Source organism: Nycticebus coucang, chromosome 21 (genome assembly GCF_027406575.1).
Source record: "Nycticebus coucang isolate mNycCou1 chromosome 21, mNycCou1.pri, whole genome shotgun sequence".
NCBI classification, from domain to species: Eukaryota; Metazoa; Chordata; class Mammalia; order Primates; family Lorisidae; genus Nycticebus; species Nycticebus coucang.
Window position 1 is genome coordinate 50498213 of NC_069800.1, and position 241019 is coordinate 50739231.

A 241019-nucleotide genomic window follows, 5' to 3' on the forward strand; every position below is an offset into this window, starting at 1 on the left:
TCATATTAGCCCAAAAGATTCCCTTTAGTATTTCTGATAGGACGGTTCTGTTAGCAACAAATTCTCTCAGCACTTGTTTTTATAAGAAGTTCTTACTTTTTCTCTATTTTTGAATTATATTTTTGCTAGATATAGAATTTTTTGTTGACATTTTTTCTTTCAATGTTTTGAATATGTCGTCCAATTGACTTTGGCATCCATATTTTCTGATTAGAAGTCATTGTTAATCTCATTGAGGATCCTTTGGGTGTAATGAATAACTTCTCTCTTAATGCTCTCAAGAATCTCTCTTTACCATGAATATATACAAACAAAAAATAAATAGGAAAAAAATTGAAAACAAAATTCTGTCTTTGTCTTTTGACCACTTAATTATGTTGGGCCATGGATATTTGAGTTTATCCTACTTGAAGTTTATTGAGTTTCTTGGATATATAGACTAACATTTTTTATCAAATTTTGAAAGTTTTTACTCATTACTGAGTATTTCTTCAAATATTCTTTCAATTCTCCTTTTTCTCTCCTCTCCTTCTGAGGCTTTCATTGTATATATGTTGGTACACTTGATGGTGTCTCACAAGTCCCTGAGTCTCTGTTAATTTTTTTAAATTCTTTTTCTTTCATCAGACTGGATGCTCTCAATTGACCTATTTCAAAGTTTGCTTTATCTTTTTTCATTTGGTGGCTCAAATTTGTTCTTAAAACTCACTAGTGACATTTTTATTTCAATTACTGTACTTCTCAATTCTTGAATTTCTAGTGGGTTCCTTTGTATAATATCTCTTTATCAATAGTTTCTATTAATATTTGATGAGGCATCATTTTTATACTTTCCTTTAGTTCTCCAGATGTGATTTCTTTTGGTTTTTAAAATACATCCAAAAGAGTTGATTTAAAGGTTTTTTTATAGTAAGTCCAATGTCTCTGCTTCCTCAAGGACAGTTTCTTTTCTTTCTTTTTTCTTTCTTTTCCCAGGAAACATGCTCTGCTAAAAGGGACAGTTTCTACTGACTTTTTTCTTATGTATGGACTGTATTTTCTTGTTTCTTTGCAAGGTTTAAAATTTTTTTAGTTGAAAACTGGGCATTTTAAGTAACATGACAACTCTGGAACAGATTCATCCTTCCTAGAGTTTGCTGTTTGTTGTTACTTTTATTATTATTTGTTTAGTGACTTGCTTGGACTAATTCTGTAAAGCCTGTAATTTTTGTTGTGTGTAGCCACTGAAGTCTCTACACAGGTTAGCTTAGTGATCTTTTTCATTCTTTCTTTTTTTTTTAGAGACAGTCTCACTTTGTCACCCTCGGTAGAGTGCTGTGGCATAGCGCACAGCAAACTCCAGCTCTTGGGCTTAGGCGATTCTCTTGCCTCAGCCTTCCGAGTAGCTGGGACTACAGGTGCCCGCCACAATGCCCAGCTGTTTTTTGGTTGCAGTTTGGCCGGGGCCAGGTTCGAACCTGCCCCCCTCAGTATATGGGGCCGGGGCCCTACTCACTGAGCCACAGGCTCTGCCCAGAAATTTCTTTAAATGCCCCAAAGCTGTAAGTCTCCCAGTCTTTGCCAAGGGGCTCTGTATGCACGTTGGGTGATGCCTTTAAAATGCAGCTGAACAGTTTATAACTCTGGCTTAGCCTTCACTTTCTGCTTGCAAAGAGTATCAAGGTCAGCCAGAGGTGATGCTTGGGGCCTTCTTGTATCTTTCCTGATCATGCACATAGCCCTACGTGTGTGGTCTTCTTTTCAAAACCCTCTGTGGAATTTCATTCTCCAGGTTTTCTTTTTAAGTTTTTTTGGTTAGCTTATTGTTTGGCCAAATTGTTGTCTTCCCCACTCAGGCAGCTACAAGGTTAAATAATTCTGCTTATTGTTTTTGACAAAAGCCCCCAAAGGGAAAAAAGAAGACTGCTCACAATGGACGAACTCTGAGTCTGGTCTAATAAAGGCAAGCCTTGCAAGTAAATGTTTCCAGGGGGCTTCCAGACTGGTCAAATAATGATAATTCTCTGAGAATGAAACTTTGAAAGACCTGCAACCCTATTCAGATTTCTCCAGTAGCTGCTATGCTATTGGTTATCCCTGTAATTACAGCCTATTAGTTTTCAAGGTTACTGTGGGCTGGAGAGCAGGGATGGAACAAGGGCAAGTCAAAATGCCACAGAGCTCACTGTTTTTTTTTTTTTTTTTTTATCAGGATTCAGTATTTTTCTTCAATAAATACCCCTACACCAGATTGCTGTAAGCTTTGGTTAATTTCTAGTGCCATGAAGTAGAAATAACAATCTTTGCCAGTGTTCTCAGTGCTTTTACAGAGAAGAGGATTCTAGGAGGTTCTAACCTTACCATTTATTGATAATGTCACTTAGGACAAACATAAGCATTTTCTTTTTTTGTGACTTCTCATGGTTTTTACGCTACTGGTAATACTCTCCACCCAAAGACCACCATGCATATACTAAATAATTAACAAAGTTGGGTTCATTGACTCCTTGCAACTAGAGAGACCACACACTCAGGAACTATGAGGTACCTCATGGGAGGTGTTATAAAGGACCTATTATAGGTTTGAGACATGTGTCAAGTGATTTTGAGGAGGTTTCAAGGAAGCAAGGCTTTTTTTCTGAATTAGAAGCTTTCTGGAAGTGGAGGCAATTCTGTGATGGGATACTTTAATAAATATTATTAGAAAGTGGGAGGAATGAAAGGAGATTAAGGATGTAATCGGTAAAGAAGTAGCAGCCACCATCATTAGCTAAGATATGGGGTGTAGTAGGCTAAATAATGGCTGCAAAGATATCAGATCCTAATCCCTAGAACCCATGAATGTGGTCATATGTGGAAAAGTAGTCTTTGCAGGCGTGATTAAAATTAAGGATCTTGAGATTGGGGAGATTGTCTGGGTGGGCCCGAAATATAATTACAAGTGTCCTTAGAAGATAGAGACAGAAGGAAACTTATATACACACTTTCTCTGTCTGTCTGTCTCTGTGTTTCAGGAGAAGGCAATATGAAGATAGAGCCAAGAAAGATTTGAAAATGCTGGCATTAAAGACTGTAGTGCATGATGCTGGTGGCCCCCAGAAACTGGAGGAGACAGAAAATGTATTTTTCCTAGGGTCTCTGGAGGTGGTGCTGCCCTGCAGGCACCTTGATTACGGCCCAGTGCTAATGATTTCAGACTCTGGTCTCCAGAACTGTGAGAAAATAAATTCCTGTTGTTTTAAGTCAAGAAGCTTTTAGTCATTTGGTATAGCAGCCCTAGATAACTAATACAGGGGATGTTGGCTAATATTTGTGTTTGGACAATGCTCTTATTTTGCATAAGTTCATGGGTCATGAATTAAATTGTGTCCCCCTCCTGCGCCATTTGTATGTTGAGTCCTAACTCAGAGTACTTTAGAATGTGACCTTATCTGGAAATGGAGTTGTTGCAGATATAATTAGCTGAGATGAGGTTGTAGAGTGGGCTCCAATATGACTGGTGTCCTTATAAAACAGGGGACATTTGGATATAGAGATATTAACATAGGGAGAACACCATGCAGTGACTGAATTTGTGCTGCCACAAGCCAAGGAAATATAAGAAACGAGGCAAAAGGCCTCAGATCCTTTCCTAGCTCTTCCAGAGAAAGCATGGACCTGCAAACAGGTAGTAGTACCTGATTTCACACTCTATCCTCCAGAACTGTGAGATAGCAATTTAAACTTAAGCCACTCACTTTGCAGTACTTTGTTACAGCATTCCTAACAAACTAATGCAGCTCACCTGTAGTTACAGAGAGGTCTAGCTTTTGTCTTGTTCAAACATGGTCTCGTAGTGCCTTGTCTGAGGTTGGTGAAATTGTTTATGTTCAACAGGAAAACACCAGGCCAGGCCGTGTGTGCCAGGCAAGCTCTCCAATGTCAGAGGCTGCTTTTCACTTTCTCACTAGAAGTCTTTCCTCGTATGATAAATGCTCATCTTATATTGTGTTTTAACTAGTTCAATTCTTTTTTCAGACAGTTAAATGTTCAATTCAGCTGGGATTTCTTTTGGAGTAGGGGGTTGGGTGAGAAGTATATAACCTCAGGTAGAGGTTATGAGAGTAGAAGTGAGTAAGGGGATTTAGGGGCTAAAGTGGTTGAGGTCTGCATGGACTTGAATTATTGACCTGACAGGTTGCCATGGTCTGAATTCCCAAGTCCCCTCATATTTTATATGTTGAAATCTTTACCCTAAGGTGATGATCTTAGGAGATGGGGGCCTTTGGAAGGTGATTAGGTCATGAGGCTCCACCCTAATGGATGGAATCAGTGCCCTGATAAAATTGCCTGAGAGAATTTTGGGAGGCTGAGGCAAGAGAATCACTTAAGCCCAAGAGTTTGAGGTTGCTGTGAGCTATGACGTCAGGGCAACAAAGTGAGACTCTGTCTCACTTCTTCTACCATGTGAAGATAGAGCAAGAAGCTACCATTTATGAAGTAAGAAGTGAGCCCTTGCCAGATAGCAGGTCTTCCTAAGCCTTGATCTTGGACTTCCCAGACTCCGGAAGTGTAAGAAATATATATATATTTTAGAGACAGAGTCTTACTTTGTTGCCCTCAATAGAGTGCTGTGGCATCCCAGCTCACAGCAACCTCCATCTCTTGGGCTTAGGTGATTCTCTTGCCTCAGCCTCCCAAATAACTGGGACTACAGGTGCCTGCCACAACACCTGGCTGTTTTTTTTGTTGCATTTTGGCTGGGACTAGGTTTGAACCCTCCACCCTCGGTACACGGGCCGGGGCCCTACTCACTGAGTCACAGGCACTGCCCAAGAAATAAATTTTTGTTACAAACCAGCCAACTTATGGTATTTTATTACAGGAGCCCAAATGGACTAAGGCACAGGTGTAAGACTGGCTTAGACCAATCATTTTAATTTCCTTTAAGATGATTTTTACATAGAAATAATCTCAGAACAACCATTCAAAACATTTAGGGAGTAATTCCTTTTTGTTCCTCTCTCCTCTCTTCCTTTTTGTTTTTGATGGAAGGAAAAGGGTCAGCCCTCCTTAAGTAATAACACGTCCTGGCTGTGAGTGGCTTCACTACTCACAGTTGATGTATCAGGAGACAGCCCTCCCAGAGCCCCACATACAATGGGCGTCTTCTCAGTCTATTTGGGTAAGTGCAGCCTGGGATCAATTATGGATGAGGCTCTATGGCAGATGAGTAAGTGGGCTGTTGTCTACTTTGAAAAATTAATGGGTTCTGATTAATATAGGAGCATACTCTCTCTCTTGCTCAGCCCAGGCAGGCTCAGATCTCTGTAGAAGTTCAGGGTGGGGCTGCAACTCCTGTGTCTCTGCAGGGTCAGGTTTGATTCTTAGGATTATGCTTTGGAATTTTCTGCCACTTTGACAGACGAGGAAGCTGAGGTTCATCAAGGTTAAACAGTTTGCCCAAACAGGGAGAAAGAAAGAGAATAGTTCCTATTATTTTTTAAAATCTAAAAGGTGTTTTAATATGGAAAATTAAAAAAGGTTATGCAAGTTAAGAGAGGGATATAATGTAGCCAATTTCAGACTTTTTGGTTTCTCTCAGGAATGTTTTACACTATCAAAAAATTATTGAGGATCTCAAGCAGCTCTTGTTGAGGTGGGGTGCATTTACTGGTATTTAGCATACTAGACCATTAAAGAGATTTATTTATTGACTCATTTAATACATAACAATAATCCCATTACACGTCAATTTAAATAACTCTTGTCTTTGACTATGTTTCTACTATAAGCTTTCAGATGATGGTTCTACATCATCTATTGGGTTTTATTTTATTTTTATTGTAGTAAAATATACATAACATAAAGTTTACAATTTTAAGTGTGCAATTCAGTAGATTGAAGTATATTCACACTGGTGTGCAACCATCGCTACTACCCATTTCCAGGACCTTTTCATCACCACATACTAAAACTCCGTGTCCAGTAACAAATCCCCTTGCTCCTCCATCCCCAGCCCCTTACAACTACCATTCTTCATGCTGCCTTTAAATTCTTCACTACTCTGGACATCTCATGTAAGTAGAATCATATAATATTTGCCCTTTTGCAATTGGTTTATTTCACTTATCACTTTTTCTTCAAGACTTATTCGCATGTTGTAACGTGTGTCAGAATTTCCTTCGTTTTTGAGGCTGAGTAATAATCCATTGCCTGTGTATACCACTGGAGTGTCGTCCATTGACAGATATTTAGGTTGTTTCCACCTTAGGATCTTGTGAATGCTACTATAGACGTCAGTGTACAAACACGTGTTTGAGACCCTGGTTTCAACTCCTTTGTGTACACACCCAGAAATAGAATTGCTATGTCATATGGTAATTCTATGTTTAATTTCTTTTTTTTTTTTTTTTTTTTGTAGAGACAGAGTTTCACTTTATTGCCCTTGGTAGAGTGCCGTGGCGTCACACAGCTCACAGCAACCTCCAACTCCTGGGCTTAGGCGATTCTCCTGCCTCAGCCTCCCGAGTAGCTGGGACTACAGGCGCCTGCCACAACGACCGGCTATTTTTTGGTTGCAGTTTGGCCGGGGCTGGGTTTGAACCCGCCACCCTCGGTATATGGGGCCGGCGCCCTGTCACTGAGCCACAGGCGCCGCCCTATGTTTAATTTCTTGAGGAACCACCATCCTGTTTTCCACAATGGCTGCACCATTCCCACCCACAGATACAAGGCCTCCGATTTCTTCACATCCTTGCCAATGCTTGTTTTCGGTAACAACCATTCGAGTGGATGTTAAATACATTTTTAATAAAAAATAAACACTATTTCCCAAGCAAGAAGAAGTTAGTGAGAAAAGAAGGGCTGTTTTACATTTCACCAATTTCTAATGTCTGGCTTACTAGGCAACTGGATTCTCAGATCTGCTTCTTCATTTAATCTGTTAGGATATCACATGCCACGCGGCTTCTGGAAAACTCCACAATATCCCCCGGAGAGAAGGGAAGGGAGAAAGGCAAACGATAACTTAGTATTATTAGGCAAATACTTTTTATTTATTTATTTATTTGAGACAGAGCCTCAAGGTGTCACCCTGGGTAAAGTGCCGTGGCATCACAGCTCACAGCAACCTCCAACTCCTGGCTTAAGCAATTCTTTTGCCTCAGCCTCCCAAGTAGCTGGGACTACAGGTGCCTGCTACAATGTCCGGCTATTTTTTGGTTGTAGTTGTCATTGTTGTTTGCAGGCCCGGACTGGATTTGAGCCTGCCAGCTCTGGTGTATGTGGCTGGCACTTTCGCCACCTGAGCTACAGGTGCTGAGCCAGATCTTGGTTTTAATTATCAACTCAGGGTCAATCTTTTTCATCACCTCTCCCTCCGGCATCTCCCGTCTCCATTACTTTGAAGAAAAACTCTAAGCATCTGTTATCACCAGCACGGCATTGGGTGCTTTCCTGCATTCTCTTAATTGTCATAACAAATCTGTGTTATTAGCAGGTTTGTTGGCTTGAGGAAAGCAGGCCTTGGGGATGTTGGGAGATTTTCCCAAGTTCACGCTGCTGGGAGCTGAGAGCACACAGGATAGAGCCCCGGTCAGCTCTACACCATATAATCTTCTAAATCGTACTGCAGACTATGAGAGCTGTTGGGGCCACTGTCTATCTATCTTTTTCCCATTAGGACTTTGGGAAAGGCTCTTGTTTCCCTCTTTGCTTTTGTCTCGCACGTGTGGGTGCCCTTTCAGTAGATCTCTGAGTAGCCGTCTGGGCCAGGCCCCATGCAGGAGGCTGGACAGATAGCTTAATTAGATGCATGAGCTGAGAAAGCATTTCTACTCCCTATTTTAGTGCCTAGCCCTGGGAGCGGAGGAGAACAGCTGAAGGACCCAGGCTGCTGGGGTTTGGGGTATGCTGCTCTGAAATGAGCTGAAGACACCACTACTCACTCTAGAATCGTGAAGCCCAAAGAAGATGGGGCTCCAAGGCTTCCCCCAACCATCTCTGAAACACCCTGTTTCTGTCATCTGGTTGTGCTCCTCCAGTGACAGGGAGCTCATTGCCTCCCTCAGCTCTTATTGCTAGGAAGCTCTGCTCACACTGAGTAACCATCCAGGCACAATCCGTATTTATGCTGCAGTGAGTAGACAAGGAGTTGAGATTCCTGGGCGTGAGACTGGGGTGGCTGCGGTTAAGCCCATCTCCTTTGAAGGCTTCAATTTCTTCCCTATTTAGAGAGCTTACTACTGGTTCCTTTTACCTTTAACATTCTAATTTCTTTTCTAATTTGACTGCCTTTTATCAAGGGCTTGGAGAAGCTGAGTCCCCTTCAAGTATGGTCCTTGCCATCTGTCCTGGCGGACTGTTTTCAGCTGCCCATTCAGCCAGCTACACCTGGACATATCCCCTGTCTGCCCCAGCCTTCTCCCTGGAGCCTGACCCCAGCATAGGCCCTGAAGCCATTGTGGACCCACAGGCCCTGCTCTGGCCCCGGGCCTCCATAGCCGCTTCACCCCCCTTCTGTGAGCCCCCCACCTCTGGGTGGAATATAAGCTGTCCTTGGACTTTCCAAAGGCTTAGAGATTGAACAATCCAGAAAACTTTCCGTGCCTTTGCCCTTGATCTCAATTAACTTGCAGATAGTGAGATGTGACAGAATGAAAAAGGAGAAATGAAGCAGAAAAACACCCTGACCAGGTAACGGAGAGAGCTGGAGCTCAGGCTACCTCCTTGGTTGGGAAAGAGTGTGGAGGTAGCTAATCTGGCCTGGCCTGAGTATAATTCCTGGCTGGCAGGCTGGACCGCCCATATCCATAGCAACCGTTGTTATTGGTAACTGAAAAAGCATCTCTTAGAACAGCGACTGGAAGTGAGGATGGTTTTCTCTTCTAGTTGGGAGCATGAGGAGCCAGCCTCTTTGTTGATTGATCCTGAGTCCTGGGACCTTTGCCCCTGTTTTGGGATCTTCACTTGATATTGGGCGAGCTGAACCACCCAGCAATTCCACCTCTGGGGTGGGACAGACTGACTTAGTGTCTATCTCCCAGCTTCCTCTGACTGGCTGAGAAACATGCTCAGTTAGCAAAATCCAGAACTTGAACCCTGATCTGTCTGATTCTGAAACCCGTGCTTGTGACCACAGGTCCTATTCCTCTGAGATCACGTGGAGACCTTATCAGCTCTCCCTTGTGATGCTGTTGTCTGCCTAATTACTTAGGGTGACAGGTAGCATGTCAACATGATTTGGGGTCCACAAAAAGCTATTCTAGAAGCTGTCTTACTTGACCGTCCTGCAGTAGGGCTCAGGATGTGTAGCCCTAGAACTATCAGGGAAGCAGAGGCTCAGAGAGGTGAAGCAAGGCCTCAGAGATTTGCTCAGCCGGGTCGTTGCATCAAATGTGCTGTCCCCTCCGCATTCTCTGTGTCCTGGTGGCTGGTGTGCAGCAGAGCAGATGTGCCTGAAGGACAGAAATTCAGTCCACCTTTGTGGAGGACCTTTGGCCATTGGATTAAGTCAGTCTCTCTCTCAATACTCTTTCTTACAAAACATTTTGGGCCTATTTCCACTGGTTGATTTTCCTGGATGAAACTTTAGAATCATTTTATCAGAACTCAGAACTCATGCTGCTGAGATTTTGAGTGCAGTTGTGCAGAGCTTACATTTAATGAAGGTCCTGCCAGTTGCTAGGGCAGCTTATTAAGCAGCCATAGATAACCAGCCCACAATTCAAATCTTGCAGATGGCCTTCAGCTGTCTTCAACTCAGACTGACCCTCCACATGTCCTCTCATCTCAGAGCCATTGTACCTGCTCTCCCCTCCACCTAGAATGTTCTTCCCTCCTTCTCCCACCCCTTCGGTGAGTTGCTACCACAGACGCACCTTTCAATTTTGACTCAAACATCACTTCCTCTGGGAACCTCTTCTGAGCTCCCAGGCCAGATCAGGCCCCATCATGGGCTTCCATCGCTTGCCAAACTTTTCATGAACGTGACCCCAGTGACCTTGGAGTCACTCATCTTGATTCTGCCCCTCTGGACTGTGAGCTCTTTGAGGGCAGTGTCCACAGCTGGTTCCTCAGCTCCTGGCAGGTGCCTGGCCCACAGTCAATGTTAGATGAATAAGACACTGGAAAGGCACTTGTTCTTGTTTGGTGAGCATATCTGGGAGACAGGTGAGATTTGCTATTGGTTCCAAATTGCACAGGCCTCTCCTGATTCAGCTCTCCTTTCTGTGACCAGGGAACAGACAGATAGGAAAGGTCCTGGCCTCTGTAGGTTTCAGGTATGGTGATATCCAGGTGTGAGAAGAATCTTGTTGGGGAAGGAAGGGGGATTGTGCCTTTAAAGCCCCCCATGCTGTCCCAGGGCAGGGTAGGGGTCAGTGTGACCAGGCAGGGTGAATACTCCGTGCACTGGCCCTGCACATGAGCCTCTGTACATGACCATTTATTAAAAAAATCAGTCATGGTACACGGAGGAAAATGATGTATGTTTCTGACTTGATGGGGAACTTGGATAGGGTTCATTCACCCTCTCTGGAATCTATTTTTTATACAGATGTTGGAAAGCGCCCAACAAAATCCGCTCCAGCTCTATGGATCGGTATGCAGAGCTAGCCTGGAGACCAAGGCAAGGCAGTTTACAAATGGCTCCACGATCCAGAGAAAGTCAGCACGGACGGTTGCAATTTGTAATTTAAAAAAAATTAACAAATTACATCCTCAGTGCGTTTAACTTCTAATCCCTTTGAAATGAATCTTTGAGTATCTAATTGACATATTTTAAAAGACATATTGGCTAGTTAGACATCAATTGACATCCTTATTAAATATCAATTAACACATTCCCTAACTTGATATTTAATTAGCTTACTGTAGCTATTCTTTTAAAAGTCAATTAAATGCTTGGAATATTCTTACAAGCTGACTCCACGGATAGCAATTATGTATGAATTCCTGTCATAAGTCGTTTTTAGGGGATTGCAGTGCAAGCTGATTCTGAATATACATATCAGTTCTTTCAATAAGAATTTTTAAATCAATCCTTAGATATCTAATGAACCGTCTCTTCACTGCCAATTGTGAATAAAAGGCACGTTCAGCTCTTGAACTGTGGCTTATTATACTTTCACATGACTGTAAAAACTCTAGGTCTAACAGTTCAGGCCCCTGCCTTCAGGTAGAGTGGTGCTTCAGGAGCCTTTTCACCTGTTCCTTATGCATCTCCTTAGGGAAGAAGACCCACCAAGAGGCCAGAGTTGAGCAGCCCATGGAACTGGAAAGCCTTGAGTTGAAACCCCTCTCTGCCACGTATCAGCCATCTAACTTAATATGTGGATAGATGGATGGATGGAGAGATGAATTGATGGGTAGATAGAAGAATGACGAATGGATGGGTCAATGGGTTAATGGATGGGTAAGTGAATAGATGGATGGATGGATGGACAGAGGGGTGGACAACTTCCAGCTCCCAGGCTTTCAGATGCAAGCTTCTCTCTGTGCTCAGGGCACCCTCATATGCAGTTTCTCTGCAGAGAGCTGAGCTATGTGTGTGTTTCAGCTCCAGTTCCTGTGAATAAGAATTATGATTTCTCCTTGGGGAGTCACTGTGGTGAACTGATTAGCAGCTAATTACAAGAGGACATTTTTATGTTTTTGACCCTGGGATTAACCACATGAACTTTGATGAGGAGCAAAATCAAGGACTGGGAAAATTCATTAAATATAGTTTAATATGACCTTTCAGCATGGAAGCAGCTAATAAAACTGGATATTTTTCATGTGCAAATATCTGAAGGGTCCTCTGTGGATGTCCCACGGTCATAACCAGATCTCTTTGGAGCGTGGCCCAAAGACCTCTGAAGACAGCTTCATGAGTTTTGTTGAAATGTAGATCCTGGGGCCCACCCCAGACCCATTATATGAGAACCTCATTAGTGGAGCACAGGATAGGACATTTTAAAATTACTCTTGTCAGGGCCTGGGCACCTGGGGAGTCATCGAGTATAGACCCAAACAGATGATGCAACTGGGGCCAGAGAGAGGCAGTGACCTGCTCAAGGTCACACAGTAAATCCTTACTCTAGCACAGACTAGAACTTTCTCTTTCTTCTGATAGACCAAGAGCCTTTTCTTGATGGTAGGTGAGAGAAAATGGAATTTAGGGTTAAAATAATCACAGTGCTCCTAATCTTTAACTTATATTTAACAGTCCCAGTTTTCTACGACTAATGTCCATTAAATAATTAATGTTGCTGAAAATAGTCTGGGCTCCCTCATGCCTTTTTATTTCTGGAACATCAAACCCTTTCAGATCATAATTAATTAAGACTCTTGATGTCCCCAAGAGGTAGCCAGACACCCGCAGAAGTTTGGTAATTGGTTCTGAATACCTGGAGACATAGTCCGCATTCCACAATTTCCCTGATTTGAGGAGGGGACGGGACAGGAAAGAGACGAACGTGGCTCCCGAGGGCTGCCACCCACCAGGCAGGGTGCAAGCTTCTTTTTCTATGTTCTCATATCCTTGTGGGGTGGGTGAAATTATCCCCATTTTACAAAACGAGTCACGGGAGGGTCAGACCCCTGGAGGGCTCTTCCCATGGTGGCATTCCAAGAGGTGGCAATTAGTTACAGATTTAATTATGTTCCCACAAATTGAGGTCAGGGTAGTGATTTGTTCCACACTTTTTAAGAAAATACACTTTGCTTGTGGCTTGTCCTTGGCCAGAGTAGTTGAGGTGAGTGAAGTGCCCCTGGAGGACAATGAGGAGGGTCTGGGATTTGACCAAGGCCATGCTGCAGAGGACTTCCTCAAGCCAATAGTTAACTGTGATTTTGTTTTGTGCTTTTTTTTTCTTTTGAGCAGAGTGTCACCCAGGCTAGAGTGCCGTGCCATTAGCTTAGCTCAGGGAAACCTCAAACTCTTGGGCTCAAGCGATTCTCCTACCTCCGCCTCTCAAGTAGCTGAGACTATAGGTGCCCACCACAATTCCCAGATAATTTTTCTATTTTTAGTAGAGATGGGGTCTTGCTTTGCTGAGGCAGGTCTTGAACTTCTGAGCTCAAGGGATCCTCCTGTCTCGGCCCTCCAGAGTGCTAGGATTACACGGGTAGGTCACTGCATCTGGCCTGTATTTTGCTATTTATAAATAACGCATCAAGACCTTCATGGGAGTGCCACACACAACTGCCCCTAGCTGTTCATTCAGTCATTCAGCAAATACTTCTTGAGCATCTACTGTGTGCCAGGCACTGTCTTAGGTACCAGGAAAGCAGCAGGAACCTTGGGGATGATGCAGACCCTAAGTTAGCAAGCGAATCGATTAATTACCCACCAAGACCTGTGCAATGGAAGTCCAGGGTATTGGGGGTGCCCCTATCCCCTGGGGAGGGGGCTGAGGTGTTAGGCTGAGAGCTGGGGGTGGGACAGAGGTGGCTTTATGATGGGGAACAAATGCGCTGAGGCTCAGAGTTGAGGAAAAGCTTGGTAGGTTTGTGGAAATAAAAGACTCATATTTCTGTTTGAGTGTGGGGGAGGATAAGGGTATGCAGAGTGTGGGGCGAGGTGGTCCCAGCCAGGTCAGCATGGGTAGGAGTTTAAAGGGCGCTTTGGCCCTGTGTCAGGAAATGGGGGACTGTGGCGGGGTGGGAGTGAGGAGTGGCACAGACTGAGTTGAGGGCAGACTGCAGGTAGGGCAGATGGCTGCAGGGAGCCAGGTGAAAAGTGCTGGCTGCTTGGTCTGGGCAGAGAGGGATGAAGTTTGGAGCCAAGGTCAGACCCAGATGACTCTAGTGCTGGTGAGCACACCTGGCCAGGCTGACTTCTGGGTCTGAGAGACTCCCAGGCAGGGACTCTTCTCCCATTTGATAGATGGGAACACTGAGGCCTGCGGGGTGAAGCAACTTGCCCGAGTTCTCTCCAGGATTTACAGCTCCACACAAGCCTCTGCCACCCTGTGGCCTGGCTGAACACAGAGACCTTGTTATTTAGGAAGTAGATGTGTCTAGCTCAGGAGAGACCCCAGCCCTGCAGATGCTGAGTGCTGACACGGCCTTCGTTTGCAGTGAACTCCTCTCCTGGGCTGGAGAGGGAGGGCTTAGAGAGGCACAGGATGGAGACAAGCTCTGGAGCTGGCCACAGCCCAGAAGGAGAGGAGAAGAGAGGCCCGGGCCCAGTTATAGAACCACACTCAGCAGGTGCTGCAGACCGACAAGATGGGGGATGGTATGGGGGATGGTGGTGGTGGTGTCAGAGAGGCTCTTCTGGAGGAGGTGAGGGAACCATAGGACCAAGGACTTGGCCAGCAGGGAGTGAGAGTGGTGGGTGGGGGTGGGCAGGCTGTGAGTGGGAGAGCTCCTCTGGGTGAGGGGCTGGGGTACAGTGTGTTTTAGGATTAAGGATAAAGTCCCATCCAGTCTGAGAGGCAGGAGACCTTCTCCGAGTGACCAGATACACAAAATGGCCAATGGCATTCCCTCTGTAGAGTCCTTTCTCCCAAGGGACCCTCAAGGGGAGCCCATGTATGGTAAGAACGAGCACTACCCATTCATGGTAAAAATAATCTTCCCGATCCCCTTAGAAGATCTGTAATTTATTTCATTTCTTTCTTTCATAGGGGGTATATGTTAAAAAGTAGTTAATTATTTAGATCAGCATACTGCTAAAGATCGTATTACAAAGTTCATGTTTAATGCAGAAAAAGACATTTTTAAAAAATCCTGCCCCTTGAAAAAGAGATACACACAATTCATTTATTTTGAATAAATTATGCAATAAATGGCACAGTTTGTTGACAAATACATCTTTGAATGACGTATCATGTTTGACTTGGGGGAACAAAGGCATATGAAATTTTAGATTAACGTTTAATCTTCCCAGTCTTCCAAAAACTGCTTTCATAGCCTGATGTTGGGGAGTTTTGTCTTTGTGCCTAAAATAAAAGCCCTCGGTTTATGGGTGGATTTTAAGCTTTTGTTTCAAATTGACTATAAATAGGACAAAAGACTTGGGGCGGGGGTTGGCAAGACCTCCTCCAGGAGCACGTTATGGTGTGAATAGCCTTTCCTCCCCTCCAGTAAGTGAAAAGTCCAATTGGTTGTTCTCATTTCTGTATTTCCTCTCTGTATAACTGGCTTCGAGGAGCTGGAAGCAGATAGATGTGCTTTGTAAGGACTCTGAGCAGACGGCGCCGGTGCAAGGGGCCAGGAGGGGCCTACAGTGAACTGCCGTGATTTCAGGGACGCTCATTAACTTGTGTTTCAACATCGTCCTCGGGCTTCCTGTTCTTAACCAGTATTCTGTTGTGGATATAAATGAAGCAGCGTATGACTAAGAATATGCACAACCTGGACTCTCAAACAGCCAATATTCTACAATTGAAGATGCTTGGACAATTAAGTTCGCAAACTCATCCTAGAAAAAGTGCTTCGTCCCTCCCTGGCAAATGTCACCATGGTCACCTTCAAAGCACTCCCCTTGGGAAGCTAAGCACGGATGCTAGAGCTCGTCCACTCTTCAAGGCACTTTTCCTAGGATGAGTTCATGAACTTAATGGTTAGATCTGTAGGATGACAGCTCTGATGGCTATTCCAGAAAAAGGGTTCCAAAATTGCTTGGAAGGGCGGACTAGGCGCTGTGGGTGGTGGGTAGCTTCCCAAGGGGAGTACTTCAAGGGGAGCAAAGTGGCACGCAGCAAGAAGGATGGAGCACTTTTCCTGGGATGAGTTTGCGAACGTCATTGTCCAACCTCTTATAACTGTGCCTGGAATATAGCAAGTGGCTGATAAAGTCAGCAATGTCATGGTGCTGCCCTGTGCTGTGAGAGAGAAGCCTGCGATTCTGGGTATGCTTGAGATCTGGGTCACAAAGTGAGGGCTCTGAGCCAGGGAATGCAACCTGTGTGACCCCGGGGAAACTGCTTACTCTTTCTGTGCTTCAGTGACAAGGACACAGTGAAGGTCCCCACCTCCCAGGTGTGTGGTGAGGTTTAATGGAATGAATAACTTGCAGAGCGCTTAGTGTGTTTCTGGCACGTGGTAACTGCTCAAGAATGCTGCCTGTTGGTTCAATCATCATTATTTCATCATCATCATCATCATCATTGTTACCTCATGATTCATCAAGGGAGGCTTCCCAGAGGAAATGACTTAGAGCTGGGTTATGAAAGGTGAGTCAGCAGTAGCCAGGCGACAGTGAAGGGACAGGCATTTCAGGATGGAGGAACAGCATGGACAAAAGCCCTAGGGTGTGATACATCATGGCACATTTGGGAAGCTGAATGAGGCTGGAGGGGCTGGGGCAGCGTGATCCAGGAGGGGTGGGGCAAAGATGAGATGAGGCTGGAGTCATGGGCTGAGGCCAAGGAGATAGGTCTGGGGGCTGTTTAATACTTTATTTTATTTAACTTAAGATTTCTAAAGTATTATGAGTTCAACAGGTAATCAAATGAAAAACTTGTTAATAAAATATTTTATGCCCTTTGGACTAAGTCTTAAAACTCTGGTGTGTATTTTATTTATACTTACAAGACTAGCCACATGTTAAGTGCTTAGTCACCACATGTTGCCAATGACAACCATCTTGGGCGGCACAACTGGGGATTAGATGCTCAGAACCCTCATTCAATAGGTGGGGAAACTGAGGTCCACAGTGGGGCAGTGACTGGACTGTCTCTGGGGAATGCAGCCTGCTGGCTTTATCCCACCTCACCCGTTGTGTAAGGTGGCCTAGGCCCCCATCTTTCCCCAGATGTGACTTCCTGGGAGAGGTGCTTCCTTCCCACACACAGATCAGGCTTGGGGTGCCCTATAAAGCCTCTTGTTTAACCTACTGGCTGTGATTCCCTCATGGAACACATGAGCCGGAAGCATCAGGTTCCCGCAGGGAGGAAATGTCTGGGGTCCTCCCCTTTCTCTTACAGCCCTCACACTGGGTGGTTGGAATGGGACGGCATGGAAGCCAGACAAGGCTGAGTCGAGGGTTACACAGTGACTCTGGCCCCTGGTGGGCCCTGTCCCGGGGAATTCATTCTGCCTGCCCGGGTTCTGCTCTTGGCTGCTGAGGCCAGAGTTCACTCACAGCAGGCAGCTGACCTACATCCCACATCCATTCCCAGCTGAGAAAGCTTCTCTGCCAATCAGCTGCAGTGTCTTCATGGCTAAATAAGAAGTAATGAGTCTGCTAGAAAAATGGGTCAGAGGCCCATTAACTCAGGCTCAAATGTGGCTGGAAGCTGCTGTAACTAAGGAAGGGGTGCCAGGGTGAGGCAGAGCTGGTGCTGGACCCTTTGAGAAAGGGGGTCAAAAGACTTACCTGCACAACCTGAGGGGTCTGGGACTTGCAGGTGAACTGCAGTCCTGGGGCCAGGGCCCTGGGGCCCTCCACCTGCCTTCGGAAAGAGGATGGGAGCATCTGCCACCTACCTGGTGCTTTGAGTATTATCTTATTTAATTCTCTCAGCAATCTGGTATGGAATACAGTACAGTGATTGTCCCCGTTTTACAGATGAGGAAACTGAGGTGCAGCCAGGGAACCCACCCAAGGTCTCACAGTCAGTAATGGGAGGAGCTGAGATTCAAACCCAGGTACGCCTGTCTCTGGGGGAGGGCTGGAAGGGTGCGCTTTCTGCTTTCGTCTGTCATTTAGGCTAGAATCCTTTGCATAGCCAGATGTCTCTCTCTGAGCTCTTGTTCTAGGGAGCCAGCTGCCCTGGGAGGTCCCCCTTGTGGGTCCTGAGTTGTTTCAAACCTAAGCTCCCCTGACCTGTGCTTGCTCTGTCCCCTCCTTGGTGATGGGGAGCTCCCTGCCTGGAATTAGACTCTCAGAGTCATCCTGATCTCCTGCTGCTCCCTCAACCCCCACTCAGTGAATCATTCAACAAACATTTATTGAGTGCCTACTGTGTGCCGGGCCCTGTTCTAGGCTGAAAAACAAAAGCCAATAGGGCGGCGCCTGTGGCTCAAGGAGTAGGGTGCCGGTCCCATATGCCGGAGGTGGTGGGTTCAAACCCAGCCCCGGCCCAAAAAAAAAAAAAAGCCAATGAACAAAATCAACAAACATTTCCACATTCTATCTTAGGATGGCAGTGTAGCAGAAGCAAGAGAGAGCAAGTGACATATGTCACAAGATAACTGTCTTGGGGGAATAGAGTGGGGTGAGAGGAATCTGGATGGCGTGGCATTGAGATTTTAATGGGGTTGAATAGGTTTTATTGGGAAGATGACACTTGAGCAAGGATTTTAAGGGATCTGGGGACCAGTCATGGGGATATTAGTGGGAAGAGTTTTCCAAGGAAGGGGAACAGCCAGTGCAAAGGCCCTGAGGAAGAAATGGGCCTAGCAGGTTCCAAGAATAGCCAAGTGTGTGAGTGGAGAGTGGGAAGGAGAGAAAAGAGACATGGGCAGATGAGGCCAGAGGGAAAATAGAGGCTTTCTCTCTGGGGGAAATGGTGTCATCTGGTCTACCTTCCAAAAGGCTCACTGCTTCTCAAGGAAGCTGTTGCCAAATCTGGGTGAAAGCGGGCAGCTGGGACCAGGAGTGAGGGGCATGGAGCTGAGAGAAGATATGAGTGTGTAGTGATGGCCATGCCAATGAGCCTTCCTGATGGGGTGGACAGGGGGTGTGAGAGGGCAGGAGGAGTTGGGTGACTTCCAGGTTCTTGTCCTGAGCAACTGAGTGGTTGTTGGCCTGAGTCACCACACACGGAGTGAGTGTGGCTGCAGGTGGAGTGGGTTTGGGGAAGTTCAGGAAGAACCCCTGTGGGGTTGAATATCCTCCTAGATGTTGAGTGGAGATGCGGAGCCAGGGTGGGGTTTCCGGGCTTTGTGCTGGGGACAGAGGTCTGGGCTGGAGTCACTGGCATGTAGATGGATATAAAGTCATGGCTTGGCTGGTCCCCAGGGCTGAGCCTCAGGTCTCTGAGAAGGAGTAGTGGTGGTTGGAGGAGAACCAGGAGAGCTGTGCTGTTACAGACCAGATGAGACAAGGACTGGGTCCAGCCAGTGGACTGCAAAATGTGGAGGCCATCAAGCATCACACTGGGGTGGGAGGTGCTGGCTGGCGTGATTCTCAGGTCTGGGCAATCTACCCTGTCACCTCTGTGGCAGGCTGAATAAAAGCCTCCAAGGTGTCGGGTCCTAATTGTTGGAACCCCTAAACATTATCTTATGTGGAAAAATGATCTTTGCAGATGTGCTTAAGGATTTTGAGACAGAGGCCAGGATTGGTGGCTCATGCCTATAATCCTAGCACTTTGGGAGGCCGAGGAGGGTGGATTGTTTGCGCTCAGGAGTTCAAGACAAGGGCTCCTATTGTTCCAGATACTTGGGAGGCTGAGGCAAGAGGTCACTTGAGCCCAAGAATTTGAGGTTGCTGTGAGGTGTGATGATGCCATGGCACTCAATGCAGGGTGACTGAGTGAGACTCTGTCTCAAAAAAGAATTTTGAGATGAGAAAATTATCTAGGAATTTATGGGCCCTCAGTACAATCATAGCTGACCTTGTACGAGAGAGGCAGAGTGAAAGTTGACATAGAGAGGTGGCAGGGTGACCAGGGAGCTGGACATTGTAATAATCCTGCTACAGCCTCGTCACCAGGCCCTGCCACCAGCCACCCATCCGAAGTCTGATGGGGTAACTAACTTCCCCCAGCTCCCTCGGTGGCATGGAGCACAGGCTGTCCCTGACAGGGCCCCAACTTCTTCACACCCATTTCTCACCCCTGGCCCCAACATTTTGCTCCAGCTGCATTAATCTCCAGGCAGTTGTCAATTGTAATGTAGTCTCTCAAGTTTCCAAGCCTTTGCATTCGCCGTTCCCTCTGCCTGGAACACCCTTCCCTGCCCTAGCTACCCTAGCACGGCTTGTTTCCTGTTCAACTTCAGAGCTTTGCCCCAAACCTTCCCTGCTGACCAATTTAAAGGCGCAACTCGCTCTTCACCCCACGTTTCTGATTGCTCTCCTCATCCCTGTTTTTCTCCGTGGAATGTGTCACTACCTAAGTACTTAACATATTTGTTCACTGTCCCCAGTTAGAATTAAATCTCACAGGGACAGGGAATTTGGTCTGTTCTGTGTGCCGTGGTATCGCTACCAGCTGTGCATGTGCCTGGTGCATAATAAGAGCTCCATAAACACACGTGCTTGAACAAGCCTGGGCGACTTAGAGGGGAGGCCAATGACCCAGGAGGAAAAGCAGGCACACAGGATGAGGCCAAGAGAATTGTTTCTTAACAATGTATAATGTCCTGGATGGCCCATTGTAAAAAAGAGTTAAATTTAGTTTAGTTTTTATTTATTTATTTATTTATTTTTTGAGACAGAGTCTTAAGCTATTGCCCTGGGTAGAGTGCTGTGGCATCATAGCTCATAGCAACCTCCAACTCTTGGGCTCAAGCAATCCTCTTGCCTCGGTTTTTCTATTTCTTTCTTTTTTTTCTTTTGGAGACAGAGTCTCACTATGTCGCCTTTGGTTGAGTGCTGTGGTGTCACAGCTCACAGCAACCTCTAACACTTGAGCTTAAGCGACTCTCTTGCCTCAGCCTCCCAAGTAGCTGGGACTATAGGCGCCCACAACAATGCCCAGTTATTTTTTGGTTGTAGTTGTCATTGTTGTTTAGCAGGCCCAGGCTGGATTCGAACCCACCACCCCAAGTGTATGTGGCAGTCACCCTGAATCACTGAGCTACGGGCACTAAGCCAGTTTTTCTTTTTCTTAGTAGATACTGGGCCTCACACTTGCTCAGGCTGTTCTCGAACAGGTGAGCTCAACCAATCCACCTGCCTTGGATTACAGGCTGCTAGGATTACAGGTGTGAGCCACTGCGTCTGGACAGTTTAGTTTTTAATGATAATGTATTTTCACTATATATATCTTCTAAGAATCACTGGCAAAGGCTATCTGTGAACCACCATATTCATTCAATAAAATATACCATTCTGCTTGTTTCACCAAGCACTAACATTGTTCAAGGACTCTTTACAGGTGCCAAGTCCTGAGCTCAGTGCTGTATGCTGTGATTTGGCACCCCCATTTCCCCGGAGGGGAGGCAGGCCCAGAGTGCATGCCCTCTCCCTTCCCCATCCTATTGCCAGGAAGCAACTATTAATAGAATGACAGTCTCAATGTGTGTCATGGTATACCCATCTAAGTAGACAGGTGACTATGCCATTTGAAAACTAACATTTCCTCGCCTCTTTGCCTGCTTGCCCTGGCAATGGAGGCCCCTTTGCTGTCTATAGTGAATGCATCCTGCTTTTAAGCTTTCTTACCCTGTAAACCTTTCTTTCTCTTCCTCAATAAACTTTGTTTCATGCTTGCCTTAAAAAAAAGTAATATTCCAGTAATCCTATTATTCTGCGATATCCCTCCCACCCCCAGGAATCCCACCTTTTCATGCCACTATTAAAGATGTGTGTTATTTCCCCATCACTTGAGGAAAATGCAAAGAGATATGAGAAATGAGATACCATCTCCTCCTGCCCTGAGGTAACTATAGAGACCAGCGCATTGTGCACCTTGGCTGACTCGTCTGATCTCAGTTCCACGGTGCCTCTGTATAAACATAGAGACACACGCACAGGGGGAGAGACACATGCCCTGTCACAGGGCAGCAGCTGCTTTCCCCAGACCAGCTCTCCTACCCGAGAGCTCCACCCAATGCTCTGCAGAAGTCTAAGAGCAGGTTCACAGTCAACATGGAGGTTGTGGTGGGGAAAAGGGACCCTTTCCACCCCAGAAGGACGGGGAGAGCTAATAGTTCTCCCTGGCGACACACACATGCTTCTTTATTTTTAGCCGCCGTGGCACTTGAACACTGGCCTGCGTCTTGCTCTCATCACTCATCAGCCGATCTTGGAGCACTTTCCATGTGGAAATGTACAATGCTGCCCCGTAATGAGTGGGTACTCAGTAGAATTCACAGGATGGCGGGGCCACAATTTATCCATTTCCTTTCCTTGGCATGGGCCCTTAGCTGATTCTAATCTCCTTTCCCCTTCAAGGCTGCAGCCAGTATCCTTTTATAAATATCTCAACACACCCAGCTTTCAGCCAAGTAGGTAGAGGGCTAGGAGTGGGATTCTGGGTCAAAGGGCATTTAATATTCTAGTAGGGTCTGTGGCCAAATTATTTGTTACTAGGATTGTAGCAAGTCACCCTCTCCCTCCCTGTGGGTGAATACATCCAGATGAATGTGGCTGCCAGTCCAGGGCAGGGACGCGGGTCAGTGGGGAGGCACAAGGGAGCTTGAGAGGGATGGGGGGAAAGTTCTGCTCTGCAGAAAAGATGCTGGGGCTGGGATGTGCTGAAGAGAGCACAGCAGGGTGGACACCACTCTTCCCACACCCACGTGGATTTCTTCCTCTTCTCCCAGGGCCTCATTACACGCTGGACAGAAGGGAACATCCGGGGAGAGGCCAGTGAACCTCCTTCAATTTTGTGCCTTGTCTCACACCGGGTAAAATCATACTCATTTTACAGACGAGGGAACTAAGGCTCAGGACAGTGAAGTGATCATCTGAGACCCCACGGCAGCTCTATAAGGATTTGCAGTTAGAACCCCTCCTTGAGGACTCCTCTGGCACATAAGGGAGGCAGCCTGGCCAGTGAGCAGAAGGGACCCAGGGTGAGGGGTGAATCTGTGGGTGCCACTAACTCAGCTCTGGGATCCCGGCTCCTGCCTCACAGGCCACAACTCTGACCCCTGGAAAATGGGTAGAGGGACTTAGATGAGGAGTTACAAAAGCAAATGCCTACAGGGAACCCAGGGACAACATGTTGATCTGCCATGGCTGGCAGGGCCTGTGGCGTGGTGTGAATGGCAGGGCATGCCAGGGCCTGGGCCCTAGAAAGAGGATGCCCTGGTTGGAGGAGCATCCTCTACTCATGCCAGGGGCTAGATCCCAGGAGGGGAGGCAGGCCAGGGTAGCCAATATCTGTTAGGAGAAGGTGAAGCAGTGTCTACCCTGTTTCCCCCAAAAATAAGACAGTGTCTTATTTTAAGGTGTGCTTCCAAAGATGCGCTAAATCTTATTTTCAGGGGATGCCTTATCTTTCCTGTAAGTAGGTCTTATTTTCGGAGGATGTCTTATTTTCGGGAAAACAGGGTAGTTATAAAAGGTTGGCTATTAGTAGGGTTTGGGAGAGACACCTGTGTGGCCTCCTGGGCCACTCCACCCTTTGCAATCCTCAAGATCAATGATTCTGAACCTTTCTGAGCCATGAACCTCTTCTCTGAGCAAATCTTTTAAATGCATAACATAAATATATTAGATTATAAAGTATTCCAATTATACTGAAACACAGTTATCAGAATTATTTTTTAAACCCACACTTTTGATATAGTAATAAATGTACTTCTTTATTAATGCACTAAATAACAAGAGCGAGAGACATGTCTAATTAGAACCATAATTTTGAAGCAATGATGAGTGCAAAGGATTTTTTGAGGCAGTGTCAAGGAATGCAATGTGATAGGAAAATATCTGTAATTTCTCTTGGTGACAAAGTCAAGGACACTGCTAATGCGACTGTGGTTTATTGTCAAATTCACAAGGGAAAGAAACGCTAAATTTCAGTTAGATGTTAGTGAAGAGACAGATGGAATTTTTTCCCCATCCATATCCAAGTCTACCAACCCCCTCCATGAAGATCCCTGTCATTGATGGGATTAGGGGTGAGCAGGGAAGGGCTTGGACCCCAGGGCTTTTCAGCATGCTGAGGTGCTTGCGGCCAGTGTCCCCTCCACAGCTGGAATGAGGGGGAGGAGGAGGAAGCTGTTCCCCTGTGCAGGCCTCAGCAGCAGCCCCCAAACCTGAGAACTGAGAAGGGGCCCACTCCCTGCTCTCTGCAACCCTGGTGAGTCACAAAACGTCCTTTTTCAGGAAGACCAAATATAAACAGTTGGGGATTATCTTGAGAACAAGATGTTTGTTTGCTTTTTAAAATTGCAGACATGGCAAGCCGCTGAGGCCTTTGATGGCAATTAATAATCACTTAGGGCCATCTCTCCTGGGGCAGAGCCACATCTCAGCATGACAGACAAAGACCAATCTTGTTTTGTGTTGGGGTTAAGTTGTGCTATTTATTTCTTCTGAATCCTAGATCTTTTTATTGCCTTTATCACCCCAGATTGTACAAGCAATACAAGCTCCTTGTAAAAATTTCAAATACTACAGAAAGTGACATTTCCCTGTTTTAACTCATTCTCAGAGACAACCACTAATAATGGATTAGAAAATAGCGCACTGTGCCCCATGTCCCTGTCACTATAGCCACACACATCACCATTCCTTCGATTCTTTTTTTCCAAATGGCATTCTATGAAAATTATTCTCCAACTTGTACTTTTCACCTAAAATGTCATAAATATTATTTGCTTCTATGTCTGTCTCTTCAATTAGAATTTGAATTTCAAAAGGGAAAATACTGCACTTAATTAATCTGTATAAATCTAGCACACCTTCCCCAATAATTTATACATAATAGGAATCAATAAATATTTGCTGAGCTAATGATCATGTTAATGAATACATGAATTCATTTTTCAAAAATAGATTACGAACACCTTTATACATCTATTGAGTGACATTATGTCAGGGGAGCTGAGAAGTTGTAGGGATATGATTAATTTTTCAATCACCACTAATGGGTACTTGGGTTGTTTTCAATTTTTTCAAACTTATACCCATTTTGCACCAAGCATCTTTATAACATATATATCTTCGTCTACTTCTTTATGTATTTTTTAGACTTGAAGAAAGGCTTATTTGATAAATATCACCATGTTGCCATTTATATAGACTGAAAGAATCTCTTCTTCTGTTCCCTCATGAACATTATTTTATTTATTGTTTGTTTAGCCGATTTGACTGCACTTTACTCAACAAAAATAAAACCCATTTAAACACACCCAAGATGCTTCTACAGTTCTTTCTATTAACATTTCTAATACACTTTTTGTTCTTTTGAATATTTTAAAAGATGATATGCAGTATTTCGAAATAGTGTTACGCTTACAGAAAAGTTGCTAGAATAGGACAGAAGACTATCATATAATTCTCACCCAGATCTCCAAATTCTTAACATTTTATCGCATTCTTATGCGTGCACGCTCTCTTTTTCTTTTTTCAATATATTTATTTACTTATATACTCACTTGCTTTGCTTATTTGCTTGATATGAACTGTCTCTCAATTCTGCTTGCTGGCTTCTCTGCTCACCACCCTCACATCCTCTTGTCACCCTGCCTGGTGGCTGCTGTGCCTGCGAGCCCACGCCCGGTGCAGCCCCCTCACCCAGCTTCCTCTCCAGGAGGCTGCAGGCTCTCACTTTGACACTATCCGTCCCCCAGCTCCAGCTCTGTATCACCACTCACTAGCACCTCCATGTACCTACCCTCCTCAGTAGTTTCAATTCCTCGATTTTGCCAATCTTACAATTTTAAAAAGTTCAATCTTGTCATTTGAATTCTTTCCCATCTCTGCCTTCCAAAGTGCTGGGATTACAGGTGTGAGCCACCTGTCTGGCTAATTTGCGTTTTTAAATCATTGGTGAGGCTGAGTATCTTTTCATATTATTTCCTATTTGAATGGCTTGTTCATTTATTTTGTCCATTATTCTATCACGTTCAACTATTTTCTTCCTGATATGAAATAATTCTTTGTACAGTAGAAACCTTGGTCTTGGCTAACATTTGTCTTTTGATTTTGTGTGTAGTATTTATTGCCATTTAAAAATTTTACATGGTAAAATAAAACATCTTCTTTAAGGTTTCATATTCCCCAATTGTTATAGTAATATGTTTTTCCTAGCATTTCAATCATTCAAAAAATCTTTAAATTACTGCTAGCTCTGGAATATATTTTGGTATTAGGAGGAAGTTTGGGAATTTCCCCTTTCCCCCAAATGGCTAGTTAATTACATCAGTATCTTTTATTGTATGATCCTTAATGATTTGACTAATTTGAGCTGCTACCTTTATTATAAATTAAACTTCCATATACATTTGGGTCTAATTTGGATTCTCCATTCTGTTTCACTCATTTGTCTATCTCTTTAGGCAACACACTACTTCATTTATTATTGTAGTTTTACAATACAGTTTAATACCCGAGAAGAACAATCCCCCTTCATTGTTCTTTTACAATGATTTTTACAGCTCTATCCATTTATTTTTCTTGGAAAAATTTAGAATTATTTTGTTAAGATCTTCCAAAAATATTTGGAGGATTTTATTTGGATTGCATCACGTTTTAGATTATTTCAGGGATACTTTATGCTTTCTGATGTTAGAGCTGTATGGAAGAAGGTATCTCACGAATGACGCCGTCTTTTCTAATACATTGTGTCCCTAAAAGCAGTATTGTACATTTCTATGCTTTATATGCTCTGGACATTTCCTACTATGTTCTTTCCTAAGACTTTTCTGACTTTTGCTGCTATTGGGAAGTGAGTCTTTTATTTCATCGTATTTTCTAACTAGCTATTTCTCATTTCTGAGAAAGTGCACTGGGAAAAAAGGGTCTGGGTGATTAACTTATGGGCTTTGTAATAAGACCACCTGGGTTTCATCCTGGCTCTCACATTCAGAGCTATTTGATTATAAGCAGGTGATTTCACCTCTCAGCGCTTTAGTTTCCTCATTTTTATTTATTTATTTTATTATTCTTTTGGTAGAGACAGAGCCTCACTTTATGGCCCTTGGTAGAGTGCCGTGGCATCACAGCTCACAGTAACCTCCAGTTCCTAGGCTTAGGTGATTCTCTTGCCTCAGCCTCCCGAGTAGCTGGGACTACAGGTGCCCGCCACAACACCCGGCTATTTTTTTGTTGCAGTTTGGCCAGGGCCAGGTTTGAACCCGCCACCCTCGGTATATGGGGCCAGCGCCCTACTCACTGCCCAGTTTCCTCATTTTTAACATAAGAATAAAAGTAGTACCTATTTCATGGAAACGACCCTGCTACATATAAGTCCTTAACAAATATTAGCTATTATTTAAAATTGTTGTAATGAACCATTTTCCAACCTATTGTATTATATGCGGTTTCCTACATTATTACATTATTATTTCTGTATTATTGTATTATATTAAATTATTATATTATTTCTCATAGTATATCAGTTGATCCTCTTAGGTTTTCTGGGAAAGTAATTATACATGCATATATAATAGTTAAATAATGTGCTGCTTCCTTTCTAAAAGGCACATCTCTTTGGGGTGGCACCTGTGGCTCAAAGGAGTAGGGCCCCAGCCCCATATACCAGAGGTGGCTGGTTCAAACCCAGCCCCAGCCAAAAAAAAAAAAAAAAAAAAGTTACGTCTCTTTGATTTTCTTACCTACTTGTGGGTAGGTAAGAAAATCCTGATCCTATCTCTGCTCTATCAGAAATACTCCTATGGCTGAACTTTTGAGTAAGATGTTGGTTGTTGAAGACATAAGTAAATCTCCATCCAGCAGCTAACTATGGAGAGCTAAACGTCTATTTAATAATGTTATAAAACTATGGTTAACCTTCTCGTTAGAAATGAAGGTTTCATTTTCTCAAATGCCTTTTGTGGGACATCTAAGAAGATGACCTTGTCATTCTTTTAGTTTGATCTATTGATACGGTGACCCACATTTATAAATTTCCTTATATTACAGCATCCTTGTACTCTTGGTACAAACCCCTGTCTGGACCTCTCATGATAGTTATGTAACACACTGTTATAATGTTTGGGGAGCAGTTTTCTTTTTTTCCTATTGATTTCAGCTTTTAGTGCTACTTTTATACCTCTGTATTTAAAAATTCAAATAATTCTTCTTTCTAAATGCTCTGGAATGCTATCTTTTTATCTTAATTATATTTAAAAATTGCCACACCATAAAATTGACTTTATTTGTAAAATGTAGAGTTCTATGAATTTTTTTTTTGGACACAAGGTCTCTCTCTGTTGCCTGGGCTAGAGTGCAGCAGTATCATCATATCTCAGTGCAATCTCAAGCTCCCGGACTCAAGCAGGTCTCCTGCCTCTGTCTCCTGAGTAGCTGGGACTATAGGCTTGCACCACCACACCCAGCTAATTTTTTCTGTTTAGAAGTGGGATCTTGCTATGTTGCTCAGTCTGATCTTGAACTCCTGGCCTCAAGCAGCCTCCTGCCTTGGCCTCCCAACTGATGAGATTGCAGGCAAGAGCCACCACACCCAACCAGTTCTATGAATTATTGATATATGCATAGATTCATGTAACCACACCATACTCAGGATATAGAATGATTCTGTCATTATATGATGCTCTCTTGTGGTTGCTAACCAACAGGAAAGGCAGAGGGAAAGAGGGGGGGAAGGAGAGGTGGAGGAGGAAGGGAGAGATAGGGAGAGAGGGAGAAGGAGGGAGAGGAAGAGGAGAGAGAGGATGATGAGATAATGATCAGGACAAACTTGTGGGACATAGAATCAAACATTCCTCAGGGGTTCCCAGAGTTGCTTTTCTGGGGAACCTAGGAGAAGGACAGGCTATGGTTAGTGGGGTGGGAGGCTAAGAGTCATAGTAATTTGGATCTTTTTTAAAATTTGAGACAGAGTCTCACTCTGTTGTCCTGGGTAGAGTGCTGTGGTGGCATAGCTCACAGCAACCTCAAACTCCTGGGTTCAAGAGATCCTCCTGCCTCAGCCTCCCAAGTAGCTGGTTCTACTTGGGCCTGGGCTAAATCCACAGGAACCACAGGCACCTGCCACAACGCCCGGCTAGTTTTTCTATTTTTAGTGGGACAGAGTCTCACTCTTACTCAAGCAGATCTCAAACTCCTGAGCTCTGGCGATCCCCTGGCCTCAGCTTCCCAAAGTTCTAAGATAAGAAGCATGAGCCACTGTGCCCAGCCAGTAATTTGGATCTTAAAATTACTTCATGGCCACAGAGTGTTAAGGACTGAGAACTTATCAGTTATCATTTATTTTAAATGTAACCTTTTAGGCTTATGAATTTTCTTCTGAATACAGCTTTGGCTATTGAAGTTCATTTTTAAATTTGAGCCGAGTATTGTTGAGGAAGGAAATGTCTCAATTTCTATTTTTTTGGTTTACTAGTAATTTATGTTTTTATGCCTCAAGATCAGTATTTGTGAACTGTGATATATTTACGTTGAGAATTTTATAGTTTCCTCTGTTCTGTGGCCTAGAACATGGCAAATATTCCATTGGTATGCGAAAAAAGGAGATTAATATATCATACCCACATATTTGATTGGTATTATTAATTATATTATTTGAGTCATTTCTACTCTTAATTATCTCACCTGCCAAAAACTGAGGGAAGGGAGTCAAACCTTCCTAGTCTTTTGTTTCTACTGATTCCACCGTGTATTCATCAGGAGTTTTAGCTTCATCTATTTCAATGTTACATTATCTGGAACAGAAAGTGTCATGACAATTATCCTCATCGTGTTGTATAGGTTTTATCATATAGGTGATGCTTTGCCTCATCTAATAATTCTTAGTTTCAGTTCAACCTTGTCTGATACTCATATTGTGGATCCTGAGTTTTTGACCTTGGTTTTGTCCAATCGGTCTTTGAAAATCATTTTCTTTTCAATTTTTCCCTGTCATTTTCCTTCCCCCTCATATCCTCCTGCCCCTCCATCAACTGATAAGTTACTGATACGGTTTATCTTTCTAAAAGAGATATGCTGGGGTGGTGCCTGGGGCTCAAAGGAATAAGGTGCCGGCCCCATATGCCGGAGGTGGCAAGTTCAAACCCAGCTTCCCCAAAAACTGCAAAAAAAAAAAAAAAAAAGAGAGAGAGAGATGCTTAACGCCTCCTTTTTGTTTTGTCAATTCAAGACACAAAACAGTGTAAAATAGTATGTATAAGGCTGTGCCATAAATGATGACAAAATCTGTAGATTCATAATTCTTCATTATTTCTATTTTGTGGAGATCTGCGATTTTTATCACAGTTCATTTTAGGTATTCCATTTTGATTTATTTTTACTTAATATAGATTTTCTTTGAGGATTTATAATTTTGACTTAAAAATAAGTTTTACAGTTATAGGGGCTTCATGTTATGTTTAACAATCCAAGTTTTACTGCTAGACCTATCCCTCCATAACTTTCCTATTCCTGACTTCTTTATTTTAAATTGTCTTTTGGTTATCTGTGTTTTAGTATTAAAACCCTTTGTTTTTGAGACAGAGTTTCATTATGTCGCCCTCGGTAGAGTGCTGTGGCATCAGAGCTCACAGCAACCTCAAACTCTTGGGCTTAAGCAATTCTCTTGCTTCAGCCTCCCAAGGAGCTGGGACTACAGGCGCCTGCCACAACTCCCTGCTATTTTCTTGTTGCAGTTGTCATTATTGTTTAGCTGGCCTAGGCCAGGCTCAAACCCGCCAGCCTCAGTACATGTGGCTGGCACCACTGTGCTACGGACACAGAGCCACAAAAAACTTTTTTTAAAAAAAGAAATGTTGGGCGGCGCCTGTGGCTCAGTCGGTAAGGCGCCGGCCCCATATACCGAGGGTGACGGGTTCAAACCCAGCCCCGGCCAAACTGCAACCAAAAAATAGCTGGGTGTTGTGGCGGGCGCCTGTAGTCCCAGCTACTCAGGAGGCTGAGGCAAGAGAATCGCTTAAGCCCAGGAGTTGGAGGTTGCTGTGAGCTGTGTGACACCACGGCACTCTACCGAGGGCCATAAAGTGAGACTCTGTCTCTACAAAAAAAAAAAAAGAAATGTTAATGGATCCCATGGTCCCTGAATTTAGGTATTTTTACCCCCCACACACAAAAGGAACTATGGGAGATGATGGACATATTAGTTTGCTTGACTGTAAAAATCATTTCTTTGGCTATATGTAAAGCAAACATTCATGTTGCATATCTTAACTGTATACAATAAATTTTTTAAAAAGAAAGAAAGTAAGAAGGCTAAGGTGGGAGGATCGCCTGAGCTCAGGAGTTAGAGACCAGCCTGAGCAAGAGTGAGACCCCATCTCTAAAAATAACCCGGCCTTGTGTCAGGCGCCTGTAGTCCCAGCTACTTGGGAGGCTGAGGCAAGAGGATTACTAGAGCCCAAGAGTTTGAGGTTGCTGTGAGCTGTGATGCTGTGGCACGCTACCCAGGGTGATAGAGTAAGACTCTATCTCAAAAAAAAAGAAAGAAAGAAAATGAAAGGAAGGAAGAAAGGAAGAAGGAAAGAAGGAAAGAGAGAGAGAGAGAAAGGGAGAAAGGGAAAGGAAGTGAACGGAAGGGAAGGGAAAACAAAGAAAACAAAAGCTAAAAAAAAAAATTAGAAAAAATAAAATGCCCCACAAAACCTTATTGGATATAAGGTTCTTAAGCCATACTTTTATTCCTTCAAAATTTTGCAGATGGTACTTTGGTCTTCCAACATCAGACATTAATATGGAAAAATCCATGAGGACAATGTGAGCTTCTTCCTTTAACTGGCTAGATGCCTCGATAACTCTTAAATGCCTCAGCTGAACATCTTCCTCACACTATCTCTAGATTTGCATCTTTCTGTGATGTTTTTTGAAAGCCATATACTCTTCCAATCTTTATGTTTAGTATTTTTCCTTTATTATATGATGGATCATTTGATGATATATTTGTGTTCTATTCTCTCCTTTAAGGAAGCCACTCATCTGTGTTTACGTCCGTGGTCTGTTGTCCACAAAAAATCATCTTCTCTAAACTATTTCTAGCTCTTTGACTTTTTCCTTTGCATTTTGTGTGATTTTTCTATAGCCTGTCTTTCGTTCTCCTGGTGTATTTTTATGCTGTTAGTTTTATCCTTGGTGCTTCTTATTTATTTAATAGGGACCTAATGGTATTGTTCTGGCTCATAATTTCTTTTTTTTTTATTAAATCATAGCTGTGTACATTGATATGATCATGGGGCATCATACACTAGCTTCATAGGCCATTTGACACATTTTCATCCCACTGGTTAACATAGCCTTCCTGGCATTTTCTTAGTTATTGTGCTAAGACATTTACATTCCACATTTACTAAGTTTCACATATACCCTTGTAAGATGAACTGCAGGTGTAATCCCACCAATCACCCTCCCTCTGCCCACCCCCCACCTCCCCACCCCCACTCATAATTTCTTACCTTGGCTCTGCAAATCTTCTGATCCTGTTAAATTATCACCTTTGGCTTCTTTGAGACTAGGATGCATTTGTGATCTAATCTTTTATTTTTTTCTGTTTCCTGGGCCTTGTCTTCTTCCAAATTGGAATCTTTATCTTTAATAAGATCTTTCTCTTCCTTTTCATTACTGTTTTTTTTTTTTAATTTCCATATCTTTGATGTTATTTGTTGTTGCTCATTTTTTTTTTTTTTGGCCAGGGCTGGGTTTGAACTCGCCACCTCCAGCATGTGGGGCTGGCACCTACCCCTTTGAGCCACAGGCGCCGCCCCTGTCGTTGCTCTTGCTATTCCAGCTTATCTGTGAACCAGGAGGTCTTGCAGGCATGGAATACCTGATGTATATAGAACACTGGCATCTCCCTGACTTCTCCTTTGTTTACCCGGCTCTTCTCTGTAACCCTTCTGATCTTCACTTTAAAGTCTGCTCTCCTGACGTTACCCGAAGTAAAGGGGAGAAGGTGCTGAGGCCCTGGGTAATGGTAATAAGAGAAACTTTTATGACTTTCTCTATATATTATGGGCTTTTTTTTTTTTTTTGAGACAGTCTGTTCTGTTGCCCAGGCTGTTGGCATCATCCTAGCTCATGGCAACGTCAAACTCCTGTGGTCAAGGGATCCTCCTGCCTCAGCCTCCCGGGTAGCTGGCACTACAGGCATCCGCCACAGTTCCCAGTTAATTTTTTTTTCTATGTTTAGTAGAGATGGGGTCTCACTGTTGCTCAGGCTGGTTTTGAACCCCTGAGCTACAGGAATCCTCCTATCTCAGCATCCCAGAGCGCTAGGATGACAGGCGTGAGCTACTGCACCCACCTTATGGTATAGGCTTACCACCCTGCAGGGGAGTCACTCTGCCCAGTTGGAGCACGTCCAATCAGATGGTTTCAGGTAGTCCACAGCTCCAGAAATGTACCATCTTTTGAGGACACATCTTTGCTATAAGAATAATCAAGTTCAGGCCATCAGTGCAGCCAAGCTCTTGTGTCTTCTTGTGATATTGAATTCTAGAGTTTCCGTCTCTTCTGTGTGCTCACAGAGAGGAAGAGAGGCCAAGTGGGTTATTCTGTCATCGTCTCTCCTCTGGGCTCCCTCTCCCACAGGAGTCTGTAAAGGCTTTATTTGTGTTGTTCTGGTGTTTATCTCCTTGAAAGGCTTTGCTTTCCTCTCAGCTAGAGGCAGGTATCATGGGTTTGTCTGGGTTTGGCCAACTTGCTACTTTCGGGGGTAAGGGAGGGTCTTCTAGGTCAATGATTCTCATCTAGGGGCAATTTTTCCCCCCCACTCCCAGGGGACATTTGACAAAGTCTGGAGGCATCTAGTTGGCCTAACTTGTGAGGGGCTGCTGCTGGCATCTACAAGTAGAGGCCAGAGATGCTGGTAAATGCCCCACATTGCACAGGACAGGCCCTGACAACAGAGAATTATTTGGTCCAAAGTCTCAGTAGTGCAAGGTGGAGGAACTGCTCTCGACCGACACTCTCCTGGGCCTTCCTCTGGGGCTATGCATCCTCTCCATCTCTGTCACACCAAAAGGGGTAATTTCATGAGGTTCTTCCGAAGTTCATTCAACATTTCACCATCGCAGAGGGGACCTACATAGCAGTTCTCAGAGTTGCCTTCCAATTTGATCTAAACTTTTCTTTTATAGGAAGATACTTTTTGAAATTTGACCCGTGTCATTGGGTCTTAGTCACTAGGACTCATGTCATGGTCTTAGTCTGTCTGTGCTGGGTAATTTTCTCTGAGAAGTTCAAGGTCAAGATGTGAGTATTCAGTGTCTGGAGAGGGCCTGCTTGCTGCATTCTCCCATGGCAGAAGGGACCAAAAAAAATGCAACAGAGACAAAAGCTGTGAAGAGAGAGAAGGGGAAAAAAAAAAAAAAGCCTACTTAATTCCTTCCAGCCCTTATAAAGGTGCTAATCCCACTGATGACAGAGCCCTCATGACCTAATCCACTCCTGAAGACCTCACCTCTTAATACCATTGCCTTGGGGGTTAAGTTCCAACATAAGAATTCTGGAGGGACATGTACATTCAAACCCCTGCAGGACCCACCCCTTGCCTTCAAACTGCTATTCTTGGTTCTTTTAAATTTATTTTTATTTATCGTTATCATCCTATTCAAGTGGGGAGAGGGACATTTAGTAAGCCTACATTTACTTTACCGTCTTTCCTTGGATGTTTCAGATGATTTTAAAGAAAACCTCACAAAATAATTTAGTCATGCAATTTCGTATTTCGAAAGTGGCTGTGATTACTATTGGGAGCACATTTCAAAAATCTCTTTCCTGTGCATTACCTCATTTAATCCTCTGGCAGCCTATTGAAATAGGGATTATTCTGCCCACTTTACAGTGGCTTTCTCTCACCCAGGGCTGGTGAGTTGGTGTGGATTAGATCTGTCCGACTCTAAATTTTGTGTCTTTTCTACTACACTACACTCTTTTTCAACCAATGAAATAATAACCTCCTTGCTGTATGTGGGCGGGTGTGTTTGTCAGAGAAATTGGATTTTACACAACATTGTTCACCATATCGATTCTACCTAAGGGCACATTTAATTGAACTTAATTGGTACAACTACTCAGCATTTTTAAATTTTACTATTATTTTTTTCTATCTCACTCTTAAGCAACTGCAAAAACTCACTATCATTGAATGCAGGTGTTTTTTGTTTTTTTTTTTTATTAGAGACAGAGTCTCACTATGTCGTCCTGGGTAGTAGAGTGCTGTGGCATCACAGCTCACAGCAACCTCCAGCTCTTGGGCTTAGGTGATTCTCTTGTCTCAGCCTCCCAAGTAGCTGGGACTACAGACACCCACCACAACGGCCAGCTATTTTTTGTTGTTGTTGCAGTTTGGCCAGGGCCGGGTTAGAACCCGCCACCCTTGGTCTATGGGGCCAGTCCCCTACTCACTGAACCACAGGTGCTGCCCTAAATGCAGGTGTTATTATAAGTGCAATTATTTATGGATGTAGTTTTCTTCTCTGTTGAAAATGGGAGAAATTTAACAAAAGCATTGGTTCACCCCATGGACTGGAAGTTTTTAGCCTTTTTTCTGCTATTCCATGGGACTACTTCATTCAGATTACGCAGAGGAGAGATCACTGTGAGACTGTGATCCTTATCTCAGCTGTGTGACCACAGCCAGCTACTTAACATCTCTGGGCTTCGCCCCTCTCCACTGGGATGGAACTACAGGATCATAGTCTCTTCTTGCCTTTAAGTTTTTAAATTTCATTAAATCCGATCTGAGAATTGGCCACCAACCAAGCTCCAGCCTGGGCTTTGCAATATTTCTGTGTGGCCCTGGGCAAGTTCCTTCCTTTCTTTGGGCCTCAGTTTACCCATCTGTAAAACAACCTTGTTAGGTAAGCTCTGTGGTTTTCAGGGAAGGGGAAAAGGAAAGACTAAGCATCTGGTTTGTATGGTTGAAACCTGGGTAAGGTCACGCTTGCCAGAAGTGTTCTACTGTTAACAAAAAACTTGTCCTGAGATATTTCTTCCCATACAGACTCTTCCTGAGGGAGGCTTACCCAGGCGAACATTATTAGAAACTAACACTCCCTTAAGTTTGATATTTGAGCATCAGTTTGATATTGAATAGAAATCAATATGAAGTTAAGTTAGATGTCTTGCCTTATTTAATGTAAGGCACTGAACATTGATGTTTTATTGAGGTTAGGATCATCATTTAAAATATCAACATGACCCAGGCATGGTCTTGAGTACATGAGCAGGTGGGAATTACCACTGGCCCCTTCAAGAACTATCCCCATGTGAGTGGCCCTTTTAGTTTTTCTATGATTTCCTCTCTTCCCATGGCTATCACGCTGTCTGATGTCTTTAATCCTTTTGCATCAAGAGATCATCCTAGACGCCGAGAAGAATATCTGATCTAATCACAACGAGCCTCATTTTTAGGGGGATCTTAACTTGCTAGCCTACCTGTCCCTCTCCTCAAGTCTAGAACTAGAAACCAGGTCGCCCTGGCCCTCCTTTGTGGGTTGTTCTTATAGTACGTCAAATCTCTCACCTTCCCCACCGGCAGCCCCTTCCCTGGGGAGGCTCCTCCTCTCTCTGTACACAATACCCAGGGCAGAAACCTGGGCCTCTTCTGGATACTTCTGTGTTCCTCAGCTTCAACATCCAATCAGTCACCCCAGCTAGTCCTGATTCTGTCACCAAAACAGCTTGATAACTTTAAGCACATTCCCCTAATCTCTCTAGGCCTCAGTTTCCTCAGGAAGGAAGAAAAACGGAGGGCCAGAAAGATAAAGAGAAGGAAACAGGTGCCGAGCTCCTCTCGGCTGTGGGCACAGTGTAAGGGACATGACATCGAACAGATGGGGACAAATAGAACCCACCCTTCTGAACTTGTTTGCTCATCTCTAGAATGAGGAGGATAATCCGTGTGTTGAGGATGGAATGAGACTGTGGGCCTGGCACGTAGTGAGTGTTTGATACATTTCGGCCAGCCTGCCCGGCCTCCCTTCCTTCCTAGGCTTGGGAGAGCCTGGCTGTATTTTTCCATCCAGGCAACTGCTCTCCCCCACAAGCGTGCGCATTGTTTGGGAGTTTAGGCTGTGAGATGTGGCTGTGAGCTGCAAACACATCAGCTCCTCCGGTCTCCGTCACTGGCCTACAAATGTCACGTTCATCCAAATAGCAATTTCAGGACTTCTTTTCTGATTTGTTGGTGCTTCAAAAAAATTAAATGGAGAGAACATTGAGGTGCCAAGGAACACGATGAACTCTTTGCTGAAGCAGAATCAGCTCTTCCTCCACCCTCCAAAGCTCTAAAATTAGACCTGGCAAACCCAGAGTTCAGCCTACTCTGACCCCTGAAGTGAAGGGTGTCCCCTTTGCCAAGAGGTCCCGGGCAGCCTAGTTTGAGGGCAGACCCTCAAGACTGACCCAGTGTCTGGGGTACCCCTCCCACCTTCCATCCCGTCTGGAACTAGGTGCCACAGGAGAGGCTGCCTGCTGACCAGTCAACATCTCACCCTCTTTTAGAATTGACTTTATTGGGCTATAATTTGCATATCATAAAATACACCCAGTTCTAGTGTCCAATAAGCTTTGATAGAAGCTCATGTTCATACTCCAACAAGCAACCACCACTGTAATCAAGACAGAGGACATTCCCATCATCCCAGTGATTGCAAGAGGGACTTGACCTAACAAATGCAATCAGTGTAACCTGGCTTATTGTACCCTCAATGAATCCCCAACAATAAAAAAAAAAAGGGTGGAAAAAAATAAATAAAATTCAGAAATACGACAACAATCCAGAAAAGAACAAAGATCAATGTTACACGATAAACGCTTACCAATCTACCACCCAGGGTTAGCAAATGTGATGGTTTTACATATTTGTTTTGGTTTGTCCTTATTTCTTATTCTAGTCCCTCTATCCCTCTGCTTCCCCTTCTCGGACAAAGAAATAAAATAAAATTCTTTCAAAGAAACAAAACATTACAGGTACAGTTGGAGCCTCCTTCATCCCAAGTCTCAAAGCTAAGCAGGGCACTACTCACTTTTACTGCGTGGTGTGATCACAAAACATACGGCGCTGTGAGCAGGTACGTAGCATTTGTCCTTTTCAACACTTAGGTTTTCTCAACATACACTTCTAAGATGTTTTCATCTTGTTACAGGCAGATCTAGTCTGTTTGCCTTAACTTCAAATGTAAGACCATTTTAAAATTTGCTTATCCAATCTCCTACCAATAGGCATTTAGGTTATTTCTTTTTTTTTTTTTCTTTTTTTGGGGAGGGAGGACAGAGTATCCTGGCATCATAGGTCACAGCAACCTCAAGCTGTTGGACTTGAGCAATCCTCTTGCCTCTGCCTCCTGAGTAGCTGGGAATAGCAGGCGTGTGCCATGAAGGCTGGCCAGTTTTTCTATTTTTGGTAAAGATGGGGTCTCATTCTTGTTCAGGCTAGTCTCGAACTCCTGAGCTCAAGCAATCCACCCAGAGTGCTAGAATTACAGGCGTGAACCCCTGTGCCCAGTCTGTTCCCCTTTTTCTTCCTAATAATATCAGCAGTACAGTGAATATCCTGAGCCCATGTGTGAGAATTACTGTAGGATATTTACTTGGGTGATAAAGCCACGGGCACACACATCTCTAACTTCACTAGATACCTCCAAATTGCTCTCGAAGGTGACAGGATCCTGTCTCCCCAACTCCTCTGTAGCATTTGGTGCTGTTAGATTTTTTTTTTTTTTCCAATCCAATGTTTATGAAATAGTCTGTCAGCTGCTTTAATTTGCATTTCCCTGGTCACCAGTGAAGCTGAGCATATTTTTTAAATATTTATTGGGCTTTAGAATTACTTCTGTGAATGCCTGTTGATATTTTGGTCTCTTTTTCTATCTTTTTGGTTTAATTAGATTACAGAAATTCTTTCTATATTACAGATATTCAACCCTTGTCAGTTATATGTGTTGGAAATATTTTCTCCCAGCCAATACAGCCTTTCTTTTAATTTTGGCTTTGGCACTTTTTGGTCACAGAAATTTTAAGTTTTAATGCAGTCAAATTTTCTTCTGTGGTTAATGTTTTGTGTATGTTGTTTAAGACAGTCTTCTCTACTCCAACAATATTTTCCAAATTTTCTTCTTAAAGAGATAATGGTCATTCTTCCTATTTTATGGATAAAGAAATTGAGGATCAGAGACATAAAGTGCTTTGCCCAGAGCCTGCAGGTGTTAGGTGCAGATCCAGGCCTGGCCTGCTGCGTACTGCCTTTAAATCCTGGGCTGTTCCCTTTACTTGGAGCGCAAACACTAAGAGCTGGATGTGGGATTCAGATAGCCAGTCTGGGGTCCTCTTTCCTCTTGACCTGGTGTGGGTGGACACTGGGAGGGGAATGTCCCCTCTCTGTGGCCTATCTTGATGGTCCTGTGGTGAGGGAGGCTCATGTCTCTTCCTCTGCCTGAGGCTGCCAGTGAATACTGAGATCCAGAAGATCCCCCTGGAAGAGATTTGAGATCACATGTTACAGATGGAGCAACTGAGGCCACAGTTTGGGGAACACTTGAGTCTGGTTTATCCCACCTGCCAAGGGGCACAGTTAAAGGGCTGTCCATCTCTCTTAGAAGCACCTGCTCTGCCCATGTTAGGGTCTCACCTTCCGAGTCTGGCCATGAATGAGGACCAGTACACTCTGCCTGCGAGGAGCCTTCACATCCACTCCTGGGCGTGGTGCTCACAGCACCTTTCAGGCTGGGGACTGTCACCATCATTTTACAGGGGAGGAAATAGAAATTCAGAGAGTGTAATTCATTTGGTTGGGCCATAAACAGAGGTGGGAAACACTGACTCTTGTGACTCCAAAGCTCCTCCTGTGTGACTGGGCTTGGTTCTGCCTTGGAGGTGACAGCGGAAGCAGCCCCTTCTCTAGGTCACCTGCAATTGTGAGAGCACCTGTCTCCCCAACCCCGGCCAGGTCACCTCTGCCCTGGGCCTGTCCCCAGTGCCCCAGAGACCCAAACCTTGACTCGAGACCCTGTCTGATAGCAAGGAAGTTTGTGCAGCTCCCAGCCCCTGCTTCAGACTGACGGGCAGGGAATGTTCTACATTCGTCCATTCATTCCTCCGCTCTCTCACTCAATCTGAGTGGGCAGCGCGCATGTGCCAGATGTTACAGAGCCGGGGTGACATGCAGTCTGGTATGAGCGTTGTGTGATCCTAGACTAGTTACTGAACTCTCAGGGCCTCGTTTTTCTTATCTAGAAGATGAGAACAGTGAACACTTAACTCCTGGAACTGCTGTGAAAGTTGGCTGAGAGAAGCAAGGGCTGTGGTTGCAATCTTATGGCCAGGTTACCTGTGGGATCTCTCATGTCGCCAGGGCCACCCATCTGCTGCTCTGGGCCTGCCTTACCAGACACAGAGGGGTGGTAAGAACGCAGGCTCTGAAGCCAGAGTGACTGGATTCAAATCCTACCATCTCCCTGCGTGATCTTTGGCAATATACTCAGCCCCAGAGGGAAGGGAGCTGATCTATACACCAAATGAGGCTGTTTTCTTCTTGATACTTACTCCTGGTTGGGGAGTCATCAGGGACCCAGGCTCTTCAATGGGCTGCAGGGGACAGTTGGGACTGGCTGGCCCAGCTGGTCTATCCTTCAGTGTTGCCCTGATTTCTGATTGCCACCATCTGCATGTCTCTGCCTGGGGCCTTTCTCTAGGGGCCAGCTCCTGGGTGGGACCCTGCCAGCATCTGCCTTGGTGGAGAGTAGATGAACTCGCAGCTAGTCAGGACTGCTGAGCAGTGTGAAAGGCCTTTCAGGGCTAACAGTGGTCTGCTTAAGTGAGCCAGAGAGAGTGGCCAGGGCCCCCTGGCTCACTGATGACAGGAACCCAAGGGCCCCTGGAGAAAAATGGTCTTTTCTGAAATCACAAGGCACTCTAAGCACAATCAGGATGGCAGCTTGCATTCCTCTTGCCTTGCACAGAGGAAAAAACCATTTTAAAGCAGTTTTTATTATACAAAAGTAAAACATGATTATTGAAGATAATCCAGAAAATACAGACAGAAAGAAAATTTAAAATTGCAAAGAAGACTGCAACCCAGAGGCAACCACTGTCAAACCGGTATATATCTTTCTAGGCTATTTCCAAGGCTTATGTGTATCCATATAGTGTTTTCAGCAAAATGGCACGATACCTAACAGAATATACTGTCCTACACAACATAACACCCTTTGTCTGTGCTACATTATAATCATGTGCCTCTTTCCACATCATCAAATGTTCTTCTGTATAAATGCCAGGTGTTCCATGCTATTTCATTGTTAAATATTTACATTGTTTGCATTTTTTCATTATTATGAACACCACTACAATTAATTTCCTGGAAATTCACTCTGAACATGACCATGATTATTTCCAAAGAACAAATTCCTAGGAATGGAATTGCTCACTCAAAGGGTAAGCACTTTTTAAGGCATTTGAGAATCTGCCAATTTGATAAACTTGGCTAACTTTGGAAACTGCCTATTTACCCAGCTGCTGAGTTCAAATTCTTGAGTCATTTTACATGTAGCAATTTTGCATTTTGTGGTGGGATTTCTGTAGGGTCCTTGGAAATGGATTTGCTGAATACAAAGGGCATGCTCTTTTGCCATTTTTGTCAACACCACCTAATTATCTTCTAAAAGTACTTACTCCAAGGTCTGGCGCAGTGGCTCAGATTACAGGATTACACGCCTGTAATCCTAGCACTGTGGGAGATAGAGGCACGCAGATTGCCTGAGCTCACCAGTTCGAGACCAGCCTGAGCCAGAGCAAGACCTCGTCTCTAAAAATAGCCAGGTGTTGTGGTGGGCGCCTATAGTCCCAGCTACTTGGGAGAAGAGGCAAGAGAATCACTTGATCCCAAGTGATTTGAGATTGCTGTGAGCTTTGATGCTACGGCTCTACTAAGGGTGACAAAGTGAGACTCCATCTCAAAAAAAAAAGTATTAACTCTATTTGAATGCCTTTACCTAAAAACACCTTATTTTTCTTTCCTTTTTTGTGTTAAATACTTCAGGAAACTTAAATAGTTGGGGTTTTTTCATGTAGGTCATGCACATTTAATGTTTATTCTTTTGCTTTCTTTTGCTGGCATGAATGAAATTCTAAAAATCTATTATGTGTTCTAGTTGGTCATTGTTGGAAATCTAAGAAAAGTATTGATTTTAACATATTTATGTAACGACCATCTGCCTTACTGAATCTACTATTATTTCTAACAGGCTTTTAATTTATTTTCTTGGGATTTTTTTCCTAGGTAGAAAATTATAAAGTGTTCAACCATTGATCATTTTGCTTCTTTTCCTAATACAGCATTTATATCTCTTATTTTACGACTTTGGTAACACTCCCAGAAGAGAGTATAAAGGCAGTGGGTCAGCCGATCTCGTCTTTTCTCTGCTTTAAAGGGAATGTTCATGAGCGTTTACCCTTCGAGCATGATACTAACAGTCACTTGCGATGCACGCGTAAACCATTTTTGTTAGGTTATGAAAATATCCTATTCATGTTTTGTGAAACATTACTATCAAGAATAGATGTTGCTTTTGAAGATTATTTTTTAGGCATTTATGGAGATTGCTTTTTTATATTAGCAGCCTATGAAATTTTAAATAATCTTTGTCTCACAATTTTTTCTTTTAATGCACTGTGGAGTTTATTTGCTGATATTTTATTTAACATTTTGCATCTGTGTTCCTGCTTGGGTCTGTTGTCTTCCATTGTGTGTTTTGTCCGTTCTCTTTGTATATTGAAATACGTATCATTTGTAAAACGGAACTGAAAACTTTCTTTTGTTATTCATTGGACCTATTTCAATGGCAACAGACTTCTATGATGTTGAGTTTTTTTTTGGGTGGGGGACAGAGTTTCACTTTGTCACCCTCGGTAGAGGGCTGTGACATCATAGCTCACAGCAACCTCAAACTTCTGGACTCAAGCGATCCTTCTGCCTCAGCCTCCCAAGTAGTTGGGGCTACAGACACTCCCCACAATGCCTGGCTTTTTAGTAGAGACGAGGTCCTCAGTCTTGATCAGCTGGTCTTAAATTCCTGAGCTCAAGCAATCCACCAGCCTTGGCCTCCCAGAGTGCTGGGATTACAGGTATGAGCCACCATGTCCAGCCCTGAGGTTGAGTGTTTAACAGAAGCCTATTTTATCGCTTGTTAATGTTGTGATTCTGTTTCTTCTTGGTCCTACTTCCTGGATCATCTTGGTTAGTCCTCTTCTTGAATTACTTCATTTTACGTAAGTGTTTTGTGGGCATCATGGAGCAGTATTTTATATTTTAACTCGAGTTCAGTTTTAAAAAAATGTGTGCTTATCCCATTTATTGTCATAACAACTTCCGTTGTTTGAAGATTTTGTTAGGTTGTTTTGGGTTTGGTTGTTGTGATTCCGTGCAGTATTATTTGCTTTTCCTCCTTTGCTGTACAGCTTATACTTTGTCAAGTCATTTAATGACTGTATAGATTCCGCTTTTAGAGCTATTAGTAATCGAATAACTTGATTAATCCGAGGTTCCCCAAATCATTTGAGAAGGCCTTGTTCTTTGTCTCTCTCTGTACGAGGAGGGAAAGTGCACATTTTTAATTCCTCTCATTCTCTCCCCTGTCAGGCTCAATTCCAAACCTGCTGCATCAGGTTTGTGCATCCTGAATTTTGTTCCCAGTGTGTTGTAATGGAATGATTAGTAACGTTTGTATCAGGTGTCTTTCTTTGACAAGGAATTTGATATTTTCATTCTGTGTATAACTGCGTCCTGTATTTCTCATGGTTATTTAGTCTTCATGCCATATCTAGAATTTGGGCGGGTTTGGCTCTCACTCCCGTCCTTCTGCAACACAATTTTCATGTTCAGAAATATTTACTTATTCAACCAGTTCCTGAGAAAGTGTTTAAGTGATCTGCTCCTCAAGTTCTCTGATGTTTAATAACACCTTGTCTGTTTCCTGAACCGGTGATTGACACTTCAACTGGGCTTAGGACAGGGGGGCTTGGCATTTGGGACCATGTTCTTCTTATTCCTTTAAAACCTGCTTTATCTTCTGGCAGTGAACTGGTGGCAGAGAAGTCAGAGCCCTTCCCTCCCAGCGTGTGTATTTATAGACATTTTTATTTATACCAAAAATGAAATAATTTCATAACTTGCCTGGGTATGTCTTCTTTGATTTTTTTCTTCTTCTTGGTGGGCTCTTTTCTATTGGGAAAGATCTCTTTTCCGTGTTTTGAATGTGGTCTCTGTCTACTTTGTTCTGGTCTTTTCTCTAGGAACGCCCATTATCCTGAATTTCTGTTATCTTTTCTCTCTGTTTTTCTTTTGCCTCTGTATTCTGCATCATTTTTCCTCAAGGACCCTTCACCTGGCTGATCTGGGTTTCTTCACGGATGAATCACTTCTTCGTTGCTTCTTACCCCATTTTTTTATTGTTTGGGGTTCATGAGAGTATAAAGAATTGGGTTACACTGATTGCATTTGTTAGGTAAAGTCTCTCCAAGAGGCGTGCCATACACCGTGACCCCCATTCCCTCCGTCTCCTCTCCCTGCTCCCTCGTTCCCCTGCCCCCCTCTCCCTGCTCCCTTGTTCCCTTGAATTGATTTGAGTCTTTCTCTTAGGAGGGTATGTATTAGATGTCTACCGGCTTTTCTTACCCCATCTTAAAAACATTGCCATCTCATTGTTTGTTTCCTTAACGTTTTTTTCTTAGGACCATCCATTCTTTTGTTAACTCAATCTGTTGATATGGAACTCGTTTTCCATACTTTGTTCTTTGAAATCCTTGTTCTATTCCCTATTCCAGTGAGAGTAGGAAGAAGATGTGCCCCAAATTTTCATCTGTTTTATGGGTTCAATTTTCAGAAACAAATTCATCTTTCTCTGCTTCCTTGTGCCTCTTCTTCTCATTTATTATAAAGTTTTTCCTTAGGTTTTTCCTTTTCACCTTTGCACAGATTCCTTTTAGGATTTGAATTTCTCTCGCCTGGATAGATTTCCCTCAATGACTCCCCTCACTTCACATTCCTTCTCCCCTTATGTATGTAGGTAGCTTCAGCACTCTGTAAGTGTATGTACATTTGGATGCATTTAGAAAAAGGTTTAGAAGGACCCCAAATCAACTGAAAAATGCTAGTTACTTCAAGGTAGGATGGGAGAGAGAGAGAGAAAGACTATTAACTTTCTATTTACATCCTCTTTTTAAAAAACTGTGCAAACATTATGAATGTTTATATATAAAATGTATAAGTGACTGAATTACCATATTAAAAATACTTCATCTTGCTAATATCCAATGGAATGCAAGCGAAAACAACGCTGAGATCTCTCTCACACACCAAATTGGGAAAAGAATTACAATTTTATGATGTTCAATCTGGTAAAGATGTTGGGAAAAACACACTATTTCAAGAAAAAGAAATTAAAGGGGAGCTTGAAGACTAGATGATGTAACTTAAAATACCATTTTAGGCGTTTAAAACTCAGACTGAAACAAAGTGGGTTAATTTAGTCATTGAGTATTTTGGTTTCACTCGTGAAATATTTCACATGCTTGTAAGCAAATTGACGAACAAATTCAAGAGCCGACTTTCATTTGTATTGGGATTACCTTCAGTTTTTTTGTACTGTTATGTTTTGCCTAAAATGCTGATTTCTCCACTGCCTTATCAAGATTTGGACCTGACCAAATACATCAATATTATATAATGAATATGTGGACCTTACAGCCCACGTTGATAGCTCTCGCCCTTGAGCTCTACCCTGGGGAAACCATAAAATGAGAGGAAACATGGATTTGAAGAACTAACAAAGAACTACTGCAAATCGCTGGGAGTCTTCAGCTACTCAGACCTGGAGTGGGCACACTCGTGTGGGGACAGGGGCAGGGCAACCAGAGGCAACAGGGCAGACAGATTAGGGCAGCTATTCTCAATGCTGGTGCTCATTAAATGTCATTTGAGAAAGCTTTTCAAACTATTCATACTAGGTAGCAATGCAGTATAGGAGAATGTCCCTGGTCTTAGGCGGTTCACACTGAAATAGTAGATATCTACCACTTTTTCAAATGCTTCAGCCAAACCAACACACCTCTCAATACATACACACAGTGCAAATATGGCTGAATCCAGATGAAGAATATGGTGATGTTTATTGTCCTATTTTTTCCCCAAAAATATTATAGGTTTAATTTTTTGTTTTGAAAATACCATGTTGAGAAAATGCTGGCCTCCTGGCTTCATCCCAGGTATTGTGATTTTTTTGGTCTGTGATGGGTTGGCCTTTTAAAAATGCTCCACATGTGATTCCAGCACAGAGCCAGCAAGAGCAAGCACAGGTTTACCAGACAGCTTTTTAAAAGTTCTGCTCTTGAGGCTCCTTCCGCAATGCCTTGAAATTGGAAGCAACAGTTCAAACCTCCAGGGTCAGTGGAGTAAACACAGGACAGCTGGGTGCTCTGCAGAGTGAGGAATTAACACAAAATCAAACCCCAGCCAAAGGAACTGCCCCTGGTGGCAAAGAACAGTGACTGACTGTTGCTCTGTGGTGTTTAAAGTTCTCTACCTAGGGTCTCTTCCCCCTACTTACATGACACTGATCTGAAGGGACGTGAGCGAGAGAGGCTGGCCCTTGGCATCTCACTCATACATTTTGCTGTATTCTAGCATATCTGATTTTATCTCAGGAACACTAAGTCATAGGCCGAGATGCCTGGATACCTGAGAAGTACCTGTGACAAAGGAAAGGCAATAAACTTAGTGCATCCCACCTGAAGCAGAATTACTGCGAGAAATAGATTCTGCATTTAAAATAAACATAATAAAAATACTCAAGGAAATAAGAGAGTTTAAGCATGTGGGGAAAAGTAAGAAATCATCGAAAAGAACCAAGTGGAAATACCTAGTGTGAAAAGCGTAATAGTTGAAGTCAAGAATACAGGAGATGGGATTAATAGCGGGATGGAAACAGCTGGAGAACAAATGAATGAAATGGAGGATTAGGCTGAGGCAGCAGTCAATGAAGAAGAGGGAGAAAATATATAGAGGGCTGTCTGGAAAGTGTTCAGCTGTGTAGGTCTCTATTTTTCATATTACATGGCTGGGTACGTCTCAGATAGCCCTGGAATAGTTTAAATGTTTTAGGACAGTGGTTCTCAACCTTCCTAATGCCGTGACCCTTTAATACAGTTCCTATGGGTCATGACCCACAGGTTGAGAACCACTGGTTTAGAATATAGAGGATAGAATTAGAAGTATTAATATTAAAAATAATAAGAACTCGAGGAGAAAAAATGGAGAGGAAGAAATATTTAAACAGTGAAGATTCAACGTTTTAAAATTGAAGACAAGAATCCTTGGCTTGAAAAGGCTTATAGAACACCAAAGAAAAGAGATAAGGAAAAACCTATACCTACATTAGAGTGAGGCATACAACCATCAAAGGCAAGTTCTACAGAAATCATTTTACCGCAAAGATGCATCCACCTTTGCATCAGAAAGCAGCTCAATTCATAATTGCCGAGTCATGGAAACAACCCCAATACCCATCATCCCTCGAATGGATTAACAAACTAGCATATGTATTACATGGAGTACTATTCAGCCATAAGATAAGTTGAAGACTTTACATGTTTTATGTTTACCTGGAGAGAGTTGAAACACATTCTTCTTCGTAAAGTATCTCAAGAACGGAAAAAAAAAAAATCCAATGTACTCAGTACTAATGTAAAACCAATATATAAACAATTGCACATCCACACAAATGATAAAAACACAAATATAATCTAGCAAGGGACATGGAAAAGGAGGGAGGGGGTCAGGAGGGGGAGGGTGATTGGAGGGAGGAGGGAGGCAATTGGTGGAATCTCACCTAATGAGCACAATGTCAGGGTGTTCAGCACACTCCCTGGGTGAAGGGTTCAACTACACCTTGAATTTACTTTGGAAGTGAGAACGATGTAACCTAAAAATTTGTATCCTCATATTAATTTCAAACCAGAAAAAAAATTAAGCAGAGAAAAAAAGACATGTTCTAAATGCTTTTTGGAGTGGAAGCAGTGTTAACAATCACACCGACATCAAGTGGATACTACAAGTAATATGGAAAACAAGGGACGCGAGATTTAAATATTGTCACGTTCAGGAAATACATAAGGATAAATAAACTTGAGTATAGGTCTTAAATTAAGGGCAGCCAACATAATACGCCGAGCAAAATATATAATTTTTGAAGCAGGAAAAGGAAATTCTCCCTATCTAAAAGAAAATAGGGAAGAAGAAAAAAAAAAAAAGAAATTCTTTATAAATTGTAAAATACGTTCTAATATAACAATAATTACAGTAAATAAAAATAAATTAACCCACTAATTAAAAGACAGACCTCTCAGATTAGAATTTTAAAGAAAGAGGCAGTATTATGGGCAGTTGTTTATTTATTTTTTGAGATGGGGTCTTTCTCTGTCACATAGGCTGGAGTGCAGTGACCTGATCATAGTTCATGCAGCCACTAACTCCTGGGCTCAAGCAATCCTCCCTCCTTAGCCTCCCAGGTAGCAGAGACTACAGGCATGTACCATTACATCTGGCTAATTTTATTTTTTATTGTAGAGACAGGGTCTCACTATGTTGTTCGGGCTGGTCTCAAACTCCTGAACTCAAGTGATTCTCTCAGCCTCCCAAAGTAGTGGGATAAACCACTGTGCCTGACCACGCTTTTTAAAATAAGAAATAAGGCTGGGTGCCTGTAATCCTAGCACTTTGGGAGGTTGAAGTGGTGGATCCCTTGAGCTCAGGAGTTCAAGACCAGCCTAAGCAAGAGTGAGACCCTGACTTTACTAAAAATAGAAAAGCTAGCCTGGCGTTGTGGCAGACACCTGTAGTCCCAGCTACTCAGGAGGCTGAGGCAGCAAGATTGCTCAAGCCCAAGAGACTGAAGTTGCTGTGAGTTATGATGCCATGGCATTCTACCAAAGACAGGGTGAGACTCTATAATAGATAGATAGATAGATAGATAGATAGATAGATAGATAGATAGATAGATAGATAGATAAAATAAGAAATAAGCAATACAACAAAGGCCAAGAACACTGGAAAACCAAAGACTAGCTTCCAAGCAAATATCTAATATCTAGGCTGGCGATTTTAACGTGTGACAAAATAACATTCAATGTAAACATATTAGAATGAAGAAAGGAAGAGATTGGATACTACTAAAAGGAAACGGAGAACAGAAAAATATAACCAATATAAACACATATACCCCTAAAAATATGCGCTAAAAATAGATCAGGAACGAGAGGTGGAATCACAGGGCGATGTTGAGAACTCCTCACTTCCAGTTGGACCTTTTATCAGATTTCTCTCAGGAATGGACAGATTAGGTCATCTAAAAATAATCAGATACACTTTTTAAAAATCTTCTCTTTGCTCCCAGTGTTCTGAAATTTCACAATAACGTGCTTCAGCACGGCTCTATTTTTGTCCATCTTACTGGGGACGCGTAGCCCTATTCAATCTGGCAATTCACGTTCTCCTCTTTTAGGGAACATTTTTTTTATTATTGTTTTGTTGCTGACATCCTCCCCTGTGTTTTTCTGTTCTCTCTGGAACCACTTTTATTTGGATGGCATCTTTTGCCTGGTTTCTCTAGTTTTCTTATCTTTTCCCCATTTTCTATAACTTTGTCTTTCTGATCTACTTTCTGGGAGATTTCCTTATCTATATATCTTCCAAGCCTCCTGCTGACTTTTACAATTTTCTCCTACCAAATATTTTTAACTTTAAGAGCACTTTTTTTGGTTTCAGAATGTTGCTTTTCTTAAAATAGAATTTTGTTCCTATTTCGTGTTTATAATACTTTATCCCTTTGAACAAATGCATCCTTCTTAAGAAGAAATTTTCTTCCTCTTAAATCGTATCTGTTTCTCCAGATACCCCCATATTTGTTTTTATTGCTGCTGTAAAAGATTAACACAATACATGTATATTATCGTCCAGTTCTGTAGGTTGGAAGCTCCACGTGGGTTTCACTGAACTGAGATCACAGGGCTGGAAGGAGCGTGTTTCTTTCTGGGGGTTCCAGGGACAATCGGCCTCCTTGCCTTTTCCAACTTTTAGAGAGCACCCACAACTCCTCATCTCACAGTTCCTTCCTTTCCTCCATGTTCAAGGCCACCAGCATCACATCTTCCTGACACTTCTTGTCACATCTCCCTCTGACCATGGCAAAGAAAATCTCTCAGCTTTTAAGGACTCCCATGATTAGATTAGGCTGCCTAGATAATCCATGATAATCTCTTCAACTCAACATCAGCTCATTAGCAATTTTAATCACATTCACAACCTTAAACCAGCCAAACAGCCTCGTAAAATAACATATTTCATGGTTTTGGGATTTCAGGTATGTACATTGGGGGGCCATTATCCTACCTATCATATTCCCTCTTTTTTGGTTTTGTTCCCTGATTATGCCTTCAGAGGATTTTCTCAGCTATTGGGTAATCTTTAGTGATCTGCACGTATGTAAGATCACATGGGGGACGAAAACATTTACTGGATGTTCCAATATTGTCAGAAGAGCTTATTGACCGTGTACTGTGGTGATTTGACTGGCCGTTTCCTTGGGCAACCCCCAGGTCAGTATCTGAGGGCCTTTCCTGTTGGGTTGGTCAATACCCCAGGGAAGAATTTAACAGTCTCCTGGCCAAAGGAAGAAGCCCTGGCTCCAGAGTTGTGCGGTCTGAATGGGGAAGAGGTGCAGGGATCCAAGGTCCAAGATGTGTATGTTTATACTTGATTCTCTCCTCTGTCAGCTGCGCCTGGTGTTCCTAAGGCAGAGACTAGAGATTCAACTGTCTGCCTGGGTGTGAAGATTCAGGGGGAAATGGGGCAGGTGTGTCCAAATGGCTCTTAAACAGACTTCAATCAATTCTTTAATTTTCACTTTTTAAAATTTAAGTTAATTAATTAATTAATTAATTTTGAGATATAGTCACACTTTGTCACCCTAAGTAGAGTGCCATGGTGTCATAGCTCACAGCACCCTCAAACTCTTGGGGTCAAGCGATCCTCTTGCCTCAGCCTTCCGAGTAGCTGGGCCTATGGGTGCCTGCCACAGCACCTGCCACAACACCTGGTATTTTTAGAGACAGAGTCTTGCTCTTGCTCAGGTTGGTCTCAAACTCCTGAGCTCAGACCATACACCCTCCTCTGCCTCCCAGAGTGCTAGGATTAGAGGGGTGAACTCCCACGCCCGGCCTCAATCCTTGAATTTTAAGTCAAATCCTCACCTCTACTTCCAGAGATACTGGCTAACAATTGCTGAGTATTTAGGGGTTCTTTAGTGTAGACTAGATTGGTTGTTGAATTTACCCTCTGTTGGCTTAGAGCTCAACTTTCTTAGTCCTCAGCTAAGTTTCACTGATCCATCTGCTTTCCAGCTTCCCAAATTTTGTTGTTGTTGTTTTTCCTATTGATCCTTGTCCACCCATGTCTTACTGGTTGTTGTTAAATCCCTTTATTGTTGCTTTAATGGAGTTTCTAAGGAGAGCAGAGCTCAAAGTTTGGGTTCAGTATATCATTTTTAGCTGGAAGGTGATACATTTTTCTATATTTGTGGAACCCACTGTGCAACATGGAAGTGCCCTGTCCTGCTGTGAATGCCCCATTATAGCTCATATTTCTCTCCTTTTTGGGAGCTGTCCAGCTGAAGAAAAAGCTCAGAACCATAGGCTTCCTGTAGCTGAAGACCGCTAGCATTCCACCCCAACCCCAACAGGCATCTGTTGATGATGTTGGTTTACAGCTGTGACGATAGCGCCCAAACAATTTCCCCCAGTCTCTCTGTGCCTTTGCCTTTTTAACATCTATGTGTACCCACATGCACGTGCAGATGCATGCATGCACACGTGCACATACACACTTACCTGCTTCTTTGGAGTGTACTCTCACCAGGATTAGGAATCTGAACTAGAGGGATCTGAAGGGGAGGGGTTTGGTTTTCTTATTTAGCCCTCTTATATGGCTCCGAATGCTGTCTTTGTAGAGAAATGGGTCTCTGATATTTTTGTGGCCCTTCCATGTTTTTCTCCTTGTGCATCCAGATTGGAGATAGTGTCATAACCTTGTACAGTGGAAGCTCCACAGCTGACCATCATTGGCATCTCCTTAAGTGGACCTAATTTCATAGATGGACATGCAGCTATATGCATCAGTTCAGTTGACCTAGTTCCTTATGTTGACCAACTCCATAGGTTGACTAGTCTGTTACAGACCCTTGGGTGGTCAGCTTACAGAGGTTCTACCATATTTAGTTTCATAGCCATAGGAATATCCAATAGCATATATGTTTAAATACAGGGCAACTCAGAACATAAAGCATCCTTGTTCCTTTGCCTGTTGAGAATACCCTCCAGAATGCTGGCCAATTTAAATATAAATAACTAACCTTCAGGGCCAAACTGAAACAGCTATTTATTTATTTATTTATTTTTATTTTTTTGAGACAGAATCTCACTATTTCGCCCTTGATAGAGTGCTATGGCATCACAGCTCACAGAAACCTCAAACTTTTGGGCTTAAGCAATTCTCTTGCCTCAACCTCCCAAGTAGCTGGGACTACAGGTGCCCGCCACAATGCCCAGCTGTTTTTTTGTTGTGGTTATCATTGTTCTTTAGCAGGCCCTGGCTGGTTCCAACTGGCCAGCCCCAGTGTATGTGGCCAGCACCCTAACCACTGAGCTACGGGCACCGAGCCTGAAACCGATATTTATTTATAAATTTTATTAGAAGAGTTTCCTTATACATAGATCTAATTTTAAATTATATATTACCATTACCAAAACTAATTTAATTTGCTGCTTATTTCTACTTCTGTTGAAAGAAACAATTTTATTCAAATTCTTCACTAGCATCTTGGGCATCAGAGTCTTTGTCCAGTATGGACTTTTTTTTTTTTTTTCAATTGTCCAGGACAGTTTTCCCCAGCATGTTGTCTTCATTTCCATTTGAGGCATGGAGATACATTAATGTTTGTGTCTGTATTTTTGTTGTCACAGAAATGTTTATCCCAAGCCACAATAACCCATTATGTCAGGACAGGTTTTGGTTGTTTAATTTGTTCTGGTAGTGAATGTGCATGATTTCTAGACAACCATTTCCTGGATTGATTTTTAAAGTGAGTTTTAAAAGGCTTGTTTACAAAGACATCTGACACTTGCAATTGTGAGGTGATACCCTTAGCAATAATTATTAAATCTGTGTTAAATTTCTTTGCCTGCCTTATTTACCGATTCTGTCAGGTGACATCTCTAATTATCACAAACCAGCATTGATTGAGGTCAATTCAGGCCGATAATGCTTCCCCAAACAAGAATTTTGTTCAAAATAAAGAAATGGAGAGAGAATTTCCATAACATGAGAGATTTTTAAAGGATTCAAATTTAGGATAATTCTTTTCTGGGAGTTAATTTTTAGAGAGGTATATTTGGAGTAAATTTCACACTAAATTGGTTTTATTGCTCATTGCTGATCCCTTTCATCATCATATTCTCATATTTAATCTCGTAGCTACCAGGCTTTGAGTACCATTGGTCTTAAACATCATTTATGCACTGAAGACTCTCAGCTTTGTATCTTCAACTTTGATGCGTTCCTTGATCTTCAACACCCACCTAAATTGACGTTTAATAGCCATCTCACAATTAAAATGTTCAACACAGAATACAGAAGTCTTGAATGATTTCCTCCCCCCTTTAGAACCTGATCCCCTTTCAGTCTTCACTACCTCAATTAATGACTCTATTATCCATCTTGATGTTCAGGTTGAAACCTCCAAGAGTCGTCATGAGTGGCTTGGCACTATTCTTGAAGGAGTTAGTAAGTTCTACTCTAGGAAGACTGGATTAGTTCTCCTGGGAATGGATTAGTTCCCTAAGAGGGGGGTGCCCCTTGGTTTTGTCTCTTTGCATGTGTTCATTTATTCTTTGACCTCTGCCACACTGTGGTGTAACATGGAAGCCCTTACCCGAAGTGAAGGCTGTGCCCTTGAACTTCCCAGCCTGCAGAACCATGAGCTAAACTAGCAGTTCTCAACCTATGGCTCAAGACCCACAGGAACTGTATTAGGAAGGTTGAGAACCACTGAGCTAAATAGACCTCTTTTCTGTATAAATTCCCAGTCTCTTGTAATTCTGTACAGCAACACTAAACAGACTAAGACAGTTTAGTATTATATAAGACTGTTGAGATAAACAGTCTAGTGTTAGACTATCTAACTAGACTGTTTATCTCCCTTTTAGATATCTGCAGGACCCTCTCCTTCATTTCAGTTAGGTCTCTGCTGAGGTGTCATCTACTGACCAGCACCACATTCCACCCACCCCAACACATGCCAGTCACTCTGTGGCCCTTCCTAGTACTTATCATTCCATCGCTGTATATTTACTAGAATTTAAAAATGTATTGTTTACATTATACATGTTTGTTTTCTGTATTCCCAACAGAACACAGGCTTCATTAAGGCCAGAACTTTGTTTTGTTCACACTTTATTCTCAGTGCCTAGCACCAAGCCTGTGTCCAATAAATATTTGTTAAATAAATAAATAAATTTCTTTTTTGGAAACACCAATTTTCCATATGGTAGATGACATATTCCATACTCCATTTTCTGCCTCCTCTCTCCTAATTTTCATCCTTTTTCATTTACCACTGCATTTCTGACATCTTCTTAACATTGATGATTAATGTGCTCTTATTTTGCTATAGTATTCTATTCTTTCTGGTATAGTGTAAAATTCCACTATAGCATTATCTGTTTCTTGTGTTATTATTTTCACATGGTGCCAACAATCTCAGCCAGGCTTCTGTTCATCTCTGTCTACTGCATTATTATTTCTTCTCTCATCTTACATTTCATAGGTTCTACATTTTCTTCTTGAATTTTTTTGAGAACTTAAACTTCTCTTTAACAATTTTTTTTAAATGTTTGTTTTGTTTTTCTTCCTGGAAGAGCATATAAGGTGTGTTCCATCATCCACATAGATCCCAAAAGCAAAGAATGGGAGACTTACTGTTCTGAGGCATTTAAGGAAATCTCTTTCTAATCATCAGTGGCTAAGCTAACCCAGCAGAGACTTCAGTGGTAAGATGTAGCAAAGAATACAAACTATAAATAGTAGAAACTCTGTAAGTTGAACACCCAAGGGACTGTAAAAAACTGGTCAACAGGGCGGTGCCTGTGGCTCAAGGGGGTGGGGTGCTGGCCCCCCATGCCAGAGGTGGTGGTTTCAAGCCCAGCCCCGGCCAAAAACTACAAAAAACAAACAAACAAACAAAAAAACTGGTCAACATACGGAGGTGATCAGCACAAGAAACTAGGTCTATTGTGTTGAAATGCACATGTGGTACATGTCCAGTCTATGAAAATTAAGTCAACTTAAGGAGCTGGTCAGTGTAGGGAGGTGGTCAACTATAGAGTTTCTACTGTAATTCAAAAAAGATACTAAGCAGAAAGCGCATCACCACCACCAAATAACAAATTAACAAACTCTGGAGAGGGCAAGATTCTGATTTCCAGTGTTGGTCACATTATATTACTTAACTGGTCAAATTCTCCATCAAAAAATATAAGATATGCAAAGAAACCAGAAGTATGGCCCATAAATAGGGCAAAAAGGGAGAAAAAAATAATCAGTGGAAATTACCTCAAGGAAGCCCAGATGTTGGACTTATTAGGCAAAGACTTTAAAAAAGTTATTTAAAATATGCCCAAAGAACTAAGGAAATCACATCTAAAGAGCTAAAGGAAAGTATGAGAATGTTGTCTCATTAAATATGAAGTATCAAAGAGTCAAGGACTCTATCCTATTCACAGTGGTGCCAAAGAAGATGAAATATTTGGGAAGTTATCTAACAAAGGACGTGAAAGATCTCTATAAAGAGAACTATGAAACTCTAAGAAAAGAAATAGCTGAAAATATTAACAAATGGAAAAACATACCATGCTCATGGCTGGGAAGAATCAACTTTGTTAAAATGTCCATACTACCCAAGCAATATATAATTTCAATGCAATCCCTATTAAAGCTCCACTGTCATACTTTAAAGATCTTGAAAAAACAATACTTCGTTTTATATGGAATCAGAAAAAACCTCAAATAGCCAAGACATTACTCAGAAATAAAAACAAAGCAGGAGGAATTATGCTACCAGACCTGAGACTATACTACAAATCGATAGTGATCAAAACAGCATGGTATTGGCACAAAAACAGAGAAGTAGATGTCTGGAACAGAATAGAGAACCAAGAGATGAATCCAGCTACTTACCGTTATTTAATCTTTGACAAGCCAATTAAAAACATTCAGTGGGGAAAAGATTCCCTATTTAACAAATGGTGCTGGGTGAACTGGCTGGCAACCTGCAGAAGACTGAAAGTGGACCCACACCTTTCAGCATTAACTAAGATAGACTCTCACTGGATTAAAGATTTAAACTTAAGACATGAAACTATAAAAATACTAGAAGAGAGTGCAGGGAAAACCCTTGAAGAAATTGGTCTGGGCGAGTATTTTATGAGGAGGACCCCCGGGCAATTGAAGCAGCTTCAAAAATACACTATTGGGACTTGATCAAACTAAAAAGCTTCTGCACAGCTAAGAACACAGTAAGTAAAGCAAGCAAACAGCCCTCAGAATGGGAGAAGATATTTGCAGGTTATGTCTCCAACAAAGGTCTAATATCCAGAATCCACAGAGAACTCAAATGCATTAGCAAGAATAGAACAAGGAATCCCATCGCAGGCTGGGCAAGAGATTTGAAGAGAAACTTCTCTGAAGAAGACAGGCGCGCGGCCTTCAGACATATGAAAAAATGCTCAACATCTTTAATCATCAGAGAAATGCAAATCAAAACTACTTTGAGATATCATCTAACTCCAGTGAGACTAGCCTATATCACAGAATCCCAAGACCAGAGATGTTGGCATGGATGTGGAGAAAAGGGAAGACTTTTGCACTGCTGGTGGGAATGCAAATTAATACATTCCTTTTGGAAAGAGATATGGAGAACACTTAGAGATCTAAAAATGGATCTGCCATTCAATCCTGTAATCCCTCTGCTGGGCATATACCCAGAAGACCAAAATTCACATCATAACAAAGATATTTGTACCAGAATGTTTATTGCAGCCCAATTCATAATTGCTAAGTCATGGAAAAAGCCCAAGTGCCCATCAATCCACGAATGGATTAATAAATTGTGGTATATGTACACCATGGAATATTATGCAGCCTTAAATAAAGATGGAGACTTTACCTCTTTCATGTTTACATGGATGGAGCTGGAACATAGTCTTCTTAGTAAAGTATCTCAAGAATGGAAGAAAAAGTATCCAATGTACTCAGCCCTACTATGAAACTAATTTAGGGTTTTCACATGAAAGCTATAACCCAGTTACAACCTAAGAATAGGGGGAAGGGGGAAAGGGAGGGGAGGGAGGGGGGAGGTGGGTAGAAGGAAGGGGATTGGTGGGATTACACCAGCGGTGCATCTTACAAGGGTATATGTGAAACTTGGTAAATGTGGAATGTAAGTGTCTTGGCACAGTAACTGAGAGAATGCCAGGAAGGCTATGTTAACCAGTGTGATGAAAGTGTGTCAAACGGTTGTGAAGCTAGTGAATGATGCCCCATGATCATATCAATGTACACAGCTATGATTTAATAAAAAAAAAACTTCATGTAAAAAAATAAAATAAAATAAAATAAATATGAAGTATCAATGAAAGGAGAGAAGTTATAAAAAAAGAAATTCTGGAATTGGAAATTCAATAACTGAAATAAAACATTCACTTAGAGGAGCTCAGTGAAAGGTTTAACTGGCAGAAGAAGAAAGAATCAGGTGCCAGTAGCTTGGTGAGTAGGGCGCCGGCCACATACATTAAAGGTGGTGGGTTTGAGCCCAGCCTGGGGCTGTTAAATAACAATGACAACTGCAACCCCAAAATAGCTGGGCACTGTGGTGGGCACCCATGGTCCCAGCTACTCAGGAGGCTGAGGCAAGAGAATCGCTTAAGCCCAATAGTTTGAGGTTGCTGTGAGCTGTGATGTCACAGCACTCTAATGAGGGCGGCATAGTGAGACTCTGTCTCAAAAAAGAAAAAAAAAGAAGAAGAAAGAATCAGCAAACTTGATGATAGGTCAAATGATATTAACTGAAGAACAGAAAGAAAAAAGAATGATGAAAAATGAACAGAGCCTCAGAAACTTATCAAGCATACTAAGATATGTATATTGAGAGTTCTATAAGAGACGAGAGAGAAAGGGGCAGAAAGAATATTTTGGGGAAAAAACTATAGCCAAAACTTGCCAAATTTGTTGAAAAACATTCATGTACATATCCAGGAAATTCAACTAACTCCAAGGAGGATAAACTTAAAAAGATAACACCATGGGTGACACCTGTGGCTCAGTGAGTAGGGTACCAGCCCCATATACCGAGGGTGGCAGGTCCAATCCTGGCCCTGGCCAAACTGCAACATCAGGAGTTGTAGTGGGTGCCTATAGTCCCAGCTACTCGGTAGGCTGAGGCAGGAGAATAGGCTGAGCCCAAGAGCTGGAGATTGCTGTGGCTATGATGCCACAGCACTCTACAGAGGGTGACAGGGTGAAATTCTGTCTCTAAAAAAAAAAAAAGATTCCACCATGACACATCATAATTAAATTATTGAAAGGCAAAGACAAAGAAAGCATCTTCAAAGCAGCAAGAGAAAAATAACATATAGGGGATCCTTAATTAGATTAACAGCTGAAATTTTTGTCATAAACTATTAAGGCCAAAAAGGCAGTGGCATTTTCAGAGCTCTGAAAGACAAAGACTGCCAACCAAGAATTCTATATCTAGCAAAACTATCCTTTAAAAATGAAAGATACATTAAAACATTCCCAGAAAAACAAAAACAGAAACAATTTTCCACTAAAAGACTTGCTGTACATAAAATATTAAAGATGTTAAGTCCTTCGGATGGAAATGTCAGGACACTAGACAATAATTCAAATCTACACAAAGAGATTAAGAGCACCAGTAAATGTAACTGTGTAGGAAAATACAAAAGCCAAGGTAAATTCATTTTTTCCTTTGTAACTCTTTTTTCTCTAATTTTTTTTAAATAAATGCAAACTTTATTTCTTTATTATACCCTTATATATTCATTTTATTACTTATATTATTTATATTTTCTACATTTACAATCTGTTTAGCAACTATCATTCTCCCTAGTTCTTTAGGTTTCTGGATTCTACTGAAAATTTGTATTTCATAATTTAATTTAATTTATTTTTTTATTAAACCATAGCTGTGTACATTAATGCAATTATGGGGTACAATGTGCCGGTTTTATATACACTTTGAAATACTTTCATGAAACTGGCTAACATAGCCTTCACTGCATTTTCTTAGTTATTGTGTTAAGACATTTATATTCGACACTTAGTAGATTGAACATGTACCCTTGTAAAATGCACCATAGGTGTGGTCCCACCAATTACCCTCCCTCCCCCTAACCCCCCCTTCATCTTGGGCTGGAGTAGGGTTATAGCTTTCATATGGAAATGTGGGGGCTTATAAATTGGTTTCATAATAGGGCTGAGTACATTGGATACTTCATAATTTAATTTTAAGGAACAACTGCATGAAGCAAAAATGATAAATCTATGTTGATGGTTGTACAATGTGTAAAGATTTGTATGACAGACATAGCACAGAGGTGGGGAAGGGAATGGAGCTATACAGGAAAAAAGTCTTTGCATACAATTAAAAATAAGATGATATTAATCCAAACAAGATTATTATAAATTAAGATGCTGGCCAGGTGTGGTGGCTCATTCCTGTAATCCTAGCACTCTTAGAGGTTGAGATAGGAGGATTGCTTGAGTTCAGGAGTTTGAGATCAGCCTCAGTGAAAGCAAGACCCCATCGTTATTAAAAATAGAAAAATTATCCAGGCATCATTGTGTGCATGCATAGTCCCAGCTACTTGGGAGGCTGAGGCAGAGGGATTGCTAGAGTCCAGGGATTGCTCCAACCTCAGGAGTTTGAGGTTGCAATGATGATACCACTGCTCCTGGGTAGAGACCCAGGTGACAGAGCAAGACTCTGTCACCAAAAAAAAAAAAAAAAAAAGCTATTATAATTCCCAGGGCAACCACTAAGGAAATAGATAAAACACATACAATTAAATACATGACAAAGGAGTATTAGAAAATGTTTATTTAGCACAAAAGAAATAAATAATGGAGGAATAGAAGAACCAAGAAAATGATATATGTAAAAAACAAACAGCAAGGTAGGTGTAGTGCCTATAATACCAGCTACGTAGGAGGCTGAGGTGAGGAGGATTGCTTGAACATAGGAGTTGGAGGCTAACATGGGCAACATAATGAGACTCCATCTCTAAAACAAACAGCAGAATGATAGACATAAGTTTTACTTTATCAGCGATGAAATTGCTATAAATGATCAAAACTAAAACCTTTTACATTTCAATAGACATTATTAAGAAAGAGAAGGCAACCCATAGGATGGGAGAAATCAAATATCTGATAAGGGATTTGTGTCTAGAATATATAAAGAGTTCCCACAACTCAACAATAACAAGACAAATAACCCAATTTTAAAGTTATACAAAGGACTTGAAGGTACACTTTTCAAAAGTAGATAAACAAATGGCAATAATCACATAAAAAGATGTTCAACATCATTATCCATCAGGGAAATACGAATTAAAACAACAACAAGCTAAAACTTCAAACCCAGTGAGATGGTTGTAAAAAAAATGAGGGACAATTATAAAGATTGGTGAGGATGTGGAGAAATCAAAACCCTCCTACACTGCTGGTAAAAATGTAAAGTGGCAAAGCTTCTTTGAAAATCTGGAAGTTCCTCTTAAGGTTAAACATAGAATTACCTGAAGTATATACCCCTTCAAGGTATATACCCTTAAAACTTGAAAACCTATGTTCAGAGAAAAATTTGTACACAAATGTTTATAGCAGCTTTATTCACAGTAGCTCAAAAGCAGAAAACAGTCAATGTCTGATGAACGGATAAACACACTATGGTATATCCATAAAATGAACTATAATTCAGCTTTAAAAAGGGATGAACTGGTGATACCACTAAAACTTAGATGAACATGGGAAACATCATGCTAAATGAAAGAAGCCAGACACAAAAATCCACATACTGTATGTTTCCATTTATATGAAATTTCTAGAATAGGCAAATCCATAGAGACTGAAAGATTAGTGGTTGGCAGGGATTTGGGGAAGGGGGGGAATTTGGAGTGGTCCTTCATGGTTAGCTACAGGGTTTCTTTTTAGTCTTATGAAAATGTTCTGGCCAGGTGCAGTGGCTCATGCCTGTAATCCTAGCACTCTGGGAGTCTGAGGCGGGTGGACTGCCTGAGCTCAGGAGTTCAAGGCCAGCCTGAGCAAGAGCGAGACCCGCCTCTAAAAATACCAGGTGTTGTGTCGGGCACCTGTAGTCCCAGCTACTTGGGAGGCTGAGGCAAGAGAATCGCGTGAGCCCAAGAGTCTGAGGTTGCTGTGAGCTGTGATGCCACAGCACTCTATCAAGGGCAACATAGTGAGACGCTTGTCTCAAAAAAAAAAAAAAGGAAATTTTTTTCTGGAATTCGATAGTGACAATGGTTGAACCACTCTGTGAATGTATGAAAAACCCCTGAACTAAACAATTTAAAAGGATTAATATTATGGTATGTGAATTATATTTCAATTTTTTTTTTTTTTTTTTTGTAGAGACAGTTTCACTTTATTGCCCTCCGTAGAGTGCCGTGGCGTCACACAGCTCACAGCAACCTCCAACTCCTGGGCTTAGGCGATTCTCCTGCCTCAGCCTCCTGAGTAGCTGGGACTACAGGCGCCCGCCACAACGCCCGGCTATTTTTTTGTTGCAGTTTGTTCTGGGCTGGGTTTGAACCCGCCACCCTTGGTATATGGGGCCGGCGCCCTGCTCACTGAGCCACAGGCGTCGCCCTATATTTCAATTTTTAAAAGTGAGATGGAGGCATGATTAGAACTCTATGGCACAAGACACCTCCTGCCATGTCCTTATCTCCCACACAGCCTCCTCCCATCCCTCTGAGCCGCCTTGGTCCCAGTACTTATCAGGGCTCTTCAGAGAAACTGAATCGATAGGATAACAATGCTGCTGTTGATATCAGCATCAATATCTGTATTGATATGGATATATACAGAATTATGGGCACAGAGGGAGACCAACCTGGACCCTACCTCCCCCTTTGGAGATTCTACACCTTATCCTCCCGGTTATTAGCTGGGATTCCATGGCAAGTATAACACGTGGGCAGGGAAATAGTCACTGCACTTCGTCTTCCTGGTGAACTAGCTTGGAGTTTGATCAGTGTTTCGGGATGTATTGATTAACCCACAAGGCTCAGGCAATACCTTCAGTGCACAGAAGGCCTTGGCTCAGGGAGCACAGGTACTTAGGAAACTTAAAGACGCTTGGTGGGGCTTCCACTAGCTGCCTAGGGAGAACTAAGTTTGGACCTCTGTCAATCTCAATGACTAATTCAGTTTCATTTCCACTCCACTCCCTCCAAATGCAAGTTTCTGGAATTGGGGCCTGAGACTCTGCATGTTTTTCAAGTGTCCAGGTGATTCTAATGTGACCCAGACTAGAGGATCTCTGGGCTGAGTCTTTCATGATGCGCTGAGTTTATAGTTTTACTTCGTCAGACCCCTGAGCAGAGCCATTTGGGGAAGAGTTAGGACCCAAACTAGCCAGTGAGCTTGGTTCCTTATGCTAATGGCCACTAACGTCTCATAATTACACGGAGGACACAAGTGTCCAGTAATTAGCGTCTGCCGTTCTGTTCCTGGGGATCAATTGTTCTGTAACAATGGCCTGCTCAGCTCCCTCCTGACCACATTCCAATCTCCTGAGAGAAGAGCACTGGAGTTCTCAGGACGTTAACCCTCTCCTCTCTCCTGCAGGGATTCCAGGGACAAGCGCTGAGGTGGGCGTGGCTCATGCTCTGAGGATGCCGGAGGGAGGCTGGAGAAGGAAAGGTGGAGTGACTGGGTATTTGGGGCAGTGAGCACTTTGCATCTCAGCCTGTGGTTCTCACTCAGACCCAGTGAAGCATAACTTATGGGGCTGAGGCACAGGGATCCTCCTGGGGATTCTGATTGTACAAGGATTTGGGACGCACTGACCAAATCCTCACCTCTTTTGGGCTGAAGAGTTGGCTGAAAGGGCAGAGGTACTTATTCCTGACTTGTAGCTGTCATGTCAGGACGTCACAATAGTCTTCTCGGTGGGATCATGAGGGACCCAGCAGCAAGAGGCAGTGAGGTGTGGAGCCAAGAACACACGCTTGGCCCTAAAACCTGAGTCAAATCCTGGCTGCCAGTCACCCGCTATGATATTTCAGGAAAGCTGTTTCCTCTCGGACCTGCAGACTCCTCATCTACAAAATGGGGATAAGAACACTCATCTCTATCATGCGGACACTTAGATTGTTTCCATTCTTTTTCCTCCTTTTACAATATTCTTGGCATTATGGATTTACAATTTACATCCAAGATTCTGACCACTGGGGGGGCTGAAGAGTATTCATGAAAACACCTGCGGGAGCTTTTTGTTGTTGTTGTTGGAGACAGATTGTCACTTTCTAGCCCTGGTGGAGTCCCATAGCATCGTAGTCCCCAGCAAACTCCTGGGCTCAAGCAATCCTCTTGCCTCAGCCTCCCAAGTAGCTGGGACTACAGGTGCTTGCTATGATGCCCGGCTATTTTTAGAGACGGGGTCTCACTCTTGCTCAGGCTGGTCTCCAACTTCTTAGCCCAAGCAATCCACCCACCCCGGCCTCCCAGAGTGCTGGGATTACAGGCATGAGCCACTATGCCCCAGCCACCTTTGGGGAGATTTTACAAAATAAAGACCCATGTCTGTTGAGCTGAGGGCATGACTCAAGAACTGGGTATTTGGAGAAAGTTCTTCAGATCTTCCCAATGTAGACTATTAGTTCAAACCCATCTGTGAAAGTCCTGGAAGGACTTTGACATAATTTTTAAAATGTGTGATTTTTCAGAGTCATTGACTTACTTTGTTTTTTACATTTTTATAGAGATGGGGTCTCACTACGTTGCCCAGGCTGGTCTCAAACACCTGGGACGCAAGTGATCCTCCTGCCTTAGCCTCCCAAAGTGCTGGGATTACAGTTGTGAGTGATCATACCCGGCCAGAGGCTTTGGCTTAAATTGTGCACGCCCGTATGTTGGAACAAGTTTGTCAGCAGGGAGTGAGCTTAGACAAGCACCCAGCATAAGACCTGTCCGTTTCTTTTCTAAGGTTCCCAAAGGGCTAAACACTTTGCCTGCATTATCTTATTTAATCCTAAATTTGTTGCTGGTCTGGGCTACCCCCCGACCTCCAGACCACATATCTAGCTGCCTGCCTGACTTTGTATTTGGATGGGAATAGATGTCTCTAAAGTTGCTTGTCCCAATTGCGCTTCTGCTCTCTACCTAAACCTGCTCCATCCTCAATCTGAATGGCAATTACTTTATGGCCATTCAATTCTTATAGTTCCTTAGGTATTTGGAAGATATTCTTAACTTTTCCCTTTCCCTCATACCCAACATCCTATTCACAGGCAAATTCCGTTGACTCTACTTTTGTGAAATACACATATCCAGAATCTAGCAAGTTCTTGCCACGCTCATGACTACCCCTTGATCCTGAGCCACATCATCTCCCTGTTGAATTATTGCCATTGCATGGAGGTGCTGCCTCCGCCTTCACTGTGGCCTGCAACACTCAACTGTCACCTCAGCAAAGGTCCTTCCCTGAATACTCCACCTCAAATGAAACCCCCTTACCTTGTTCCAGTTCCTTATTTTATCTTGATACCTACTACTAGTTCTTATAATTTTGCTTGTTTAGATGTCTGTCTTTTCCAAGAATGTAAACTCAGGTAGGGAATGGAGTCTTGTCTATTTTATCGGTGCTGGGTCCCCAATGTTTAAAACAGCGCCAAGGATATGCCAGGCACTCACTGCACCCACATCACACCACGCACAGCATCGAAAGAATGAGTAAACAAATCCTCACAACCTCTAGGTATTTTCTTTTTCATTTCACAGACAAGGGAGTGGAGGCTTAGAAGATATTTTCCCCAAAGTCACAACTCTAATAAAGAAAAAGCTGAGTCTTGAACCTAAAACTCACCTACAGCAGAGATCATTTTCTACATGGGGCCATTTTTTTCCCCACTCCATTATAATTTCCTTCCAAACATTTTTTTTTTTCTTTTTGCATTTACATTTCAAATGGAGACTGTAACACTCACAGATTCACAGGGAGGCTCCACTGTAAGACAAGGGGCTTTCTTCTCGTCTTCAAAATCTGTCTGGGCTGAGCCATGCTAACCCTGCAGGGATCCTGGCTGCTGTGGTCAGTACTGGATGATAAGGAATCAAATCTTCCATGGCTTTTTTTTTTTCTTTTTTCTCAGTGGCCCCACTTGTGAGGAATCCCAAGGAGAAGAATACCACATCCATGGGAAGCCTCATTTGCATAAAGATATTTATCACTGGATTATTTATTCGGCAGAATCTTTGAGAACTTCAAGCCTCAACTCTGGGGCCCAAAGCTGAGAGAAGGAACCAGAAAAAGTCACCTAGAAAGAGCTACTTGGAAGGTGAGAAGAAACCAAAAAAGCATGGTGTCCCAGAAGTCAAGTTAAAAAGTCCCTCAAAGAGGATTCCTAGAAATAAGATCAGGGGGTCTTTTATAAAGAAAGCAATTGATACCCACTGAAGGTTACAAAATAGGACTTTAAAAGGACACATCTTGGATAGGAAGGTTTCGTATGGTAAGGAGGGCCACTTTCCTTAGTCTTTAACTCAGTGTAATCCCCATAAAAACACCCCACTCAAATTGATGGAAACTTAACAAGATTATTATAAATCTGGAATAATCAGGATAAAAGAATAGAATTGAATTTCCTGAAAAAGAAGTATAATGAATGGAACTCGCCCTACCCATTTCCCAAAACATATTGTAAAGGCAAAGGAATGAAAACCAGGCCACAGGGGTGTGGGGTGATGAAATAAGGGCCACAGAGTGTAGACATGGGATGGAGAATCCGAGCCTCTCCGCCTGGGCAGCATGTAATGAAGCTGGCATTTCACACATGGGGAGGAAATGATGAATTATTCATTAAATTATATTTAAATTGGCTAGCCATTTGGATAAAAAAAATTAAACTAGAAACTGTCCTCCCATCTTACTCCAAAACTCCCTATAGACAGAAAAAAGAAAACAAACAAACACCAACCCCCACCCCCCGCAATCCATAACAGCACAAAGAAGAATAGAACACAGAACATGCTGGTATATTAGTCGTCTTTAGAAAAGTGAAAAGGAAAAGATTGACAGATTTAATTGCACAAAAAATAAAAAACCTTCCACAGAGCAAAAGAAATTGTAAAGTTAAAAGATAAACACCACTGTGGAAGAAAAAATTTTTATAAGGATGAGAGAAAAGGTTAATAGCATTAATATTAATTTCAGGCTTGGCATAAAATTGGGGACTAAGTAAATACTTTGACAAGGAGAGGATGGGCCTGAGGCAGCTGAACTCCCTTCCTGTAGGTGTCAGGCCAGCCCTGGGGAGGCTCCTAAGCACCAGGAGCTGAGAGGTGCTGCACCTGGACCCTTGTGTTCCCCACCCCACCCCTGCACCAGGTATGGCTGATGGGGCCAGCAGCAGTCATGGGAGATCCCTGCCTTAAAGGGCCAGGCTAGTCCTCTGAGCTGGAGGTGAGAGCTGGGTAGGTCCTGGGGAGAGGTCAGGGGGTGGATGAGGTAGGTGCCAGGTCAGAGGTTGGGATGGGGGGGGCATCTGAAAGTTGTGAGCAGAAGCCGGGGAGGCAAGAACCTGGGGTGGGAGCTGCAGGTAGCTAGAATAGGGTGGGGGGCAGCACAGAGGTGGGCCTCTCCCTCCAGGCTCCAGAGCTGTGACCTCATGCTTCCCAATCCTCCATCTTGCTATGAGCTCCCTTAGCTCCAGGGTAGGTGGCCTCACGTCCTTGCTTGCAGGAAACAGCCCTGATGCCTGAAAGCCCATCCTAACATTAACTATCTAATTGGTTCATTCATTCAACAGATGATTTGTGGGTAATGCTGTGCTAGGCACTGGGAAGGCTGGGAATACTCACCATCCCTGTGCGTTGTGTTTTAAGGTAATGTGAGAAAACTTGGGTTTAAAATGGAAAACCACAGAGGACAGGTTTCTCTGACAACCTCACTGCACTGCCTTTCAGGAAGGTCAGAGACACCCAGAGTGTGGGTTTCCTCCTGAATTCACTGAGGCTGCTGTGGGCCAGGCAACCACGGTGCAAGGGGCTGTGGAGACAGGGCTGACTATCTCTGTATGTTTATTGATTTAAAATGAGGCCGAAAGGCCGGGTCACACAGTGTCCAAGATGAAACAACCTTTGGACCCAGGCAGCACATTTCAAAGCTGCTGAGATCTGTTGCCTTTTTGGTGCTGGGCCAAAAAAAAAAAAAAAAGGCAGGGTGTGTGGTATAGAGGGAGGGACCTATTTGCCTGGGCCCAACTTCTGGACAAAGGGAAATGTAACAAACACAGAGCAGAGTTGATAGTGTTTAAAAATAGGTTAACAGATCTTATACTTTGTAACAGAGCTGCTGAGCAGTAAGGGCAGGATTCTGACTCAGCAGGGCGGCCAAGCTGGGCCACCCTGAGACTGGAGAGTAAAGGGTCCCTCCCCAAGTTGTCACTGAAAAAAATCGCCCAGCCTGATGGCCACAGGCCACTCTCTTAGCCCTTGAGACAGAAGTGTGATGTGACATGCTGTGTGCCATGTTACTGGAATAGCAGAAAAATCTCTGTGGTGTTCTGAGGAATCAATTTAGATTTAGGGATTACATGAAGCAGGGATTAGGAGACAGAGGCCCTAGGTTCCAGTCCTGATTTCACCTGAGTGGCCTCACCCACCTTGCACTGCTGTGCGCTCTCTCTGAACCCGTCTGCTCATCTGCAAAACAGAAATAACAAGGCAAAGGAGCTCATCTCCACAACTGAGGATCAAAGGGAGCAATTGGGGTTCGGTGCCTGTAGCACAGTGGTTATGGCGCTGGCCACATACACCGGGGCTGACGGGTTCGAACCTGGCCTGGGCCTACTAAACAACAATGAAAACAACAACAACAACATGGATGGAGCTGGAACACATTCTTCTTAGTAAAGTATCTCAAGAATGGAAGAAAAAGTATCCAATGTACTCAGCCCTACTATGAAACTAATTTATGGCTTTCATATGAAAGCTATAACCCAGTTATAACCTAAGAATATGGGGAAGGGGGAGAGGGAAGGGAGAGAGAGGAGAGGATGGGCGGAGGGAGGGTGATTGGTGGGACCACACCTGCAGTGCATCTTACAAGGGTACATGTGAAACTTAGTAAATGTAGAATATAAATGTCTTAACACAATAACTAAGAAAATGCTAGGAAGGCTATGTTAACCAGTGTGATGAAAATATGTCAAATGGTCTAGGAAACCAGTGTATGGTGCCCCATGATTGCATTAATGTACACAGCTATGATTTAATAATAATAAAAAAAACCAACAACAACAAAATAGCTGGGTGTTATGGTAGGTGCCTATAGTCCCAGCTACTTGGGAGTCTGAGGCAAGAGAATCACTGAAGCCCAAGAGTTTGAGGTTGCTGTGGGCTGTGATGCCATAGCAGTCTACCCAGGGTGACAAAATGAGATTATGACTCAAAAAAAAAAAAACAACAATAGGTGGGGAGCAATTGGGGTGAGGCAGTCACCCATGGCTTGTATCCCCTCTCCTGGCATAAAGTTCATCTTCATGTTTCAGTTAGAATCTCAACACCAAGCACTGAATTCAGAGTCAAATGGTAGCCGCTCATGCCCTGGGCCACTGCCACAAATCTGTGCCTTTCCTCAGCCTCCTGTCATCTCCTATGTCAGTGCACCAAAAGCATCCAGGTTGCCCCTGCCATGGGGTAAAATTGCTTTCTAGGCTGGGACAACTTTTCCAGCCTTCCTTGCATCTAGGACTAGCCATGTGACTAATTCTCATCAAGTGAAGGGGAGCAGAAAGGATGTGTTCCTTCTGGGCTGGGCTTTATATGAACAGCTGAGCCCTGGGGGATGGTGGAGCCCATGAAAAAGGAAGCCTGGATCCTTGAATCACCACATGGAGAAAAGTGTCAGCTAACAGAGGATGACAACCTGGAGGAACAACTAGTTTGGACTTTTCCGTGAGCAAGAAACAGACCTTTGTTTTCACGATAAGCCACTAAGACTGGGGTTTGTTTGTTACAGTAGCTAATGTCACCCTAACAGAGTCACTGTTCGCAGACTCACCTCCCTGGCACAGGCGCCTCTGTTTCCTTCCCTTTCAAACCTCTCAGACATTCAGAGGGGACATCCATACAGAACCACACAAACACTGGCTCTTGGGGACAGAGGTCACTACAGAGCTGAGGGCAGCCAGGACCTCTTCCAGGCCATGGCAGGCTGCTTGCTAAAATTTGAAGAGCCCCTCTGCTCACCTACTGCTGGTAGAGTTCCATTTTAATAACCAAGTTTAGGAGATTCAATTAAGATTGGGAGCCTTATCCCTCTTCCAGGGAGGCCTCACAATTGGTGTTTTTCTTTGCAAAAGCTGGAGTGGGGCCCTTTGCAGGGGTTTTTGTACAGCAAGCAGCACAGAGAGAAAATGGGGGGGGGGAGGGTGGAAACAACTTTGGTTTAAAGATGCCAATAATAGGAGATTTCTTTCCTGGTGTCTCTGTGGAAGGCTGTCAATAGGACAGGCATAATCGGGCTGGCGGCTGGCCTGCTTGGAGAGGGGGACGTGTGCTCTTTTGTTAGGATGGGCTGAATGGGATGTCCCTGCACCCAGACCTGGCCTCCTGGCTAACAAAGGGCCCCTTTGTCACCCTGGGCAAAGTGTGCTGCTGAGGTTGCCACAGCAACTCAGGGACACAGACTTAACGTGCAAGTGACATTTCAGACACAGGCCTTCAAAAATTCAGATTTCTTTATGTAGAGTGGTTTCCTTCTCTGGATATTTTAAAGGAACCATATATCAAACAAAAGAAAAAATAAATAGCCAAGGGTAAATGCATAGCCAGGCCACCTACTAGATCATTGCAATTCAGGATGCTGCTTGTTCCTTTCTTGATGAAAAAGTTGGGTGAAAAGCCTTGTTGAGGGCATCGCTGGGGGCTCTGGGTCAGATGGATGAGGTTTTTCTCATCCAGAAGGCCATCAAATATCTTTAAAGAAAGTTTGGAGAGAGGAAACATCTGGAATTCCAGGAACTGGACACAGGGCACTTTTTCCTTGTCCTGTCTCTATAAGTCTCCAAACCCTAGTGGCTGATCCACTGCACACCAGGCCAAGAGCTGGTTCTTGTCGACAAGGTGTATGGTAGCATGGGGACCCGTGTAAATGTCATCTCCAAATCCTTGTACACAGCCTTTTGTTGAGGTCCAGGCAGACCCATTAAGGAAGTAACAACATTGTGTGGGCAGAAGAGGTGAGCGGAGGACAGTGAAACCTGGATTTGTTGCCAACCCAACTTTGGCACTTTTCTGGAGGAAAGAAGGAAGGAGAAGAAAGGAAGGAAAACAGAGAGGAAGGACTATTTCTGCATTCTTTCAAAGTGGGAAAGCATGACAAATGGCTGGGATCAGGCTTAAATATGTTTACACAATTGCCAGCATAACATTAGTACACGATATTTCTCCTCAAGACTATTATGACAGTCTAATAAACAATGTTGGAAGAATATTACACTGAACACCAGGATACCCACCATCTGGATTCCATCATTGACGTTTTACTCTCTTCTCTCTCGGCTCTATCACATATCCATCTAGCCTGTTCCCTGTCCATTCATCAAGCCATCTTCTTTTGGGGACACATTTCAAATTGCCAACATCCATTCACGCTCCCTAAAATACATCAGTGTGTATATCATCCATGAGAGTAGAACATTTGTTAACCTTTTTTTAAACGAGAAATTTATAGACAATGAGGTGCACAAATCTTAAATGTACCTTTGCTGAGTTTTGACAAATTTGTCGGCTCACATAAACCCAAACCTTTTAATTATAGAATGTTAGGGTCACCCCAGAAAGCTTCCTCATGCCCTTCTCAATCCATTTCCTCCACTTAAGATCGTAGCAAAATACTTTTTCCATGTTGCTCCCTCATCTTCTGTTCATTCAATTCATTGTTTAATCACCAGGGATTTTACTGTCCCAGGCACAGGGAGTGTGACCCCATAGCGATGGCAAGTAAGTTGTCTGGAGCGCCAGTTTGTGTGGGTCTGAATACCGGGTCTAGGACAGATTACCTAAACTCTCTGAGCTTCACTTTCCTGAGCAATAAGCTGGGCATGGTGACATTAGCAACAACCTTATAGGTTTTTGGGGAGGGGACCTTACACAAGAAGATGCATCCCAAACACTTAGACATAATAAGTGCTCAATTAGCATATTGTTTGAAGGAAGGTCACCACTGAAGACTTTGTAACCCTCTTTCTTTCTCATGGTCATGAACTAAACTATAGTCTCTGTCCACTTGGGGGTCATTAAAAGCCCCATTTCTCTGAATATTTTTGGACAGGAAATTTGGACTTTTGTAGAATAATTATCCAAAAGCCAGAGGTCACTTTGGAAGGGAGTGACCAGGGAGCGGTACATCTTTCAGTGGGAGAGTGGTGGAAGGGCTGTACCAAATGTCTTCTTCAAGGTGGAAGGTACGGCCAACTTTATTCTTCTTTTCTTAGACCTGCATATCCTTGAGGGCACTGCAGGTATAGAGAACATAGAGCCGGGCGGTGCCTGTGGCTCAGTAGGTAAGGCGCCGGCCCCATATACCGAGGGTGACGGGTTCAAACCCAGCCCCGGCCAAAACTGCAACCAAAAAATAGCCGGGCGTTGTGGCGGGTGCCTGTAGTCCCAGCTACTTGGGAGGCTGAGGCAAGAGAATCGTTTAAGCCCAGGAGTTGGAGGTTGCTGTGAGCTGTGTGAGGCCACGGCACTCTACCGAGGGCCATAAAGTGAGACTCTGTCTCTACAAAAAAAAAAAAAAAAAAGAGAACATAGAGCCAAGAGGAGCCTGGGACCAAAGAGGAAAAGAGGAGTGTTGCTATCCTTAGCAGGGTAAACACCAGTAGTGTTTTTCTAGTGGAAATAAAAGAGCCCTAAGATTACATATTCCTGAGTACAGGAAGCCCACCCTGCTCAGAGCTGAAGCAACTGAAGCTAGGCCCAAGGGAAGGACCAAGACACAGTCATCTCCTTCACATGCCTAACTCCTACTCATCCTACAACGCCCACCTCAGCATCACCTTCCTTAGGAAGCACTTCTTCCTGTTCCCATTTCACTTTGTTCTCCCCTTTGTTATGCTTATCACGCTGTATTTATTTGACTATTTACCTGTTGGTGTCTCTCCAATCAAGCCGTGAGTAAAAATCATATCTCAATTATAGTTGAATCTCCAGTCTTGGCATGTACTCAAAAATATTTTTCATATATTAAATTAACCAACGTTTGCCAAACACTTTCTAAGTGCCAGACACTTTGCACATATTATCTTTGTAAAAATGTTAATCCTCTTACCCAGTGACTATAGAAAATTTGGAGAGAAGAAGATAAAGAAAATAGAAATATAGAATAAAAAACATAGTTTGATGACACATGACTGATGATTGATTAAGAAAATAAGAAAAAAAGCCTAGATAAGAGACACAGTAGAGTTTTAAAAATCCTAAGATCACACTAAAAACACATTTACACAAATACATTTGAAAAGTTAGGAGAGATAAACAACTTCATAGAAAAGTATAACTTACCAACATTTACTGAAGAAGAATATGATCTAATGACCCAATTATAATTTAAGAAGTTTAATAAGTTATCAAAATTCTCCCCCACCCATTAGGCAAAACCAAAAAACCAATATTATATATACATATACACACACACACACACACACACACACACACATATATATATATATAGATAGATTTTTTTTTTTTTTTTTTTTACAGTTTTTGGCCAGGGCTGGGTTTGAACCTGACACCTCCCAAGTGAAATAACTGAAATGGAATTTAGCATTTTATTAAAAATAAAATATGATCAAATAGAAGTCCCCACAATTATCCTAGGAATTCAAGTGTGTCAACACAAATAATATTTACTAATAGAATTAGAAGATAAAACCCAGATGACTATTTCAATAGATGCCAAAAAATGATAATAATAATAATAATACAAACTGTAACTAATTCATGCCAGAAAAAAATCTCTCAGCAGGCTAGGAATAGAAATAAACATTGTTAATTGATAAGCAAGTATAACCAAAAACTTAGAATCTAAGTAACTTACTTAACGGTTAATGGTGAAATATAGACTATGTTACATTTGAGGTAAGCAACACAACACTTCGTCTGATATCTCCCCTTCTACTTAACACTGATTCTAGGGGTGCTGGACAATGCAATAAGAAAAGGAAAGATAGAAGTGGAAAGATGATTGGAAAGGAAGAGCAGAGAACTTGATCATGTACACAGAAAACTGAAGAGAATCTACAGAAAAACATTAGAACAAATAAGAGAGTTTTAAAAGCTTCCTGGACAGAAAATTAACATTCAAAAAATTTAATAGTATTCCTACACAATGATAGATACATAAATTGAAAGATCTTTTTATCAAAAATCAATTCTCCCCAAGTTAATGGAATAATTAAATGTAGTTTCAAGTAGAACATGAACAGGGTTTTCTTTTTATCTTAACCTGCCCCTTAGATGAAAGAGCTCAGAGATGCGATGAGTGTGGATTTAGTTGCAAAACCTAGGTACCACATGCACTTGGCCTCTTTGGGCCTCAGTTTCCTCATTTGTAAAGTGGAGATAATAGAGCCTGTGTCATGGGATTGTTGCTGTTCAGGGTTTGTAGAGGTGGTAGATGTGCAGGACTCTGCACGGTGAATGGCACACAAGTGGCGCTCGGCTATTCTTGGCTGTTAGCCGTGCTCCCTTCTATTTCTGTCTTGATGGCCACAGACAGTGATGTTTTTTCTTTTCTTAATTCTTTTTTTGAATGGCGTTCACTTCCTTTAACTTTTCTGATTTCTCTCCCTATGTAACACACTAGTAATGTACAGGTACAGGTATGGCAGACATGGATAAAAAGACCTTAAGAATTCTCAGGGAATGTGTTCCAGAGACCTCACCCACCACAAGCTCTTTGCATTATAGGGCAATCGGCACTGTGTATGATCATTTAACCTGACTTAAAGTGCGTTGTCGTAGAAGGAGTATGGCTGTCGGGTATGAATACCTGCCTATAAAACTGAAGTTCCGGGACTTCACCTCTTTAAACCCCAGTTTCCTTGTCTGTAAAAAGTGCTTTGATGACCACGCCCACCTTGAAGGCTGGTGAGAAGCCCTGCACCTTCCAAACCTGCACAGGTGTATATTTACAGCAGGTTTTCTATGACCCTTAGTCCCTCCCAAGGAATCTCCATGCTCCCTTCTTCCTTCCCACCCACCCTCGCTTCCCCTTGTCATGACACTCCATGGACTGGGATGTCTCCCAGGTGGGCCTTGGCACCATCCCTCTAGAAAGTGGAGAGAGGGGTCATGGTCCAGGGGTGAAACAGGAGGAAGAAGCCCCTCTTTTTGGGACTTTGGAACCATCGAGGGGGCTTTAGAACCATCGAACAGGTGAGATCTTCTAATAGCAGTGACTCACAATTTAATGGTGCTTTGGAGTTTTAGAAGTATTTTGCTAGTCATTTCCTCACTGCTTCTTCCAACGAGTCAGTGGAGTAGGCTTTATCAGCTGACGTTGCCGAAGTGGCACTAAGCTTCAGAAAAATGCAGTGACTTGGCTAAGGTCAAACAGGGAATAAGCAGGGTTCAGAACCGGAACTCAGAGCCTTTGACATCTTGTCAGATCCTCTCCTTATGTGCAGGGGCCTGAGTGAATCACCTTGCGCCCCAGTCTCTGCCACACACACACATTGGTCCATTGGATTTTTTTGCCTGGCAGACATTTTGAGTGGAAGTTGTGGGCTGCCTTGGCTAGTTTGCAGAAATAATGAACAGGTTGGAGTGATAATGGCCAGAATGTACAATGGTTAGAGCCCCAGCCATGTCAACTACTGCCCCAGACAATAGCTCTCCACCTCCACTAAGTTCCTGAAGTTGGGTGGTGTGCCTCTGGCATGCATCTCTTTGTGTGAGGGCTTTCTCTGGTCCCCACAGCCCCATTCCGCCTGCCAGGCTGAACTACCTGGAAATCGATGGCCCTGGGAAAGGCTTCAATTAAGACTGTTAAGAGCGGGTGGGTCCGACTCTTATTCCAAGTGGGTGATTCCAATTCCTCACCCTCCAAATGGTATAATTCAGAGGTATGTTTTCTGCACTGTTTGCAGAACTCCCCAGTGGAGTTAGGCTCGAGTTGCCCGCAGTGGTGATTTGTTAGATTTCTTTCTTTCTTTTTTCTTTCCTTTTCTTTCTTTCTTTTTATTATTATTATTATTATTTTTGATTTGTTAGATTTCTTGCCTGTCTTCCTCTTCCTGTCTCACTTCTCCACTCTTCTGGCTGGGTGGCCTGGGGTTGCCCTCTGGTAAACCACTTGCACTAGAAGCCAGGGCTCAGGATTGGCTTTTGGAGGACTTCAGTGAAGAGTGGTGAGCTTTTCCCTGTCAATCTCCATTGTGTGCACCTCAGGCCAGGCCAGCTTATCATATCCTCCCACACACAAACCCACACTGACTACTGCAGAGAAAGAGACAGAAGCCACAGGTGCTGAGTTGTGATTCCTCTGACTGGCAAACGTGGCCTGGGTGAGTGCTAGAAGCTGCACGGCTTAGAAGCTACTTCATCTTCCTGAGTGAGTGTGTGTGCGTGTATATTAAGTCCTCCTCCCCTGGGGGTGGGCATGAAGCATCCACACCATTCTAGCCCCTGTGCTAATCATTGGGGACCAAGATGAGTGAGCCATTGTACCTACACTGGATAAATACAGAGGGTGAATGTGTTATTACACGTTCCTAAAGTCAACACTAATAGTTCTGTGTGTAGACAGTTGTCAGAGCAGCAAATTGGAGCACCAACTTGGAGCCTTGGAGAAGGCTTCACCAAAGAAGTGTTCCTTGATTTGGGTCTTACAAAGTAAACTGGGATGTGTTAGGATTTTCATGGCTGAATGATAGGAGGATATGGTTAGATATGCCAGGTCCTTATAGCTCCCTCCTAGAAGTGACATGCTCCACTTCCAACTTCCATTCATGTCCCATTAACTAAACAATTCATATGGTCACATCTAACTTCATGTGGGAGGGAAAGTACAATTCTATCACATGCCCAAAAGGAAAAAGAGGAAAATTGACAATCATACCTAAGGTCTCCTCTGGGTTTTGCATAATTTGTCCCTCTGCCACGGAGGTATTTTAGAGGTTGGTCATTTGATTTAAAAGCGAAGACGCCCCCCAGATAAAGGAGCCATAGGAGCAGTAGGATTCATTTTCCTCTGGGATCCCTTGGGTAAGTGGACACATCTGGTATTAACCAAGCCTTTTCTTTTCTGTGGTCTGATGCTTTGACATTTGAGGTCTTGCAGACCCTAGAGGAACTGCCCCTTTTAGGGTTAGCTAACTCCTAGAAATAGTAAACAACTCACCTGTCAGTCTGTGAAAGTGCTTTTCAAATGCAAACCAATCCAGAGCTACTCTCCACCTGACCTGATCAAGTCAGGGCCAGGTACAATTAGAGGTGGTGCCCAGGCCCAGAGCAACTGAAATTATTCATACTAGCCAATCTGATCCTTGCAAACTACAGTAAAGATCTTGCCCACAGTCCTTCCCTCCCCCTCTGCCTTCTGAGTTTCCCCAGGTGGCCCCCCATGTCCCCTCCCTTTGGGACCTGTGAATACTAAACTATCTTCTCAATGGCAGTTATCACCTGATCTGTTTGGCCTTAGCATGCCTAATAATAATAAAACATAGTAAACCCCATCTGTATTCTGATATCTCAGCTGTTTATGATATCAGAAGCTGAGAGCTGGAATACTGGGTCCCCAAACTGGACCAGCTGGTCTAGTATCTGAGACCTGAGACTCCCCTCTCAGAGATCCCCACCCCCCCAAAGGGGAAGAAAGGAGGGCTCAAGCCCCACTGCCATCTGGAGGAAAACAAATGAAGCTGTGGTGCTTCTTTGGGGGAACTGAGCCATTGACTTCATGTCTATTCACCTGCCAATATGAAAAGGCAAGATCAGGCTTTGGGGCCTGCACAGTGTCTAGGCTGGACTTTGTTAATGGAATTCCCAGATATTTCCTTGGTGCTAGCTTGCTCTTTAGGGCAGAAAGTGCATGTAGGTGACTGGGAGGGTAGGTGGTTGCTGCTGCAGGCAGGCTCCAGAGAAGACACATAGCTGCCTGTGGCTGACCATTGCACATGGGTCTCCAAACTCTGGTGGACATTGCTCTATGCCTCTGGCCAGAGTTAGTGAGATGAGGCTGGAGAAATACGGGCGGTGGAAAGTGCTCCGGGTGGGATTTCTGTGCTATGTGTAGTCCTAGATCTGCAATTAACACATGGCTGACCAGTCATGAGTTAGCCAGTAAATGGATAGTTTCTGCATAAAATTGCCAGTCAACAATGTGTTAAGATGTTAGAGGTGCTAAGTGACTTTTTATTATAAGCAACTGAGAGATGAGGAGAGAAGAAAGAATAAAATGGGGTGAATTTGGACAACTGAGAATTAAGACCTGGAGAAAAGAATCGGAGAACAGCTACGGTAATGTTGAGCATTCATCCCTGGGCCTCACTCTTCTCATTTATAAAAGGGCCACAACGATCTAATCCAGACAGTTTTGGTGAAGATTGATTCCCCCAACTAGCAACAGAGGTATCTAGAAAAAACAAAACACAATGATACAAACAAAAATAAAACTACAGCAAGCATTATAATTAATGGTGAAATATTGACAGCTTTTCTTCTGAGATGAGAAATGAGATAAGGGTATCCGCTGTTAATCTTTCAAAAATTGTACTAGTAATACTAGGCAGTGCAACAAAGCAAGAAAAAAAATAAAATGTATAAAGATTGAAAAGGAAAAACTAAAACTCTCATTTTTACCGATGACATAGAAAATGTCATTTTTTCTTTTTTTTTTGCAGTTTTTGGCTGGGGCCAGGTTTGAACCTGCCATCTCCGGTATATGGGGATGGCGCCCTACTCTTTTCAGCCACAGTACTGCCCCCGAAAATGTCATTTTTAAAAAAGAAAAAACACTGAAGAATTTACAGATAAATTGTTAGAAGTAGGGCAGTGCCTATGGCTCAGTGAGTAGGGCGCTGGTCCCATATGCCAAGGGTGGCGAGTTCAAACCCAGCCCCGGCCAAACTGCAACAAAAAAAAAAGAAAAAAAAAAAGAGTTCTTTAAGAAAAAAGTAAAAAAAAAAAATAAATTGTTAGAAGTAATAAGTTATTTTGGCACTATTGTGGGATATAAGGACATGATATAAAAACCAATTTTCAATATGTTTCAGATCTATATTCCTAAGTAACAAATCATCCCCAAACTTTGTGGCTTAACATAATAATCTACTTATTACCATTCATGGTTGCTGTGCATTTTGGATTCATAAAGGACTCAGCTAGATGTTTTAGGATTTTTCATGTGGGTGCAGTCAGGCTGCATACGAACTAGAACAGCAGAGGCTGGCCCAGATGAGGGCTGGTTAGGTATCTTCTGCTCTTTACCGAGTCTCAGGGTCTTCATGTATGGGTTCCTTCTTCAAAGCATGGTAGCCTAAGATTTCTTATAGGGTGGCTTAGGGCTCCAAAGACTAGATCTCAAGAGAGGGGAAGCTGTATTAACTTTTATAATAGCTAGCCTCTAAAGTCATGGAGATTCACTTCCACTACATTCTATTTGTTAAAAGAACATTCACGGGCGGTGCCTGTGGCTCAGTCGGTAAGGCGCCGGCCCCATATACCGAGGGTGGCGGGTTCAAAACCCGGCCCCAGCTGAACTGCAAACCAAAAAATAGCCGGGCGTTGTGGCGGGCGCCTGTAGTCCCAGCTACTCGGGAGGCTGAGGCAAGAGAATCCCTTAAGCCCAGGAGTTGGAGGTTGCTGTGAGCTGTGTGATGCCATGGCACTCTACTGAGAGCCATAAAGTGAGACTCTGTCTCTACAAAAAAAAAGAATTTGTGGACCTGTAAAACCACCATATTGTACTGACAACAAACAAAATAAACCATTTATAATAACAACAAAAACATCAAATATCCTGGGCTAAGTCTAATGAAAGATGTGAAAGATCTCTACATGAAAAATTACACAATATTGGTGAGAGAACTTTTTAAAAACCCCTAAATACATGGAGGAACATACTATGTTCATGGATAAGAAGATTTAATACTAAAAAGTCAATTTTATTCAAATTGATCTAAAGACTCAAACTGATATAAATTGAAATCATAGCAACATTGAGAGAGAGTGTGAGTTTTGTGTGTGTAAACAGACAAGCTGATTCTAAAATTTCTATGGAAGTGCAAGGGTCAAGAACAGCCAAGGCAGTCTTAAAGAACAAGGCAAGTAGACTTATTTTCTGAGACATTAAGACTTATTATAAAGCTACAGCAATTCGATAGTGTGATATTGGCACAGGGAGAGAAAAATAGGCTAAAGGAACAGAATAGAGAATTTAGAAACAGTCCCATGTATATATGGACTAATAGATTTATGACAAAGTTAGCACTGCCCAGAAGTGGAGGTGTGCATTGGGGGTGATCTTTAAGTAGTTCTGAGTCAGTTGGATAACCTTAGGGAAAAAAGGAGAGGGGACAGTGTAAAATTCCTTCTTGAGAGGTGTGGCATTGTATTTCTAGAAACAAGGCTGAAATTTATTTACAAGTTCTTTCCTTTCTGAGCTGTAATTTCCCTCTGTTGTTCCCAGACCTTCAGTGAAAGCTTATTTCCCGCACCTATCTTGTGCGAGTGGGTCTGTCCGTGCATTGTTCAGAACTCCAGCCAGGACCAGCAAAGCCCTGAGCAACAGTTCGGAGCTAAGTTCCGAGCTGGGTCCTGAATGGGCACTAAGATCAAGCTCTTTTCTCTGAATAGCATCCTATGCCCTGCTGACACGCAAGACTTTTGCCTCCTAGCCTTTCCCAGGCTGGCATCCCTGGCGTGGCCTAACCAGAGGGAGGTGGGTGGAGCGGTCAGTGGGAGGTGAAGTCAGTGGAAACTGCTAGAGCAGACAATTCTCGTACGAAAAAGGGCGGAGCAACCAGCAAGTAATATGAAGAATTAGAGGACTTTTTTTGGAGGGGGGAGTTTCATGGTCACCATTCACCCTTCTGACACACCGTCGGAGCCATCCCATTGCCTTCCAGTTCTCACTTCGGGACAGCGTGAGCGCGGGCAGACCCTTTCCAGAGTTTCAGGCTCTGGGCGATTCCTATGGCTCCCAAGGCTAAAAAGGGGCGGGGCCCTTCTGCCTTCTCAGCGTAGTTTCACTCCTGGATCCTTGGAGGACAGTGGAACCCACCTGCCTGGAGCTCTGTCACTGTAGCGGAAAGTCTTCGTCTCAGTTTCCCCAGGTGTGAAGTGAGAGTTCAAGCGCAGGGATCCCTGGGGCACTCTCAAGGGGACTAGATCAGAGACCAGGCGGCAGGGTATCCTGAGATCATCCCTGGACGCGAGCCGCGACCCCCGAGTAAGGCAGAGCCCATCTCCGAAAGAGTTCCTGACACCACCTTCCTCCTGTCCTCCCCACACCGCGTAGGGGCTCAGTGCCACCCCAGTATTTAGGGCAAGGAGTATCCCACTTTCGCGGGGGGATGTCTAACGGGCTTCTTCCTCCCCTCACCCTTGGTGGCGAAAGGCGGGACGGGAAAGGACCGCCTGGACAGGTGCGCAACCCTCGCGGAGCTTCAGGGGCGGGGACACGGGGACGGTCCGTCCCGGAGGAGGGATCTCCCGGCCCCGGCCTGGGCCCCCAGCCCTCGGCGGCGCCGGAGGCCGGAACAATAGCGCGCGCGGGCGGGGCGGGGCGCTGTGCCGGGCACCGCCCCCGGCCCGCCCCCCGCGCTCGCACACCGGCTCTCACACTGGCTCCCACCCGCCGCCCGCCCAGGCACTGCCCGCGGGAGCCGCCGCCGCCGCCGCCGCCGCCGCGCCCGCCATGGACGTCCGCCTGTACCCCTCGGCGCCTGCGGTGGGTGCGCGGCCCGGGGCCGAGCCGGCCAGCCTGGCTCACCTAGACTATTACCATTGCGGCAAGGTAGGCGGGGGAAAGGTTGGGGGGGCAAGGCGGGCGGGGCCTGCCCGCGCCCTCGGACCTCCTGCCCGGGCCCGAGCATCCCGGGCTGGAGCGCGGGGCAGGAGTTACCTGGCGTCTCAGAAAGCGAGCGGGCACTTGCAGGGCTCACGGGGGACACGCACACATCAGTCCCGCCGACGGGCACATGTCAACCATACGGGTACCCTGGTGGTTCCACTCACGCCCTGAGTTGTCCTGAACACAGGCAGAAGTCATCCCGACAGTCACCCACACGACCTCACCGTGACACACTCATCCACGCCCTCCTGAAAGCCTCACATTCATTCATAAGCTGACACACGGTGACCCACGGTCACACACAGACAGCCGTGCACTACTTACAGTCCAGTCCCACACATCACCCTGACACGCACTCACCCACGTACACTGTCACAGAGCCACATACAAGTCATCCATACACTATGATAACACACACACCATTACATGACCCCATCCGCTGTCACACCCAGTCACAACTGGGGATAGGCACACAAAGGGTCTCTCGACAGTCACACGCGCGCACTCACAATGACTGACATGGGCGCACACTGTCTAACACAGCCTCCCCTTGACGGTGAACCTCAGACACAGATTGCTCTGATGGTCACATAGTCCCACGCGGTCACACTCGGGGACAGCCACACCTCGGTCATCCACACTCGCGCGTCGGGGTTTTAACTTCTTGGCGCTGCAGCGCACTAATTGGGCTGTTTACTAATTGGCTGTCACTGCCCAGCGGGGCCTCGGATTCCAAGTTGGCAGCGGCCAATCGAGGCCTGCCTCCTTCCGGGAACGGTGAGCGGCCGTCCCTCCAAGCTGGGGTTGCAGTGCGGAGCACTCTTTCCCCCACATTTTCCCGAGATCGCCACCCAACCAGAAAGGTCCCCGCGCACTGCGCCCGGCGCATCCTCCCCGATGGAGGCTCGCGTGCCCGGAACCCTGGACCCGAGGTGTTCGAGCTCCGGTCCCCGCCTGGGCCCAGTGGGACTGTGAGGTGCTGCTGTGCAGTCTGCGTCCTCCTCCCTCGCCAGGGTGGGAGCTTTCAAACTTAGTTCAGAGGCCACACGGTCTGTGCGTCCGCCGACCGGTGCGCTGGTCCGGGGCCGGCTGGAACCGAGCGCGGTTTTTCGTCACTCGGAGCCCGGATTGAACCGCTCGCGTGGGTTTCCTCGCGGCCCCGGCGCAGACGCACGGGCTCCGTGGCTAAGTGTGGTGAGTGCGCGTCCGGTGGTTGGATTCGCGGCCCTCCCAGGGTCTCTCTCGCGCACTCCGTAGGATTTTCGCCCAGCCGGTTGTCGTGGGGATGTTGCAGGATGGGGGCGTCCCAGCGCGGATCTCGGAGCCTCCAGGGCTGGGCCCTGCGGACTGCGCCCTCAGGCCCTGGGGGAGAGGTTCTGGCAAAGCCCTCCGCAGTTTGCCTGTGGCGGGGAGAATAGGGCCACCAGGTTTTGGGGCTATAAGGGGTGGTGGTGGGTGAGGAGTGAGATGTGACCAAGGGTGGGGGTGGTTACCTTTTATCGAGTGACCCACAAAGTTACAAGCCAGAGAGGGGGATGGTAGCCTCGGGAGAAGGCCGATTCTCCAAGCTGCTTTTAGTCTGATGGAGGGAAAATAGATTAAAAGTAGCAAGTGAAGTTTTCAGGGAGGAGAAGGTCGGGTGTGGGGGCAGCTGGTCTGTCTTCTGCCCTTGGCTTTGTTATTTTTTTAAATATGAAGTTGACAAGGTAGATTTCAGCCTCTGGCCTGGGGACGTGGATGGAGATTGGAGATTTGTACCTAAAAGTCTAGGGTGGGGATTAGCCTGCGATGTGCTCTTTGGGGATGGTGTTTCTGTAAGTGAGCCTTCCCAAATAGGGCGGTTTCGGGGGCAGGGACTCAGACCCGGCCTTTGCTTTTTTCTGATGCTCTATAAACCTCTGACTCAGCACCAGAACCCGTTTGAACCTTGGTGGGGAGGGTCAGACAGGGAGGGAAGGAGAAGCCAGGATTGTGGCTTCTTCTGTGATCTGGGATGCCTGGCCCGTCATGAGTCCAGATGGGACACCTGGATAGGTGAAAGGAAAATCTGACCTTGCACTTGGATGTGAAAGCTGCTACTCAGTCCTTCAGGCTAAGGCAGGGTGAGGCAGGAGCGGTCACTTGGGTCACTTGGCCCCTTGGCTCACTTAGCTGCTAGAAGTCTTTTGGTACCAGATCCCAAGTGGGTGTGGCCTTCCGTGGGGGGTGGGGCCCTGTTGTGACCAGGAACTCCCCTTTTCTGGCCCATGAAGCTGATGGTGAAGAGCTGGGGAAGGAAATGCCCAGGCTCCACCTTACAACTGGTGGCTAGCAAAGCTGGAGGATAAACTGAGGCCTGTGGTGCAGCAGTGACCTCACTTAGGGCTTGTAGTCTGGGCTGCAGACTTGGCTCACACATTGGAGGTGCTGTCCCTGGAGGCTTGTCCCACAGGGATCAGGCCTTAGAAACACAAGGCAAGAATTTGCTCAAGTGATGCTGTACCACTACAGGGCAGTTGACCTGGAAAGGCCCTTGGCGACTGTCCCCTTGGTGACTATCCCCTTGGTGACTGTCCCCTTAGTGATCCTTTACAAAGAGATTCCCAGCCTTTTTAAACTCAAGTCATGAACAGTGATTGTTCTTTTGGTATCTTTTGTTTGAAAAAAATACCAGTGACAAAAAGCTGCTGTAGTTTCATTTTTGCTTTGAATTAGGCATATATTTTATTAGTCACAAAAATATTCGCATGCATTAGAAAAATAACTTATCAGGCAGCACCCGTAGCTCAGTGGTTAGGGCGCTGGCCACATACCCTGAGGGTGGCTGGTTCAAACCCAGCCAGGGACAGCTAAACAACAATGACAACTGCAACAAAAAAATAGCCAAGCATTGTGGTGGGTGCCTGTAGTCCTACCTACTTGGGAGGCTAAGGCAAGAGAATCGCTTGAGCCCAAGAGTTTGAGGTTGCTGTGAGCTGTGATGCCACGCCGCTCTACCGAGGGCAACATGGTGAGACTCTGTCTCAAAAAAAAAAAAAAAAAAAGGGTGGTGCCTGTGGCTCAAAGGGGTAGGGCACCAGCCCCATATGCCAGAGGTGACAGGTTCAAACCCAGCTCTGGCCAAAAACCGCAAAAAAAAAAAAAAAAAAAGAAAAATAGCTTGTCAGATACAAAGCAGGCACATTACTTTTCTAATGTAATGAAACTGCTTTTTTGAGCGTCTGGGCTGGTGGCTGATCAGTATCAGTGGCCCCATGCTGGGAACCATGCCTCCTTTTCTTCCTTGTGTCACAGAAGGGGAGTCAGGGAGGAGTGTACTCATGGGTGATGTAGCCATTAAAATCAAAGCTGAGCCCTGAGCCCAGGTTTCTTGACCCCTGGATGGATAGTCATTTGGTCTCCCAACAAGTCCCCATATGGGTCAGGGGTTAGGACCCTGTGAATCCTTCCTGAGGTAGCTATGAACTCCTTTCACTCAGGTGTTGGCACTTTCCCTGGAGCCTGCTGGGATCTCCCTCCCCATCTGTGCCAGACCAATGTAAACTGGCCATTGGAACTGGGTAGACCCAGTTTTCAATCTCCATTTGTGGCTTTGTGACTTGGGGCAAACGATTTTTAGATTTTGTTTTTTTACTGAGATAGGATTTACATACAGTAAAATACAGATTATAAATGTACGGTTTCATGAGTTTTTTTTTTTTTTTTTTTGAGACAGAGCCTCAAACTATTGCCTTGGGTGGAGTGCTGTGGCATCACAGCTCACAGCAATCTCAAACTCCTGGTCTTAAGCGATTCTCTTGCTATAGCCTCCCGAGTAGCTGGGACTACGGGCACTTGCCACAATGCCCGGCTATTTTTTTTTTTTTTTTGCTTGTAGTTGTCATTGTTTGGCAGGCCGGGCCGGATTCGAACTTGCCAGCTCTGGTATATGTGGCTGGCACCTAAGCCGCTTGAGCTACAGGCACCACCCCAGTTTCAAGAGTTATGACGAATATAAAGACCTTTTTAACCACCATCCTGGTTCACATGAAGAATGTTCATCTGAATATGCCCCTTCTGGTCAGCACTCCTAGTCCCGACCTCCAGAGGCAACTGTTTATCTGATTTCTATTACCAACACTTTGCGTTTTTAAACATACGAACTATATTTAACGTCTAGAACTTCATATGCAGCATAAACATTTGTGTGTCTGGCTTCTTTTTGCTCAATGTAACATCTTCAGGATTCATCCTGTTCTGTGTGTCTCTAGTCTGTTCCATTTTATTGTCGAGTAACGTGTGTATTACATTGTATGACTATAGCACAATTGGTTTATCCGTTCACCTGTTAATGGACATTTGGGTTTGTTTCCAGGTCGAGACTGTTATAAATAAAGCTGTTGTGCACATTCTTGTACAGGTCTTTTGGGGAATGTGGCAAATTATTTACTATCTCTGAGGTTTGGTGTCCTCTTGAGGACAAGATTGCCAACCTCTGAGTTTCAGGAGGACTAAGTGAAATGACGTAGACTAGGACAGTTCTTGGCACATACCATTCGATTACAACATTATTAACCACCTGGGACCTATTCTGGTGAGAGGCTTAGCATCTCTTTTCCAAGCATCCTTTATCTCTGGTCTAAACATCTTTCAAGGCCAACTTGGGTACCACCTTCACCATGCAGTGCTCCATGGCCAGAAAACTTCTTTTTTCCATCGGGCTCCCCTAAGACTGGTACCACATAGGATGTGGCATGTTCTGGTATCCATTATTCAATCGACAAACATTTATCAATCAATCTTTGTTCTAGGCACTGCGCTAGGCAACCAGTACTGTTGTAGTGAACTAAAGTGACTCAAATTGCTGCCCTTTGGAGCTTTATATCAGCATGGGAAGTTGTAAATATTATATATGTGGGAAATATATGGTACGATATTGATGGCAATACAACTTTGGAGAAAAATGGAACAGGGAAGATGTTTTGAGGGTGCCAAGGCCTGGGGGTGATCTGCAATGTTAAATAGGGGGGTTGGGGAAGACCTCATGGTCTAGACCAGTGTTTCTCTAATCCATGTACATGGTAAGAATCATTTGGCAAGATTTTTCAAGCAGATACCTGCACTCCACCTCCAGAGATTCTGATTCAGTTGCTTTGGGCTTGTCCTTGAGAATGTTCATATCTGATGAGCCCCCAGATGATGTTACTGCTGGCTCAAGGAACACTTTGGGTAGCAGTGGTTGGTTGTTTGTGTACAGGTTTTTATGGGCTCCTGGCAGGCAGGAACCATGCCCAGCACCTGGCACAGTGTCTGAAGCATAAGTGCTTAGTAAATGAATGATTCAACTTTGCACCCACATAGCTCTGGGCACAGCCTTGTGTAAGGATGGGGATCTAGACAAGCTTGATTAAAGAGTGATTGGAATCACTTTCTGAACAAAAATCCGTGAAGTGGGATTGAAATATAGACTTGATCTGGACTTGACAAATATGGGGTCTGCTCAGCATCCCTGGTAGGTGAGAGTCCCCACAGCTCTTTCTTCTGCAGGGGCACAGGTGGCTATAGGCGGGTCCTATGGAAGGGACCTGGGCCAGGTTAGCTGAGGGCTGAGATGGCCGGTCCCGGGGAGTGCCAGAAGGATGCATCTCTGTTAGGAAGTTCTTCTTTACTTTCCATCCAAGCTCCATTCCTGGAGCTCTTCTCCAGGACTCCAGGACTTGGGCATGTCCAGAGCAGCAGCCTAGGCCTGACCATGCTGACCCCAGTCTCCTGGGTGACCTTGAGCATGTCAGGGCCCTTCTCTGGGCCTCTGTTCCTCTCTGTGCAAAGGGAAAGCAAATCAGTGACCATCAACCTAGTGGGATGATGTGGTGTGGAAATGTAATGAAATAAAGTCTAGGGACGTCTTTTGTAACTGTGGAGTGTGGTACCCTGGAAGAGGTGAGGAGATGGGCCAGCACGTGCTTCAGAGGGCGGGAACCACTGTGTTTCTTTACTTTTGTATTCCCAGAGCTGTCCTGGCACACGGGCGCTCAACAAATATTTGCTGAATGAACGAATGAATTTGGGGCTGGCCAGGTGCAACTTGTGGCTTGACTGAGCGACCATTTGGCTCTTATAATCTGAAGACTTTGTGGTGAGCACATGGAGTCCAGGGCAGGCAGGGGCCCAGCATCCTTCAGCTGCCCTGCCATTAGTAGAAAAGCTTCACTGTGTAGGCCCAGAGGACAGAGGTCCTTAGTCCAAGAATCCCCCTGCTGTGTGGCCACCTGCCCTGTACAGTTCTTTTTTTTTTTTTTTTTTTTTTCCCTGTACAGTTCTGTAGGGGAAGCTGTTTTGCTTCTCTGATTTCCAAGAGCTGGTCTCAGTATTTAAAGGGAGTGTGGATTCTGGAACCCAGAGACCTAGGTTTGACAGCCTTCACCATCATCATCATGCAGCCAAGTTATTTAACCTCCTTGTGCTCAGTCTCATCATCCCCAAAGTGAGTACATTAACACCTCCCTGGTGGATTTGCTTTGAGAGTTGGAGATTATACATACAGCACTTGGCCCCAGCAGGAAATGCTTTTATTTCCATTCAGAAAGAACAGCCCAACTGAAAGTTAAACTATGAGAGGAACTTATTTTTTTACACCAGCTACTGGAGGACTGACCATATATGGCAGCCACCTGGCTAGTTCTTGTGATGGGACAGGTCTGACTTTCCTAACATCAGACACATTTGTGTCTGGGTCTCTAGACCTGATTTGCTTGGGCCTGTGGTTGGAAGAAGTCTGTTGTTAGACTGTTGAGGATTGTAAGAGCTGCTCATCCCCTCCACCCCATGTCTTTCTGTTACCTTCTTGAATCGGCACAGGAGAGAAAGTAGATTTTGCAGGCAGAGAAAACTGGCTCACATTGCAGCTGCCCCCTTCACAGGCTTGGGCTGGTGACCTCGTGCACATCTCTCGACTGCGGCAGGTCTCAGTCTTCTTGTTTGCACAAGACGACAGAAATACCTTCCTCATGCGGTTGCTGTGGAGTTCAGATTAAAGTAACAGATATGGAAGTTCTCTCCAATCTAGAACACTGTTTCCCAGCCTTGGCACTACTGACATTTTGGGCTGAATAATTCTTTGCTGCGGGGGTTGCCCCAGGTTTTGTAGAGTGTTTAGTAGTATCCTTGGCCTCTGTCCACTAGCTGCCAACAGTGTCCCTGGCCCCTGTTGTGACAACCACAGATGCCTCCAGACTTCACCTGTGGTTGGGAACCACTGATGTGGGAAGTGTGTTCCAGGCAAACTAGAAGATGTTGGTGAAAAAAGTGGCTGAGCTGCAGGGTTTGTGCTTGGCTTGTGCTTCCTGGCTGGTGTTTGAGCCCTGTGTCTCTCTCCAGTGAATCATGTACCCACAGTGTTGACAGTCGCCTTATTTACATGGAGTCAAACCTATAGGGTGATTTTTCAGCATAGTTTGGGAGCGACAGTAAACACATATGGTAAGTAATTATTAACCTAATGATTCGTGGTAAATGGCAATTTTTGTATCTTGGTGAAAAGATGTTTTATGGCACAGGATAATAAATTTTGATCAATTACCCTGACGTTTAAAACTTCCTACTGTACAATTGCTATTTCTGGTGCCTGCTAAAATGAGCAAGGAGACTGTGGTTTTTCAATGCTTAGTGGTCTGTTTACTGCTGGGTTTCTGAGATGCCAGCAGTTATTTATCAAGGGCCTACTGTGTGCTAGGTCCTGGGGATTCAGCCCTGTCTTGAAGGTTCAGAGACTCAACAGGAGAGTTTTATTTATCAAATGTATGGCTATGTGGATGTGAACTTTATTGGCTCAAAATGCAGAATGATAATTAAATATAAAATTGTCTGGGGCAGCGACAGTCCCAGGGCGATGGGGAGGTTTCATGAGGCAGTCTTACAGGAATGCCATGCTGGCTACTTGGCGTGTAAACTGGTGGCATGTTCCAGGCGGAGGGCAGCAATTACAAAGGTGGTCGGGGGCACTGTCAGCCTAAGGAGGAGGGACCTGCCTATGTGTGGTGTACAAGCATGGAACGCCTCAGACCATCACAGTGTGGGGAAGTCTAATGGCTTGCGATTGATTTTCCCCGTAGCCAGGGGCACTCTGCTTCTCAAACTTTAGCCTCACAGAAAAATCTGGAAGGCAGCTAAAACCAAGACTTCTGGGGTCCACTCCCAAAAGTTATGATTCAGTGGGTCTGGGGAGGGGCCGGAAATGGGCACTGCTAATGTGTCGATGGTGCTGATGTTGCTGGCCTGGGAACCTCACTCAGGGAACCACTGGTCTAGACCAAGACCTGGGGATGGGTTGCTGGCCTGGGGCATCAGCCCTGACTGGGGCACAGCTGGTGTGCATCACCTCCTGATGGGCCACGGGCTGAGTCCCCTGCCCTGTGGGGAACGGCTTACACTGGGTTCCCTGGAAATAGACTCTGCGATGGAGATTTGCCCTTGGAAGATTTATTTGTGGAGCATTCTTGGCAAGGGTAGGGGGTGCCCCTGCAGAGGAGCACAGGAGGCTTAAGCAGGGGAGAAGCTGTTCTGACAAAAGTCACCCTACAGGGAGCTCTGCAGCTGTCCCAGACTGAGACAAGGGGAGGGCTCAAACCTTTGATGCCTTCGCAGCCAGTCATGAGTGCCCTGCCATGGAGAGCAGTTCCCTTGGGACAGAGCTGGGAGCTCCTGTGGCTGGGGGTGGGGTGCATGTGTGTGAGTGTATAGAGGAGAAGTGGGGGGCATCACCGTGTCCACGTCAGGGAGATGCATCTTGGGGAGAAAACTCAATTTCCTCTTGGTTCCCATGGAATCAAGGGATGATCATCGGCATGACTTTGAGTGACTTCGAGTCACTTGCTGAAGATTCCTCTATGTCTCATAACATGAGACAGATGAGCCATCTGCCCTGCGGGGGGAAGGCGGGATAGTGGCTTCTTAGGTCCAAGGGAAAACAAAGGATCATAAAGTTTTCATGGGCCCAAAGAGATGCTCTTCCACGTTCCAGGATACAAATGAGCCCAAGTTTTTCACTGAGTGTTTATCACATCTCAGGCTCATTTGCTCCCATCATCTCCTTCAGTCTTTGTAAGAACTACGCCAGCTATGTGTGTTCCCACTTTTTAGGTGAAGAAAACTGAGATCCAGATCAATCCAGTGACCAAAGTGGCCAAGAGCTTGGTAGTGGGAGAACCCCACCAGGTGGAACCCCCTCCTCCGGCTGCAGGGATGGAAGACTGCCTGAGCTGGCCCCCTTTTGGGGGGGAGGTGCATTGGTTCCCAGTTGAGCCTCCTGTCTTAGTTTTCAACTTCAGGCATCATTTGGCAACAGAATGTCTTCACATTACAGCTAATTAAAACGTGCTTATCTCAAAGTTAGGCCTAATTTACAGGAATGATTTAGAAACTTGCTGGGAACAAATCCGACTCTGTGGTATAACCCAGGGTCAATCTCATGCATAAATTTTATTGTTTCATTTGTGCTGTATTTTGACTTGAACCGAACTTTATACTGAGGAAGATGGACCCTGGGCCTTTTGTTGCTCATTTATTTTGCAAATATTTACCAAGTGTTTATTGGGTGCTACTTACATTATTTAGAGGTCTCCTGTCCCGGCCCCATGCTTTCTCTGTTCTCTGTCTCCACCTGAGATGTAAGTTAGTTTTTGTGCAAAATCTGATGGTGGATTTAAATGTGAATTTGGGTTAAATGGAAACGCCTGGGTTTGTATCCTGGCACTAATAAGCTGTGTGACTTTGGACCTGTCACTTAGCCTCTCTGAGCCCCAGTTTCCTCATGTGACTACTTTTGCATCTCAGGTGAGGTCTCTGGGAGATCAAATAAGTCATCTTCTCCCTCGTTCCTGCTGCCAGGCACTGCTCACATCATCTGGCCCCTGGTGGAGCAGCAGTGTGTGTACTACTGGAGGTTTTGATGGTTTTTATAGGTTATAGGAACTTTTCAGTTCAGGCTAGGTGCAGAGCTTACTCCCATTGAGATGGTCTCTTTTCTCTCATGTATCGGTTTCCTTCTTTCTCATGGCAGCTTCCACGGGGAGTCTTTAAGGATCAATTAAACATTCACACTCACAAGCCTAATGCAGGCAACACTTGGCAACAGTCTCCTCAAAGGATTTGGGACTCAGCCTGCCCTAGTCTGCCAGCAAGGCACATGATCTGTGCCTCTTCTGCAGCCATCTCTGCAGCAATACGCGGAGGTGGCCAGGAGCTGTTCTCTTTGCTGCTGCTCCCTCCCAGGTTTAAGTTCAAGTGCAGAGGAATGACCCCTCCGTGGGTGAATTTAGAAGCCTAGCAGCCTTATTCCTCGCAACAGCTGCATTTCTCCTAACACTTCCATAGGCTTAGCCTCGGAGGCCCTCACAAGGGACAGGTCAGTGACAATCAGATATTTATAATTTGTATGTAGTTCCTTTTAGTCCAGATGCGACTTACCAATCAGGGGTCATTTTTACCATGAGTAGAGTTGCCTAGTAACATATCATACGATAGTTAACATCTTGGCTCCCTCAGGTTTCCAAGGGACATATGCTGACAATTAACAAGGTGAAATTCTCTTGCAACAAGGAAATGGGTTTGATTAACCCTTTACCCACAGTCATCATCCTATTCCACCCCATCCCCACCCTGGTGCTTTTTGGCCTCTCTTTTGGAAAGATAAATGATGTCCTCAGTATGTTTTGTAACATGTTCCATGCTGTGTATATTTCACGACAGATTTATAGAAGACACACACACACATACACACTGTGGCCCAAAGCTACGCTTTGTAGTCATACTGGCCTGGGATCAAATCCTGGCTTTGCCATTTATTAGGAGTTAATTCACTTATTCATTCCTTCTTCATTCATTCATTCAGCCACCCAAAGATCACTCATACTTGCTGTATGCAAGTCTTTGTGGTAGGTGCTAAGCACGAACAGGTGATTAAGACATGACCTTTGATCGGGTGGTGGGGAGGTGGGAGATACAGTCTTATTTAAGAGACAGACAAAAGTAAATAATTTCAAATGCGTGCGGTAAGCTATAGTAGAAGTAGCACAGGAGACTGGGCCCATCAGGCCAGCCTGGGGATAGTCAGGGAAGGCTTCTCAGAGGCGAGGACACCTGCCTGTGTTTGAAGGGGAGTAGGACTTGACCAAGTGAGGAATGTAGGGAAAAGCATTCAGGCAGAAGGAACAGCAACTGCAAAGACATAGACGTCAGGACATGAGGCAGGAGAAGGGAGCCAGGGGTATGTAGAAAGTTATTTCTTATCTTTGACCTCAGTTTCCTCATCTGCAAAATGGGATCAGCAGGGCTTCCTTGTCTGTGAAATTAATTGAGGTAATAATGCATGTTTAAACACTTGATACAGTTAGCTTTAATTCCTATTCCAAATCTATCTACAGATGCCTAAGAATCAGGCTTTGATTTTAAATGAGACAAGGATTAAAAACATCCAGACCGGCCTGGCTGCTCACTGTGTGATGTGGGTTTCCTCCAGCTGCGCTTCTGCTGGTCGCGTTACTGCTCTTGGGGAGGGAGCACTAGATATTTTCCCGCTGTCCTAGATTGTGTCCTCCGGTATCGTTGAAGCACCTAATTGTGTCTTCGTAATGGCTCGACATTAGCAATAAGCTCTGACCCTGTTGAGGGGCTCCCTGGGCCAGATTTCTGCCGACAGCCTGGCTTCTGTCGGATGCTCTGGCACCATCTTGCTTTTCTGAAAGGCGGCCCCTCCCATATCCCAGCCAGGGAAGCTTAGCTGTCAGTGGCAGTTTGGAGACATTTACTATCCAGTGATGGAAAGTCGCCTACCAGGATGAGCCGGAGAGCCGAGATCTTTGCTGTGTGTAAATCGGATCCCTTCTCTTCTCCATGCAGAGCTGCTCAGTGGCCCTGCGTGGTTGCTTGGTGAATTCTTACAAACCTAAATCATATCTTCTCAGATCTCAGCTTAAAATCTCCCAATGTCTTCCCCTAGCTTGTAGAAAATATAGGACTCCTCCCTGGCTCCCGAGTCCTCACCCGATCTAGCCCCTGTCGGTGATCAGCATCCCTCCCAGAACTGGTGTCCCAGGTACCAGGCTTTGTGCTGAGAACTCAGTGGGGAGCAAAGTCACCACCCCTGCAGCGACCCTATCCCTGTAGTGACCCCATCCCTGCAGTGACCCCCATCCCAGCCACCCTCCCCTTCTTGCTGTTTCCCAGACCTGCCATGCTTTTCTCTTGTCCGAGGAGCTTTGCACATACTGTTCCCTTGGCCTGGAATGTTCTCTCCATCTTTCTTCACATGCTGGATCCTGCTTTGCCCTCTGGCCTCAGCTTCATGTCCACCTTCTCACACCCTGACCTGCTGATCATTTTTCTCTGTCGTAGCCTCTGTCAGGCTCTTCTTCACAGTACGATGTAGTTCTCAAATTACCTGACTTGACTCCTCCCTCTTCAGGACAGCAAACTTGAAAATCCTCTGAGATCATGTTTGTGCTGTTCGACACTGGGTCCCTAGCACCTAGCATGGTGGCCGCTCTGTCACAGACGCCCAGGAAAAAGTTGTTGAAAAGAATGAACAAAGGAAGGCGGTGGATTTTATTTCCTACAGATGGCCCAGTAACATGTCCCAGGGTGTCTTTCCAAGAATAATCCACGCACCCTCTCTGGGCCTCGCCTGTCTGGTTTGTACATTGTTGCCAGGAGGATTAAGCACATAAATAGGAGGGATAAAATGTCTGGGGCCTGCCAGTGTTAATAATGAGAATTCTCAAATTCTCACTGTAGCAACATACCAGGCTCATTTCCAGCTGAGCCCAAGGAAGAAAGTTGAAATGAGAGTCAAGAGGGTTCATGTTTGAAATCCTCATCCTCATGATTTTTAATCAATGCCTGACTCCCCGGGGGCACAGGCTGGTGCATCAACCCCTGTTTTGTACACTTCCCATCTCCCTGTGGGGAGTGACCTTGCCTTTGCTGGGAGGGAGGTGTCATTCCCAGTTGCTTGGCTGGGGTATCTGGGGCACAGTCAGCCTGGCCTTCAGCGATAACAAAATCTCTCCCCAGCCCGTGGGAATGTTTCTGTTTAGCAAGCAGGACTTTTTGGTGACTTCTCTGAAGTTATCATCTCTCTTTTTTTCTTTATTTAATTCATAACTAAACTGTTAATTATGAATACTATTACCTGCCAAAGAGTTTAGGAAATGGGGGATATCCCCTGTCTGCTATGATCCCACCTGTACAGGGATCACATATACACTTTCCTTTCAAAGCTTGCAAACTGCTCTACCCTTTCCTTGTCCACCAGAAACCTTTGCTCATCTTTTTCTTTGCCTGTCTTATCAATGTATAATTTGCCTACTCATTAAATTTCCTGTTTATGTCCCTCCCTCTTCCCCTCCCCCACCCCCTCACTGGAATATCAGCTCCACAGGGCAGGGGTCTCTGTGGTGTGCCCGTGGGTGTATCTATCACAGCCACTCTGACTGCCAGGCCTCCAGCGTGGACATTCCTCAGCCACCTGGCATACTCATACATACATGTCTCTTTAAAGTTCTAGCTCAAGAGCCACCCCCTCCGGGAGGCCTTCCCTGCTGTCCATCCCCTTCTGGGATCTGTAACACTGTGGGCTCTTGTGGCTGGCCCCCTTAATGTCCTCAAGGGACAGAGGTCTCGAAGGCTGTGTCTGGGGAGCTTGGACTTTGACTCCAGGGCAGTGGGAGTCCTGGCAGTGTGCTGCATTTTAGAAGCATTGTCATGGCCGTCTTGTGGGGAAGGACAAGAGTGGGACAAGAGTACAGGCAGGAGAGGAGTCGGGAGGTGATGCCTCTGGCTCAGGAGGGAACAGATGGTGGCTTGAGGCCATGTTGTCTAGTCAGGGGACCACTCACCACATGTGGCTGTTCACACTTAAGGTAAAATAAAACCAAATTTTAGTTGTTCAATCATACTGGCCATACTCTGTGGATGCAGAGGATTTCTGCCATTGCAGAAGATTCTGTGGGTCCTCTCTGGTTTGGACTGGGGTGCTGGAAGGGAGTACAAGGAAGTTGGGGGAACAGCAGGTCTCAGCAGGGAGAGAGCACCAGATTCGGGGACTGGCTGGATGGGGGTGTGTGGCAGGGAGGAGGTGTCAAGGATACGACTCCAGGAAGTAGAATTCCCAGGTCAGAAAGAGCAAGCATTTATATAGGTCCCGATTCATGTTGACATACCACTTTCCAAAAGTGTCATCACACCTCCAGCAGCTTGAGAAGGTGCCTATTTTATTGTACCCTCCCCACCCCCAAGGCTTATTATCTTTTGAAAACCCTCCCATTGTGTCTATACCTCCTGCCAAATCTGCCTTCATTTAGGATCTAACATGTGGCCCGTGAGGTCTTTGTGATCAGGGAATTATATGTATATTAATGCAGATTTCAATAAAAAGAGTTATGTTTGCCATGGTGGTACGGCCTGATGCTGTTTAAATGCCTTTGGTAATATCTTCAATCAGACAGCAAATAGAAAACAGGAAAGTTAGTAATAAAAAATGAATTAGGACGATTAGCAAAAGGTGAGCCACTTCCCTCCTCAGGCTACAGGCAGAGTTGACCGAGCTTTGCTGGGTGCCTCCTGTCCAAACACACGTCTGGATTATTGCAGCCTCCTGGGCTGGCCCAGGGGTCCGCTCAGCACATAGGACTTGGTTATTGCATTTAGTTTTGTAAAGGTCATGGGCAGCCCCTCAGAGGGGCTTGGAGGGGCTCATACAGGCCAGGGGTGGCCTGGAGGGAGGCCTCTGTGGAGGGGTCTGTGCCTTTCCCACCACCTCTGCCTCAGGGCAGGCCAGGAGCCTCTGTAGAGACATCAGGGGGCTTTGGTCCCCCTCTGCATGTTGTCCCGGAGAATCTCATTTACCTCTCTTTCTGGCACCTTCCTCAGGATGCTTTTGGGGAAACTTTCCTAGCTATCTAGGGGTGGGGGTGAACTCCCTTCAAGAAGGAAATAGAGGCAGTGGCTCTAATTGACTCATGCAAACACTGGGACTAGCTCCTGTGGCATCAGAGAGAAACAGAATTCTGGTGACAGAGGAAGGTGTGTAGGGTTAGAGCTCAAACCAGGACAAAAAGCTTCCACCTGGGTGATGTTGGGATTCACCCTTGCCTAGGGCTAAAGGGACCGCGTAGATGCCACAGCTAGTGGTCAGGTGATTCATGTCCCTACTAGCTGGCTCACCTCCACAGCCAGTGGTCAGGACTCAATGACATCTTAGTTCATTCAGGCTAAATATAACTAAACATCAAAGCCTGAGTGCTATGTATGTATTTATTCTTCTCACTCAGGGAGGCTGGGTAGTCTCAAATCAAAGTGCCCACCGAGCCAGGTCTGGTGGTGAATCGGCTTTATAGACAGCCTTCTTCTCACTCTAACCTCATGTGGCCGCAGGGGCCAGCTAGCTCTCTGGTGTCTCTTTGATAAGGGCCCTAATTCCAATAAGGATTGGAGGTTATTGCAATAAGGTCACAGTGCTCTGTCCTGTGACCTAAGCACCTCCCTAAGGCTCCATGCCCTAATACCATAAGGATTTCAATGTGAATTTTGAGAGGACACAACATTCAGACCATAGCACATCGCGTCAGCGTTAGCAATGTGAATGCCACAACAGAGGGGAGGGTGCCCATGTCCCTGGCTCATCTCCGTGGTGGGTTGGTCACTGCCAACCTTACACCAGCCCACCTCGAGCTTGTGCGTGCCCACCACATGGAGTCTTGTTAAAATGCAGATTCTGGTTCAGCAGGTATTGCATGGGGCCAGACGTTTTGCCTTTCTAACAAGGTCTAGAGAATGCTCGTCGGTGGGGCACACTTTGAGTTTCAAGGCAACTGGGGGAAGCTGAGATCTCTAGGAGCAGAGCCTGTGATGAGGATTCTTGTGGGAGAGATTTAGTGGGGAGTGTTCTCAGAGGAGTGGAGCCCCGGGGCATGAGTGCTCTCAGAGGGGTCGTTCCACCTAGAGGCCAGGGCTGGGCCTTTTGCACACCCATGTCAGGCAGTCATTGGGTGTGGGCTGCTGGGAGAGTGCTTGTCTCCATCAGCCAAAGACATTTCTCCAGAGGAAGGGCCACTGTGTAGCACCTAGGCAGCAGCAGTGAGCCACTGGAGGATGATGCAAAACTAGGAGAAGGGGTCCGGTTGGGACCCCAGTATTGTCTGTGCTCAGGGTCTTTGCCTGAAAATGGCCTTGAGCAATGTGGACAGAGAAGTGGGACTCTTGAGCTCTTGTTTGCACTCCGCTGTGTCCCCTTGGGCGAGCTACTCCCCCTCCCTGGGAGCTGCTTGTGTTGTGGCTTCATGAAGTTTTGGTTGTGGTTGTCCTTGGTCCTTGTCCTTGGGCTGTGATGGAGCGAGACCTCTAAGAAGGGTGGGCTGGAGACATACAGAGGCAGGGGGAAGGGAGCAGGCATTTATGAGGTGTTCATCCTAGGATGAGTATTTCATCTATGTTATTTATTAATCTTCACAATAGCTCTTGAAATAACAAGCCATCCCCACTGTGCAGAGAAGGCGGGAGAGATGAGGTCATGGTCACAGTGGGTCACAGTGAAGTCTGTTTGTCAAGAACATGCTTTCTCTTCCTATCGGACCATATACCACGTAGGGAAGGGTGTGAGAAAGGGGACCACTGCAGACCTGTCTGCATGGAGCTGGGGACTGGGAGGACGCTGAGTACCAGGTTCTAGAGTTTGGACCCTGCATTAGGGAGACACATAGGGCTTTGGGGCAGGGCCAATGCTTGCAATGTCATGCCCTCCACGGCGGGGCGCCTTCCCACCCCCACTCTGAGCCATCTTCTCCACACTATCCTCTGTGTGTGTGTTTTGCAGGTGGGGTTCATCCGGACCCTTCCAGGGGTGTCCAAACTGCAGCCCTCAAATATGCGAGGACCATTTTGCTTCTCTGTGGTGTAGGAATATTGCGAAAATCATGCACAGACCTTTTGTGTGTGTGTGTGCATCACTTTCATTAGCATATTTAACGTGTGGCCCAAGATAGTTCTTCTTCCAATGTGTAGCAGAGAAGAGAAAAGGTTTGACACCTCTGCGTGATTTTCTGGACATTCGGGCTATTCAGGGCAGAGGGTGTCTGCTCTTGCTGTAGATACTTTGTGGGGCAGAGGGCAGGCTAAGCTGTCAGCCATGGTCCTGTAATCATATTGCTGTCCAGAGGTCTCGGGGACAGCCAGGTGACAGCCTTAGAAGTAAATGGAGCAAGGACCACAATAATTATCCCAGGTGAAGGCGTCTGTGGGTTTGGGGTGTGTCGGGACTTTGAGGGGAGGATTCTGTCCTTAGTTATCTTCAGTTTTCATCACTCTGTTCCCTGACTCTGTGTCCTGAGCTTTCTCTCCCAGTCAGTGCTGGAAACATCCAGATCTTTCTCCCACATCCTCCATGTCAACCTCTCTTGAGCAGGGTGTTGGGAAAGCCACAGTCACAGCTTGGCACATGGCAGGAGACGCTGATATCAAACACAGAAACGCTTAGCACCCAGTGGGGTGGTGGAGTTAAGTGTGAAAGGTACCAGTGGAGTGAAGCTGTGTGTGAGGAGGAACTACTATTTATTGAACACCTACTATGTGCCAGGCCCTATGCTAAAAGTCTCTTGTATGCTATCTTATTTAACCCCCAGAACAGCCCCATAAGTTATTACCATATCACAGATAGGATACCTTAACTCAGAGAGGCAGAGAAACTTGCTCGAGGTCACACAGCCTGTAAGAAATAGAGTAGATCATGAACCTGAATCTGTCTGGCTTTGAAATCATTGCCTACCTTGTCCAGGCTTAAGCCAATGTCATTGGCCAGCAGGGCTCAAAACCAGTGGCTCAACCTTCCCCTGTCCCCAGCTGCTTTCCAGCGCCCAAGAGGCTTCTGTTGTTTTCAACTTGATGTTGAATAGATTGGACACATGCTCTCTGCCTGTGAGTACATCATGGCAAATGCTCTTCTACTAACCCCTGTATCAGTGGAACGAGCCGCCCAAAATCAGTGGCTTGGAGCACACACCATTTCATTTAGCTCCTGGGCTTTCTGGTAGGACTAGTTGGTCTCTGCAAATTCTCTCCTGCATCTGTGATTAGCTGGCCAGTGCTAATCTGGGTGCTGGGTGGCCTAGGATGGCCTCCCTCACACGTCTGGCAGTTAGCAGGCTGGGAGTCGGGGCCTGGCCAATGGTTGGGTCAACTTGTCCCTGGTCCCTTGTCCTCCAGTGGACTGGCTTGGGCTCGTCCATCTGGAAGTTCCAGGGTTCTCAGCATAGCAAGAAGGAACAAGGGCCAATGTCCCAGTGCTTTTCAAGCCTTGGCTTGTGTCACATCTGCTACTATGCCACTGGCCAACTAAAGTCACAGGCCCAAGCCCAGACTTAAGGCATGAAGAGGTGGACTCCATCTTACTGATGATGGTGGTATCATCCGGGGCATAGGGTGTGCCCGCAGGAGCGGGAGGATTCCTGGTCATCTTTGTAACCTACCACAGCTACTGCTGTTCTTTAGACAACAAACCTTCACTGAGCCCCTGCTGTGTCCCATGCACTGGCAGGGACTCCGGGGTGAGCAAGACAGGCCTAGTGCTGTACTTACATGGCTTCGAGTCCAGCCAGAAAATAATGAAGGCCTGACACAATGAGAGCATGACAGGTGTGTTGGAGGCCACACGGGCCGGGAGCCCAGGCCACCAGGACTGTTGGGGGTTCTGTCGTAAGACTAGGAGTTTCTAGGTGGTGGGGTGGGGGAAGCATCCAGACGGTGAGAACAGCATGTGCAAAGGCCCTGTGGGGGGTGGGACCTGGCATACCTGAGCACACAGGGAAGAGCCAGTTCCCTTTAAGTGTTGGCAACTTTGGGCTGAAGAAGGAAGGTTTGGTTCACAGATGTCCTCTGAGCATACCTGTGTGATGCAGCCTCAGGAGGGAGGTGGGGCAGGCCCTTCCCACGGACAGCTGCACTGGACATAGTGGGCTTTGTGGGCTGTGCAAGGAGTGAGGCGTTGGTGCCCATGAGGGGACCCAGGAAATCCCTGTGGAAGAGGAGGGTCTTGAGCACAGCTGAGGAAGGGTCCTGTGTGGAGCCCAGAAACACTCAAGGGCAAGGTAAGCAGGGTGCTGGGGAGTGGGGTGGGGGCATTTGGGCTCAGTTCTCTTGGCCAACGGTCTTTGCACCATGAATTAAGAATGGGGTGCTCATATCTGGGGGAAGGGTGCACACAGGGTTGCCTAGCACCCCCTACCCCAGCACATTCTGGGCCTCTAACTTTAAACCAGCCTCTATGTTCATGTTTGAGGCTGGGACGGCTGTCCTGGGTGGGGCCCTGATCGTTGAATCCACCTTTGTTGTCTCTAGAGCCTTCCACAGGTCCTCTAAAGGCACAGCAGGGTCTGTGGTTTTGGAGAAGTCCTGGCAGTAGTAGGAGTCAGGATAAGGATCAGAAATGAGCCAGCACAGATTGGAAACACAGGACAAGTCAGACAAATCTGAGTGTGAATCTCTGCTTCTTGCTGACACAGCCATTAGACTCTGTGCGATTTGCTGCCCAGCCCTGAGCCTCGGTTTTCTGACCTGGAAGAGGGGGGGCAGCTCCATCCTCCGTGGGTCTAGCGAGGAGGGCCTGTGGGGCTGAGCTAATGGTAGTCCCCTTGCTCATGTGCACCCAGGCTCTTGTCTGTGTGTGGCTGAGGACAATGCAGGGACCGTGATGACTGCACAGTGGAGAGAAGTGAACACTCCTCTTACCAGGCTCTGGGTGTCAATGAAGCTGTTTTCCTCAGAATAAACAGAAACCATGGCAACCAGGAAGTATCACGTGGGCTGGCAGCCCATCCCAGTGAAGGCTAGGAGAAGGGCCTGCCGCAGATGCAGGGTCCACTCAGGACTCCGCTGGCTGTGGGCTGACTTACGGGACTCCCTTAACCCTCCCTTCCTGCTTAATAGAGGACTGAGAAGTTCTGGAAGAATCGTTCCTGACTCTGGGTTGCTGTTCAACCTGAAATTTTATCGTTACGTGGTTTTACTTTTAAGTCTTGTCCTGCAAGTGAAAGCAACCCACCCTTGCCAGCCCTCCCCCACCTCCTAATGGACGCAGTAGCAGGGCTCGCCGGCATGCTGCGGACGTGGGCACCGAGACAGTGGGAAATCTGCTCTGGGAGGGTGGGCACTGGGCCTGCGGGCTCTTTCAGGCTCCAGATATCCAGCGAGGTGGTGGTATTAATACTCCACTTTGCAGAGGGCCTCAGCTCCTTACCCAGTAACTGGCAGGGCTGGGATTTGAACCTGGGTCTTCATGCTCCAGAGCTTATTTTCATACCATCTTTAGCTGATGTGGGGGCTCAGTCACCAGCACGGCAAGGAATAGAGCTTTTGTCAGCTCCCTGAGTGGAGGCGACTGGACTGTGATGCCGGCTCCCCAGCACAGCGAGTCCAGGGTGGTGGTGGAGAGGCAGTAGGTGAGGTGGCCTTGTAGACCAGGGAGGTTTCCCAGCCCTTGTGTTTCTGCCTCGTGGCCTCGTTGTGCACCTCTGGTGGGAAGGACCTCTTCCCTTGCTCCTGGAAGCTTGGTCTTACTTTAGCTGGAAGCTGTAGGTAGGGCTACCCAGAACTCCTGGCTTTACCTTCTGCACCTGCAGCCTTCCAGACAGGATATCAGAGTCCTGGCTTGGGCAAACCCCTTGTCTCTTGGAACCGCAGCGTCCTCATTTGTAAAATAAGAGAGTCCATGACTCAGTGGACAGTGTAGTGTGGGGGGCATCTCTGGAAGAGCCCAGCACCTCAGTTCCAGTCCTGTCTCTGACAGTTACCAGGTGTACACATCTAGCAAGTTACTTAACCTCCCTGTGCCTCAGTTTCCTCCTCTGTAAAATGGAGCTAATACTTGCATCTACTTTAATTTGTGCCAAGGTTTGCACAGAAGTCTCATCATATTGGGACTGGAGAAGCTGGGTGAAAAGAAAGGATCAAACCCAAGTCTATAGTAGATCCTGTCACTTTCTGGGCAAAAGCTGAAGTCAGCAAAAGTCAGCCCAAACTCAGCCATGCTAAAGTACAGTTCTGCTGTCAGATTCCAGCCAGGGGCAGAGTGTGTATGGAGAGGGTGGGGCTGATTAATAATAGGACAATGCCAAGGCCAACCAGGCATTTTAACAAAATGAGATTGGAATGTGGCATTGCCCATGAGCCCCACAAATGAGTCCCCACGGTGTGGTTGGAAGACAGATGAAGGCTCATTTGGGGAGACCATTTGTATAATCAAATGTAAGTTGGAATTCTTACCCTGCAGCTTGGAAGCTGTGTGGCCTCAGGAGCTTACTTTACCTCTCTGAGCCTGTAAGCCCACCGGAAAGATGAGGCAGTTAATTCATTTTTCTGGGTTGTTGGAGGATTGAAGGAGAAACAGACAAGACCAGTGCCCAGGACACAGCAGGTGCTTGCTAAGAGTGGCTTACGGGGCATTCATGCGATGTGGCCCAAAGATTCAGCCAGTGCTGCTGCTGAGAGACCCCAGAGGTCATGCCAAATCGACCTGTTGACCTCTGACCTGTTCTGCGGAGGTTTCCTGCTATCCTTATGGGGCAAGAAGTCAAGGCGGAGACATTTTTCTCTGGGGAAAACGAAGTCGAATGGACTTGTTTCCCAGGGTGATCAGCCCAGGGGTGTTTGGAGCTTGGGGCAGGCGAGTCCCTGGGCTGTGAGTCTGAGAGCCTGGTGCAGGGCGTGATCATGGGGAGCCTCAGAAGAAAGTGCATTGTGAGGACTTTCTCTCCTGAGGACAGTGGGGCTCCTTGAAGGCTTTTAGATGGGGAACAGCAGATATGGGGTCATTTTTTTTTCTTCAAGAAAGCCGTACTGATTGGTCTGGAAAATGAATCGGAGAGAGTGAGCTAAGAGGCTAGTTTGGGGACCCAGGGCAGGGTGGGGGTCAGAGTGGTAGGGATGGAAGGGGAACAGGAGGTGACTGAGGAGACCAAGGGAGCAGGGAAAAGGACACCCTCAGAGGTGTGGCCCAGCCCTGTGGTGCTCTGTGCTTTGAGTTTACGAGGCACATGGAAGTAGCAACCACATCGTGGACACGAGGAGCTGGGCAGGGCACCTTAGACGTGCAGAGCAGCTTTAGTCACGTCCCTCGGGTGTGATTTGTTTAATAGAAGCTCCAAGCTTCTCAGCACTTAACAGGTGCTGACGGGGGCATCACAATATTGTGAAATTAAGCTGTGAAGCCGACTTCATTACCAGCTTACCTGGCGATGAAGCAGCCGCCTTAGTTAGCACTGATGGTTGGGCATGACAGAGCTAAAATTGAACTTGGCAATTACTGCTCATGAGAGGTTCTCAGTGCAATGAAAGGAAGGTTTCGTGGAAATCAACCCCGGTAATCACAGGGTTTAAAATTAGGCAGTTACTATTAAGGCTGCTCTGTCAGCACGTGCTTCAGGGTGAAGGGAAGAGGGGGATAGAAACTTGGCTCTTGGCTGACTCGGGTTACCTTGCATTCACCTGCATCAGGTTTGTTTTTTTAAAATGAGTTCTAGAAAGGTTTGAGAGACTCAGTATTAGTGTCATGATGCAGGGGGGCCATTGGATGATGGGTCATTTTATTTATTTATTTATTTATTTATTTATTTATTGTTTTTTTGGTGGGGGCTGGGTTTGAACCCGCCACCTTCAGCATATGGGACTGGCGGCCCCGGATGATGGGTCATTTTAAAGTCCTCTTCTTTTTATTTGCATGAGCCTGCCCCCTCTTTCTCAGCTTCGGCGTTTTCTCTACACTTGGGAGGGGGTTTCCTGAACAACTTCATGCCTCTCCTTGGGGTCCCACAGGAAGGGCTCAGCCCTTTGTTGGTTCCTCAGTGCCTGGAGGAAGAAAAGTTCCTGAGCCCTCTGGAGAATGAGAGTCAACACAAAAAGCTTGTGCAGATTCAGTTGTGAGTGGGTCTGAGCTGGGTGCACTGACTCTCATGAGATGAAAAGACAAGTCAACTCACTGCTTTGAGCCTCAGTTTCCTCATCTGTAAAATGGGGACTTGTGTTGTGCAGGCGTGAGGACTGAATAAGATAATCTAGGCACCACAGACCCTCAGCGTGGTGGCTGTTGATATTAACAACGATAGTTATAGGCTGCACCGGACCCTTTCCATAGGGGGCAGCTGTTTTGCCAAATACTCACACCAGGAAGGAACAGCGATTCCCATCTTAAGATTAGTAAACAGAGGCTCGTGAAAGATATAACTTTGTCCAGGTTCTCTGGATAAGGAACGGGTAGAGCCAGGAGTCAAGCCCAGGAAGTATGGCCCCAGAGCCTGGCTGTTGTCCCTGCCCCTCACCCAGGGGACGGTTGAACAGCAAGAAAACAAGCACCCTGGACCAGCTGCCTCTGTGGCTGAGGACAGAGAGGAGCATTAAAACAGAAATATCTTTCCAAAAGGCTGCAGCTCCTCCACAGGAAGCTGAGTCATTTCTCTTTGTTTTGAACCATAACCATTGAGTTGCCTCAGAATCTAAAAAATAAAAATAAAAATAAAAAATGCTGAGTTCTTTCAAGGTGGAGGAGCCCCTCCCTAGCTTCACCCTAGATGGAGCTGAGCAGAGTGTCCGTAGAGATGGGATCCCCTGCCACCGCACTGGATACCTCGGCACCACATCTGGAATCCCGTCCCACACTCTGGGCTTTGCAGTGCTGAGCCTCTGTTATCCAACCCACCAGGTGGCTGCACCTGCCCCAGCCCTGCCTTCCCCATGGGGCTGCAGGATCAGGAGGCTGCTTCCTCAACTTCACACCTGTGGACCATGTGGTCCTCACCCTGAGATTCCTCCTCCAAGCACATGTGGCAGAATGCAGTCCAGAATCTTCTGTTCCCTGGCGTAGCTCCTGCAGATAGATGGTAGAGTTCAGTAAGTGATGAAGAATGCAGGGACTTTTTGTACTTGTCCCATGGTGTCAAGTCTTCCTCTTAAAATGCTTCCTTGGAGGGGGTTGGGGGAGAATGGGTGGAGGGAGGGCAATTGGTGGGACCACACCCATGGTGCATTTTACAAGGTTACATGTTCAATCTACTAAGTGTTGAATATAAATGTCTTAACACAATAACTAAGAAAATGCGGTGAAGGCTATGTTAACCAGTTTGATGAAAGTACTTCAAATTGTATACAAAACCAGCACATTGTACCCCATAATTGCATTAATGTACACAGCTATTATTTAATTAAAAAAAGTACTTCCTTCCCTCTCTCTATATCCCAATTCTTTTCCTCCTTCAGATCCCAGCTTGAATGACACCTTTCTTGTGAAGTCCTCATTCAGCCAACCCCCTGAGGCTCTTAGCTGTGAGCACTGTCTCTTGTAGATCACGATTGCTCACCCCCAGGAGTGAGCAAGATGCCTTTGAGGGCAGGAACAGCGTTCCTTTTATACTTTGCTCTGGGGAATCCAGAACTGTGATCTGCATGGGGAGAGGGAATAGACAGAGGGAACAGAAAATGCTTGTCGAGTGAATAAATAAACGAGTAAATGATAACTGAAGAATTTTTACAGAATCTCTGGTCTCTGATGAACAAATTTAACATGCAACAAACAATATGGGCTTATTTCCACGCATCAACAAAAGCCCATCATTTTTCATGACCGCGTGGTATTCCTTTGTATGGAGGGCCATGATTTATTTAACCAATCCCTGTCAATGGACTTTAATGTCTCATTTCCATTTTCTTATAAATAACGATGCAGTAAACATCCCTGTCCACACATATGTGGGCCTAGGAAGTTCTTTCCCATCCTAAGCTTATATAAATAAATATTCACGAATAGTTCCCGCTTAGCACCTATACAGCTGTGTGTTTGTGTTTCTAAATCTGCTGTGTGTCTGAGATTTCCATCCATCTTTGTATCGTGATACAACATCTGCGTCTTTTTTTCCTTCAGACAAGCTCCATGAGCTTGGATCTTGGCTCTGGATCTATGGGTTTTGTGTACTTTGTATTTGTGGAGCACCCACGGTGTATCAGGCTCTGTGCTGGGAGCTGGGACCTGGAGATGAGCAAAACCAATGATTCTGGCCGACCAGGAACTTAGAGGTCCTTGATCTAATGAAGAAGATGAACAATAAACACAGAAACAGAAACCATCAAAAAAAAATGAGCAGACACCTGTTGGCTGGATGAGGGTGCTATGGGGAAAATAATTGGGGGTTTAATTGAGATCAGAGGAGCCTGCTCTGGAGAGAAAGGCGATCTGAAGGCAGAGCTGGGAGGATGAGAAGTCAGTTGTGGGAAGGTCTGGGGAAGAATATTTCAGACGGAGGGAACAGCATGAGATGGATACAGGGGCCGGGAAGCAAGGGTTCTTGGTTCTGCAGTCTTTTCGGATCACCCCTTCCACCTGGTGCCCTTTTCCCTTAGACACACTGGACATCAGCCCCCTCTGTCACATAGAACATGCTCTTCCCCAGCCTGTTCCCTCTGTCACTTGATTGATTGCTCTAGTGTTGAGTATTGAGATAGTTCCCCAGGATTCTTCTCACTCCGTTCTGCATACTCTCAGCCTTGTAATGCTTCTTTCAACAGACTTGTTGCTTCTGAAGGGCCCAAAAAATTAAAATTGGTTTACTGGCACCCACACCACACGTGACACTGCCTCGGTACTAATTTCCCTATTTTACAGGTGAAGAAGCCGAGGCTGGGGGAAGTCAGCTGTCCCAGCAGCCACAGCTAAGATTTGAACTCCGCTCTGTCAGAATTGAGCTGCTTGTGTGAAAGCAGAGGAGGCTGCTCTGGCCAGCGCTGTCCCAAGCCCAATTAAGGCTTGTGGTGGGTGACCTTGGCCCTTGGCCTGCCGGCTTCATAGGAGTGGGAAGGAACCAGGGGAGGCTCCTATGTTTTGTTTTAAATTACAAATGTAATAAATGCTTGTGGTAAAGGAAAAAAATGAAACAAGAAAGAAAAAAGCAGCCACTGAAAATACCTCATTTCTCCCCAGTGTAACCACTGTTAACAACCTGGCTATCTTTTAGATTGCATATCCAAAGACGTGCAGAGTTATTGTTTTTCCTAAAAATGGGACCATGTCCTTGACTTTCTTTCCCGATGAGCTCTAAATCGGCACCTCCAGGCCTTCCTCAGCCCATCACATTCCGTAGAAGGATGCACGTCAGACTATTCAGCCAGACCCTGGCTCTAGACAGTCAGCTGTCTCTAATTCTCTGGAACAAGCAGCATGCATGGGCATGCACCCAGGCACTGAGCACAGGTATCTCTTCAGGATGGATGCTCCGCAGTCTAATTGCTGAATGAAAAGGTGTGCAAGTTTCACATGTTGACAGGTGCTGCCAAATTGCCTTCTGAAGGCCCTTCCAGTGTGATGCGGCTCCCAAGGCAGCGTCCGTGAGCGGGGAAGGCTCTGAAGCCACAAATGACGTGGAGCTGTGCTGAGATAGGGGCTACCTCCCCTTCTGCTCCCTGAGACCTGGCCTGGGGACCGCCACTAGGAGCTCTGAGCATGCAGGCCCAAATTGGGATAGAAGATGGATTTTGATAAAAGAGGTTAAATAACAGGTTTTTCCATTTCACCTTATAGGAGCGGGATGGGAGGTGGGGGTGCCGGGCCTCCAGCCAATAGAGGACCAAGAGTTGTCAGGAGGGCTTATAAAGCTTGCTATTTCTGGCATTTTTTCTCTTTCTCTGCTGATTATGCAGCAGAATCGTACAGAGGCTGTCGCGGGCGCGTTCTCTCGCTGCCTGGGCTTCTGTGGAATGAGACTCGGGCTCCTTCTACTTGGAAGACGCTGGTGCATTGCAGGTGTGTTTCTGCAGAAGGTAAGCAGTGGGTGCCCCCGCCTCCCGGGGTGGAGGTGGTCAGGCCATCGCTGTGGGCTGAGGACAGATGATGCCTGGGTGGGGGCAGGCAGGGACCTGGACTGGTGCCTGTCGCATTCTGGAATGAAGATGCTTTGGATGGTCCAGGGGGCTTGCACTTGGCAGCTCCTTCTGGAAAAGGCATTCTAGAGGAGGCTGGGATTGGCCTCTGGAGAGCAGGGTCAGGTTGTGGTCTTGGTGCCTAGAGCATTGTGGGTGCCTAGGGTGCTCAGGAAGCGTTCATTCATTCAGTTAGCACACCCAGCAGTAGGCCTGGCCAGTTGAGGGTGGAGGCGTCTGGCTAGAAACAGTGAGAGAGCAGTGACAGAGACAGCCAGAAGGTACCCAGGCTGAGGAGTGGAAGGGGCCTGCCTAGGAGGCGGGAGGGTGAGGAAAGGCCAGAGATGTCACCAGGAACAAAGTCTCAGCTGCCCCTCCCATTGCATTTGACGGTTTGGGGAATCTATAGAAATTTCTCCCCAAATTTAATGAATGCCACCTTTTCCTTTTGTGAAGTAAGGATATTGAAAAATAATCAGTCAATGGGGCGGCGCCTGTGGCTCAAAGGAGTAGAGCACCGGCCCCATATACCAGGGGTGGTGGGTTCAAACCCAGCTTTGGCCAAAACCTGCAAACATAAATAAATAATAATAATAATAATAATAATAATAATAATCAGTCAGGATCTCCACCTGCCATACATTTGCAGAAGAAAAGACAGCAACAAATAAGGAAGGACCTAGGTACAGTTGTAGGGCAAACACAGGCACGTACTGGGTGGAAGAGATCTCGAGTGCAGAACCCTCGCACAAATGACTGCCCAGCTGTCCCTGTGAGGCTGTCTTGCTGATGGGAGTTGGCTGGGCTGGGGGCAGGGCTTGTCGCTGTTGACAGTGCTGTACCCAGCAGCCCAGGACGCCCGACCTCTTCTGGTACTCTGATTAATCACAGTTGTTGAAAATCTGGCTTTCAGCACGTGTGCCCTGGATACAGAATCCTCCTTCTCAGGTCTGTTTTCCCTCATTTTTGGAGCATCCCTGTGAATTAAGAAATCGAGAGACATAGCTCCTGTGCCTCCTGTGATGGTTTCCCCTTTCTCCACCCTGGGTCTGAGAGTGAGCAAGAGGCAGCAGGCTCAGGTCTGCTAGGGTAGGCTTTGGAGCCAGCTGGCTACCGAGGAGGTAGTTACAAGTGCCTACTGTGCACCAGGGACTGGGTTAGGTACTACTTTCAAATCTCAGCTCTGCCGCAGATATGGTCTATGGCACAGGGCAAGCACCTCGAGCCTTCCAGATCTCAGTCTCTTCATCCATAAAATAGGGATACTGATCCCCACTGCCCTGAATTGTGATGATTGTGTGTACGCTTGTAGATGTATGAATGTTTAGTATGAACACACACACTACCTAACACTTTGCACAAATATTGAATGAATGACTAATGAACAAATGACCCAAAACATCAGCTCAGCCTGGGAGGAGGATGCGGCTCACATAGGGGTGTGTGTTTGTGGCTATGCGTGTGTATGACCCAGCGAGCTCTCCCCTTGCGCTCTGGACTCTGTTTAGGGAGCACCAATGCAGGGCCATGTTTGTTCTGGGCCCTGGCAGATAGCAATTTCTTTGTGTCTCTGGTCACTTCCATGGGTTCTTGACTGGGGGAAGAGTCATCACAGGGACTGATTGGCCATCTTGAAGCAGAATGGATTCTTTTAGTTCTAACCCTTCCTGAACAACATACTGAATACCGGACCAGTCCTCAGCATTATATTGATGGGGTCTTAGGAGAACAGCCAGCCAACAACCAGCAGTGTGCTGAGAGCCCTGGACTGGGGGGAAGGCCTGGGGAGGGAGGGAGAGGGTGGCTGGAGAATGGCCTCCGCCACCCCTTACTCCCTGCCTGGAGAACAGAAGCTCAACCTGGGTTTTAAGACCTCGCTTTGAGCCACGGCTTTACTCCCTGCTTACTGTGCGACCTCAGGTGGTTTGCCTTACTCTACTGAGCCAGTTTCTTCACCTACAAAATGATGGACTGTTAGGAGGATGAAGTGGGATAAGATGTGGAGAGCATGTCTTTGGTGAGCAGGAAATGAAAGTGTTCTCTCTTCCTGGGGGGGGAGGGACTCTGGCCAGCCTTTGACTGGGACCAGAGGGTCTGATTGGACCCCCTTGGATATTTGGAAAAAGAATGAAGGTGCCCCAGGAGTGGGAAGCCCAAGTCACAGGACTCTTCCTGCTGTTAATTGCTGGGTGATCTTGGGCAAGCTCGTCATCCTCTTTGGGTCTCTGATTCTCTCGTAAGAATAGTTCTGGCTGGTCCCAGGGCCCTGCCGTTCAGCAGTACTGAAGGTCAGGGGTGCGTGGGGAGCCTCCAGGGGAGGATGTGCTTCATGCTGGAAATTAATTTCCTTTCTGCGGCTGGCGGCATCCCAACTCTCCCCCCACTGTCTTGTGCATTAACAAACCAGTAATTAATGAAATTGGGAGCAGAGGCAAGGCAGCGGCTCTGGCCCAGCTTGGGGATGGGGGTCCAGGGGCAGCCCAGGAGCCGCCATCTCTGTTCAGCCAGGGGGCCTAGCAAATACTAAACGTGTGTGCACAGTTGCAAAGGCCCAAAGCATCACAGGTTTGGGGTAGATTCTCTTGCTTCTCCCAGCCTTGGGGGCCTCCTGCTGTTAAGTGTCTGTGAGATGAGCTGGAGGAGGAGTCAGGTGGGCCTGCATTTCTAGCCCGGAGACCTGAAGCAATGCACTTACCTGCTCTAGGTCTCACTTGCTGTGAGGAACAGGGGAGACCTTCCTATGTGGGGTGTCAGTGTGGAAGGGCAGCTCTAATTTGCAACTCCTCACCTCCAGAGGACTCATCTGGGAGGAGGCATAACTCCAAATGGCTCTTGTGTTGCTTTACGCCACCTCCCTCCCAGCCACACCCCTGCCCCTTTGTGCCCATCTCAGTAAACTGACTTTCCCTGCTTGGGTTCAGCCACAGATCTGGAGTTGTCCTTGAACCATCTGTCTGCCTCCCTCTCTGTATCTCATTCCCCTGTGTGTGCTGCTGGCTGTGCCCTCAGGGTGCAATCACAGCTCCCATTTTGCTATTACCCCTCACCTGGGTGGCTTCAGGAGCCCCCTGCATGGTCTCCTGTCCCCACCCGCCCCTCTGAGTCTGCTCACGCAGCTGCCAGCCGAGCTCCATGAACCACCTGATGCACACAGCCCCTGCTTGGAGTCTTTTGTTGGACCTCCCTTGTCATCTGCTGGATCTGTTCCCCTGGGAACACCTGTCTGATTTCACTTTTTGCACCCCACAGGCAAGCTTCTGCCTCCTCCAGAATCACTGGCCTGCTCCTTCCTAAAGCCTCTCCCCTCCTGGCCAAGCGGTCATCCCTCTTGATGTTGTTTATTCGAACCCCTTTGTCCAGAATGTGTTTCTTTGACCCCCTGAACTCTTGCTCATTCTTGGAGGTGTGGTTGCAACATCTCAGCTTTTGAGGAGGCTTCTCTGCCCCCTCAGAACCCAGTGACAGGGGCCCCTTATCACTCCTCCTCACCAGTGCTGTGATGCTCTGGGAAGATATCACCCGTGGAGATGCACCTTTATTCTCACATCTGTTGAAAGCCTGGAAAGCAGAGAGGATCTGCTTGGGAAACATTAATTTAGGTAGTAAATGCAAAGACCTCCCTGCCAATTAAAGGCCTACAGACTCAGACAGGCTGGAGCAGAATCCTCAGTGTGTGGTTTGTTTTGGCTGTGTGACCTTAGACGAGCCACCTAACCTCTCTGAGCGTAGAGGGTAATGAAGATTGGCAAGATGATACGCATGACAGATTTTCTCCTCTTTCCCACGTGCTGGATAGTCATTGTCCACCAAGGACTCTTAGGGTGTTTAGATGACCGCTACCTACTCTTTGCTCTGGGCAGAGCAAACCCAAACTGTGCAGAGAGGAGCCCTATATGGAACCCCAAACAGGAGTGAAAATAGCAGCCATTGGGACAACCTGAGATGCAGAAGCCACAAGCAGAAGCCACAGGCTGAGCGGATGTCAGCTGCTCTGAGGCTCTGCTGAGGTTCCTCGGATGTGCCGAGCGATGCAGCCTCTTGGGCCTGCTCTCCCTGGCTCCTTCAACCACAGCATCAGATAAGGCCGGTGGAAAAAGTGCTGCTTCCTCTGTCTGGGGAGGGGTAATCTCAGTGCCATCTGCAGAGTGCACTCTGGCCCCAGCTGCCTCTCTAGCCTCTCCTCCCTCTCCCTCCTACCCCCACTTGCTCTGCCCACCTTGCTGAGCACTCCCGCCCTCCAATCTTCGCACAGGCCTGTCTGGCAGCCTGGAATTCTCTCCCCCACCTATCTGCTCACTCATACCCCCCTTTCTAATCTTTGCTCCACTATTGCTTCCCCAACAAGGTCCACCTTGGCCACCCTGTTTAAACTTGCTACCCTCCATCCTCGTCCTCCCTTTTCCCTCTCCCACTGCTGCTTTCCATAATACTTGTAGTCCCTAACATACTATGTAAGCTATTTACCAACCATGTACATTGCTTGGTTTTTGTCTCCCATGCAAGAGTGTAAGCTGCAGGGGGCTTTGTGCACTGCTATCTCCCAGGCTCCCAGAGTAGGGCCTGGCACCAAGCTGATGCTGATCAAATATCCTGTTGGTACCTGGATGCCTGGGTGTGTGAATGAGAGCCAGTCCAGCGATCAGAAGAGGCTCAGGCTGGATTTGGGCCGGGGGACATTTTTATTTCAGGGTTGTAGGACCCCAGGCTGGACTCACATTATCATTGGGGATTCCAGGCCCAGGATTCACCTGCATTGGCCAGAAGTCCCTGGTGACTCTTGAAGTGGCAGCTATCTAGGGCCACAGAAAGCTCTGGAAGCCTGTGGTGCCTTGTAGGAGGGACCCCTAAAAGCAGTTAAGAATTTGGCTTTGGAACTGCACTCTTCAGGGTCTGAATCCCAGCTCTGTCAGTTCCTAGGGGTCTGGCCTTCACCTTCACCTCTCTGTATTTCCGTTTCCTCAACTATGGAATGAAGTAGATAATTCTGATTTGCTTAGTGAGTGATTATGAAGATTACGTGTAAAGTAGGAAAAGCGCCTGGCTCATAGGAGATGGACAGTGAATGGTTGTTACTATTTAACTTATTAATTGAGTATGTTAGTCAAGTTAGGCTGGGCTCTGCTGCAGTAACAAACTGCTCCCCAAATCTCAGTTACTCATCACAAGGAGGGTTTATTTTTGCTCTTACAAGATAAGAGCACGACAGTAGCTTAGAAGTAGGGAGTTGGGCTCTGCTCCATGGAGTCATTCAGGGCTATATAGGTTCAGCGAATCTTGATCATTTGGCACTTTGCTGGTCTTGCAGAGAGAGCCTGGAGAGCTCATGTTTGCTTTTTGATGTGTCCATGTGGAAGAAACCCATGCCATTTCTGTTCTTAGCCCATTGGCCTAAACTGCATGTGTGGCCCCTATAAATGACGAGGGAGCCAAAGTGTAGCATCTCCACAAGGCTACTGATGAACTATGCCTCAGTTTCCCTGTGTCTGAAGAGGGCAGGGAAGGAAGTGCCTACCGTGTAGACTTTATTTCTGCTCCTCACTCCTGGCTCTTCTCCTCTTCCTGGCACATGAGATGCTACACTTTGGCTGGTAGGCTGCATAATGGCCCCTAAATAGATCCAGGTCCCAGTCTCTAAAACCTGTGAATGTTACCTTTAAGTGGTAAGGGGGCTTTGGAACTGGATTAAGTTAATGATCCTGAGTTGGAGAGATAATCCTGGGTGATCTGGCTGGGCCGATGTCATCACTAGGGTCCTTACAAGAGGGGGAGGCAGGAAGAGTCAGAGTCAGTGGAGGGGAGTAGAGACTGGAGTGCTGTGCTTTGAGGATGGAGGAAGGGGCCACAAACCAAGGGATGTGGGCGTGCACCAGTGCTGGGAAAAGAACAGCCAGCTCTGATGGAACCTTGATTTTAGCCAGTGAGATTGATTTCAGACTTCTGGCCTCTAGAACTGTAACTCATTTGTTGTTATAAGCCACCAAGATTGTATTGATTTCTGTCAGCAGCAACAGGAAACTAATATATTATCTGAAATCAGAAAACAATTTGAAGTCACGGTCTGGAAGCCTTCTTTGTCCACTCAGATAGAACCAACCCCTTCCTCCTGTGTTCTTGCCAGGCTCCTTGCACCCCTCTGTCCTCATGTTCATGCACAGGTAATGGGATCTCTTAACACTGTCTTTTCACCCTATTGCTCAGGTCAGGGCTGGCCCAGGCTAGGCGCCCAGGGAGGAGGGGGAGGCTGATGGTAAGACCAGTGTAAAGGAGATCTTCTGCTGTGAACACAGGACCATGGCATGATACAGGAGTGGCTCAGCTGGCAGATGAGTGGAGGCCGGTGGGAGACAGTGAGGGGAGGAAGGGTGGGCTAGAGAAAGCAGCAGGGACCAGGTCAAGCAGGACTATAGCACCTGGGAATAGAGGTAGGTCTTTGTCCTGAGGACAGTAGGGAGCCTTGGAAGAGTTTTGAGCAGGGGGGTGACTATGGATGACCTATGACTGGGTTCTCCCACCTGTGACGCTGTTAGATGACCCAGTCTTCATTCTCCCACCTTTTGGGAGTCAACTCTGTGCCAGATACCCCTTGGCTATGCTTTTCATAAGGTTCTCATGAGCCCATTTTATAGATGAGAAAACTGAGGTTCATGGACTGGAGACTCAGAGAATCCATCTTCCACATGGCTGCCTGAGTCATCTTTTAAAACATAAATCAGGGCATGTTACTCTCCTACAAAAAACTCTCTGAGGGCTTCCCACTGGGGATGAAATCCAAGTGCCTTAACATGGCTTGGGTCCCACGTGTTGTCCTCTCCCCACCCCTCTACCTCCTGTGTCCAGCCACATCATTCTGTCCCCATGTGAGGGCCCTCTACTCACTGACCTCAGGGACTTTGCATGTGCCACTCCCTCTGCCTGTGTGCTCCCACCCTGCTTATTGCCTGACAGGCTCCTTCTCTTCCTTCAGGGCTCCCTCCATTGAAATGTCACCTCCCAAGAGGGACCTTCTGGAGTAAATCTCCCTCCACCCTCCATCTCTGCATTATAGACTTTATCACAATTTGTAGCCACTTTTGTGTTTGCTTGCTCATTGCCTGCCTTCCTCAGTGCCCTGCAGGGGCAGGGACAGTGTCTTGCTGTGTCCTGGCCCCCGGGACAGGGGCTGGCATGAAGTGGGCACTCAGTAAACATCTGTGGGAGAATGCAGGGAGCTCAGAACCTCTGCAGATGGCTGGATGCTCCTGGACCTCTGGCAGCCCCTCTGAGGAGCAGCAGTGGGAGATTTCTCTAGGTGCCTGAGCGGCCTCCCTTCTTCCTGTTGCACCTGGCCTTGCCCACTCCCTGTGTTCCCCATGGTGCCCATAATGTTCAATGTTCTGTCTGCCTTTCACCCCCTGCAGGATCCATGAAGCTGCGTGGAAAGACATGGGGCCTGAATATGGACCCCGGCTCACTAGTTGTGAGACCTTGAGAAGTTTCCTTTAGCTTTCTGAACCTCAGTTTCCTCATCTGTGAAATGGGCATGCCCCCAACAAGAGCCTAGCGCATGGGTTCCAGTGCTTGATTCAGCCTGAAACTGCCTCCTCAGAAATCCAGAAAGCTCTGCAACCATAAGTGGTTTTGTAAATATGCTGCAGACTCATTTGGCCCCAAACGTGACCTGAACTGACGTGAGGCTTTTTGTCATCTTCACTTACCCAACTTGTTGCACTCCAGAAATATGCAGGTGTTGCTCCAGGCTCCTCTGAAGCTGCCACAGAATTTGCAGAATTTTCACTTCATTACTTTTCTGAAATCCAAACCAATTCTGCGTTCTGAAACTGCACAAGTTCTGTCTGAGGGCCGTAGATCTTGTGTGTGAGGTTCTGCTAAAACCCTCCCAGAACATGGGGAGGCCCACAGGGGCTCTGATAGCCATAACAGAGCCAGAAACCTCTGCCTTCCTCTCAGGGTGTCATCTGGGGTTAGGTTGGGTTTTGCTGGCTCAGGGGCAGAGGTCAAAGCCGGGGGCAGGGTGAGCCCAGGTACTCAAACCTCTTTGGTATGAATTTAAAAGGGGAAATTTTTTTTTTTTAAATGAATCATCAGAAAAAGAAATGAGAAGGAAGTGTGTGACCAAAGAGAGGAAATTAGGGTTTGCGCACTGCCTGAGTCACCCCTCTTTCTGACTCCTGGGTGATCCCTTGCTCTTGACAATTTTTATTTATCTCAGGGCTGTATTCTGCAAAATTCCCTGGGTTTTTATCGTTTTATTCTGGCTCCAGAGCTACTTCCCATTCTAGCCATCAATATCAATTTCTATCTTTGAATCCCTGCCACACTGTTTTACTTTCTGTTGCTTTGCCGATGTTTCTTCCCTGTCCAAATCCTGCTTTGGGTCTTGTTCCCCAGTCTCAGCTTCTCCAAACTGGAGAAGCCCGAGGCCACTTTGTAATGTGCAGCTCACATTCTGGGCTTTGTCTCCACTCTCCAGGTGGCTATGGATGGTGAATGCTGTTGCCGCTGGCCTCTCCCCTGTGCCCTCTCTCCTCACCTGGCTAATTCTGTACATTCTGTAGATAGATCTGCTTAGGAGCTGTCTCTTCTGGGAGGTCTTTTTGCATGGCCCTTGACTAGGCCCATGAACATGGCTGCCTGTATACTTACCACTCACCCAGATGCTAATTCCTGGTCCTGTCCCCCTCACTAGACCGTAAGCTTCAGCAGAACAAAAACTGTACACCTGTACATCACTAGACCCATCCCTGACACTCAGCGCGAGAGGGGGTGTACCTGTGACAAATGGGCAGCATGGTGAGGCACTGCTCTCTGACGCAGCAGACAAGGGGCTTGTTCCCTGCCTCTGGCCATCTGTCTGCTCTGAGGTGGCCTCATTGCTTTCCAGTAACCTAGAACGTGTTTTCCATGTCAGCAGTGGCGTGAAATACCATTTCATTATAAATATGGTAGGCTTATTTGATGTGCATTCTCCCCTTGCCACTGAATCAAGGGCTGTTTCTGCCTCTTGGTGGATTGCCTCTTGCGTGACTTTTCTGTTTGAATCCCGAGTCTTTTCGTCTATCAGCATCTTGCTTTCTGTTTAATTTGAGCCATTTCTGCATCGTATATATTAACCGTCTCATAGTCGGTGCTGATATTTTCTTAGTCCTATGTCCTTTTCATTTTGGTTTTATTATGTTTCCTTCCACAGGAGATATGAATGCATATATATTTGAATCTGTCAATCTCTCTTTCTCTGCGATTGCTTCCAGGGCTGAGGGAAGTCATCCAACCTCCACAGATCTGATAAACATTCTGTTCTGTTTTCTGATTGTTTCCCTATAACGTGACTTTCTGTGCTTAACTCTTTAATCCGTTTGCAGTGAATTTTGGTGAGTGTCTTGCAGTGGGAATCTAGTCCAGTATTCCTAAATGGGAACAGGATAAGCCTCTTGTCCCCATTCTGTTTATTAAATAATTGGTCTTTGTCTCTTTGTTTCTAAAAGAAGAGACAAAATAGAGTAGTTGTTCTGAGCATGAGCTTTGGCAGAGTTAAGATTGGGGCTTTGCCACTTTCTAGCTCTGTGACCCATAACCGTGTTGCTTAAATTGAGCTTGTCTCCTCTGTGAAACAGGATCATGATAATTTCCCTCCTAGGAGTGTTGCAAAGATTGAGTGTAGGTCACATCATGTGATACCTGGCATAAATTAAACACCCTCCTTAATCATGGTACATTTCCATCCCCTGGTTGGGTCTAATTCTGTCCTTTTTACTTCTGTCACGTTGATTTGGAGTTCTTGTCTTCTGTCACTGCAACACCACTTCAACTGTGGCTTCACAGAATATTTTATTCTCTGATGGAGCTGGATACACTTTGGTCACTTTTGGGAATCTTGCTTTAATAAACTCCCACCTGTTTTCTTCCATGAGTATTATTTCCTTGCTCCTGTTCGGCATTAGAACTCGTCTCAATGATGTGGGGACCCCCGCCTCCCCCAGTACACACACTGGTTTTCCCGCCCTCCCAGGTCCTAGGTGTTGCTCACTCTGGCGACAGGTGTGTGTCGACTGCTGTTGCCTGGCCTATATCCACCTTAGCGCCTCATCACCCCCAGATGTCAGCACACTGCTGCTGTACCACTCTGCATCCGAGCCTCCCTGGGGATCGGTTCTGGGTCCCAGATACCCCCTGAGCCTGGCACGTGGCTGAACACCTGGTAGGTCCCCAGGTCAGGGTTTGAGAAAGGCTGGGATGCTCACCACACCTTTGAGCTTTGACTGTAACTGGGCCAAATCTGGCTTCTCCTGGAGGTGCACGCTCAGGGGACCCAACAGTGCTGTGGTTGTAACCCTTGACATGATGTTTCCAATAACTGTGGGCCATCTATCAGCCCTGGCCTCAGTTTCCCCAGTGGGATGCTGAGAAGGTGAATGAAGCTCTGACATCCCTGAAGCCCCATGATTTATGTTAAACGGGTAGTTCTACAGAAGATGAATTCGATTGACTCATTGGCAGGTGCTGTGTGGTCGCGTGTGCTCTGTTTTCTGGGTGGGGGTGGGGATGGCCTATTAGGGCAGACTCCTGTACTGCCTTCCTGGGTCTCCAGGACAGCGCCCAGATCTGGGGCATAGCGGTTCAACTGACCAAATCAGAGGGGTGGCCTCAGCCTGGGAAGAAGACTGGCTAGAAGTCGGGGGGCAGCCAGTGAGCCCCTGCAGCTCCACTCCCATTTTACAGGAGAGGAATTGGAGGATGGAAGAGGCAAGATCCCTGCCCACAACCACGCAGCAGCTAAGTGCAAAGCCTAGACTTGAACCCAGGCCTGCCTGTTTCCAGAGTTGTGCTGTACCAGCACTCTCACAGCTCCTATCCTAAAATCAAAGGCTGATTTTAATATGGCACTTAAAAGTCTATCAGCCGTGTTTACAAATACCATCTCCTGTGTTATCTGGTACTGACAAAAGGAAGTGAACCTGGCACTTTGTCTGTGTTAGGTTTTGGGGTTAGATGCATAAGTGCCAAGTTCAGGTGACCTAGAAAAACCTTTCTAGGTCAAATTGCAATTTCAAAACATTTTTTTCCTTTCTTCTTTTTTTTAAACCACCCCACAATCGAAGGCTGTTGTTGACATATTTCCCTTCCAACAATACCAGCCCTTTGAGGCATGATTGAGGGCTTGTTTTGTAGCACTGGGGAGAAAATATCTTCCAAATCATCTGCAGCTCATTGTCTCAGGGACCACCCCCCCACCCCCAATGCCACAGTGCCACCCGACTTAACGCTCATGAGGCTTTTAGTAAATTGTCTTTGGTAAGAATCAGTTTTGGGACTTGTTCCCAACCACTTGGATGATAGATATTTGTCAAGCACAAATATTGGCAGCGCTGGGCAGCCCAAGGCTCTAGACCGCTGACCGCAGCATAGCCTCAGGGGAAGTGGCTGGGAGTTGGGCAGCTCCATGCTTTGGGAGGTAACAAGGCCCAGAGGTAGCACGGCTCGCTATTAGAGCATAGGCTTCGGGGTTGGACTTCCTGGGTTCGACCCACCCCATACTAGCTGTCATTTCAGTGGACTTAGGTATGCCACTTGACCTCAATTTCCCCATCTATAAAATGGGAGCCTTCATCTCAGTAACTTACCTCATAAGGTTGTTGTGAGGATTATGTGAGTTAATATTTGTAAATCAATTCAAAGAGTGCCTGGCTTATTGTCAGCACTATGTAAATGTTACGCAAATTATTTCAAATGAATAAATGATTATAGCTGTAGTGAGTGCTGTTGGGCGCCAAGGCCCTTCCTTAGGACTGAGGTACTCTGCTGGCTGCCTGCCGGGGGCCTCTCTCTGGGCACTGCCTTTGGTGGAAGGAGGAAGCCGTGGCCAAGGTCATTTGATCCCATGGGTGGACCACTTGGGGACATAGTGCTTGGCTCCTTGCTGTGATTTGGAGCATCTGTGCTTGGCCATCCCGGCCCCAGAGCTCCCCTTGGGACAGGTGGGTGAAGGCATGCCCTTTTGGCCTCTCCTACTCCCCAGGAAGTTTCCCACCTGGAGATTTCACCCTCAGTGTGTTCCAGACCAGCTGCTCTGAAATGAAGAGTAGCCTCCAGATGCTGAATGGATCCTGATTTCCATTTTAAAGCATGCAGTGTTTCACTTGCTTGTATTTCCAGCTCTTTGAGGAGTGTCCTGGGAGTTTCCCACCCCTCCGTTGCTCACTCCCTCACTGTTAACCCCCACAACTGTCCTCCAACTGATGCACCTGCTAAAGGGGCCCAGGAAGCCTCACCCACTCAACCCCTCCAGGGACAAGTGAGGAAACTGAGGCACAGAGAGGAAAGGCCTTGTTCAAAGCCTCACAGGGGACAGGTGCCCCTATTTTAACCCCTAGAGGATGAACAGGGCCATGGAGCCTGGGCACGTGGTGAGCAGGCTGGTCTCAGGAGTCAGACGTGTGGGATGGTTACATCGTGGCACTGTAGTCTGGTGAACACTTTAGTGGGTACCCACAGCAGAGAGGCAGCAGGTGCAGCCTGGGAGTGGGTATCAGCAATGGCTGCCTGGAGGGGTGACATGAGAGTTGAATGGGTGTTGACTGCATGGAGAAGAAAAAGAAGGGAGTTTCAGGAGAGTACAGGTATACGGGAGCATGGTCCATGCAGGGGGCTTGAGTCTTCTCAGAAAGACAGGATTGGGGATGGTCAGGCTGGCAGGGGGGTAGATGCTCAGGTGAAGGCTGTGGTCAAGAACTTGGACTTTTCTCCAGTGTGGAGGGAGGGGGCGGAATTGGACGAAGAGTGACCTGGGCAGAGCCACACATATAAGGTCCTTATCAGTTGTGATCCCCACTGGCCCCACATTGACCCAGTCACCACTCGGGAGATAATTGTGGAATAAATGAGTGAACGGATGAGGAAAGGGGAGATGGCGCTGGGGAAGATGTCTGCACTGCACTGGGGGGTGGGTGGGATCAGCTAAGCCTGGAGGCTTGGGAAAAACTGGCTCTTGGGTGGAGGGGGTTTATCCTTTAGAGCTGGGGCTAGGGGTCCCTGTGTTCCGTCCTCCCCATCCCTGGAGAGGTCCACTGGTGCCAGCTTAGACATGACGACGGGGACTCTGGGAGCGCAGGTGAGAACAGCTGAAACACACAGCAAAAGCCTGGTGGAAAGCCACAAAGTCACAGGCCCAATCCGATGGGGTCCTGGTCAGCCCTGGCCCTTGAAAGGCCTCATCTGACCACACCCTGACCCACTTCCTGGCCCCAGCTCCCTCCAGCCTCAGGCAGCTTCTGCAGCCCCCTTGGAACATTCCCTCTCACAGCGGCCAAATGAAAATGTTTGTTGAAAACAACATGTGCATAATTAAAGCTTAATGAGCGCTTGTCTGTTTGGAATGTGCAATTAGATTTATAATTGGGGATGGGAGCAAGCTCCAAATGGCTTTAAATGGAGCTGAGAGAGAGGATAATTTTTGCCATAAATCTGCGGTAACGCAAACGGTGTGTGAGCTACCGGTGGCTGCACCAGGGAAGAGACACGGGCCTGCCAGGACGCCGTGCTGTGCCCACTTGGCAGCCCTGCCCATCGTGCCCTCTGGGCAGTCGCAGCCTGTTAATGAGCCACGATGGGACTGGCCAGTGATCTCAGAGGCAGATTGACTCTGGGTTGGAACTGGAGTTCCCGTCTGCAGTCTGAGAGATCTGTGGTCCTGCCAGCTGTGAGAAAAGAAGGGGTTGGTGTGCAGTCCAGCTGCTCTGATCCTCCAGATGATTTGGCTGGGCAAGAACTCCAGTGTCATCACCACACTCTCCTCCAGCCTGCAAGCTGGCATCAGTGCAGAACCCTGGACTGGCACGTGGCCCTATATTTTGTTTCCTGCTGGATCCCAGCCTGTAGGGCACATAGAAGGGCTTCAGTGTATGAATGTCTTTACCAGAGGCTTCAGTGTATGTCATTACCAGACTCTGATGTCCTCAGTTTCCCCAGATCTATCACGGAGAATTGAGTTTAGCTATTGTCGATATCAGTGCTTCTATGTCCAGGGTTCTGGGTCAGGAGCAGACATGGCCAGGGCAGTGATAGGCCAGCACTATCTGGCAGAAATACAATGCAAACCACACATGTGATTTTAAATTTTCTCCTGGCCACATTAAAACAAAGTGAAAAGAGGGCGGCACCTGTGGCTCAAGGAGTAGGGCGCCAGCCCCATATACTGGAGGTGGCGGGTTCAAACCTGGCCCTGGCCAAAAACTGGAAAAAAAAAAAAAAGTGAAAAGAAACAGTTGAAATAAATTTTAAAGATACGGGCGATGCCTGTGGCTCAAAGGAGTAGGGCACCGGCCCCATATGCCAGAGGTGGCGGGTTCGAACCCAGCCCTGGCCAAAAAAAAAAAAAATTAAAGATATATTTTAGTTAACACAAAATATTATTGTTTCAATGTGTAATTAAAATACAAATATTGGTGACATATTTTGCATCTTTTTTGTTGTTGCTCTAAGCCTTTGAGATCTGATGTGTGTTTTAGACTTAAACACATCTCAATTTGGATGGGCCACATTTCAAGGGCTCAGTAGCCACATGTGGCCAGTTCCCCTATTCTGGACAGCCAGAGACAGGTGGGTGGGCTCTGCTTTCTCATCTGTGAAATGGGGACAGCTATTCCCACTCTCTAGAGGAGCCAGGTACCTGGTAGTGCCCATCATGGTAGCTGTAGTGGCCCCTGCTACTTTCTTTCCACCTCTTGATGTTTTGTTTTGGTTTTTTATTTTCATTTGAGAGGAGGTCTTGCTCTGGCACCCAGGCTGGAGTGCAGTGGTGTGATCATAGCTCACTGTAGCCTTGAACTCCCAGGCTCAAGCGATCCTCCCACCTCAGCCTCCAGGGTAGCTGAGACTACAAGTGCCCACCATCATACATAGCTAATTAAAAATATTTTTTGTTGAGACAGGGTCACCATATGTTGGCCAGGGTGGACTTGAACTCCTGGCATCAAGCTTGAATTTTTTTTTCTTTTGGAGACAGAATCTCACTATGTTGCCCTGGTATCACAGCTCACAGCAACCTCAAACTCTTGGGCTTAAGCGATTCTCTTGCCTCAGCCTCCCGTGATGCCTGGCTATTGTTTGTTGCAGTTGTCATCGTTGTTTAGCTGGCCTGGGCCAGGTTCAAACATTGGTAGCACCAAGATTTGTATTTTAATTACACATTGAAACAATGTGAACCGCCAGCCTCTGTGTATGTGGCTGGTGCTGTAACCCCTGTGCTATAGGTGCCGAGCCAAGCTTATTGTTTTTATTGACTGAAAAAGTAGCACCATCCAAGCCAACTCCTGTTAGGTGTGGGGACGAGGATCCTGAAGCACTCCAGAGAACTAGGCTTGCTCAAGAGGCACATTCCTGGCTCCTCTGGGTGGCCATGCCAGAGGGTTAGTCCCTCCTTATGGGTGAAGAAGTCTATCAGCCCAGAGTCATGAGATCACCTTCTCTGGTTTACCTAGCTTGGACACAGTAGGGGTGGGAAGCCAGTGTGGGCTTTTGGCAGGGGCCAGCTGCCTGGACATCAGACTTAGCTTGGACACATCCTGGCTGTGTGGCCTTAGGCAGATCCCCTAACCTCTCTGGGCCTCATTTGTAGCTCTGGATTTCTCAGTGGGCAGAGTAAGAATGTGAGTTACACCTCGCAAAGCAGGACCTCCAGCCAGGAGGAAAACATTTTTTGGGGAAGACACTGATGTTTGATATTTTAGGAACAAAGCATGAAAGTCATAATCTTGGGGGGAAAAATCAACCCTCCCTTGGACTTCCCTACTTCCCTTCCTTAATTTACAAATTGCATTTTAAATTACATACTGTGGGCAGAGGCCGCAGGGGTCTTTCCCATGCTTAAGACTTCAGAGGTTTCCACACAACCCCACTCAATTTGTTCACTTATAGAAGAGAGGCGGTAACAGCAACCTGACCAGGTTGTGGTGAGAATTCAATGATAAAATAAGAAATAGCTAGTAATTATTGAGTGCTTTCTCTGTGCCAGGCTGTGTGCTAGTAAGACTAAGCCCTTCCTGTATACGCATTTATTTAACCCAAACAATAGTCATACTCTGTTCCTGGATCAGGAAACTGAGACTCAGTCACTTGGTTTAAAAAGTGACCCAGCTTGAAGGTAGCAAGGCTGGGATTTGAACCCAGACAGCCTGGCCCCAAACCCGTGTTTGTAACTCCTGCGCTGTCATGCTTCAACGGGTGACAGGCTGAGGCGGGCATCCGGGACCTGGGTCAGTTTGAGTTAAGGTTTCTGTCTGTGCAGGCCTCTCAGCCCTGCTCCATGTCCCCTGCTCCCCCAAGACCCCACATGCCCCCCACATCCCCCCCACGTCACCCCCCACATCCCCCTGGTCCTGATGCATCTCAACCTGAGAAGCTTCTACATAAAACCCGCACTCACTGCAGCCGCCACGTTCCCTACCTCTGTCTTTTGAGCTGTGTCTTATCAGTGCAGAACGAGTGTTCTCACGCCCAGTGCGGGGGCAGACGGGGGCGGGGGAGGGCAGGCGGGGGGCAGGCGGGGAGCAGGCAGGGGGCAGGCGGGAGCATGTGTGCCGCTTTGATTGTTTCCTCTTTAGATCTCCGAGAGCGGCCTCTCCCTTGTCTCTGACTGGCTGGGGTGAGGGCTGTGCATTCTTGGTCTTTGATCTGTCTCTGTGCAGAGGGGAGGAGTAGCAGCTTCTCCAGAACAGCTGTTGCTTAGGTACTTTGGGTCAGGGCCAAATTTAAGGTGACTGGATGGCCTTGGACAAGCTCTCAACTGCTCCGAGCCTCATCTTGCTTGTGTCCCCAGTGGGTCTGGTTATAGCACACTAGGGACTTCCAGGGGGTTCCAGTGAGATGACCAGGCACAACTGTGGGACAAAATCTGGTAATAAGCTTGAGCTCACTGGCTCATGCTCACAGCAGCCTTAAATGTCACTTTGGAATTCACGTTCCCTGATCTTTGGCCAGTCACCTCCTGTGTGTCCCACATCCTAGAACTTCCAGGCCACTTTGGTCTGGATGCCTCTGTTGGCAGGCCCTCTGCCTCATTCCTCCTCCTCTGCACTAATGTGATCCTGGGCCTTGTCTCAGGTGTCACAGAAGAGGGTATTGTGCAGTATCTGAGACAGAAGCGGAATCCATTGCTGTACTTGGCAAAACTAGTCTTCTCAAATCCAGCCAGAGTTATCTTCCCAGGGCATAGGGGAGCGTGGCACTCTGGGCTCTGCGGGTGGCTGCAGCTGTGGACAAGGGGCCGTTGGAGTAAGACCATTGTTGATTGCCTGGTTCTCAGAAGCAGGGATTGCAAAACTGTCACTGATCTCTTCAAACCGATTTCGTGATGACTTGCAGCTTTAGACTATGGCCAAAGAATGGCTGGTCTTTTCAGATTTGGGGACCAGGAAGGTTTTATTCTCCTGCTATAGTTGTCAGCTTTTCTGAAGGCCTGGGGGCTCCTTGCAGGCAGGGGCCATGTCGTAGTCATGAGGGGACGCCTGGCACCTAGTGCTGTGTAAGCATTCACTAGATATTGTTCAAAGAACAATGACCGCTGTCCCCTCTGTAATCTCTAACCCCCTTTGTTTTACTGCTTGTCAGCACTTGTGATGCTCTATTTGCATGTTTGTAATTTTCCAAGGGGTAGCAAAAACATTCCTGCATGATCGATCTCTAGTGGGTGGGGGCGTGTTCCTTGGCACAATGTAGGTGCTCAGTGCATGGCACAACAAAGGCATTGCCTGGCTTCATTTGGCTTCAGCACATTTAGATTAGACCTAACACCCGGGTCCAAGAGTGGGAACAAATGGGAGGAAGACATGGAAAGGACGGGGTCAAGGTGAAGGAGCTGACCTTAAGTAGGAGGGAGACACTTCACCTTTTCAGGCAAAAGGAAAGGAAGTTGCATGGGATGATGTACATAATGTGGGGAAGATTAAGGAAGTTGAGGGGCATATCTGTGCCTCAATTTTTCAGTGACAGAAGAGACAAGGTCCTCTGCTAGACTGAGGGAGATTGAGGCTGATAAGGGAATATGAGTTTAGCATATAATAACAGTAATCATAGGTAACACTTATTAAGCACCTGTCAAAATAGTTAACATTATTAAGCATTATATTACAGATATCAACTCCTATCTGATGGCTTATAACAGATACCAAGAACCTTCTGAGGTAGCAATGTAACTGACAAGGTTATTGTTTTATAGCCGAGAAAACTAAGGCAAAGGGAAGTTAAGACCAAGTTCACCAGCTAGTAGGTGGTGGAACTACTCAGATCTAGGAATCAATGCTATGACCCAGTATATTATACTACATGTAGAAGTTGAATTAAGTCCAAGGAATTTGGGCTTATAAAAGCAAACAAGACTGCTAAGGTTGGAATTCATTGCCAAAAAACAAAACAACTTAGGAAGGGTTGAATTTCAATGGGGACAATGTTCCAGGCTGATGATGGATGGGATAGTGTGCACAGGCAAAGAAGCTGGAGTTTCCTATTATATCGAGGCCCCTATGGGAGCTGAGGCTCAGGGCCTGGGGTCATGGCAGGCCCTGGATACAGGGTAAGTGATAGGGAGTCATTGCAGATTTTGATCTGAGGAGTCAAGTGATTGCCCAAAGGTCACTAGTGAGTGGCAGTGTGGAAGATGGATTGGTGGGAGTCTGAGCAGAATTCTTCTGCAGGTGACTGGATCATCTCTCTGGAAGCTCTCTGATGTAGAAGGGAGAAGGAGTCTAGAGTCTTTCCAGGGGCACTGACTGTGGGAGGTGTGGAAGGTGACAGCTTCTATGATGAAGGAGGGCCGGAGAAAGAGCAAGTCCATGCATGTATCATGAGTCGGTATTGCATGGGTTGAATTTGAGGTGATCATGGGCCAAATACGAGAGACGTCTGGGGGAAATTGTACGTTGGAATCTGGAGGTAACTTGGCTATAGATGAGGAGTTACAAGTGAGTGACATGTTGCTACTCTGAGAAGCTGGGACGTTGTCCAGGAAAAGTGTGAAGAGACTGAGGAGGGAATACGAGACCCATTTACCCTCTTATCCATCTCACCCACCCATTCAATCCATCCTATCCAAGCAGGTGCTTACCCATCCAGGCATCTATCCAACCATCTGTTTATCTCATCCCCCATTCCAATCATCCTCCCGTACACCTGTCCCTTACACTCACCCAGCCTCATCCAGCCAGCCAGCCAGCCAGCCAGCCATCTATCCTCCATCCCTCCTTCTCATCTAATCCATAACTACCTCCTTGTCTGCCCATACATTCCTTTGTCCCATTAATAAATTATCTCAGTAACTAATCATTGTCATATTGATTACTTGTTGAAATGTGAATATATTAAAGTAAAATATATCAACAACATTAATTTCATCTGTGTATAATCACTTTTTGAACTGTGGCTACTAGAAAAATCAAAATAAGGGGCGGCACCCATGGCTCAGTGAGTAAGGCGCTGGCCCCATATACCGAGGGTGGTGGGTTCGAACCCGGCCCTGGCCAAACTGCAACAAAAAATAGCCGGGCGTTGTGGCGGGTGCCTGTTGTCCCAGCTACTCAGGAGGCTGAGGCAAGAGAATCGCTTGAGCCCAGAGTTTGAGGTTGCTGTGAGCCGTAACGCCACGGCACTCTACCGAGGGTGACAAAGTAAGACTCAGTCTCTTAAAAAAAAAAAAGAAAAATTAAAATTACATAAGTGGCTACCATTTGTCACTTGCCTTCTATTTCTGTGGGACAATGCTAATTTATACAGTGTCTCAGTCATCCAACCATCCCCCCGTCCATCACCCTTTCTTTCTTCCATCCCATCTTTTACTCCCCGCCTCCATTCTGTCCATCCACCCACTTAGCACACCTGTCTGTCCCACAAATATTTACTTTATATCTATCATGAGTCAGTGGCTCTGTGGGTCAGAAGAATGAGAAAACTGAGGCTTAGAGCAGGGACAGAACTTGCCTAAGGTGGCAAGCTTGGGGGCCTGTTTACTAAGTTTCCTTAAATTTTTTTTAAAAAGGCTTAGAGGGCGCCAGCCCCATATATCAGGGGTGGCAGGTTCAAACCCACCCTGGCCAAAAACTGCAAAAAAAAAAAAAAGGCTTAAGGGGAACAGGGTGTGCTTAGGTTGGGGTGTGGCTATTTGAACAGGGACCCTGGAACTCCTGTCCCAGAGAGGACCACACAGACCCTCTAGAAGCCTCTCTGAGCTGTGTCCCTGGTGTCCGTCATGAAAGGGTTATCCCTACACATTCGATATTTGCAAAAATGTGGGTTCTTTCAGATTCCCAAACTCATTTCCATGACAAAACTCTTGGGAAGAGAAGATGAAGGCCTGGCTTTTGCAGAACAATCTTCCAGCTGTAATGAGGACTGAAGATGGCAATGGGAAAAGGAATTATAATTAGAATATGAAATGGGGAAAATTAATCTATTCCAGTCGCTGGTAAGAGGACGTTCTCCTGGCATTTCATGGAGATTCTGAGGCCGATGTTTTTCCCTACATTTTCCTCCCTACATTTTAAAGCATACAGAAGGTTGTGTGGTGTGAAAGGAAGATTTTTGACCTAGAGACTGATACATTGTGAAATCTGCCCAGAGTTGAAGTTCATGTGCATCTCTGCTTTGTATATCTCCCCGGGCACATGCAGTGTATGTATGCACATGTATGTCTGGGCGTGGCCTCCCTTCCCATGTGTGCATGCTGTGGGTATTGTGTACAGTCATGTACAAGGGCACTGGTATGTGCACGCACGCTTGTGCTGTATGCACACTAGTTTGTGTTACCTATGGGTGTGCTACCTGTGCGACTAGGTACTCTCTTGAACGCTGTGCTGTATGTGAACACGTGTGGGCCCTCATCCTTGTGCACTCAGCATGTGTCATACCTTTGTGCCACACTCAGCGTATGCAGGAGTTTTGGATCTTGTCTGTGCGCACCCACGGAGGAGGTAGCCCTGCTGTGTCTGGGGACAGAGGTGACTTGGCTGTCGGCTTCATTCCTCAAGAAAGGGTCCCAGATGAAGAGGGATGAGGGGGTAAGCCTTGGGCCTTGGTGTCCTGAGGTCAAGCCAGAGGAAGCCTGGCAGCCCTCAGGGTCCCCTTCCCCTGTCCAAGAGCCCTGTCATGGTGGAGCCCAGGCAGAAGAGGGCAGAGACGGGCCTCCCCTCTGGCTCAGGGCCTCTGCTGTCTTAGTAGCTGGTCTTTAGTAGCTCAGGGCACCATGCGAGGTCTTCAGGGGTAACTGAACTGAGGTGACTCAGGCCCTGCCTTGGGAACCTCCACCAACTTCTTAAGTCCTCCTCCAAAGCTGGAAGCAAGCTGTGCGCTGGGATGTGGCAGCTCTTTCTTAGATGTTGGTTGAATAAATGGGTGAATGAATAAGAGAGGCCCTGGTAACCTCATGGGAACCCACTGCCCCCCGCCTTGCTTACCCCAACATACACACACCCCCAAATCCAGGCATCTTTGCCATGGTTGCTGCTCACTGTGGATGATACCTCCCTCTCCTGAACCTCCAACACAACGTATTATGTGCCTGGTATATGCCAGGCCGTGGGCTAATTATTAATATGGTAGGATCTAGAAAACCCTCAGTCCCTGCTATCAAGGAGCTTGCAGCCTAATAGGAGAGACAAACCAGGAAAAAATCAAGTTATTCTTAAAGTCCAGTTTCTCCCCCACTGTGTGATCTTGGGCAACAATTTATCCTCTCTTCACTTGTTTCCTTGATTTTAAACAGGGAAAAGAATACTTTCCTCATTGGTTCATTGGGAGGACTACATGAGATCTTTTATGTGAAGCATTTTTCTCAGTGCCAGATACATTCATTCACCAAATACTTATTTATTTCCTACTAGGTACATGCAAAACAGACGATGGCCCCCCGCTTTGCTTATGTGGAGATGATGGCAAATGTGGAGACAGTCTGTGTTATGACAGGGACAGCCAGAAAAGATAAGAGCATGGTAGAGCTCCTGGGGGAGGCGGCCTCTGTGCAGGCCTTGAATCATGAGCTGTGGGTGCAATATTGTGGGCAGGGCTCTGTACGGGAGATCAGTGCCCAAACTCTAGGCATGGCACAGACTTTTCTTTTGATAACTACAGTTGCCAAGGAACTCTGCCCATCCCTTTGCTGGGAGGCTCTAGTGTGTAACCACCAACCCCACTGCCTCCATGGGAAGACTGGCATGGTAAGAGATTATCTGACTATTGTAGTAGCTGCTTCGTTCATTCAGCAAACATTTATTGAGCATCTACTCTGTTCTGGGCACCATTCTCGGAGTTTGGAAGGCATCAGTGTACAGTTAGACTAAGATCCCTGAACCCCAGGAGCCTCCATTTTAGTAGAGGAAATCCAACCACAAGCAATGAACATAGTAATAAGTAAATTATAGAGAGTTCTAGAAGGTAAGGAGGTCAGAGGGGCTATGGAACAAAGAACAAGGTAAAGCAAGGAATAGTGGTGGAGGTGGTGGTAGGCTTTCAGCCCGCAGGGGTAGGAGCCTGGCATCTGAGTCAGGTGTTGGGCAAAGATTCTCCAAGTGAAGGCTGGGGGGAACTGACACCTTGAGCATGGTTGTGGGAGTGAGTGTGAATTTCTGTAACCTCCACGAGAGCCACTTGGTGATGGCTATCCAAATTATAAACACACAGACAGTTGGGCTCAGCAATTATACAAATTAATCCTGTAGCTAAACTCACACCCAGGGGAAATTATAGATGTACAAAAATATTTGGTGGAGGAGAGAGGGTACGGAGCAGGGAGCACAGCCTGCCATGGTCTACCATGGTCCTCTCTCAGAACGATCAAGAATATCAGCTGAGTCCCCTTGAAAGGAACAATCAAAGTGGGACTGTAGTGTCTTCTGTTGGTCAGCTAGCTGGCTACTCTTGGCTGTACTCTTGGGAGCTGTGTTGAAATAGAAAAGACTAGAAACAATGCAACTGCCCATGCACTCAACTATTTAATAGTTAAGGATGTCACATCCCGACTATGGAATATGAGGCACAGAAGAAAGAACTATGTTGGGCAGCGCCTGTGGCTCAAAGGCAGGGCGCCAGTCCCATATGCCAGAGGTGGCGGGTTCAAACCCAGCCCCGGCCAAAAACCACAAAAAAAAAAAAAAAAAAAGAAAGAAAGAACTATGTTTGATATAAAACATGTTCCAAGATGTGTTGTTAAGACAAAAATAAGGTGCAAAACAGCGTGTCTGGTACGCTGCCGTGTGTATGGAAGGAAAGACCATAAAAAGTATATATGGAGAGGGACTTTACCTAACAATTGCAATCAGTGTAACTGGCTTATTGTACCCTCAATGAATCCCCAACAATAAAAAAAAAAAAAAAAGTATATATGGTGACAGTCTTTGAAAGACACAAACCAGCTGCCAGAAACTAGTCTCTGGGAAGGGCGATGGATGGCTGGGAAGAGGGGTGATGTTGTTTTTTGTACTTTTAGAATTTCGAACCATGTGACTATTTCCTAATAAATAAATCATTCAATTAAAATAAGAGGGCTGGTTGCTGTTGGTGGCCCTCCCAGAACCTGTTACCAGCCAGCGTGGACATCTCCCATCTGCTGTGAGCACTGACAACAAATGGCTGGCAGCTGGTCCAGCTGGTCCAAGAGTCATCCTTGGTCAAATGGGGATCATCTTGCTCAGAAGGTCATGCATCCTTGGGTCCCCTAAGGGCAGCTCACAGCCAGTGACTTACTTACATGGGCTACAAAGGCCACCCCTTGCTTCATTTGGAACTGACTCTACAGTGCTGTTCATGTCCTAGAGCTCCCTATGGGGTCAGAGGGGAGGAAGTCATTAGCTGAGATTACCTCCTGGCTCAGCTGCATTCATTGCCCTGTTCTTCTTCCCTCCCACACGTATGGGTTATGTTTAAAGAGTGGTCCCTCAAAAATCACATGAATTTGAACCCTTGCCTCAGGCTCTGCTTCTAGAGAACCCGATGTCAGAGTGCTGTGTAGCTCAAGGGAAGGCAACTAGCTGCAATTGAGTCAAGGGCTCAGCAGTGCAGCATCCTATGAAGAGGGGAGCATGGTCATCATCCCCATTTGATACAGGAGGCACCTCAGAAGTTTGGACACCCACTCAGGATCACACATCAGGGCGAAGAGGGACCCATGTTTCATCCACTGCACCTGCTCCATTGCAGGGAAGTCTTCCTGTATCCAGAGGTGGCAGCCTCTCCAAATACAGGATTGTATTATACATGTGTTCCTGTACACACGCGGTTTCTCCCACAAACCTCACTGTCCGTGGCCAGGGATAGCCTTAGGGGCTAGAATAGGATAGGTGAAGGGGCAAAGCCACAAAGCCAAGAAGTATGTCTGGGGCGAGCTGTCATGGCCCCAAGGCTCTGGAGATCTGGGTCTCTCTCAGCACATGAGACTCTAGCTTTAGCTGATCACTTGATGTGGTTTTGGCCAAGGGAGGTGTTTGCATACTTCCAGGGACGGGAAGCTCAGTACCTGATGCGGCAGTCTTTGGACGAAGTCTAGAAGGCAGAAAGGTTTCCTGTCTTCATTCCAAGTGTGATTAATGGTGTGAATCTGAACCCCAAGGGGCTGCAGAAATGGCCAAAATGGGGCCTCTGCCTCCTGGGCTCTGATCTTTGCTTCTACAGGCCCCACAGGCCACACTTTCAGTCCTGTGACCTCCTCTGGCTACTTCTCCTGCAGCCTCCTTGAGACCATTTTAATCAGAGCTGCTTTTCCCTCTCTCTCTGTTCTAGTTTGATGGTGACAGTGCTTACGTGGGGATGAGTGACGGAAACCCAGAGCTCCTGTCAACCAGCCAGGTGGGTGCACCGTCCTCCCTGCCCGGGGGTCTCAGCCTTGGGCTGGCAGAGCTGAGCTGCTCCTGGGTGGAAAAGGGAGGGTACAGAGCAAGGAGCCCAGCCTGCCATGGTCCTCTCTCAGAATGATCAAGAATATCAGCTAAGTCTCCTAGAAAGGAACAATCAAAGTGGGACTGTAGTGTTTTCTATTGGTCAGCTAGCTGGCTGCTTGGCTTAAAATGGACATAATTGAGAACTGGATGAAACTTGAAATGTGCTGCCCACATTTCCCATGCTCAGAGGGGAGTTTTCAGTGGCACTGAGTCAGGTGTCCTATGTCCCGGCATGGCCGGCCTTTCCCCCCACATAGCACCCATGGGGCGTGTTTTGATGTGGTGTGTGCAGAATTCTCCAGCCCACCCGGTGCTGTCTAAGGTTGCTGGGGAGCATTATGACCTGCTTGCGAGAACCTTGCCAGTGGTGAAGGAGGCTGAATCATCCCTGGGCAAAGCTAGCCCACCCCCAGCCAGGCTCTCTGGGGGCCGTAGATGCCAGCTAAAAATTAATGGCTCTCTCAGCTGGGAGCGTGTTCACTATAGACTATAATGCCACAGGGTCCTCACTGCAGGTGGAGGGTCCAGGAAGGATGCCAGGGATGGTGCTCAGGGCATTGGGACCATGGGGAGGGTGCTCACAGCAGGCTGGACCCCAGGGAGGGTGCTCACTGAAGCCTATGGCATCATAGAGCGTGGTTTCTAAACAGTGGTACCTGCAGGATGGCACCAGGTCCAGGTGCTGGATGGAGAGGCAGGAAGTTCCACAGCTGCTGAGAACCTTGGGGAGCTGGGTGGCCTGGCCTGGAACTGACCTCCACCCTGTCTGTACTGCCATGGCCACTGTAGCAATCAAAGTTGAGTGGCCTCTCAGCTATCAGGCTAGGCCCATATTTTCCACCTTGGGCAGCTGAAGCCTGTTAACTCACAAGGCTGATGTGCCCCATTCTGTGATGGGTCCCGTGGGGGCCATTGATGAGTAAGACAGAGGCCACAGGGGACACTCTCAGTGAGGAAGGCACTACAGTTCCAGGGAGACATGGAAGCTCCACTGCAAGGTGCCACACCCTCTCTCCTGCCACTGCAGGACTGCTTGAGTGGGGCTGCCCTGTCATGTCCCTTCTCTGGCCTGCTCCCTGTAAGCAGCACACTGCTGCTGCAAAGCTGCCTTTATATGGCATGGATGTGTGTCAGCCTGATAGATTGGGGTCCAAACTCCAGGTGTGGGAAGTGGTCAGACTCCATGGAAGCCATTTAATTGCATACAGTCAGCTTGTAATGTGGTCATCACAACAGATCAGACCTTGCCCGGAACATCTCATCTGAGCCTTGCACAATGTTTAAGTTGCAATTTGTTAGCATATGGAACCCTGGCTTTCAGAACTATACTATGGTAACGTTGGTTCTGGCTCAGACCCTGATGGAATGTTTTGGCACCATCCTTCCACCAAGAAGAGAAAGTGGTACCCAGGGAGGCTCTGTGTCTGCTCAAGGCTTGGGCAGAGGGGAGCGCGGTTCTCTGGAGAGGTGACTCAGGGAAAATCAATGTCACCTTCCCCAAACCATTGATAGTATCAAGTTCAGCTATTCACCCAACATCTTGTGGTTTGCAAAGCCTTTTCTTCAGTGGTGATTTCAGCTGATCTGCAGAAGAGCTCTGAGATGAGTAGATATCACTGTTAAGCTCATTTTATAGATGAGGGAGCTGAGGCTCAAGAACATTTGCCAATTCAGCTCTGGTGACTCAGCCTAGGAGTGATAGAGGTGGCATTCGGACCTGCACAGCAGGGACTTAAAGCTTCACACACTTACCTTGCCCTGTCAGTGGAGAGCCCCCTTCCCACTCTGAGGCTGCCACCAACTCACTTCTATAGGGAGCTCTTGGTGACCTCCAAATCCAAATGGGGTCCCTTCCCACGATTCTTCTCGTGGCGCCAGCTCACTTTAGTTCATGGTGCTAGTCACTCTTTGTGGTCGTCTACTTGTCCATGTGATGACTTAGTTATAATGACATCTAATTTTCACCCTAGATTGTGATTTCCATGGGGGGAGGATCTCTCTTGTTCACGGCTGTGTACCCTAGTGGGGTACGTTGTACCTACTGGAGTACAATGTTTGGCTCATAGAAAGCACTTGGGAAATATTTGTGTAATGAGTGAATGTGGTCCCTTTTCTTCTTTGAGCTCCAGTTTCCCTAACAGTGAAATAGGGCAGTTGGACTTCCTAACCGTCCTTCTAAATCTTTTGTGCTATCACCCAGAGGGGCTTCCTAACTTAGCATTTTATGAAGAAGACATCAGAATTTTCAGAGATTAATTAATTGGTGGCATGAGCCAATCTTAACGTGAGTACATTTTGTGGTTGCAATCCAGACTTCTTATAGTGTATCAGTTTTGCTGAATAGCAAACACATTAAAACTTAGTGGCATAATAACAACAAATATTTACCTACTTCTTGATTCCGCGGGTTGGCACTTGGGCTGCGTCCAGCTGGTGGCTCTTCTGGTCTTGCCTAGGATCACGTTAGAGGCAACAATAAGTTACCAGATTAGCTGTGGGCTGGGTGGTGTGGCTGGTGGCTCACTTTTGTTCCCCATGGTCTCTTGTCCTCCAGCCGGCTAGCCTGAGGTTGTTCACATGGTGGAAGAAAGTTTCCCAGAGCAGCAAGAGCAGAAATTGCAGGACCTCTTAGGGTCTGGCCTTGAAATAGACACATGACTACTTTCAGCATGTTCTCTTGGTCAAAGCCAGTCACAGGGCCAGTCTAGATACAAGTCCTCTCCTCTTGATAGGAGCTGCAAAGTATTGTGGTCTTTTACAGCACTACCACATACAGGAAACAGATGGGATGTATTCTTGCTGATTTTGCTGAAGAATCACTTAGACTCTTCTGGGACCTGCAGCTCCCCATGAAGTGGTGGGACTCTACTGACCTCTGGTCTTTAAGGTTGAAGGTTCTGTGTATTTCCTTCCAGTCTTTTCCATGGAGTGCTTACTTGAACTGACATACCCTCTCATACACACACACTTTGTCATTGAGTACACGTGAGCCAAACAAAGGTCTCACAGCCACTGAGGATTCAGAGGATAAACAGTCCAAATGGCATCAAACGCATTTTATAAACACAGTTAAGTACAAAATTCACTCATTCAGCAAATGTTCATTGGGTGCCTTTTATGTGCAAGGTTCTGGACATGAGTGGGAAGCCATTTCTGGAGTACTTGTTTTCAGAACATCCGATCTTACCATGCTACAAACCTGCTCTTTAATGTAAACATGTCTCCTGAAGCACCATCTTCTTTGCTTAGAAATCACAGCTGAGACTGTCTCCAACTGGGTATATTTTAGCTGGACTGTGTCCCTTTTTAAAATTTTTCAGACCAGCCCTTCTGGGGCTTGACGTTTCTTTTGCAAATGCATGCTCCACTGTTGGCTTTCTTGCAAGTCTCTTCCAAATTCCTGCACAGCTGCCTTCACTCCTACACATTATCACTCCCTCTCCCTCCCAGGGACCTGGGTTTCTTTTGTACCAGACTTGCCCAGGTGGCCTGAGCATGAGATAGGGTCTCAGACAGGGCTGCAGTGGATAGAGGGCCTGGTGCAGATCAGTTCTTTCCTCTGCTGAAAGCAGACCCTGTCCAGGAGTTACAGGAATTGGTATTTTCTGTGTATGTGACCCAGAAGAGTCTCCTTCTACTTGAGATGAGGTGGGGAGGAAAGGAGGTGGGCTTGGGACTTAGCAAGCTCTTCCAAGCCTCAGCATGGGCCAGCTTCCCCTCTTGCACGGGGAGCATTGCCTGCCTCCTAGGTGGTGAGAAGTATAGTAAATGATGTGTGTCCTGTGGATTCTGCTGGTATCTCACTAAAGTGTCACCCACTGTCCAGCTGCTAACTACTCACAGCTGCCCCTTCTCTGGAAAATTGGCCTCTGTCAAATGGGAACTGTGAACCAAGGAGGGGACATAGGGGAGTGGTCTGGTAGCTGCTCCCCTTTTCCCAAGGGGAGACAACCCTGCAGCTCTCCATGGGGTTCTCCCTGACACCAGCCAGACTCCAGCTGAGGCCATACCCTGCCCCTGCTGTGCCCCTCCCCTGCCCCCACCATCACCCCAGGGCCTCCTCCCGTCTGTCACTCTCATAGGCATTCCTATCTCAGGCTCCACTGCTGGGAACTCTAAACTAAATATGTAAAGCACCAGTGTTCGGGAAAACTAGCTATGACTTATTTTTATTGTCTTTATTACCATAAATAATGCTTTGGTCACACAAGATGAGTCTCCAGTCACCCCTGGTGCTCATTTACAGATGTGTCTTTGTAGGCACGGTTTCCTCAGTGGGAATTCCCTGGTCATTTTCACCCAGCACTTGCCTATTTGTTTTTCTGGGGGCATTGCCAATGTCACCTCCTCATTACAGCCTTCCTGGCTGGGGATGGAGTTTTCTACTCTTATGGCTTTAAATACCACTTCTGCTAAAGATCCCAGAATCTTTCCATCTTTCCTAAGGGTTGTTGAAAGAACTTCTGGTTGTGGGGGCAGCTCCTGTGGCTCAAAGGGGTAGGGCATTGGCCCCATATGCTGGAGGTGGCGGGTTCAAACCCAGCCCCGGCCAAAACTATAAAAAAAAACCTTCTGTGTGTGTGTGAGAGAGAGAGAGACAGAGAGAGAGCATCAAAGGAGATTGAGACTGAATGACATGATCAGATTTGCAGCTTTAAAAGCTTTCACAGCTGAGAGTCAATACAGGGAAACCATATGGGAGGTGTGGTAACAAGCTAGGTAAAGGACCATGTTGTCCTGGATAGTGGCAGAGGCAGAGGACATACGAAGAAGTAGGTGGATCTGAGATGTGTTTTGGAAACAGTCAAAGATTTTTGACAATGACGGACATAGAGGGAGAGAGAAAGGGAGAAGGAAAGGCTGACTCGCAGGCTCCTACCACGAGCCCACTGTCAGCAGGTGACTCCCAGGCTCCTACCACGAGCCCACTGTCAGCAGGCTGACTCCCAGGCTCCTACCACGAGCCCACTGTCAGCAGGTGACTCCCAGGCTCCTACCACTGTCAGCAGGTGACTCCCAGGCTCCTACCACGAGCCCACTGTCAGCACGCTGACTCCCAGGCTCCTACCATTGTCAGCAGGGTGACTCCCAGGCTCCTACCACGAGCCCACTGTCAGCAGGGTGACTCCCAGGCTCCTACCACGAGCCCACTGTCAGCAGGTGACTCGCAGGCTCCTACCACGAGCCCACTGTCAGCAGGTGACTCGCAGGCTCTTACCACGAGCCCACTGTCAGCAGGCTGACTCCCAGGCTCCTACCACGAGCCCACTGTCAGCAGGTGACTCCCAGGCTCCTACCACGAGCCCACTGTCAGCACGCTGACTCCCAGGCTCCTACCATTGTCAGCAGGGTGACTCCCAGGCTCCTACCATTGTCAGCAGGTGACTCCCAGGCTCCTACCACGAGCCCACTGTCAGCAGGCTGACTCCCAGGCTCCTACCACGAGCCCACTGTCAGCAGGTGACTCCCAGGCTCCTACCACTGTCAGCAGGTGACTCCCAGGCTCCTACCACGAGCCCACTGTCAGCAGGTGACTCCCAGGCTCCTACCACTGTCAGCAGGTGACTCCCAGGCTCCTACCACGAGCCCACTGTCAGCAGGTGACTCGCAGGCTCCTACCACGAGCCCACTGTCAGCAGGTGACTCGCAGGCTCCTACCACGAGCCCACTGTCAGCAGGTGACTCGCAGGCTCCTACCACGAGCCCACTGTCAGCAGGTGACTCGCAGGCTCCTACCACGAGCCCACTGTCAGCAGGTGACTCGCAGGCTCCTACCACGAGCCCACTGTCAGCAGGTGACTCGCAGGCTCCTACCACGAGCCCACTGTCAGCAGGTGACTCCCAGGCTCCTACCACGAGCCCACTGTCAGCAGGTGACTCCCAGGCTCCTACCACGAGCCCACTGTCAGCAGGTGACTCCCAGGCTCCTACCATTGTCAGCAGGTGACTCCCAGGCTCCTACCACGAGCCCACTGTCAGCAGGGTGACTCCCAGGCTCCTACCACGAGCCCACTGTCAGCAGGTGACTCGCAGGCTCTTACCACGAGCCCACTGTCAGCAGGCTGACTCCCAGGCTCCTACCACGAGCCCACTGTCAGCAGGTGACTCCCAGGCTCCTACCACGAGCCCACTGTCAGCACGCTGACTCCCAGGCTCCTACCATTGTCAGCAGGGTGACTCCCAGGCTCCTACCACGAGCCCACTGTCAGCAGGGTGACTTCCAGGCTCCTACCACGAGCCCACTGTCAGCAGGTGACTCGCAGGCTCCTACCACGAGCCCATTGTCAGCAGGTGACTCGCAGGCTCTTACCACGAGCCCACTGTCAGCAGGCTGACTCCCAGGCTCCTACCACGAGCCCACTGTCAGCAGGTGACTCCCAGGCTCCTACCACGAGCCCACTGTCAGCACGCTGACTCCCAGGCTCCTACCATTGTCAGCAGGGTGACTCCCAGGCTCCTACCACGAGCCCACTGTCAGCAGGGTGACTCCCAGGCTCCTACCATTGTCAGCAGGTGACTCCCAGGCTCCTACCATTGTCAGCAGGTGACTCCCAGGCTCCTACCATTGTCAGCAGGGTGACTCCCAGGCTCCTACCATGAGCCCACTGTCAGCAGGGTGACTCCCAGGCTCCTACCATTGTCAGCAGGTGACTCCCAGGCTCCTACCATTGTCAGCAGGGTGACTCCCAGGTTCCTACCATTGTCAGCAGGGTGACTCCCAGGCTCCTACCACGAGCCCACTGTCAGCAGGGTGACTCCCAGGCTCCTACCATTGTCAGCAGATGACTCCCAGGCTCCTACCATTGTCAGCAGGGTGACTCCCAGGCTCCTGCCATTGTCAGCAGGGTGACTCCCAGGCTCCTACCATGAGCCCACTGTCAGCAGGCTGACTCCCGGGCTCCTACCATTGTCAGCAGGGTGACTCCCAGGCTCCTACCATGAGCCTACTGTCAGCAGGGTGACTCCCAGGCTCCTACCATTGTCAGCAGGTGACTCCCAGGCTCCTACCATTGTCATCAGGGTGACTCCCAGGTTCCTACCATTGTCAGCAGGGTGACTCCCAGGCTCCTACCACGAGCCCACTGTCAGCAGGGTGACTCCCAGGCTCCTACCACTGTCAGCAGATGACTCCCAGGTTCCTACCATTGTCAGCAGGGTGACTCCCAGGCTCCTGCCATTGTCAGCAGGGTGACTCCCAGGCTCCTACCATGAGCCCACTGTCAGCCGGGTGACTCCCAGGCTCCTACCATTGTCAGCAGGGTGACTCCCAGGCTCCTACCATGAACCCATTGTCAGCAGGTGGTACTGTTTTCTGAGCTGGGAAGGCCCAGGGAGGCTCAGGAATGATGAGGTCTGACATGGACCTCATTTGAGGTGCTCATCCTAGGGGAGATGTCCAAGGAAGTAGATGGTAGCAAAAGTCTGCAGCTCCTGGGAGAAGTAAATACGAAAGTCCTCAGCCCCTGTGGTATTTGAACCATGGAGGTAAAGGAGAGTTGTGCAGAGAGGGAAGAGTAAGGAGAGCAGAGGACCAGTGACTCTGAAATGTTGAGCTCCAGCCTTTAAAGGCAAAACAGAGGAGGAGAAGACTGAATTAAACTGAGAAGGAGCGGTTTGAGATGTAGGAGAAGTTGGAGTCTTAGGAACCAAGGGCAGAGTGTTTCAAGAAGGAGGGAGGGGGTCTAGGTGAAAATGATATTGGAGATACAGCTCCTTAAAACTTATCAAAGAGGGCGGTGCCCGTTGCTCAGTGGGTAGGGCGCTGGCCATGTACACCAAGACTGGTAGGTTCGAACCTGGCCTGGGCCAGCTAAACAACAATGACAACTGCAACAAAAAATAAAATAGCCGGGCATGTGGTGGGCGCCTGTAGTCCCAGCTACTTGGGAGGCTGAGGCAAGAGAATGGCTTAAGCCCAAGACTTTGAGGTTGCTGTGAGCTGTGACGCCATGGCACTCTACCCAGGGTGACATAGTGAGACTCTGTCTCAAAAAAAAAAAACAAAACTTATCAAAGAATAAGTTGTAAGTAAATCAAAGATTTAAATGTACTCAAGGAAATCATAAAGGTGCCAGCAAAACCATCCTTAAGATATACTTTGGAGCAGGGAAAGCATTTCTATGATTCAAAGCCTTAGACCTAAAAATTGGACCATAAATTAACATAAAAGAAATTAACACAAATACAAAAATTAACATAAAACAAACATATCATTTTTGTATGGCCAAACCAGCATAAGTAAAGTCAAAAGACAGATGAGAAACTGGGCAAGAATATCTTCAACTCATGCAGCAGTCAAAGGACTAGTTGCCTTAATATATAAAAAGTTACTAGAAATCAGTTCATGACTCTGGTAGAAAATAGGGAAGGAGATATGAACCAAAAGCTTACAGAAAAGAAAATGCAAATGGACCTTAAATATATGAAAAGATGCTAAGAATAGTTCATAAAAGGAACAATTAAAACTACCCATCAGATTGATAAAAATCCAAAAGTTTGATGACACACTCTGTGGGAGTTCTTGTGGGGAAGCACTGTTCCACATTTTGTAGGGAGAGTACATTGGTATAATCCCTTTGGAGGGCAAATTGTCAATATCTATCAAGATTACAAAGATTAACCTTTAACCCTGCAACTCTCCTTTTGGAAATATCTCTTACAGATATATTGGCACACCTGAGAAAGGACATATTCAAGAGTATTCATTTTGGTATTGTTTATAATGGCAAAGAATGGAACAACCCAAATGTCCCAACAATATGGGGCAAGGTAAATAAGTAATGTGCATCTATCAAATGGAATACCTTATGGCTCTGAAGAAAGAATGAGTTGAGACTACCCTGGGCAACATAGTGCCCCATCTCTACAAAAAAAATTAAAAAAAATAATTAACCAGGCATGGTGGCTTGTGCCTATAGTCCTAGCTACTTGAGATGAGAGAATCTTCTGGGCCCAGGAGTTTGAGGCTACAGTGAACTATAATCATGCCCCTGCCCTCCAGCCCAGGCAGCAGAGTAAGACTGTTTCAAAGAAAGAAAGAATGAAGAAACTGCTGAAATGATATAGAAGGTTTTTAGATACAGCATTTACTAAAGAAAGCAAGCAAGGTGTAAAACAGTATAGTATGTTACCGTTTGTGAAAAAAAGGTAATAAGAATATATGTTTCTTCGTGCTTGTATCTGATTAAATTAACCCTGGAAGAGTTAATGGAAATGCTGACAGTGGCTTTGAGCAATGGGTGAGTGTGTGCCCAGGTGGGCGCAGCATGTGTGGTATCAGAACTGCGCAGGTGGTGGCCAGGAGTAGAGAAGAGACTTTTCATTGTATCTTTTTATATTTAGGGGATTTTCAACCATGGGGATTTAGTATAACTTGCAAAAGTTAAATAATATTTAAACAAGAAGGAGAGGATCAATTAGGTCAGATGCTTCTAATGAGATGAGAGTCGAAAGGTGTCCAATATATTTAGCAGAAAGGAGGCTGGTTATTCTGGCCCTCAGTAACAGCATCCGTGTCATATCTGATGTGTAGGGGTGCACGCAGGTCCCAGAGGAAGATGAGGAGGAGTGCGAGGTAAGGATGGGTAAGTGGTAAATATAGACCACTGTGGGGAGTCTGATCTGGTTGTACAGAACAAGGATCAGAGCTCAATGAGATGAAGGCTCCATAGCAGGGACTTAAAAAAAAAAAGATGAGAGCCTTTAGAATGTTTAATTGTCAATGACGAAAGGTGTCCAGGAGACAGGGTGAAGTTCAGGAAAAGGAAAGGTTACTTGATGGTTTAAATTTTCAGAGAAGGTAGGAAGGGCTGGGTTCTTCCTGGAGCTTTTGGCTCTGGCCTTAGCAGGGAAACAGTGAGGACAGAGGAGAAAAGGAGGGTGGCTGTAGATGGCTCAGCTGGAAGCACTTGCGGACATCTGTCTTCTCATAGTCAGTGGGCTGAGCATCAGAGCACAGGGCTTCTTGGGAGTGGGAGAAAGGTCTGGCATATTTGTTGTGGAGCATGGGAGAGTGAGCTCCCTGCACAGGTGCTGCAGGGACAGACAGGTGGCTAGTCCAGGGCAAGAGGTTTACCAGACAGGTAGAACAGAAGGACACTCAAAGCTTTTCTCTCAAAGACAGATTGATGTGGACCTAGGCGCCAGCCACATATAACAGAGCTGGTGGGTTCGAATCCGGCCCGGGCCTGCCAAACAACAATGACAACTACAACCAAAAGATAGCCAGGTGTTGTGACAGGCACCTGTGGTCCCACCTACTTGGGAGGCTGAGGCAAGAGAATCGTTTAAGCCCAGGAGTTGGAGGTTACTGTGAGCTGTGACACCATGGCACTCTACCTAGGGCGACATAGTAAAACTCTGTCTCAAAAAGACAGATTGATGTGAAGGACCAAGGACTTTAAGCTGTGTGTAGAAAGAAGACAGGGACCCAGGGATCAGAGTCCAGTGAAGCAGGAGAGCCAGTGGGTTGTGACTGGGTGAAGAGGACACCCTGGTCAGAGTGGGAAGGGGGCCGGGGATTTCAAAGGTGAATGGCTATGGCATTGGCAGGGTCCTAGTATGCCTGGGGACTGGGGGGCTAAGATTGCCTGGAGGGCAAGCTTTCCAGGGGTGAGGGGCCAGAGCCCAGCACAACACAGTGGCTGAGCTGAGGGGCCCAGGAGGACTCTGGGGTCAGGTGGGGTGGGCAGGAGGCAGAGCCAGAACTGAAGGCTGGGGGCATAAGGGTGGTGCAAGGATGTTGATGGGGCTGAGTGGAGTGGGTGGCAGTCTGTGAGGGTGGTGGATAGTGGCCTGCATGACTGGGACAGTGGAGAGGGAGGAGGATGCCAGTCCCACCTTCCCTCCTGAGCTGTGGGTGTGGGCAGCACCCCCCCAGATTGCGTGGAGAAGACAGATTCCAGCTGGGGCAGCAGGTAAGTAGAAGGCGTGTTCTAAAATGAGGCTGGGAAATAGGAGACTTGGTTGTTCTTACAGTGAGAATCGCAGTGGCCCAGGAGCTGTTTGCAAGGGAAGAGGCACCACACAGTAGGGCATGAAGATTTGGAGGCTTACATCTGAGGTGCTCACCAGGCAGCCCAGGGGCCCCTGGAGTGTGGTGTGTACCCCCAAATGTGAGCCTCGTGGGGTGTGAGCAGCACTTGTGGCCCCCACACCCCTTAGCATCTCTTCCTGATGTTCCAGCAGAATGTACGCAACTATCATACTAAAAAGGCCAACATACCCATGGCGCAAAATAAGGCTGGCTTCCCAGTGCCTCACTCCTCAGCGGGCATGCGGCAGACACATGAGAACTTGGAATTCCCTGATCCTTACCCTTGGTTCTGTTAGCACTAGTGTTTGCACAGCAGCCTTCCTTCCTCTATTCCCTTGTTCTCCAAGGGCGCCTAGTCTGCTTTTCTTACTCCTGAGATCAAGCGTGGACCTGGCTGGGGAGATACAGGCACCTGGGCAGCCTGAGGGGTGGAGCTGGCACCTGCAGTTCTGGGGCGCTGGAGCCTTGAAGTTGCAGGCTCCTTCCAGCAGGGGGCAGTGTAGAAGGCCCAGAACGGGACAAAGAGCCAGGAGCTCTGAGTTCGAGGTTCTGCCTTGCTCTGGCCCCTTCACATGTGGTGATATCTCTGTGAGCCTCATGTGAATAATGAGCGTGGAGAGTCTGTTAGTTTTTTCCAGCACTAAATAGCGACATTACAGATGATAATTAACATTTACTGTGCGCTTCCCTGGGCTCAGGCACTGGGCCTAAATGTTTTCCATGGCTGGTCTCATTTCATCCTCATATTAATTCTACCAGGTATGTGCTATTGGTGTCCCCGTTTTACAGATGAGGAAAATGAGGCACAGAGAAACAGAGGTGGTTGAGGTTTTTTGAAACCAGAAACACTTCCCAGATAACGTACTCTGGAGGCAGGTGACCCTCCTGCTGTTGTTGAGATCTAAGATTCTGGGCTTAGTAACCCAGGCCTCCGAGTCTGTGTACATTGTAAAGGGCAAAGATGACAAGGCTTTTATTGCTTTAATTAAAACCTGAGTGAAGAGCTCGCGCTTCATATTAAAATGAAATTGTGTTTTGCCTGCTGTGGTGCGGAGCAGGTAACAGCGGTGATTACTGCTAAGATTACAAACAATCAAAGAGAAAAGGCCTTTTGCGAGCATTTCCTATTAAAGCCACAAACATCACACTTTAAAAATAATTATGGTTGTGTTATCAGAACATGATCCATGAATTCTGAGTAAATATGGGGAGGGGGACCTTAAAAGAAACTGTTTCAAGACCATAGATTTTATTCAAATCTGATGAAATTTAATATCATTTCACAGCTGGAGAATAAAATGCAAGGAGGGGAAAAAAAGCCCATCCTACATATGTGGGGAGAATCGAGTATATGTCAAACGGTACTAATGAGCTCTCCGTAACAGCCCTAAACACACACTCAGAAAAAATGGACTAGTCTAATTTTCATTGAGAGAAAACCGCCGAGAAGGAGTCAGTACTTAGACCTCACCAGTCTTAATTTTGCATCCCATTGGCGACACATACAGTTATTTAAGAGCTCTGGATTCCTGCCTGTAAGTTGTTTAAATATTTGCAGGACCCGGTGAGGAGGCATTAGGGGATAGCTTTGGGGGAAGACTGTGGTCTGCATTTATTGTGCCTGTCCCATAATAAAGGTATTTTTCATACAATGCAGGGAATGTTTACAGCCTATAGTTTTGTTTCCTTCCAACTATTATAAGAGAAATTGAATCCCAGGAAACGTTCACTCTCTCTAAATGGGATGGAAACAATGATGATGATGCAGAAAGGGTTTGGGGGAGGGGAGAGCAGTGGAGTGGAAACGCAATTTCAAGGATTTTCTTAAAAACAGCACCCCTCCCCCACTCGCAGCTGCCTTGAATATAGCATCTCCTGTCTGGCCGGGGTCTTTGCTGGGGAGGGTTGGAGAACAAAGATCTGACACGTTTGTTCATTGCTAACTGTGTGCCCTCGGATGGGCCATTTGTCCTCTCTGTGCCCTGGTTTTTGTATCTGTGTATGAGGACTGGATGCCTGTCCCTGAGGAATCTTCCAGATCGAGTCTTACCTCTTCACCTCCTATCTGAGTAGCAGGGGCAGCAGTCTATCTGAAAGGCCCGAGACGGACCTTCCCCTCCTGGCTGAGCCATGCCAATGCTGAAAGGGCCCTGAGATGAGACCAGTGGCTCTGGGCCAGGGTCAGCCCACCGGGCAGGACAATCCAGAGATGCCATTGGCTGGATGGGTCACAAAGGTGATGACACCGTAGGCAGACAGACCTGGGCTCAAATGATCATCTTGACACTTCAAAGTAAGGGACAAATTAATTAACTTTTCTGAGCTTCAATTTTGTCTTTAGAATTTCTTCAAGTGGTACAGAGAGAAGAAACTAAGATGCATTTGTACCGGAAGTGCCTACTCTAATGCTTTCTACAAGGCCGATCGTAGTTAGCAAGAGGTGCTATGAGAGGACTTATTTTATAGATGAAAAAACTGATTTTCAGGAAGGCAAAATGACTTGCCCAAGGTCACCCACCCAGGACACAGCAGGCTCAGGAAATAGATGCTGCATCAGAAATGTGAGCAAAAGAAAGGCTGGTCATGTATTTTATCTAATGAATAGCAAATTATCTTAAGGGTTGAAATTGAAAAGATGCTATTGGAACTATTTTGCTTTAAAAATGTGCCAAGAACTACCCCCACAAAATAAAACAATTAGTAAAAAATGCCTCCTGAAAATTTCTAGCCTGTTAAAGATGCTCCACCTCTCCCTATCCCCCTCCCCCACCACCATTCCACTGCCCTGTAGCTCAGTGCTCCAGGGGACATCTGAGGTTGCTAAGCCTCCTTGACTCACATCTCATTAAGATTAAAAGGCCTTTATGTGGTCCAGACAGCCAGTTTCTCCATCTCTCCCATACTTAATGCCCAAGGCTCTGATGGCGTGGGGTGGTGCCCTCACTGGCTTGACAACCTTACATCTGACAAGCTCCTGGCATAGCTTGGAGTCTGATTGACTCCAGTGGGAGTCTGGGTAGCTGTTTTATGCTTTGGGTACCCTACAGCCTTCTTCTTGCCGTATAACCTTGATCAAATCACCTAGCCTCTCTTGGCCTCACTCTACACCTCTGTAAAATGGGGGAAGCATTAATACCTACTTACAGGGTTAGTTAAGAGGCCCAGAAGAAGGTGTAAAGTAACTGGCTTGGCCTGTGCTGATGGTGATAGGAACTTGATAATGTTATTTTGCTAAAATTTATAATTTAGAGAAGAAAAGCCAAACAGTGAAGGAGGTAGGACAATGTTCACTTGGGTGCCAGGCTGGGAGAGGATGAACATTTGGGCCTTGTGAGTGACCATTTACTTTGGAGAGAAAGTAGGGCTTTGGCTCGGTGCCTGTGGCTCAAGCGGCTAAGGTGCCAGCACATATACCTGAGCTGGCGGGTTCGTATCCAGCCTGGGCCTGCCAAACAATGATGGCTGAAACCAAAAAATAGCCTGGCGTTGTGGTGGGTGCCTGTAGTCCCAGCTACTTGGGAGACAGAGGCAGGAGAATTGCTTGAGCCCAGGAGTTGGAGGTTGCTGTGAGCTGTGATGCCACAGCACTCTACCCAGGGCGACAGCTTGAAGCTCTGTCTAAAAAAAAAAAAAGGAAAGTAGGGCTTTCAGGAAATTTTGCTAATGCATTGGGAGGTAGGATCTTCCTCCTAAAATCTCTCAAGAAGATCTTAAATAAAGTTCTTTGTGAACTGCTCCAAGGCTTTTAAAGTTGGCTTTGTGTGACTCTTGGCTATTTCCTGTGCTGGGATGGCCCTCAAAAGTGGGCAGGTTGTGGCTAGTGGCTAAACTTGCGTGATGTATGATCACTGAGTGGCCGTGCGTTTGTTCTTGCCATTGGCCTTCGTAAGCATTGCTGGAGAAAGTGGTGGGAAGGTATAGCAGGGGAAGGGATGAGGAAGCATTTTAAAATGTGTGAGATGCTCCCCCAACCCCAAATGGAGAAGATGAATAAGACAGAGAATAGCAAGTTGGCAAGGATCTGGAGGAACCGATGCCCTCATCCATTGCTGTGTAAATTGGTGCAACCACTTTTAAAAACCATTTTGCAGTATGTGATGTAGAACATACGTCTCCGCGACTCAGCAGTTCAACTCCACGTACATTTACCAAAAGATACGTGTAAGAATGTTCAAGGCAGCGCTTTTCATCAAAGCACAAAACCGGAAACAATCCAAATGTCCATCAGCAGTAGACTGGATAAATGATTGCAGAATATTTGGACACAGTGAAATACTATACAGCAATGAGAATGAATGATTTCTAACCACAGGTGATCACGTGGATGAATCTCACAAACACTATATGTTCAGTAAAAGAGCCAGACAGCCACACAGAACATTCTGTATCACGCCATTTACATAGAACACGTGAACGGGCAAAACTTATCAGGGATAATAGAAATGGAAGGCAAACTGTGGTCCCTCCGATTGGGGCTGGGTAGTGACTAGAAGGGCTTTGAGGGACACTGGAGGCGCTGGTAAGGTTTTCTTTCTTTGGGGGCTGTTGTATGACTAAGTTTGGTCATTTGTATCTTGTGTTAATCAGGTCCCTCGGGTAGCACGTCCCCACTGGGAGTGCGGATGGACTAGCCTTTTACAGTCTGAACAATTTATTTAACTTCCTGGGAGGGGAAGAATTATTTTAGCCTCATAATGGATGATGAGCTGTGAAATTGCTCCCGTGGTGGCTGGCCCCAGGGAGGCAGGTGGCGCGGGCCTCCCTAGATCTGTTCAGCTCTGCAGGCTCCGGCCTTCACTCATCTTTCTCTGTGGACAGAGTTTTAAGGAATGTTTGAAACATTAACATCTCAAAGCACATGCGTGTGTGTCTGTGTGTGTATGTGGTTTTGTGATGCTCTTCTGTGGTGCAGAAATTTTGTTAATGGAATATTTGCAGATGTCTATGAAAAAGTTTCTTTGGGCACAAACACATGCATGCTGCGTGCGGACACGTTCATGCACAAATACAAGCAAATACAAATGCAATACATAGGCGTACTTATTTATATACACCCCTCTGCACATTGAGAATTGCTGTGTGATGCTAGGCAAGTTATTTAACCTCGCAGTGCTTCAGTTTCTTCCAGGAAATGGAGATGATAGGCTCGGTGCCTATAGGTCAGCGGCTACATACATTGGGGCTGGCAGGTTCAAGCCCAGGCCTGGCCTGCCAAACAACAATGGCAACTACAGCAAAAAAATAGCTGGGCGTTGTGGCAGGCGCCTGTAGTCCCAGCTACTCGGGAGGCTGAGGCAGAAGAATCGCTGAAGCCCAAGAGTTTGAGGTTGCTGTGAGCTGTGATGCCATGGGACTCTACTGAGGGTGAAATAGTGAGACTCTGTCTCAAAAAAATAAATAAATAAGAAATGGAGATTATAAAACACCTGGTTTCTGGGGCCGTTGTGAACAATACTCAAATATGTGCACATGTACCACGTGACTGAGATTTTTATCTGCATTTATTTCTTCAATGGCTGCCTTCCTCCTAGACCGTGGGCTTCATGGGAGCAGGGACCTGGCATATGGCAGGAGCTGAGTTAGTATCTGTAGAGGGACTTAGGACACCTATCACAAATGCACTGGTACACATGCTGGTGTCTAGACATGTTGGCAAGTGCATCTGTGTGGGCATTTGTACAAGTCTGCAAACACGGTTCATTCACGGCTCATAGGTCAAGGCTCCCAGCTGGGATGTAACAGAACTGGAATTGGAACCATGGTTAGTCTGGGTTGAAGTCCAAACTGGACTTTTTTTTTTTTTTTTTGAGATAGAAATTTCTGTTGCCCTAAGTAGAGCCCTATAGCATCTTCAGAGCTCACAGCAATCTCAAACTCTTGGGCTCAAGTACTCCTCCTACCACAGCCTCCCGAGTATGTGGGACTACAGGCACCTGCCACCACCCTCAGCTAATTTTTCTACTTTTCTATCTCAAGAGTGAGATAGTTTCTCACTCTTGCTGAGGCTGGTCTCAAACTACTGAACTCAAGCAATCCACCCTCCTCAGCCTCCCAGAGTGCTAGGATTACAGGCCTGAGCCACTGCACCCGCCCAAAGTCTATGTTTTCAATGCCCAAGGCCTTGTGTGATGGGGGACCAGCAATATCCCCTGAAGCTCGCTAGGCATGCAGCATCTTGGTCCCCACCCAAACTTCCTAAGTCAGAATCTGCGTCTTGATAGATTCCCTAGTTGCACCCTCTGTGTGCACCTTACAGATTAAGAAGTAGTGCTGGTTTAGTGTACATGCTGCCTTCCCTGAGCATTAGGAGGAATAAGGAGTCTGTGCTCAAGAGGTTCATAAGCCAGAGGGCACAGGCACAGGACCACTCCAAGGAGCAATTGGAGAATGGGAGAGGAGGCACCTGGGAGCTGCCTGTGAAGACACAATCAACGTGGAAGCTCAGATGCACACAGGAGGAAGCCTAGTCCCTTGTTTAAGAGGAAGCAGAAGGTCAGGGTCAAGAGTACCAATTCATGAGCTAGATTTTCAATTTCAAAAACAACACATATTAATCATCTCATAGTTTCTGCAGGTCAGGAGTTAGGTGTGGCTCAGCTGGGTGTTGGCTTAAGAGCACTCAATATGGTAGTCAGGGCTGTGGTCTCATCTGATGGCTCAATTAGAGGTGGGTTCACTTCCACGCTGTATCTGGTGGTGGTTGGCAGGATTCAGTCCCCCCCGAGCTAGATGGTTGAATTGGATTCCTGACTCTGTCCCACCTTCCTTCTTAGGTGTTTGACTTTGTGCAAACTTTACATCTCAGTGCCTCCATTTCTTCCTCTGTGAAATGGATATACTAATAGCACCTGTCTTCATTTATTGTGAAGACTGATATATTTATGTATGAAAAGTGCATAGAACAGCAATATGTATGAACACACAGTACGTGCTATATAAATGGTTTCTGCTATTATTATTTTTTGAACAAAGCTGTAACCCAGCAGGTCAGACTAGTCTGAGGATAGGGGCTGACCTACCTTTTCCCTAATAACTCTTCAGGTCACAGCACAAGCCTGGCTTAGAGGGGGTATTCCTTTGACCTTGAGAGAGTAGATGAGCTCTGGGTGGCAGCCCCCTGATGGCAGGTTTTGGGACATATTAATAGGAGCATGGGGCAGGCTATAGGAGGAGCAAGCCTCACTCCATTCTTCTTGAGGCAGGCCCAATCCTTGGTGCCACCACCTGGGACAGCAGTAGAGTATTGCGGAAGTCCTATCAATATCACCTGGGAGGACATGGGCCTGAGCAGAGGGGCCAGAATGGCCAGGTGACACCAGGGCGCGCAGTGTCGGGGGGCAGCAGTGGGCTCACTGTGGCTGGTGTCAGGCAAGGTTGCAGGATCTAGCCCTGGAAGCCTCAGATGCCGGATAGAGGCTGAGCTCCCTCTCTGAAGGCAGCTAGCCTTGGAAGGAACTTTGTCAAGGTCTAGCCTTGACAGTGTCCATAGGGCAGCAAGCACTGGGGGACTTCCCTGCTCAGCTTGTTATCACAGGATCTCAGGGCACTCATGAGGGTCATTCTCAGAGGACCGAGTCCCTTCATGAGGGTCATTCTCAGAGGACCGAGTCCCTTCACCCACAGGAAGGCCATCAAAGCTGTCCTGGGAGGAGATGTGGAGAAGGGTGACCTCCCTGAAGATGGATTGGAGTAGGCAGATTTGAGATACATTGGGAGATAGGGCTAGCAGTGACAGCTGGAAGTGGGGGTGAGAGAGAGGGAGGAACTGAACATAGAACCCAGGCTTCCAGCTTGAGCCACAGGTGGAGGGACACTGAGGGGGCACAGACTTGGCATTGACGTGTTAACTTTTCTACCTCAGGACAGGGCTCAGCAAACCATGGCCTGCAGGCCAAATGTGGCCCTCCACTTATTTTTTGTAAATAAAATTTACAAAACTTCAGATATTGCCTGTGGCTACTTCCATGCTCCAGCAGCTGGTCTGATACCCTGTTTCCCCGAAAATAAGACAGTGTCTTATTTTAAGGTGCTCTCCCAAAGATGCGCAAGGTCTTATTTTCAGGGGACATCTTGTCTTTCCTGTAAGTAGGTCTTATTTCCGGAGGATGTCTTATTTTCGAGGAAACAGGGTAGTTGTCGGAGAGACTGTGTGACCCACAAAGCCAAAAATGTTCATTATCTGGACCTTTGCAGAAAATGTTTGCCAAGCCCTCCTCTAGGACGTCCAAGGGAAAGTGTCAAACAGACAGTGGATGTGTGGTTATAAAAATGTTTAAAAAAACAAACAGCACTACCACTTCCTGGAAAAGTGAGTGTCCCTACTTGCAAAGTGTGGCTAATGCTTGGTGCAGGATGCCTCTTCTCATTCAAATACGTGTCCCCCTGCAGTCATCCCCAGCTTTGCTACTTAAGTTCTGTTGGGACTGTTTTCTTCCTAAAGAAGGAAACCCTAAAACCCAACCACCAATCCTTCATTTTTCCAGAACCTCCACCTCCCCCACCGGTGAATCACCCAGAAAGTTGCTCGAGCCTTAGGTGGGTCGGTTGGTTCCCTGAGCAGGAACACATGGGAATTCTCATGTTTGTTTCCAGATACGGTTTCAGTAAACAAAATTCATGTCTAATGTGGCTGCCCATCATCTTCTCATTATGAAGCCTCCATCTGCCCCAATCCAAGCATTTCGGTGTCAGGAATGGCTTTGAAGCAACTGTGGCTGTCGCATGGCAGATCAGCAGCAGGACCATGTTGGACACACTCCTCTGTGATAGCCGTGGCTTGGCTAGGAGTTTCTCCCTGTAAATAAAGGATTAAAAAGATATTACACCCCTTTTCCCCCACCTCCTCCAGAACCCATGTTTAATTTTAACAGTATGGCCTTTCCAATCCTGCTTGGCTTATTACGGTTTGGGTTTTTATTTATTTATTTTCTAAGAAGCATTTTTTAGTCCAGGAAAATGACAGGCCAAGACAGAAGGTGTAATTGTACTGATTTTCAGAAGTGCTGCAACACTCCAGATCCGATGTAACGGCAAGACATGAATCAGAAAGATTCCATTAAACATCTTTGGGACGGGTGACACAGGGGTATTATCCAAGATGATTAATTTGACTCAGTCATTATGGACACAGACAAGCCTGACAAAATTGCATTTCATTCCCTGCAGAATTCATAAAATCGCTCTACATGTGATAAGAAGGTACAGGGCTGGGATCCCTGCTCCCGTTGATGGGTTTGGGGGATTGGATAAGATACCATTTCCCTGCTGAGAACACGGAGTTGGGAAACAGTGTATTGCTCGGCGGTCTTTTAGCAGAGATGTTCCCATAGGTGTCGATTTTATTTGCTAAAATGGTAGGATGGCTGTATAATTTACCATCCAAACTGGGATACTTTTTAGAAAGAGAGTATCATTAACCACCATGCTGGAACAAGGGACCTGAAGCAGAACCTTCCTGCTAAGCTGGGTTTATGTGTGTCTTGTGGGAGGTGTGAACATTGGTAGAGCAAGCTTTGCTTTATTCCATCAATGCTACTTGTATGTCTTTGGAGAACTCCTTTTGCCCCTTCGAACCTCAGTTCTCTCATCTGTAATGTGGAAATGCTATTTCTACTACCATCTCAGGTCTTTTTTTTTTTCTTCCTCAAGTGTGTAAGGGGTCAACTTTTTGTGAATGTTTTCACATCTGTTTCCTTGTGTCATTTTCTGAGCAGTTGGGTTGGCTTTTGAAGACAAAGAGGCCAAGGAGTAGCCAGTTTGGATAAATTGTCAGAAGTCCCTCAGCAAGAAGGACGTGAAAACATTTGGAACCCCAGAGTCCTGTGTCAACATCAGGTGCCATTGCTGTAAACCCAGTTCATTCAGCAAGCTGCACTCCCCCAGCTACAAGAAAACATAGGTTTATGTTCGTCCCTCCACTGGCTCCGGTCTTGCTCTGCTGACTCTCCCTTTCCTTTTCTTAGAAGGTATCTCAGGCAGATCCTGCAGTTTTTGAGCATTTTTAGTTATAGGAATCAAAACTCCAGTTTCATAGTCTTGGGAACCTGCGGTAGGGATGGAGGTGATCCAGCACTCACTTCTCCATGCTGTTTCCTCTGCTGCTGCTGGAGGCTGTAGGATCAGGACATGGTGAGATAGGATTGAAGGAGTAAGGTCAACGCATCTTGCCGACTAGCGTCTTATCGTTGTGTCTGTTGTTGTACCTCTTTCTTGCGAGGCACACTGAGCTGGGGAGTCACTGGCAGCTGACCTCTCGTGACCTGCCTCGTAGCTGGTGCATCTGTTAGCATACCTCTTGCTGCTGAGGTCCCCTTGCCCTATTGGCCACTGTGTTGGCTGAGACTCCTTTAGATGCCTTCAGGCAGCCACACCTTTCTTAGCATTCACTTGCCCCAGCAACCCACATATCCTTAACTTCTTAAACTGTGTCGGTGCAGATTGATTCATTCTCTCGCGCTCTCTCTCTTTGCCTGCTATTTCAGGCAGTTCCAGCTATCCTCTCATCTTCCAAAATCTTCCACCAACAGCCAAATACTACTTGGTGTCCTAATTTTCTCTAGGAACACAAGTTGGATTCTCCTAAGAAGCCTTTCTCATCAGACTTCACCAGGAAGGGAGATGCCACTTCCCCTTTTGTCGTATTTCTATGACATTGTCTGGAGAAAGGTCAGATTACCCTCTTCTCTCAGTAAATCTCTACCTCTCTCTTAGACAGCACAGGGGTGGGCAGAAGAGACAGAGTCAACATGTGAATCTGAAAACCTTGTAGTTAGCATTGACAGAAATAAAGTGGAAAGCTATCAAATAATGAAAGGAACATTTTGCCAAGAACATACCATAATACTCAATTTGTAAATATTTAACAACATAGCTTTGAAATATATGAAGCAAAAATAGACAGAAATACAAGAGTTTGAGAAAATCATAATCGTGTTGGATAATTTTTTTAACATTCTTTCCTCAGAAACCAAAGGATTAAGCAGAAGAAAGTGAGAGTTATTTAGAAGATTTAAACAACAGAATTAGCAAGTTGGAAATGATGAACATTGGTCAAACTTAGCCTGTGTTACAGGAATTCTCAAGTGGTTTTTAAAGAATCAATATATTCCTTTATTATTTTGGGGAGTATTCTCTTCCTTTTTCTTATCAGTGGTTACCTATTTTGTTAGCCTTTAAAAAAAAACCAGCTCCTCTTCTTTATATTTCTTATCTAAAATTTGTTATCTGTTTTATTACTTTTTCTCCTACTAACTTTTAGGTATTTTGTTACTCTATTTCTACCTTCTTGAGTTGAATGCCGAATTCATTTATTTTGTCTTTCTTGTTTTCTAATTAATTAATTCAGGTAAAAGGTATGAGTTTTTTATTGTTCATCTCTCATAGGCTTGGTTGGGTAACATTCTTATTATTTTGGTTATGATTTCCTCTTTAGTGAATTGTACCATTTATCGACTTAAATATTCCCTCTTGGTCTCTTTAATGTTTTTTGCCCTGAATTGTACTTAATTCATCATCAATTTTGTCACTCTTTTTTTGTTTGTTTGTTTGTTTGAGACAGCGTCTCACTATGTCACCCTTGGTAGAGTGCTGTGGTGTCACAGCTCACAGCAACCTCAAACTCTTGGCCTTACGCAATTCTCTTGCCTCAGCCTCCCAAGTAGCTGGGACTACAGGCACCCACCACAATGCCCGGCTATTTTTTGGTTGCAGTTGTTGTTTAGCTGGCCTGGGCTGGTTTGAACCCACTAGCCTCAGTGTATGTGACCAGCCCTACTCACTGAGCTATGGGCACCGAGCCTGCTGCTCTGAGTTTTATGTGCCTGATATATCTGTTTATTTTTAACTTTACATGTCATTTTATTTTATGCATGTCTCTTATAAATCCATATGCTGGATTCATTTATGTTAATCAAAATATTAATTCCTATTTTTTACTTTAAAAAAGTGATGGAAATCATTGATATTTATTGTGATTACGAATATTTAACCTTAGTACTATTTTTGTGACAGTTCTTTAATATCATGTTTCATAGTTAATTCCTTTTTTTCCTTTCAGATTTTTCTTAGGTCAGTCAAGTTCTACTTTCTTTCACTTTTTTGTTTTTTTTTTGCAGTTTTGGCCAGGGCCAGGCTTGAACCCACCACCCCAGTATATGGGGCCGGTGCCCTACTCCTTGAGCCACAGGCACTACCTTTCTTTTGCTTTTTTTCCTTCCTCTGATGGTATGGAATTTCTGATTTTTTTTTTAATGATAACAAATAGTTAATAAATGAATTCAGCACAGTTTCAGGATATAAGGTCAACATAGACAAATCAGTTGTGTTTCCATAAACCAACAATGAGCAATTCGAAAAGGAAACTAGAAAACAATTTCATATACAATAACATATAAGCTAATAAAATATGTAGGAAAAAGTTTAATCAACAAGGTGAAAGACTTATTAACTGAAAACTGCAAAACATTGCCAAAATAAATGTTAAAAGATCTACATAAGTGGAAAGACATCGCATTTGAAGATTGGAAGACCTTGTTTTGTTAAGATGACAATCCTACCTAAGTGATCTGCAAGTTCAGTGCAATCCCTATCAAACTTCCACTGGTCTTTTTTGCGAAAAATAGAAAAGCTTCTTTTCTTTTCTTTTTTTATTTCAGGCTAATGTGAAGGTACAACTAGATTACAATGTTTGCATTTGTTAGATAGACTTAATCTTGTAGTTGTGTCACACACACAAGCGGTATGCTATACACCCTCACTTTGTGCCCATTAAGTGGGAGCACACAAGTCCCCCTCTCTCCTCCCCCCTCCCCCCACCTTGAATTGAGTTTTTCTCTTATGTGGGTGTGTATTAGATTGACCACTGGCTTCATACTGAGTACATTGGATACTTGCTTTTCTATTCTTGTGATACTTTGCTAAGAAAAATGTGCCTCAACTCCATCCAGGTTAATAAAAAAGATGTAAAGTCTCTACCTTTTATGGCTGAATAGTATTCCATACAGTACCCCACAGTTTGTTAATCTAGTCCTGGGTTGGTGGGCATTTAGGTTGTTTCCACATCTTGGTGATTGTAAATTGAACTGCAATAAATAACCTGGTGCAAATGTGCTTATGATGTAAAGTGATTTTTTTTCTGGGTAGATGCCTAGTAATGGGACTGCAGGATCAAATGGAAGGTATAATTTGAGTTCTTAAGGATTCTCCAGACTTCTTTCCAAAGAGGCTGTATTAGTTTGCATTCCCACCAACAGTGTAAAAGTGTTCCCTTTTCTCCACATACACACCAGCATCTGCAACTTTGGGACTTTGTGATGTGGGCTATTCTTACTGGGGTTAGGTGATATCTCAGGGTGGTTTCGATTTGCATTACTCTGATGATTAGGGATGATGAGCAATTCTTTTTTGTGTGTGTGTGTGTTTTTTTTTTTTTTTTTTTTTGGCTGGGGTTGGGTTTGAACCCGCCACCTCCAGCATATGGGACCGGTGCCCTACTGCTTGAGCCACAGGCGCCGCCCTGATGAGCAATTCTTAGTAATAAGAACAAAGCCAGAGGCATCACTCTACTAGACATTAGATTATATTACAAGTCCACAGTGATCAAAAGAGCATGGTATTGGCACAAAAATAGAGACATAGACATATGGAACCAAATGGAAAACCAAGAGATGAAGCCAGTCTTTTAAAGCCATCTGATCTTTGATAAACCAAACAAAAGCATACACTGGGGAAAAGAATCACTATTCAATGAATGGTGCTGGGAGAACTGGATAACCACATGCAAAAGACAAAAACTGGACCTGCACCTTTTACCACTTACAAAAATTGACTCAAGATGAATAAAAGATTTAAATATAAGACATGAAATAATAAAAATCCTAGAAGAAAGTGTGGGAAAAATTCTTGAGGATGTCAGATTGGGAAAAGATTTTATGAAGAAGACGTCAGTGGTGATCACAACACCAAAAATAAGCAAACAAGACTTAAACCGAAAAGCTTCTGCACAGCTAAGGACACAACAAATAAAGCTAATAGCCTTCAGAATGAGAAAAGTTAACTTGCATGTTACAAATCTGACAAAGGGTTGATAACTGGAATCTACAGAGAACTCAAATTAATCAACAAAAGAAGAGCAAATAATCTCATCTATCACTGGGCAAGAGACATGAACAGAACTTTCTCTTAGGAAAACAGATGAATGGCCAAGAAACATATGAAAAAGCTTACTTTCAAGTTCATATGGGATTGTAAGGGGCCGTGAATAGCATGAATAATCTTGAAAAATAACAAGTTGGAAGATTCACGTTTCCCAATTTCTACAAAGCCACAGCAATCAAAAGAACCTGGTACCAACACAAGGGTAGACACATAGACCAACGGAATAGAAGTGAGAGTCCAGAAATAAACCCATACATCTATGGCTAGTTGACTCTTGACCTGGGGCCAAGACCATTCAAAGGGGAAAGAACAATCTTTTCCCCAAACGTTGCTGGGATAACCAAATAACCACATGCAAAATGGTGAAGTTGGACTCTTCTTCATGTCATATAGAAAAGCTAATTCAAAATGGACCCCAGGTTATAAATATTTGAGTTCATGGATATGCCAGTTATCCTGGTCTGGTTATTGTACATTTATACGTGTAATATCACACTGTACTGCATATTACATGTCAATTAAAATAATAAAAGTGGGCTGGAAACAATGGCTCATGCCTGTAATCCCAGCACTCTGGGAGGCCAAGATGGGTGGATCACTTGAGCTCACGAGTTCAAGACCAGCCTGAGCAAGAGCAAGACCCCCTCTCTAAAAAACCTCACCAGGTGTTGTTGTGAGCACCTGTAGTCCCAGCTACTTGGGAGGCTGAAGCAAAAGAATCGCTTGAACCCAAGAGTTTGAGGTTGCCAAGAGCTCTGATGCCACAGCATTCTACTGGGGCAAGAAAGTGAGACTCTGTCCCCCAAAATAAATAAATAAATAAAAATAAAATAATAAAAGCCAATAATTAATAGGATTACCATAAAAAATAATTCATGATCTATATTTCAGGGCAAACCCTATAAAATTGTAAGAAGAAAACATGAGGGTAACTTTTCGTGACCTTGGATTTGGCAACGAATTCTTAGCTATCATGTCAAAATCATGAGTGGCGAAAGAAAAAGTAGATAAATTGGACTTCATTGCAATTAAAAACTTTTGTGCATCAAAGGACATCATATGGAAAGTGAAAACACAACCTGCAGAATGGAAGAAATATTAGGGAAGGGCCTAGTATTTATAATATATAAAGAACTCTTACAACACAACAACAAAAAGACAACCTGGTCTTTTTCAGGGGCAAAAGACTTCAATAGACATTTCTCCAGAGAAGATATGCAAATTGCCAAGAAGCATATAAAAAGATCCCTAATATCATTAATCTTTAGAAAAATACCAGTCAAAACTATAATAAGATACCACTTCACACCCACTAGGATGCTATAATTTGAAAAATGGAAAATAAATGTTGGTGGCAAGGATGTGGAGAAATTAGAATCCTCAGACGTTGCTGGTGGGAATGTAAAATGTGCAGCCAGTATCGAAAACAGCTCGGAAGTTCCTCAAAATGTTAAACATACAATTACCAGCTGACCCAGCAATCCACTCCTGGGTATGTACCCCAAAGAATTGAAAACAGACCCCACCTGATGTGCATGATGCAATGGTACATTTCAAAACTATTAAGAAATGAGTATAATTGTGATGGCTGTGTTACTTAGTTCAAATGGTCAATTGTATGTTGTATGAATTCACTTCAATATCTTGAAGTGTAAGCATTTCACATTGTATATGGAAGCAGTACCCTGAACCCTATAAATGCATAAATGTACAAAGTTATGATTTAATAAAAAATAACAAAAAATTAAAAAATAGAAAAAACAAAAGAAGAAAGAGACTCAAACAAATGTCTGTTCATGTTTGCCCCTAGTATCACAATTCACAATAGTTAAAAGATGGAAACAGCTCCCATGTCCGTCAGCAGGTGAATAAACCAATTGTTGTATATACATACAATGTAATATTATTTAGCCTTAAAAAGGAATGAAGTATTAATATGTTCAGAAACCCCAAAAACATTATACTAAGTGAAACAAGCCGGGCACAAACGATCATATATGATATGATTCCATGTGTATGAAAATAATCCGGAATAGGTGCATTCGTAGAGGCAGAGCAAAGAATTGCTTAATGGGGGCAGGGTTTGCTTTTGGGGTGATGACAGAGTTTGGGAACTAAATTCAGGTGGTGGTTGTGCAACATTGTGAACATATTAAGTGCCACTGAATGGTTCACTTTAAAATGGTCAATTGTATGTTGTATGAATTCACTTCAATATCTTTTTTTTTTAATTGTTTGGGATTCATCAAGGTAGAATTAGGTTACACTGATTGCATTTGTTAAGTATAGTCCCTCTCATGACTCTGTCCCACCCCCAAGAGGTGTGCCATACACCGTGACCCTGCACCGCCCTCTCTCCTCCCCTCTCCCTCCCCTTGTATTAGCTCATCCGCTGCCTTCATATTAGAATTGAACACATTGGATTCTTGCTTCTCCATTCTTGTGATGCTTTACTAAAAAGATAACGTGTTCCATCTCAATCCAGGTTAATACCAAAAATGTAAAGCCTCCCTTTTTATTGTTGAATAGTATTCCATGGTAACCACAGCTTGTTAATCCATTCCTGAGTTGGTGGGCATTTAGGTTGTTTCCACATTTTGACGATTATAATTGAGCTGCAATAAACAGTCTAGTACAAATGTCCTTATGATAAAATGATTATTGTTCTTCTGGGTAGATGCCCAGTAATGGGATTGCAGGATCAAATGGGAGGTCTAACGTGAGTTCTGTGAGGATTCTCCAGACTTCCTTCCAAAAAGGTTGTATTAGTTTGCAGTCCCCCCAGCAGTGTAAAAGTGTTCCCTTCTCTCCACATCCACGCCAGCTTTGAGACTGCAGCTTTGAGACTTTGTGATGTGGGCCATTCTCACTGGGGTTGAGTGATCTCAGGGTGGTTTTGATTTGCATTTCTCTGATGATTAGGGACGATGAGCATTTTTAAATATGTTTGTTAGCCATTCATCTGTCTTCTTTAGAGAAGGCTCTTCTGTTCATGTCTCTACCTTTTTAAACATCACAACATGTATTTAAACTTAATAGTTTTCTTACAGTGTAGTAATGAATGTCTGCTCTTCATGAAGAAAGACACCAAGCTTCTGGCTGAAATCTTCTAGATTTTTAGTTTCGGATCAATATTAATTTGATAATCTTATACCTCTTCTATTCTAGGAATCTTTAGTCAGCATTCTGATGAAATTTCACTTTATCAGCAACTATTTTGAATTACCATAAACTGTAGTGGTTTTTCAGCTCACTGCTTTTTCTAGAATCCCTCTCGTGTTCACTTTTCATTCTCGGTTTTAGCTTTAGGTGTTTTTCCAGAAGGGATTATTTAAAACAATTTTTTATTTTTACTTCCTGTGGTTGAATTTTTGATGAAGTTATCATTTTATTTTATCATGGTAAGTGAACGAGTTAATTCTGATAAATCAATGCAACACACGAGAGCTGATCGCTGCAATAGGCTTGTGATGCCCTCAGATGCTCTCCACATTCCTTCCTCCACTGTTTCCTTGAGGCCCAGAGGCCTCCCCTTCGCCTGTTCACTTCCTTGACTCAAATTTACTGCCCCCAGTGCAGGAATTCTGGGAGAGGGCTGCCCCTTCTCTGAGCACAGGGCAAGCCACATAGCTTTTCAATCAATCTGGCATTCTTCCCTTCCTGGAATTGGGGCATGAAAGACCTACCAGTCTGTCCTCTGGTTGCTCTATCTACCCCAGCCGCATTCCTTTGCTCTGACTCCCATTCCTTAATTGATTTGAAAACAGAACTGCAAATGGAGGAATTGCAGGATCAGGTGATTCTAGCAGCCTCCTAACCGTCTTTGCCTGGGAGGGCAGCTCCACCTTTGTGCTTGTTGATAAATCCCCACCTTCTAGCCCTGTTGTTTGCCTCCATGTCTCTCCCCCAGTCCCAATGCATACCCTTGAAAGACGGTCAATTTTGGTTTTTCATGTACCAGCTCAGGGGAGGGAGGAGTGCTGGACTGATTTGAACCATCTGTGTCTCTCCCTTGTATCACAGCCAAGGGTGAGTCTTCACCTGGAATTCCTGGTATGAGAGGCTCTTCCCCATCCGCCAAAACCATTTATCTTCTTGCCACTATTTCTTCTCCATTTTCTCCTTCTTCATTCATTCATTTAGCAAATCCTTTTTGAGAATTCACTATAGGTCAGGCCCTGTTCTAGGTACTGGGGGTCCAGCAGTGAGCAAAACAGATGAAAATCTCCTGTCCTCATGGAGCTGACATCCTAGGGGGGTATAGCAAGTGCTAAGGAATAAACATAATAAATTAAGAAAATATGTGTGATGGTATATGGTGGCATGTGATTTAAAAAACAGAGAGCATGGCAAATGGATTGTGATTTTAAGTTGATCAGTGAGGGTAAACTTCCCCGAGAAGGGGGTGGTTGGGACCCAAGGAGGTGAAGGAATAGGCTCTGTGGATATTTGAGAGAAGTATGCTAAAGAGAGGGAACAGTCAGTGCAAAGACCCTGGGGCAGAAACATGCCTGAAGTATCTGAAGGAGAATGGCAGATGATAATGTCAGAAAGGTAAAAAAGGCAGGTGGCATTGGGGGGATCTAGACCCTGTAGCATGGTGTGGGGAGCCATTGTGAGGACCCTGTTCCTCCTCTGTGTGACAGGGAGAGCACTGGAGGGTTTGAGCAGAGCTGATATTTTACCAGGATCATTCTGTCCCCCGAGTGAGATAACCCATAGCAAGGGTGCGGGTAGGAAAAGCAGTCAGGAGACCAGCAGGACAAAGAGGACAATGACTTGGTCCACGGTGGTCACACCTTAGGTTTAGTCTCAAGGTGGAGCCAGTGGTGTTTGGAGGTGAGCGAAAGAGAGGAATTAAGGAACATATTTTGGTTTGAGTGACGAGAAGGATGGAGTTCCTGCTAGCAAAGGAGGGGAAGACTGTGCCAGGGACAGGTTCTCTAGATATTGAGCACAATCCAAGTGGAGGCGCCAGATAACAGTGGGTTTGTGAGCCTGCAGTGCAGGGGAAGGCCCAGCCTGGAAGAACTGTGGAATGAGCAGCCCAGAGTTGGTGTTTAAAGCCACAAGTCAGGATAAGAGAACCAGGGAGAGGTGGCATCTCTTGGCATCTCTTTCTACATTTTCACGAGGACACCAATGATTGAGGGCAAATTAGGCACCATTGAGCAGCCAATCTCTTAATTAGGGGACATCTTCGTTATGAATGTGACCTACTGTGGGGAAAAGCTGGGTTCAGAGTCACAAGACCTGGGTCTGAATCTCAACCAAGACCCACTATCTGTGTGACACTTCCCCTCTCAGAACTCTGTCCTCCTCATCTGCAAAATGAGTTCTTTGCAGAACGCGTAGGAAGGAAATGAAGAATGTGTATGAAGAAAATGCCAGGTCCACTGGCTGTCACACTGTGGGTACCCAGGGTGGGTTGGCTGGTGTTCGAGTGTCATGCGTTTAGGATTTGATTGCATTCAGAAGAGACATGTACGTGTTTGTACACATGGTTATTTTTAAGCGTGCCAATTGCCTCTTCATTGTCATGATTGTGTTATCCCAATATTTTGATACAACATATGCTTATTTTTTTCAAAAGGCTTCTGGTCTATTGGGCTGGTTCCAAGGGATTGAGGTTTGGGGTTTTGATTGAAAGGAATTGTCTTGTGCGATCACTTAGCATTCTCTGGGTACCTACTAGGTGCCTGTACCTGTTCTGGGTGCTGGGTGACAGGAAGGAAGGTGCAGTGGACAGACATGAACAATACTTAGCCGAGAGACTTACAGTATGTCAGGAGGAACAGGTGTGGAGGTGCCTCGGTGAGGTCTGAACGTAGAGCCAGGGGCATCCCCCCATCTCATGTGTTGCAGTGTAAGTAACTGGGTTATTATGGAGCGCCAGGCACTGTGCCAAGGACTGGTGACAAGACAGACTTAACCCCTTCCCTCATGGAGCCTCCGCTCTGGGTAAAGGGGGACATAAGGAAAAGAATCAAAAATAATTTTAGGTGGTAATGAACACCACGGGGACACACACACATGGGGCTGGGAAGGGGGTGTCATGGGGCAGAGTCTGGCCATAGAATGGGCAGAGAAGTTGGGCAGGCTTCCTGGAGGAAGGGACTCTGAACAGGGTAGCTGGCAGCGGGTTGCTACTTCCCAGGGAGGTAAGTTTGCGGCTGATTGTCACCTGAAGTCAGTCGGCCCCCAGCCCATCTCGGTGCCAGGCTGAAGTTAGACATCACCCCAGGTGCACAGACCTTGATGTGCGAGTTGGAACATTCTCAAGCGAGGGTGCTGAGCTCGTGCTGCTGTTTATGCACTCAGTGTCCTTGGGGAAGTCCCTGAATGTCTCTGACACTCCAGGCAAGGACCAGAATAGCAATTGTAAGTAACACCGAGAGTGCTGACGAGGTGCCTGGCGTTGTCCTGAGCAGCTATAGGGGCTGACTCATTTCCTCTTTACAACAGCCCTGTTGACGCATACTGTCATCGCCCTCTTTCTCACAGATGAGGAAACTGAGGCACAAACAGGTAAGTCATGTGCCCGAGTAGCACACAGGCAGGAAGTGGCAGAGCCAGGATTTGCACCCCAGCCGTCCGGCTGTTACCTGCTGCACCACACTTTCTCCTGCCTAACAGGGACAATCCTTTCCACCTCTAAGGCAGTCATGGGAATTGAGCTGGATGCACATTTACAGTTGCTATTGACTTGCAGTTTTTAGTTCTTACATCGCACCCCGACTCTATATCAGTTCTGATCTAAGCATTGGGGAAACCATGAGAAAAACTCACTTTAACCCTTAAACAAAGGATCACATGGGATGTCAGCTAACTGCAAGTTCCATGAGCACCTCCCAGGAGAAATGCCGGGTAATCCTGATATATAGAATGGGGTCTGACTTACTAGAGTAAGGTATCTGGGATGGTATCACTGAAGAATGGGTAAGAACCAGCTGGATGAGAGGAGAGCCCCAGGTGGGCAGAGGGATCAGCATAAGCGAGGGCCCAGAGGCAGCAGAGGTCACTGCGGCCAGAGAGATGAGGGGGACCAGGCCATGCAAGGACTTCCAGGGCCGGATTTGGGACTGTGGACTTTTTCCTAAGGGCAGAGGGGAGCTCATCATTTTATGCAAGGTGACATGGTGTGATGATCATCTTTACAAAGACTCCAGGAAGGGAATAGAGCAGTCAAGAGAGGGCTGGGGGAAGCCAGTGAAAGGCTGTGCCCTTGTTCAGGTGAGGATGGTGGTGGCCTGGACTGGGATAGTGGCAGTGGGCATGGAGAGAAAGAGGCAGCTTTTAAAGATAGAATGTTTTGGAGGAGTTTCATTGGATTGGAGAGGTGACAGAGGTGAGTCCCGGGTTTGTGGTTTTATTCACTGGAAGGAAGAGAGTGTAATTTACTAAGATGGGGAGGATACAGGGACATGGGAATGGAAGGCACATGGTGCCTCTGCAGTGGGGATTCTGAGTGGGTGTTGAGATACTCAGCTCTGGAGCTCAGAGGAAGGACCGAGGCTGGAGGTGAGAATGTGGCACCTAGGTGGGAATGGAAACCGAAATCGCTGAGGTCCACCTGGGGAGAGAGGGTAGGGCTAGAAGAGAGGGGATCTTAGGACTGAGGTTGAGGAACTCCTATATGAGAACAGAGAGAGAAGGTGAAGCCAGGAGGGCACGGTTGTCACCTCTCCCCTCTCCAATGTTTGCTTATCTGTGAGATGATCCCTCAACATCCCTGCAGAGGGAGCTAGTGAGCAAGAGGCACCCTGGGCCCTGGGGGGTGAGATCGGGTGGGAGCAGCTCATCCTCTCTGAGTCTGTTTCTTGGCTATAAGAGGCAGTTAGTTTAGGGCTCTTCCCCCTGGAATTGTGGTAAGGCTTACACACAGTGCCCAAGGAGAAAGGCCCTGACATTGAGCAGGCATGTAGGTACCCTGTGTCCCCTCACCACCATGCACACACACTGCCCAGCGTCCACTGTCCACACACTGGACCACCAAGAACCAGAGACTGTGCCAGACTCAATGGCCCCATTGTGACATATACACTTGATTTGTCAACCAATACAAAGATGTTAGAAGACATTAATTTTTATATGCTATTGTGGTTTAGATTTTTTTCTCTCCCTTTCTACATAAGTACTTTGAATGATTTAAAATTTACCCCTATAGCCATCAATTCCTTTGGGATCCTTCATTGGTTGTTGAATGTTCTCAACCGCTATCTCTTCCATCATTCCTCTGACCCGTTCTCTCACCATTTTCACTCCAGAATGCTGATTGAACAGATACCCATGAGACACTTTTACTCTGTGCTCCTAACCTCTCTTTCATATTTCCTCTTTGACCCTCTCTGCTGAATTCTGGATAACTTCTTCAGATCCATCTTCCAGTTCACACATCTCTCTTCAGCTGGGTCTAATCTCCGGAGTACACAAGAGGAAGAACGACTCCCCTAGTTAATGTAGCGTTGATACTAAAACCCAACAAGGGCATTGGGAGACAGGAAAATCATAGGCCAATCCCATTTGTGAACCTGATGCAAAACTCCTAAACAAAGGATCAGAAGCAAAGCCCAACAATCCATGAAAAGAATAATACGTTGTGGCCATCACAGTCAAGTAGAGTTATTCCAGGAATGCATTTATTCTAACATTAAAAAAACCATGTGAGTTAATTACTGTATTAACTGAATTAAAGGAGAAAAGACATCTGAGCCTTTCAGTAGACATAGGGAAAAAGAATGTGATAAGATTAAAAATCCGTGCACAAATAAAAATTACCCACCTTGACAAATGCGGAATTCCTTCAATCTCCTAAAGAATAAGTGAAAGAAACTGTGGCAAATATTGCACATTACAATAAAATATTAGATTTTAAGATAAGGAAAAAAAGGGTATCCACTCACATGGTTTCTATTCAACATTGTCCTGGAACTTCCTGAATAGTTCAGTGATGTGGGAAAAAATAAGTAAGTAAGGATTGGAAAGGAAAGTGTCCAGGAGGACTCCTAGATTCCAGGGTGTGCTCCTGCAGGAACATTTACCAAGATGAGAAAAACTAAGAGGAGGCCTGGTGGGGCTGAGTGTTGGAATAAGAGATTCGGCTGCCATGGAAAGACCACCAGGCAGGGAATCAGGATAATTCATCTCTGTTCCCAACTCTTCTACTGACCTTGGATGGACCACATTCCTCCTTTAACCTGAGTTGTCATCTGTAAAATGAGTGGATGTAGAAAGATGGATCCAGGGTGGGCTATGATGGCCAGATCTGGTGAGACAGCAGAGAGGAGCAGGTGGACAGGGGCTGTCCCCTGCTCTCCAGGAAGGCAGGTGCTGTGTAAGAGCTTCTAGTGGGAGGGAACATCCATTTGGGGATAGGGCAGGAGTCTTGACCTCCTGTCTTGCAGAAGGGTCATCCCTAAGGGTGGTCAGAGGGGTCAACACCTAAGGGTGGTTATGGTCATTGTTATTGCTGTGATTGGTGCTGATGAGCATGTTCTACAGTTGAGAGACACTGACCCCAACAACATCCCCTTTTGATGTTTTAGACCTATAACGGCCAGAGCGAGAACAACGAAGACTATGAGATTCCCCCGATAACACCTCCTAACCTTCCTGAGCCGTCCCTCCTGCACCTGGGGGACCACGAAGCCAGCTACCACTCGCTGTGCCACGGCCTCGCCCCCAACGGTCTGCTCCCTGCCTACTCCTACCAGGCCATGGACCTTCCTGCCATCATGGTGTCCAATATGCTGGCACAGGACAGCCACCTGCTGTCGGGCCAGCTGCCCACGGTGAGTTCCTGTCACCTGCCATGGTTCCCGCTGGTTGTGGCAGGCAAGGGGGTCGAAAGCAGGGTAATGACGCCTTGATGAAGACCTCTGCTCACAGGCAGGGTCTGGCCTCACTTGGTTGCTTGTATGGCGTCTGCAGAATGAGGGGCATGGAGGGAAATCTGATGTCACACTGCTCACTTAGGGAGCTCTGTGTATAATATTTTGGTAGTGGTTCTTATTATTTGTTAATAGTATTCTCTCATTTTTCATTTATATTTTTAACAGCTTCATTAAGATATAATTCACATACCCTACAATTCACCCATCTGAAGAATACAATTTAATGGCTTTCAGTATATTCAGTATATTTTCCTTGCTTAGAACATCTGGTATACTCTGTGTGTTTTTGTAAGGCACACCCTATTCGGAGTTGTGTAACCATCAACACGGTCAATTTTACAAATACTGTATCTTTACCATCACCCCCAATTTGCTTCCTGAAGTCCCCAGCCCTAGGTAACCACTCATCTACTTTCTGTCTCTATGTATTTGCCTATTCTTGGTGTTTCATGTACATGGAATCATAATTTTTTTTAAATTGTATCTTGTTTAAGCTGCCAGGGAAGAGGGTAATTACTGAGTTAAAGTTCGTGGGATAGGTACAAATTTAGCAGGCAGACAAAGGAAAGAAAACACCCTCCATGCTGGGGAATAGAAAAGGAGGAGGTAGGTGCTCATCCGTGCTGGGGAGCAGTGTGTGACTTTTTTCTTTTTGATGGGCTGGCAAGGAAGAACCTGAAGCCAAGGGAGAGATGGGGTGAAAGAAAGAACTCAGCAGAGCCTAGATCATAGTGTTCTGACGCGCATGCTAAGTAGATTTTTTTCTTTTAACATGAATGCCTGATTTGAACCATCATGACCTGTAGAAAATTAGTAGACCAATTTTTATATAATAGAAAAATCTCCTTAAGAGAATTCCAGTGCTTCTCCTAAACAACTGTGATTTGTATTTATTTTTGCTTCCTTCACAGTTAATGGTATACACTAGTCACATCTCTTATGTTCATTTTGAAGTGACAGAACCCAAACTCAAACTAAAGCAAAAAAGACTGAAGTATCTAGGGATTTGGAGGTGGGGTTTCAGGCATGGTTTGATCCAGGAACTCCAGAAGTGTCACAACCCCATCCTATCTTCACAGCAGGCCTAATGGCTGTTTGGGTCTTCCAGGGAGGATCATGACCAAGCATTGCAGAACCAACCACTGTGTCTTCAAGGAAACAATCTTCTGTTTTGTCAGCTTGTGTTGCAAACATACCTGTAGCAGGGAAGGAGAGGCCCCTTAATTGATTTTCCTATCAGAGTCACGTGGTGTTGGGTGGATTGTATTTACTTCTGTGATGACTGGTCAGAAGCCACAGCCAGATGCCTGGGACCAAAGGGCACACACTTTATGTTCCACCAATCACAACTGTTTTTATTTGTTGGTCACTCTTCCCTTATTACGACCAAATTCCCTTGCTTAAAACATCTGGTATACTCTGTGTGTTTTTGTAAGGCACATCCCATTTTTTTGTTTGTTTTTTGAAGCTAGATGAGAAATAAAAGGAGAGAAAGAAGGGAGGGAGGGAAGAAACAAACTGAAGATACGCGTTTTATAGTGTTTGGTTCTCCCTCGATGTAAAATTGATGCTCCATTTCTCCTGGATGCTTTCCTTTTGGGCCCATCAATAGTGCAGGTCCTCGGCTTCCTCTCTCCTCTCGAACTAGTGATTCAGACTCACAGCCGTGTGGCTTTAATGTTACCTTGTTAGAATATCTATACCTTAGCTGCCCAAATCACTTCCTACCAAAAGCCTGACTACTCCAGACTGTCCCTAGTTGGGATTTATGGGAACACAGGCAAGCACAGGGCCAGGTGGGCAGCTTTGTCATGTACTACTTGGGCCGTGGTGCAGGGGTGAGTATGGCTACAGTTCTAGGCCACCATGTCTCTGGCCTCTGGTGCTGGGGTTAGCAGAGACAGTGCAGGGTAGTATTGGTGTGTAGTCTCTAGCATCCCACTGACCCAAGTCAGGTCTTGGGTCCTCCTTCAAGGCTTCAGTTTCCTTGTCTTAGAATCATAATAGTACCCACCTCAAGGTTGTGGTGAAATACGTCTGAGATAATGTATGTAAAGTCTTAGCAAATGTCTGGCAGAGAGTAAACAATCAGAGACTATTTGCTATTGTTATTAGCAATAAAAATGAATTCCCACTGTTACCAAATGGCAGTGTTTTCCCTGAAGTCTCATTTATCTAAAGGAGCAGACTGCAGACACCCACAGGTACACTCTTTGGACCACCTGCTTACAATAGCTCTGATAATTACAAAGCATGTTATCTGCTTATCGAAGATGACCCCCTAGTCACCCTTCCAGGAAATGCTTTTGTTGGGCTCTGTCCAAATAGGCACTCTGCAGTCATTTTCCAGATTTCTTTAAAACTAGCTCGTGTTTAAGACGCTTCGCAAATTCAGATAGCCTTAATTCTTCCATTAGTCAGACTTTGCCAGGGTTCACTGAGTTTTATATTCCCTCTTTATGTAATGAAAGATAAGCCAAACCCTATTACCCAGGGGAGAGTGCCCAGACCAACTGGGAAAACCAGATAAGAACGTGTATACACATTGGGCCTATCTGGTGCAGAGACAAGGGGTCCTTAAAGACAAAGTTTTTAAATTCATCTGGACTGCAGGGTGAAAGGGGTGTGGGTCCGCGTGCACTCACAGATGTGGGAATCTGTGTTAATACCTGTGCTAGGTGTCCAGCACCATGCAGAGGGCTTTGCAAACATTTTCTCATGTGTTGATTCCAAGAACCTAACCCAGGGAGGGAGGTATTCCTGCTGTGAGGGAACGGAGATTTGGGGAAAGCAGGTGATTGTATTAGTTTCTCGTGGCTGCTGTAACAAATGACCACAAACTTGGTGGCTTAAAACAATGTGGCTGCTGTAACAAATGACCACAAACTTGGTGGCTTAAAACAATGAACATTTGGGCGGCACCTTTGGCTCAGTTTGTAAGGCGCCGGCCCCATATACCGAGGGTGGCAGGTTCAAACCTGGCCCCAGCCAAACTGCAACCAAAAAATAGCCGGGCATTGTGGCGGGCACCTGTAGTCCCAGCTACTCGGGAGGCTGAGGCAAGAGCATCGCTTAAGCCCAGGAGTTGGAGGTTGCTGTGAGCTGTGCGAGACCACGGCACTCTACCGAGGGCCATAAAGTGAGACTCTGTCTCTACAAAAAAAAAAAAAAAACAATGAACATTTATTCTTTCATAGCTCTGCAAGTCCAAAATCTGTATCCTTGGGCTGAAATCAAGGCACTAAGATGAACTCACTTTCTCCAGAGGCGCTGGGGGAGAAGTTATCCTGCTTCTTTTAGCTTCTGGGGGTTTCTGGCCTTCCCTGACTAGCAGTGACATCGTTCTGATCTCTGCCTCTGTCATCACCTTGTCTTCCTGTCTGTCAGTAAAAGCTCCCTTCACCCCTCTTATAAGGACACTTGTGGCAGCACATAGGGCATTGGGGATAATACAGGATAATCTTCCCATTTCAAGATCCTTAAGCTAATCATTTTCCAGGCCAGGCACAGTGGCTCACACCTGTAATCCTATCACTCTGGGAAGCCAATGCGGGATGATAACATGAGCTCGGGAGTTTGAGGTTGCTGTGAGCTATGATGCTATGGAACTCTACCCAGGGCAACAGAGTGGGAGACTCTGTCTCAAAAAAAAAGACCCTTTTTGTAAATGTGGTAACCTCTACAAGCTCCAAGAATTAGGATCTGATATCTTTGGGGGACATTTTCAACTTATCATAGTGATCTGCAGTTATTCAGCTGCTTTTATTGAGCACCTACTAGATCCCAGGCATTGTTCTGGCCTTGGGATCTGCACCATGCCCTTGAGGACTGCTGGTGCAAATGAAGAGAAAGTGAAGTGCCTGTTGCTAAAAATGTAGCAAATGTGTGTACCTGGAAAAGGTCCCGACACAGATGTATGGTTCTCATTTCCCAGGAAGTGACGGCCTGCCACGGGGTAGATTCTATATGCACTTTGTGAATAAATGAATGTCATACAGCACTTAAGCACAAAACCAGAATTTAAACCCAGCTCTGTCTCCTCCTACCCACCTCTCAGTTTTACACCAGGTGACTGAGAGGTAGTGCAGAGGGTGCCCTGCTGGCTAAGGTGCTTCATTGCTGTCTGCACAGACTGAGATGCACCATGAATGTCAACCCTGGAAAAGTAAGTGAGGCCAGAGCATTTGACAGCCTTCTTATTAATGCCAAGCCCCCTTGGCTTTTATCCCAGAGGCCACTAATTCCTTATGGTGCCCTGCCCCAGCCTGCTCAGCTTTGCGAGGTGCATAGGAGCCAGCCCTTCTGCTTTAAAGGTATATCTGCCAACAGGAATCACGCACAGTACTGCAATTGGGCTCCTTTTACAAAATTAAATATGCTTAAGGCTTCTCCCTCAACTTCGCCTCTTAACTGATTAAACATTCATTTCCAAGACAAAAAGAGTCAATTTAGTATGAGAGATATATTTTGCCGGTTTAATTTAAAGTGCTGCACCTCCTTCTGACCCCTATTTTCATAACTCAATAATTTTATCCTGTGTTGATTGTCTCATTTTGAGAGAGATATTGTATGTATAAATCAGTTTCTAAAATACCCAAAGAAACTCGAAGAGTGGAATTTGTTAAGCAGCTTCTGTTAAGCCTGAAATCATTTATTTTGGAGTCGTCCTTGGGAAATGCTCGAACTCCTGCTTCTGGCTTACCCAGGAGAAGAATCATCCTGGGAGGGGACAGAGCTTGACATTCCTAGAGAAGTTTCTGGGGAACCAGCTCCTTTTCTGAGCCCAGAGAAACTCCTGGAGAGCCTTGGGCAGCTGGAGTCTGGGGCCGATGGGAAACGAGTTCTGACAAAGGTCCCCCACCTATGCACCATGAGCCATGGAGTCTAGTGATTTGGGAATTAGGGGATTTTCCTGACCTGAGCTGTGAGGGTCACTAGAGCTGTGTGGCTCAGCTGGGGGACTCCCGGAGCACAGGGTGGTAAACAGATGTCATTCACACATTCTCCCAGCTGTGACTTTTATTCGCTTTCTCTGGGACTTTGGACAAGTTACTTCTCCTCTTGCCTCAGTTTTTCCATCTATGGAATAGGATCAGGACTCCAGCTCTGGAGAACTCAACAAATAGGAAAATTGGGCATAATTGCTTTGTCTACTGTGGCATACTGGACAAGTATGTGGGTTTGAGGTGGGGTAGACCTCTCAACACCACCATATATACCACTGGCCTGGGAGACTCAAATCCTGTCAACTTGGACCAGAGTCTTGAGTGCTGAATTTTCAATCTTTGGTGCTCTGGGCCCCTGTCCCAAAGCATCTTGCCAAGACTATTCCTTTGCCACAGAGAAGGCTGGGGGGCATGGCCCAGGGACCCTCACCCCAAGCCCTTTAAGGCTGGTAGCTTAGGGCAGGTGTTGGGGAGAAAGCTGAGCTGTACCTAAGTTGCCACTTGACCACCTTGCTGTAGAGGTAGTTCCCATGCCTGGAGCATGGGACAGGGATGAGGACCCAGTAGGAGGAGTGACTCCTGGGGACAGGTCTTGAGCTTTGGGGCAGGGTCTGAGTGTTGCCTCTGGGAGGTCCTTCCTATACCTCCTAATGCTTTCACTCCCATCTCCCATCCCCGTCATTTCCTTCCTCCCCCAGGAGGTTTTGTCTGTCTTTGAGTCTTGTAAGTTGAGACCCAAGAGATCGTCTCTTTCTAAGAAGAGACCAAAGATCCCCAACCCTTGATTCTCTGGAATTCTGAGCTGTAGGAGGCAGTAGTGATCCCCTAGCTGAACCTATTCATTTTGTTATTCTTAGCGCATAACATGTTTGGAGTTTGATTTTATTTTATGATTGTACCACTTAGCTTTCACTGTGTAACAAACCACCAACCCCTGGTAACTTAAAACAATAAATTTTTATTATTTCTTATGATTCTGTCCTTTTTATCTGGACCGACTTGAGAGATTTTTGGGGTCAGCTTGCAGCTTACCTGGGGCCTCAGGGTCTAGAATGGCTTTATTCACGTCTCAGCAGTTGGCCCTCGGCTGGGACCTACGGGGGTGATTTGGCCATGAATCTCTCTCTCATTACGAGGTGACTTGGGCTTGTTCACATAGTGATGGTGACAGGGTTCCTGGGAGCAGCAAGAGTGGGAGACCCCGGTGCTTCTCAAACCTCTGCTGGCCTCACCTTTGCTGCTGACCCATCAGCCAAAGGCAATCAATGCCCAAGCCCAGCATCAAGGACTGGAGAAATAGATCCGACCTCCTGCAGGGAGAGAGGGCAGAGTTGCATTGCCGAAGGGCAAGGGTGCAGGGAGGCAGGGATGTGTGGCCATGTAACCATGATGATGATGGGTTTTCCTGTGTGTTTTTGTTGTCTCAGCTTAGAGCATCATCTAGAAGGTAGGAGCATAGGCTCTGTGGCCTGGCCAACCTAAGCTCGACCCCCAGCTTCCCCACTTGTTACCTCCCCACCCTGTGACCCAGAGCAAGGGGTGAATCCTCCCTGAGCCTCAGTTTCTTCATCCATACGGTGGAGGCAATGTTACCTGCCCCACAGGAACTTATGAAAATTCCATGATCAGATGAGGTGAGGTGGCACACAGTAGTTCTCAGTAGACGTTCAGCTACCCTGTCTATTGACATATTCACTGTATTAACAGGGGTTGGGTGGCTTCAGTGTCCTCTCTAAATTTATCTAGGCTGACTTGCTGGGTGTAGGCTTTTCTGAGGGATCAGCCTGGCTCCCAGAGGCAGGGCCTAAGTGGGTGTTAGGAAATCAGCCCAGAAGCCGAGGGTCCCCACTGGCAGCAGGCAGGGGAAAGTATATTAATTACATAAGGACCTGGGTCAGGGCTCAGAGCTTAAAAGCAACAACAAAGTGACAGTTTCACTGCTTGCCAAGAAAGCGAAGGCCCAAGGCTCAACTCTTCCTGGCTGTGTGGCCAGGGTAAGGATCCATCTTAGTCAACGCAGTGGGTGGACATGGGTACTGGCAGCATGGACTTCCCCGGGTGCCATGTTTTTGTCTAATTTTCCTCTGAGGGTGGGAGGAGGGGAGACTGATCTCCCAGATGGGCCTCCGAGGGTACAAAATGCAGGTAACTAGAAGCCCCGAGATTTCTTTGTATTCATCAGAGTCCAGGCGAGTCTCTATTCCCCCGGTTTTCAGAAGCATTAACTGCAAGAAATATGTCTTTTTACATTTTATAAAACTCAGAAAAATGGCTTTAAACAGGTTTTGCTCCCCTGCTATAATTATTTATTTTCAAACACTCCTGCAGGGGACCGCTCCATTTTCTTATCCTCTACTCCTTTTTCTCATAAATGAACCATCACTTCAATAAATCATTATGAAAACAGAGACTAACACCGGCTCTGAAAGGTTGAAAGATTTATGTAACACATTTATGTTTCCCATTTTCTCATTCTGGTACTCGGCTGCAAAAGCTAAGCTAATAAAAGCTGCTATTAATATTTCTTGTTGCCTAGCAACCCCAGAGCGGGAGTAATAGCTTCGGCTAGAAAAATAGATGACCGATAAGGAAAAATTCAATTCTTTTATTATCTCAGGGGGAAATGGCCTTTTACCGGAACATTATGATGTACGAGTGTGAAGTTGAACACAAAAGATTTTTTGTGCGTGTATGTGTTTGTTTTTCTATTTTTAATGAACATTATTTTACCTCCACTAACTCTTTTAGGGCACTTCTGTTTTCTTTCATATTCCCCACCCCGCTCCAGCTCTCGCGCTTAATTTAGCAGCTATAGTAGTTAAGAATCTGTCAGCATCCTTTAGTTTAAAAATGGGTTTCGCAAAGGTTTACAACTAGGTCATAAAAATTCACTCCCTGTTAGAACTCCGGCCAGTGATAAGCCAACACGCAGGCTCATTCTCTGCAAACAGGATCACGTTTGTTGGAGAGATAAGATTCATGGTTTTCTGTACAAGAAAGGTCAGAAAGGGGCAAAACATGTTCTTTTCCGTGTCCCAGTTTTCTTTGGAATGCAGGGACGCTGTCTCTCTAGAAAAAGAAACGTTTGCTCTAAAGTTTGGGATGCGTTCAAAGTAGGAATGGATGGAGCACAGACATTTATTTAGCACCTGCTGTATAAAGGCTCAATGCCATTGCCTCCTAGTAACTCTTTGAGGTACGTACCATTATTATTCCTGTTTTTCAGATGCAGAAACTAAGGCTTAGAGAGGTCAGGAGACCAGGCTGAGGCGACATCATATACCATGATGTTTCCCACCTTTGTTCTTTAGGGCAGAGTTCCCCTGACTTGGCAGTATTGTCTTTTGGGGGGGATAATTCTCTGTTATGGGGCATAGTCCTGTTCATCATAGGATGCCTAGAAGCATCTCTAACCTCTGCCCAGTATTCTTGGCTTCTAGTTTCATCCCTGCAGTCAAAATCAAAACAAAAAACAAAATGTCTCTAGACATTGCCCAATGTCCTCTGGGGGACAAAATCCCCCCTGTTTGAAAACCACCATGTGCTGTTTCCTCTGCATAGAAGGGTCTTCCTCCTTGTCAACTGTATGAGCGCCTGTGCCTGTGCTAGGACCCAATTCTGAAGTTGTCTTCTCTCAAAACCTCTCTGGATCCTCTTGGCTGGGACTAGGGTGAAGCATGTCAGATGCTTGCTTCAACTGTAAAATTTAAGAGGATGCCAAAAAACTCAGCTATCAAGCTCAATTGTATTTTAACTCGGTCTTTTGAAAAATGAAGATTAACACAAAATACCATGATGAACAATATATCGAAAATTTAGGCCAGGCTCGATAGCCCATGCCTATAATCCTAGCACTCTGGGAGTCCGAAGCCAGTGGATTGCTTGAGCTCAGGAGTTCAAGATCAACCTGAGCAAGAGCAAGACCTGGTCTCCACTAAAAATAGAAAAATTAGCCGGGCATTGTGGCTGGTACCTGTAGTCCCAGCTACTTGGGAGGCTGAGGCAGGAGGATCACTTGAGCCCAAGAGTTTGAGGTTGCTATGAGCTAGGCTCATGCCACAGTTCTCTAGCCTGGGAGACAGAGTGAGACACAGTCTCAAAAAAAAAAAAAAAAATATATATATATATATATATATATTAAGTGAAGGTGGGATCAGTGAATATGGAAATATGCAAGTGTCCTCGACCCCAGCCTGAAGGCTAGACCTGTGGAATGTGCCTTTCTCTGGCTGGCAGGTAGCCCTCACTGTTGTTTATTACAAAACAAAGGGGGGAAGAGAATTGTCCAAGGTTGCATAGCTAGAAAGAGGGTAAAGGCAGAACTTGAACTTGGGCCTCTAACTCCAAGCCCAGTGCTCTTTGCACCCTTCAGGCTGAGTACAGGGTGAATCTTGGTTGCCTACAGTGTACCTAAGCCATGGAATATTTGAAGGCACCCTGGGGTGCTCAGCATCTGGGATAGGGAGCAGAGAAGAGCAGCCATTCTGTCAGCCTGGCTTTCCCTGTGCCTATCTCTTTTCGGCTTTGAAACCTCCATGCCAGGTAGGAGCTGGCATAGGCAGTTCAGTGATGTGCAGAGAATCCCAAGAATAGAGCCCTGATGTCCAGCCCCTGGAGCACCATTGATGCCCATGTGGTCAGAGGCCTCCTTTTGGCCTTTGGAAGTCAAGGATCATACTGTGTTTGACCCTGTATCCTCTCAGTGAACTTTTCCTAAATGAATGAATGAATGAATTACCTACAACTGTAGTCTGCTAACGTTTATTTCACACTTATTGCATGGCTGCCACCCACTTAAACCCTCTATTTCTTTTAATCCTTGACCCTAAAACGGAGATGTTGCTATTGTTAACATTTACAGATGAGAAAACAAACAGAGGCCCGGAGAGGTAAAGGACTTAGCTACACGCTTGTCAAAATGGTGGTGCCAAGATTGGAACCCAGGCAGGCCAACTCCCCAGCCTGGACTCTTAGTAACTATCAAACAGAGCCTTCTAACGTGAATGAGTGAATGAATAAATGAATGAATGAATGAGCAAGGGAGTGAGTGAGCCAGGAGTGAGACCCACTCTGTCCAACTCTGAGTTGAGCCATTCGCATGCCTGGTTACTGCAGCATGATGGCCTGAGGATGTTCAGAATGAGAAACAGGAGAAGATGTGGGCTCAGATGGCAGCTGAGCAAGGAAGGCTTCCTGGAGGCAGTGGCCTCGGGGGCCAGAGCACATAGCAAAAGCCCAAGAGGCAAAAATGTCATTCATGCACAGACCTCCCTGTTCAGACCCAATCACATCCCTTCTGCTGCAATTCGTGAAACTGCTTCTCCACCCCTCCCAGGCTCCTAATTGGAGTCATGACCCCCAGCCCCGGAGAGGGAGAGCACGAGGGCCAGGTGTTTAATGCCTGTTCCAGGCAGGGTGCCAAACTTGAATAGAGTGTGAGCTCTGAGACCCACTCCCGAGTCATAGGGGAGAATTCAGGAAAAATCACAGCGACATCCGTCAGCTGCAGCCTCGATATGACTTGGTATAATGGCTCTTTCCTCCAAGTGCATATTCAGTACCATTTTTGGGAAAATGAGCTTTTAATGTACCGTCGGTATTGCTGAGAAGCCATCTCTGGCTCCGCAGAATATCTGGAGCACATAAAACTTGAGATTTATTGGAGTCATTTTCCTCCTGCTCGGGCTGGATAATAAAAAGCCCGTCTCATGCGCTCTCGTCTCTCAGCTTGTGGCTCTGTCCATTTAGAGCGGGGAGTCTTTATAAAAGGCAGCAAGACAAATAAAACTCATCTAAATATTAAAGCACCACGAGAGAGCATCATCGATGATGCACAACAGAAGACTGGAGGCTGGAAGCATTTCCAGGAGAAGACTGCCCTGTCAGGGATTTAAACGCAGCAGCTGTTGGGCTGGCCTGGGCTGTGGTGGTGGCAGTGGCTTGGTGCCCAGGCTAGTCTGGAGTCCTCACGTCCCTCTTCTGCGCCCGTGGGTGATCTGGGGCAAGTTTATCTCTCTCTCTCTGAGCCTCAAGGAAGATGGAGCTGATGCTGTCTGCTCCTTGGCGTGATTGTGAGACTCAAATGTGCTGATGAATATTCCTAATGCTCAGCTTTGTGTACAGGATCCAGCAAGTGCCTGAAAAGGGTTTGTTGACTGACTGACTGACCAACTGGCTGAAGATGAATGAAAAACAAATGCGTATGGAAACACCTCATAGATTAGAGTGCTGCCTCCATCATTGTTAGAGAGTAAGTCAGATGGGGACCCTCTAGCCTATTCTGGCTTATCTCACCATCTTGGGTGACTTTTGAGGGAGACAGAATTATCCTCATTATCCTCATTTTATAGATGTGTTCCTGAGACTTGGAAGGACAAGTAGCTTGTCCAAAGACACATGGTTGGCAAGTGGTGGAGGCAGGATGGGACCCTTATTCCCTTGAGCCCATGTGTTTGTGCATCTGTCTCCCCACCTGTTATCCCTGGGCCTCTGAGCTAGAGGTGGGACTCACCCTATCTCCCCCTCCTATGTGTGGTTTGATCAGAGCTTTTAGCTGAGACAGGGTTGGGAAGGGCAAAAACCTTGGCCAAATAACTCTTTCTCCAAACTCCTGGTAGCAAGGAAAATTATTGGGCTGCATGATCAGCAGCTGTCATTGGCGTGTGTGTGTTGGCTGGACCTGTGGGCCTGGGATGCGGAGCCTAGGAAATCTCCCTCCCAGTAAGGCATGGTCCATTCTTCCTGTCATCCCAGAAACTGATAAGTCAGGAAGTTTGGGGTCACTCCTGTCTCCGCCACCACTAATGGATTGTGGGAGGCAAGTCACTTTCCTCCCAGCCTTGCTATCTTCACGTGTTAAATAGACAAAACCCAAATTACCTACAGGAGTGGTGGGAAGGATCAAAGGAGAGATTCTCTACAGCATTCAGAGCCCCAGGCCAGGAGACCCAGTGATTAAGAGGGAGGACTCTGGGGTCAGTATCAGCTGTGTGCTAATCAGCTGTGTGACCTCAGCTAACTGCTCAGCCTCTGTGGGCTGCAGTTTCCTCATGGGGTTGTCATGAGGACTAAGAGACATTCTGGAGGGAATGCTAGAACCATGCTAGAGGGAAGTCTGCCTAGTAGCACAGGGCGCTCTGGAGCCTGAATTAGACCATGGACTTGCTGGCATTTGTCCCTGAGGTGAGGTATGAGTGTCTTTGGTCACAAGGTAGAGGGAGTGGAGCTCATGAAGGACTTCCTAGGAAAAATGCCTCCCCTGGGCCAAGAGCATCTCTCAGAGTGAGCCTCCAGCAGCCCACACTCCCAGCAGTGGGTCTGGGTGGGCTCCAGCAGCTTTGACTGCTGTGCTGGCTCTTAAAATGAGGTCCTAAGGCTGGCCAGATCCACATCCCCAGGGGACCTATTAGAGATGCAGAGTCAGGCCCCTCCCTAGACTGAGTGACTGGGAGACTTTGGGTGGGGCCCAGCAACCGTGTTTAACCTGCCCTCCAGAAGCTGTGGAAGCCTGCTCTGACCACTGGTCTTTATTCGTCCTCAGCTGAGTCTGGAGTTTTCCGTTGTTTGAGGATACACAGAACTGTCACTTGTGTTTTTGTTTACCCTGAGGATTTCATCACACCTGGGACAGTTGCAGACTCCCCCAGTCCCCTAAGAAACCAGAGGAACCACACCTCCACCTGTGGTTCCTGGTCCTTCCCAGCCCCTCGCACCTCCTGTAGGTGCAGGCCTTGAAGCAGGCACTCTGGCCTGAGGGCAGTCCCCAGCCTGTGACCAGAGCTCCAGATTTTCTTCCATTGCAGAATGCCTCGTTCTGAGGAGACTCTATAGGCAGCTGGGCACCGAGGGCCTAAGCAGAGTCAGAAGTAAAATGTAGCTGGGCATGGTGGCTCACATCTGTAATCCCAGCACTTTGGGGGAGGCAGAGGTGGGAGGATTGCTTGAGGTTAGGAGTTCAAGGCCAGCTTGGGTAACACACTGAGACCTCATCTCTATAAAAAACTTTTTAAAACTAGTCAGGCATCGTGGCTGCACCTGTAGTCCCTGCCACTCAGGAGGCTAAGACAGGAGGATTGCTTGAGGAGTCTGAGGCTTTAGTGAACTATGATTGTGCCACTTCACTCTAGCTTGGGTGACAGAGTGAGACCCTGTCTCCTAAAAGCAGGAGAAGAAGCAAAATGCAACAGGAAAAAGAAGGCAAACCTACAGACAAGGGGATACCAGGGACCTCTATATGGGACCTTCCTCCAGCTGCTTAAGCAGGGTTGCAAATATGCCAAGTGAGGGACAATCAGTGATACCTATTTTCAGAGGTCACGGGAGGACACAGTGTGAACAGGTGGGTAAAAAGTCTCCAGCTAGATATCTGCAGGACTGCCAGCCACTAACCTAGAAGAATTGGGCCTTATTAAAAAACACAGGGTGACAGAAAATTGTGGGGTTCCCAGTAGAGATTCTGAGTCCAAAGGGTCAGCCTAAGATGGTCACTGCTCCATCCCACAGGGTTTCTCTTCTCCCGTGGGAACCCCAGACCTCGGGCCCCTATGCCTTTGCACACGAGACCACCCCTCCCAAGCTGCTGCCTTTTTCCTGCCTTGTAGGCTTGACACGTTCTCACTTGCTCCTGTGTCCCTGCTCTGAGAAGCAGATTAATTCCAGCCAGCAAATCGGCCATGCCCTTCAGCATGTTCTCACTAGGTGACCTTGATCCCATTGATCCACAGCTGTATCTTTCAAAAACACCCTGAGAAATGATTCCCAAACCTGGTAGAGACCAGTCTTCACTTTGCCCCCAGCACGTGGTAGGAGGCCTGCCGCCCAAGCGGGTGTCCACAGTGCAAGCCAGCAGTGGCCAGGCAGTGACACTGGAGACAAAACCATCCTTTAGGAACAGGGGCTTGGCCTCTGCCGAAGCCCCTTAACCTGGATGTTCACACTGAGTCTCTGCTCTCACAGTGCTGCTGAAGGAGTTCATCACATTGCTGGGATTAGTATTACTGGCTTTGAACTTGGACAGCCTGGATTTCAGTGAGCTCCCCCAGCTACAGACTGTGTTGAGTGAGTCCCCCACTCCCTGTGCACTTTAGATTCCTTATGTGGAAAGCGGATATATTCATAATCTTTAGTTTGTGGGGTTGGTTTTAAAAATTCAATGCTGTAATGCTTATAAAATACTCAGCTGCAACAATGCTGTTATTTGTCTCTAAGCAGTGTGAGTGTAAGCTGTCTCTGCCTTTCCCACCAACCCACGTGGAGAAATCTGTATCCTTTCTGCTCCCCCAAGAAGTCCCCCTGCCCAGGTGCTGTGAGCACAGTTGATGCCCTGGTGGTTGTACAGGGGTGCCTAAAAAGCAGTGTGCACATTTCCGTGTCCCCTTCCAGGCCACACTGTCGCTGTGATAATCCCTCTCCTACCCCTGCCCGATGGCATGTGCAGTGTCCGTCCTGCCTTGCCTCGGGAGCCCCTCGTTCCTAGCACCTCCCTCCAGACTCACTCCTGCGCTCATTAAGCAAAGGTTCTTCCATCAGCAGGATCTGCCTTCCTTAGAAGTTAGTTAGTGACCCTTTGGTATGAATGGAGCATCCTCGAGGTCCACCCTCCACCCCACACATGTCATCAGTGTATCTCCAGCAAACAAGTATAATTTTCTCCCAACAAGAGGGTCTACATATACATTAGTTAGAGTCTGTTAAGGAGGAAGAACAGAGGCTGGAGGTGGCAAGTGTCAGATCATAGTGCAGGTCTAATACCTAAGGATGAAAGGAGGGGAGGGAAGGAAGGGAGGGAGGGAGGATTGCATAGGAGGAGTCTTGGACTGTAGCATACTTGTGAGAAAGGTTTGTCCAGGCCACCAGGGAGTGCTGAAACCAAACTCGCCCATGGGAGGAGCCGCAGTTCTCCCTGGAATGGGACCCACCTTAGTGGCCCCAGTGTGCCCAGCTGCTGGCTAGAGTGGCTGCAGGCATGTGGCCTTAGTGGCACCTGCTCGTGGAACAGCAGCAGTACTGGCACTGTCAGCACCAGAGCTCCCTGGGAAGTCCGAGCAGCGCATTTCTGTGACCGCCACAGCCCACTCTGTGCCCCACGACTCTGCCTCTTCGTGCGGCCCAGAGAAGGGCCTATTTCTGAGCACCAACTTAACACAGCACATGGCAGCCCCCCTTACTGCCTTCTGTCTGTGGCCGCAGCCGAAGCTCCTCCTTTCCCCTCCTTTCTCGGCTCTGTCTCCCTCCATCAACCATCACCGGGGTGTCCTGGTCCTACCCGCCCCTGAGAGGCCTGAATCCTGGGCAGTCACGGGGTTCTCGGGTCCAGGTTGCTGCACGCATCCACTCACAGTTCACAGGGGAAGGGACCGCCAGGAAGTGCCCCAGATGGTCCCCTGGGTCATGTGTGGATTCCTCCCTGCTCCACTGAGTAACGGCAGCCCCATCTCCTCCTGCTTGTCGGGACCAATGCCCCTGGCCATGACAGTGACCCCTCACCTTCTGGTCCCTGGACCTAAGAAGTCCAAAGGGGTCTGGGAGCAGCCACTTGGCACTGAGTGGCCGTTGGTTTCCTCAAAGAATGGTGCCACTTGCAGGCTCAGAACTGGTGTCTGTTCCTGCCAGGGTGGACAGTGACAAGCAGCGGCAGCTAACTTAGCCTTGGTAGGTGGGAGTTCAAGTTTTTGGGAGCATATATGCCTCCATCTTTGCCACCTTGGCACCTTCATCGTGCGCCCATGCCAGTCCTGCTGGGACCGACAAGCAGGAGGAGATGGGGCCTGTGAAGCCTGTGGCCCCATTCATTGGCCAGTGAAGCCTGGCCAATGCCGACAGCCCATTTTGTCAGCTTGGTCGTTCAGTGCCTCTTCGGTGGGGGATGCCTCCTGGTGGGCAGAACCATGCCCCGTGCCCACCCCACATCTCCATCCGTGAGCCGCTGCCCCAGAGCAGCCTGTCCCCGAGCCCACAGTCTTTTCCCTCCAGGTTCCCGGGCCACTGCCTGTGAATCTGTGGACAGTCCATTCCATTGTTGGTGAATTTCTTTATTGGCAAATTGCTAATATTGTCTACTCCCTAAAATTTGTCCCCCCCCGAATCAACACTCGCCATGCTCCCACAGTCATTCATGAATATGCCCACAGTGGCAGAAAATGTGAGCCGCCTAATACGCACATCTGAACAAGGGACACTGCCCTCTTGTTCCAACCCTTGTGCTATAAACAAGTGTCCTTTCCTTGGTCTACTTAGTCCCACTTTTTTCACGTTCTTGTACTTTTTCTTGCTGATTTCACTGTTTTTAAATGGCCCCCACAGGTAGCACTGAAGCTCTGTCTTGCGCTCCTTGGGGCACAGAGGCAGTGATGTGCCTTAGAGAGAAAATGCATGTGGTGCTGTGAGTTCAATGTTAATGAGGTAACAATATACATGAAATAAGATGTCTTTGAATAGAAACACATAAAACAAGGTTCTCTATGGATCCACCGATGAAAATACCATGATTTTTGTCTATTATAACCTCTCTTGGTATGAGCTCCTCAGGAGTTGAGAAAATGACTTTTTGAGGGTGGGTGTAAGGAGGGGGAGAAAGAGAAGTCTGTTAGGGCAGGTTAAGAAATTTCCATTAGCTGCAGTTGAACCTCAGCCTGCCCCACCGGGAGCTCTGGAGCATGGATTTTACCACCCTGTTGTTCTCATCTTAGGGCAAAGGGGTGGCCTTTTGTGACCCCCTGTCCATTTGTCATTGGCCATAGAGTAGGGGGTTGAGTGATCTGGGGATCATGGTTCCTATTGGCCAGGAAAGGGGAGCTCTGAGCCTTTACCAATCAGCTCTCCCAGCAGCTGAGAGGTTGGGACATAGGCAGGGCCCCATGTGGTTCTGCTTTACCAGTGGCTCTTGACTGGGCTAATCCTCCCAGCCCAGGCGATATTTAGCAATGACTGGAGACAGTTTTGGTTGTCACAACTGGAGCTAGTTTCCTAGGGCCAAGCATGCTGCTCACCATCCTACAAAGCACTGCTCAGCTTCCCCAGCCGAGAGAATCTGACCCACAATATTGGTAATGCCAAGGCCAAGAAACCCTGCACTATGCTACAAAACCCATCTTAAAATAAACACTTCTGAGGATTTATCTTTTCCTGTGTGCATACTTCTCTCCTTTACGACTTCAAATCTCTCCAAATTCTGTCCTCCCAGCCTCTCGCGGCTTTCCATCCAAGCCCTCAACTGGAACCGCCCTGCCCTGGTTTTTAACAGCCTCCACATGGCTAAATCCTGTGACCAGTTCTCAGCCCTCATCTTACTCGCTGTGTCATCAGCCTTTGACACACTGGTGACTTTCTCGTCCTTACTCAGCACTGTCTCCCCTTGGCCGCCAGGACACACACCCTCCTGGTTTTCTTGGCCCCCTCCTTTCTCAGTCTTCTGGGTTCACCTCCAAGCCCTGAAGGGCCCCCAAGCCTCCATCCTTGGACTTCTCTTTCTTATCTACACTCAGGCACCCCAAGAGCCCTCTAGTTTTGTAGTTTTAAATACCCTCTGTGTGCTGAGAACTTGCAAATTGTTATCTCCAGCCTCAGCGGCCTCTGTGGATGTCCAGCAGGCATTTCAAACTTACCTTCTGCAAATCTAGGTCCTGACACTTCCCCTGCCCTGCGCCTCCCTCCGGCCGCCTCCCGTTCAGCTCATCCTTCCAGCTGTCTGGACCACAAAACTTGAGGTCATCTCAGATTTCTGTTTCTCTCAGCAAGAGAGGTCTAGGCGAGGACCTGGTTTCAGGATCTTCCAGTGGCTTCACACCTCCCTCGGAGGAAAAGCCAGCATCCTCATCACATCCACCAGACCCTGCACAACCTGCAACCCCTCCCCCCAACTGCTTGCTCAGCTCCAACCCTGCCCACCACACTGATTCTTAAATGTGCGGGGTGCACTCCTGGCCTCACACACAGCCTCTTTGCATTTCTGTTCCCTCTGCCTCAAATACTCTTCCTCCAGATATCTGCAAAGCATATTTCTACATCTCTGTCGTGTCTTAGAAGGTGACTCAAATGTCACTTTCTCTATGAAGTCTTTCCCGGCCACCATTTCTAAAATTGCACCCCATCCTCCAGCCAACACTTTCTACTCATCTTAAAATATTATACCAAAATAAAATACCACTTTATTTTCCTCTAAGGCACTTATCGCTAACTAATATATACACATTTACTTATAGGAATGGTGTAGCTTCCACCTCCCTCATTGGAAAGCAGGCGCCCCCACGGCAGGGACTTGGCCTGCTTTGTTCAGTGCTGTTTCCCCAGAACCCAAATCAGTGCCTGATACATAGTAGGCACTCCAGAGTGTTTTAAAATAAAATTTGAATGAGTAGCGGACTGGAGGACATGCACGTTTGAAGCGTGTCGGGTGCTTTTGATGATGGTGGATGGTGATGGTCATGACAGCTGTAGCGTTGAGGGGCCTTCTTGTCCTTTGTCAGGCACTGCGCCGGGTGCCTCTGTGTGCATTACTGAGTCCTCGCCAAACCTCATGAGGTTGCCCCTATTACTACCCCATTGCGTAGATAAGGCAACTGAGAGTGCGGTCAGTTTTGGAGACCAGCGTTCAGACCACGTCTGTCTGCCCATTGTCACTTCTCTTACTTCCTGCACACCGCCCAGTAAAGGGGCACACCACGCACACCCCCACTCACCGTGCCAGAGACATCAGCATTCTCCCACCCATGGCAGCAATGAATTTCATAGATTAAAAAACTTTTTTTTACCTAATCCCATCAGTGGATAGTGTTCTTTTTGCCCCTATCTTCATATTTTGAGATCCTTGAGAAGAGTTACAGCCCTACCCCACCCCAGGATAGAACCTATATTCTCGGGGGAGGACTAATCTGATGCAATGAAGGCCAGAGGGACCCTGGGGGGCCAGAAGACCCCAGCTCAAACCCCAGCTGGACCCTGGGCAAACTTCTTTATCCTCTCAGCCTTAGTTTTCTGGTCTGTATAAAGGAAATCACCACAGGGCCTGCCTTATAGGGGGAATATGGGGATAAAGAAAAAGCCTTTTGTGGAGCCCACAAGTCTGTTTACAGGCTGGGAGCCTCTAAAGCACAGCGGGGGAGACCGGACACATATTCTTGGCCTCGGAAGGTGGGAACTGATTTTTAAGCCAGTCCATATTCTAAGACATCTGTTGCCTCCAACAGCTGTGCCTAACCAGCAGTATTTGGCTATTACCCACGAGAGACTGGGGAATAGTGATTGCCTAGTGTCATCTGCCTTTCTGATGTTGTCGCAGAGGCCCCATCTCCGAAGACCCCCTTTGCCAATGACTTTGTGGCAAATTAGGCAGTGAGAACCACCCCAGAACTCTGAGCCCTGTCTGTGCTTTGGATCCACTGTGTGGCCCCAGGGCCAGTTCTGACCTTCTCTGGGCTCCCTCCCTCTTCTTCCAGGTGAGGCTGCTGAGCCCCATCCAGTGCTCTCCAGCCTGACCACCCACAGCTCTCCTGAGAAAGGACGAGGAGCCTCCCCTCCACCACCGCCTCGCCCTCCTCCCGAGGGTTTCAATCCCAGCGCAACCAGACACTTCAATAGGCAGCGCTTTTCTTGAGAGTTCATAAAAACATGTAAACATGGGTGAGGATACAAAATATTGAGTGGGAAGGCAGTAAAACATGGCAGTGTTTGTTGTGTTAATTGAATATTCATGAGCTGACAGTTTAAATTACAGTTCACAACTGTTGCAGGGCCTGATGAATAATTTAAACGAGGGTGGCCAAAGAGATTTCAACACTGCATTAGCAAACTGCTCAGGATCAGCTACAGAGAATTTATAATTAGCTCGGAATAGCCTATAATAAATTCTTTGGAAAGATGGTTTTAATTAGCACACGTGCCAATTCAGAATGTAGAATGTTCAGCTTGAAGGGGCAGGGCATGTGACACCCTCCCCTCTCCTTATGTTTCCCTGCCATATGGGGGTCCCCGCCACATGCTAGGAATCCCACAGCCCAGCCTGCCCCAGGCTCTACAGACCCACCTCCTGAAGCCTCCCTCCTCCCCTGCCCCGTTGCAGCTCAGGCCTCCTCCATTAGGGCGTGGGCAGTTGCAGAAGCCTCTGAACTGGTCTCTGTGCTTTTGTCTCTCCCACCCCAGGTCATCCCACCCTAGGAACAGCCAGCGGGAGCTGTCTGAATGCAGACTGGACTCCATCTCTGCTCCATTTAGAAACCCCTGCTTGAGGAATCCCAGAGAGATAAAGAGGCTGGCCAAGTCCAGATAGGTCTCAAGCTGAAATCAGCTAGTCCCTTTAGGCCTGGGGATGGGCGAGGTGTCACCAGCAGAGGGGATAGCACAAACAAAGCCAAGGAGGCAGGAATGTTCAGTCCAAGGCCATCAGAGCAGAGCAGAAGGTGGAGAGGTAAGGAGGTAGTAAGGGCCTGGCATTTCTTAAAGGCTTGGAGGATGGGAAGGGGCTCCAGGAGGCTGCCACTCTGGTGCCCAGAGCTTGCAGGCCCACCTGGCTCACTTGTTCCTCTGAGTGCCTGTCTGGTGCCAGCCCTGGGGCTGGGCACTGGGGAAGTGGCCTAGAGCAAAGCACCAGCCACGGTCACCCCCTTCGTGGACAGAGCATATACCATACACCAGGAACCTGGCGAAGGTATAATTACAATGTGGCAAGTTCAATGGAAAAAATAATACGTGTCATGCAAGGGAAAAATAATACGTGTCATGCGAGGGAATCACTGGGGATTCTGATGTAGGTCTGGGAGAACCAGGAGGGCCTCCTGGAGACAGAGGCCTCTGAGCTGAATCCTGAAAAGTATATTGGGGGCAGGGAAAAGTGAGTCACAGGTAGAAGGAGCCAACAGGTGTTGGCTGTCCCATTCCCAGAAGGAGGTGCTGAGGGCCTAGCAGCAGCCCATGGGGTGAGGGATGGGCCAGTGACAGGAAAGGGGTATCATCTTTGGGGAGCTCCTTGCTGGAAAGGTAACAACCTCCTTATCTTGTCCCAAACCCTGGCTCCAGTGCTTAGAGGTGTAAGACACAGGCAGTGTCTCAGCCTCCTCTCTTCAGGATTCACTCACACACTCATTCACTCAGCCTATGAACTTTTAGCCCTTACTGTGTCTTCCAAGCCCTGAGCAGCGAACAAAGCCAATGACAATCCCTAATTCATGAAGCTTACATTCCAGCGGGCTAGACAGACAAAGAGATAAAGAACTAAAATGCTCCCTCCTGTCACGGGGATGGGGAGTAAAAACTCCCTGACAGATAGATATGCTGATGTGTCTTCCAGAATCCTTCCATCCTTCCACCCCAGTGCCGTGGGCGGGGTATCAGGCCCCCCTTTGGAGTAGAAACTGAAGATCAAAGTAAGGAAGATGGAGGGTCCATTTTTGGTCATCTTCCCCACCTAACCCCTCCTTGGCAACTAACCAAGAGCAGCTAGTGACACCTCCTGAGCTCTCTCCTGCCCATTGACTCTGCCCCATGTGCCTCAGAGCCCTCCAGCCTCCAGAAAGCTGTGGCACGCCTTCCACTCCCATGCTGCCTACAGGACCAAGTCCTCGGCTCCCCCAGGAACCATGGGGTCCTAGCAGCCCCCTGACACTCAGTGGCCAGTGTGCCAACGCTGGAGGTCCAGTCTCCCCTCCAGGTCGTAGCACTTCTGGGTGCTTTGTCATTGTTTTTGTCCTCCAGTCCCGTCCCATTCTTCATGGAGACACAGAAAGATTAGTCACAAAGACTCGTCAAAATAAGGCAGATAATCCCTGTGTGGTGATAACAAGAAACTTTCAGGCACCCTGTGACTGTAGGCAAGAGGGTGAGGCGAGGCCACCCTGCCCACACAGTGTCCCTCTGCCCTCGATAGTGAAAGAGCCCAGACTTTGGGGTCAGCAGACCTGGGTTCAGATGCTGGCCCTGCTGTGTACAGGCCATAGACAGGGAGCCCTGACCTTGCCTCTCTGAGACGCCATTTGCTCTGTAAAGTGGAATCAGCAGCATCTACCTCACAGGGTTGTTAAAGGATCACTTGAGCCCAAAGATGAGCACCTGGCCTATGAGTGGCACAGCCAAGTTACAGCCCACAGTTCTGCAGCTAGGGAAAGGGCAATACTGTGAGGGGAAACTCCACAACTGTATTTTCTGCTTAGCATCTAAATAGGAAGTTGTCCTGTGACACTTGCCTGCTGTCCCCTCTCTTCCTTGTGTTCCAGCAGAGCTCTGGGAGGAGGTCCTTGGCCCTGCATATCTGTGTTTCCTCAGTCCCCATTCACCTTGGCTTCTGCCTCCCCACGGCTCCAGAACTTCTCTGGTGGCATCCACGTTGTCAAACCCACGGTCACCTGCTGTCTTTATCATATTCGATTTGCACACTATTAAACCAGCCGGCCAGTCCTTCCTGCCTGGAACTCTCTCCCCTGTCTGCTCCCTCCATGGGACACATGACTAGTGTCCTCCACAGGTCAATCCACCACTCACAGTCCCTCCCATGTCTCTCTTTCTGTGCCTGATTCTCCATCTTCATGGCTGGGTACCACAGGAGAGCCCAGGCCCTTTGCACTGCTCTGTCCTCTCGACCTGTCCCCACCTAAAGACTCCTGCTTGCATACGATCTCTGAGTTCAGCCCGTCCACAGCTGACCACTTCTCCCCACCTGGCTGGACATGTATCTTCCCCGTCGAGAAGAGCTGTGAATCCCATCAGTGATCTGGTGTCACCCTTGACCACCTGACAAGACCAGATGCCAATCTGACATTTCTCACTCCATCTTTTGCTTTCCATCTAAGTCTGAGACGGGGATACATCACTTTTCACCTGGAATTTTCCACCTGTTCTTAGCAGATAAGCTGCCCTTTCTAAAATACAGGTCACTGCTTGGCCTAAAACTCTTCTGGGTTCCCAGTGACACTCGGGATAAATTCCAGTGTCTTCCTCTGGCAGTCTAAGCCCCCCAGCCTGGCTCCTGCCTGTACTCCAAGCCCCTCCTTCCTCTGCCCTCTTACCTCTCCCAGCATCCTTCATTCCAGGCAGACAGGGTCCTTTCCCAATGTCTAGTCTGCCCCAAAGCCTTCATCTTACAGCCCCAGGTGGCCTGTGGCTTTTCTTGGCTCTCGCCCCCATTGTAACTGAATTCATTCAGGTGTAGAATTAGCTCCATGGGACAGTGGCCACCTGTGTCATTTAATGTGACTCTCCCATGCACAGCACCCGGCCTGGCACATAGCACCCACTTAATAAATACAGACGTGTCTGCTGGAATGTGACAGATGCAATCCGGGAAAACCTGCAAAATCCTAAAAAATAGCAGTGTTAACAGGAAAAATAGAGCTGGGCAAACCAAGTAAGATGTAAACATTCCAATTTGTACAAATAATCAACACGTTGAATCCCATAATGGCATAAATGTATTCATGACTTAATAAAATAAATAAATAAATAAATAAGTAAGTAAGTAAATAAAAAGTCCATACACAACTTTGAAACCAGATCACTAACAGAAAATAGTAACAACCCTAATGCATGTGCCTGCACAGCTAAGAACTGTTAAATTCTTACTGAAAGCCCCTCAGGAAGAGCTGGGAAGGTGGCTTGGTGGAAGGAGGGGAAGGATACCTTTTCACAGCTGTATTATGGTGACAAGGGCAAAAAGCATGGAGACTGGGAGAAGCCTGCAGTCGGCGTTTTTGCAGCAGATCAAGGGACCAGATGCGGAGAGATGAGGGAGGGGGCGCATGGGCCCCAGGAATGGCGCCAATTCCTTGGCATCCATGCCTCTGTGTTCAGCGGCTGCGCCTCAGTAACACAAAATAGTACCACACAGAAGAATCACTACTGCCCAAACTGGGCTTCCACATGGTGCCACCTTTCCCTGTCAACTGGGACAGGGTGCTTCGTGCCACAAGGACACGCTGCATTTGTTGACTGGGTGAGAGCTGTATCGACACGGTCATGTCGTTCATCAAGCCACAGGACTTGGTGGCCCTTCCTAAATGGCTTGTGACTGCCTGTTTGTGTCCTGGGGCCTGTAGCTAACTGGATGGTACCCTGTAGGCCCTGGGGCTATGACAATTCATAGGCCACAGTTTTTCGTGTGGCAGAAAATATATTTTGTGGCACGTGGGAATTACCCAAAGCACATGCTGGAGAGATGCCTGCGCAGCCCTTCAAGTGACTCTTCCTTGTCGAAGAAAATGAAACGGGCTCTGAATCTTGGCAGGAAGGGGTGGATTTGGGGTGATCCCAGGGAGGTGACATGTGCCCAATCTGGAGGCCAAGTGGACATAGGAGGGAGAGGCTAGGCGTACAATTCATTCAACAAACATTCCTTGACTGCTGCTAAGTGTCAGGCGCTGTTCTCGGTGCTGAAAGTTTACAGTAGTAAACAAAGCAAAGGTCTTTGCCCACGCGGAACTGACATCTAGCAGTGACAGCAAGATACTAAACAGTAAACTAATAAATCAATCGTACAGTAAGTTAGCAGGTGTTAAGTGCTTTGGAAGGAAGAGAAAGAATATGAAGGGGTTGGGAATGCTGGCCCCATGTGGGGCTGGGGAGCAGCTTGCAGTGTTAGGTAGGAGGATCAGGGAAGGCCTCTTGGGGAAGGTGAGATTTGAACAAAGTCTTGCACCAGAGAAGAGGCCGGGTGGGGGGAGAACATTCCCTGCAGAGGCAATAGCTCAATTACTAGGGTTTTCCAGACCCAGTACTACTGACATTGGGCCAGACGCATTCTTAGTTGTGGGGGCTGTCCTGCCATTGTGAGTTACTTAAGCAGCTTCCCCGGCCTCTGCCCACTAGAAGCCAGGAGCATCCTCCCAGTTGTAACAACCCCAAATTATCTCCAAATAGTGCCACGGGTCCTCTGGGGCAAAATGCACTGAACTAGAAGAAAGTCCTGCTGTGGGGGGCTCCTGGGGTGTGGAAGGAAGAGCCAGAAGCTAAGCGTGTTGGAGAGGGGTGTGGGCAGAGCCATAGAGGAGAGGGCTGGAGGGACTGTTGCTTAGTGAGAATGTTGGCTCTTACCTGGAAGGAACCAGGGAGCTAGTGCAGGCTCTAAGCAGAGACCCCAGAGCCTACATCCCAGAGATGAAGGGATTACAGTCCCTGCCCCAACCAGAACAGAACACTCACACCCCCAGCTGGGCAATCCCCGACCCAGGGGCTCAGCAAGCTGTGTTTGCAAACCTTTCTTCAAATGCAAAACTAACCTCAAAGGGGACAAATTGCTTTTCATTTATATCCTTCCCTGCCAGTACCTTCGTATTCATAACAGGATGATCAGTATCACCAGGAATGGGGCTGTTGCTTTAAAGGATAAATTAGTCTGACTCTTAACTCAATAATTAAAACTGCGATGGCGCTCGGCCTGCAGGGATAATGTACCATTATTATAGTCGTTTGTTTCAATTAAATGCTTACTGATTTTACAATAGCAGCTGGGCACCTGTGCGCTACAGCTATTACTCTGAACAAGACATCTAAATTTCAGGAGGAATTTGTCAGCATGCGAAGGATCTCCCGCCAAGCATGAGAGTTTATTAGAAATACTTACTGATGAGGCTTTGGGGTGCGGGGAAGGCATAGGGGAAGGCTTCTCATTGGCTTTCTTCTCTTCTCTTTCATACTGGATTTTTATTTTTCCTAAAAGGAGATACTTTTTAATTATTTGACTCTTTGAGCCTGAGGACATCTCAGAGAGCAACGTGCCCCTGGGAAAGCTGGCAGGGGGGAGCTTCGGTTGTGACTTCCCACATAGTAGATTCTGGATGTGGTAAACTGAATAATACCCCACCCCCCTACATACTCTATGTCCACGTTCTAATCCCTGGAACCTTATTTATAGACTTTGCAGATGCGATTCAGGTGAAGATCTTAAGATGACCCAATTATTCTGGATTATTTGTGTGAGCCCAGTGATACAATTATAGCAGTCCTTGGAACAGGGAGGTCGGGACAGTCCACCACACAGAGCAGCTGATGAGACCCTGGAAGCAGAGAGAGAGTGATGTGGGGCCACAAGCCAAGGAATGAGGACAGCGTTCACCCTGGAAAAAAAAAATTACAGTAACAGATTTTCCACAGGAGCCTCCAGAGGGAACCTGCCAACTCCTCTAGTGAAACTGATTTTGGACTTCTCATCTCCAGAATTGTAAAAGAATTAATTTGTTTTATTTCAAATCACTAAGGTCAGGTAGTTTGTTGCAATAGAGTAGGAAACTAAGCCACAGAGTCTTCCGCCTTCTCAGAGTGCCGAGATGTGCCTGTATTCACTGCAGAGGCAGATTTGCTGCAGACTGTGGGACTCCTGTCGGCTGTCAGTGTGTTACCCTCCTCATAGCACCTGCGTGCATGGCCCCTCCACCAAGCCCCAGGCTCTGGATATCCCTTTATCCTCATTCCCACCCTGCCCAACACGCCTGCTCCGCCAGGCTCATCATGCCACTCCATGCCCCAGTGCCTTTGCACATTCTGTTCTTGTTCCATGTCCTCCTCGTCTTCTGCAAACTTCCCCTGAGAGTCAGCTCAGAAAAATTGAACCGACTCTCACAGCTTAAAATTGTTGGTGCAGCCCTGCATCCATCCAGACTGTGTGCTCTGGGTGGGGTGTTTCCAGTCTGCTCTGTGTCTCCTGCATCTAGCCCAGGGTATCAGACATAGCAGTGCTCATGCATGGTTGTATAAATGAATGAATGAGTACCTGGAGCAGGCTTGGGGACCTAGGCTGACTAGAGAAGGAAAATGGCCACAGAAGTAGATGTGATGAGGGCAGCTCAAGGCACTGTCCCACAGAGGACATGAGAAAGAGGCTCAAGGTGGGATGGAAGCTCAGTCAGAGGGCAGTGGTCAACTTTCAGGTCTCTGTCACCAGTCCAAGCTTCTCCACAGGGTCTAGACTTCTAGGCTAGCCCCCAGAGCTGTGACCTTTTCTTCTTCTTCCAGGACTGGTATGCAGGAGCTTTGGTGTTGACTTCCATAGACACTCCATGGGCTCCCTAAGCTTAGCACATCTCAGCCTGTGCTCATCACCCTCACTCTCCTCCTCCTCCTCCTATGTCTCCACCTCAGAGAACCGCAATGCCTGCTCCTTGCCACCATTTCATCTTCAGCATCTTACTTGACCCTAGGTTACTTCTCATCCCCCACATTCCACTCAATCACCTGTCAATCTTCCTCAGTGCCTCTCAGACCCACCGCCAGTGGACTTGGCCACTGACCACACCACAGTCCCCTTCCCAGACAGCTCCTGTGACCTGTGGTCTCAGAAGCATCATCCATGTGAGGCCAGATGGTCTTTCCATGGGGCCATCTTTTTATTTTTTTAAGACAGAGTCTCAAGCTATCACTCTCAGTAGAGTGCTATGGTGTCACAGCTCACAGCAACCTCAAACTCTTGGACTTAAGCGATTCTCTTGCCTCAGCCTCCCAAGTAGTTGGGACTGCACGTGCCTGCCATAAAGCCCAGCTATTTTTTGGTTGCAGTTTTCATTGTTTAGCGGGCCCAGGCTGGGCTCAAACTTGCCAGCCTTGGTGTATGTGGCTGGCACCCTACTTACTGAACGGCGAGCCCCCTGGGGCCATCTTGAATACATCTCTCCCCTGCAGAAATCCCTTTAATGACTCCCCACTGGGTTGAGAAAGCTCCCAGCCTGGCTGACCACAGCCTCTTATGTCCATCCCTGCTGATATCTGAAACCTCAGTGCAGCCATCCTGGCTACAGCCAGGTCCATTGCAGCTCTAAGGCTTTGCATGGGCTGTCCCCTCTCCCTGCACATCATCTCTCTGGTCACCAGCTAACCCCTGACTAGCTGCACAACTCAGTTCAGACTCCACTTCTTGGCAGCCATCTTCTGGTCCAGACTGGGGAATTATCTGCACAGGTGTCCACCCCTCCACCCCCACCATGCAAGGCCTCTGGGAGGGAGGACTGTGCTCTCTGAACCCAGCATGTATACTTGACATGCTCTGCAAGCCCTGCTGAGGGGGTGGAGGGAGGCAGCTACCACATCAGGAGGATGCTGGGTCCTGCCTAATGCCTGGGAGGTGCAGAGGCTTGATTCTGCCAGGGGCAGGGTAGCAGGGATCCCTAAAGACAGACTCTGGGCAGGGAGTGTGTGCAGCAGGTTTGGGGGGCAGTACTCTCAGGAACATCACCCATGAGGAGTGAAGGAAACAAGCTGGGCAGACTTAGAATATGAGCCAAAACATATGGCTGCAGAGACCTCAGTCAACCCCTCAGTGAGCTCTGCAACTGAGGTACTGTATATTGAGTCAGGAGTTGGGGCCTTTGAACTCCACTTCAGTGGATACAGACCACCTCTTTGGTTGACCGTGGTTGAGGCAGCTCTGTCAGCCAAGGAAATTCAGAGGGGGGTGCAGATGTAAGCCAGTCCACAGCCAGCACACCCAGCATCTGGGGACTGGGTATCGTGGTCCCAGTATTCCCTTCAGGGAGGGCCTATGGCTATGCTGATTTTAGAGAAAGGCTGTGGTGAGATGTCAGAGCAAGAGCCCTGGTGGCCAGGGCAGGGCTTAGCTGAGAACACACACAGGTGTTTGCTAAGACCTTGCCAGGCAGGAGGGTGGCGTGATGGTGTAGGGCTAATGACACAGGCCAGGGAACCACAGACCTGGATGTGAATCCCAGCTCTACCTCTGTAACCAAATGACCATGGGCACATGACTCCTCACCCTGAGCCTCTGCTCCCTGATCTGTAAAGTGCTGATGACAAGCATACCGTTCCTCCCACAACTGGGTTCAGGTTAAATGTGGTCAGGTCAGTGCCAGGCAGCCTACCAAATAAAGGATAGGGCTTCTTCCATTATTTCTATCTATTTAACAACATTCAACAAACAGGAGGATTGGCAGTCAAAGGCCATGGGACAAGGCCTTCTGCCTTTTCTTGTGAATAAAGTTTTATTGAAACACAGCCGTGGCCATTCATTTGCATTATCATCTATGGCTGCTTTCTCTCTGCAAGGGCAGAGTTGACTAGTTACTCCAGAGGCCATCTGGTCCACAAAGGCTGAAACATGTACTGTCTGCCCCTTTGCAGAAGTTTGCCAACTCCTAATCTGACAAATACACTAAATATTTGAAGCACCACCCTGTGCAAGGCTTTGTGCTGTCATTTTTATTCTCGTTGGTGTCTCCCTCCCAGCTTCCCTCTCTTCTCATATTTCAGAGCCTTCTATTGTTTCTAACCTCTTCTTAGCCCACTTCGCTCCTTGAGCAAGTTCATGAGAGGATGAGGGGGAGGAAAGGTTCTCGTGTTGAACACCTACTACGTGCCTGGCTCTGTACAGAGCTATCTTTTCTCTTGGTCCTTACAGCTGCCCCACGATGGCAGAGTCATTATTACCCTTCACCCATGGGTGAAGAGCCATTAAGATCTGTGTGGGTGCCATGGAAAGATCTCAGACTCGACAGGAAGAACTCTGGCTCACCTCCTTCCTGGCTGTGTGACTTTGGGAAAGTCACTTAACCTCTCTGAGTTTTACTGTCTGTTATAAAATAAGGGATGATAAGCATGCTTGTCTCAAAGATTTGTTTGTGAAGGTCCTGGTGCCTGCCACATAGTGAGCGCTCACTGAATATAACGTTAAATATTATTCCTGTTATTACTATGGTTACCATCTGCTATAAAATGAGGATGTTGGTATCTGTAGGAAAGGGTCACTCTGAGACTTTAGAAGAGATTGTGAAATGCTGGTAAGTGGCTCACTAATGTTCATATGGGGTCTGAGTGCAGAAGTTAGGGAGAGGTTTCTGGAACCTCTCAAACCAAAGCAGAGAGAACATAATTGAGACACTCCTGTTACCACCAGAAAAAAGTGTTCCATGTTGTATACATACATGAAAAAGTGACCTTGTACCCCATCTGCGTATGCAACTACGATTTGTCAATAAAAAATTAAATTAAATTAACATTTTGCATTGTGGAAAAAAGAAAGAAAAAAGTGTTCCAATTCCCTGGGCAGAGAATGAGGTTGTGTTTGATGACACCTCGCACTGCCCTGGAGGAACAGGGTGTTAGCTCTGTGAACCGGGAGAAGAGGAAGAGCACGGTGAGATTTTTTTTTTTATTCCCTCCTTGCCGTGTGGGATTCTCTGCGGCTCTCCATAGAGATTGCAAATGGGGCATTTGTGAAAAACGCCTTTGTGTTCCTGCAGCCTAGAGAATCTATTAAGCCCTGCGAATCTAATTACGTTCACAAGGCCGCCTGGTTACTGTTCTGCTGTCTCGTCCTTCCCGGAGAGGGTGCAGATGTGGCTGTCAAGCGTGGCCATATGTTTCCATGAGGGAAACAGGAGGCTCTCTCCATGTGGTTCCCAGACACCTCCCGAGCGCTGGCTGCACGCCAGGCCCTCTGCGTGGAGCCGGGGCAGCAGGTGTCTGCTCGCTGGCAGGTGCGGTGCCAATAGGGGAGCCCTAGGAGAGGCTCAGGGAGAGGGCGGGGTGGAGGATGGAGCAAGAGAGTGAGAGCTGGGAGGGCCTCTCTGGGGAGATGACATTTTAGGTAATCCTCAAGGGAAGACAATGCAGAAGCTGGGTCCTCAATCTAGAGAGAAGCCCACATGTCCCTCGAGAGCTCTGGGTAGGGGCTGGAGAAGGCAGGAAGAGACAGACTGCGTGGAACTTGCTGGGGCGCTTGACAAGGTTTTGCTCAGTGAGCCCAAGGGAGCTGCTGAAAGGTGCTCAGAGAGGGGAGCCCCGAGGGGTCACTCTGGTGGCCGCATAGCACCTGGATTTAGGACGCTATGCTGGAGGTAGGGAGGGGGGTTCGTGCCACAATTGGGGATCCCCCTAAAAGCAGACCCTGACACAAAGATTTGGGTGCAAGAAGTTTGCTCAGGGAGCCAACCTGGGAAGCCCTTGGAGGGAAAAAGGGAAGTGAGAGAAGAGGAAGAGAAAGCTCGTAAAGGTCGGTTCATGGTAGTTACCACTTTGGGCAAGGGAAGTGATCCTCTGAGGCGTGTGGGATATAGCTCAGACTGTCCACTGAAGGGAGAAACCGAGGTTTTATCCACAAACTCCTGTGCCTCGCTGGTCAAGAGTCACTCCTGGGGCCTCGATCCCTCAGGACAACCAGGCCACCGTGGCTCAGAGGACACCCCCAGGCAGCACGCAGGGAAACCATCCACACATACATGACCCTCGGGAGGGAACCCCAGGGTCGGCCAAGGGTAGATGGGGAGGCCACAGCATCCCGCTAAGTTTATTAGGACAAAAGGTGATGGTTGCTAAGTGTGGTGGGCCAGAGGAGTGTGGATTCCGATTGATATGGGGGTCTTGTGAGCTAGAATGTTCTAGAATGCATGGAGGGATGGACCTGGTCTGACCACTTCTGTCTACTGGTCCTGTACCTCCCCTTTTTTCTTCTAGAAAAGGCTAAAATTGGCTTTAAGTAGAGCACTTTCCTAGGTAAGACTGGGAATTTAAAGTCATGTCCTGGGGACACCCCCATTTGTAGCGCCACACACTCACCCAGGGGAATGTGAGAGGGGAGACAAAGCAGGACAGACAGAGGATGCCAGCCTTTAAGGAGGAGGCTGAAGAGGGTCAAGAAAGCCTGGCTCAAGAAGTGCCCTGACAGCCAACAGCAGGGGCCTGGACAGAGGGCAGGGGGACTCAGAGGGGAGGCCACAGTCCCAGGACTTGAGGACTGAGGAGTGTCTTGGGGCAGGCTCCTAACTTGGGGAGAAAGCATGATCCTTCGTAGAAGCTCAGCTCCGCCCCAGCAGCTGAGTGATGACAGGTGAATCTCTGACCCTCCCTGAGGCTTGGTATCCTCTGCTGAGAGTCATTAGAGTCACCCACCCTGTACAGGTCATGGCAATTAACTAAGTCCTATGTGGACATGCTTAGCCCTGTGTCTGGCACATATTAAGTGCTTTATAGAAGATTTCTCCTCCTCTTCCTCTTTCTGCTTCCCCTGATGAGGATGAGGTGTGGGTGACGAAGATGCTTATCATGGTGTAGATTGTAATGAGGGCTGACATCAGGTGGGTCTCTGATGGGAGGAGAGGCCCCAGGGACAATGCGGGGAGAAAGTTCTCTGTGTAGTTGGCTGCACAGAGAGGAATGAAGTTGGCACAGAAGTTTTCAAGAGACCTGGAGCTAAGAGAGGCTTTTATGTAAAGACAGAGACATGAGCAGGGTTTGATGCTCATGAGATGCAGCTAGCAGAGCAGAGACCAGAGCCGAAGCAAAGGAGGGCAAGGCTCCTTAGAGGCAGAGCCTGGGATGGGGCCTCTTATGAAGGTTATTTATGGAGGGAGGGGGCCCTTCCGAGAAGAGGCTGCAGGAATCAGGGGTATACAGGGAAGGGGCTGGGCAAAGATGTGGCCGCAGCTGGAGACTCACTTCCACCAATCCCATGACAAGCCCGGGAGCACAGCTGCACCACAGAGCAAAAAGGTGGCCTTCTGTGACATGGAGCATTGGTGTGTAGGGGTGTCATAGCGTCCTGATGGAAGCAGCTCGCATTTGGCCGCAAACACCTCTCTGGGGGCGGAGACAGGCGCCAGCACTCCCAGCACATGGGGCTTGGTTACTGCAGTGTGGAAAGGGGGATCATTGTGATCCTGACAGGGTCCACTACAGTGAGAGCATCCTCAAATAGCAGGCCTCACATTGGAGGCACGTTTTTCACTTTGGGGCCTTAGGACAAAGTTTGTTAAATTCCTTAGAAAATCCAGGATGCTAAGTGGCTGTACCCGTGTTTTGTTGGTCATATATTATCTTTGAGCAGGGTCTGTCTCAATCGGCTATTGGTGCTGAAGGGCAGCTGGGGAAGGGACTCTCCTAGCAGTATGTTCACAAAGCAGGCTTTCAGGAAAGGGCTGACAATAGTTTAATGAGCATATATTTGTAACTACAGCAAGAGAAAGACTCCTCCAAGGAAAATTTGACCTATTTACCAGATCACAGCCAGTTCTGCTGCTGGGAGTTTAGTTTTTCAATAGGTCCATTAGGCATTTGCTTTCACTGTGTATGGGCCCTAATCTAGGTGTTTGGAATATGAAGAAAAGTCACTGGACTACTGTGTAAAATCTGTAGTTCTGAAGAAGGGGCACACAGTGGATCCTACTCTAAAACACAGGGAGGAAATACTCATTCTTCAAAAACTTCAATTACATAGTCTATTCAAGTGATGAGAAAAAATTGGAAGGATTGCTTTCAGATAAAATATGTGATCACCGGATGTAAAACTTCAGTGAAAACAGGGGACAACACTCCTGATAACCAAGTGAGCAGAAATAATCAACACAAATTTTTCTCCCCAAACTCCAAAGATGTTAAAAAGCTTGAAATCATGATTAAAAATAGAAAATATCTTGATGATTGATTACATCTTTAATAGGAATTTTAGGGAAGAAGCAATAAGGAAATAAATAATTGTAGAAAATAGCACTTATCTGAGGAAAGTGGAAAACGTTCAGCTCAAAAGAACCTGTCAAGTAGCAACAAAGTTAAATCTATTGCCACATGTAAAAATCACACAATGTAATTTTTTTTATTGCAAACCTTAAACTTTAAGGTTTAAAAAAGCCATTATTATTATTATGTTTATTGTTTGGATTGGATTTTATTCTGAGAGGTTCTGAATTTTAAACAGGGTAGCATGGCCTGATTGACATATTTTAGAAGATGTCAGTGGTGTGGGAGGATGAGGCATGCGAGGTTTAGGGTTATAGTGGCGGTAGAGCGAATGTGGGTGTGTCCTCGATGGGGGCTGGGGTTGTGAGGGAAAGGGAAAAATGAAGGCTGCTGAAGCCCAGGTTTGTGGCTTGGGTGACTGCAATTTAGTGCCCTTTACTATTTTGGTTTAAAAACCAAAAAACTGGCTCAGTGCCTGTAGCTCAGCAGCTAGGGCACCAGCCACATACACTGGAGCTGGCGGGTTCAAATCCAGCCTGGGTCTGCCAAACAACAATGACAACTACAACCAAAAAATAGCCGGGCGTTGTGGTGGGCACCTGTAGTCCCAGCTACTTGGGAGGCTGAAGCAAGAGAATCACTTAAGCCCAAGAGTTTGAGGTTGCTGTGAGCTGTGATGTCAAGGCACTCTACCTAGAGAGACATAGTGAAACTCTGTCTCAAAAAAAACAACTAGGGGAGTGGCTGGGCGCAGTGGCTCCTGCCTGTAATCCCAGCACTCTGGGAGGCCAAGGCAGGTGAATTGCCTGAGCTCAGGAGTTCAAGATCAGCCTAAGCAAGAGCACGACCCTGTCTCTAAAAATAGCAGGGTGCTATGGCAGGCGCCTGTAGTCCCAGCTACTTGGGAGGCTAAGGCAAGAGAATCACTTAAGCCCAGGAGTTGGAGGTTGCTGTGAGCTATGATGCCATAGCACTCTACCGAAGGCAACAGAGTGAGACTGTCTCAAAAAAAAAAAGAAAAGAAAACTGTGGGAGGAACAGAGTTAAGGAGAATAAAGAACTTCCCTCGCACCGTGTTAAGTTTGATATGCTTGTGGGGCATCTGTGTGAAGTGCACCTGGGAGTGTGGGACTCGGGTCGGAGATCGGAAGAGCTGGCTCATCTGATTTCAGACATCTCACGGTGCCTACTGTGGCCAATGAAGCCACGTGGAAGCCAGCCTTTCCCCTCATCCCATGTTTCCCAAACCCATCACACTCAAGTTCAAAACTATGCATGCTTTGAAAAGCCCCATAATAAAGAATTTATTATTGTTTAAATCTACTTTTGAAGAAATAAATATTACAGATACAAGTTAAGCTCCCTTGGTATCTATCTCACTTTTCTCACAAGGAATAACCACTATTCCGTAGTAGGTGTTTCTATGCTTTTACTGTATTTTTATATGTCCTGAAGCACTTTAGATTAATGGGATTTTTTGTTTGTTTTTTGAGACAGAGTCTCACTTTGTCGCCCTCAGTAGAGTGCTATGGCGTCAGAGCTCACAGTAACCTCAAACTCTTGGGTTCAAGTGATCCTTTTGTCTCAGCCTCCCAAGTAGCTGGGACTTACAGGTGCCTGCCACAACGCCCAGCTATTTTTAGAGACAAGGGCTCACTCTGGCTGAGGCTGGAGGGCCTCCAGACAAATACCCAGCAGCCCATTAAAAGGACACCCATTTGTCCATTTCAAAGTCTTTCACAGTTTTTCCTGCAGTGCGTGTGCTTTCTTGTGTACATGGAAACGTTCTTTATAGTAAACATGTGGCGTAGTCTTGCTAGGTTATAGGACATGTGCCCCTCCAACATACTGGGCATTGTCAGATTTTTTTTTCTATAGTATCCCACTCACTAGTTTATATTCTCAACAACAATATTTGCAGAAATCCAAATGGGCCAGTAAACATAGGAAAAGGTGTTCTACCTCACTAGCAATCAGAACAGCGTGAATTAAAATAAAATTGAGAGGCTTTCTCACTTAAGCAGATTTGCAAAAATTCAAAACTCTACCATTATCAAGTGTTGGCAAGATCTGAAATTACTGAGTCAGGAATATCTGATAGAAGAATTCTAAAGCAGGCATCTGGGAAGAGTAAGAAAACAAGCCCTATGGCAAAAATTCTAAGGGCAATTTGCCCTTGAGAAGATAATGTCAGATTCTTGTTTATGGAAGGAAGGGTGTGTACAGGTCGGGGAGGGAAGACAGAGATGTTTAGAGAACAAATTTTAAAACCTTCTACCCTTAAAACAATTCACTTTAAATCTGTTTCTTAGGGGGCGGCGCCTGTGGTTCAGTCGGTAGGGCACCGGCCCCATATACCGAGGGTGGTGGGTTCGGGCCCAGCCCCAGCCAAACTGCAACCAAAAAATAGACAGGCATTGTGGTGGGCGCCTGTAGTCCCAGCTACTCGGGAGGCTGAGGCAAGAGAATCGCTTAAGCCCAGGAGTTGGAGGTTGCTATGAGCTGTGTGAGGCCACGGCACTCTACCGAGGGCCATAAAGTGAAACTCTGTCTCTAAAAAAAAAAAAAAAAAAAAATCTGTTTCTTAGGCTCGGTGCCTGTAGCTCAAGTGGCTAGGGCGCCAGCCACATACACACGGAGCTGGTGGGTTCGAATCCCGCCCGGGCCCACCAAACAACAATGATAACTACAAACGAGAAATAGCTGAGCATTGTGGCAGATGCCTGTAGTCTCAGCTACCTGGAGGGCTGAGGCAAGAGAATCGCTTAAGCCCAAGAGTTTGAGGTTGCTGTGAGCTGTGATGCCACGGCACTCTACCCAGGCAACAGCTTGAGACTCTGTCTCAAAAAAAAAAAATCTGTTTCTTAGATCTATTTATGATTAATGTAACAATAAAATACATATATTACAATATATTATATTAAGAACTGGGTTACAAAACAAATCTACCTTTGTTCTGTTTACACATAAAATCATGCAGGACAAAATAAAACAGTGAAAAAACTGGAGTGATAATGATAGCAGATAAAGTTGGACTTAGTACAGAAACATTAATTAAGGCAGCGATGCTTATTTTTTTATGAAGAAGAAAAAGCTAGAACGAAGGTGTAGCATCTGAGATATTTAAGGGATGAATAATTTTATGTCAACATATATGAAGGAAACCTATTTAAATTTTATAGCCAAACTAATGGAACACAATAGGAACAGCAGACTTTAACCCATCTTTCTTGATATTTCACAGATAAAGTAGTCAAAAGGGTTTCTTTAAATAGATATATAGAGAAATTGTATGTAGGATATATGGTAAATATTATTTCAGATGTGCATGAAAATTTTATAAAAACTGAAACTGTCCTAAGCCATAATGGAAATTTTATCCAAAAAGATAAAATTTCTAGGCATCACAGTCTCTGCTCACAATAACAAGAAGATCCATTAAATCAGTGGTTCTCAACCTTCCTAATGCCGCAGCCCTTTAATACAGTTCTGGTGGTCGCGACCCACAGGTTGAGAACCGCTGCATTAAATGAAAACATTCTTCCAAATAATTTCAGGGTGACAAAGAAAATCAATTCTTCTATATGGAATCTTTTAAAAAATATTTCTATGATGAGGCTATAAGACTATAAGGCTGTAATTTTTCTATGATGAGGCTACCAAAAATCAAATCTTCTGTATAGAATCTTTCTAAAATATATTATGCCCCTAAAATTTTTAGGGGAAAAGCCATATAATTATATAACAGGGTTTCTCACCCTGGGCACTGTTGACATTTGGGGATACTTTATCATAGGGGCAAGGGTAGGCATCCCTGGCCACTGCCCACTAGGTGTCAGTAGTGCTCCTTTTCCCAGTGGTCAGAACTGAAAATGTCTCCAGACATTTCCCCCTGCATGGGAAAATGACTCTTGTTTGAACACCTACCCAAGATGTTTCATTACTAAAAAAAGAAAATGTGAAAATAAATCATTTAGTTTGAAAGCTAGATAAAAAAACAATATATGATATCTGAGATCAACTTTAATAGAGAAGAAAGCAGAATTTGATTAATGCTCATAAAATTTGTCAAATTTATTTTTTTAAATATAAGAATTTGTTCTTTGGATAGACAGTTAAAATATGTTACTGAGAAGGAAAATTCTAAAAAGCAACACGTGTTCATCATATGACAATTTTAAATAGGAATTTAACTATAAAAACAATAGAGTATATTAAAAATACGACCTTTCAATTATACTGGATAAAATGGATGATTTTATGTATATTTAATTTTATGTAAGTATTTTATATATTTTTTTAACAAAAACTTACTCAAGAGAAAATAGAAACTAAAATAGACCTATTAGCTATGGAAAATATTATGAACACAGCAAGCCTCAGATGGTTTTGTCTAAACTCTGTCATTTCTCAAAAGAAAGAATTTCTATGTGATTTATACTGTTCCATGGCATGAAGAACAAAGCATCCTTAGTTCATTTTCTAAACCTGACCATAACAAAAACACCAAAATTTGACAAAGGTAACACTAAAAGATAAAATCTACGAAATTTGTAAGAAAGACAGCATCTCAGAGATGAAGGTGCACCAGACAATTATGTAGACAATGACAGCGCTATTAATATCAGACTAAACTGAAGACAGAAAGGAGATAAAAAAGACACTTCAGGATAATAAAAAGTTCAGTCCATATTGAAGATTGAATTGTCAATCTTCCTTTTGCAATAAAAACGAACATCAAATTTCCAAAATAAAAACTTTGAGCATTAAAGGGAGGTTTTGATGGAAGCCAAAAAGTTGTGGGCAGCCTAGGCAAGTCTGTGTCAGGCTGAAGGGTCAAAAAGTAAGAACGGTTGGCTCGGCACCCGTAGCACAGTGGTTACGGCGTCAGCCACATACACCGAGGCTGGTGGGTTCGAACCCAGCCCAAGCCAGCTAAACCGTGGCAACTGCAACAAAAAAATAGCCAGGCATTGTGGCAGGTATTTGTAGTCCTAGCTACTTGGGAGGCTGAGGCAAGAGAATCGCTTAAGCCCAAGAATTGGAGGTTGCTGTGAGCTATGACGCCACAGCACTCTACCCAGGGCGGCATAGTGAGACTCTGTTTCAAAAAAAAAACAAGAAAAGTAAGAAAGGAATATAAATAATATAATCATTGATGACTGAATAGATAAAAACTACACTGGTGTATTCATCTGCAGACACAGCCTACTTTTGCCTGTAAGTGCTGTGGACTATGAACCAAAGTTCATCGTATTTGGGTCCCAAGGAAAACCTCAACAAAATCTCAAAATTGCAAATATTACAGTCTACATTCTTTGATCGCTTTTGTTACTAGAAATTAGTAGCAAGAGGAAAAGAAAGAAAATTAACCACTTAGAAATTTCAGAACTCTTCTCTTGGATCAAAGAGGAAATTAAGAAATAAAAAAAAAAAAAAATGGGAGGCGCCTGTGGCTCAGTGAGTAGGGCGCTGGCCCCATATGCCAAGGATGGCGGGTTCAAACCTAGCCCGGGCCAAACTGCAACAAAAAAATAGCCGGGTGTTGTGGCGGGCGCCTGTAGTCCCAGCTGCTCGGGAGGCTGAGGCAAGAGAATCACGTAAGCCCAAGAGTTAGAGGTTGCTGTGAGCCGTGTGACGCCATGGCACTCTACCCGAGGGCGGTACAGTGAGACTCTGTCTCTACAAAAAAAAAAAAAAAAAATCGGCAGCGCCCATAGCTCAGTGGGTAGGGCATTGGCCACATACACTGAGGCTGGTGGGTTTGAACCCAGCCTGGGCCAGCTAAAATCAACAATAACAACTGCAACAAAAAAAAAATAGCTGGGCGTTGTGGCAGGTGCCTGTAATCCCAGCTACTTGGGAGGCTGAGGCAAGAGAATCGCTTAAGCCCAAGAGTTGGAGGTTGCTGTGAGCTGTAACACCAGGGCACTCTACCAAGGGCAACATAGTGAGACTCTGTCTCAAAAACAAAAAAAAAAAAAGAAAAGAAAATCAGTACCTAAGAAAGAACAGTGACAGCCAGGTGTGCTAACATGTTCCTCTAGGCCCAGCTGAGGCTGAGGTGGGAGAATCACTGGAGCCCAGGAGTTCGGAGTGATCGTGTGGTCTGATTGTGTCTGTGAATAGCCACTGCAGTCTAGCCTGGGAAACACAGCAAGACCTCATCTCTTAAAAACAAACAAACAAAAAAGCAGACATCCTACATGATTAAGAAATAAATGAATTAAAAATGTAACTCAAAAAGCCAGGTACAGAAAGACAAATACTGTACGATCTCACATGTGTGGAATCTTGAACATTCAAACTCATAGGAACAGAGCGTAGAAGGGGGTAAGCGGTTGGGGTGTTTGGGAGGGTGGAGCATAGAGAGATGTTTCTGGACAAAGGATACCAAGTTTCCCGTATACAGGAGGAATAAGTTCTGGAGATGGATTGTACAGCCTGGTAACTATAATTAATAATAATGTATATTTGTGACAAGGGCTAAGACAGTAGATTTTAAAAGTGAAATGTAAAATGGTGGATATTTTAATCAGCTTCCTATAATCATTCCACAGTGTACGTATACATCCAAACATCACATCGTGTACCATCAATATATACAATTTGTCATTTGTCCATTAAAAAATGGAAGGCGACTCAAAGTTGAGGGAGGAGCAACAATTGTAAACCTTTAAAATGCAGAGAGGAAGGGATGGTTAAAGACAAAATGCAATATTAGAGAATCAGAAAACAGAAGCAGAAGGGGTGAACTTGAGATTTGATTATTTTGAGGCGAAAAGAAACAACCCTTCTAAAACAACAATTCTATAAGAATTGAAAACCCATTAGCTTGCCTAATGAAATATAAGCGAGAGGAAAATGCAGATATTTTGTGTTAGAAATTAGGAGAGGGAAATAACCGCAGATGCAGAGGAAATAAAAATAATTATAAGAGTATGCAAATCGGTATGCTTTGCCGAACAGGGTCTGTACGTGTATTATATTTAGGTCAAAAAGTACACACAAGTCTAAATGTATGTTTAGTTTGAGAACTGCTCACATGTTAAAATCAGTAGCTTTCTTATGTTGTAAAAATAACCAGTTAGAAAATATCATGGGGAATAGAGTTACTAAGAAAGTTACTGAACTGTAGAAAGAAAAGTACTCAACTTTTATTAATATGAAGGTATTTATTCAATGTGTTTAACAAAACCTTACACAATATAAGGCTTGCTATTTGCTGGGCACATTTGATCCTTAACAACCCTAGAAGGTAGGTTTGATTATATCCACATTTTACAGATAAAGAAACCGAGGCACAGAGAGGTTAAGTAACTTGGCCAAAGTCACCCAGGTGAGCAGCAATGTGACCAGGATTCCACATTGGTGCTCTTGGCAATTTTGCTGCCTAGGGAATCAATGCAGGGGGTACCATACCCAGCAGGGAAGATTCACCATCGTATCATATAATGATCCATTCACAGCTGGACCAGCCCATCCGGCAAGAGCTAAAGTACCAATCTTCTGTCCAGGGTGAATGTCAACGCAGTGGCCAACTGTCAAGGATCTAAAGGAGCTGGAGTTCCCCTAAGTGCACCAAATCAGAGGTCAAAGTGGCATGGAACTCAACCCTGAGATTCCCTTGTCAGGGGCTACAGGTCGGCACAGAGCCACGGCACTCCCCACCACTTCTCATCCGCACACCCCTCCCCTGAGTCCTGTACCACAGATGTGCTGGCCTGGCAGGACGCATCCTTCCTAACTCAACACGTCCTGTCCTCCTCTCTCAGATCCAGGAGATGGTCCACTCGGAAGTGGCTGCCTATGACTCAGGCCGGCCCGGGCCGCTGATGGGCCGCCCTGCCATGCTAGCCAGCCACATGAGTGCCCTCAGCCAGTCCCAGCTCATCTCACAGATGGGCATCAGGAGCAGCATTGCCCACAGCTCCCCGTCACCTCCTGGGAGCAAGTCAGCGACCCCGTCTCCCTCCAGTTCAACGCAGGAGGAGGAGTCGGAAGCCCATTTCAAGGTACGTGGGGGCAGAAAGGTGAAGCCCTCCAATCGTGGGGGTTGCATCCTATGGGACAGGACATCACCTCCCTGTGGCAGAGAAGCGAGAAGTGGCCAGACCCTTTGCTGGAACCAAGGAGAGAGAAAGTCAACAGATGGAGCGCACCTGGGGCATCACACTTTGCCTGCTGCGTCTGCCAAGTGTGTTTGCCCCAGCCCTGTCCCCTCTGTGCCCCCGGGCCTTGTACATAAAGCAGAGGCAATGCCAACACATACCGAGGGACTTGGATGAGAACGTGCCTTGAAAATGTGGCAGTCTTATTCCTGAATGACCAGCAGGTCACTTCTGCAGTAGGGATGGCTTCAGCAAAGCCGTCAGGGTCACATCTCATGGCCATCTTGGCCTTTTAAGATATTCTGACAAAAAAAAAAAAAGATATTCTGACAAAATGTGTGGTCTAGCAGAAAGTCCCTCTGGGCCCAGAGTATTCAACATTGACCTTTGGGTGGGGCACTAAAAATGCCCTCCCTCTGGGGACATGCATTCTCCCAGGATCCCTGGAGTCCAGAGTGGCTCAGCCTTTTCAAGGATACATCAGGGATGGGGGCCACCACCTGTCCAGGCTCCGGCACCCCAACCCTCTCCCCATCCTGGGCGCCCTAAATCAGTTGCTCAGAGGATTGTAGTCCTCAAGCCTTTTCAGGGTGAGACCACTGACTCCAGGGCTGACCCACCGGCCTCATCTGTTCCAGCCACCTTACAGGCATCCAAGGGGCTAAGCCACCCGTCCAAAGTTGCACAGCAAAAATGTGGTGGAGGGGCTGATTTTTGGTGACCCAGAATAATCTTTGTGGATTATTTGTGATCACAAGAGGGAGAGAAGCTAAGACAAAAATTATATATCCCAGACTTCAAAATAGGCCCCCGAACGACTAACGTTCTTTCAACTTCAAACCAAAGCATTGCCCTGCAGGCTGACCCAAGAATTATCTGACTTTCTAGGAGCACATCCATCTGATTTGCTTTTGACTCAATATTCATTATTGATTAGGGGATTTTACAATTCGGTAAAAGGAGATGTTACCTTGGGGTGGGAAAAGTGATAGAGAGGTAAATGATTTTTGTCTGATTATAAAGCAAACTAAGGCCACAGATGCAAATGATTTCTGTCCAGTAGATAAGATTAAATGTCCCAAAGGTGATAATGTCCTCTATAGGACATTAACCAATTTTACATATAATTTAGTGATCTAATTCCAGCATTCTTGCAGTGACTATAAAGGCTTCTCTTTCTGCTGTATTTCTTTGAATCAACTTTACCTGTCATGTTGATTTTCTTTCATGAGTTAAAAAAACACCCAAAGCTTCTCTCTGGGGGTGTCTGTGTGCGTGTGTGTCTGTTGCCTCCTTCACCTAGCAAGTGGGTAGCCTGGCAGTGCGTGAGCCCTGGGTGGTGGCACTCCTGTTGCTGTCATTGTCTGTGTGTGAGCAGGGCTGGACTGGCACACGAGACTGCTGAGGGAAGTCCAGCTCGGCCTAAGGCCAAGATGACCACCTGTGACAGGTGGCCTTCAGGCTTCTGTGGTTTGCTGACTTCCTCTCACCCCGGCAGATGTCAGGAGAAAAGAGACCCTCAGCTGACCCAGGAAAAAAGGCCAAGAACCCCAAAAAGAAGAAAAAGAAGGACCCCAATGAGCCACAGAAGCCGGTGTCAGCCTACGCACTCTTCTTCAGAGACACTCAGGCTGCCATCAAGGGACAGAACCCCAGCGCCACCTTCGGGGATGTGTCCAAGATTGTGGCCTCCATGTGGGACAGCCTGGGAGAGGAACAGAAGCAGGTGAGCTCCTTTCTGGGCCATCCTCTGGATGATCCTGGAGCCAGGGACAGCCTTTGAAGGGCTGAAACCAAGCCAAGCCTGTGGGACTAGAGACTGTCACAGAGGTCATTCCTGGGCTCTGTTTGCCCATCTGTAAACTGGGAAGCTAGATTCCTTCCAATTCTACTACTTACCAGCTGTGCTCACTAATGGGTTAACCATTCTGGCCCTGGGCTTCCCATTCTATAAAATGAGATTAAGCATCTCCATCCATCTGGCCCCCCAGGCCTAAAAGTCTGGAGTCAAGGACAGAGCTTCCTGTCCCTCTGACCATGTGCCCTGTGGACTCCAGGGGGGGTAGAGAGCAGAACTAGCTCATAAGCAAATGCAGTAGGCAGCTGTGTGCCGTGTGGCTTCAGGCTGACCATCGAAACCTCGGAGGCTCAGTTTTCCTGTCTGTAAAGCAGGGGTGCTGACCACCATTCTCTGAACTTGTCTCTGAGCTGAGCGCTGAGCTGGGGCTCCTCCTCTTCCGTTTCACCAAATCCTTACAACACCCTGTAGAGTAGCCATTGCTTCCCGCTTTCCTATTTTGATAGGAGGATATGGAGACATCAAGAGGCTAAATGACTTACTTACCCAGGGTTACCACCATGAATCCGGGGAGAGTCAGCTTTGGAGCTCAGATTCTGTAGAACTAGGAAGTTCAATGAGGCTATGAGCAAATGTAAAATTACCATTGTGACTGTGTCGTGTACCAAAAGGGTACATGGTATGGGAGAATGAAAAGAGTGGGAGAAGATGTAGTTCTGGGAGGGTCGGGTCTCCAGGTGAAACCTCAGGGGGAGCTCCCTGAGGGGGGAGGCTTCTTGGAAGCATTCCAGGTAGGGAGGGCATGTAAAGGAAGGGACAAGTAGTATAAATGAATGGAGACCAGGATGGCCAGAGAGAAGTGTCACCATGGCAGAGACAGAGCTGAGAGGAGGGTAGGGGCCTTTGCAGGCCTGGGAAAGAGTCCACCCTCGTTCTAAGAGCAGAGGAACCCACTGAAGAATTTTATGCAGAGGACGGGCCAGTGCGGCTGCATAGGGCAGGTGAGAGTGGATGTGGCCAGTCTACAGTCATGCACATGGGAGAGGATGGTGGCCTGGACCAGGTGTTTGGGGTAGGGGCCCAGAGAGTGTCATGGAAGACTCCTTGGATCTGGCTCACGTTCTGGGTAAATGGAGATGCCATTCCCTGAGATGCGAAACATGGGAAGGGTAGCAGGCTGCAGGCTGGGGCCAGAGAGATTGATTACTGCCTTATCTGACATGCCGCCTTTTTCTTAGTCTAAAATTTTTATTAACTTTAGAATATATTATAGTGCAGATAGTTTATTTGTGAGATCATTCCAAAATCTGCTGGTAAGGGAGTGAGGAAGTAAGACAGGGAGAGGAAGTCAGATCGTCAAAGAAACTACGACCAGGGCAACAGGCGTGTGACCCTGCTGGGGAACTCTGGGAACCAGCACAGAACCACAGAACTGGTTACAGTCACCCCATCTGAGGTGCGAGGGTGCTGGGGTGGACACCAGTTTTGGTTGCTCTCTGGTTGAGAGCTGGAGGGCACTAATTCCCCAGCACTCCTGGCCTGACCCACACATGGCAGACCAGGCTCCCCCTACCAGAGCGAGCCCCAGGTAAAGGGATACCACTGCTGGCAGTTGGAAGTTGAGCTTGTATAGTAAGGTCCCGGGGGATACGGACTGGGTGCCACCAGCTTCTGCTGCAGGGACTTTGTCATTTTCCCTGGTTTGTTTTGTTGGCATCCATTCCCCTTCCTAAGAAGACCTCAGTTTCTCTGCAGGCAGGAAGGGATTTCCTCTCTCTTTTATACATAGTCTAGGGGGATTGTGGTCTCAGGCGCTCTGTCCTTGAATGCTCCTTCCAGCAGAGGCTGCCTCTGACCCCATTCTACACAGCCAGGTTGAGGGTCCCACCTGCTGCATTGGTCCTGCTTCTGAGTTTTTGATTCATTTTTCTAACCTTTCTGGGGTTTTTTCAAATCCAAGAACTAGTTATACATTTATTCCCACCTAATAATTAATATGGCTCTTATTTTACTCAATGCATTATAAATGGCGTGTTTTTTTCACATTTTCCTGGAAGATTATTGTTGATGTATAAAAAAGTTAGGAAACTACCCACTTGGATAAACCATTTTATTTATGATCACTTTAAATTAATTCCCATATCTTCCAGGTTAAAATACACACACACAAAGGGTGCTTAAAATGTACACACATTTTAAGAAAACAAAAAACTATATTAAATAAATGTATAAATATGTAATACTAAGTCACATTTGAATTCTTCAGTTACAAGAGATGCTCTGTGTGACTTGTATTCATCTTTTGTTATCAGAACATATTGAATATTATAACTTTAATACAAACTTTTTCCTTTCTAAAAATGTATATACATTTTTGGGCATGCTCTGTATATACACACATGCACCTCTCCCTATACATGTATGTGTATATGTATATGTCTATAAATATACACATACGTGTATAAATGTATCTTTTACAAATAACAATGATGATAATTTTGTCTCTTTATTTTTGTCTCCTCATTTCCCATATTTTTATTTTTATTTTCTTTTCCCATTTACATTGACTAGGACTTCTAAAGATAGACATTCAGTAAGGGTAGGGATAATGGTCTTCTTACTTTCTTTGGATTAACTCTCATATTTCACTATTAAGCATAAGGCTGGCTGTTAGCTGTGCATGATTTTGAAATCACATTAAGTAATTTTATTTATAGTCCTATTTTGCTAATAATTAAAACATTAATAACCAAGGGAAGTATTGTTGAGAAAATTATAGGAAACAAACAACAATAGAAAAAAATAAAAATCTCTGCTTCTCTTCTCCAAGCCTAGCTGATTGACGAAAAGTTCTTTCAAATCATCAAAGAACAGGTAATTCTAGAGCTTAGAGAAATGAAAACCTTCACAATTCTTTATACACAATGCAATCTTGATACTAAAACATAATGAAGCTCACTGTCAGTTAGTTTTGAACTTGTAAGAAACAATCCCAAAACTTAATGGCTTCAAACAACCACCATTTATTCAACTCACAGTTCTGAGGGTCCATCAGTTGTGCTAGGTTTAGCTGGATGGTTCTTCTGCTAACCTTAGCTGGGCTCAGCCACGTGTCTGCAGTCAGCTGCCAGAACATTAGGCAGCTCTGCTTCTGGGAGTTGGATGGCTATCAGAACAGTGGGGCTGAACTGGGCCATGTGTCTGTCATCGTCCAGCAATCTAGCACAGCCTTGTACACATAGTAGCTCAGAGTTCCAAGAGCAGCAAAAGGGCAAGCCCCAATGTGCAATCACTGTCCCAGTTTCTGCTTGCTTCAAGCTTGCTTTTGTCTTATTGGCCAAAGCAAGTCTTAAGTCAAGCCCCAAGTCATTGTAGGAGGGCTTGGACACAAGGAGATGTGAACACACTGGCCACTACCACAATAACCTAAGAACCTAGGTCTGAAATGCCTACTAAAAATATTAGCAAATTGAATCTAGACTAACATACTATGAACAAGTAGCGTTCATTCTGGGATACAAAAATGGTACAACATTAAGACATCTGCACTGTGCTGAATCAAAATAAGGGGCTTCAAGGGGCCTTGCCTTTTTTTTTTTAGGTTACATTATTTTCATTTTTTTTTTATTGTTAAATCATAGCTGTGTACATTAGTGCAATCACCTGTACCCATTCTAAGATGCACCATAGATGTAAGGGGCCTTGCCTTTTTATAATCACTGTTCCTGTATGTCCTGGAGGCCCAGAGAGGTGAAGCATGTTGCCCAAGGCCACACAGCCACTTGGCAGAGGAACTGGAATATAGTCTGGTCTTCGTAATCTCTACACGGTGCTCCCAGAGCCGGGCTGGTGGGTGACTGATCCAGCTTCTGATCCCAACACCCTCATCCATACATGGATCCCACATTCACCCCAGGTCTCTGCCCCACGTCTCCTTTGTAACATTCTCCCCCGTGTTGCCCATGTGTTGGATCTTTCAGGCCTATAAGAGGAAGACGGAAGCAGCAAAAAAGGAGTATCTGAAGGCTCTGGCTGCCTACAGGGCTAGCCTCGTCTCTAAGGTAACACCTGTAACTCCCGGCACATCCCTGACGAGGTGCAGGGCCACTGAGGAAGGTAGTGGGAACTGGGCCCGCAGGAGAGGCATCACCACTGGTCTTAGAAAGGACAGAGGAGACCAGCGCGGTCATGTGTGCGGTGACTGGCACTTTTCATTGACTTCACCTCACTTCATTGAGTTCTTCCAAGACCCCAGCATGCAGAGGGGTTAAGCAGCTTACCTGAAACTATCCATTTTGTTAAAGTGGCTGTCCCAGGATTCAACCCAGGTTTCTCAGTTTTCCAATTTTGCCCTTCACTCCTGAGAACTGATGAGGTTCAGGGCTGCTACTGCAAACCATGGCCTCCCATCACCACCTTTTGTGCCTCCTCCTCTGTCAGCACTTGGCAGTGTAAGAGGCGAGGTACGAATAGGGGAGTGTGGCCCAGGTAGGGGCAGGTGTTGTCCTGGAAGCTGTCACAGGGGAGTGGCACCTGTTCTGGGTCACAAAGGCCAAGTACAGAGGGGGTTCCAAGTTGAGGGAATGGCACCGGGGCAGGCAGCAGCTGGGAGGATGGCTCAGCTGGGTGATGCTGGTTCCACTGGCCAGGCTGAGGAGCATGGGTTTCCCCCATGGGCAGAGGAGCCCTGCATGAGTAAGTGCAGGGGCTGGTTGGACGGTCAGAGCCAACTGTCCCTGATTAGAGAAGCAGGGCTGTGGTAGAGGGCTGCAGAGCCCCCTGGCCTCACAGCCCACCTTCCAGCTTATCCCTGTTCCCCAGTGATTGGTTTCCGTCTCTTTCCAGAGCTCCCCGGACCAAGGCGAGACCAAGAGCACTCAGGTGAACCCACCAGCCAAAATGCTGCCACCCAAGCAACCCATGTACGCCATGCCAGGCCTGGCCTCCTTCCTGACCCCGTCGGACCTGCAGGCCTTCCGCAGCGGGGCTTCTCCCGCCAGCCTCGCCCGGACACTGGGCTCCAAGTCACTGCTGCCAGGCCTCAGCACATCCCCACCACCGCCACCCTCCTTCCCACTCAGCCCCCCACTGCACCAGCAGCTGCCCCTGACCCCCCACGCACAGGGCGCCCTTCTCAGCCCACCTGTCAGCATGTCCCCAGCCCCCCAGGCTCCTGTCCTGCCCACCCCCATGGCACTTCAGGTGCAGCTGGCGATGAGCCCCTCACCTCCAGGGCCACAGGTAAGCAGGGTGGAGTAGGAACGAGCCCTTTTGTGACCCCATGTGGGGAGGGGAAGGGGCTTGGGATTTTAGATTCTGGCCCTATCACCAGAGATGTGACCTCAGCCTTGGCACCTGGTCCCTCTGAGCCTCAGTAACCACATGCATTTGTGACGTGGGTCTGTACACTTTAGCTGAGACATAATCGTCTGTAGTGAATAGTTGACAGGTTGCCAGACTGATTCATAGGCTCTTCCAGACCCTCCTTCCCATGTACCTCATCCACCTCAGCTCCCTGACCTGGGGGGCTGAGGCTACCTAGGCTTCTGCCAGATCAGCTGTAGTCCCTGCTTTCCCCGGAGCCTTCAAAGCCTAGCCCTGCTGACTATGCCACAGAGACTGTTACAAGAGTCACATGGCCTTGGAGGACGGTTGGCTCAATGACTCCATTTTGCAGATTGGGAAACTGAGGCCCCAAAAGGGAAAGGCCTGGGAAGCAAAATCTGTCATCTGATTCAGCTAAGACAGGGTCAAATATTTTGAAACGTGCTGTGCTAGGGAAAGGAGGGTGCATCAAAAACAGAGTGGACATTTGTGTGGCCCAGAGGAAGTGTCTCCGCAGAGCAGGATGCCCTCAGCAGAGGGTCCTCTGGCCCCGGCTGCCTGAGACAGTGCACCCCCTCGTCTCTCCTCAGCTCACCGTGTCCCCCCTCCTCTGCAGGACTTCCCTCACATCTCTGAGTTCCCCAGCAGCTCAGGACCCCGCTCTCCTGGCCCATCCAACCCCACGAGCAGCGGGGACTGGGACAGCAGTTACCCCAGCGGGGAGTGCGGCATCAGCACTTGCAGGTCAGTCCTCTCCTGACATGCTGGGGTCCTGCCTCTGTCCCACCAGCACAGGGAGAGTGGGAACAGGGGTGCCCAGGAGAACGCGGACCCAGGCACAGCCCTTCCTCACTACCAGCCCTGCAGGGGAGCGGAGGGAGCTGCCTAGAGTCTTCAGGAGAGGACGCACAGTGGGGCAGGCCCTAGACCAGTGGTTCTCAATCTTCCTAATGCCACGGCCCTTTAATTCAGTTCCTGTGGTGAGAACTGCTGCCCTAGATGCTGAGGCTGCTTGGGAAATGAGGCTTGTCGTCAATTTTGCTTGTTTTGCTCCTTCCATCCTGGTTTTTTCCCAAATGCTTCCTTGTGACATTCACAGATGGGTCCTGTGTCTTAGGCCAGGTCCCCTAGAGGCAGAGCCTGAGGCAGCTGGATGAGGCGCCCTGGGTCATGTGTTAAGGAAGAGTTTTCAGGAGAAAGGGGTGCAGGAGGCAGACAGGCCAGGGGCAGGAGCCCCAGCTGCCGCCTGGATCCATGGGACTCCTTCTCGGTGCCTGGCGGGCCCCCTGCTTCGGGCCCCCCTCCTGTCCTGCACTCTTAGCCTTTCAAACCAGTGCCAACTGCCCTTCCTGGATCCGTGCCACAAATGAAGAGAACCTTTCCATTTCAGCAGGCGAGGGAAGTGCAGGAGGTCCGTTTGCTCCTTCACCTGCCACCCAGGTTCCCACTGCTCGTGGTCACACCTGGGGAATGTGGTGCCCAGCAGCTGTCCCAGCGACAGCGCCACACCCTGGAAGGCACAGCACTTGTGTTTGGTGGCCATATCTGCTGCTCGTGCCAGCTGGCCCTGGTCTGAGTCCTGGGCTTTCTAGTGCAGGGCTCTGTGGTCTGTCAAGGCCACCAGTGCTCTTGAGCTCTGTGCAGGGTAACACGGCACATGCCCCCTTTCCAGCAGGCCTGGGGAGAGGTTCTGTGTGGGGCAGCAAGGATTCCCTCCCCACACCCTGAGTAGATGCAGACCCTCCTACCTCAGCCCTTCCCCTCACCGCAGGATGAGGGGGGATGTCTTTAGTGGATAAGTGTCGGCCCTTCATACCCAGCATGGAGGCCAGACCACAGCAGGGCCCTATTTTAAAAACATAAAAATCACCTTAACTCAGTTTAAAATTTACAAGTGAAAATCCTGCAATTAAAAATCGACATGGGAGCAATGGTGACATTGGAAGGACAGGCGCACTGCTTCCCTTCCTCCCAGAGCTGAGGACCAGGTGGTCCCCCACTGGGGTTCCAGGAGGGGGTTGGCTGTTCTTGGTGGGTGGTCCGGGAGGGCCTGGGACACATGTGCCTCTGTCACCTGCTGAGGGGCTGCCAGATCCAGGGTGGGGGTGAAGGGCCGGAGTGCAGAGGTCCTGGTGCTCCCCAGGCTGGGGTGGGCTCAGCGGCTCTGACAGCCCCTCCTCTCTCCCACAGCCTGCTCCCCAGAGATAAATCGCTCTACCTCACCTAAGCCCACCTCCCCCCGTCCCTGAGGCTCGCTGGAAGGGCACTGCTCCGGGCCTGAAGGGCTGACAGCAAAAAAAGAGGCCTTGGCAGGAGGCAGGGTGACCGATCTGAGAGAGCAGTGACACCCCAATGCCCCTGGGCTGAGTCTCTCCCTTGACCTCCCACCGGACTGTGCAGAGGCAACCCACTGCCCGCTGCCAGCCCAAAGAACCTGCAGGAACCTTCTACCTGCTGACCTGCTTGCTCCAGGGTAGCTGTGGACCCCGCTCCTCACCCTGCACATGGTACCCTACATCTGGACGCCTGGCCCCAGCCCCAGCCCACATGGCTGCCCCTGGCGGGGTCTCTTACCAACAGGCACCCACCCCAGATGTGTAGGCCAGGGGCCTGCCAAGATGGACACGCACATACAGTTTTCCAGTGTGAACAAAAGATTATGAAACCCTATAAACCGTTGGCTCTGTGTAAGTAGTTGGCTAAGTGTTTTAGAACTGTGCTGAAGACATCTGTAAGATTATTTTGTGGGGGGAAAAAACGTAGTTTCCTTTAAGGTAAAAAGCATTTTATATGACCCTTAGCACATTGTTTTAAGTTTTATCTTAAGGGAGACCTGCACAAAAGCGGCCGCCAAACCGTTTCATCGTCTGCACAGCCAGAACCGGACAATTGTAGCCACCCTCAGAGGATTGCTCTTTCCTTTTAACCATCTGTCCATCTATTTAAAATTGCCAATGATGACTTTTGTCTATTTACGAAGAGACCTTGAGAACAAAGTTGCAGCCTATCATAACGTGTGTGTGGTTTTGGGGTTTGGTTTTGGTTTTGGTTCTTGATGTTGTTTGCAGCTGTTTTCTGGCCCTGGCGAGTGTCTGCTGTGTTGACGCCCAGTGCTTCTCTCAAATCTCTTTGTAATAAAACTTCGGAAAAGTTGAAAACAAGTTTGTGTCTTCTTGTGCTTGGTGAGCCAGATTCAGGCTTCCTGAAGTGGCGTTTGGTGGTGGCTTGGCCAGGACAGAGCCTCTCGTGGCAGATTTTCCTTTTGGGGACAAGTTTCACTTGCCATTCCCCAGCCCATGGGGGCTTATGGAGGTGGGGACAGGGCCGTCCTGACCTGTCTTGCCCTGTAAAGGAGTAAGATAACAATGGTGCAGAGCCATGGGGCTCTCGTGATGATAGCTGGGGAGCAGCCACATGGGAGCCTACATCAGCAGGTGACAGTGGCAACCCCTGCCCCTATCCCTCCAAGGCCTCCCAGGTTGGTGGAGGTGAGGAAGCTCAGGGAGGGGGTCTGGGAGCTTCTTCAAACCTGAGTATAGGGAGGATCCCAGACAGGGGACTCTATAAACCAGGTTTCCCAGCAGATGTTATAGCATGGTACTTCAAAAAAAAGTAATAATGTGACTACTTTACTGTTAAAAATAACAGTTGCCTGGTATAAAGAAGTCAGTGGGAGGCTGCTGGGGACACAGCTGCTTCGAGGTGAGGGGAGGTGCCCCAGTCCCAGCCCAGCCCATGACCATGACAGAGGGGTCCCCATCTTCATGAGATGCTCTCAGGGCCTCCTGTTCTCCACTCGTGGTCACCTCCCCCTTCCAGGTGTCAGCCCAGGAGTGGGGCACAATTTCTCTGTGAGCAGTTTCCTCACTGGAGGGCATTTTATAATCCACTTTGGAAAAAGAAAAAAGGAAACCCAAACAAACAAAAACAACCTGCCATCACGTCAGTGGCGGCGCCGCATTGTGGAGCATAAATATTTCATGTGGTTACAATTTCCTTCCCTGCGTGGAGCTTGTCAGTAACACGGTGATGGCTTAGACAGTTTAAGATCTGACTCCTGCTTTTACATTTAAGAAAACAGCGGCATTAGGATCCGTGCAGACAGCTCACAATACAGCTTCTGAGGGGGGCCTGCTGCCACCCCCATGGCTGCACTGGGGACTCAGGCATCCTTTGGGAGGGTCCGGGCGCCAATGCTGCCTCTCAGCTGCACAGGACCCTAACCAGAATCTCAGTACCCCGCCTACAGGTATCAGGGGCTGTTGTGCAGGTATATTCTGGAGCCCCAGAGAGTGGGGTGCCAAGATGGATCCCACCAAAAAAGCTGCTTTCAAGGTCACGGAGTGGACACTGACAGTCTCAGTCTGTTCAGACGGCCATAGACCAGTAGCTCACAACAGCAGGAATGTGCTATTCATGGTTCTGGATGCCAGGAAGTCCAAGGTCTAGGCAACAACAGACACAGTGTCTGGTGAGGCCCACTTCCTGGTTCATAGATGTCCACTTGGCAGGAGGGCCGAGGGAGCTCTGCAGACTCTCTTTTATATGAGTATAATCCCAGTGGGGACGGCTCTGCCCTCGTCACCTAATTGTCTTACAAAAGCCCCCCCTCCGAATACCATCATACTGGGGGCACAGACCCCTACATAGGAATTTTGGGAGGACACAGACATTCTGTCCAGAGTACCAACTGCAGCAGGAGCTGCTGGCATCCCACCCAGGCCCCTCTGCGGGCCACAGTCCACCCAGCCCCTGAGTTCACAGCTACTTCACAGCCGCCCTGTCTCTGTCAGTGCCCAAGATTGGGAGGTTGTATCCCCTCAGGACCACATAACGCAGAAGCCAGCTTGGTGGCATGGTGTGATGAGGCTGGAGTGGCCCAGCTGCAACACCACCCTCACTTAGCTTCTCCCCACACTGTGCTCCGAGAATTTTACTTCCCTTCTGAGAGCACCACTCAGCTCGTCCCTTGAACGAGAATCCCCACCTGAGGCTCTGTGTGTCTGTGGGAAGGGACCCGAGACACCAGCTGAGTACAGTGGGGCCATACCAGTGATGGCCCACAAGTCACTGACTCTGGCCTTACCTGCAAACCGGCAAATGCAAGACTTGCACTGTCAGAACACAAACCGAGCCTCCCCCAAAGGGCGTCGTCTTTCCTGGAAAGCAGTGTGTGCTCCATTCTTTCTGTTCCCTCCTGTAGTGATGATGGCAGCAGCCACGAAGCCACCGAGAGCCCAATGCCACACCCCTTCCACCAGCCCTGAGGTCCCTGCCCCGGATGCCCCCTCGCTGCTGCAATGCCTGTGCCCCCAAAGCTGCCAGCCCTGAGTCTCCCAGCCCTGTCGTGGACCAGGTACTCATGCAGTGGCAGCCTCCTCCACCTGCCAGTCTGCAGTCGGAGGCCCATCACATCTCAATGCCACATGTCATTGCTGGACCCTAGAGCAACAGCCCTGACATTGTGAAAACCTTAAACTCCTCCCTCCTGCAGCCTGACCCCACTGTCCAGGGAGCTGATGCAGGGACCACCACCACTTACCCTTCCCAGTGCCAGGCGCCGTCTTCAGATTCCTTCATCTCACGCCTCTACCTTCAAACACATCGGGGCCCTAGCAGGAGGCCGGACTCGAGCCAAGGCTGAGACTCCTGCCCCAGGAGGCAGGCATGGCCGATCCCACGATTGCCCAGCGGCAAATCCTCCCTGGAAGGAGACGTAAATTCCCATATCAGGCTGGAATGTGGGCAGGATGGCATGGGTTAATTTTTTGATTAATTTTCAGAGTCCATGATGCTAAAATTCAATTTATTCCTTCTGCAAAAATACAAACAACCGAGCCATTGCTCTCTGCCAGGCCCCCACTGAGCACCGGGGATGCCACGTGAAATCAGACACAGATCCGGCCCTCCAAGCACTTAAGGTCCAGTCGGGAAGGCAGGGAAGGAAAACATAATTTTGTAATTAATTAAACATTAGTAAGTTGATATTAGAATCCATAAAAATATAAAATTAAAACTACCATCTGTGCAAGAAGGAAGAGTCAGGGGGATGTAGAAGAGGGGCGCCTGGCCCAGTGGAGTCTTGGAGGTGGGTGGGGTTACATTAGGGACTAAGGTGGGGTTAAGACTGACATGTGCCCCAGGGTGCCACACTTTCCCAACCCCAGACCCCCAGAAGCTGTGGCCCTGTGATTGCTGAGCCACAGGTTGAAGATGGCCCTCATGCGTGGTGCTTGTCACTGAGAGCTGGACTTCTGCAGTCTCCTGGGGGCTCCAGGCCTGACCCCCAGCATGGTGGTGCTGTGGGCTGGCACATGTATGGATGGCATGAGCGCGGAGGTGGTGCGAGAGTGTGCAATGTGCTCGTGTGTGTTTCATGTGACGGGATTGAGGTGTGTACATGTGACAGAGGCGTGTGTTTGCATGCAATGTGCATGTAGTGGTAGTATGGTCTTCCACGATGTGGTATGCTTGTCCGCGTGGTGTGCTTGGTGAATGCAGGGTGTACGTATATATGTGTGCTATGTGGTGTGCATGTGTGTAGCTGGTGTGCATGTGTGACGGCACACTCATAGGCACAGACAGGTGCATGCCCACACATACCACACAGACACATACCCACATACAGGCACATTATACACACCCACACCACACAACCTACATATGAGCACATGCATAGCACACATGTGAACAGCACATGCACACACCCCCATGCATGTGCAATTCCACAGTACACACATGTAAACAAGCATACCGCATTCATACACACAGGCCCACCACACACATATAGACACGCCACATACACACCCATCGCCCACATCCTTACCCACAAAACACACATGCCCATGGCATGCACACATACATGCATGCACACACAAAAACCACACGGTGCTCACGGCATGCACATACACACACACGCATCAGTTAGCATGGGAATTATCTGTTCTCGAAAGTTCGAAAGAGCTCGCATGCAAGAATGATCCGATGTGCTAGGATAGGTTCAAGGGTTTTTAAAAAAATTGCTTGACACATCAATTATTACTCAGCTCTGTTTCCCAAATTGCCCAAAGCTAACAACCCCAAGTCCACTTGATGTCAAGAGCCATCATTCAGAGAGTCAGAGGCGCTGTGACTTGGAGGTGAAGAGTGAGGGTTTTGGACACAGCTACCTGGGAGAACGTTGACTCAACTGCCTACAGATTGTAGGAGCTTAGGCAAGTTTCTTTCTTTTTTTCTTTTTTTTGAGACAGAGTCTCACTTTGTCACCCTTGGTAGAGTGCTGTGCTGTCATAGCTCACAGCAACCTCAAACTCATGAGCTCAAGTGATCCTCTTGCTTCAGACTCCGAGTAGGTGGGACTGCAGGAGACCACCATAAAGCCTGGGTATTTTTAGAGATGGGGTCTCATTCTTGCTCAGGCTGATCTTGAACTCCTGAGCTCAGGCAATCCACCTGCCTCGGCCTCCCAGAGTGCTAGGATTACAGGCGTGAGCCACTGCACCTGGCCTAGTAGGCAAGTTTCTTAACTTCTCCATTTCCTCATATGTAACTTGGGGATAATAGTCCCATGTTCAAACGGTTGTTGTACCAATGAGTTAATATATGTAAAGTTCTTAGAATAGTATTATCATTATCATTACCATTCAATCTCCACACCAGAAAGTCAAGTTCCTTATGTGCTAGGCTGTGCTGTGGTAGCAATTCCTGCCATCTCCATGGCTTACCCCGGTACTGTTTATTTTTGGCTCACTCTGGTGCTGATGCTTTTGCATGGTTCTCCTCCAAGCCTCTGAGAGCACTTGGGGGTCTAGGGTTCTTCTCTCCAGTGGCTCTGCCACCCCCTGGGCCCTCAAGTCCTCCCCTTGAGGTTCTCTGCTACAGCCAATGACCAGTGAGCAGAGGACTGTGCAGAAGATCTGGGAACAAGGCCTGGACGGGACACGTGTCACTGCTTCCCATTTTCTGATGGGAAATGGAATCTCCCTGGAGGAAATGTGCCCGGGAGGAAAATGTGAGTTTGGGCACTCACAGCAATGCTTTGCCATATATTACAACAAATTTTCAGATGAAGAACACATCGCCCAGAGAGGTCAAGGTTCTTGTTGGAGGTCATTTATTTTATATGGAGCTGAGAATTAAAATGACATCTATCAGACCCCAAGGTTTTTACACTTGCACACAGGAAGCAAGCCCCGCAGAAAGCTGAGATCGCAGACACCAAAGTCTTGGGGCTTGACTTGTAAATGGTCCCCAGATCATCACTTTATACACAACCCTAGTAAGCTTTACCTTTCAGCTGTTAGCATGTTACGCAGTTCAGCAAGAAAATCTCTCCTACTGAGAAGTCATGAGCGTGTGAGGAGAGACAGGAAAATGATGAAGCAGACATAAGAAATCAAGAAACTCGGAGGTCTGGGGACATTCAGCATAGGATCAAATTGCCCCTGCAGGCACGGGCACAAACACTTCCGTTCAGTATACTTTAAAATAATGTTGCGTCTGCAGCATTTGGGGAAGAATTTCATCTAGCTGGCTTATAATTCTTAAGTTTCAACACTTTGGGGGGACATGTGTGGATGATGGGACACATTTATGTCTGCAAAATGGCTTCCATCCTGGCAAAGTGAACCAGATGAGCTGTCACTGTCCTTCAAATGAACAGGTGTGTGCACCATCCAGAGAGAGAGATGGGTTGGTTTGGATTGTAACTCCCAGCAGGGCAAGACCAGAGAGGCTCCAGGCACCTTGGAGGTTGCACAGCAACTGGCAAGAGGCAGAGACCGTGGGTGGCAACAGACTTGGGGCTTAGGAACAACCATCCCCTTCCTGACTGTGACACCGAGAGATTTGATTTCCTCGTATGAAAAACAGTGGTGGTAACAGCCATAATTTTAATTAATTGTTATTATTTAATCTCCACACCAGAAAGTCTATTTAATGATTCAATGAGAATATCTGTGTGAATTACCTGAAAGAATTTAATAAACGTCATTTGGCTATCTTTCTCCAGGCCTTGCTTTTCTCACCTAAAAAATGGGACTACTGGGCGGTGCCTGTGGCTCGAAGGGGTAGGGTGCCAGCCCCATATGCCAGAGGTGGTGGGTTCAAACCCAGCCCCGGCCAAAAACTGCAACAAAAAAAGGGACTACTATTACCCATCTCACAAAACAGTTGTGAGCATCACAAGGGCTGGTATGAGGCTGTCTGGCTCTGACCAGGTCACATTCGCATTTATTATTATTATTATGTGGTTTTTTTCCTAGACCTGAGAGTCAAGAGACCAAAGTCACCCTTAATCTCTCTGTCCTCCGTCTCACTCTGCATATGTCCTGCTGCAGTCTCCTCTCCCCCACCACCCTCCCAGCCCCCCAATCTTGGTCCAGCTATCAGGAGGCACCATCACGCACCACCTGCTCCTCTCTCTGCCCTCCTGGCTTTGCCGTGTTTGACTGGCTAACCTCCGAGCTGCTTCCCGGTGGAGGAAGGCTGCCCTCTAGCGGTTCCTATTAAACACAAAACCAGATTAGTGGGCATTCGTTCAACATTCAATGAACCCAAGTTAAGTGCCAAGTGCTGAACTCGGTGCCCCGGACAAAATGATGAGTGAGGGCGGGCAGGTCCCTGCCCTTTGAGGATCAAGATTAGCAAGAGAAATGAGCATTAGACAAAGACGCGCACAGAATCAGAGAAGATTACAGATTGTCATGCTACCAAGAAGGGGCCTGAATAAGAGTGGGTCCTGTTTTATATTGGGATTTGGTATCCTGGTGGCCCCTTACCCTGCCTACAGTCATTTTCTTACATGGGACAGCATCTGGGAGCTGGCTGGGGCAGAGACACTGTTCATTTTTCTTATTGCCACCCAGCCAGGTTCATCTGCCCACTGCCCAAGAGAGACCCAATGTCCAGAGACAGCAGGTTCACAGCAGAGAAGGGGTTTATTCCACACAGCGCTGCTAAGCAGGGAGACGGGAGAATGTTCTCAAATCTGCCGCCCCGAGAATTGGGCAGACAGGATTTGTAAAGGCAGTTTGGTGGGCAGAGTAAGGTTAGGCAATCAGGGTCTGCTAATTTCTGGTCTCAGAACAGGGATGGAATAGCAGTTCTTTGACACGGCCATGGTCTGGGTGGGTCAGCCAGGCCACTGGAGTACAGTTCCTTGGGAGGAGGGCTGAGACCAGCTGGGTCAGTTTCTTGGTCTGGATGGGTCAGTCTATCAACTGGAATGCAGGACCTGGAAGGTATCTCAGAAACTGCCTCAGTGTTCCGAACAGGTGATGTTATTTATGGAGAAAAGATAAAAATCTTTACAGCTGCCTCATGTGTTCTGCAGAGTGGCAATTATAGAGACACAAACAAGGGGACAGTGACTATTACCAAGCAAACAAGGGGACAGTGGCTGATTATTATCACTATTTCAGCCAGGTCTGTCCCTTCACAGAGTTTGGGGGGCCCTTACTCTAGACCTCGACTTGCACCTCTCCACCAATTTGTAAGGGTGATTTCACTCTTCACCCTGGGGCAGAGTGTGCTGGGCTGGGTAGGGGGATGTATGCTCCCCCTCAACCCCAGTCAGATTTTTCAACACTGCAGCCTCTTTCCGCTCAGCCAGGGGCCCTGGTCACCCATCCTGGGCAATTTGAAATGTTCCAGGTTAAGTGGAGAGAGACACCTGCCATAAAGCACTTAGATTCCACATGGGCCAGCCCCAGCAACAAACATACAAACTAAACCAAGTTCACCAACCAGATGCAGCCTCCAAGCTTCTAGTCTGTGACATTTACATGATGAAGAACATGGGCTTTGGGGAGGTTTTGGTGGAGGGAGGGTAATAGGTGGGGCCACATCTATGGTGCATCTTAGAATGGGTACAGGCGATTGCACTAATGTACACAACTATGATTTAACAATAATAAAAACAAAAGAACATGGGCTTTGAAAACAGACACACAAGCTGAGTATGGTGGCTCATGCCTGTAACCCCAACACTCTGGGAGGCTGAGGCAGGTGGATTGCTTGAACTCAGGAGTTCAAAACCAACCTGAGTAACAGGGATACCCCATCTCTACTAAACATAGAAAAGAACTAGCTGAGTATCATCGTGGGCAGCTGTAGTCCCAGCTACCCCGGAGGCTGAGGCAAGAGGATCACTTGAGCCCAAGATTTTGGGTTACTGTGAGCTATGCTGACACCACAGAACTCTATCCAGAGTGACAGAGAAAGACTCTGTCTAAAAAAAAAAAAAAAAGATAGACACACAAACCCACTTTTAAGTTTTAGCTTCTCTGTGTAACACAGAGTTGTGTGAGGAATGCAAGAAATAAAACATGCATAGAGCTCATCTCAGGGCATGGCATATAGTAAACAATTGTTAATATTACCATAGCTATTATTATTGTGGTAAATCGGAAGTAATAACCGTGATTTTAAAAAAGCAAAAAACAGCCTTCTCTTCTTGAGACTAGTGATGAGCACACTTCTGGGTGGAGTTATGGCAGCACCTAGTGGTAGCAATTAGGAACTGCAGTGCAGTTAGCGAACCTAACAGACCAGTTGGGAGCCAGGTAGAGATTTGGAGTCAGACAACGGGGTTTGAATCCATTTGTGCCATATGCAGGTAACAAGGGTCAATCACCTCTACACTTAGCCTCCATACTCAGCCTCCCTTCGAACAGTCTCGACTCATGGAATGGCTCTGAAAGTTTAATGGACGAGGTGTATCACCTGGCGTGCAGTAAGTCCTTAATAAGTGCTGACAATGATCCCAAGGTGGCCCTAGCACGATCCTACCACTCAGAACATCCCTAGCACCACCACATCCTTCCCCTTTGTGAGAAGGAGAAATAGGTGGATGCTTTGTTGTTATTATTTACTTTTATTTTACTGGGTGGCAGTGGGTAAAGTTTACTTTGGACTGGATTCCCTAACCAAAATAAATAAATAAATAAATCCCTGCATGTACCAGAAATTTACTGAAGCCAAGTACTCCTTTGGATTAGGCAATAGGCTTTGCTCTATCCAGCCTTCTCAGGTGGATATGTGTTTATCAGCTGTCCCCCTCCCTGTTAGGAGTCTCCTGGGGGCCAATATGGGTAGGGGATACTGTGTTGTTATTACCATTGCCACTAGTCGCATCCCCCACCCTGCTCACACCCCTCTGCCCACCTGCAACTGGGGCCTGCTGAGCTGGCTTCCTACCTTCTCAGAGGCCAGGGCTGCCCTCAGGCTGGCTGAGGACAGGATGGGGAGAAGCGGGGACTGCAGGGGTCCCTCCCCATGGCTCTGTGGAGCAGCGGCCTCCCCTCCTCCCGCACAGGGGTGGGGGCATACACACACACTGCTAGTGCCTCTGTACAAGGTCCTCAGCTCTTTCCCAGCAAACTGCAGCACCATCTAAAAACCCAGGAACAGGGGCCAGCACAGGTTATCTTCTCTCACTACTGGATGGAGAAATAGACAGGAATAACCACTCACCTCTCCAGAATCCTGTGTGCTCGAGGCTGTACTGAGCACTGCAGACCAGTCATCTCACTTAGTCAGCTCACCAGCCCCAAGAGGGAGGTAAAATAATTATCTGAATTTTACAGATGAAGAAACTGAGGCTCAGAGGGGTGAGTGACTTGCCCAAAGTCACAGAGCTAGAAAGCGGTGGAGCCTGAGGGCACACGGGCAGTCTGAAGCCTGCCCCTTCCTTATGGTAGCATATCTATCTGCCCAGTAGGAGCCTGGCCTACACCCCCAAATTCAGGGCCTGCTGCTCACTGACCAAGATCCAACCCACTGTCAGACTGATCGTAAATGAACCTAAACAAATCTTTGAACTGACCCCCTTGACCAACCCTGGTGAATGTAACTGGCCGAGTGTGTGTTGGGTCATAACCAACTGATGAACAAACAGTTGGCTTGGAAAAGTTACGACCTGACTAATCTTTGCTTTTTATTCACCGGAGATATTAATTTTTAGTTTTAGGATTTTAAACTATAAAAAAATGAAGTATAATTTACATTCTGCAAAATGCCAAGATGAAGAAGGATTTTTGACAGATGCATATTCACCAGCCTCCCAGTCAAGATACAGAACATTCCCTCACCCCAGAAATCCCCCCTCCCCTTTCCAGCCAATCCCGGCGCCCCCTGCCCCAGGCAACCACTGCTCTGATTTCTATCTCTATAGTGAGATTTTCTAGAATTTCTTATAAAAACAAATGTTCGGTATGTACTATTTATGTGTCTGCTTCTTTGACTTAACACATTGGTTTTTAAATCCATCCACGTTGTTGCATGCGTGTCTGTAATTTGTTTCTTTCTGTTCCTGAATAGAATTCTGCCATGAGAGATAGAGCACAGTTTGTTTTTCCATTCCCCTGTTGATAGGCATGTGTGTTGTTTCTGGTTTTTGGCAATTATGTCTAAAGCTGCTATGAATATTCTTGTGCAAGTCTTTTGGACATATGTTTTCATTTATTTTGGGTAAATACGTGGGAGTGGAAATACTGGATCATAGGGTAGGTGTATATTTAACTTTCAAAAACAAAAAAAAAAGAAAGAAAAGCTGCCACTGTTTTCCAAAGAGGGTGTACGGCTAGTCAACCAGTTTTGGCTACTCATCTGATAAGCCAGAATTACCTGCCAACTGACCTCCTTTGCAGACAAATACCATGTGACTCATCAGCTGGGCTTCCAGAGGCTGGAACGGCTCCCAGAGACAGGCTGGGTGCTGACCAGAAGCAAAGGATGAAATTTGGGAAGTTGCCTGGCTGGCTGGCTGGCTGGCTGGCCGGCTGGCTGGCCAGCTGCCCACCTCCTGCTCGGGTTCCTACAGACTTCTAGTGGAATGAGGCCTTGAAAAGATGCTTTCTCAGTCCTTCACATCACTTCCAGGTGGAAAAAGATGACCCAGAGGTTCCCTGAGGCTGCAGGTGGCCAGAGGAGATGGGAGGGAGAAGTCAGGACCGCTCTAGTTCTGACTACAGCTCTGTGCTGGGGTGTGAGCTTAGAACACCAGTGTGCACCTCAGGTCGGAGAGAGGGAATTATCCAGCCTACAAGATTGTGGACAGTACTGTTGATAGCTGCCCAACCCTGGCCTGGTGTCAGTTACCCATTGCTGTTCTAACAGAGTACCCAAAATTTACGGCTTAAAATGATCATGCTATCTCATGATTCTATGGCTTGACTAGATGGTTCTCCTGCTCCATATGGCTCTCTGGGGCACGGGGACAGCTAGAGCTAGGGAATCCAAGATGGCTTTTCTCCTGTACCCAGAGCTCAGCTGGGATGGCTGGAACATCTGGGGTTGACCAGGCATCTCTCTTTCTCTTTCCAAGTGGCCTGTCCATGCGGTGAGCTTGGGCTTCCTCACAGCATGGTGGTCTTAGGGGCACCAGACTTCTTCCATGGTATTTTGGGCTGATCACACCTGTGCTCCAAAAGAAGTTTATTGATGACACTAAAATGTCAATTTCACATAATTTCTCATATGATGAAATAGCCTTCCTTTTTTTCCCACTCTAACCATTAAAAAATGTAAAAGTCATTCCTCACTTACAAAAGCCAACAGTGGGCCAGATGTGGCCCACCAACCATATTTTGCCAGCCCCTGAAACACACCAAGGGCCCTCCTCTTCTGAATGTGGCCTTGTTGGGCTGAGTACCATAGACCCAAAGCAGGCATGACTCAAATCTGTGCAGCTGGGAGAGTATTTTTAAATGCAGCTACAAAGCTGTCCTAAATATCTGATGTATTTGCAGTTGCCAACTTGTTAGGTAAGAGCTGGCAGGATGTAAGGGCAAGCATTCCACTCCCTGCCCTAATGGACATTTTTACATCCTGACCTACAGGAGGCCTCAGAGAAAACAATGGCTGAGAATAAGCAAAAAAAAAAAAAAAACAATTGCTGGTGGAGATCAAGGTCCCTATCTACCACCAAGAGAGAGGGGAAGATAGAAGTTAAAATTGTGGGCCCTGAAGTCAGGCTGAATTAACTCAGGGTAAATTATATAACTTTCTGACCATCAGTGTCCCAATGTGTATAATGTGGATAATGATAGAGTCCACCTAATTACACTGTTGTTAGGATTAAATGTTATTCTACATTTATAATACTTAGTGTCTGGTTGCTAGATTTTGTGTAGTTGTTGTTTTCACTATCTCCATTATCTATTCTGGGATAAAAAAGCAAAAGGAAAAGGAAGAACAATTAGTACAATTAACTCCTAAAGAGAGTCAAAGAATTAATGGAAGAGATGAGAAAACCTTAATCAAAAATAAAAAGAGGGTGGCGCCCATAGCTCAGTGGATAGGGCACCGGCCACACACACCCAGGCTGGTGGGTTCAAACCTGGCCAGGGCCAGCTAAAACAACAATGACAACTGCAACAAAAAAACAGCCAGGCATTGTGGTGGGTGCCTGTAGTCCCAGCTACTCAGGAGGCTGAGGCAAGAGAATCGCCTTAAGCCCAAGAGTTTGAGGTTGCTGTGAGTTGTGACACCACAGCACTCTACCCAGGGTGACATAGTGAGACTCTGTCTCAATAAATAAATAAATAAGAACTTCCAAGAAATTCAATGTGGGCCCAATAAAAAGACTTTCTGGAAGGTAAAAATGTTTCCAAAATTAAAAGAAAGGGGAGCAAGGAGCAGCTCTGCCTCACGCCCAGGGCTTTGAGTTCTTCCCACAAGTGTGCGGCCCACAGTGGGAGATCTCTTCCAGGTTGTTCACATCGATTTTAAAGAAGAAAAAATTCTCCAAACACCTTTTCTACTGGAATGCTCATTTTGAGAAGTGTCCCCAGCTATGGCAAATTTATGTAAAGTCAAAACTTCTGTTAAGAACTGCCCATCTGGGTGGGATTAAAGATGGTGGCCGAGTAACAGCTTCCCTGCAACTGGGCACGGTGAGTCTGGGGAGATAAGACTCCAGACATCTCTGGCTGGTGGGATCTGCCTATAATCATCCCTTTGAGGATACAGGGAGTCAGCAAAGGACTTCTGGACCCCAAGAGGAGGACAAAAACAGTGGGAAACTGGCAAGTGGTTGTGTGTGTTCAATCGACCTAATCATGCTGGCAACCTTAAGTACAAGCAGCAGTGAGACTGCAAACCAGAAAGGCCTTACCTGTGAACTGTTTCAGTGTTTTTGGACTTGGCACTCAGTTGAACTGCCTTGGGGACAGCTTGAGCAGGAGTGCAGAGAACTTTGGGCATTGTCTGGGGCCCTAGACAGAGCCACTGAGCTGGGCTGCAGGGAGCCATTGTGTGAGAGAACTGCCCCGGCAAGCTCCACCCTCAGGGTCCCAGAGCAAGGATCGGGTGGGACCTAGTAACCTAGTGACTGAGCAGCCTAACGGTGGGGACTGTTACAGCCTTAACCCTTAGGGGCAGAGTGAGACAGTCTTGGCACACTGGAGGCTCGGGCTGTTGCTCTGGGTAGAGTGCCGTGGTGTCACAGCTCATAGCAACCTCAAACTCCTGGGCTTGGTGCTGCCCGGACCTCCATAAGATCTGTGCTGTGACCCCGCACCAACCGGGCCTCCGCATGCCCTGACCAGGAACTGCGGGAGCCGTGCAACACTGCATCTTCCCTCCTGTGTCCTCCCAGCCTCCACACTGGCCCGCTCATTTGTCCAGGGATACTGGTAGCCGCGTGCCCTCTGGAACCCTCCCTGCCTCTGTGCAGAGCCCTTCTCCTGGCCAGAGACTGCTGGAGCCTTGTGCTCTCTGTGCCAAAGTCACTGGGCGGCAGGCACTCCCAGAATTGTGTGCACCACCTCCCGCCCTGTGGCTGGATTCGGGTGTGTCACACGCCGGAGCTGCTTCCACAACCAGAACTCCCTAGCTGGAGCAGCCCCAGAGGAACTACACAGGGTCACTCCCTACAAAGATCAAGCAACAATACAGTGATCGTGCTGGGGTCTAATCTTGGAGAGACACCTCCCCAACTCTGAGGACGGCCAGAGGCAACAGTGAAAAACAATCATGAGGCAAAATTAACAGAAAAACTCTGGCAATATGAATAATCAGAGTAGATCAACTCCCCCAAGGATCAACGAGGCAGACACAGCACAAGATCCCATGCACAAACAAATACCTGAGATGTCAGAAATCGAATTCAGAATCTGGATAGCAAACAAGATTAAATTAGAACTCCAAGCAGTACCCAAAAGATGTCTCAAGAATTCAACAAATTCAAAGACTAAATGACCAAAGATTTTGACACATTCAGACAAGAAGTTGCATCCCTCAAAGATCTGAGAAACACAGTAGAATCCATCAGTAACAGAATGGAGCAAGCAGAAGAAAGGATTTCTTTGAACATTGAAGACAAAGTTTTCGAACACTCCCAAACTCTCAAAGAGGATGAGAAATGGAGGGCAAGAACAGATCACTCTCTCGGAGAGCTCTGGGATAATTCTAAGAAAACCAATATTCTTCTTATAGGGATCCCCGAAAGTGACGAAGTGGCTTCACAAGGCACAGAGTCTCTTCTCCACATGAGATTATGAAGGAGAACTTTCCAGACATGCCAAGAGATTCTGAAATTCAGATAGCAGTTTCAGAACTCCAGCACGACTCAACCCGAATAAGACATCCCCCAGACACATCATAATCAATTTCACTAAAGTTAATATGAAGGAGAAAATTCTGAAAGCTGCCAGACGAAAGAAAACCATTACCTACAAGGGGAAGAATTTTAGAATAACGCAGATCTCTCGGCTGAAACCTTTCAAACTAGAAGAGGATGGTCATCGACTTTTAATCTCCTAAAACAAAACAACTTTCAACCCAGGATCCTATACCCAGCTAAACTGAGTTTCATTTATGATGGAGAGATTGAATACTTCAATGACATTCACATGTTGAAGAAATTTGCCATAACTAAACTAGCTCTCCAGTATATCTCAGACCTATCCTCCATAAAGACCAGAGTAATCCTCCACTACAAAAGTAAACTCACCCAGAAAATTTTGATCAAATTCCAACTTCCACAGTTGCAAAAGGATTAAAAATGTCCAACGAACTCTTGAAAGGCTTATCAATATTCTCAATTAATGTGAATGGTTTAAACTGTCCTCTAAAGAGGCACAGGTTGGCTGACTGGATACAAAAACTCAAGCCAGATATCTGCTGCATACAAGAATCGCATCTTACATTAAAAGACAAATATAGACTCAAGGTGAAGGGATGGTCATCTATATTCCAGGCAAATGGAAAGCAGAAAAAAGCAGGCATTACAATCCTGTTCACAGACACAATAGGCTTTAAACCAACCAAAATAAGGAAGGATAAGGATGGACACTTCATATTTGTTAAAGGTAATACTCAATATGATGAGATCTCTATTATTAATATTTATGCACCCAACCACAAAACACCTCAATTTATAAGAGAAACTCTAACAGACTTGAGCAACTCAGTTTCCTCCACTTCCATAGTAGTTGGAGATTTTAACCCCTTTAGCAGTTCTGGATAGATCATCCAAAAAGAAGCTAAGCAAAGAAATCTTAGATTTAAACTCAACCATTCAACTTAACAGACATCTACAGAACATTTCATCCCAAGAAAACTGAATACACATTCTTCTCATCAGCACACGGAACATACTCCAAAATCGACCACATCCTAGGCCACAAATCTAACCTCAGCAAATTTTAAAAAATAGAAATTATTCCTTGCGCCTTCTCAGACCATCATGGAATAAAAGTTGAACTCAATAACAACAGGAACCTGCATACCCATACAAAAACATGGAAGCTAAACAACCTTATGCTGAAGGATAGATGGATTATAGACAAGATTAAGAAGGAAATCACGAAATTTTGGGAACAAAACAACAATCAAGACACGAATTACCAGAACCCCTGGGATACCGCAAAAGCAGTCCTAAGATGGAAATTTATAGCACTACAAGCCATCTTCAAGAAAACAGAAAGAGAGGAAGTTAATAACTTAATGGGAAATCTCAAGCAACTGGAGAAGGAAGAACACTCCAACCCCAAACCCAGTAGAAGAAAAGAAATAACCAAAATCAGAGCAGAACTAAATGAAATTGAAAACAAAAGAATTATACAACAGATCAATAAATCCAAAAGTTGGTTTTTTTAAAAGATCAATAAAATAGATAAACCTCTGGCCAACCTAACCAGGAAAAAAAAAAGAGTAAAGTCTCTAATTTCAACAATCAGAAATGGTAAAGATGAAATAACAACAGACTCCTCAGAAATTCAAAAAATCCTTAATGAATACTACAAGAAACTCTACTCTCAGAAATATGAAAATATGAAAGAAATCGACCAATACCTGGAAGTATGCCACCTACCAAGACTTAGCCAGAATGAAGTGGAAATGTTGAACAGGCCTTTATCAAGTTCTGAAATAGCATCAACTATACAAAATCTCCCTAAAAAGAAAAGCCCAGGACCAGATGGCTTTATGTCAGAATTCTACCAAACCTTTAAAGAAGAACTAGTACCTATACTACTAAACCTCTTCCAAAAAATAGAAAAAGAAGGAATATTACCCAACACATTCTACGAAGCAAACATCACTTTGATCCCCAAACCAGGGAAAGACCCAACAAGAAAAGAAAATTATAGACCAATATCACTAATGAATATTGATGCTAAAATACTCAATAAAATCCTAACAAACAGAATCCAACAACACATCAAAAAAATTATACACCATGACCAGGTCAGATTTATCCCAGGGTCTCAAGGCTGGTTCAATATACGTAAATCCATAAATGTAATTCAAAACATAAACAAACTAAAAAATAAGGACCATATGATTCTTTCAATTGATGCAGAGAAAGCTTTTGATAATATCCAGCATCCCTTCATGATCAGAATACTTAAGAAAATTGGTATAGATGGGACATTTCTTAAACTAATGGAGGCCATCTACAGCAAACCCACAGCCAATATCATATTGAATGGAATTAAATTGAAATCATTTCCACTTAGATCAGAAACCAGGCAAGGTTGTCCATTGTCTCCATTGCTCTTTAACATTGTAATGGAAGTTTTAGCCATTGCAATTAGGGAAGAAAAGGCAATCAAGGGTATCCACATAGGGTCAGAAGAGATCAAACTTTCACTCTTTGCAGATGATATGATCGTATATCTGAAAAACACTAGGGATTCTACTACAAAACTTTTAGAAGTGATCAAGGAATATAGCAATGTCTCAGGCTACAAAATCAACACCCATAAATCTGTAGCCTTTATATATACCAACAATAACCAAGCTGAAAAAACAGTCAAGGACTCTATTCCTTTCACAGTAGTGCCAAAGAAGATGAAATACTTGGGAATATACCTAACAAAGAATGTGAAAGATCTCTACAAAGAGAACTATGAAACCTTAAGAAAAGAAATAGCTGAAGATGTTAACAGGTGGAAAAACATACCATGCTCATGGCTAGGAAGAATCAACATTGTTAAAATGTTCATACTACCCAAAGCAGTATATAATTTTAATGCAATTCCTATTAAAGCTCCATTGTCATATTTTAAAGATCTTGAAAAAATAATACTTCATTTTATATGGAATCAGAAAAAACCTCGAATAGCCAAAACATTATTCAGCAATAAAAACACAGCAGGAGGAATCATGCTACCAGACCTTAGACTGTACTATAAATCAATAGTGATCAAAACAGCATGGTACTGGCACAAAACCCGCACATTGTACCCCTTGTTTGCACTAATGTATACAGCTATGATTTAACCATAAAAATAAATAAATTAAAAAACAAAAGAAAAAAGAAATAGTCAATACTTGAACGGAAATAAATGATTATTTTGGACAAGACGTCTCATGGTAGAGATAAAAAGACAGGTGACCAGGAGAAAGAAACATAAGACGCTTCCAAATTTACAGGAGTGGTTTAATTAAATAAGAACCTGCCTTGGACATACTCTGTTTAAATTTTCAACACTGAATTTTAGGAGGAAATCTTACCAGATTTCAGAGGGGAAAACAAAAGGAAGAGTTCACTCACAAAACAAAATGAGTAAACCAGACTATCACCAGACTTCTCATTTGTGATGCCGTCACCCACGAATACTCTGCAGAGCTAAGGAATGGCTGATGACATGGGAAAGAAGAAAGTCATCTTCAGACAGATGAGACCTCAGGGTGTATTAGCCTATCTAAGGAAAACACTGGAAAAGATACTCTCACCCAAGGACAATATATTTTTTAATTAAGCTACTACTTCTACAGTGTACAAGATTAATAGAATGGAGGGAAAGTTGGAATTAGAAATTCTAGTAGCAAATCAAAAGTTGTCTCAAGAATTCAATGAATTTAAAGACAAAATCACCAAAGATTGTGACACATTGAGACAAGAATTTGCAGTCCTCAAAGATCTGAAAAATACAGTAGAATCCCTCAGTAATGGAGTGGAGCAAGCAGAAGAAAGGATTTCTGATACTGAAGACAGTGCTCCCAAACTCTCAAAAGAGTTTGGGAAGGGAAATGGAGAGCAAAAATGGATCATTCTCTCAGAGAGCTCTGGGATAATTTGAAGAAAGCTAATATTCACCTCATAGGAATCCCTGAAAGTGTCAAAGTGGCTTCTCAAGGCACAGAGGTTCTTCTCCATGAAATTGCGAAAGAGAATTTTCCAGACATGCCAAGATATTCTGAACTTCAGATAGCAGACAGTTTCAGAACCCCAGCATGACTAAACTAGAATAAATCATCCCCCAGGCACATCATAATTAACTTTACTAAAGTTAATATGAAGGAGAAAATGCTAAAAGCAGCCAGATGTGAGAAAACCATAACCTACAAAGGGAAGATTAGAATGACTGCAGATCTCTCTGCTGAAACTTTTCAAGCCAGAAGAGGGTGGTCATCGACTTTTAATCTCCTAAAACAAAATAACATTCAACCCAGGATCCTGTATCCAGCTAACCTAAGTTTCATTATGATGGAGAAATTAAATACTTTAAGGACATTCACATGGTGAAGAAATTTGCCATAACTAAACCAGCTCTTCAGGATATTCTCAGACCTATCCTCCATTTTGACCAGTAAAATTCTCTACCACAAAAGTAAACTCATTCTGAAACTTTTGATTAAACTCCAACTTCCACAGTGGCGAAAGGATTAAAAATGTCCACTGAACTTTTGAAAAACTCAATACTCCAAATTCTACCAGGCTTATCAATATTCTCCATTAATGTGAATGGCTTAAATTGTCCTCTAAAGAGGCACAGGTTGGCTGACTGGATACAAAAACTCAGGACAGATATCTGCTGTATATAAGAATCTCATTTCACCTTAAAAGATAAATATAGACTCAGGGTGAAGGGATGGTCATCTATATCTCAGGCAAATGGAAATCAGAAAAAAGCAGGTGCTGCAATTCCATTTGCAGATACAATAGGCTTTAAACCAACAAAAGTAAGAAAGGATAAGAATGGTCACTTCAGATTTGTTAAGGGTAATCCTCAATATGATGAGATTTCAATTATTAATATTTATGCACCCAACAAGAATGTGCCTCAATTTATAAGAGAAACTAACAGACATGAGCAACTTGATTTCCTCCAGCTCCATAATAGTCAGAGATTTTAACACTCCTTTGGCAGTGTTGGATAGATCCTCCAATAAGAAGCTGAGCAAAGAAATTTTAGATTTAAACTTAAAAATTCAACATTTGGATTTAACAGACATCTACAGAACATTTCATCCCAACAAAACTGAATACACATTCTTCTCATCAGCCCACAGAACATACTCCAAAATCTATCACATCTTAGGTCACAAGTCTAACCTCAGTAAATATAAAGGAATAGAAATTATTCCTTGCATCTTCTCGGACCACCATGGAATAAAAGTTGAACTCAGTAACAACAGGAATCTGCATACTCATACAAAAACATGGAAGTTAAATAACCTTATGCTAAATTATAGCTGGGTCATAGACGAGATTAAGAAGGAAATTACCAAATTTTTGGAACAAAATGACAATGAAGACACAAATTATCAGAATCTCTGGGATACGGCACAGACAGTCCTAAGAGGGAAATTTATAGCACTGCTAGACTTCTTCAAGAGAATGGAAAGAGAGGAAGTTAACAACCTAATGGAACATCTCAAGCAACTGGAAAAGGAAGAACATTCCAACCCCAAACTCAATAGAAGAAAAGAAATAACCAAAATTAGAGCAGAAGTGAATGAAATTGAAATTAAAAGGATTATACAACAGATCAATAAATCAAAAAGGTGGTTTTTTGAAAAGGTCAATAAAATAGATAAACCTTTGGCTAACCTAACCAGGAAAAAAGGAGTAAAATCTCTAATTTCATCAATCAGAAATGACGAAGATGAAATAACAACAGACTCCTCAGAAATTCAAAAATCCTTTATGAATATTACAAGAAACTTTATTCTCAGAAATATGAAAATCTGAAGGAAATTGACCAATAGTTGGAAGCACATCACCTTCCAAGACTTAGCCAGAATCAAGTGGAAATGTTGAACAGGCCCATATCAAGTTCGGAAATAGCATCAACCATACAAAATCTCCCTAAAAAGAAAAGCCCGGGACCAGATGGCTTCATGTCAGAATTCTACTAAACTTTTAAAGAGGAACTAGTACCTATATTACTCAACATTTTCCAAAATATAGAAAAAGAAGGAATACTACCCAACATGTTCTATGAAGCAAACATCACCCTGATCCTCAAACCAGGAAAAGACCCAACAAGAAAAGAAAATTATAGACCAATATCACTAATGAATATAGATGCAAAAATATTCAACAATATCCTAACACAGAATCCAGCAACACATCAAACAAATTATACATTATGACCAAGTCAGTTTTATCCCAGGGTCTCAAGACTGGTTCAATATACATAAATCTATAAATATAATTCAGCACATAAACAAATTAAAAAACAAAGACCATATCATTCTCTCAATTGATGCAGATAAAGCTTTTGATAATATCCAACATCGCTTCATGATCAGAACACTTAAGAAAATTGGTATAGAAGGGACATTTCTTAAACTGATAGAGGCCATCTACAGCAAACCCACAGCCAATATCATATTGAATGGAGCTAAATTGAAATCATTTCCACTCAGATCGGGAACCAGGCAAGGTTGCCCATTGTCTCCATTGCTCTTTAACATTGTAATGGAAGTTTTAGCCATCACAATTAGGGAAGAAAAGGCGATCGAGGGTATCCATATAGGGTCAGAAGATATCAAACTTTCATTCTTCCAAGATGATATGATTGTATATCTGGAAAACACGAGGGATCCCGCTACAAAACTCTTAGAAGTGATCAAGGAATACGGCAGTGTCTCAGGTTATAAAATCAACATTCATAAATCGGTAGCCTTTATATATACCAACAATAGTCAAGCTGAAAAAAAAAGTCAAGGACTCTATTCCATTCACAGTAGTGCCAAAGAAGATGAAATATTTGGGAGTTTATCTAAC

At 46.4% G+C, this 241019-nt stretch overlaps 1 protein-coding gene across 13 annotated transcripts; it reads left to right on the forward strand.

The window, feature by feature from the left end:
- The first annotated feature begins 80909 nt into the window (after positions 1-80909).
- TOX2 (TOX high mobility group box family member 2) lies at positions 80910-219708 on the forward strand. 13 transcript variants are annotated; one of them, XM_053574586.1, is made up of 9 exons: positions 80910-81054; positions 132760-132825; positions 167652-167897; positions 209092-209331; positions 210926-211153; positions 215206-215286; positions 216071-216466; positions 217167-217294; positions 218741-219708. In XM_053574586.1, the coding sequence occupies exons 1-9, from the start codon at positions 80956-80958 to the stop codon at positions 218775-218777; spliced, it is 1521 nt and encodes a 506-aa protein (XP_053430561.1). In that variant the 5' UTR covers positions 80910-80955; the 3' UTR covers positions 218778-219708. The 13 variants fall into 13 exon arrangements, with proteins under 13 accessions (XP_053430561.1, XP_053430551.1, XP_053430553.1 ...); XM_053574589.1 differs by lacking the exon at positions 80910-81054 and adding an exon at positions 82226-82305; XM_053574584.1 differs by lacking the exon at positions 80910-81054 and adding an exon at positions 107323-107910 and having other exon boundaries at positions 217141-217294.
- Positions 219709-241019: the final 21311 nt, after the last annotated feature.

What these genes read in the sequence shown, in the direction of transcription:
- TOX2 (XM_053574575.1), top strand. Translation starts at nt 107,785, where the DNA reads ATGCAGCAGAATCGTACAGAGGCTGTCGCGGGCGCGTTCTCTCGCTGC. An exon ending in AGTCGGAAGCCCATTTCAAG is followed by an intron (nt 209,332 to 210,925) that starts GTACGTGGGGGC and finishes TCACCCCGGCAG; the next exon opens with ATGTCAGGAGAAAAGAGACC. An exon ending in TGGGAGAGGAACAGAAGCAG is followed by an intron (nt 211,154 to 215,205) that starts GTGAGCTCCTTT and finishes TGGATCTTTCAG; the next exon opens with GCCTATAAGAGGAAGACGGA.